At 43.9% G+C, this 288,358-nt stretch overlaps 6 protein-coding genes across 11 annotated transcripts in view; 4 read left to right on the forward strand and 2 right to left on the reverse strand.

Annotated features, from left to right (window-relative positions):
* Nucleotides 1–6,454, forward strand: part of INTS13 (integrator complex subunit 13) — a 22,822-nt gene extending 16,368 nt beyond the window's left edge. For both annotated transcript variants that reach the window (XM_081957539.1, XM_081957540.1), the window contains exons 13-17: nt 1,137–1,291; nt 2,449–2,679; nt 3,001–3,140; nt 5,123–5,258; nt 6,264–6,454. In XM_081957539.1, the coding sequence (XP_081813665.1) occupies nt 1,137–1,291; nt 2,449–2,679; nt 3,001–3,140; nt 5,123–5,258; nt 6,264–6,303 (702 nt within the window). In that variant the 3' untranslated portion in view covers nt 6,304–6,454. The remainder of the gene's footprint in view (nt 1–1,136; nt 1,292–2,448; nt 2,680–3,000; nt 3,141–5,122; nt 5,259–6,263) is intronic.
* A 29,478-nt stretch (nt 6,455–35,932) lies between these two features.
* Nucleotides 35,933–169,244, forward strand: ITPR2 (inositol 1,4,5-trisphosphate receptor type 2). 3 transcript variants are annotated; one of them, XM_081957504.1, is made up of 57 exons: nt 35,933–36,425; nt 60,367–60,437; nt 66,549–66,664; nt 68,439–68,525; nt 71,328–71,486; nt 75,084–75,182; nt 77,698–77,781; nt 78,833–78,979; nt 79,833–79,928; nt 89,974–90,018; nt 91,667–91,821; nt 93,609–93,708; nt 94,865–95,025; nt 96,498–96,639; nt 97,396–97,557; nt 98,554–98,726; nt 100,106–100,225; nt 100,329–100,514; nt 102,725–102,976; nt 103,913–104,057; nt 105,080–105,230; nt 108,536–108,729; nt 110,528–110,660; nt 111,387–111,444; nt 112,394–112,559; nt 113,727–113,900; nt 114,609–114,698; nt 116,105–116,230; nt 118,025–118,147; nt 119,671–119,871; nt 120,385–120,636; nt 121,334–121,459; nt 122,066–122,194; nt 123,386–123,506; nt 124,757–124,947; nt 125,855–125,997; nt 126,611–126,719; nt 131,553–131,661; nt 132,384–132,571; nt 133,836–134,019; nt 136,886–137,142; nt 138,000–138,200; nt 139,364–139,474; nt 140,681–140,776; nt 142,058–142,177; nt 146,312–146,419; nt 147,847–148,039; nt 150,135–150,260; nt 151,499–151,674; nt 153,651–153,815; nt 154,170–154,365; nt 155,597–155,683; nt 156,207–156,337; nt 157,981–158,146; nt 159,380–159,540; nt 165,745–165,906; nt 166,372–169,244. In XM_081957504.1, exons 1-57 carry the CDS (start codon nt 36,334–36,336, stop codon nt 166,456–166,458), a joined length of 8,103 nt encoding a protein of 2,700 aa, XP_081813630.1. In that variant the 5' UTR covers nt 35,933–36,333; the 3' UTR covers nt 166,459–169,244. The 3 variants fall into 3 exon arrangements, with proteins under 3 accessions (XP_081813630.1, XP_081813631.1, XP_081813632.1); XM_081957505.1 differs by having other exon boundaries at nt 91,670–91,821; XM_081957506.1 differs by lacking the exon at nt 89,974–90,018 and having other exon boundaries at nt 91,670–91,821.
* Nucleotides 169,245–175,710: 6,466 nt separating this feature from the next.
* Nucleotides 175,711–183,561, reverse strand: SSPN (sarcospan). The gene is made up of 3 exons (XM_081957503.1): nt 182,946–183,561; nt 177,950–178,036; nt 175,711–177,339 (listed from the first exon to the last, which is right to left on the reverse strand). Exons 1-3 carry the CDS (start codon nt 183,231–183,233, stop codon nt 176,974–176,976), a joined length of 741 nt encoding a protein of 246 aa, XP_081813629.1. The 5' UTR covers nt 183,234–183,561; the 3' UTR covers nt 175,711–176,973.
* Nucleotides 183,562–187,329: 3,768 nt separating this feature from the next.
* BHLHE41 (basic helix-loop-helix family member e41) lies at nt 187,330–196,361 on the forward strand. The gene is made up of 5 exons (XM_081958304.1): nt 187,330–187,846; nt 188,464–188,527; nt 188,713–188,820; nt 191,034–191,145; nt 192,659–196,361. Exons 1-5 carry the CDS (start codon nt 187,791–187,793, stop codon nt 193,705–193,707), a joined length of 1,389 nt encoding a protein of 462 aa, XP_081814430.1. The 5' UTR covers nt 187,330–187,790; the 3' UTR covers nt 193,708–196,361.
* Nucleotides 196,362–199,987: 3,626 nt separating this feature from the next.
* On the reverse strand, nt 199,988–273,250 carry RASSF8 (Ras association domain family member 8). Of its 3 annotated transcripts, none has more exons than XM_081957566.1 (5): nt 273,031–273,250; nt 209,423–209,625; nt 204,650–205,536; nt 203,402–203,546; nt 199,988–202,066 (listed from the first exon to the last, which is right to left on the reverse strand). In XM_081957566.1, exons 2-5 carry the CDS (start codon nt 209,523–209,525, stop codon nt 201,945–201,947), a joined length of 1,257 nt encoding a protein of 418 aa, XP_081813692.1. In that variant the 5' UTR covers nt 209,526–209,625; nt 273,031–273,250; the 3' UTR covers nt 199,988–201,944. The 3 variants fall into 3 exon arrangements, with proteins under 3 accessions (XP_081813692.1, XP_081813693.1, XP_081813694.1); XM_081957567.1 differs by lacking the exon at nt 273,031–273,250 and adding an exon at nt 272,301–272,444; XM_081957568.1 differs by lacking the exon at nt 273,031–273,250 and adding an exon at nt 244,280–244,460.
* Nucleotides 216,780–217,226, forward strand: LOC309395033 (histone H2A, embryonic-like; the record flags this gene model as incomplete). The annotated part of the gene is made up of 1 exon (XM_081958786.1): nt 216,780–217,226. The coding sequence occupies one exon, from the start codon at nt 216,780–216,782 to the stop codon at nt 217,224–217,226; it is 447 nt and encodes a 148-aa protein (XP_081814912.1).
* Nucleotides 273,251–288,358: the final 15,108 nt, after the last annotated feature.

The raw sequence follows: 288,358 nt of genomic DNA on the forward strand, positions 1-288,358 counted from the left end.
CATTTGCAATGGTGGAGGTGTTTGGGAAAGGCAGCAGGGGAATGGGGGGGGGGGATGGCAGAGGAGCTGCTTTCAAGCCACTGGAAAAGATATCCAATCCAACTTTTGTGTGGGGGGGGGGTTGTTTGAGAGTGAGTGAGAGAGGGAAGGGGTAGGAGAGATAGTCCAATCCAACTTCTGTGTGTGTGTGTGTTTGAGAGAGGGGGAGGAAGGGAGAGAGGGAGGAAGGAGGGGAAGGAGAAGAAAAAGAAAAAGAAAGAAGGAGCAAAGGAGAAAAACAAATGCTGTCGCTTTAAATTGGAACTGAGCATGCCTGGCTGAATTCTGGGAGTTGAAGTCCACAAGTCTAAAAATATTTGAAACTCAGCACTGTGTCAGTGCCTCACCAGTCATAAACCTCACCGCACGTCACTGTCGTGCAGAGAGGGATAGATGGACATTGAAAATAAACGATAACGGAGATACAGAGTATTATTTCACGTGGAATAAGTTTCATCAATGGTTAGAGATAAGAAATAGAAATTAGATAAAGGAAGATTATTATTATTTTTTTAAAAGAATTTTATTGGTTTTTAAACATTTATGGGAAAAGGTAAAGGGGTACATAGAAAATTTTGGCAGCTCCCAAGCTAGTGGTAGAAATCCCTCCAAATCTCACAATTTTTACAATATTAAAAACAACGTATAAAAGATAAGCAAAAACAGAATCTTATTCTACATTGTATCAACCATGTGTTCAATCATTTTTCCTTTGTCACTTTCTAGTATATCAACAATTACAAAGATTTCAAATACTTTTATTTTTGTGACCTGAGCCTTTTAGATATTGCTCCTTCCTCCCTGTCCCCAGGTGGAGCCACAGCCCCCCCTCCTGATGGAGGAAGATTATTGTTACAGTAAATTAAACTTATTGTCAAGTAAAATATGAACGTTGTTTATAGCTATAAGTATGCTAATATAATTAATAGGATCATAAATAAGCTAATATAATTATAAATTAGCTTATTTATCATCCTATTAATTATAATTATATAAATGTAATATAATAATAAATATAATTATCAGTTTATATTGTAGTTTGTTGAGGAAGTTCACAACGAATCTTCATTTCTTTCTTTCTTTTTTGAATCTTCCAGGTGGTGCCATTAGCCAACGTCATTGTCAAAGAAGCCCTGACAGATGAAGATGTGCTCACCTGTCAGAAGACAATTTACAGTCTGGTAGAAATGGAAAGGAAAAATGATCCCTTGCCGATATCCACCGTTGGAACGAGAGGGAAGGGCCCTAAAAGGCAAGGGTGTATTTTCTTTCTTTTCTTTCAGTGTGTCATTAAAATGGAACTTTGGACGCAGAGATGAACAAGTTCCCTTCCTACCACCAACATACAATTTTGTTTATTTAGCTACATTGTACTATGCTAAGATATCAAAAGAAGCTTCTGTAATATAATTTGCTTTAAGAAAGTGAGCAGCTTCCGTTCCTCTACAGAGTTGAATCTACCTTGGAAGAGGCAGTTTAAATACAGCTAGTTCTTGACTTACAACAGTTTGTTTAGTGACCCTTCAAAGTTAGCAACAGCTCTGAAAAAAAAGGGACTTATGTCCGTTTTTTCACACTTGCAGCCAGAGTGATCGCTGGGCGTGTATTTATGACAGTTGCAATGGCCCTTTTGTGACCTTCGGATAAGCAAAGTCAGTGGGGGAGCCAGATGCACTTAACAACCGTGGTATCAATTGCAGTGATCCACTTAACAACTGTGGCAAGCAAGGTTGTAAAATGGGGCAAAATTCACTTCACAGCTGTCTACCATAGCAATAGAAATTTTGGGCTCTTGTGAGAGATAAAGAGATAGCGAGAGAGATAATAGACATGATTGGATGGATGGATGGGTAGATTGATGATAGATACAGACAGACAGAAAAGACAGTAGATAGATAGGTAGATAATAGATGATTGGATGGATGCATGGGTAGAAACATAGATGATAGACAGACAGAAACAGACAGCTGATAGAGGATAGATAGATAGATAGATAGATGATAGATAGATAGATAGATAGATAGATAGATAGTAAGTATACAGACAGCTGATAGATGATTGTATGGGTGGGTGGGTAGATAGATAATAGACAGACAGCTGATAGATAGATAGATAGATAGATAGATAGATAGATAGATAGATAGATAGATAGATGATAGATAGATAGATAGATGATAGATGATAGATGGATGAAAGAGAGATAGAGAGAAGAGAGATGATAGATACTGTAGTGTAGATGATAGATGGATGAGAGAGGGAGAGAGAGAGAAAGAGATGGATAGGCTGAAAAATAAATTTTGGGCTCGAGGACTACCTGAATCTCCAAAAAAAGGGAAAAAAGCAAGTAAAATTTGATGTTTGAGTTCCGTTGTTGTTTACTTGGGATCCCTCCATTGTGTTCTCATCCAGGGACGAACAGTACAGGATCATGTGGAATGAACTGGAGACCCTGGTGAGGGCTCACATCGCCAACTCGGATAAACACCAGCGGGTCTTGGAGTGTCTTCTGACTTGCAGAAGTAAACCTCCCGAAGAAGAAGAGCGCAAGAAACGAGGCAGGAAGAGAGAAGAGAAAGAAGACAAATCTGAGAAAGCGGGGAAAGATTATGAATCGGAAAAATCCTGGCAGGAATCAGAAAGGTGAGCTTCTTAGGATTGATGGATTGGCACACAGGACAATGGAAAGCTTAATTTGCCCCCAGCCCCCTCCGTTGGCCCAAAGGGGAATGCTAGATTTCCAGAAGACATGGGCCTTCTAAATAATTTTCAGGAATCCTTGCATTCTTTCTTGCTTCCCAGATGAATTCCCTTGTTCCTTCGCTTCCTGGACTCATTGATTTAATCCCTTGCCCTGCTGGATTTCTTGCTTTGCAGCCTTTGTGCTGGACTACTTGTAGCCAGAGGCTGCTGGAAGGGTGTGTTTGTGTGTGTGACCGAGTTATTTTCTCTTGGTCTCTGTAGGTTAAAAGGTTTATTAGATCGTGAAAAAGAGGAACTCGCAGAAGCAGAAGTCATTAAAGATTCTCCCGATTCCCCGGAGCCCCCCAACAAGAAGCCCCTTGTTGCAATGGATGACTTGCCAGGGCCGGAAAAAAATAAAGGTATGATCCAAATCATGTCAAGCTATCACAAAAAGTGAACCAGTGGCTGATGGAGGGCATATTTCTATGTATAAGTAAGGAGAATTAAAACCCGAAGAATTGGCTTGTTCGGTGTCAGTTCATCCCCCCCACGGCATTAATCGTATTAATTTCAACCAGGCATAAACCAGCACCTTGTAGATTGCATTGTAGATTGAACAGATTTTAAAAGTGTTGCACCTGGAGGGCCAGAGTGCAAAATATGGGACAGATTGCCTTGCGAAGAAATAACTCATGAATCTTGGCAAATGTTTTTGTGAATGATTGTTGTTGCATAGCAAGCAAGCAGACAGGAATTTTTCCCCCCTCTTTTATGATGCCAGAAAGAATTAGGAGAGAGTTCTTCTGTTCTAATGTGAGATAAATTTAAATCGTATAAAGATTTACCTCTTCATTAAAACTGGCTGTGACCCCGCGGAACTGGTGTGGCCTGATTACATTTGTTGAAAACAAAAACAACCCACATTTTTAAAAAAACCAAACCATTTTTAAAATAATAACAATATAACTTGAACAAAAAAACAGCTTTCCTGTCCACGGGCTGGAGACAATTTCCTAGTCCCTCTCATTTAACTTTCTAATTCAACCTCTCTTAATTTATTTTCTCTTCTCATCTCCCATCCCAAAAAGACATCCGGGGTAATATGAATGAATCGATTAGCTTAATATTTTGAGTTCTCGGTAGCCCTTTTCAATCTGGCAAGCTAGGCCATAAACCAAAGCTCGCCACACATCCTTCTCTTTCCAAACAGCTCCAGAAGGAAAGAAACTTTAGAAAGTTCTTTCCTATGCATTCTTTTGTGTATATTTTCTTAAAATCATGGCGCTCTCTCAGTTCGGTGTCAGGAAATGGCGTATGCGCCCATGCGCGGGGTGAACCAATGGTAACAAAATGTGAAACCCACCGCTGTTAAGCACTTAACCTGCATAGCTTTGTGAACTGCTAGGAGAGACTCACCTTCCCCTTTTCCTGCATGTCAAAGATTCCAAGTTACACTGTCTTTCTGCTCCCTAGTAGAGAACCCATCCCTTTCCTGCGACTTTAGATTATGTTCCACCCCATCAGGATTACCCCGTTATCTAGGATCCGTTATGTAAACTGGGGACAGCCACATGGGTTTCAGGTTAACCTTGCCTTTTGCACTTTAACTGGGGGGTAGAGCTGGGGGGGGGGTGAGATTGAACCTGAGTTTTCCCCCATATTTTCTGCTGGTCCATTACTTTTATTTGCCTAGCTGACCAAACTAAAAAAAGACTGTCTGTCTGTCTGTCTGTCTGTCTGTCTGTCTGTCTGTCTGTCTGTCTGTCTGTCTATCTATCTATCTATCTATCTATCTATCTATCTATCTATCTATCTATCTATCTATCTATCTATCTATCATCTAGATTCTTCTGATTTATGCCATTTTGAAATACAGAGGCAGTTTTGGTAGTATATATTTTATTATTTCATTAGTGCCCCATCCTAAAAGAACACCTTTTCTTCCGTATGGCAAAGAGGCCTGGTGAGGAGTAACTGAGATAAAATTGTCCTCTCTGCCTTGTTTTCCATTATTACGTTTTCTCAAACTACGCAGTTGTACTTGTGTTACTGGTCGACAACCAGACTAAACCCGCCCTCTTCACACACTGGTGCTCCAGTTCCCCGTTGCACTTTGCCTTGGATTTTCCTTTGTGTGAAAATGACAAATAATGTGAATTCTAGATTATTATTATTATTATTATTATTATTATTATTATTATTATTATTATTATTATTATTATTATTATTATGAACAAATTGGAGATGCAGTTGTAGATTTTACTGCAAAAAGTAAGGCAAATAACAATACGAACACAGGAAAAGGCATTGTTCTTTTGGAGTGCAAGTAAGAAAATTAGATTTAAGAATGCAAATTAATGAGGGTGCTTAGATTTTCTTCATGGATTTTTATCTTTTATAGGGCCAATATCCCTTCTGTCTCTTTGGAGCAACAGGATTAATGCTGCAAATTCTAGGAAACATCAAGAGTTTATTGGCCGCTTAAGTTCTGTCAACAATAAAGCCGAACTGTACCAACATCTTAAAGAGGAGAACGGGTTTGTATCTCCACATGGCTTGCTACAGGATGTGTGCTTATTTCTGGTTGATAACGTATCTGAACATTTTGCCCACGGCATTAAAATATTCTGTTAGTGACGTGTGGGTGTGCTTAGAGGTGGAGCTCTCTCCTCACAATCAGGAGGCTGTGAGTTCAGTCCTAGCTAGAGGCAGACATTTCTCTCTCTGGACACACTGAGAATATACTGTATATCTGCTGAACAAAAATTCCTCATTGGCAACAGGAAGGGCATCCGGGCACTAAAACACTCTGCTAGCTCCATTCAGTTGCCCAAACTCCACCCCGCAAGGAATTATGGGGTTCATTAAAAGATGATGATGATATATGTGCCGTTTACAATAAGAATTATGAATAAAGAGCCAAAAGGCGAACATTTTGTTCAAGTGTTGAAACGTTTCAAAGGTTTTAATTCTTGCAAATATCGTCTTGCAAAGAAAAGGTCTGAATGGACATTGCTTGTTTGATAAAAAGCAGTGTGTTAAAAATACACTTAATTTCCTAAACTCGACAGAAATCCCCAGGCTGAATTCCTGAACTTAAACGGCAATTAAAGTAATTGAAGAATACATAAACCATCTTGGAGATTTATGTTAAACGGAAGTTTATAATAGCTGGCTAGCCTTGAATAATACAGGCCTTGCTTCCCATTAGGCTTCCTTCGATCCTGTGCTGTGGATGTGATGAAATAAACTTCCATCCCCCAAAATTCAGTTGATTCTAAAGCAAGATAAAATAAGTTGACCTTCAGCAAGAGTTGCAAATGTAAACTGAATTAAGTAATTGATGCAAATTGGTTATAAGGGAACTGCAAAGTTTTCTGTGTTTTTATTCTACCCTGCTCTCCACGCATAATTTTTAAGGCTGTATCTCTTTTTTAGGTTTAAAAGTGAAAGTATAATGATGAGACTCTCGGCCTCATTGTCCTATTTTTAGATAATTGACAAAGATACTCACTAACCTTGTAATCTTGATTTGTTTTCAGAATGGAAAGCACAGAAAATGGGAAATCCAGCCGGCAGTGAATTCTGTTCACCACCTGTAAACTTTTAATGCCTGATTTGATATCTCTATCTAACTGTACAGTTCTGTTACTTTGGTTCCTTTTTACATTTTTGTAATAATTTTAGCGCTTTTGTATGAAAAATGCAAAATAAATATACTATTTGTTCCAAACCCCATTGGACTCTTTAAGAGGAAAGAGAATTTCAGTTGGCACGCAGATCTTTATGACTGCATAAAAAGGGCGTTGTTGTTGCTTTGTTGTTGTTGTTTTAAGAAAAAAGCACAATTCTTGCTGCTTTGAGTTTTTTCTTTGGTTTAAATCCTCTTGCTATACTTGAGAGTCCAGGCTTTTAGTGAAATTCTGTTAACGCCATCCATGCTGGCTGGGGGATTCTGGGAGTTGAAGTCCACACAGGGTAATGTTGCTACGGTTGATAAAGGCTGCGCGATTCCATAGAAAACCCCTTAAAGAAACTCACACGTTGTGTGGACTGGCTAGTTCTTGTGTTGCAAGACTTTGGTTATTTAAGATGGGGCTAAGAGTAGAGGTGGGTTCCTACCGGTTTGGATCGGTTCGGCTTGAGTAGGTAGTAACTTGGCTGGCCACGCCCCTGAGCCGGTTCTATCGGTGGCGCCATAGGCGCTGCCGTCTTGTTTTTTGTTACCGCCCATGTGCAAGCGCGAAGGACGTCCCTGAGTGAACCGCCAGTAACAAAAGCCGGAACCCACCCCTCGCTAAGAGGAAAGGGTTAACTCTACCTCTTCCCTTAGAAATACAACTTAAGTTCCCTTTTTGCCCTTTAGAGGAAATCCCTTCGGTTATTTTAAATCCTCCTCCTCCTCCTGTGGTTTCCTTCCCTCCCCTTTCTAATATGTACAGGTAGTCCTCGACTTACAACAGTTCATTTAAGGACCATTCGAAGTTACAATGAGACTGGAAAAAGCGACCTATTACCATTTTTCACAATAATGATGGTTGCAGCCTCCCCGTGCTCCTGTGATGCAAATTCAGACGTTTGGCCACTGACTTGTATTTATGACGGTCGCAGTGTCCCGGGGTCGCGTCATCCCCTTTTGCGACGATCTGACAAGCAACGTCAACAGGAAATCCCAACTCGCTTTAACTGCCGTGTTATTAACAACTGCCCTGATTCACTTAGTAACTGAAGAAAGGTTGTAAAAGAAGGCAAAACCCGACTGCCTCGCTTAACAACATAAATTTTGGGCTCCATTGTAGGTCGACTGCGTGTATTAATTTTTTTAATATATATATTGCACATTTTTTAGTTTTATTTCTTGTTCTAATTCTCATTCATCACCTTTGCTGAGATAGATTAGTCAAATTTGTAAATTTGGTAAATAAATACCAGTTCTAAGAATGGGGGCCTCACTAATAGGTATGTCTAAAGTGGCCGTCTCCCTTTTTTTAAACAGCATAAAATCTCAGGGCCTTTCCCTATAAAGGGTGCTATCATTACAACCCAAACACAAGTTGTGACTTCTGCAGGAAGTGATTCCTGTCAGCTCCATCTTTGCTGACCGAGAACAGGAGCTGAACGTAGTATGAAATACTTTGCCGGGGACCAAAAGATGGGACAACTATCTCATCCTATCGAAAGGAGGAAAGTTTCTTGCTAAGGTTCTTGGTTAGCTACACAATTTTTATTGCGACATTTTGAACAATATGTCCAAACTTATAATTAATTACGGGAACTTTTTGCAGAAAAAAAACCTATGCACTTGTTTATGGCTAGAACAGGGGTGACACACACAAGGGCCCGTGGGCTGGATCCGGCCCATGATGTGGTTGGATCCGGCCCCTGGGGATGCCCTAGAAAATATAAGGCACTGTCAGGCCTGCAGCCATCTTTTATTTGGGGTCTTTGGTCTGCCACACTTTCTATTATTGTGCTATGCCTTTTCTATTGTGGGAAAATGGGAGGGGGGATTGTATGGAGTTAGATGATATGTAGTCACAACAAAATTCTTTCTAGAAAGCCAAGGTGACACCAGCATCGCTTCGGCTCAGTCTACCCAATGCGAAGAGGAAACATCGGGCCAGCATGGCTTCGTCTCGGTGTACTCAGTGCAAAGAGGAAAGATGCCAGCACTTTGGGGAGCGGTGTCAAGCTGGCCACGCCCACCCAGTCATCCCTCCCCCCCCCCCGGAGTCAACCACAGCCCCAATGCGGCCCTCAATGAAATTGAGTTTGACACCCCTGGGCTAGAAGGTATAAAAAGAAGAAATGAAGTACAGATTTCAGATAGATTTTTACATAGACTCGCTTTGGATCACGAGACAGAGCAGCATATAAATTTAATAAATACATGAGAATAGACTTGCATTGGAACGAGTAAGTAGGGTCATCCAAGATCCCGTCTTCCATACAATGGCGGAAGGCTATATTTTGGAGGGGATGGAAGCCTTGAGATCACCAGAGCTTGATGCGGCCTGAAGGAACGCTGTTGAAAAACCATTGACACGGGTAACGGTAACCGAGTTAATGGAGGAACATCCTGTTCCAGTAGAGGAGATTGGCGTGAAGTCGGCGTGTCCATCTTGAAGTCGATGTGGCCACAGGAGGGTGAACACGGTGGTTGAAATGTTTTCTTGCGATACTTCTGACAATGGACAACTATCAGGAACACTAAAGTTGTGGAACATACAGCAATCAACGAGGCCGTGAGCGCGTTTGTTATCCAACAGTTGCCGCCGTTAAATCCAGTGGCGGTCCTGTTGAACACTGCAGACTCATTCGTTGGTTTTGTCGCGGACAAGCAAATCCCAGCATACCCCACTTCTCCGATCTGTTCGATTTTGAATTCTGGCAACATGGCTTCCGCGAAATCTGGATGGACGTCTTCCCCGGGCCTTCCTAGTTTGGTGAGCACATGCTGGGCGTCATCTCTTGCACACTTCCCAGCCTTTGGGCACAATGATTTGTTGTACCACATGAACACGGCGGACCCAGTTTTGAGATGAAGCAGAACCACATCCGCAGGGCCCTCCGCCGACAAATAATCGGAAAGTTTCTGGAAAAAGAAGTGAATCCTTGTTCTGTTTTTCAGGAACGAGTGGTAGCTATTTGTCACGATTACCGTATAAACGTGGCACGGGATAATAGTTGGCTTGAATATTTGTACGACGAATTTATCTTCGGTCTTTAATCCTCCCGAATCTGTAGCAAAGAGTACAAACTCTTGAGGGGAATACTGGAAATCGGCTGCAAGCGGATAACCGTACATGCTTCGATCCCTGGCGTTAAATTGTAACCAGCTTTCCAGATCTGTCGGGGAGCCGTCGACGGGGTTAATTCCGAGGGTCAGCTGAGTTGAATCCCCGTCTTCTTGGTCATGAAATGTCTCTGGCGGTATTAAAAACGAGAACTCGTGCCCAACCGTGGCTACGATCCACTTAATGGCGTGAATGACTCTGGGAGGAGTGTTTGGCTGACCTGAATTAAAACAAAATCATAGAAGAGAATGGTAAAGAACCAAGTCTACGAAGATTCTCAATCATTCAGGTCATGGTTGTCAAAAGGTGCTTTTTTTTTTCAAGAGGCAACTGGATTTTCTGGATTTTCTTTGAAGACTTATCACTTCTCATCCAAGAAGCTTCTTCAGCTCTGAAAGCCGAAGAGTCCAGAAAACCAGAAAGTCCAGTTGTCTCTTGAAAAAGCCCCTTTGGGAGAAGCACCCTATCCAATGATGAAGAAGGCAACGTGTGTCTCTGGGCTCTTTCTAGATGCCCCTAGTTGACTTGGCTAGAAAGAGATGGACCACCGTTTGATATTGAAGGCTCCTTCTTTTCAAGCTATTGATGGGACTTTAAGAGTTCAAATGTGCTTTCTGAATAGTTTTGTACTCCAGTGGTACATCGGTACTCATTACTTAGTTCCTGGAGGCACCACCTACACTAAAAATGAATACAGGTAGTTCTTCACTGTTCAAAGTTACAACGGTACTTATGACCATTTTTCACACTTAGGACCATCATAGCATCCCCGCGACCATATGATTTGCAATCGGATGCTTGGCAACAGACTCAGATTGATGATGGTCACAGCACCCCGTGTGTGTGTGTCACGTGATCCCCCCTTTTGTGACTTGACTAGCAAACTCAACGGAGAAGCCAGGTTCACTTAACAACCGTGTGACCAATTCAACAACCGCAGTGGTTCACTTAACAACAAGATTGTAAAATGGGGTGTCTTGCTCAACAACATAAACTTTTGGTTCAATTGTCATAAATCGAGGGCTACCTGAACTAATTAACACCACAACTTACCTTGTGTTTTCTGGTACGGAGTAGTGGCATGAAGTCCATTCTCCACGGATACTCCTTTGCGGCTGAAAACAATGACCGTTTCTTTCGATCTTGAGACAATATCCTTCGTAATTTGGACATTCGTTTTGGTTTCAAAAGAGCTTTCCAAACTTAAATCATTGGTGTCCAGTGGCAAAGCGTCGGATTCTAACACTGGCGTTCGAACTAAATTTTGGACAGAGTCACACTGATTTGTAGAAAAACGAAAACTGGAGGTATGAGCAAGTTCTAGAGGTGGAGTAATCCGTAAAGATCCGTAAGAGTGCCATTCCAGTGCCTGGCTTTTTCTATGCGATCTCTCTCCTTGACGAAGGAATCCGCTGCTTAAAATAACAGCACTGGAAGTTGTGATATAAAACAGAGTTGTTCCTTTTATCCAAAGGGAAGTGTCCGTTTCAGTTTTTGTAACTACTAAGACACTGTTTCCGGTCGTAACAAATCTGTAGGTTAACGGAATAGTTGCAAAAGATTCATGGGGGTTCATTCCGTCTGAGCTAACCTGCCTTCTCTCGGGCAATTTTTCCATCGGGAATATATTGCCAGATCCAAACATTAATGTCAATTCCACTGAAACTGATGAGAAAGAAGGAAAAAGCACAGGGTTGCTAATTGTTTTAGTCAGGAGGCTAAATGTTAGTAGAGTTTTATTGGAGAATAAAGTGTTGTTATTGAAGCTATCCATGGAACGTTTTGATGAAGTTGGAACATTACCCCAGTAATACAATTGAGTTGATGGGCATGCATTGAGTAGAGAACCAAGTTTGGGGTGAAAATCTGTAACGAGAGCATCAAACATGGACGGGATGTTGGTCAAGACGGAGCTTTTGATCCATTCAGAAAGGTCCGTCTGTTTTATCGGTGCTAATGTCATAAAAGTATCTGACACTGAACTGTCGACATTAAGTAATTTTGGATTCCAATAGCTGTCATGTAAGAAAATCAGAGAGATTGCATCACTGGAAAATGACAGTTCAGGAGATGTCCTTAAATATGCTAAGGTCTCCATGGAAGGCAGAGAAAGTTCGATTACAGAAATGATCTCTCCAAATTTAAATCCAGATGTCGTTCGATCCATGAACGGGCTATGGTCACTTAGATTTCTTAATTCTCCTGAGAGAGGTTCTGGAGATGATGGGGTAGAAGGCATTTCTTTTGGTAAAATGTTCCTTGGGTGATCAACAGAGTTGGAGAAATGACTTTTGGTCATAGGCATGAACAAGCTGAAGTAATAGAACGTGGAATTATACTTCGGCTCAGATTTTTGAGTTGTGGGGAAATCCCCTTGTGTTGCAGTATCTAGTGAGGCTTCATTCAGTAGGTGCTCTGATATTGGTGGGGTTTCAAAAGTCCCTTCCTCCTCAAATTCTGTGGAGCTTAGCGTCAAGGAAGGCGAAAGTTCAGAAGAGAGGTAGTGAAACATGGTGGATTTGGAGACCTGAAGGGTCTCCAAATCCACATTGACCATTACAGGTTGTGTACTGAGGTCCACGTAAGGATGGGTAACAGAGAAAGTGGTTTTATTGACAAGTGATGAGCTTGCTTCAGACTTTACAACTGGACGTGTGTCTGGCACAGCAGCTATCAAAACGTTGAAGTTCTCCGTTTGGCTTGGTCTCCATGTAGGCTTTGGGGTGGCCATTTTTCTGTTCTGCCAAATCTTCTTGGGGTTTCTTTTTTCATAACCTTCTTTAAGGACTCTCCAGCCGACAATTTCATAGCCCAGGAGCTGCGAGAGATTGTCGGACTCAACATTGTGCCTCAGAACTCGGACCAATTCAGACAGCATCGCAAACACCCCGTACCCAACGGGCCAACAGAGTCCAACCTGATGTCTTTTTGTGGAGTTGATGTATCTGAGACCTTCAGCCAACACGGTTAGGTTCCGAAAATATTTATTTAGGGAATCTCCAACTGGGATAAGCGTGAGTGAGGAAGGATCCAAGTGGAGATATTCTGCCATGGTGCAAATCAGATTGAGTTGTTCTTTAATTTCCGGAGTATTGTCCGTTTGAAGTATGATCTCAGCGAAGGTGATGGAAAGGTGTCTGGCATACCAACCTCCAGAACAAATACTGAAATCCCCAAAACACATACTGTTAAAAAGACAGACACCTTTTAAAACAAGGAATTATAACTTAACATTTTCCAGATCATCTCAACATTATATATATTGTATTTATGTTTAGGATTGCAATAATAAAGTCAGTATATATTTGTCACAAATGTATCTATGAAAAAGCTTCTAAGGTATAATTTTAAAAATGGCTCTTAGGTTAGGTTAAAGGTAAATGTTCCCCCTGCACATATGTGGTAGTCGTTCCCGACTCTAGGGGGCGATGCTCATCTCCATTTCAAAGCCGAAGAGCCAGCGCTGTCCGAAGACGTCTCCGTGGTCATGTGACTGGCATGACTAAAAGCCGAAGGTGCACGGAACGCTGTGACCTTCCCACCAAAGTTGGTCCCTATTTTTCTACTCGCATTTTTTATGTGCTTTCGAATTGCTAGGTTGGCAGAAGCTGGGATGAGTAATGGGAGCTCACTCCATTATGCGGCTCTAGGGATTCGAACCGCTGAACTGCTGGCCTTCTGATCAACAAGCCACCGTGTCCCTCTGAAGGTTAGGTTAACAAAGAACAATTGGTTGAAAATTGTCCTAAAACATTTCTTTTAAAATGGACAGTACATAACTATTGTGGAGTTTGTACACTTCTCATCCAAGAAGCTTCTTCAGCTCTGACTGGATGGTGGGGAATGGAAGGATTTATAGTCCTTGCAGACAGCTGGTCATTCTTGGATGAGAAGCGAAAAGAAAAGAAAAAGAAAGTCCAGTTGCCTCCTGAAAAGCACCTTTGGGACAACCATGACCTGGATGACAGAGAATCTCTACAGACGTTTATTTATACAATTTGGGATGAAGTTCCTTTGAACGGTGTGGGAGTAGGAATGGATTTCCAGGGGGAAAAATTGCAGACTACAGGAACCATTTGTACCTCTCAGGTGATCCTGAAGACACAGGTAAAACCTCCAAGTGGCCTCAACGACCCTCTAAAAGGATGCAAACGTCCAGCCGTCTGCAAGGAAAATAAATCCTTCCGTTCCTCACTATCCTGTCAGAGCTGATGAAGCTTCTTGGATGAGAAGCAAAACTTCTTCAAAAGAAAAAACAAGGAAGTCCAGTTGCCTCTTGAAAAAAGCCATTTTTAAGCCAATGCTGTAGGTATTTGAAAATAGACCCATATCAAGACGATCGAAATGCATCGTCCCTACGTGTCAACGCAACTTACATGTTCTTTGCATGGACGCAAATGCGATCTTGACCGTGGAGTGTAGCATCTGCCTTTGCGGTTGGAATTTCACACGCCTCGCCAGGGGCAATCACAATCAGCTGGAATTCTCTCTGTGTCAACCGTCTCCCTTCGTGCGTATTAGTGGAAATACTATATTCTAACCATTTTGACAAAGTTGGATCGTTATCCAGAGTGATCTAAACAGCACATGGATCGTATAAGAAGCAGTAAGGCTATTGTTCAAAACCGTGCCGTCAGAAATGTTTCACAGACTTACAACCATTCATTTAATGACACCCGAAGTTACAACGGCAATGGAAAAAGTGACTCGGGATCGTTTTTCACAGTTACGACCTTTGTAGCATCCCTGTGATCAAAATTCAAAGGCTTGGCAACTGGGATTTGCTTATGACGGTTGAAGTATCCCAGGTCACATGCTCCCATTTTGCGACTTTCTGACAATCAAAGTCAACAGGGAATCTAGATTTGCTTAACAACCAGGTTGCTCACTTCAATGCAATGATTCACTTAACAACTGGGGCGAGGAAAGTCGTAAACTGGTGCAGAACTCACTTCACAAATGTCTCGCTTAATGACCAAAATGTTGGGCTCAACTGTGGTCATACATTGAGGACTCCTGTACATTATTATGCAAAAGTTAAAAAAAAAGAACCCACAAACTAACAATGTCAGCTGTTTACAAGGAGAACCTGTATAAAATGTTCCACCGGTGGCATCTATCACCAGCCAGAATGGCTAATATTGGCATAAGATAAAGAAGTGGCTGGAAGAGTTAACTGAGCAAAAGATAGAGCTGAATCTGGAATTGTTTCTCTTGGGAATCTTTCATGGGAAAATGGAGAAAAAATTACAATATATAATATTACACCTATTAACTGCAAGTAGAATCGTACTGGCACAGAACTGGAAATAAACAGAGATCGATTCTAAGGAGGAAAATCCATGAATGTGCAGAAATGGATAGACTGTCTATGGAAATGAAGGAGAAGGAAGCAACCGAGTACTATCCAATTTGGAATAGATGGTATTCCTGGCTTGAGAGTAAACGACAAACATAAGGCATAAAGTAAATATATAAATGTATAGAGAGTAAATAAGGATATAACTTAGGATAATGATGCAGAAATAGATTTTTTTTTGTAAATGGGATTGTTAACAAAAAACATGGATACCGATATGGAAAAGCTGTTACAGGTGTAAATTTCTGTTTTGTGTTTTATTTTTTAAATGTAGGAAAATTTAATGAATCCTATTTTTTTAAAAAAAATTGAGGCTGTATATATTATTAACCTTATAGTACTCTGCTAAAAAGATTCGGAAGTCAATGCTTCACTTTTTCTATTCCTTTTTACCCTACACTTTTCCCTCTTCCCCCTTCTCCTCCCCTATTTCCCCATGAAATTATATATATTTTACAGTTTGATAAACCAATGCAGATTTGAACAGGAGATTCTGGCCTCAATTGTGTTTGGACATCATGGAGTTCCTGCAGTTTAAACTCATTTCTCAAGCTTCAAAGACAACAAATGTGATGATTCCGGTCCCAGTTCTAACCCAACCGCATATCACCCCAACTGGTATATTTTCTCTCCCGGAAAGATCAACCGTTCTTAACTATTGTGTTGAACGAAGGAGTGGCAAATACTTCAGATGTTTTGAAGCCGTAGATCTGCTCTACGCCTGGCTAAACACAGCCAGGCTGATTTCCAATTCAATGAAATATTAGCTTTGCTGTTGAATGGTAGAACGCATATAAAAATAATGGTGTTTGTACTCCCAATTTAAAAAAAAAATGTGGATGGTATCAGCAGAGATACCATTCTGAGTTGTTAGGCAATTGTCAGTGAGATGTTGTAATAGGCGGACAGGACAGGACAGGAAAGGACAGGACAGGACAGGACAGGACAGGACAGGACAGGATAGGATAGGATAGATATTGGAAGGAAGAATAGAATAGAACAGAACAGAATAGAAAATATGAAATAGAATAGAATAGAATGCAATGCAATGCAATGCAGAACAGAATAAAATATAAAATGGAACAGAATAGAAAATAGAATAGAAAATAGAATAGAAAATAGAATAGAAAATATGAAATAGAATAGAATGGAATGGAATGCAGAACAGAATAAAATAGAAAATAGAATAGAATAGAAAATATGAAATAGAAAAGAATAGAATGCAATGCAATGCAATGCAGAACAGAATAAAATATAGAATAGAATAGAAAATAGAATAGAAAATAGAATGGAAAATATGAAATAGAATAGAATTGAATGGAATGCAGAACAGAATAAAATAGAAAATAGAATAGAATAGAAAATATGAAATCGAATAGAATAGAATGCAATGCAGAACAGAACAGAATAAGGGTAGGGTATGGTTGGGTAAGGGAGAGGAGAGGAGAGGTGTGAAGAGAGAAGAGAGGAAAGAGAAGAGAGGAGAGGAGGAATGAGAAGAGAAGAGAAGGAGTAAGAAGCAAAGGGGAGAGAGGAGAGGAGAGAGGAGAGAAGAGAATTCTTTATTGGCCAAGTGTGATTGGACACACAAAGAATTTGTCTCTGGTGCAGAAACTCCCACTGTCCACGCAGGCAACAAAGCAACATTACCTCATAGTACATTATTCTTCGTTGGCAGGCGAAGAGGGATAGGGGATGAGAGGACGTTTTCCCAGTGACCGCCCATCTTCCCGTAACTCCTTGAAGGATCTCTGCGTCTTCACACGTGCGATGTGGTTCCTTGGCAAGAAGGGAAATCCCAGTGACGATGAGGAACGTCCAGAGAAGGACATTCAAGGAGGAGGCTGTCAGACCAAGTTTCCCTGGTGGCAAAGGAAAGGCCAGGTCGATGTTGGAGGCCATCATGGGGTTGGCTGAGGCATCCACCCAGTTGTGGAGAAGATAAGCTTCCATAACACTGCAGATCAGACCTATGGGAAGGGGAAGCAGGTTCAGGATTATGCAGAAAACCCATAAAGACCTCAACAACCAGGCATTGAACCTTTGATCCATGCAGTCATCGATTTGCAAAATTGCAGTCCTCATGAAGAGAAAGCAGACAATCACCTTTCACTTCTAAACTAGCTTGTTTCCTTCAGTGATTAACACTCTCTCTCTCTCTCTCACTCCCTCTCTCACTCCCTCTCTCTCTTGCTCTCGCTGTCTTTCTATTTCTCTCTGTCTTTATCTGTCTCTCTCTTTCTCTCTCTGTTTCTCTCTGTCTTTTTCTGTCTGTCTCTCTTTCTCTGTCTATCTCTTTCTCTCTTTCTCTGTCTTTATCTCTCTCTCTCTTTCTCTTTCTCTCTGTCTTTCTCTGTCTCTCTTTCTCTGTCTCTCTCTTTCTCTATCTGTTTCTCTCTGTCTCTCTCTCCTTCCCTCCTGCCCCCCTCTCTCTTCCCCCCTCCCCCCCGCCATCTCCCTTTTTCTGAAAAGGCCACTTCCATCAAATGAAATCTTATACTAGTTCTCCTGGGTAGAAGGGGAGGGATTTAACTGCCAGCTAGACAGCAAGTCCAATTTGGACTTAGACATGTATACGATTCAGTGACCTCAATTTAACAGAATAACAGAGCTGGAAGGGACCTTGGAGGTCTTCTAGTCGAGCCCCCTGCTCAAGCAGGAGATCCTATACTATTTCAGACAGTTGGCTCTCCAATCTCTTCTTAAAATCTCCAGGGATGGAGCACCTACAACGTTTGAAGGCAAGCAAGGTCCCTTCTGTTATTCTTTTACTGCTTCCAATAACAAAAAAGACTAGAGATGAGCTTTCTTTTTCTGTCTTCATTTTATAACGTTTTATTTTTGTTTTTGTTCATTTTATACATCTTGATCTTCTTCTGTTGCTGATTCTCCATCGGCAAAGCACCAGTGAGGCCCTGAAGCTTCTTAAGACGTCTCACCTGCCCCTTTGGCTTTTCAGTGCAATCTGGGACATGTCCTTGTTTATTGATTTATTGATTGATTTATTTCGATTTATCAGTCGCCCCCTCTCCGCAAAGGGACTCGGGGCGACGTACAATTAAATCAAAATACAAGTGTGGCATGGAGGAGGTGACATCAATATTTAACAGTCCAATACAAATGGAAGCCACTAGGTTCAAATAAATAACAATAAATTAAAACAATTAAAACAGTTAAAAAAACCCAAAATTTACGTATAAAATATTAAAATATTTAAATTGCCAGGGAGGTTAGAAAGTTCTAGTTAAGCCAGGCCGGCTAGTTGGAACAGGTGGGTCTTGAGTTTCGTGCGGAAGGAGCGGAGATCGGTTGCCTTCTGGTTGCTGGGTTACTCGGAGACGCATCTGCTCGGCAGCTCCTCAGGTTACGAGGCTCTACAAAAGCCAACTTACTCCTGCGAGGAAACAGGATATTTGTTACGAGATGAGATTACAACACGCTTTGGGGCTGGATAACGTCTGGGCACCGTCGTCATTGTGAATGACAATTTTTGGGTGGGGACGTTCAGCTCCTCAGATTTCTTGGAAGCCGTTGAAAGGTCTGTTGATGGGACTCAGATCTTCCTGTAGATAATTTCAATCTTTGCAAGAGTCAACTGTAGGGAGGAAGACACCGTTGTAAAGAAGGCACTAAGGGACTAAGTGGAGTCAATTTCTTTAAGAGATGCAACAGGAACAGAGTTGGAAGGGACCTTGGAGGTCTTCTAGTCCAACCCCCTGCTAAGGCAGGAAACCCTACACCCCTTCAGACAAAATGTTTCTCCAACATCTTAAAAATGTCCAGTGTTGGAGCATCCCCAACTTCTGGAGGCAAGTTGTTCCACTGATTAATTGTTCTGCCAGGAAATTTCTCCTTAATTCCAAGTTGCTTCTGTACTTAATTAGTTTCCATCCATTGCTTCTTGCCCTACCCTCTCTTTGGAGAATAGCTTGACTTCCTTTTCTTTGTGGCAACCCCTCAGATATCAGAACACTGCTATCATGTCACCCCCTGGTCCTCCTTTTCACTAGACTACGTATACCTCTTGTAAGGTCCCAGAGGTTTCCCAGAGCCACTGAAATGCCAAAGAGAGTGGAGACTCCTGAGGAGGCTTGCAAAAAAATATCAGCTTTTATTTATGGCCATCGCAAAAGCTGGGTGACAAAAGTATAACCAAAAACATACAAACAGATGCATGTAAGGAATAGCCGCCCCCTGCAAGAGGGGCTCAGGGTATTATATACATTTTAGGCAGACAGAAACAAAGTTTTTCCAATCAGAGACAAAAAGTCGTTAGCAAAAGTCATTCTTTTGTTCAAGCTCCTGTCTCTGTCTACCTTAACTATGGAGTATTCCTATGGCCTTGAGTAGGGGGTGGCAGCCCCCCTTTGCCAAGTTGATTTTCAGCAGAATGCTTTAAGGATTTATGAGCACGGAAAACTCCCTAGTTTGGTTCCTTTATCTATGGGGCCAGATATTCCCGGGTAACAATTTCTTCTATGTTTTCAAGAATGTGCCTAGCTTTGAAGCCAAGAATAGAAGCGAGACTCAGCAGTGAGATAACATTTGGAGCAATGCCATCCAGTGTTAAGGTTACAATTTGCTAGGCTAGAAAACAACTCATTTCTGACAGTATAGAATAATATAAGCAGAAGCCAATTTAGATCCATATTGATTCATAAACTCCTTCAGTCTCTTTTGTACGTTCAATTTAATTTGTGGAGTGAACCCATCCGGCCTCTACACACACAGAGGTGTTTACACACTGATCTCGGTTGGGAAGGAGACAATATGCGTGTCCCACATGGATTTCCTTCCTTGTCATCCTCCTTCTTCTGGAGTTGCATGCTCTCATTACTGCCACCCCAATTGCAAACGTGGGATGTGAGTTCCGAGTTGTGAGCAAAGAGGCAGGGAGTCTGTACGATTGAAAAAGGCAAGAACTGACCATCTTGTTTTCTTTCTTTCTTTTTAACTTTCCCAGTAAGGTTTGCACAGGAAACATTTAGAGTAGGGTCCTTGGCTGCTCTCTGAGCTTGGTGGTTTCCTTGCAGACGTTTCATTACCCAACTAAGTAACATCATCAGTGCTAGAAGGGAGGAGGAGGAGGAGGAGGAGGAGGAGGAGGAGGAGGAGGAGGAGGAGGAGGAGGAGGAGGAGGAGGAGGAGGACTATGGGGTCCTTGGTGCTCTCTGAGCTTGGTGGTTTCCTTGCAGACGTTTCATCACCCAACTAAGTAACATCATCAGTGCTAGAAGGAAGTAGGAGGAGGAGGAGGAGGACTGTGGGGTCCTTGGTTGCTCTCTGAGCTTGGTGGTTTCCTTGCAGACGTTTCATCACCCAACTAAGTAACATCATCAGTGCTAGAAGGAAGTAGGAGGAGGAGGAGGAGGACTGTGGGGTCCTTGGTTGCTCTCTGAGCTTGGTGGTTTCCTTGCAGACGTTTCATTACCCAACCAAGTAACATCATCAGTGCTAGGCTAGGCTGCAACATCACCTGCAGGCTGAACATTTCTCGGTGACTTCATGGATTCACCCATGTAGGAGCAGCAAGAGGGAAAAAACTTTCTCCTGACTTCTTTCAGGAAGATTTTATTTCTTTCTCCACTTCCCAGGTTAATTTAAAACGCTGATATCCCCTAGAGCAGTCATGGCTAACCTTTTCATCCTTGTGTGCTGAACGCGTGCACGTGCCCCCATACCCATCATGCAATGCACGCCTGATACACCCCCCATGCCACACGCATGTGTGTGTAACCCCTCCTTGCTCCCCTCCTCCTGCGCATGTGTCCCAGCCCCCCTCCCCGGCAGTGGTGGGTTCCTGCCGGATCGCACCGGATCGCACGCTCCCTTTCGGCGCTAAACCCGGAAGTACGGTGTTGCCCCGCCCCTGGCGACGGGACGACGCTTGCCTGCGCTCCACCAGCTCGGCTGGGACCGCAGACGTTTCTCTGCTCAGCAATGTCTTCAGTGGAGCGGTGGCAGCCTGGCAGGCTGAGCCTGCGTCCCTTTCAGGCGCTCCGCTCCGCTGAGGAAACGTCTCCGTTCCCAGCCGAGCTGGTGGAGCGCAGGAAAGCGTCGTCGCGTCGCCAGGGGCGGGGCAAGACCGTACTTCCGGGTTTAGCGCCGAAAGGGAGCGCACGATCCGGTGCGATCCGGCAGGAACCCACCACTGCTCCCCGGCCTATTTTTAGCTCCCAGGTTGGTGCAGGAGGCTTTCCAGGCCCAAAACTGCTGGTTTGCTCAGGGATGTGCATTGGACGTGCGCACACTTGAGCTTGATGCGTGCTATGTGCACATGCGCAGAAGTTTTTTAAAAGGCTGCTGTGCATGCGCAGAAGCAAAAACCAAAATGGCACCACCGATAGAACCAGTTTGGGTGCGTGTCTGGCCGAGTTACTACCTACTTGGCTGAACTGGTCTGAACTGGTAGGAACAACCTGGAAGCCAAAATGAGGCATGGGGGGGGGGCTGCATGAGGCCCCGAAATGAAATGTGAGCGCTCTTCCCCACTGCGCATGCACCCCGTCCACCGTGCATGTGCCCTGCCCACGGTGCATGTGTGCATGAGTCCCCCACATGCAGCCCGCTCACCAGGCATGTGCAACAGAGACCAGCTGGCCAGTGGGAAGCGCAAATGCATGCGCAGTGGAGCCGGGCTGGGGCGATGGGTGGCATGCTCGCAGAGAGGGCTGTGGGTGCCACCTGTGGCCCGTGTCCCATAGGTTCACCCTCCTGGTCTTAGAGGTCTCCTGACCAGCCGCTAACTAAACTGAATCCTGCTTAGCTTCGCTCCACACACCAGAATTTGCTATGTGCTGCCATCTGCTGGGAAATAGACAAGCGCAACAATAAAAGACACTCAAACATGAAGTGCTGTAGTACGCTTTAAAAAGAGCAGCGTAAATCCAACACCCCAACAGACAAGCTCAGGGCTCAAAAAGACTTGAACAATGGGCCCTATCCAACCACCTTCAACCTCCTGGCAAACACCTTTATTCTGGGGTAATTTTTAAGGGTAATTTTAATTTATATCTGAATTTTAATTTATTGTACAGTGTATAACCTACCTCCTCTGTCTATTGATGTATATCTACCTATATTTTGTATTTACATTGTTTTAATATGTCTGTACACCGCCCCGAGTCCTGTTTAGGAAAGGGTGCGGTCTATAAATTAAAGATTATTATTATTATTATTATTATTATTATTATTATTATTATTATTATTATTATTATTATTATTATTATTATTATTATTATTACATGAGATTGAATCAAAAAGCAAAGTTTTGTACCCAGGCAGGGAAAAAACAAAGGTGCAAAGTACAGATTAGGTGAAACCTGGCTCAGAAATGGTGATTGTGAGGGGGACCTTGGAGTCCTCGTGGAATGGTTACTTAAACATGAGCCGGCCATGTGTGGTGGCAGCGCAAAAAGCAAATGCGATCCTTGGTGGCAAAACAGAAGCATAGAATCAAAATCACGTGAAGTATTAGCACCGCTTTACAAAGCCTTAGTAAGGCCACACCTGGAATACCACATCCAGGTTTGGTCACCGTCACCTTCTCACTCAACACAGGACCTCAGGTTTACTGGCAAGAGAGATAACCAAGCCAGAATAATTCTTGGTTAATTCTCAGTTCCCCAAGAATTAAACTTCTAGCCATGCACACGACATGGCTAACACTAAGTAACTGAATTAGTTAAGTTGGCTTAATTTAAGCAGTGGTGAAATTCATTTTTTTTTACTACCGGTTCTGTGGGCGTGGCTTGGTGGGTGTGGCAGGGGAAGAATACTGCGAAATCCCCATTCCCTCCCGATCAGCTGGAACTCGGGAGGCAGAGAATAGATGGGGGCGGGGGGAGGTGGCATTTTCTGGTTCTCCAAACTATTCAAAATTTCCACTACCTGCTGGATTTCACCCCTGACTTAAAGTCAATTTAACAGATTGGATTGGATTGGATTTATTGGATTTATATGCCGCCCTTCTCCCAAGGACTCAGGGCGGCGTACAGCATTAAAAAACACATAGTACAAAAGTTAAAAGGAAATTAGAAACAGTCCAAAAAACAAACCCAATTTATATAACACTCACATTTTAAAAATTAAATAAAATTAACAGGCCAGGCCGGCTTGTTGGAAAAGCCAACTTTTTAGGGCGCGTCAGAAGGACCGGAGGTCAGGGATTATGCGAAGCTCTGGGGGCAGCTCATTCCAGAGGGAAGGGGCTCCCACAGAGAAGGGTCTCCCCCTGGGGGTCACCAGCTGACACTGTCTGGCCGACGGCACCCTGAGGAGGCCAACAGAGAGCCATGCTGGCCCAGTGGTTAGAAAGCAGTATTGCGGGCCGATTCGACCCACTGCCAGCAGTTCGATTCGGATTGACTCAAGACTTTGTTTTTCCCTGAAGACGTTTTCCTTCTGTAGGAAGTTAGCACCCACCCCTCTCCTAGAAAAATGAAATATTTTAGAAAATATCAAAAAGACAGAATATTATGTTTTCCCTGGGTGAGAAAAGGAGAAACATGTTTTAAAGACGAAGCAGCTCCCTGCAGCTTCCTGCCCCAACTCCTTTGTCAATGGTCCCTTAAGGCCTGAGCCAGTCTATTCTATATAACAAAGATCTACCTACTTCATCTACCGCAATGCTTACCTGTGTGTAGGCAGGAGGAGGCCATGGATGCATGTGCCAAAAATGAGGCAGGGCGAGCATCCAAATGGGCAGACCAGTTCAGGGGCGTGGCCAGCCAGCGGTCACTACCGGTTCTGCGACCCAGCCCTGCATACCACTACCACTTCGGCCAAACTGGGCCAAACCGGTAGGAACCCACTTCTGTTCTTATCCAAGATGTTTCTTCAGGGAAGAAGGTCTCCAAAGAAAAACAAAAAAACTCCATTTGCCTTTTCACCAAGCACCGTTGGGCACACCTGGAAAAGCGATGAGAGTTGGACCTGCCTAACATTTGGAATAAAGATGACCAAAGCGCCAGGCCAGAGGACTAGATGACGATGTCAACAGAAGGAACAAAACTCATGGAGATGCCCAACCTCTTCCTTACTATTGCCAAGACGACCGCATGGATGTTGTATGTAGGGTGTTGGGTTATTGTTGCCATTGACTGATGAAGCATGCCTGCTCACTCGCCTTATTACTCAATAACCTAAGCTTGTCTGCACATGTTGCAATTCCCACAGACTCCTTGGAGTCATAACTCTTTAGATGCCCTGATGGGTAGGGAAACAAAAACCTACCTGGATCCGTAGAATTCCTGGGAATTGAGTGGGATTGAAAGCACAGAAGTGAATAACAGAGTTGGAAGGGAGCTTGGAGGTCATCTAGTCCAACCCCCTGCTCAAGGAAAAGATCTTATATCATTTCAGACAAAGAGGTTGTCCACTCTCTTGGCGTTCAAAGCTTGGGAAAGATGAAATGGACAGGGCAGTATGGATATTCTTCCATGGTGCACCAAAACATATCATGAACGGTTGCAGGAACTGGGCCTGGCTAGTCTAGGGAACAGAAGGACCAAGGGAGACATGATAGCAGTCTTCCAATATTTGAGGGGCTGCCATAGGGAGGAGGAGGGGTGTCAAGCTGTTTTCCAAAGCACCTGAAGGCCAGACAAGGATGGAAACTGATCAAGCAACCTGGAAATAAGGAGAAATTTTCTGACAGCGAGAGGAATCAACCAATGGGGCAGAAGTTGCCTTCGGAAGTTGTGGGAGCTTCATAGATAGATATAGAGATGGATGGATGGATGGATGGATGGATGGATGGATGGATGACAGACAGACAGACAGACAGACAGACAGACAGACAGACAGACAGACAGGAGGTTGGGGAGGAACATGGGCCAGTCCTGGGGGTTGAGGAAAGCTCAGAAAAGGGCTCTGTGTCAGAGGCAGAGAGGGAGTTAGACAGCTGTGAAGCAGAAGAACAGCTGGAGCCTCTTCCCAGTGTTTGCGCATGAAGACAAGAATAACTAAGAAAGCAGGGTTGACTTAGGAGTAAAGCCACACCTTGGAGGTGATTGGCCCCTCCCATGAGAAACAAAAGAGGAGAGAACGGGGAGTGGGCTTTTGCAGGAAGCAATTCGTTCCTTCGGTCATTTCAAGAGTGGAAAGTTCTGTTTGTGACTATAAGAGACTCTGTGCCAAGTTTTGCCTCGCTCTGCATTTGGAAACTAGTTATCTGGAAGCTCTCCAGACAAGATGAGGTTCGTGTTGATAAACATTCCTCGGAAAGACTGTTTGCTAAGCTTTGCTGACTATGAACGAAAGGAATTCACAGTTGTGTAAATAAAAGAGGGTTTTGTCGGGACCAAGACTTTATTTTTTGCTTTCTAAGGAAGCCAGAACACTTCGAAGGCTCACTAAACGAAACTGTTGTAAGTCAAGGACTCAGTCGGAGCCGGTCCCGTCGACTAAAACATTTTGGGTTGTTTCCTTCTCAGACAGGACTTTCACATCCCAAAGAAAATGCCTGTCCTTTCCTTGGTACTGATTGACAGACGTGAAAAGAAATAGAATTTCCTCCGTTTGTCCTAACTGGACTCTAGAGATTATGCAGGGCCAAAACTCCGAAGTTTAATCCAGAAGACAGGAAGTGATTTTGCAAAGGCCTTTCTGGGCATTGGATATGGAGTTCCTGTTGATTGCGTTTTTATAGCTTCCCCCTGGCATTTTCCAGCTTTATGAAATAACTCCGCGGATATTTTTAAATCGAAGTAGCCAAGAAGTTTCTCGCTTGTCAGTTTTCAAATCGTGCAACCTCCTTTCTGTTGGCTGAAAACGTCCATCTGGGTTCAACTCCAAGACCCTCGTCCGAGCCTTCCCCAGACTCCAGGACTCCCCCAACCTCCTCACTGTCCAACTCTGTGCCAGCTCTGCAGGCCACTGGCAAATTACATCACTTTCTTCCAACAGTGGTATCCTCTGAGCATTGCCTTTTCCATTTTTCTGCCTCCCACCCCCCCCAAAAAGAATTATGTTTCTTCTCGATAGGAGTGTTCCACTTTTATTATATTTTTCAAAAAAATTGTATCTTTCAGAGAGAGAGAGAAGGAGAGACGGAGAGAAATGAATGAGAGGATAGGCTAAGAAAAGAAACAAGATTTGCATCTGGAATGTAGAATTACCTCTCTCAAAAGACAGCTGGGGTGTGGAGAAATATTTATTTTTTTGGCTTGTGCAAACTAGTTCCATCCAGTCTTTGTGTTGTTGCATTGCCTCGAAGGCAAACAAACTGTTAGCTGGGAGACCAAACCAGGGCTTAACACCTCCTTGCAGATGGTGCTTTGCTTTGGAAAGTTTGCTAAACAATTCCGTGAAAAGCTTTGTGTGATAAAAACTCTTTTATTCTGGGATGTTTCCCAACCAAGACTTTTGTGAGGTCACACAAGCAGGGTGGGCGTGTCCAGGTTGAACAATGCTACTGGCTCCAAGGAGAGAAGCAACCTTGAACTAAGGAGACAGCAGTGAAAACAATTAATCAGTGCAACGACTTGCCACCAGAAGTTGTGAATGCTCCAACACTGGAAGTTTCCATTACTTTCATTACAGAGTTAGAAGGGACCTTGTAGGTCATCTAGTCCAACCCCCAGGCCAAGGAGGAGACCCTACACCATTTCTGACTGATGGCAGTCCAGTCTCTTCTTGAAAGCTTCCAGTGATGAAGCTCCCACAACTTCTGAAAACAACCTGTCCCATTGATGGATTGCTCTTTTTTAAAGAAGAGATTGGACAAATATTTGTCTGGAATGGTAGAGTCTCTGGCTTGAGCAGGGGGTTGGACTAGAAGACCTCCAGTGTCCCTTAGAGTGCAGAGAAGAGGGGTCTGAAGGCTAAAACATAGGAAGGACTGGAGGCTAAAACAGATGAAGAACGGTTGCAGGGACTGGGTATGTCTAGTTTAATGAAAAGAAGGACTAGGGGAGACATGATAGCAGTCTTCCAATATCTCAGGGGTTGCCACAAAGAAGAGGGAGTCAAACTATTCTCCAAAGCACCTGAGGGCAGAACAAGAAGCAATGGGTGGAAACTAATCAAGGAGAGAAGCAACTTAGAACTGAGGAGAAATTTCCTGATAGTGAGAACAATTAACCAGTGCAATGACTTGCCACCAGAAGTTGTGAATGCTCCAACACTGGAAGTTTTTAAGAAGAAATTGGACAACCATTTGTCTGAAATGGTTTAGGGTTTCCTGCCTAAGCAGGGGGTTGGACTAGAAGACCTCTAAGGTCTCTTCCAACTTCTATTCTATTCTATTCTGTTCTGTTCTGTTCTGTTCTGTTCTACTCTACTCTACTCTACTCTACTCCTTCCAACTCTGCTATTCTGAATAGGAAAATTCCAGGGGTTCCAGTTGTGGTCAGCAGCTTCTTAAGCTACATCCCCATTTCAGCCCCGTGGAGGAAGAAACACAGTTCACCTATTTGTCAAAAAATGAGGAAGTTGCATGGTGAGATTTCATTCCTTGCTTTCCCATGTTTGACCCTCATTTTGCAATTTGAGGTTACGTGTGGAGAAGAACAACTAAAACAAGGAGAAAGGCTCTGGAGGCTAAACCTTACAATGAACGGTTGAGAGAGAACTAGTTGTGCTTAATCAATCAAAAACAGAAGGATTAGGGCGACATGATAACCATCTTCAAGTACTTGAGGGGCTGTCACAGAGAAGGTTGGGGATTGACATATCCTTCAAAGCACCCGAAGGCAGGACAAGAAATAACCGGTGGAAGATCCAACCTAGAATGAAGGAAAAATATCCTGTCGTTGACAAAAAATCCTTCTGGACTTGTGGGTGTTCCATTATTGAACGTGTCTAAGAAGAATGGGACGGCGGAGAAGGAGGTGGCTGGATGGAGTCCTGAAGCAGCCGGCATGAGCTTCAATGGACTCCAGAGGATGGTAGAGGACAGGAAGGCCTGGAGGAACGTCGTCCATGCGGTCGCAATGGGTTAGACACAACTTCACAACTAACAACAGCATGGTTTTCCCAGTTGCAATGGATGGCTGTGAAGGTTGGAGCATAAGGAAGGCTGAGCACCAAAGAATTGAAGCCTTTGAACGATGGTGCTGGAGAAGACTCCTGCATTGAGTCCCTTTGACTGCAAGGCGATCCAACTGGTCAGTCCTGGAGGAGATCAACCCTGACTGCTCTTTAGAAGGCCAGATCCTGAAGAGGAAACTCAAGTACTTTGGCCACCTGATGAGAAGGAAGAAGGACTCCTTGGAGAAGAGCCTCATGCTGGGAACGATGGAGGGCAGAAGAAGAAGGGGACGACAGAGAAGGAGGGGGCTGGATGGAGCTACTGCTTCTAAAGAGCAGTCAGGGTTGACCTCCTCTAGGACTGACCGGTTGGATGGCCTTGCTGTCCAAGGGACTCAATGCAGGAGTCTTCTCCAGCACCAGAGTTCAAAGGCCTCCATTCTTTGGCTCTCAGTCTTCCTTATGGTCCAACCTTCACTATGCAGGACTAAAGTCACTATTTCTCTCTCCCTCTCCAGTCGATTTGTCAGCTGCAGAGTGTAGGCGAAGAGGCCTTAGCAGAGAAAGGGAAGGGAAGTCTAAAAACTCCTTCGAAGCACCTGGTAGGTAGGGCTCAAAGGCTGCCTAAAAGATGCCAGAGCAGGTAGGCAGAAGGAGGAGAACAGGGCTGTCTAAGTTCAGCAGAACATGTTGCTGGAGGCCACCAGACAAGGCGTGGAGCACAAGAGGCCACATCTGGGAGAGCCAGAAATCAGAGGAGCTGCCTCCAAGAAGATCCAGGAAGATCCCTAGGCAGCTGAAGCCGGAGAAGAAAAGTCAGCAGAAAATCAAAACAAAACAAAAAACCTTCCTAAGTTGTCATCATGAATGAGTTCCAAGTAAATCACAGGTTGGAAATCTGGCCATAAAAACACCGAGGGAAGAAACACCCAGTGGCTAAGTCGGGTGGAAGGAAGGAGCAGCCAGCCGCGAGGTGCTTTATTTTATATGCAAAGCAATAACCATTTAACTAAGTTGTTACTGTACATATTTGTGCCTGGTTCCGATAGTGTTTGTGTTTCTTTGCGTCAGGGTTGACTCCTGGCAACAGCCTGAACAAGTCCCTGCAGTTTTCTTGGCCAGGGTTCAGAAGCTGTTTGTCGTTGGGCCAGTCACTCCTTCTCAGCCCTAGGAAGCAGGCAATGGTAAAGCATTAAGTAAAGGTAAAGGTTCCACTCACACGTATGTGCTGGTCGTTCCCAACTCTAGGGGGCGGTGCTCATCTTCGTTTCCAAGCCAAAGAGCCAGCGCTGTCCGAAGACGTCTCCGTGGTCATGTGGTCGGCATGACTCAATGCCAAAGGCGCACGGAGCGCTGTTCCCTTCCCAACAAAGGTAGTCCCTGTTTTTCTACTTGCATTTTTTAAAACGTGCTTTCGAATTGCTACGTTGGCAGAAGCTGGGACAAGTAACAGGAGCTCACTCCGTTACATGGCGCTAGGGATTCGAAGCACTGAACTGCCAACCTTTCTGATCGACAAGCTCAGCATCTTAGCCACTGAGCCAACACATCCCCATCGTGTGTGTGTGTGTGTGTGTGTGTCTGTGTCTGTGTGTGGATGGATGGATGGATAGATAGATAGATAGATAGATAGATAGATAGATAGATAGATAGATAGATAGATAGATAGATGGATAGATGGATATGGTAGATGATAGGTAGTAGGAAGGTAGATTATGTAGGCAGGCAGGCAGGCAGACATATGGATGGATGGATACCGTAGATAGATAGATAAATAAATAGATAGGTATGATAGTGATAGAGATAAGAGAGAGAGAGAGAGAGAGAGAGAGAGAGAGAGAGAGAGAGAGAGTTATAGATAGATAGATAGATAGATAGATAGATAGATATGATAGTGATAGAGATAAGAGATAAGAGATAGAGAGATAGAGATAGAGAGATAGAGATAGAGATAGTTAGAGATAGATAGATAGATAGATAGATAGATAGATAGATAGATAGATGGATGGATGGATGGATGGATGGATGGATGGATGGATGGATGGATGGATGGATGGTTGGATGGACGGACAGATGGAATGATGGATAGTTGTGGAGATGGAGAGAGAGAGAAAAAAAACTGAGTGAGAGAGGGAGAGACTGAGAGAGTTGTACAGTGGGGCCAAATTCACTGAACCAATGTCTCACTTAACGGCAAAAATTTTGGCCTCAGGGTCGTAGGTCGAGGATTAACCATATAAAGGTATTTTTGCCGCTTTGCTCCATTGTTCCAGTTCCTCTGCTTCGTTGCCTTTCTTGTTAATCTTTAACATTTAGGGGAAAAAATGATACTGCTGACTGATTTGCTTTCCAGGGAGAAAGTTCTTGTGGGCTCTTGAAAAGTTGTTTGTTCTTTTCTTTTTTTCCCATTTTTGCCAAGAAAAACCACATTCAGCAGGGACTGTCCGGTCTGAGTTCGAACCTCCGGGAAAGGACTTCGAGATGAATTAGTGAGCTACGATAATTATTCTTGTCACCTCTGCAAATAAATTGGAGTTATAGGCCAACTTAGAACTCAGAATAACTTGATTGTCATTTAGATTAAGCGGCAGGTGTTAAAATGAAATTTCGTTGCCTGCAGCTATCAAAGGGTCACCCCCCTCCAACATACATTATATAAACATGACAAAATAAATAAATGCAAAATTATGCACAGACCCACATAAATTACATGACACAGTCAAACAACACAATCTAGTTCGCACATAGGCATGTAGACGGCGAGAGAAATTGTAGCTCGACCTGGAACGGTGACGTCGATTTAACTAAGAAATAAAAACGATTCTCCTTCCGAAAAGTGGATAATTTCCTCACCGATATTCAAAGTTAATCCTAGTTAATAAAAAGTGGATGGTGTCATTAAAGCAGAGCTGGTAGCGGAAATCAAGGGGGGGCATCTACCCCCCACAGCTCCATGCCATCCTATTTAGGTCAGTTTTTGAGGCTGAGCTCATGCGCGGAAGGTGTGTGCCCGAGCAAAGCACATGCGCAGAAGGCCGGGCGTATGGAAGGGGTGCATGCACCTGCGAAGTGTCTGTGTGTGTGTGGGGGGGGGGCAAACCGGTGGTAACAAAATTTGAAACCCAACGCTGGTTTGAACTTCCAAAGGGCATGTTTGTCATTCTTTCGGGAATAATGCACACTTCCCTGCGACCGATTCGCTCTCACAGGGAAGGACTCCTCCGGGTGCCGTCCACCAGGCAATGCCAACGGGCGGCGCCTAGGAGTAGAGCCTTCTCTGTGATGGGCCCAACCCTCTGGAATGACCTCCCCCCCCCGACATTAGAACCACCACCGACTTCCGCTCCTTCCGACAAAAACTGAAGACTCACCTGTTCCGTTTAGCCGGCCTGGCCCATTCATAACCTTATTCTACCTCCTGGCAGATATTTTAATTGGGTATTTTTAATTGGGTATTTTTAGGGTTATTTAAACATTGTTTTTAATTGCTTTGCTTTTTGTACAGTTTTTTATTGCCTCCTCTTTTATGTTTTATGATGGTATTTTCTATCTTGTTGTGTTTTATCTGACTGTACACCGCCCCGAGTCCCTTTGGGGAGAGGGGGCGGTATAAAAGTCTAAATAAAAGTAAAGTAAAGTAAAGTGTGAAAAACGCTCCCATGTGGTGGGAGCTACCGGTTCGGCCCGGTTTGGCTGAACCAGTAGTAGCTTGGCGGCCTGGGGCGATGGAACCAGCAGTGACCCAGGCCTGCTACGCCACCAAACCAGTTCTCCCGGTGGGGCCTATGGTGGCGCCATCTTGGTTTTTTTTATTTCTGCCCCTGCGCAGAGCAATTTAAATTGTACCGTGAATGCGCGAACCGGCAGTAGTCTCTGCCAGAACCCACCCCTGTCCCAAGCCCCTTCTTTTCAGCGCCGTTGTCGCTTCGAAGCGTCACCAAATGAATTGTTGTAAGTCGAGGACTAGCCGTACTACGCCGCTGAATTACGAAATAGAAATAGGTGAGGCTATTTCAGCTCTCTTCCTGGGAGAAAGCCAAAGGATCTTCTTTTTTATTTCGTCAAAGTATCTTTATTTTTAAGAAATAAACTGACCAAGGGGCCGGGACATAATTTTAAAAAAAAGGCCAGCAGCAAAAATCGTACCAAGCCCCCCCGCCCCCTTTCCAAACGCCATTGTGTCTCCTCCCCCAACCCGCAACGAATGGAAAAACGTCTCGCAACTCAGCAGACGCAACAGACATTTTTCCAAGCTTCCCCCGGCTTGCCTTTGGGCGAATGCGTGCTGTAAAAAACCGCCTCTTTTCAATTCTGGTTTTATTGCCAACTGTAGTTAACTTTCATTTCAGTCCAATTAGCCAGACATTTTTTTTTTAAATATAGCAGCTCCCCAATTTGCATGCCGCAATTTTATGTAGGCAGCGTTGGGGAGTAAATCTCATGCTTAAATCATTTGTCCCTAGGCCAGGGACGGCTAAACTTTTTGGCACCGAGTGCTGAAACTGGAACATGGGTGCATGCTGGTCTGGCGTACATGCGCACCGGCCATCTCTTCTCTTCCATGTTCCGGCACACGCATGCATGGCTGGTGCACATGGACACACCAGAACCCGGAAGAGAGCAGATGGCTGGTGCACATGCGTAGTGGATCAGCTGGCCGGTGCGCTTACCCAATGGAGCAGCTGGCAATGACATGCCTGCCCGCAGAGAGGGCTCTTATGTGCCACCTCTGGCACGCATGCCATAGGTTTGCCTTCACGGCCGTAGGCCATGCTTCTAGAAAAAAAACAACTGCAGTCCTTGACATACGATGGAGCCCCACGTTTCTGCTGCTAAGCGAGGCAGGGGGCTAAGTGGATTCGGCCCCCATGTTACAACTTCTGCAGCCACCTTTGTTAAAGGAATCACTGCAGCTGTTAAGTGAGTCACCTGGTCGTTAAGTGAATCTGGTTTCCGCCACCGGTCAGGATGTTGCCAAAGCGTGATCATGTGGCCCTGGGGATGCTGCCACCGTCTTAACTATGAATCAGTTGCCAACCATCCGAATTCTGATCCCTTGGCCCTAGGGATGTCTCAACGGTCATAAGTGTGAAAAACAATCCTTTTTTCAGTGCCGTTCTAACTTTGAACGGTCGCTGAATGAACTGTTGTAAGCCGAGGACTACCACGGCTGTATCGTAAACCACCGAGAGGTATTTATTCCCCTGTCTCTATAAGGAAAATAAAATAAAATTACAGGATTCTCTCTTGCTGTCTTAGCAAAGGGGAGCCTCTCCTTTCCTTCCAGCTGCGATGGTGATAAGCGCAGATTAAGAGCAACGGCGGAGTTTACAACTGGGTGTGAATAAAATGCCCACGTTGCAAAATTCTTTGGAAAGCTTCATCCAGGCCCATCTGGTCTACTGTTGGATACACAGAAGCTGGAATATTATTGAGTCCCACAACCTTAGACTAATAGAGTTGGAAGGAAGGGACCCTGGAGATCTTCTAGTCTATCCACCCCAAACCCATCTTGGGGCCAGGAATCTCCATACCATCATCACTGCTAAACGGTTGTCTAATGTTCTTAGGTGGCTCAGTGACTAAGACGCTGAGCTTGTCGATCAGAAAGATTCAGCAGTTCGGCGGTTCGAATCCCTAGCGTCACGTAACAGAGTGAGCTCCTGTGACTTCTCCCAGCTTCTCCCAACCTAGCAGTTTGAAAGCACGTAAAAAATGCAAGTAGAAAAATAGGAACCACCTTTGGTGGGAAGGGAACAGCGTTTTGTGCACCTTCGGCGTTGAGTTATGCCGGCCTCATGACCAAGGAAACGTCTTTGGACAGTGCTGGCTCTTCGGCTTTGAAACGGAGATGAGAGCCGCCCCATAGAGTCGGGAATGACTATCACCTATGTGCGAGGGGAGCCTTTAGCTTTACCTTAACGTTCTTTGAAACCTTTGATGGAGCAATTCAGGACACCAGGAGGCAGGCTATCCCACTGTTTAATATTTTTAACAGTCAGGAAATGCCTCTTCATTTATAGTCTTCTTCTGTGAAGCTACTGTAGATTGGTACTTCTCTTATGTTGGGAGCGTCTGAATAATATATCATTACCAGTCGTGGGTTGCTAGCTGGTTTACTACTGGTTTGCTTATGCTCACTCCCTCTCTCTCGTGCGACACTTTTGCGCATAAGCATAAGCATCCGGACAGGTGGGTAGAGCATTTCACCGCTGCCATTACTGGTTCTTTTAAGCATTCTTCATCGGATTCCTGAATTGAACTTCCTGAATTGAGTTTTCCTCCATGATGTCCGTCCATGGTTCTGTTGTTCCAAGTGGGGAGAAAAAGACACTGGAAACAAGGAGGCTGTTTGGATAGATGGTTTTAATGGTGGAGAAAACCACATGCCTTGAAGATGTTGGGTGAAGGAGATAAGAAAGGGAAGAGATGCTGAGAGTTTTATACCCTCTCTGGGCTTTTGAATTTGAGCTTGTATTCCGATTGGTTGTCAGACTCCCATGGGGCCATGCAGGTGCAACTCTATAGGCTGTCCTGTGTCCCAGGCTTGGTTGAGCCTTCCTGGGTGATGTAATGTTTCCAGGTGCCATGTGGTGAGTTCTGTTGCTAGATGTAGCCATCGAGAATTATGGGTTGGCCAATGAATCAATATATGTAGGTATCCAGAATTAAGGCCAATGAATCAATCTATTGAGGCATTGAGAATTATGGGTTGGCCAATGGAATCAATCTATTGAGGCATTGAGAATTATGGGTTGGCCAATGGAATCAATATATTGAGGCATTGAGAATTATGGGTTGGCCAATGAATCAATATAGTATTGAGGCATTCAGAATTATGGGTTGACCAATGAATCAATATATTGAGGCATTGAGAATTATGAGTTGGCCAACGGAATCAATCTATTGGGGCATTGAGAATTATGGGTTGGCCAACGAATCAATATAATATTGAGGCATTGAGAATTATGGGTTGGCCAATGGAATCAATATATTGAGGCATTGAGAATTATGGGTTGGCCAATGGAATCAATCTATTGGGGCATTGAGAATTATGGGTTGGCCAACGGAATCAATATAATATTGAGGCATTGAGAATTATGGGTTGGCCAATGGAATCAATATATTGAGGCATTGAGAATTATGGGTTGGCCAATGGAATCCATCTATTGGGGCATTGAGAATTATGGGTTGGCCAATGGAATCAATATATCGAGGCATTGAGAATTATGGGTTGGCCAATGGAATCAATCTATTGGGGCATTGAGAATTATGGGTTGGCCAACGGAATCAATATAATATTGAGGCATTGAGAATTATGGGTTGGCCAATGGAATCAATATATTGAGGCATTGAGAATTATGGGTTGGCCAATGGAATCAATCTATTGGGGCATTGAGAATTATGGGTTGGCCAACGGAATCAATATAATATTGAGGCATTGAGAATTATGGGTTGGCCAATGAATCAATATAATATTGAGGCATTGAGAATTATGGGTTGGCCAATGGAATCAATCTATTGAGGCATTGAGAATTATGGGTTGGCCAAGGAATCAATATATTGAGGCATTGAGAATTATGGGTTGGCCAATGAATCAATATAATATTGAGGCATTCAGAATTATGGGTTGACCAATGAATCAATATATTGAGGCATTGAGAATTATGAGTTGGCCAACGGAATCAATCTATTGAGGTATTGAGAATTATCAGTTGGCCAATGAATCAATATAATATTAAGGTATAGAGAATTATGGGTTGGCCAATGCAAAGACACACACAGAGAGAGAGAGACTGTGTATATGTGTGTGCATGTGCGTGTGCATGTGCGTGTGTGTTTGTGCAGAAACTTGGAAGGCAAGTCCAGAAAAACAGCCTCCCCTCCCCTCTCCTCCCGCCCCGCAGGAGCTCAGCTCCCCTCCCCTCCGGTCGCCCCCCTCCCCGCCCGCATCCTCCCTTCTTCCTCGATCTCTGGTGGGGCCGCCCCCACTTCCCTTCCGACGCCTGCGATTGGTCGGGGCGGGCAGAGGGGGGAAGGGCAAGAGAGCCCCTCCCTCGGGCAGCTTCAATGGGGAAAGTCCTTGCTCGCAAGACTTTCAGTTTGCCTGCGGAAGAAGCGGAGGGAGGGAAGGAAGCCCGGAGCCCGACGGGGCTGGAGAGAGAGAGAGAGAGAGAGAGAGAGACGACCCCCTCCCACGCTAAGAGTCCCTCAACCGAGTTTAAAGCCGCGGAGAGGATCGCAAAAGAAGCGTCCGAGGGGATGCAGAGAAGGGGAACCGGAGGGGCTTCGGATTAACGGGAGCCTGGAATAGGATTGGCAAAGCAGACGTGGGATTTTGAGCCCAGCTGGCGCATCTCTTGGCTCCTCCTGGGGGGGCTCCTCACCTGTCCTGTCTCACCTGGGGGCAGGAGGAGGAGAGGAAGAAGAAGAGGAGGAGGAGGAGGAGGAGGAGGAAGGCAGCTCCAAAAATGAGCCAACAGCATGTCTGACAAAATGTCCAGCTTTCTCTACATCGGGGATGTGGTCTCGCTTTACGCCGAGGGCTCGGTCAACGGCTTCATCAGCACCTTGGGGTAAGCGGCTTGGGGAGGGGAGCGGGGGGGGGGCGATCCTGCTCTCGCTTTCGGTTCTCTGCGAAGAGGAAGAGCAGAGCAGCCCAAGTGGGGTGGGGGTGGGGGAGAAAAGTGTCCCCAGCTGTCCAAACAGCAGGTCTCTAAGCAAGGCTTAGCGGGAAGGAAAGGTAGCAAGACCCCTCCTTCCCCCTCCTCTCCTTTCCAGCTGCTCCGCTGGACAATTTGCCCATGGAACAACTTGCCACTAGAAAACCATGGATGCTTCCCCAGCTTTTTATAACAGGAGATTAGACAAGCATTGATTGGTTCAAAAGGGGATAGAGGGGTCTCCTGATTGAGAAGGTGGTTGGACTAGAAGACCTCTAAAGGTCCCTTTGTGATGCGGTTCTTCTCTTAGGGGGCTCTCAAGGAAGAGCCACCATCCTCTGCAACTCTAGCAGCGCCGGCTTGACAGCGTCTCCCTTCCTCCACGTGTGTGTGTCTGGGGGGGGGGGAAGTTGGGGTGCCCAGATCAGAGCCCCAATATTGGGCTCAGCAGGCTTCCTGCCCTCCCCACCCCCGTCCCGAGGAGCCCAGACGGTTCCGGGTGTCGAATTAAGGTGACTTTGTCATGGGAATCTCTGGCAAAGGTTGTGCTTGACTTTTTGCCGGAGGTGGCTTGGCGAGGCAGGAACTTCCGCAGGTGGTTTTGGCTCTGGTCCCCACCTAGCCCAGGTGGGAGAGGCCGCACCTCTCTTGACTATGAGGCCTTCTCGGTGGGTACCTGTTGGGGGGGAGGGGGGCTTAGACGGAGGAGGAGGGCAGCACAAGAAGCAACGGGGTAGCAGGTCCTTCAAGGGAGATCCAGCCTAGAACTCAGGATTTCCAGATTTCTTGAGCTCAGTGTGGTTTTCTTGCAGACGTTTCTTTAGCCAGCTAAGTAACATCATCAGTGCTAGAAGGGAGTGGGGTTTGCAGGGGGTGGAGGAGGAGGAGGAGGAAGAGGAAGTAGAGGACTGTGGGGTCCTTGGTGCTCTCTGAGCTTGCTTGTTTTCTGGCAGACGTTTCATTAGCCGGCTAAGTAACATCATCAGTGCTAGAAGGGAGTGGGGTTTGCAGGAAGGAGGAGGAAAATTTGGGGGACCCTGATGTCCTCTCAGCTTGAAGGGCTGCCACAGAGAGGTGGGGATCAATCTATTTTCCAAAGCAGCTGAAGGCCTGACAACGGACAATCAATGGATGCAAACTCATCAACCTAGAAATAAGGAGAAACTTCCTGGCAGTTAGAATAATTAACCAGTGGAACTCCTTGCTGCCAGAAATTGTGGGTTCTTCACTGGAGGTTTTCAAGAAGAGACTGGATAGCCATTTGTCTGAAATGGTACCTAGGGTCTCCTGCTTGAGCAGGGGGCTTGACTAGAAGACCTCCAGGGTCCCTTCCAGCCCTATGTTTTTATGAACTTGGCAGGCAGTTGGACTCAAAGACTTCCAATGTTCAGCTCAATGGTGGTCATAAGTCGAGGCCTCCTGAACAGGATGGATTTCCCTCCCCCTCTAAGTAACTAAGTGATAATTATTGTAACTTGTACGTGGGGACAAACGTCAGTTTTTCCCTGCCTTGAAGCAAGTTCTCTTAAACAGAGAGCCTCTCCCGAAATACATCCTTTTTCTTCTCTGCCAGCTTTTAAACCAGTCTTGGAGGGATCCACAGGGCTATTTAAAGAGTTGGAAGGGACCTTGGAGGTCTTCTAGTCCAACCCTCTGTTTAGGCAGGGAACCCTCTACCATTCCAGATCAACTTTGGCTTTGAGAAATCCTGCTCGGGCAGGGGGGTTAAAATAATAATAATAATAATAATAATAATAATAATAATAATAATAATAATAATAATAATAATAATAATAATAATAATAATAATAATAATAATAATAATAATAATAATAATAATAATAATAATAATAATAATAATAACAACAACAACAACAACAACAATAACAACAACAATAACAACAACAATAACAACAATAACAACATTCACTGGAAATTGTGCCAGAAGCTGATCCCTTCCTGCTTTTCTCTTCTCTTTTATTCATTATTATTCTATTCTAATTATTGTTCTGTTATATTCTATTTTATTCTATTCATTATTCTATTCTAATTATTGTTCTATATTCTATTTTATTCTATTCATTATTATTCTATTCATTATTATTCTATTCCAATTATTGTTCTGTTATATTCTATTCTATTTTATTCTATTCTATTCATTATTATTCTATTCTAATTATTATTGTATTCCTATTCCTATTCTAATCTATTCCGTTCTGTTCTGTTCTATTCTATATTATTCTATTATTAATTCTATTATTATTCTATTCTAATTATTATTCAATTCTGTCCTATTCTATTCTATTCTATTCTATTCCAGTCCTTTCCATTCCAATTCCAATTCTAATCTATTCTTATTCCTATTCCTATTCCAATCCATGCATATGGTGTGTTGCAGGATCGTTTACACAATGCAGTAGCCGAAGTATCAAAGGTTTCCTTTAAAGCTGCAAGGTGATTTCCCCCTTGCAAATCAGTCCCGGCTCAAAGTAAACAAGATTATCAGAGAGAAAGTTTCTACCAAAGACTTTCTTCTCGGAGGCTGCCTTTCTCTCTAGCTGGGAAACCGTGGGAAAAACAACATTTGAATTTTCTTCCCCAGCTCTAGACCCACTTTGCGAAATGTTTGCAGGCCGTGACAATAAAGGGAACCTTTCTGAGTTTGTGGGTGTGACTTTCGGGGGTTATCTTGCTCTGTTATCGGCTTTGTGTTCAGTTTATGGTTTGTTTTGCATCGGTTGTTAAATGAATGGAAAGTGGCTAGATTTGCACAACCTGGAAGCAATGATTGACTTCCTACTGAACCTGGAGTTTGTACATCCCGCTAAGCCAAGATTAAACAAAGCCCAATGTGTTGTAGCAGAAAGTGTGAACTGCACACAACATTTAGCACACAATGGACAAAAATGGGTAAATCTAGACTGGTGTTTCTCAAACTTGGAAACTTTGAAAAATTATTAGATTAGATTAGTTTTAGATTAGATTAGATTTAAATTAAATAATTAAATAAAATAATTAAATTAAATAATTAAATTAAATAATTAAATTAAATTAAATTAAATTAAATTAAATTATTAATTATCAATCAGGAGGCTGTGAGTTCGATCCTAGGTGGAGGCAGATATTTCTCTCTCTGGGCAGAATGAGAATATATCTGCTGAACAAAACTCCGCATTGGCGACAGGAAAGGCATCTGGCCAGTAAACACTCGGCTAGCTCCATTCAGTTGCCCAGACTCCACCCTGCAAGGGATTATGGGGTCGTTAAAAGAAGATCATGTCTTAGTAGGAAGTGTGAAGGTGACGTCCATTTATATTGCACAACGGACAACAATTGCTAAATCTAGTTTGGTGTCTCCCAAACTTGGAAAGTTGGAACTATTCTTCGTAGGCTAAGTCAGGAAACACTTGACTGGACCGCTGGAATTCCGTTGTTGCGATGTATAACGACAATCTCATAAACACTTGACAAAAATAAACTTTGTAGATAGCATTGTTTCGGGCCGCTTTGAAGCGCCTCTTTAAAAAATTGCATTTTGACTTGGAAACGATCCCAGTGGTTGAACATGGTTGATTACAGATAGATTTACAATCCCAATGGAGCCGAAAAATTCCCGCTGCTAAGCGAAACATTGGTTACGTGAATTTTGCAACCTGTCTCGCCACGGTTGTTAAGCTAGTTGCTGCAGTTGGGAACTGAGTCACCAGGTTGTTAAGTGAATCTGGCTTCCCCATTGCTTGTCAGAAGGTCACACAAGGGGGAATGATGTAACCCCGAGACACTGCAACCGTCATAAGTATGAGTCAGTCACCACGCATCCGAAATTTGATCCCGTGACCACGGGGATGCTGCAACGGTCGTAAGTGTGAAAAATGGTCATAGGTCTCTTTTGTCTGTGCCTCTGTAACTCCGAATGGCCACGAAATGATCGGTTGTAAGTCGAGGACTATCTATACCAGTGATGGCTAAACTTTTGCTTGTCGCGTATGACAACACATATGTGCATGCCCATACCTAGAATGCATGCCCCTCCCCCTGCACATGCATGGCAGAACCCCCCTCACGCATGCACACTCAACCACCTGGGACCAAAAATGGGCCGGTGGGAACTCCCCCCCCCGCACTCCCCCCCAGCCCCCCCCCCACATCCACGCGCTATCCCCGCCCCTCATGCATGGGAACGTCCCTTCCAGATGTGCCCCGCCCCCTGCACATGCATGGCAGAAACCCCCCCAAATCAGAGATATTCGGGGATGCACGATGGAGCTAAGCGGTGGCAATGGTTCATGTGCCCCAGAGAGGGCTGGATCGCCTCCAAATTTAACTGCAAGTTGTTTACCCGATTCCTTTATTTGAAATTCTGCCTTCGGTGGCCCAATGTCGCAATGGCCGCAGTCTTTTGCCATAAAATATAATTATTCTGAAAGCAGGAATAGCGACAAAATTCCGACGTAATTGCACGGGGTAGATAACAACTTCTGAAAGCTGTTCAACCTGCAAACTCTGGTTTCAACAGACGTGACTGAAAATCGATGACAATTTTAGGGGAGATAATTTTACCCTTATTTTTACAATCATTATCTGATTAAACGCTGCTGGGCTAAGCGTGTTAAACTACACGCCAAACCTGATTTTAACGGCCTGTAAAGAGAAGACAGACCCTTCGTAAATCCAATTAGTGACAGCTTCACTTTGCAGATGGTCACAGCTTCAAAGGATCTCCTTTAGAACATATTTTTTTTTTGGAAGATTTCCTATCCCATTTTAAAAAGAAGGAATTTGCAAACAATGTATGAATGAAACGGGGGTGATTAATGAATACCACAATGACGAAAATAAGGATAGGGTTTTATGTGTTAGAGATCCTAGTTACAACAGCGCTGGAAAAAGCGTGCATTTTTCACACGGCTGCTGCTATTGGCGGTTCGACTCCGGGACACACTTAGGACATCTGTGTGCACTTGATGCGAGCTGCACGCACATGTGCAGTTCTAAAACAAATAGTTTAGCGCATGAGCAGAAGCAAAAAACAAGATGGCGTCCCCTGCAGCACCGCCGAGAGAATTGATTTGGGGACGTGGCAGGCCGAGTTACTACCTACTCGGCCAAACTGGTCTGAACTGGTAGCAAGCCACCTCTATTAGGACCATTGCAGTATCTCCCTGGCCCAGTGGTGCAATTCCAAATCCTTTCCTACCGGTTCTATGAGAAAGTGCTTCGCGTGCATTGGGGGGGGCAGCACTCAAAGACCACCCTCAGTGTTAGCGCTGGTGAGCTGAGCTGTTGTTTAGCTCAGCTGCGGTGCGGGAATCTGCTCTGCTGCGCGAATCAGCTGAGCTAGAAAACAAGGGAATATAGGACTGGGAATGGCGGGGGTGGGAGGGCATGGCCAGCCAGAGGTGGTATTTGTTGGTTTCCGCTACCGGTTCGACAGCACCGGTTCGAACTGGCTGAATACCACTTCTGCCCTGGTCATGTGATCAAAATCCAGAGGCTTGGAAACTGGCATGTGTTCATGCCTGTTGCATTCTCCCCGGGGTCAATATGAGTCCCATTTGCAACCTTCTGGCGAGCGAAGTCAATGGGGAAAGCTGGATTCACTTAACAACCATGTTGCTGACTTCACCGGTGCAACGATTCACTTAACAACAGTGGCCTGAAAAGGAAGTAAAACAAGGCAAAACTCACTGAGTAGCTGTCTCGCTTAGCAAGGGGTCCCTTGAGGTCGTAAACCGAGGACAATCTGTGTATTGCATCTTATCGAAAACAAGGGCTGTAGTTTACTGGAGGAAAAACATCAGGGGAAACTGTGTTTGCAAACTTTGATGAATCTGGCACCATCGCAGGGTTTTTCCTAGACTCCGTGGAAAACTTTTCCAAAAGTTCTTAAGATTTTATCCTCCAGTCCAAAGCAAACAGATGTTCTCATCAGCTGCTACTTAGTGGAAGTGGCTCACGGATTATTTGAATCACGAGCCGTTGGGTTGATTTATTCTGACACAAAACAGCACCGCCCAGGAGAAAAAGCTTTGCAACAGGGGAACAATGTGAAATTCCAAGATTGGCGCCATCAAAAGGCTTCCTTTCCTGTCCTTGATTTTAGTGGATAACACAAGCTCTGAAAAATCTTCAGCCGATCCCATAGATACAAACTGAAAAGTAAAAAAAAAATAAGACCAGGAGTGCTATTCACTTAACTTCCGTAAAAGGTAAAGGTAAAGGTTCCCCTCGCACGTATGTGCTAGTCGTTCCTGACTCTAGGGGGCGGTGCTCATCTTCATTTCAAAGCTGAAGAGCCAGCGCTGTCCGAAGACGTCTCCGTGGTCATGTGGCCGGCATGACTCAACGCCGAAGGTCCACAGAACGCTGTTCCCTTCCCACCAAAGGTGGTCCCTATTTTTCTACTTGCATTTTTAACCTGCTTTCGAACTGCTAGGTTGGCAGAAGCTGGGACAAGTCACAGGAGCTCACTCTGTTACGCGGCGCTAGGGATTCGAACTGCCAAACTGTCAACCTTTCTGATCGACAAGCTCAGCGTCTTAGCCCCTGAGCCCCTGTGTCCCTACTTCCCTACCGGTTCACAAATGTGACCTCCGCGCATGCACTTTTGGCTAAAAAAAGGGGCCTAAATGGGATGCCATAGAGCCAGGATGGGCGGATGGGGCCACCCACGATTTCCGCTACCAGTTTGGGCAAACCGGTCTGAACTGGCTGAATGCAACTTCTGCAGAAGAAATTCTCCAAAGTTGGATTCCAGGAGTAACGTTCCAGAATCGGTACGAAAAAACTCCGTTCCTTTGATTTTTGTTTTTAATAAAGGAAATATTTTGTTATTCTTCCTTACCAAAAGGTGCTCCGAGTAAGTGCAGGTAATCCTCAACTTACAACGGCTCATTTAGTGACGAAAGTTACAACGGCACTGAAAAATGGGACTTACGACGGTTTTTCACACTTATGAGCCTTGGGTCATACGATCAAAATTTGGATGCTTGGCAACCAGCTCGTATTTATGACGGTCGTGGCCTCCCAGGGTCCCGTGATCCCCTTTGGTGACCTCCTGACAAGCAAAGTCAATGGGGAAAGCCAGATTCACTTAACGACCGCGGTTCCTAACTTAACTACTGCAACGATAAGAAAGGGCTGTAAAATGGTGCAAAACTCACTTAAGCAACGTGTCGCTTAGCGGCATACATTTCCGGTCTCCATTGTGGTCATAAGTCGACGACAACCTATAGCTTACAAAAGAACCATTGAAAACCATCTAATACAACACCATTTTCCCGACCCTCTTTGGAGGGCAATCTTCTGGAGAAGGTGGCTTACGGTGTAGGTCAAAGGGTTAACGTTAGCTTGGGGTGGACCTCGAAGCTTTCTCCTGCAGCCTTCAGACTCAATGACAAGCGGATCCGCGACGGCGCTGGCAGAATATTCCGACTTCCTCCTGGTGTGTTATATAAGAGAGAGGAAGCCAATGTTTTCTTTAGTGACATTTTGGCACCTTCTCACTGTAAGTTGAGCCGTGTCTTCCGGGCAGGGCTGCTCTGCCTTCTTGACCCATGCCATAATTGGTCTGTGTGTGCGCGTGTGTGTGTGTGTGAGAGAGAGGAAGGCATTGTCAAAAACCTCCATGGGAGTGAGTTACTAGCATTATTATTTTAAATTATCTCTTTCTTGACTAGCATGCTCTGTCAGAACATCTTAGAACCAGGGTGGCAAATGTATGGCACACGGAGCTATTTGTCACAGTATGCAAGGCATATGCGCGCTGGCCAGCTGACTTCGCCCTTCTTTTGAGGCCGTTTTTCGCCCTCCCCAGGGCTCCAGAGGCTTTATAGAAGCCCGGGGAGGGGGAAAACAGCCTCTATGCACCCCCCCCCAGAGACCCTCCTGACCTTCCGGCTTGCCTGTAGGGCTGTTTTTTTGCATTCCGGAGACTTCAGAGAAGCTCCTGAAGCCTCCGGAGGGCCTCGGAGGGGGGAGCGGGGGGGGCTGTTTTCATCTTCCCCAGACTCTTATAAAGCCCCTGGAGCCTCTGGAGGGAGAAAAAAGCATGCCAAAAATGGGGGGGGGGAGCACTGGTCATGCATGCATGCACACTAGGGTGTGTGTGTGTCACTTATTGCATTATGGGTGCGGCATGCCCACTCACGACCCCCCTCCCTGCGCTCCCCCTGCTTATAGCACGCGAGCAAAAAAAGGTTCACCCTCACTGTCTTAGAAGATCTTAGAGCAAGGGTGTCAAAGACAATTTAATTCAGAGCCCCATCAGGGTTGTGTTTGACCTTGGGGCCTGGGGTGGGTGTGCCCAGGATGGGCGTGGCCAGCTTGACGTCACTTTTGTTGGGGGGGGCACTCTGCCAGTGAAAATTGGCTCCTGTTTTCGGCTGTGATGGTCTCCTGCAACCTTCTGCCGGTGAAAATGGAGCCCTGCCCAGCTTTGGTTTTCCTGGCAGAGGCCCTGTGGGCCGGCCCGTCACTGTTTCCAGGGTGGCCCATGGGCCGGATCTGGCCCCCGGGCCTTGCGTTTGACACCCCTCTCTTAGAGCATCTTAAATTACCTCCTCTTAGAACATAGAATCATAAAGCTGGCAGGGACCTTGGAGGTCTTATAGCCCAATGGACGGGGGTCGGGGAATGCGGGGAGGGGTGTCGTGCGCACATGCTGGCGGGGCGCATTGCATTATGGGTGTGGGCATGCACACATGTGCTGTCGCATGCACGGGTGCAATTTCGGTGCGCGAGGACAAAAAGGTTAGCCATGACTGCCCTGTAGCATTTCAGATAAATGATTGTCGTGTCCGTTTAACTTTCCACGTCACTTAAAAGAAGTATTTGTCGTTTCTGCTCGAGGCAGAAATGCCGTCTCTGATTGGGAAGCGGGGTCGATGGTTTAAAAGGTGAACTTTCAGGTTTGTCAGCTCCCTGCAGCCGTCCGTCCTCAGCCGCTCACGGAGGTCCGAGATATAGAAAGGCAGTATAAAAAAGGTGAAGTTTTTCTTGGCACGGAGATAAAATTTGAGACGCTGTTTTGCCTGCTTTCGTTTTGGCAGGCTGACAGTTGAAAGAGAGAGAGAGAGAGACAAAGAGGGAGACAGAGAGAGAGAGAAAGAGAGACAGAGAGAGAGACAGAGAGAAACAAAGAGAGAGAGAGAGAGAAAGAGAGACAGACACAGAGAGACAGACAGAGAGAGAGAGAGAGACAAAGAGAGAAAGCCAGAGAGAAACAAAGAGAGAGAGAGGGAGCCAGAGAGAGAGAGAGAAAGAGAGGCACCTGTCTATTCTTTCTCTCTCTCTCCATCCATCCATCCATCCATCCATCCATCCATCCATCCATCCATCATCTGTCTATCTATCTCTATCATCTCTCTCTATCATTTGTCTCTATCACTTCTCTCTCTCTTTAATTTCTCTCATCTCTATCATCTCTCTCATATTTCTCTCCATCTATCTATCTATCTATCTATCTATCTATCTATCTATCTATCTATCTATCTATCTATCTATCATCTATCTATCTATCATTCGTCTATTTATCATATATCTATCATTTATCTATCTATCTAATTTACCATTCTCTCTCATCTCTCTTTCATCTTTTATTTATCATCTAATCTACTTATCTTGTCTGTCTGTCCATCCATCCGTCCATGCATGCATGCATCCATCATCTATCTGTCTCTCTGTCTCTATCATCTCTCTATTTTTCTATCATTTCTCTCTATCACTTCTCTTTTTTTCTATTTCTCTATCATCTCTCTCTCATATCTCACTCCATCCATCATCTGTCTATATGCCTATGTCTCTATCATCTATCTTTATCATCTATCTACTATCTCTCTATCTATCTACCATCTACCTACCTACCTACCTACCTACCTACCTACCTACCTACCTACCTACCTATCTCTTTCTATCATCTCTCTATCTGTCATCTCTCCCTCTCTTCCTCCCTCCCTCCCTCCCTCCCCCCCCCCCCCCCCTCTCTCTCTGCATTCATTTTCTTGCATGCTACCTTTTATCCAAGGTTTGGGACTCCCTTTCAAAGTCTAAAGAATAGAGTTTCTCTTTAACACAGATCATGGTTAATAAACCAAACCCAATTTAAAAAGTCCCCATTGTGATTGAATGAAGGTTGGGCTTGTTACTGACATGAGGTGGGGTTCCCCCCCCCCATCTGATGCAATTTTGAGGGCTTGCATGACACCAAATCATATATAAACCACGTGGCTTGAGTCCCTACGCTATAATAATCCCAAAATCTGGTTGCCTAATTTAACAGTTCATTGTGCAGTGGGAGTGGTTCTTTGGGGCTAATGACAATTCGGACAGCTGTGAATAAACACACTTTGGAGAAAGAGTCACTGAGTTCACAATAAGTGCTACCTGATGTTACCAGTAACTTGCTTCAAAATGTAACTTAAAGCTTATTTTCTGGTTTGTCCGTGTTTAAACTGTTGTAGGCAAACATCGAAGGCACCTTGGGTCAAATGACAGGTTTCAAGAAATCCCTAACCAAACAAATTGACACAATTTCCAAATGGCACACAATTAAATACGACACCTTTCTATGGACTGGAACTAACACACTTAGTATTGTTGCGTAGGTGCTTACAGACTGAAAATATGAAAATGATTAATGTGGCAGCCACAGATATTTGGGAATCTGTCCAGTTAGCCCTTGGTTAGAAAGAACATGCTCAGCCAAGATATATTATGTCTAGAGCAGTCCCACAATCTATTTATTTATTTTTATTATTTATTTACTAAATAAATTCATATAGGCGCCCAACTCACATATTGGTTATGGTTTTTGTAAGGAGTTCATGGTGGTGAATATACCTAATATTCCTTCCTCCTCCTATTTTCCCCATAACAACAATTCTGTAAGGCATGTTGGGTTGAGAGAGAGAGTGATTGGCCCAAAGTAACCCAGCTGGCTTTCATGCCTAAGGTGAGACTAGAACTCCCAATCTCCTGGTGATTGGCCCAAAGTTATCCAGCTGGTTCTCGTACCGAAGCCAGGACTAGAACTCCCAGTCTTCTGGTGATTGGCCCAAAGTCACCTAGCTGGCTTTCATGCTGAAGGAAGAACTAGAACTCCCAGTCTCCTGGTAATGGACCCAAAGTCACCCAGCTGGCTTTCATTCTGAAGGTGGAACTAAAACTCCCAGTCTCCTGATGATTGGCCCAAAGTCACCCAGCTGGCTTTCAGTCTGAAGGCGGAACTAGAACTCCCAGTCTCCTGGTGATTGGCCCAAAGTCACCCAACTGGCTTTCAGTCTGAAGGCGGAACTAGAACTCCCAGTCTCCTGATGATTGGCCCAAAGTCACCCAGCCGGTTTTCATGGCTAAAGCGGGACTAGAACTCACAGTGTTTTGGTTTCTAGCCTTATACCTTAAGCACTGCACCAAATTGGCTTTCAAGATCAATATTAGATCCTAAAAAGATCCTTCATCCTTGCCTTGATATTTAGACCTGCTTATGATCTCTTGCATCTCTGAACTTGTGTGCAAAAATAAAGTTGAGGGAGCACCTGGCTGGCAAGATAGAAAAGGTTGCGTCCACCTGGGATATTATATTCATGTACAAGGGTGTCACCCTTTTATTTATTTCTGTTTATTTAAAAGGTATACAGACCGGACTGTAGCCAAAGGGCCAAGGCCATAAATTGTTGCTAGGCGTAAAGTTTTAACCATCAAAGTTCCTGGAATGGAGTTATTTATTTAAACCTTCCGTTCCAAAGTCAAATGCATCTCCTACTACACGCAGGCTCTTATCAATTCAACTTCCCATGTTCAACGGAGCTGGACCCTTCATAACTCTCAATTAGTACAGTGTCTACATGTCAATCACACCAATTGTCCTACAGAAGAGAAAATAATTATCCTTTAAGGCAGTCAATCCTCAGAAATCTAAAAAATAAAAATATTGTCCAGTTGTGATTGTGGGGGAAACTTTGGCATACTTAAATTTGATAGACAGCTTCTGCATTATAGACATTTCCCCTTTTGATTGATCAATCAGTCCCCCATTGTTGTGGGCCGCCAGCAGCCAGAGGAGCTGGAAGCAGAATCGGACAGTGAGAAGGTTGGGGAGGAACATGGACCAACCCTGGGAGTTGGGGAAGGCTCGGACGAGGGCTCTGTGTTGGAGGCAGAGAGGGAGCCAAGGCCATCTGGGAGTTACGTGCTGCCTCCGGAGCCTGACATCATCGAGGCAGAGGAACAGCTGGAGCCTGTTCCCAGTATGCGCATGCACAGAACTGTGAGAAGAAAAGAACAGCTCAGAAATCAGGGTCGACTCGGGAGTAAAGACACAGGTGGATGGTGAATGGCCCCTCCCATAGGAAATAAAAGAGAAGCGAAAGGGGAGGGGGCTTTTTCAGGAAACCATTCATTCATTCATTCATTTCAGGAGTGTGAAGATCTGTCCATGAATCTCCGAGACTCTGTGCCAAGTCTTTCCTCGCACAGCACCACATTTGGAAAATATCTACATGGCAGCTTTCCAAGATGAATAAGTCTGCAGTCATAAATATTCCTACGAAAGACGGTTTGCCAGGCCTCTGCTGAATGTGAATGAGAGGAATTCACATTCACTTAATAAAAGGGGTTTGCCGGGACCAGGGTCTGCTTCGTGCTTTTTGGGGAAGCCTAAGTCAGAACACCCATCTCAGCAAATGTCTCTGAACAGTAAGCAACCTTAAAATAATAATGTAAAAAAAAAACACCAAATTTCCATTAAAAATACAAATATTTAAAATGCACAGCAGCTGAGAAAGAAGTCACTGTGGATGGCTGTTAGCCCAACCCTGAGACAGGAGTCTGTTTGATGATCTGTTCATTGTTTGAGTTGTTGGGCAGACTTTTGATCACTGACCATAAAATTTGGATTGAAATTTGTATTATTCCGACCTTCTGGAATTTTTCCGTTCTCTTCCCGACGGTGCAACGAAGATTTGACAAGCATCCCAGCTTGTTTCTGTTATCCTCACCCTGACATTTGAATTTGTCGTGGTAGAGATTGTGAAGCTAACATCCTCAAACTTTTGGCTATATTTTAAGAGCTGACTTCCTTTGTCCTCCAAGCAACTCTGGAGCATTTGTTCTGTTTATTAGAAGCTGCCAAAAGTTAATTGTTGCTTAAACAAAGCGGAGAGCTCGCAATTCTGTAAAGGAGATGTAAATGACCAGAATTGTTGGCTCTCAACAGCAACTTTAAATATATGTTTTTCTACCTCTGGCTAAACCTTGTAGACACTATAATAGACTTCTCAGTAAATCTGGCCAGGGTGGAAGTTGGATACTTCATTGTTCTCCGCTAATCCTCCTGTGTTTTCAAGAACGGTGGGCTTAAAATGAGTTCCTTCTGCTCCAGCAAATGCGGTTAAATTGTTATGTAATACACGTCGTCTATTCTGTAATGTTATTAATAAAACACAATCCCCCAAGTTTGGTGCCAAACGCAAATGGAAGGAAGGGATTGTGAATGTCTCTCATTTGTGTCATCTTGGAACTTGGGGGCTTAATCCCAGAACAATAGAATTGTACAATTGGAAAAGTATCGCACCTCCTCTTCATTTTCAACCCTCTGTAATGTGGAAGAGAATAATTTAAACCACCCTAGTCGGACAGCTGTCCAACCTGTTTATTAAAACTTCCAGGGATGGCGAATATATTACACAGGGTGATTATCCTTCTTAGCAGCAGAGGGAATCAGACATGCCCTGGTCACGCCATTCCATCCGGCCTCCAATGGTCAGGTGGAGAGAATGCTGAGATCTGCAAAAGAGGCCCTCACTAGGATGGGCCCGGGAGATTGGCAAACACGGGTTGACCACTATTTGCTAATTCAGCACATCACACCCAGTGCCACTACAGGGAGAAGCCCCTCCGAGCTTCTCATGGGTCGCCGGCTAAGGTCCCACTTAGACCGGCTACACCCAAACCTTTCTCTTTCTTTTTTACGATCATTTAAAACTCGAGTTAACTTTACAACACAGAGGAGTTTTGATCGCATGGCAGTTTTCTTTGGCAATGTTCTTAAATTTTTATGCGCCCATTAAATTTTGGTTTGGGAAATGAGTCCAAGAAAGAAAGGAAGAGCAGAAAAACGCATTTCTCTGAACAGGGTTATAACAGACAGCAATTAGTGTCAGTTGGTGTTGTGTCTCTTCCTTAATGAAAGATTGATGGCATGGATTTATTTAAACAACGTTTAGTTTGCCCGTTCAGCTGTTTCTGGGTGCGTAGTAGCGGGCCCAAATATTTCTGGGCGGCTTGTAAAAACGCTGGTTGTGAGCAGGTTGTGGGTTTTGCTGAAAGCGTAGAGCAGTGTTTCTCAAACTTGGCGACTTTAAGTCCTGTGGACTTCAACTCCCAGGATCCCCCAGCCAGCATAGCTGGCTGGGGAATTCTGGGAATTGAAGTCCACAGGACTTAAAGTCGCCAAGTTTGAGAAACACTGGCGTAGAGAAAAACCTGTAAAACTGGCTCGGGGGTGAGAGGAGAAATATGCACACCCCAGGCCACAGCAACTTCCCAGTGCCTACTAAGAGGACAATCAGAAGATGCACACTGTTTTGATGGGTGTGTAGATAGGAAAGACCGTATCACTGTGATTAAAAAAAAACCTGTGTCTCCTCTAAGATGCAACTGGTAGATAGAGCCACTGAACAACTAAAATTGGATGCAATCCTGTTCTTAAGAATGCACCATTATAAATACTTGTATAAGGGATGCGGTAGCTCAGTGGCTAAGACACTGAGCTTGTTGATCAGAAAAGGCGGCAGTTCAGCGATTCAAATCCCTAGCACCGCATAACAGAGTGAGCTCCCGTGACTCGTCCCAGCTTCTGCCAACCTAGCAGTTCGAAAACAGGTAAAAAATGCAAGCAGAAAAATAGGAACCACCTTTGATGGGAAGGAAACAGCGTTCCGTGCGCCTTCGGCATTGAGTCATGCCAGCCACATGACCACGGAGACGTCTTCGGACAGCGCTGGCTCTTCGGCTTTGAAACGGAGATGAGCACCGCCCCCTAGAGTCAGGAACGACTAGCACATACACGCGAGAGGAACCTTGACCTATTTTGCATTTTAAAAGGAAAACAGATCCTTCCTAACGATCCTTGATCTTAATCCTAATTTTTATGTGTCTCCCGGGATAAGATTGGGCCCAGTTCTTACATTTTGTTCTGTGGGCAATTTCAATATTTAAGTCTTGGCATTTTATTTAGGATGCAGGAAGATCGGGATTTTAATTTACATATTCCAGTTTCTAATTAATTTCCTGTCAGAGCACTTTTCTTGAAGAACATAATGTCGTTTTCAGGATCAATGGTGGTGACAGGAATTGGCCAGTTGGCTTGTTGTCCGTAACTGATGGCCTAAGGCCACCCATTCGTCCCTAAGATGGGAGTAGAACTCACACAGTTTTCTGGTTGGTCACCCAAAGTCACTCAACTGGCTTTCATGCCTAGGGCAGGACTATAACTCACAGCTCCTGGTAATTGGCCTAAAGTCACCCAGCTGTCTGTCATGCCTAAGACTGGACTAGAATTCCCAGTCTCCTGGTGATTGTCCCAAAGCAACACAGGTGTCTTTCATGCCTAAGTGAGGATTAGAACTCCCACTCTCCTAGTGATTGGCCCAAGGTCACCTAACTGATTTATATGCCAAGAGCAGGGCTACAACTCACAGCTCCTGGTGATTGGCCCAAAGTCACCCAGCTGGTTTTCATGCCTAAAGTGGGACTGGAATTCCCAGTCTCCTGGTGATTGGCCCAGGGTCACCTAACTGACTTACATGCCAAGGGCAGGGCTATAACTCACAGCTCCTGGTGATTGGCCCAAAGTCACCCAGCTGGTTTTCATGCCTAAAGTGGGACTGGAATTCCCAGTCTCCTGGTGATTGGCCCCAGGTCACCTAATTGACTTATATGCCAAGGGCAGGGCTATAACTCACAGCTCCTGGTGATTGGCCCAAAGTCACCCAGCTGGTTTTCATGCCTAAAGTGGGACTGGAATTCCCAGTCTCCTGGTGATTGGCCCAGGGTCACCTAACTGACTTACATGCCTAGTGTGGGACTATAACTCACAGCTCCTGGTGATTGGCTCAAAATCACCCAGCTGTCTGCCACGGCTAAGGCAAGACTACAACTCACTGTCTCCTGTTTTCTAAGCTGGATTTGGATCAAACATAATTATCCTTATTAATTTCCACCACATCGGCTGTAATAAAATACTTGTCTGGGTTACGTATGAGTCTGTGCACGAAGAATGTTAATGCTTGCACAATAAAAGACATATGGAGAATTAACTTTACAAGTATTTTTCTCCCCTCTCTCGCACCCTGTGCATTTTTGTATTACTGTTCAGTAAATATTATTAAAAGACTTTTGCACATTGCTGTATTTTGCAACATTGAATGCTATTTCTTAGGTTAATCTAGGTTCCCCCCCTCCAAGAATCATTAAAAAAAAACAAGAACTTCATATATATAGTATGGACATATAGGTAGTTCTCGACGTACGACCACAATTGAGCTCTCAATTTCTGTTGCTAAGCAAGACAGTCGTTTAGTGCATTTTCTCCTGTTTTACGACCTTTCTTGCCACAATTCAGTGAATCGCTCCTATTGTTAACTGAGTCACATGGTCGCTAAGCGAATCCAGCTTCCCCATGGACTTAGGCCACAAAAGAGGATCATGTAACCCCCGGGGACACGGTGACTGTCATAAATACGAGTCAGTTTGCCAAACGGCTGAATTTTGATCACGAGACCGTGGAGATGTTGCAGACGGTCCTAAACGTGAAAAATAAATAACTTTTTTTATTTATTGCAACTTCAGGTGGTCACTGAACAAATTGTTGTAAGTCGAGGATCACCTGTATGGCAGAATCAATGTTGGGACATGGACGATTGAAGTCTGCAAGTGATCACACGCCAGTCTTTTTCTGTTTGCTTTCAGGTTGCTAAGCGCCACTCCAAAACAGACACATTAATAGAGCATCTGGGCTCATGTAGACCAGACATAAATCAAATCCAGTGATTACAAACAACTGTCAGGAATAATTGGGAGATGATATATATGGAGAGATCATCCCTCCGAAATGACTTAATTTAAAATAACTAAATGAGCATATTTATATATATATATTTGTCCCTGCAGGTATGTGCTGGTTAAAACATGTCAGATGCAGTTAATTAAAATTCTTCGTAATTTAGGTAAAGATAAAGGTTCCCCTCGCGTATATGTGCTAGTCATTCCCAACTCTAGGGGGCATTGCTCATCTCTGTTTCAAAGCCGAAGAGCCAGAGCTATCCGAAGACGTCTCCGTGGTCATGTGGCCGGCATGACTCAACCCCAAAGGCGCATGGAACACTGTTCCCTTCCCACCAAAGTTGGTCCCTATTTTTCTACTTGCACTTTTTACCTGCTTTCGAACTGCTAAGGTGGCAGAAGCTGGGACAAGTAACGGGAGCTCACTCCGTTATGCAGCGCTAGGGATTCGAACCGCTGAACTGCCGACCTTTCTGATCGACAAGCTCAGCGCCTTAGCCCCTGAGCCACCGCGTCCCTCTTTGTAGTTTACAAATGCTTAAAACAGCTTATTCCATTTTGTCGTTTGTGCTTCGGATCAAATGAACTAAATAACATCCAAGAAATCATGACAATAAAATTATGTTGTATTTTGTAATTAAAAATACTATCAGGCGTTCATACTGAAACACGTACAAGGGAAAAGGAGCCTGCAGGCAGTCCTTGGGTTACGATACTTTGTTTAGTGACCGTTTGAAGTTACAACAGCACCGTTTTTCACACTTATGACCGTGGTCATGTGATTCACATTGGAATCCTTGACAATTGGTTCATATTTATGACGGTCACAATGTCCCAGGGTTGTGTGTTCTCCTTTTGCGACCTTCTGACCAGCAAAGTCAGTGAGGCAGCCAGGTTCACTTACCGACCAGGTTACTAATTTAACAACTGCAGTGATTCACCTAACAACGGTGGCAAGAAAACTCATAAAATGCGACAAAACTCACTTAAACAAATCTCTCACTTAGCGACAAATTCTGAGCTCAACTGCGGTCGTAAGTTGAGGATTGCCTATATACTAATATGAATCTGGTATTTTCATACTTTTGAAAAAGCGCTTTCCAGTGTCCCTAGTAGGCAGCTGACTTAAGTTTGATCGGTCTGTGAAAATGGCTGGAAATATTTTAAATTCCCCCATGTTTTATTTAAAAGAATGAATCCCCAGCATTTTCAGCTAAAAACCATTGATTTTTAGAATGATATTGAAATCTGATTGTGGAGTCCTTTGTGCTCTCTGAGCTTGGCTATTTACTTCTAGACATTTCATTACCCAACTAGGTAACATCATCAGTGTTGGGGGGAGTAAGGAGTTTGTTGCTCGTTTATATAGTTCTACTGGTATTGGATTACTCAACTTGATGAAATAATGTGAAACTATTAATTGTAAAAAGTGTGTGTGTGTGTGTGTGTGTAAAATCTGAAGAAAAGTAAAACAGGAAAAATGTCCAGTTCCCTCTTATTTTGCTAAGGAAATCTATTTGCTGACGATGCTCTCTGACTACAAAGCAGCTGAATTTTACTGAACAGCTAAGTTCCTTGTTTTCCGGGAGAGAGAGGATCAAAACGAGGCAGTTTTCCATTCCTTAACAAAAGAAGAAGAAAAAAAGGAAGTTTCATAACCAGAACACAGAGTTGTTCTTCAGAAGAGTTTTATTTTACTTTATTATTTCTGATTGCTCGCACAATCATCCAGAGGTTTAAACTGGATTTGGCGTTTCTGTCCACCTCTTGGTTCCTTTCCAAAGACCCGGGATGTCGGCGGAGGTTGCGCTTGGGTGGTGTTAAAGATGGAGCTGCAGGATGTCAGCTGTTCCAAGGAAAAACCCCTTTCACCATTGACCGATGGGACTTTGTCAATGCTGATGATAGAATAGAATAGAAAATATGGAATGGAATGGACGTAGAATAAAATAGAAGTAGAGTAGAGTAGAATAGAAGTAGAGTAGAATAGAATAGAAATTATGGAATTGAATAGATTTAGAGTAAAATAGAAGTAGAGTAGAATAGAATAGAAATTATGGAATTGAATAGATTTAGAGTAAAATAGAAGTAGAATAGAATAGAATAGAAATTATGGAATTGAATAGATTTAGAGTAAAATAGAAGTAGAGTAGAGTAGTGTAGAATAGAATAGAATAGAATAGAATAGAAAATATGGAATTGAATGGAAATAGAATAAAATGGAAGTACAGTAGAATAGAAAATATGGAATTGAATGGAAGTAGTGTAAAATAGAAGTAGAGTAGAATAGAATAGTAAATATGGAATGGAAGTAGAATAGGATAGTAGTAGAGTAGTGTAGCATAGCGTAGATTAGAATAGAATAGAATAGAATAGAAAATATGGAATTGAATGGAAGTAGAATAAAATAAAAGTAGAGCAGAATAGAGGTAGAACAGAAGTAGAGTAGAGTAGAGCTAGAAGGGACCTTGGAGGTCTTCTAGTCCAACCCCCTGTTCAGGCAGGAACCCTATACCATTTCAGACAAATGGCTGTCTCCAATCTCCTTAAAAATGTCCAGTGTTGGAGCATTCACAACTTCTGGAGGCAAGTTGTCCGATGTTCAAGTGATGCTCCAGATGTTTTGGGATCACACCCAAGAAGTGTGTGGCTGTTGTTATGACCCTTGCTTTCTTCTACCATAATCGTTCTATTTCTTCTATTTCCATTTGCACTTTTTCATCTTTTGCAATTTTCTCTAGTTCTTTTTCTCTTCTGTTATCATCAGGTACTGCCACATCCACTATCTAGACTTTTTTTTTTTGTCTTTCTTATCAACAGTTGTTAAATTTGGGGTGTTGTGTGGCAGGTGCTTGTCTGTTTCTAATGTCCCAGAGCACTTTAGCTTCTTCATGTTCTATTTTGTGGTCCCACCAGTTCTTGCGTGCAGCAAATGGGATTTCTTGCAGATCTTCCAATACACAGTTGTTGCTACTTTGTCATGCCGTTGTTTGTAGTCAGCCTTTGTGATCTTCTTGCAGCAGCTAACCGGGCAGTCCACAGTTACTTCAGCTTCTTTGCTGCCTTTTGCTGTCTTCTCAATTCTGGCTTTGTATGCATTTGTTCTTAAGGTTTACTCTTAAGGATTACTCTAATCCAGGATTAGTCCCTCTGTCTCTTTCTCCAACTTTCCTGGTCTTAGCCATTGCCAGGACTTGTTATCTGAATGACAACTCCCTCAATTACAGGCAGGTCTGTTGTTGTCTTCTTCTTCTTCTTCTTCTTCTTCTTCTTCTTCTTCTTCTTCTTCTTCTTCTTCTTCTTCTTCTTCTTCTCCTTCTCCTTCTCCTTCTCCTTCTCCTTCTCCTTCTTCCTCCTCCTCCTCCTCCTCCTCCTCTCCTCCTCCTCCCCCTCCCCTCCTCCTCTTTATTATTATTATTTCCAGTGAACTTTAAAAATGCCAGGAGACATTTCCCTGCATGCATAAACTAAGTGTTATGTGGGAGGGTTTCAGTTGCACAGGGGAAAATTCTCAGCAAAAATAGCATTTCCTACTTCTCTGAGTTTTGTCACAGAAGAGGAGGTGGCAGAAGGCCGTGGGCATTCCCCTCAATGAAGAAGGTGAAGATTTCAGGGTAGAATAACCCTCAAAAATAAAAGATGTTATGGCATCTTACGTACATCAACTGCCCGTTTGTCAACATAGATAGTTCTCAAATTAAAATCACATTTGATTGCAGTATAGTATAGTCGAGTGGAGTGGACTGGACGAGAAGAGAAGAGAAGAGAAAATAGAATAGAATAGAAAATGAATAGAGTAGAATAGAATCAGAAATGAACAAAACAGAACAGTAGGATAGAGTAAAGAATAGAATAGAATAGAACAGAAGAGTAGAGTAGAGGATAGGATAGGATCAGGGCTGGGTTCCTGCCAGTTCTAACCTCTTCTATAGAAGAGGTTCTACAAATCTACCGTGCCGTTTAGAACCGGTTCCAGCTCCCTCCCCCCGCCCATCCGCACATCATCAAGATGAAGAGCGAGAGGAGGAATTCTGGGAGTTGAAGTCCACAAGTCTTAAAGCTGTCAAGTTTGAACACCCCTGGGGTTTTTTTTCTAAAGGGTTAGGGGTGCGAGGGTCTTGTAACTTGGCAGCTTTAAGACTTGCGTGCTTCAATGCCAGAGTTCCTGAGCCAACATGACTGGAGGAGGAATTCTGGGAGTTGAAGTCCACAGGTCTTAAAGCTGTCAAGTTTGAACACCCCTGGGTTTTTTCCCCTAAAGGCTTAGGGATGCAAGGGTCTTGTAACTTGGCAGCTTTAAGACTTGCATGCTTCAAATGCCAGAGTTTCTGAGCCAACATTTGGGTTGCTAAGTAAGAGCGTTGGTAAGTGAGTTTCACCACATTTTACAAGTTGGCCACGCCCACCCAGTCATATGGCCGGCAAGCCACTCCCACAAAGTTGGCCACACCTACAGAAGAGGTTCTAAAAAAAATTGAAACTCACCACTGGATAGGATAGAAGAGTAGAGTAGAGTAGAGTATGAAATGGAATGGAATGTTCATTACAATCACAGACCAGAATTATAACTCGAATCGCATTTTAAAAAATAAAGTAAAAACAGAACAGGGTAAAAATAGTGGAGTTGGTACTGGGTTCAAGGAGCTGTTGTAAAGGCAGACAGATTTGCAACCTCGTTCGTTGCTTATCCTGTTGATGGCCTGCAATGCTGGATGGTGGGCCCTTCAGCGCTCCGATTCTCCCCCCGCCCCCCGGCTCCTGCCTGTCCCCTGCCGAATTCAGAATAGAGCCTCCAGCTGCATCTTGACTCAAACTGGAGCAAGTCCTCCTCTTTTCTGGGAGTGCATTTTCTGCTTATCGCTTCCTGCGAGCTGTAGTAAATCTATAGACCCTGGCAATTACCCTGCGAGGTTTCAGTGGTGAATGGAGTAGGGAGGAAGTGAGGAATTTCTCCACGCACAATGAAAGGAAACCTTGTAAGAAATGGAGCAAAAAGTTTTCTGAGCTTATGGCTTTCTAGCTGGGTCTGTCTTTCTTTCCTTCCTTCCTTCCTTCCTTCCTTCCTTCCTTCCTTCCTTCCTTTCTTTCTTTCTTTCTTTCTTTCTTTCTTTCTTTCTTTCTTCTGCTTCCTCTGTTTGCATGCAAAGCTTGTAGTGGTTACTAATTTCTTAGGAAACAGGGAGGTCATTTATATGAGGACGGTGCCTGAATAACAACTAGGTTGCTGTGTTTGCCAGTTGTTTATAAAGGAGTTTTCAAGGCCCTGGTGGATGAAGTACCAGTGGAAGGCAATGTTGTGGCCCACCAGTGGCCAGGGGAGCTGGGAGCAGATTCGGACAGTGAGGAGGGTTGGGGAGGAACCTGGGCCAGTCCTGGAGTCTGGGGAAGGCTCAGATGAGGGCTCTGTGTCAGAGGCAGAGAGGGGGCCAGGGCCGTATGCCAGTTATCAGCTGCCTTCGGAGTCAGAGATCAGTGAGGCAGAAGAACAGCTGGAGCCTGTTCCCAGTGTGTGCATGCGCAGAGCTGCCAGACGAAGGGAAGAGCTAAAGAACAGGGGGCAACTTGGGAGTAAGGCCATAGGTGGACGATGAATGGCCCCTCCCAGAGGAAACAAAAGAGGAGCGAAGGGGGAGTGGAGTTTGCAGGAGACCATTAGTTCGCTTCATTGGTTCGTGACTCTCCAAGACTCCTTGCCAAGTTTTGCACCTATCGGCCTGGCATCTCTCCAAGCCAGATAACGACTGTGACTGTGAATCCTCCCTTGAAAGACTTTGCTGGAGGTGAATGAACAGAATTCACAGGAAATTAATAAAAGGTTTTTTTGTCGGGACCAGGAGTTTGCTTCATTTCTCTTGGGAAGCCTCGGTCAGAACATGTTGGATGAAGTACCAGTGGAAGGCGATGGTCTGCATGCTTTTCCACTCCTTTCTTACTTTAGTTCATAGAATTTCTGTTTATTAGTTGGATCCGTTTAAAGATGCCTTGGCAGTGGTCAGAAAAGTGAGGACGATGGCTGAGAGCAGGGGGTTGGACTAGAAGATCTCCAAGGTCCCTTCCAACTCCGTTATTCTGATGTCTCTGCTTGGTAGTGTCGAAGTGCTGAGGAAGCGATTACATCCATACATTGTCTCTCTGAACGCTGCTTGAAGAATTTGGAGTTTTCTTTTTTCATATACAGCTAGTCCTTGATTTATGACCAAAATGGAACCCAACATTGGGTTTTTAAGTGAGACATTTGTTAAGTGAGTTTTGCCCCTTTTTATGACATTTCTTGCCACATTTGTGATGTAAATCACTGCAATTGATATGTTCATAACCTGCTTGTTATGTGAATCTGGATTCCTCGTTGATGTGGCTTGTCAGAAGGTCGTAAAAAGGGTCATGGGACCCCAGGACGCTGCAACCGTCATAAATATGAATCAGTTGTCAAGCGGCTGAATTTTGATCACATGACCATGGGGATGCTGCAAAGGTCGTAACTATGAAAAACAGTCATAAGTCACTATTTTCAGTCCATTGTAACTTTGAATGCTCACTAAACGAACAGTTGTAAGTCAAGGACTCCCTGTAAGCTGAAAGCATATCCCACAGAAGGGATGAAAATGATTGGATCTACAGTTTTGTGACAAAGCTGGACACTGGTGCATTTTTCACATGAGCACTTATATTTTGGGAAGTGTTTGTTTTGTGGTTAGGCGAAATCCAAAGAGCTAAAGTCACAACTTCGGAGACTTTGTCTTCGTCCATAAATGCAAAAGGCGGGATAAACCCTTTTTGATTTTTTTTCTTCTAGGCTCGTGGATGACAGATGTGTGGTTCACCCGGAGGCAGGTGATCTTTGCAATCCACCCAAAAAATTCCGAGGTAAGTACTTGTTGGAATTCATTGTTGGAATATATTTCTATGCAACAACTACAGTAGAATTCTGCCAGTAGAGGGCAATGTTTGCAAGTGTGGCTCCGTGGTATGCTCTATGGCTTTGCTCTTTTGTTCTGGGTAGAGTTTCCTGTTACAGTTTAAACAGTTGAGCAGTAAAGCACATGGTGACTGTGCTCCTTGCGGTGCTATATATGAACAGAATTTCTCACAATGCTAAAGACATTAAAAGGACATTGTAAATAACAACCAAGTGTAGTAATTGTCATTGTTACAGTTGTTGTTGTTAGTTATGTTACAACAGAGATTCTCTAGGGTCCTTCAAAGGTGTTGGGAATATACCTCCAAGTAATTTCCACCAGTAGTAGCCAGGATAATTAGGTAGTCTGAGTATTTCTACTCTGACATGCTTGGGCAACATTAAGGGGGAAGCTCGTTCTGAATTATTCATACAGACAGTTCTTGATTTACAATGTTCATTTAACAACTGTTTGAAGTTACAACGGTGTTGAAAAAACTCTACTTCTCAGGCTTATGACTGGTCCTTGCACTTACGACTGATCCTGCATGGTCACCTGATCACAATTTGGGCATGTCCCATCATTTACCACGCAGGTTATTATGTCCTAAGGTCACATGACTGCAATTTGTGTCCCTTTTTGTGTTGATTTTCAGCACAAAAAAAAAGAGTGCCCATTTATAAGAATGGCTTCACACATACGACTGCATAGCCCCTTAACGATCGCAGTGATTCATTTAACGACTGTCGTTAAAATGGTTGTAAAAATTGTAAAATCCGACTCGACTTATGACCACAATTGGGGAAATGTCCACCCCACTTGTGGTCATAAGTCAAGAAGGATCTGTAGAAGTTTCTAAAGAGGAGAACGATATAAGCAGAAGGTAGGGGGAAAAAATTAGCTGCCCAAAGGCTCATACCTTATATAAAATCGGCTAGTCAGAAAAAGTGCTACCTCATTCCTTTTGTTTCCTCAAGGTTTTTATTTGTGGCTCTGCTGTTGGTCAGTAAATATTATCTTCCTTTTTTTAATCTTAAAGACACACAAATTACCTGTTCTGAAAGTTTTACAAGGTTGACTTAACTAGTTCAATCCGTGTCTAACAATTCCGTCAGCGTCAAACGGTTGCAAATTTTACCTGTTATGTCAAAAGTGTTTTTTCCAAAGGCGACTCCATTGCCTTTGTTTTTCCTTGAAGATGTTTTGCTCCTCATCCAAGAAGCTTCTTCAGTTCTTCAGTTTTAGAATGGAGGAAGCTCCTGGGATGAGAAGGGAAATGTCTTCAAGGAGAAACAAAGAAAGTCCGATTGCTTTTGGAAAAAAGCACCTTTGGGACAACCATGACCTGGAGGACTGAGAATCTCATAGGACATTTACCTGTTATCGTTTTTTCCCTACTATACGGTTAATTGTGACTCCGGCAATTAATTTTGTAGCATTTTGTTTTCTTTTTTTTTAAATAATGTTAAGAAGAGGATGGACAACCATTTGGCTGAAATGGAATAATAGGGTTTCTTGCCTGGGCTGGGGGTTGGACTAGAAGACCTCCAAGGTCCCTTCCAACTGTTCTCTTCTCTTCTAGTTCTGTTCGTTTTTATTCTATTCTACTCTACTCTACTCTATTCCTGTTCCTATTCCTATTCCTTTTCCATTCCATTCTATTCTATTTTATTCTATTCTATTCTATTCTATTCTATTCTATTCTATTCTAGTTCTGTTCATTCTTATTCTATTCTATTCTATTCTATTCTACTCTACTCTACTCTACTCTGTTCTCTACCCTACCCTATCTTACTCTACTCTACCCTACTCTACTCTATTCTCTACCCTACCCTATCTTACTCTACTCTACTCTACTCTACTCTACCCTACCCTAACCTACCCTACCCTACCCTACCCTACCCTACCCTACCCTACCCGATTCCTTTTCCATTCCATTCTTCTTTCTTCTTTTGTGGTTTCAGTATTCAGCTCTCGGAAGTTGTGGGAGCTTCGTCACTTGAGACTTTCAAGAAGAGACTGGACTGCCATTTGTCAGAAATGGTGTAGGGTCTCCTGCTTGAGCAGGGGGTTGGACTAGATGAACTATAAGGTCCTTCCAACTCTGTTAATCTGTTAAACCTCTGTCCTTCTCCATTTCACTTTTCTTCTTTCCCTTCCCCAAAATCCATGCCCAAAGTATATTAATAAGTTATTGTTTTTTTAAAAAAAATACTTTTGTGAACAGGGTCGTTGTTTTCTGACTGATTTTTATTTCCTTATTCTTCCTCCCCCAAATTCTTCTTCTAGGGAAAAACAACCTCGTCCAATCCTCTAATTCTACCCCCGTGCCCTTTTAACCCTCCCTCCGTAATGCTTCCCTTCTTGTTTTATTTGAAAGTTAACCACACGGGAACAATGAACCCCTTGTATCAACACCTTATTTACTCAGAGCAAATTGGGACGATAGACAGGTGTCAGCTACGAAGCGCATGTGACTTTGACTTAACGCTATTAAGCCTTTAACCAGGTTTCAACGGACTAATAGAATAAAGGAAGTTGTGTGTGACGGACAGGAGGAACCGCAATCCACGTTGTGGGGCTGAGACCAATATATATATATATATATATATATTTGCCTTGCTAATTTGCAAACTGGCAAAAAAGAGAGGAATCGAAAAAGAAAGCAAGTTAGAAACTCATTTTCTCTTAAGCCCCAGTTGCTGAAGAACAAGGAAAACAGGAATTGTTTTCAGGCAGACGAGTGTGAAGGGTTGATAGATGTATCTAGGCATTTAAAAAAATCAGCTGCTTCTTAACTCCAATTTTTTAAGTGATTTTCAATAAATTTATTTACAGAGTTAAAATACAAAATGAAGCTAACATGCAGATAGTTGTCGAGATTGCTGTTGTTGTTAGTTGTGAAGTTGTGTCCGATCCATCGCAACCCCATGACCAACGTCCTTCCAGGCCTTCCTGTCCTCTCCCATCCTCTAGAATCCATTGAAGCTCATGCCTGCTGCTTTGGTGACTCCATCCAGCCAATCTCCTTCTCTGCCGTCCCCTTCTTCTTCTTTTGCCCTCCATCATTCCCAACATGAGGCTCTTCTCCAGAGAGTCCTTTCTTCTCATCAGGCGGCCAAAGGATTTGAGCTTCCTCTTCAGGATCTGCCCTTCTAAAGAGCAGTCAGGGTTGATCTCCTCTAGGACTGACCGGTTGGATGGCCTTGCAGTCCAAGGGACTCGCAGGAGACTTCTCCAGCAGAGTTCAAAGGCCTCCATTCTTTGGTGCTCAGCCTTCCTTATGGTCCAACCTTCACAGCCATCTGTTGCAACTGGGAAACTCAAAGCCTTGACTAGACGCACTTTTGTTGGCAGGGTGACATCTCTGCTTTTTAGGATGCTGTCTAGATTTTCCATAGCTTTCCTCCCCAGGAGCAAGCGTCTTTTCATTTCTTGGCTGAAGTCCCCATCTGTGGTGATCTTGGAGCCCAGGAAAATAAAACCTGTCACTACCTCCCTTTATTCCCCATCTATTTTCTAGGAATTGAGAGGGCCGGATGCCATGATCTTAGTTTTCTTAATGTTGAGTTTCAAGCCAACTTTTGCACTCTCCTCCTTCACCCGCATCAAGAGGCTCTTTAGTTCCTCTTCACTTTCTGCCATTGAAGTCGTATCGTCTGCATCTCTGAGGATGCTGATATTTCTCCCAGCAATCTTGATTCCAGTTCTCGAGATACAGCAGTTTATTTGCAAACTTTGCAAACTGGCAAAGAAGAGAAAATAAAAAAAGAAACCGACTCCCAATCTTTTTGTAATTTGTAATTAATTTATTTACAAAGTTAAAAATACAAAACGAAGCTGAAGTACAGGTAGTCCTCGACTTACCACGGTTTATTTAGGGATGTTATTTAGTTATAACATTTGTTCAGCAAGTTTGCCCCGTTTTACGACATTTCTTGCCACCGTTGTTCATTGAATCATTGCATTTATTAAGTTAGTAATACGGCTGTTAAGTGAATCTAGATTCCCCATAGACTTTGCTCATCAGGAGGTTGCAAAAGGGGATCAAGTGATCCCCTCCTGGGATACGGCAACCGTCATAAGTATGAACCACGTGCCAAGCATCTGACTTTTGATTAAGGGACCGTGGGAGAACTGCAACGGTCATAAGTGTGAAAAAGGTGCTTAGTTGCTTTTGTCCAGGTCCGTTGTAACTTTGGACGGTCGCTAAACGAACCATTGTAAATCCAGCACTCCCTGCGTCACATGAATTGCATCTGGATTGCAATATTTTTGAGCCAACCGAAGCTCTTGGGCGCCTTTCTTTTCCTTGGCAAAGGCAAGCATTCATCTGGGAATAGTGGCTTGTTTTTGCTGGGCTACCTAAGCTGACCTTTGTGCAAAGAAAGAAAGAAGAAAGAAAGAAAGAAAGAAAGAAAGAAAGAAAGAAAGAAAGAAAGAAAGAAAGAAAGAAAGAAAACAACAACAATGAAGGAGAGGAAAGGAAGAATTAGCTCTGGACGTGGAGTTAAACACTTTGCAAAAAAAAACCAAAAACCTTTCCTCTTGAATGGCCCTTCTGTGTTTTGTTGTGCAAATGGAACTGTAGAGTAGAACAGGAAGTCATTTGCATGTCTTTTTAGAGGTTTTTCACTAGGGAAGCTGTTTTTTGAAAGACGTGAAAACTTTGGAGGGGGGGAGGGAAACTCAAAACCAAATGCCCCATGGACTTCCGGCCCTGCTGCCCAACTTCTTAGTAATTGCCCACTTGACAAATGCATTGATGTCATAGCCAGGTTTTTCCAATTTCCAATTTATCTATTTCTCATTTTATTTTGTTTGTTTATTTAGTTGGTCTCTCATGTACAAGACAACAGGAATAAGAATAAACGTGAATAAGAGCAGAGGAAATGGGGACAAATAAATGGGGACTGTAGGACGGGGACGGTGGGCACGCTGGTGCGCTTATGCACGGCCCCTTTACGGACCTCTTAGAAATGGGGTGAGGAGGTCCACGGTGGACAGTTTGAGGTTGAAGCTGTCGGGGATTTGAGGATGTAACCACAGAGTCAGGTAGAGCATTCCAGGCGTTGACCACTCTGTTGCTGAAGTCGTATTTTCTGCAATCGAGTTTGGAGCGGTTGACCTTGAGTTTGTATCGATTGTTTGCCCATGTATTGTTGTGGTTGAAGCTGAAGTAGTCCTTGACAGGTAGGACATTGTAGCAGATAATTGCGTGTACTATGCTTAGATCAGACCATAGGAGGCGTAGTTCCAGGTTGTCCAAGGTCAAAATTTCAAGCCTGGTGGCATAAGGGATTCTGTTACGAGCAGAGGAGTGGAGGACTCTTCTTGTGAAATATCTCTGGACTCTAAGATAGAATACCATCTCTAAGTGGTGGGTAATGGATTGGTTAATGATTGATTCCATGACTTTGCAGGTGACACAACATAAGTGAGATGGGGCTGTCATTTTCAACTAGACCTGGGTCTCCTTTTTGGAAGATAGGGATGACTGTGGCTGAAGACCATAGGTTTGGCATGGAGCTGGTTCAGAAAAATATCTCTTAGATTATGTGGAGACTCTAGAAAGAATGCAGAGAAGAGCCACAAAGAGGATGAGGGGACTGGAGACTAAAACATATGAAGAACGGTTGCAGGAACTGGGTAGGTCTAGTTTAATGAAAAGAAGGACTAGGGGAGACATGATAGCAGTGTTCCAATATCTCAGGGGTTGCCACAAAGAAGAGGGAGTCAAACTATTCTCCAAGGCACCTGAGGGTAGAACAAGAAGCAATGGGGGGAAACTAATCAAGGAGAAAAGCAACTTAAAACTAAGGAAGAATTTCCTGACGGTTAGAACAATGAATCAGTGGAACAGCTTGCCACCAGAAGTCGTGAATGCCCGAACACTGGAAGTTTTTAAGAAGATGTTAGATAACCATTTCTCTGAAGTGCTGTAGGGTTTCCTGCCTAGGCAGGGGGTTGGACTAGAAGACCTCCAAGGTCCCTTCCAACTCTGTTATTTTATTCCATTCCATTCCGTTCTATTCTAAAATCATTCTTTAAATGTTGCTTTTGTGCTTTTGCTTTTCAGATTGTCTTTTCAAAGTATGTCCCATGAACCGGTATTCCGCACAGAAACAATATTGGAAAGCGAAGCAAGCTAAACAGGGAAACCACACTGAAGCGGCCCTCTTAAAGAAATTACAAGTAAGGACCTTTCGGTAGTTCTAATTCAATTGTTTCCCTCTTTCCAATGACTTCCGATGCTGTCTTTTTTTTTTCCTCATTTTTTCTCGCTAGATATATAGGTGATGGCTAGTCCCCTAATCTACGCTTTAGCTGTGTCTCACACGTTTTGCAATTTCGTGTCTTCTTAGGCCAGGGGTGTCCAAACTTGGGAACTTTAAGACTTGTGGACTTCAACTCCCTGGCTGGGGAATTCCGGGAGTTGAAGTCCACAAGTCTTAAAGTTCCCAAGTTTGGACACCCCTGTCTTAGGCTGTTTGTAAAGTATTCATGTACATTAAGGAAAATATACAAATGAATTGTTTTTTTTAAAAAAGACAAGAAATTACAAGTAAGAAGCTCCCAGCGCTGGCTGTAGCACATGAATCCTTGTTTTATCTAAAAAGATGGTTGGTTTAGAAACCACAATGGGTTAAGTTCATACGTCCCACCAAGCCAAAAGGAACGGAGTCACATTTTTGGGTGTGGTTTAGAACAGACGTTTCTAGAACCTCAGCAACTTTAAGAATTCTGGAAGTTAAACCTTGTTGGCCATGAGGCGTCCTTGGTTCTTTCCGAGTTTGGTTGTTTTCTTGCAGACGTTTTATTACCCTAACTAAGTAGCACCATCAGTGCTAGACTACATGTGCATTGGTGAAGTTACCTAGTTAGGGTAATGAAAGGTCTGTAGGGAAACAACCAAGCTCATTGAGCACCAAGCACCCCACAGTTCAAATCTCTGAGCAAAATCCCCTTCCTTCTAGCACTGATGATGTTTCCTAGTTGGGTCATGAAACGTCTACAAGAAAACCACCAAGTTCAGAGAGCACCAAGGACCCTATAGTCCTCCTCCTCCTCCACCTCCTCCATCCCACAAATCCTCCTCCCTTCTAGCACTGATGATGTTATCTAGTTGGGTCATGAACGTCTACAAGAAGACCACCTAGCTCAGAGAGCACCAAGGACCCCATAGTCCTCCTCCTCCTCCTCTCCTCCTCCTCCTCCTCCTCTACCTTTCCTCCTCCTCCTCTCCACAAACCCCACTCCCTTCTAGCACTGATGATGTTACCTAGTTGGGTCATGAAGCGTCTACAAGAAAAACCACCTAAGTCAGAGAGTACCAAGGACTCCTCCTTTCAACCCTGAGCTACAAATATTCTCCTTTATTCCTACCTTATGGGCCTTGTCGATTTCAAATTGTATTTTATTTAACTTACCAAGCACATCTAATTTATGTTAAAGTAACCAAAATATCTTTATAATCCCCAAGGTGTGTCACAGCATCCCTGAAGTCTGGAAACTGGAAGTTGAAACATTTGACACGCCCTATAAATGTATCAGTACCGTGTTAGATGGAGACATGTTAAAATGTTTGTTTATTTGACTTTGTGGACCCCCTGAAAGGTCATGGGGAATTGCCGGGGGTCCCTAGACCATATATTGAGAATTGCTGATCTAGAGGCTAACCTTGAGGGCCGTCTTGAGCTTCAATCTCGTCCAGGAGAGAAGCACAACCTAGAACTAAGCAGAAACTTCCTAACAGTGAGAACAATTAATCAGTGGAACAGCTTGCCACCAGAAGTTGTGGATGCTCCATTATTGGGGGGGGGGGGTGGGTTAAGAAGAGATTGGGCAACGTCTGAATGGTATAGGGTCTCCTGCTTGAGCAGGGGGGGGTTGGATTAGATGACCCCCTCAAGGCCCCTTCCGACTGTGTGATTCTGCTAGTAATCCCACTCAACCCATTCCCTTGCAGCATGCAGCAGAACTGGAACAGAAGCAGAACGAGTGTGAGAACCGGAAGTTGCTGGGGGAAATTGTGAAATACAGCAACGTGATCCAGGTGTGTCTTTTGAAAGCCACAAAGAGATCGGGTGTCCACCGTCCAGTGGGCGAATCCAGCAAAAGAAAAACCTCTCGGGACATTATTTTACCAGGAGTATACAACTTTATTGAATAAACCACATTGGCCTAGAAGAAGCAAAACCGGCTCTGAGTTTCCCGTGCAAAAGCAAGCACAGTCAATTCCCCTCACACGCTTTCCCCCACGGGCCACCCACAATCCATTACGTCCACCAATCACTTCTGTTCATTTCAGTATGGGAATCGGCGGGCCATGCTGGGACATCTGCTCAGGGTGTCCTTGAAAGGGGGAAGCAGGGACACATGGGAAACAACAATGCTTGGAGGCCATTCCGCCCCCCCCCCCCCCCATTCCATTCCATTTTCTACTTCTGTTCTATTCTATTCTACATTCTATTTTTTTCTTATTTCCTATTATTTGCTATTTCCTATCCTATCCTATTCTGTTCTTCTATTCTATTCTATTTCTTATTCTATTCTATTTCTTATGCTAATCTATTTCTTATTCTCTTCTCTTCTATTTCTTATTCTTTTCTGTTCTATTCTATTCTATTTCTTATTCTATTCTATTTCTTATTCTTTTCTGTTCTATTCTATTCTATTTCTTATGCTAATCTATTTCTTATTCTCTTCTATTCTATTTATTATTCTTTTCTGTTCTATTCTAGTCTATTTCTTATTCTATTCTATTTCTTATTCTTTTCTGTTCTATTCTATTCTATTTCTTATGCTAATCTTATGCGAATAGAATAGAAATTCTATTCTATTTCTTATTCTAGAAGCACAAATAATAAATTCTTTCCTGTTCTGTTCTCCTCTCCTCTCCTCTATTCTTATTCTTATTCTTTCCTATTCCGTTCCATTCCATTCCTATTCCATATCTTCTCCTCTCCTCTCCCCTCCCCTCCCCTCCCCTTCCATTTCTATTCCATATCTCCTCTCCTCTCCTCTCCTCCCTTCCATTCCTATTCCATATCTTCTCTTCTCTTCTCTTCTCTTCTCTTCTCTTCTCTTCTCTTCTCTTCTCTTCCCTTCTCCTCTCCTCTCCTCTCTTCTCTTCTCTTCTCCCCTTCCCTTCCATTCCAAGCCAGATTCGTTTAACAACTGGGTGACTAACTTAACAGCTGGGGCAATTCACTTAGCAATGGTGGTGAGAAAGATTGTAAAATGGGACAAAACCCACTTAATGACTGTCTCACTTAGCGACAGGAACTTTGGGCTCCATTGTGGTCATAAGTGGAGGATTACTTGTACTTTCATTATCCTTGCATGACAAGCTCTAAATACCTGCAAGGTGGGATCCTTTCATTTACATCCATACATAACACTGTAGAAGGACCATATTTACTGCAAATATATCCGGGTATTTTCTGCAGAGGTTGAAGGTGACTCTCCAATTTATCTCACAGCACTGCAGAGTTGACGGCCCTTCGGTAGCTCAGTCAGTGCTGTGATTGATGGTGCTTTAAACCACTGAATTTTAGAAGCCTTGAAATTTAGATCTGTTAAAAAGAATGGAATGGGGTTTGTTTTTCCTTTAAAAAGAAAGGGGAGAAAAAAGCAGCCACCCTTAAAACAGAGGTTAGGAGGAACCTTTGGAAGGGAAAAAAAAGGCCAGTCAACCATTCCAAATTGAAGGGAGTTTATTTTATAGGCAAGGAAAATGAAATGAGGAAATTGAAACAGGAAGTCAATTGGCCGCCTCGAAGCTTTGTGAGAACTGAATCACTTGGTTTGACGGTGGCTGGGTCACCTTCCATTGAGGCCGTTTTGCAGAGAATATGTAGTTACTCAAAGCTGTGTGAAAAAGCCACAATAACAGGGATAGGATATATCACGTGTCTGTCGTGCCATCGCCCAGATCATTGCGTCATGGGTTCATACTTCTTACGTTTGTGAATTGTGGTTCATAATTTGAGCTACTTGTCCATTGTGGAGAGTTGGTAGCATTTGCAGTGTGAGAAGTGTAAATGAAGAGCAAGAGCCCTTAGACTTATATACCGCTTCAGAGTGCTTTACAGCCCTCTCTAAGCAGTTTATGGAGTCAGCCTCTTGCCCCCAACAATCTGGGTCCTCATTTTATCCACCTCAGATGTCAGGCTCAGTCAAACGTGAGCCGTTCGGGATCGAACTGCTAACTCTGGGAAGAGTTACCCTGAAATACTGTATTCTAAACACTGTGCCACTGTGGAAGGAAGGAAGGGAAGGAGGAGAGGGAGGGAGAAGGTGAGAGGAAGGAAGGAGGAAAGGAAGGAAGAGAGAGAGGAGGGGAAGAGGGAGAGGGAGAGAGGAGAGGAAGAGAGGGAGGGAGGAGAGGAGAGGAAGAAAGGAAGGGAGAGAGGGGGGAAGGAGGGAGGAAGGAAGGAAGAGCAATAGCATTTAGACTTACACATTGCTTCATGGGGCTTTACAGCCCTCTCTAAGCGGTTTACAGAGTCAGCCTCTTGCCCCCATCAATCCTGGTCCTCATTTTACCGACCTCAGAAGGATGGAAGGCTGAGTCAACCTTGAGCCGGTCAGGATCGAACTCCTGGCAGTGGGCAGAGTTTAGCCTGCCATACTGCATTCTAACCACTGCGCCACCTTGGCTCCTAAATTAAGCCAGCTTGTGCTGTGGTTAGCCAAGTTCTTGAGCCCATTCCCTTCAAAGGTAGTTGGCCAAAATCAAGAGATTTCTCGTAGTGTAGAAACATCTTGAGCAAAAGGGGTTGAGTGTGGGTCAAATCTTAACCAGACGGTTGAGTTTGAATGCACGAACCTTATTTCTTTTCCTCCCTGACAGCTGCTTCATATCAAGAGCAACAAATATCTCACCGTCAATAAGCGATTGCCAGCCTTGTTGGAAAAGAACGCCATGCGCGTCTCTTTGGATACCGCCGGGAATGAAGGCTCCTGGTTCTACATCCAGCCCTTTTGGAAACTGCGAAGCGAAGGGGACAACGTAAGTGAACGAAACACGAAGTTGCTGGGATGTTGATGTACTTTGGCCCATGTCCTGCATGCAGATTCGTTGGAGAAGTCAGCGAGGATAGGCATGGCTAGTGGACAAAGGAGAAGGGCAAGCAAAGACAACATCAAAACTGGGACAACATCAAAACTGGGACAACAATGACTATCCAACAATAGAAAAAAAAGTGTTTGATAGGGTACCATGGAGAGCGCTTGTCTTTAAAGTCACCAAGAGTTTTGGACACAATGAAAGGGTTAAATGTCTACAGTCAACCAGATCATGGTTGTCCCAAAGGTGTTTTTTTCCAAGGTGCAACTGGATTTGGAAGGCTTGATACTCCTTGCAGACAGCTGGTCGTTTGCATCCTTTTAGAAGGTCGTTGAGGCCACTTGGAGGTTTTATCTGTATTCTCAGAGTCACCTGAGAGGTGCAAATGGTTCCTGTAGTGTGCAATTTTTTTCATATATATATATATATTTTATAAATATAAATCCTTCCATTCCCCACTATCCTGTCAGAGCTGAAGAAGCACAAACTTTTTCTCCAGTTCTTTTTTCTTTAGACCCAAAAGGAAAAATTCTAGTTTCATTTTTATCTCCGTTTTCTGCATTTTCTGTATTAAAATTTGAATCATACTCCCATTTTTTTTCTTTTTTTCTTTATAAAAAGTCCCTTCTTTACTTTTACGTTTCCAATATTCATTTGACATACTTCTTAATATTGTCTTCCTGATTCTTTCTCCAGCTGAATTGTAATTGCCGATTCAATCCTGCAGGTTTCTTTTGCTAATCCTTTCTCTGCCCTGACGTAGCTGTAAGTTATTTCCTTTTTCCCCCAGCATGGCATGAAATGCATCCTGCATTAAGTACAACTGTCTGTTGTGTGTAGTCGAAAGCTCACGATCTTAGTGTGGGTGTTCTTGTTTGTAAGGAGCAGCACAATAAGGCATTCACACAAGCGAACATCTTAGTGGGTTTTGTCTGTGATTGTTCCCCTTTCCAATCTGCCACAAAAAATACCCAGAGAAAAATCCATGGAATTCGTATCATTCATCAGGGTGGATAAAAATTGATGACTAACCCCCCCCCCCATCAGATTTTTTTTTTGTTTAAATCAGATTTTTTTAAAAAAATTAATCAGATTTTTTAAAAAATCTAAATCAGATTTTAAATTTTTTTAATCAGATTTTAAAAAAATTAAATCAGATTTTTTTAAAAATATAAATCAATTTTTTTAAAAAATAAAATCAGATTTTTTAAAAAATATAAATCAATTTTTAAAAAAAATAAAATCAGATTTTAAAAAAATATAAATCAGATTTTTTTAAAAATATAAATCAGATTTAAAAAAAATATAAATCAGATTAAAAAAAATATAAATCAGATTTAAAAAAAAATTAAATCAGATTTTTTTTAAAAAGCAGGGTTTTTTGGATTTTTATCAAATTTATTTTAATAAAATGCTTTTGGAATAAAAATCTATCTAAAGATAGCTTTCTACTTAAGATGCATTCATAATTTAGTTTATTCAGCACGAAGTGGAGCATAGTTACGTAGCATGAGGCTGTAGATTCTGCAATATTGACACTTTTGGTCCACTCATTCAAATGAATTTGCCAGCTGAGATAACACGTACTCCACTGATGCATTCACACAATCTCACAGCAGAGGTGATAGTTGCCCTTTAAAAATTATGATTGAAATCGATTGAAATCAAGCCTTTTTTACTAGTGATTTAAATCATGATTTACATAGACTTGATTTAAATTACATCCACCCTGTCATTCGTTTTGGGTTTTTTTGCTACTTACTTGCTGGCCAACCGATCACAAACTACAAATTATGTATTTTAAGTTTGAACGTGTTGGTAAATTTGGTAAAATCTTGTTTCCCAGAAGTTTTGGAATAGACTATGCTGCATTACAAGGAGTGGCACCACTTATTTTCAGTGCTCTGTTGTGGGTGCTCGGTGCACTTGTAACTTTGCGCTTTGTCACAAGCTTCCCTTGCATGTGTGCTTGGCCATTTCTCTCTGTTTCAAGAAAATGCGTGTGGAATTGCACGAGTCGGAAAATGCACGATATGCGAGGCCCTTGGTGCACTTTGAGCATGGTTGTTTTAAAATCAAGCTAAGTCCATAAATGCTGCAGAATTCCCAGAAGCCTTGGCCTTGGACACCTCAGCCATCAGCAGGCACAGGAGCAACGTTTACACTCCGTTGGAAAGAGACAATTAAAAACAAAAACTAAGAAGGAAAAATAAAAGAACGAAAACATCACCTGACCAGCAATCAACACCAAGATTAGTAGAGATGAGGACCAGGATTAATACCAGACTAATCAAGCATCAAATGATGCCTTTAATAAGGAAAACCAAGAATGATCCTACCTACCATCACAGCAGGGCAAGCCACTTGGATGTAAACAGAGAGCAAACTCATTCCATTCTGGCACTGATGATGTTACCTAGTTGGGTCATGAAATGTCTGCAAGAAAACCACCAAGCTCAGAGAGCACCAAGGACCCTACAGTCCTCCTCCTTCTCCTCCTCCTCTTCCTCCTCCTCCTCCTCCTCTTCCTCCTCCTCCTCCTCCTCTCTGCAAATCCCTCTCCCTTCTAGCACTGATGATGTTTCCTAGTTGGGTAATGAAATGTCTGCAAGAAAACCATCAAGCTCAGAGAGCACCAGGAAACCTAAAGTCCTCCTTCTCCTCCTCCTCTTCCTCCTCCTCTTCTTCCTCTTCCTCCTCCTCCTCTGCCTCCTTCTCCTCCTCTTCTCCTTCTCCTCCTCCTCCTCCTCTCTGCAAATCCCTCTCCCTTCTAGCACTGATGATGCTTCCGAGTTGGGTAATGAAACATCTGCAAGAAAGCCACCAAACTCAGAGTCCATCAAGGACCCCAAAGTCTTCCTCCTATTCCTCGTCTCCTCCCCCCTTTTCATTCTCCATTCCACAAACCCTTTTAGCACTGAGGATGTTACCTCGGATGGTAATGAAACGTTTGCAAGAAAACCACCAAGCTCAGAGAGCACCAAGGACCTCACAGTCCTCCTCCTCTTCCTCCTCCTCCCTCCTCTCCTCCCCCCTTTTCATTCTCCATTCCACAAAACCCACTCCATTCTGATACTGATGCTGTTGCCTAGTTGGGTAGTGAAACGTCTGCAAGGAAGCCACCCAGCTCAGAGAGCACCAAGGACCCCAGAGTTCCAACTCGAAGTACAAAATATTCTCTTTTCTTGATTCGTGGTGCCTCTGGGAGGAATGAGGCGGGGGGAAACTCTCTGGAGCAATTTATGGAATGATGTTAATATACGTTCTGGGATGAGGATCAGGGGCCCATTAAAATCCCACAGTGAAAACACATCGAAGCTGGTTGGTTCCAAGCTACAATCAATGGTCATCCCAAACCACAAAGTTCTTACTGGACATCAGGTACATTCACAGTAAGAATCCAGGGCACGAGAGAGAATCCAGAGGATAGAAATAACAGCAGCAGAAATACAGCGATAATAATAATAATAATAATAATAATAATAATAATAATAATAATAATAATAGAATGATAACACGTGACTCTTTTTATAACTTCAGATTCTTGTCGGAGATAAAGTCGTCTTAATGCCAGTTAATGCTGGTCAGCCTCTGCACGCCAGCAACATTGAGCTCTTAGACAACCCAGGATGCAAGGAGGTAGGTCTGAATGAGGATTTAGGCCTCTAAACCAGGTTTGTTTTGGAAGGTTGCAGCCAAGGGGTCATTCCAGGTGAAGGCTTGTTACGAAAAGAGCGGATCAGGGGGTCCCTGGCATCCTGCGTGGTCTGGCAGTCCTTGAGTTACAAACGGTTCATTTAGTGACTGTTGCTGAAAAAAGGGACTTTTCTTCACATTTACGACCATTGGAGCATTAAATTCAGACGCTTGATAACTGGTTCACTTTTATTATTTATTTCTTTTTTAAAGTTTTTCCCCCACTTTCATAACATAAAATTACATGTATACTATTGCATAGCCAACATTGTATTGTATTATTAAATGTTTACATCAATTCACCTTACCATCAACCCCCCCAAAAACAATTATTGGTTCTTCTTCTCTCCATACACCATATTTGTACCTTATCCATCACTTTCTTCTCCCTCTTTCCTTCCTCTCCTTCCCTCCTTACAATACAATACAATACAATAGTAGAGTTAAAAGGGACCTTGGAGGTCTTCTAGTCCAACCCCCTGCCTAGGCAGGAAATCCTATACCGTTTCAGACAAATAGCTATCCAACATCTTCTTAAAGACTTCCAGTGTTGGGGCATTCACAACTTCTGGAGGCAATCTGTTCCACTGATTAATTGTTCTCACTGTCAGGAAATTTCTCCTCAGTTCTAAGTTGCTTCTCTCCTTGATTAGTTTCCACCCATTGCTTCTTGTTCTACCCTCAGGTGCTTTGGAGAATAGTTTGACTCCCTCTTCTTTGTGGCAACCTCTGAGATATTGGAATAATGCTATCATGTCTCCCCTAGTCCTTCTTTCTCTTAAGCTAAACATACCCAGTTCCTGCAACCGTTCTTCATATGTTTTAGTCTCCAGTCCCCTAATCCTCTTTGTTGCTCTTCTCTGTTGCTCTTCTCTGCACTCTTTCTAGAGTCTCCACATCTTTTTTACATCGTGGCGACCAGAACTGAATGCAGTATTCCAAGTGTGGCCTTTCTTCCCTCTGTCGTCCTTCTCTACTTCCCCTTCCCCTTCCTCTCTCCTTCTCCTCTCTCCCCTTTCCACTCCTCCTTTCTCTCCTCCTCTTCCCCCCCTGCCCTCTCTCCCATCCCTCTCTTCTTCCCTTACCTCCCTCCTCTACTTCACACTCTTCATCTCATTTACTTGGTGTATTTCAGCCTCTGAGCGAGCTCCATTTTATCTTGATGGTATTTATAATTCCTTTTCAATATACATATTTAATTTTAGCATATGCCTTCCTCCTTTTTTTTAAAAAAAAGAACAAAAAAGTATACATGTATAGTCATTGTGCTTTTAACACACACACACACACACACACCGGCCTCATTTTGGACGAGATGTAGACCTGGTTATAATTCTCATCTATTCTCATCATTATATTTATATAATTATGCATCCTTACACGGCCCCAATTTGTGATTCTGTCTTTAAATCTCAATAGTTTCCCATTGTAAGTATATTTCATGTTCCCTCTCCATTTTCCCATATCTTGGATTAGATTACCCTTAATTGTCTATAAATGGCAATCCTTACTGTTCAACTACCTTAACAACTGGTCTTTCCTGTTTTTTCTTGAAGGCGTTTCACTTCTCATCCAAGAAGCTTCCTCAGTTCTAAATAACCGGTGAAGCGTAGAAAGGATTTCTACTCTTTCCATGCTCTATTGTCTTCTGAAAAAGAGAAAGGATTCACTTCTTGGATGAGAAGTGAAACGTCTTCAAGACAAACCAGGAAAAAATCCAGTTGTCGCCTGGAGAAAAACACTTCTGGGTTTTCGTTGCCCATTACATCCTCGTGGCCATTTAATACATATGGATGGGATTGAAATAAGAGATTACTGCGTGGCTGATTAAGTTGACATTAAGGCAGGTTCTGCTCAAGCATCTCCAGATATATAACTTATTTTAAAAATATTTTTAGCAGCTTCATATGAGGGTGGGGTTGTTGTTGTTTTTTTGATATAGCATCAAGTCCTGATGAGGACAATGGACAGTTTTACAGGAAGAAAGTTATTCTAAGAAAAATGGATATAAAACAGAGATGGGGGAACAGTCATTTTTCAGAGTGTAACATGATAAGACGTGGTGGCTCAGTGCCTGAGACGCTGAGCTTGTCGATCAGGAAGGTTGGCATTTCAGCGGTTCGAATCCCTAGCGCCGTGTAACGGAGTGAGCTCCCGTGACTTGTCCCAGCTTCTGCTAACCTAGCAGTTCGAAAGCACGTAAGAAATGCAAGTAGAAAAACAGGGACCACCTTTGGTGGGAAGGGAACAGCGTTCCATGCACCTTCAGCGTTGAGTCATGCCGGCCACATGACCACGGAGATGTCTTCGGACAGCGCTGGCTCTTCGGCTTTGAAACAGAGATGAGCACCGCCCCCTAGAGTCAGGAACGACTAGCACATACGTGCAAGGGGAACCTTTACTTCTACCTTAACATGATAGAAACCTTACTTACACTTCTTTGTCTTCTTGAATGCAGGTGAATGCAGTGAATTGTAACACCAGTTGGAAAATCACCTTGTTCATGAAATTTAGTTGCTACAGAGAAGATGTACTTAAAGGTGTAAGTATCTTTTTCTTCATTGTTATAGAATTTATTTGTTTCCACAGTTCCTCATTTTAGCTATTTTTATATATCAGCAAAGTAATGCTTCCAGTTGTTCTGAAACCTATCTTTTTTAGGAGGGTCCTTCTGGACTCCTGTTTATCCGTCTTCAAAAATGATGATTTCTTTCCACGGCATCCTACATTTTCTCCCATCCTTGCCAGGAAGTGAAATAGACTCGGAAGGCCACAAACAAGGAGGAGGCGGCATCTAGTCTTCCGTGGCTTCACAGCTGTGATCTTTTCCACCAAAAACCTGGTGGCAAATTGACCACATTTTGATAACCATCATTTCCTCTCTCTACCCAAAATAAAATGAGTTTGTGGGATGTGTTTGTAAGGCCAATTTGTTCATCCTTTAAAGCACTCTCTGCCCTGGCAAGATTGTGTCCCCTGGCGTCCCTCAATCTGACTCTGACTTTTAACTCCCTCTCATGGAAAAAAAACAACATAAGATGGCATTTTGGGTTTTGGATCTTCCAGGAACATCACCTGATGATCTTCTACCCCCCTGATTTGGGATCTCTGTCCCGAATTATATGGAAAAAATATAAATCGGTATTTATACGACTTTCTCTCTTTCTCTCTCTCTCTCTCTCAATCTTTCTCTCTCAATCTCTTTCTCTCAATCTCTCTCATTCTCTCTCTTTCAATCTCTTTCTCTCTCAATCTCTCTCAATGTCTCTCCCTCTCTCTCCCTCCCTCTCATTCTTATTCTCATTTGCTCTCTCTTTTTCAATCTCTTTCTCTCTCAATCTTTCAATCTCTTTCTTTCTCTTTCTCTCAATCTTTCTCAATCTCTCTCATTCTCTCTTTCAATCTCTTTCTCAATGTCTCTCCCTTCCTCTCATTGTCATTCTCTCTCTCTCTCTCTTTCTCAATCTTTCTCTCTCTCTTTCTGTCTCTCATTTTCTCTCTCTCAATCTCTCTCTTTCAATCTTTCTCAATCTCTTTCTTTCTCAATCTCCCTCTCCCTCCCGCTTCTTCTCTTTTTCTTTCCATCTATTCAGGGAGATGTTGTCCGGTTGTTCCATGCCGAACAGGAGAAGTTTCTGACCTGCGATGAATACCAGCAGAAACAACACATTTTCCTTCGCACAACTTTGAGGCAGTCGGCCACCTCGGCAACGAGTTCGAAAGCCCTGTGGGAAATCGAGGTATTTTGGGGGGTGGGGGGAGAGCAACTCCCTAGCTGGGCTCTATGTTCCTTGTAACCTCTTTAATCCACACTGATATCCCCAAATATATTGAGAAGGGACTCCCTGAATCAATAGAAGCTTCCTCTTGTCCTTTTAATGCAGCTGGCCTTCCACTTATGGACCACAATGGAGCCCCCAAACTTCTGCTGTTAAAACTTCTCTTTCCCTCCTTCTCCCTCTGTTTTTCTCTATCTCTCCTCCCTCTGCCTCTCTGCTTCCCTCCCTCCCTCTCCCTGCCTCCCTCTCTCTCCCTCCTTCCTTCTCTTTCTAGTTTTCTCCGCTCTCCTCCCTCCCTCTCCTTCCCTCCCTGCCCCTCAGCTTTCCTCTGTCCCTGTTTTCCTCTCCCTCCTCCCTCTCTCTTCTTCCCTCCCTCTCCCTCCTCCTTCTCCTTCTGTTTTCCTCTCTCCTCCCTCCCTGTCCCTCCCTCTCTCTCCTCCCTCCCTGTCTCTCCCTCCTTCTCCCTCTTTCCTTTCTCTCTCCTCCCTCTCTCTTCTTCCCTCCCTTTCCCTTCTCCCTCTGTTTTCCTCTCTCTCTCTCTCCTCCCTCCCTCTCCCTGCCTCTCCCTCCCTCCCTCCCTCCCTCCCTTCTTCTCCCTCTGTTTTTCCTCTCTCTCTCCCCTCCCTCCCTCCCTCTCTCTCCTTCCTCCCTTTCTTTTCCTCTCTCTCTCTTCCTCCCTCTTCCTCCCTCTGCCTCCCTCCCTCCCCTCTCTCTCTCCCTCTCTCTCCCATCCCGGTGTTGTTGACACGGGGCTAAATCAGAGTCCCACCGTTGTGACCATGTTTGACCCCCTCCCCGTGTGTTTCTTCTGCAGGTGGTGCATCACGATCCTTGCCGTGGGGGTGCCGGACAGTGGAACAGCCTGTTCAGGTTTAAACACCTGGCGACCGGAAACTACTTGGCTGCTGAAGTAAGGAACGCGACTGCTTTGAATGCCCGAGTAAGAGCAGTGGGGGGTTTAAACAAGGCCAGTGCAAAAAGTCTTTTTCCCCAGGGATTTCCTGTGGTTCGGGGAGGGGCCACGGAAGGAGAGAGATTGCATTGTTGTGTGTTGTTCTCAGTTGTGTCCGACTCTTCGTGACAACGTGGATCACAAAATGCCACACACACACACACACACACCGGTGTTCCACACTGTCTTTTGGAGTTTGACCCAATCCATGTTCGTTGCATCCATGACCCCACCTAACCATCCCATCCTCTGCTCTTCCCCTTCTCCTTTGGCCTTCCATCTTCCCTGAACTCAGGGTCTTCTCCCAGGAGTCCTCTCTCCTTGTGTGGTGGCCAAAGTTGGGTCCTTGGTGCCCTCTGAGCTTGGCTGTATTCTTGCAGACGTTTCATGACCCAACTAGGTAACATCATCAGTGCTAGAAGAGAGGGAGAGTTACAGCGGGGAGGAGGAGGAGGAGGACGATGGCTCTGGGGTCCTTGGTGCTCTCTGAGCTTTGTGCTTTTCTTGCAGACGTTTCATTACCCAACTAGGTAACCTCATCAGTGCTAGTCATTTCAACCCTGAGCTACAAATATTCTCCTTTATAGGTTATTGACTTCTGCCTGAAATGTTACGTCCTTAAATGTTTTGGAGAGGTATAAGTTCAGCAAGATGGTAGATCCAAGGTTCATAAAAACTCTGAACTAAAATCATCTGTTTTTGTTCTATGATGTCCTTCCAGCTTGATGGACAATCATCAATCATTATGAGGGGCCCTTGGTGTTCTCTGAGCCTGCTTGTTTCTTGCAAACGTTTCATTACCCAACTAGGTAACATCGTCAGTGCTAGAAGGAAGGGGTGTAAGAGGAGGAGGAGGAGGAGGAGGACGACGACTGTGGGGTCCTTGGTGTTCTCTGAGCTTGCTTGTTTCTTGCAGACGTTTCATTACCCAACTAGGTAACATCGTCAGTGCTAGAAGGAAGGGGTGTAAGAGGAGGAGGAGGAGGAGGAGGACGACGACTGTGGGGTCCTTGGTGTTCTCTGAGCTTGCTTGTTTCTTGCAGACGTTTCATTACCCAACTAGGTAGCATCGTCAGTGCTAGAAGGAAGGGGTGTAAGAGGAGGAGGAGGAAGAGGAGGAGGAGGAGGAGGAGGAGGAGGAGGAGGAGGAGGAGGAGGAGGAGGACGACGACGACTGTGGGGTCCTTGGTGCTCTCTGAGCATGGTAGTTTTCTTGCAGATGTTTCTTGACCCAACTAGGTAACTTCATCAGGGCTAGTAAAGAGTGGGGTTTGTTGTCAGTATTTAAGCTCCAGCTTCAATATCTGTTGTTGCACGGTTGCAAATATCCCTGATCCTTCAAAACAGCAATCAACAATTAAAATAAAATAGGACCAGGTTGCATTTGCATCTAACCTTTTGGTTACATTGCTCTTCTTCATTATCTAACAGGGGGAAAAATACCTTAACATGGTTACGTATGGGGCATATTGCAAATTCTTTGAAACAAGGACTGCTCCGAAGGAATGAGCACTTTGCTTTTCTCTGAAGAAGATAAATTATAGCAGAAGAGGAAAGCAAAAAAGAACAGATAATATCAGAATTTACAGGAAAAGCTGTAGGCCACGAGGCCAGGGACAGAAGCTTGAGGGTACAAGGAGATATAATCATAGGAAGAAATAACCGTAGACATTAAAATGCTCCAAACCCAACAACCTCACAGGATTAAAAGGCACATGATATGAATTTTAACCTCTTTATACCGTTAAGTGTGTCGTTGCGGCCCTTGGTGAAATCCATGAAGTGTGTCTTTTAATCCTGGGAGTTCGGTCAGATTTGAGCATTTAAAATTATATGCATTTGTTCTGGAGAGGTTTCCGTTTCATACGGGCAGTCCTCGACGTACGACTCATTCAGAGCCGAAGAATCTTCTTGGATGAGAAGCGAAATGTCTTCAAAGAAAAAAAAAAGCCACAAAGTCCAGTTGCCTCTTGAAAAAAGCACCTTTGGGACAACCCGGATCTTAAGATGACCAAGAATCTCCACAGACAATATCTCAGAATGTATAAGTTGGGAAAGACCAGAGTTACATGTGAAGGTCAACATGTGTTTAGAGTTAGATAAGAGGTCAACAGCACTCAAGGAGAGTTGGATTTAGTTTGCTTGTGGCTACGTAGGGATTCTAGGCTGCTGCCCCTTTTCACTCCCCCATTCCTTCTCCTACAGAAAAGTTATTCGTAAACCATCTAGCTCAGCTTGTTTAATTCAGGAATCTAATAAACTACCTACGGAAACGGGTCATCTAACCACCTTTATTGAGAGCCTTCAATTAAAGCAGGGGTCATCAACTGGTGACCACTGGGGGTCCGTGAGAAAAGTTTGGTGGTCTGCAGAAAAATTATTTGCATTTTTTATATTGCACTAAATCGGGGGTCCTCAAACTACGCACCCACTGGGACGGATACGTGCAATGAACGCTTGTGTTGCTGCAGAGAGTCTCCCTCTTCGGGGTCTTTTTGTGAGGGTCGGAGGGGGGCAGAAATTCCGACTTGGGGTCTGCTTTGGCCTCCTGGTGGGGGGCTTTGGCCAAAGGCTGGAGGGAAGCGCCGCTGGTGGAGAAGAGCCGGAGGGCCTCGTTCCAGTGGGACTGCATCACGGCCTGGAACTGGCTGACCAACTCAGCCCGCTGAGCCTCCAGGTGCCGGTCCCTGGCCTTGCACTCCCGCAAGGTCTTCCCTCTGTTTGGAAAGCCTATGCTCCTAGTCCTCAGTGAGGTGCTTCTGCTGAGCCTCCTTCTTGGTCAGATCCAATTTGAACTCTTTTGCCAACTCTTTCTCCTGGGGGCTGCTTAGCTCCAGCAACGGCTTCCTGTTGGGGCCCTAAGGATCCCAGGCGGGCAGGCAAGGAGTGGCTGGGAGGGGAGGGGCAAGTAGATGCTGGGCGAAGCATCCCTCGATGTGAGTGACATTGAGATGGCCACGCCCACCCAGTCAAATAACCACCTAGCCACGCCTACCCAGTCGGTCATTAGGCAGATCGTATTAGTGGTCCGCAGGATTTAAAATTACAAATTTAGTGGTCCCTGAGGTCCGAAATATTGGTGACCCCTCTAATAAGGTCCCCCAGAAACTGGTCATCTAACAACCTTTTTTGAGAGCCTTCAACGAGAGGTTCTCCATTGCTGTTGTCAGCCGATGGTTTCAATGCTTATTTCCAGGAAAATCCTCCCAGCCTTTGCCGCAGACGTCCTTCCTTATGTCTCGGTCTTGTCAACCGTAAAGAGCTTATCTGGCCGTACCAAATGTTTGTCGGTGGCGTTGAGGAAATTTGCGGGGAGGGCACTATGGCCGCTGAATTCTTTTCCTTTCGTTCGTCTTTTTCATAGCAACATTTGGCGTCTTTTCTTTTTGCTGGAAAAAAAAATGGCATTGGGGTAGACCTGAACGGATTGGATTTTCATTACGGAATGATGTGGTTGAAATGTAACGTTGTGCATTTGATCGACGCAGAGGCCTTTGTGTTGCGCCGATAACTTTCCGAATGAGAGAAATGCAAAGTTGTGTTCATTCTTGGGCCCATCACGGCTACTTGCAAAAAAGGGCTTGGCTTATTTGTTTTAAACTGGTGGCCCAATCGGTAAAAAGAAAGAGGAAAATGTAAAAAAGTGCCTTCTCGTTTTCCCTTCATCGTATTAGTTAGGCTCTTAGGAGACGCTCACTTTCAACTAATTACACGCCCTTCATACATAATAACTTCTTAAAAATCGATGGATTGATTAAATTTGTATGCAGGAGGTTGGACTAGAACAGCAGTCACCAACTGGGGGTCCATGTAGAATCCGCGGGGAACAAACTGGGAACGACTTGATTTTCTACCTGTAATCTGTCTGAGAGGTGGGTTCCTACCGGTTCGGACTGGTTCAGCCAAATAGGTAGTAACACAGCCGGACATATGACGGTACCGGTTCTATGCTGGGTGCCACCATCTTTATTGCCTGTTCTGCACGTGCGCAGAACAATCTTCATTGAAAAAAATGTAATTTCCCCCCCCCCTTTTTTTAATCGGGTGCACATGCCAGTCCCAGAGAGGTCCCAGAGATGGGCCGTTTTTCGCATAAATGGAGGCGTTTTTGCCCTCCTCCAGGCCTGCTGAAGCCTGCAGAGTGTTCGTGGGGGCCGGGGAGGACAAAAACTGTTTTTTCTTACTGGGTAGTTTGCAGGCGCTCCCTTAGCTCTGGCGAGGCTGGAGGCTCCCCCCCCCCCCATCAAAACTTTCTGCCACCTTTTTGGTGGGCATGGCTTGGTGAGAAGAGTCATGTGACTGAGTGTGCGTGAGTGACAGCAAGTTGGCCACGCCCAATCAGTCACATCCCCACCCCATCTGGCCACGCCCACCAAACCGATAGCAAAAAAAATTAAAACCCACCCCCGATCTGTTACCCTGTCGTGTTTGGGGGAATTTATGGGAGGCAATTTGGAGTTTTGGAGATTACGTTGAAGGGAATGTCTTCTTTGGCGGGCTCAATTTTTATTTTTATTTTTTTGGCCTGGGAACATAGCTCCCCTCCCTTTCTCTCTTTCTATCTTTCTCTTTCTCTCTCTCTTTTTCTTTCTCTTTCTCTCTTTCTCTTTCTCTTTTTCTCTCTCTTTCTTTCTCTCTCTCTTTCTCTTTCTCTCTCTCTTTCTCTCTTTCTCCTCTCTGTCTCTCTCTCTGTCTCTCTCTCTCTCTTTCTGTCTGTCCGTCTGTCTCTCTCTCTCTCTCTCTCTCTCTCTCTGCGAGCCCTTGATGTCATTTCTAGGGGTAGTAAAGTATTTGGTTTGCTGGGTTACGCAGGTCTCCCTGCCAAGAACAACAGCCTGCTTTCAGCTTTTGAGTGTGTCAACTCATTAAACTTTCCTGGGTAAGGAAATGTCAAAATTGCACCCTGCCTCTTGAGTGGGTTACGTAGGCCATCAATCTTCAGGACGTCTTGTGAGAAGAGGTTGGGTGGAAGCAGCAGAGGGGAGTGGAAAGGATTGAGGGAGGAAAGGGGAAGAGAGCCGACAGCGTGGCCTAAAACAATACACAAATGGCTTCACAAATGGACAATCACAACATGATTTCTGACGCATTGCTGAGGTCCTTGCAGGCTGCTTACGTGCCCACGGTGATTCTTTGGCTGGGTTGTGTGTTTCACCTCGTGGCACTTTTCAATTTCCATCGTTTGGTCTTCTGCCTAAGTGTGTTGACACATGTGTAGTATGGCTATGTTGCTTTTGTTTTTCACTACTTTCTGTTATCAGAATCATGATGAGGATTTTTGTCCTTTGTTGTTATGATTAGGATTTCTTTGTTGCTTTACATGAACACTGAGAGCTTCTGCACCGGAGACAAATTACTTGGGTGTCCAAACACACTTGGCCAAATAAAGAATTCTCTTCTTTTCTCTTTCTTATTCTCTTCTCTTTCCTCTTCCCTTCCCTTCCCTTCCCGTCTCTTCTCTTCTCTTTCATATTCTATTCTATTCTATTCTATTCTATTCTACTCTACTCTGCTCTATTCTACTCTGTTATATTGTCTCCCTTTCACTTCTCACTCCTTCTCTTCTTTTCTCTTTCCTATTCTCTTCTCTCTTCTCTTCTCTTCTCTTTCTTATTCTCTTCTCTTCCATTCCATTCTATTCTCTCCCCGTTGTTTCTTACTCCTTCTCTTCTCTTCTCTTCTCTTCTCTTCTCTTCTCTTCTCTTCTCTTCTCTTCTATTCCATTCCATTCCATTCCATTCTCTCACCTTCACTTCTCACTCCTTCTCTTCTCTTCCATTCCATTTCGGAAACATTGAACAGGAAAATATTTTTCTGCAAATAGGTACGATTCCAATTAGCGTGTTGATCACAGCGTCCTTAGTCTACAGAAGTATTTGGGCTCTGTTGTTTTATGTAAAATACAACAACCCCAGCCTGTTTTGTGAGCCTTGAAGCAATTAAGCCAAAGGTACTAAACTCTATAATGTCTGGAGAAAAAACACACATACTTTCACTGGAATGTTGGAAACAATTTAGGCGCATCGGTAGTAAAACCGTCAGACACACAATACAACTTTGAAGCTGCCAAACGAGTCTGAAAGCAGACAATTTTCCACAGAAAATGTTGACTCTGGAAAACTTGGCGGGTTCTTTTTCCCTCTCTTGATTAGAGCCCATCTTGCAGAAACACAGAACGATGCGCTCTGAATGGGCATCCATTTCACCAGTCTGCAAAAAACTAGTGTGAAATATCGCTGTTTTTTAAAAAAAAAATGATATTGATTTTCTATTAAATACATTTCATAGTGCTTAATGAACATCATGTTGTCTGAGTAATTATTGCTTCATTGTTATGTGGTACCTTCCTTAATAGTAGTAACTGTGAAAGGGGTCTTGGAGTCTTAGTGGAGAACCAATTAAATAGGAGCCAGCCGTGTGCAGCAACTGCCAAAAAAGCCAACACAGTTCTAGGCTGCATCAACAGAGGGATAGAATCAAGATCATGTGAAGGGTTAATACCACTTTATAAGGCCTTGGTACGGCCACACTTGGAATACGGCATCCAGTTCTGGTCGCCACGATGTAGAAAAGATGCGGAGACTCTGGAAAGAGTGCAGAGAAGAGCAAGAAAGAGGATTAGGGGACTGGAGACTAAAACATATGAAGAACGGTTGCAGGAACTGGGTATGTCTAGTTTAATAGAAAGCAGGACTAGGGGAGACATGATAGCAGTGTTCCAATATCTCAGGGGTTGCCACAAAGAAGAGGGAGTCAAATTATTCTCCAAAACACCAGAGGGCAGGACAAGAAGCAATGGATGGAAACTGATCAAGGAGAGAAGCAACTTAGAACTAATGAGAAATTTAATCAATTAATCAGTGGAACAACTTGCCTCCAGAAGTTGTAAATGCTCCAACACTGGAAGTTTTTAAGAAGAGACTGGACACCCATTTGTCTGGAGCGGTGTAGGGTTTTCTGCCTGAGCAGGGGGTTGGGCTAGAAGACCTCCATGGTCCCTTCCAACTCTGTTATTCTATTCTATTCCTATTCCTATTCCTATTTCTTTTCTATTCTATTCTAAATTTACATTCTTAATCTCCACCTCTTTTTTCCAGCCCCTGGTAAAATAGATTCCACGTTTGATAGCAATCTGCATCTTCTTTGTGTTTAATTTTCAACGTCCATCTGTCCATTTCTGCCCAATTTAATCGCTCCTCCACTATCTCTTCATCTCACAGTGTATCTTTGTTTTTCCAGTATTGTGCAAATATAATCCTCGCTACTGTTAAAACACGCAATATTAAATCCATGCCCTTCTTATTAATTTTTTCCCTGATCTTATATCTAATAAGAACAGTTCAGGTTTAAAATCTAGATCTGAAATACAGCTGTTAATTGGCACATGGTGCAAACATCTTATTACACCTATAGTATCTAGAATGGGGGTCACCAACCTTTTTCCAGGACTTTGCTGGCGGTGAATGAGAGGAATTCAAATTAGCTTAATAAAAAGGGGTTTTGTTGGGACAAGGAGTCCGCTTCGTGGTTGGGTGAACTCCTTATGTGTCCTTCCTGAGCAGAAAATCAGACCGTACATTGAATCAGTTAGTCAATAAAATAATCGCAAAAATAAATAATCCCATTTAGGCTGGGTCTATTGTCCCCTGCCCTTGCCAAAAAAACAGGGGCCCAAGGTAGCCTTCCAGCTGTAGGACTTCCAGGACAAGAAGTTTATCTCAAGTTTTTTAAAATTTATCCTTAGGATAAAAAATCTGTCCAAAATGAATGGCGATTTATTGACTGTACTCAGTGGAAAGATAACTTTATTTGCTTTCTGGAAACGCCGCCTGGCCAGCCTGATCGGGGTTGTTCTTGAAACTTATTTTGTTTGATAAATGAAGACTTTTAGGAGTCAAGGTTACGGGTTTTGTGGGTTTTGTTTTTGAAGCAAATTGGGGGGGGGGGGGGGAGGCACCTGCCTCGCCAAGTTTATCTTGAACAAATAGATGAAAATTATGCCAGCAGGAGGCAGTGCCTACGCATTGCATAATTCAGCTACTTCCTGGCAGAATGTCTATAAAGTGGAGAGATTGATATGTTTAGAAGGGGACGAAAGTGAAAGAGAGAAGAAGAGAGAAAAAAAGTTATTATTAAAAGAACCAATAGTTCTTTTACAGTTGGGGCTCTAATGTCATTATAGCTTTTATTCGAAATGGCTTTTCAATTTAAGCTGGCATTCAAATATGCCCACAACAAAATCTTTCCTTTCTTTTTCTTTCCTTCCCTTCTCTTCCCTTCCCTTCCCTCTCTTCCTCCTCCTCCTCCACTCTCCTTCCTTCCGTCCTTCCTTCTCCCTTGCTTATAGTGTCTTTTCTTTCTTCCTTCCTTCCTTTCCTTCCTTCCTTTCCTTCCTTCCTTCCTCCTTCCTCCCTTATCAGTGTCCTTCCTTCCTTCCTTCCTTCCTTCCTTATCAGTGTTCTTTCTTTTTCTTTCCTTCCTTCCTTCCTTCCTTCCTTCCTTCCTTCCTTCCTTCCTTCCCTCCTTCCTTATCAGTGCCCTTTCTTCCTTTCCTTCCTCCTTCCTCCCTTATCAGTGTCCTTCCTTTCTTCCTTCCTTCCTCCCTTATCAGTGTCCTTCCTTCCTCCCTCCCTCCCTCCCTTCCTTCCTTCCTTCCTTCCTTCCCTCCTTCCTTATCAGTGCCCTTTCTTCCTTTCCTTCCTCCTTCCTCCCTTATCAGTGTCCTTCCTTTCTTCCTTCCTTCCTCCCTTATCAGTGTCCTTCCTTCCTCCCTCCCTCCCTCCCTTCCTTCCTTCCTTCCTTCCTTCCTTCCTTCCTTCCTTCCTTCCTTCCTTCCCTCCTTCCTTATCAGTGCCCTTTCTTCCTTTCCTTCCTCCTTCCTCCCTTATCAGTGTCCTTCCTTTCTTCCTTCCTTCCTCCCTTATCAGTGTCCTTCCTTCCTCCCTCCCTCCCTCCCTCCCTCCCTTCCTTCCTTCCTTCCTTCCTTCCTTCCGTGTGAAAGGCCACTCACATCACCGGGTTGCATTGCATTGTGGGTGTGAGCACACACACACACACACCTGATAGTGTATGTGGACATGATTTCGGCATGCAAGGAGAAACAGGTTTGCATCACTGCTGTAGGCCATATCAAAGCGCAAGGTTCAAACCCCCATCGCCAATAAAATCCTATACAAACAATTTAAAATTAAGAGTAAGGTAAAATACAATAGTCGTAGGATAAGACACAATATAATTTGATACATAAATATGTAAAACAGAATAAAACGACATAAAATTATATTTCGGTGCCCTCCTTACAATCCAACCCAATCGATCCCAGGTAGGCAGATCTCAACCGAACCAATTTGTTTAAGGATTGCGCTGTGTTAAATGTTATTTTCCTTTACAACTTAAAGTAAGTTGTTTTGATATGGGGATCCCAATGGGTCCTCCGTTTGGTCTATGGACCAAGGTCCCTGTCTCTCGCCCCCTTATACAAGCAACAATCCAATAGGATGTGAGCTTCACAAATGCAGAGATGCTCATTGTAGGATCTAGAGTGGAATCTCTCATATCTGACCATTGTGTCAATCTGTTCGAATCTCGCTTGCGTAAATATCTCCCTAAGATGTTTTGGTGGTTGTAACTTCAAATAGCAGTCTACTTGAAAAGTATGTTTGTATTTGCTCAGCCATTTCAATCTACCCACCTTACTAAGTATAGCTACATCATTTTGTGCTTCTATATCCTTCATTCTTTGGGCCCCACTCCCTTACTAGCACTGATGAGATTGCCTAGTTGGGTAACTAAATGTCTACAAGAAAACCACCAAGCTCAGAGAGCACTAAGGACCCCACAGTCCTCCTCTTCCTCCTCCTCTTCCTCCTCATTACTAATAAAGAACAAATTGGCTTGTAGTTGGCACATTTCTCTACCTCTTGAATCTGTAACCACAAACTCATTTTAACACCACCTGTTAAAAACCACTTCTAACAATGCTAATCAAAGTATTCTTTTGCAGCTTAACCCTCATTATCCAGATGGCTGCAATGGGGAAAAGATTCTGGTGAGTCCAACCAAACTTAAATAAAATGGGGTGAAACATTTATGTCCCTGTGAAATCTTCTTGCAAAAGCGCTGATATTTAAGCGTTGAAAACGAACGGCGCTTCTTCTTGAGTTCAACATTTTTGTTTTGGCCACTGCTCGGTTGTGAATCGAATCTGGATTCCCCATCGATTTGGCTCGTCGGAAGGCCGCAAGCAGGGAACATGTGAGCCCTGGGCCACTGCGCCCTTCATAATTGTGAGTCCGTGGCCTAGCGCATGAATTTTGATCACAGGATCATGGAGATGTGGTCTTAAGTGAGAAAAATGATTGCGAGTCACTAAACGAACCGTCGTTAATTGAAGGCTACCAGCATTCTTTATCACCCAGGTGTGATTGGACACACATGGGATTTGTCTCCGGTGCAGAAGTCTACAAGCAACAAAGGGATAAGATCATAAATCATAAGACACAATCCTAAATATCCAAATAAGAGATTGTACTTAATTTTGTCTCTGGTTTGAAATTGCTCCCGGATTTTGTGTTGGCCATGAAAAAAAAAACAATCGAAACTTTGATTCTTCTTTTTGTAGACTGCACAGGCTTATTGTTATAGAAGTGGCTTGTTAACAGGGGTGAAATGCTACCGTTCGCCCAACTGGTAGTAAAAAAAAAATGCTTTAAAAGTTGGGAAAAAAAGTTCTGATGATCAGCTGTGCTGGGTCATCATTGGAACTTTTGTTTAATTTTTTTTTTTTTAGCATTTTTTACTACCTATTCTCCGAACCGGTAGTGAAAAAATGCTTTAAAAAAAAGTAAAAAAAAGTTCCAACGATCAGCTGTCCGAAAATCAATTGTGCTGGGCAATCTTCAGAACTTTTTAAAACTTTTTTTAGCATTTTTTTTTTACTACGATCAGCTGTGCCTGATGGTCTGTGAGGTTCCTGCTTGTTGCAGGGGACATTTTCTGTGAAGTCCAGCGGCTTTTACATTGTATGTGAGACAGTTGTGCAGCCACGCCCACCCGGTCACATGACCACCAAGCTACCCCCACCAAGTCACGCCCACACAACCGGTAGGGAAAATTTCTGAATTTCACCACTGCTCGTACCTACTGTTGTGTAAAGGCAAAAAGTTTTAGTTGTAATGTCGCTACCTTTGACTGTGCCAAAGAGAGTCGAAACAGTTGATACCTTTTTCCTTTTTTTCTCCCATTACACTGTAATCCCTTCTTTTTCCCTTCCTCTCTTCTTCCTTTTCCATGTTTTTTTCCCCTTCTTTCTATTTTATACTTTCATAAACTAATAAAAAGTTTATGAAAAACTGGCATGACCAAACGCCGAAGGCGCGCAGAACGCTGTTCCCTTCCCACCAAAGGTGGTCCCTATTTTTGTACTTGCATTTTTTTACATGCTTTCGAACTGCTAGGTTGGCAGAAGCTGGGACACGTCACGGGAGCTCACTCTGTTATGCGGCGCTAGGGATTCGAACCGCTGAACTGCCGACCTTTCTGATCGACAAGCTTTGGGGATGAGAAGTGGAAGAAAAACCAAGACAATCCAGTCGCCTCCTGAAAAAGGGGGCAGCCATGATCTACGGTAGATGACTGAGAATCTCTACAGTCAATCCGCTGAAAAACAAACCAAGTTATCTCTGTTTCTGTCTCAGCAGAAAGACAACGAGCTTCTAACTTTGAAGAAGAAACGGCAGGCAGGGGAGAAGATTATGTACACCCTGGTCTCGGTTCCTCACGGGAATGACATCGCTTCTCTTTTTGAGCTGGACGCGACCACCTTGCAACGGGCTGATTGTCTGGTTCCCAGGTACGGTTGCGAAACAGAAATGGAATATGTGTTTGGGTGCGTTTCTGTCTTTCTACCTGTCTGTCTCTTGATCTCAGGTTCTTCAAAACAGAGAAGCTGTCGGGGTTCCAAATAGCATCCAAAAGTAAATCGGAGTCCAAGGCAAAGAATTGCTCAAAGTTCCCATTGATGAAGAGAGCCACGCTGGCACATCTGGGAAAACCCCAATCTGAAAGCTTTCCCCAACCGGTTGAAAGTTCAAGATCTTGCCCCCACACCTACAAGTCCATCCCATGATCCAATCTCCCACTGTCATGCTGGCAGTTCCACCCATCCAGTTCCGGTCAGGTGCAGAGGTGCAGAGACAAAGGATGACCTTGGCTTTCTAGAAAGAATTTGGTTATGGCTACATATCATCTAACTCCATGCAACCCCCCCTCCCATTTTCCCACCATAGAAAATGCATAGCAGAATCATAGAAAGTGTGGCAGGCCAAAGATCCCCCCCCCCCCAAAAAAAAAGATGGCTGCAGGCCTGACATGGAGATTCTGTCTAAAAGTCAAGAAGTCAAGTTGGGTTGAAGCGAAAGCCCTTGGGTTGTTCCTAGATGCATCTTTAGTATTGTAGGTTGGAGAGGTGCAACTTGTCTACAAGATACCTACACATTTTCCCCTTGGTGCGTCTAGTTAGTGGTGGATCTAGTTCCTGGGATCACCGTTTCCCGCATGGTAGACTCCAGGGAGACCCCAAATGGTAGGCTGGAACGGAAAGTCAAAAAGCCATTCCATAAGAAGTCAGTCGAGCCACTTCTGTATAATGATCAAGAAAAACTTAGGGATATGTCCATGAGGTCACCGGGAACTGACCTCAAGTAGAAGATGATTATTTTAGCCGGATCTGGGAAAGCTAAGCAGGATCAGATCTTCGAAGTAGTTGGGTTGGAATTGCAGGAAACCCTGACCCTAGACTATTATGAGAAGGAGAACATTTATGTGGAAGGAAGGAAGAGGGAAGGAAAAAGGGAGGAAGGTAAGAAAGGGAAAGGGAGGGAGGAAGGAGAAAAAGAAAGGGAGGAAGGAAGGAAGGAAGGAAGGAAGGAAGAAGGAAGGGAGGGAGGAAAGGAGGTAAGGGGAGGGAGGGAGGAGAAAAAGAAAGGGAGGGAGGAGAGAGAAAGAAAGAAAGAAACAAAGAGAGAGAGCAAAAGAAAGAAAGAAAAAGGAAGGAAGGAAGGAAGGAAGGAAGGAAAGGTGTGGAAGGGAGGGAGGAGAGGGAAAGAGAAAGAAAGGAAAAAGGAAGGGAGGGAAGGAGGGGAGGGTGGGAGGAAGGGAGAGAAAGAAAGAAAGGAAATGAAAGAAAGGAAAAAGGAAAGAAGGGAGAGAGAAAGAAAGAAAGAAAGAAAGAAAAAGAAAGAAAGAAAACCACTTTATGTGGTTCCATGCATTAACATGTGTGTTTCTGTACAATCACCAGGAGTTGAGCATAACTTAAACATTGTAATTCACTCATAACATTTGGAGACACTTCATGGTGCTGAGCTGCCATCCTCTTATGGGTGAGAAGAATTAATTCTGGTCTGGGTTGTGATTTTGTCAATTCATTGAATCGAAAAAAATCAATTATTCTTTGGTATCAATGGAGACGTTTGTGTGGGTATAATTTTACATTTCAGTGTCCTGCTATTCCTCTCCGAAGACAATTTCATTGAGTTCCCAGCAATCTCTGTCCATTCCTTGGGAGTTGAGTAGAGAATCTTTGATCTGCTCCAGAGGTTTAAAGCTCATCTCCTGATTTCTCTGGTTTGTATTCAGGAATTCCTACGTACGGCTGAGGCATCTTTGCACCAACACTTGGGTGACGAGCAGTAGCATCCCAATCGACAAAGATGAAGAAAGACCAGTAATGTTGAAGGTAAAGAGGAAGTTGGTTAAATCAGACTTTGTCTACATAAATGACTGCAACCTTCTCCGTTAGAGAGGGGTGGATAAGAAATACGATAGAGATAGACAGAGAGAGAGAGAGAGAGAAAGGGATGGATGATGGATGGACGTATGGATAGATGATAAGTAGATTGGATGATAAAAAGATGAGAGATAGATGAGAGAGAGAATGATATATGATGATAAATAGATGAATGATAGATGATAGATGATAGATAGATGACAGACAGATAGAGTCATAGATGGATGGATAGAGGTATAGATGAAGGGATAGACAGATGGACAGATAGATAGGTGATGAATAGATTAGATAATAAATAGAAGATGAGAGAGAGATGAGAGAGAGACTGATAGATGAGATAGATAGATAAATTATAGTTATATGATAAATAGATGAATAATAGATGACAGGCAGACAGTCATAGATATATGGATGGTTGGATGGAGGGATAGATGGAGGGATACACAGACAGACAGATAGATAGGTGATAAATAGATTAGACGATAAGTAGAAGATGAGAGAGAGAGAAGATAGATAAGATAGATAAAATGATAGATATGCGATAAATGGACGATAGATAATAGATAAAAGATATATGACATAGGTAGGTAGGTAGGTGGGTTGGGTGGATGGATGGATGGATGGATGGATGGATGGATAGATAGATAGATAGATAGATAGATAGATAGATAGATGATAGATAGATAAATAGATAAATAGATAAATAGATAAATAGATATAGAGTTAGAGATAGATAGACAGATGATTGATAGATAGATAGATATAGATAGATAAATAGATGATAGATAGATAGATAGATAGATAGATATAGAGATAGATGATAGATAGATAGATAGATAGATAGATAGATAGATAGATAGATAGATATAGAGATAGATGATAGATAGATAGATAGATAGATAGATAGATAGATAGAGATAGATGATAGATATTGAGATAGATAGATATAGATGATAGATAGATAGATAGATAGATAGATAGATAGATAGATAGATAGATAGATACTGTAGATAGATGATTGATAGATGATAGATATTTGTTTTGTTTATTTATTATTTATTATGGCATGGATTTATTGCTCCCTTCTTATCTCCCAAATCCCTAGATTGGAACCTGTCAGACGAAGGAAGATAAGGAAGCCTTTGCCATTGTGTCTGTCCCTCTGTCGGAGGTCAGGGACCTGGATTTTGCAAACGACGCCAACAAGGTTTTAGCATCGATAGTTAAAAATTTGGAGAACGGTTCCGTAACTCAAAATGAAAGGAGGTTGGTGGGCTTTCTTGCCCTTTTTGGGGGTTTAGGGTTTCCTGTCAGAATGCAATTGCATTGTCATGCAATACTTGCAATTTTTTTTGTTTTAGAATAAGAGTCCTGTGTGACCACAGGAGGTGGCCATATCTGGCTAGCTTTACCCTGGGGTGGGAAGCTAAATGTGGTTTGGAAGTGAAAAAGACTTCGGATTTGAATCCAGGTGTTTTGCAATGATGTGAAGATTTCCCATCGTTTGAATCTGTGGAATTTAAGGCAGGTTGAATTTATGTGGAAGTGAATATTACCTGAAGGCCAGAGAAGGAATAATGGATGGAAACTGAACAAGGAGAGATTCAACCTAGAACTAAGGAGGAATTTTCTGACAGTGAGAACCATCAACCCATGGAACAGAAGTTGTGGGAGCTTCATACCTGGAGGCTTTCAAGAAGAGATTGTTCTGCCATTTGTCAGAAATGGTGCAGGGTCTCCTGCTTGGGCAGGGGGTAATAACTCTGTTATTCTGTATTCTATTCTGTATTCATTCCCCTTCTGAAAAAAGTGTGACCAGATTCCTCCTGGGTCTTGGCCACCATACATGGAGGGCTCTCCATATTAAACAAAGAAGATGTCTTTACTTGGAAGCTTGCTCTTTTAATCCTGGTGGATCTTAGGGGAGATAGAGATGTTGAACGTGGAGCTCACATATTCTCCAAAGTAGCTGAGAGCAGGACAAGAAGCGATGGATGGAAACTGAACAAGGAGCGATTCAACCTAGAAATAAGGAAGAATTTCCTGACAGGGAGAACAATCCACCCATGGAACAGAAGTTGCCTGAGCAAGGGGTTGGACTAGAAGACATCCAAGGTCCCTTCCAACTCTGTTATTTTGTATTCTGACATGATGATAGTCTTCAGAGGTTTGTGGGAGCTTCATCCCCGGAGGCTTTCAAGAAGAGACTGGACTGCCATCTGTCAGAAACGGTGTAGGGTCTCCTGCTTGGGTGGAAGAGGTTGGACTAGATGACCTACAAGGTACCTTCCAACTCTGTTAAGGTAAAGGTAAAGGTTCCCCTCGCACATATGTGCTAGTCATTCCTGACTCTAGGGGGCAGTGCTCATCTCCGTTTCAAAGCCGAAGAGCCAGCGCTGTCCAAAGACGTCTCCGTGATCATGTGGCCGGAATGACTCAACGCCGAAGTCGCATGGAACGCTGTTACCTTCCCACCAAAGGTGGTCCCTGTTTTTCTACTTGCATTTTTTACGTGCTTTTGAACTTCTAGGACAAGTAACGGGCGCTCCCTCCGTTATGCGGTGCTAGGGATTCGAACCGCCCAACTGCTGACCTTTCTGATCGACAAGCTCAGCGTCTTAGCCACTGAGCCACTGCGTCGCTTTTTGAGACACTGTTATTCTGTTATTATGATACACTGCTCTGTTATTTTTTAATTATTCATTGTTGTTCGGTGTCCTGCCCTTGTTCCCTCTCAGGTTTGTCACAAAGCTCTTGGAAGACCTCATTTTCTTTGTGGCTGATGTGCACAACAACGGCCAAGAGGTTTTGGATGTGGTGGTGATTAGACCCAACCGAGAGAGGCAGAAGTTAATGCGGGAACAAAATATATTGGAACAGGTAAGTGGATGAGGATGGATGCACTCTCTGAGGAAAGAAGCTGTATAATCCTTTCTTTGATGGTGCCCATAATGTGAAGGAATGGTATTGTCAGTAATGCCCATTGCCAGCAAAAACTCCGAGGCAGGTGAATTCCTCAAAGAATAGTTTTATTGTAAAGTATCATATTGGCACACATCTGGCGAAAACCAGCTCTGAAAGATCCCTCGGTTTTCCCCTAATTAAAAAAAAGAGAGAGTTCCCCCCCCCAATCCCAAACAGTCAGACGCATAGCCCAATCTTGGTCCGCTGGTCAGGGGACATCACTCCGCCTTCCTCTGGCCGGGTGTGAGAACGTCCTTGGTTCCTAAGAGAAAGTATTTTGTTTTGACTACACCCAGCTATCTCTAATCCAGGGGTGGGATTAAAAAATGTTAGCAACTGGTTCTGTACCCGGTTGCTGGGTGGGCGTGGCCTATTCAGCCTCCTGCACCACAGGGGGGGTTTCACCCTCCCCAGGCTCCAGAGGTTTTCCCTGAGCCTCCGGGAGGGCGAATATGGCCTCCCCCTGGCTCTGGAGGCTAGAAACAGGCGAAACGGCTTCTGCCGGACCCCGGAGGCCCTCCAGAGAGGCTGGAAACGGGCCCATTTCCAGATTTCCAGAAAGCCTGTTTTTCGCCCTCCCAGAGCCCCCGGGCAGGCCCTGCACTTACTTAGCATGCCGTGTGGATAACTTGGTGTGTGTGTGTGTCTGTCTGACTCTGTCTTTGGACGCAGATTTTTGGAATATTGAAAGCCCCATTTAAAGAGAAGGATGGAGAGGGACCCATGTTGAGATTGGAGGACTTGGGAGACCAGAGATACGCCCCCTACAAGTACATGCTAAGACTTTGCTACAGAATCCTCCGTCATTCCCAACAGGATTACAGGAAAAACCAGGTTGGTCTTATGCTACCAATAGAATGCAAGATTTGTAGCTCAGGGTTGGTATGAAAGACCCCTGGTGCTCTCTGAGCTTGGTGGTTTTCTCGCAGACGTTTCATAGCACAACTAGGTAAGATCATCAGTACTAGAAGGGGATGTCGTTTTGTTAGAATATTCATGGCTGGGAGAGACATGGGAACAAGGTCAGCCAATGAATAGGCATAGCAACTAAGCCAGCCAATGGGAGCTTCAACAGATCTGAGTCTGTGCTGAGAATTGAAACTGAAACAAGACTGATCTCTGTCTGCTCTGAACTGCAAACTCCTCCCTGCTGTACGTCCACCTGTTTTTGCTTGTAACTACTACTACGTTGGAGAAAACCTATATTGGTGTTGTACATTTATCTTTGTGTGCTAATATGTATATAAAGAAGTTAATGAATACAGCTGAATCAGTTATCTTTGTTTGCTTTCTGGAAGTGATTTTCTGCAACAAACTCTGGCACGTTTGCAGAGAGGAGGATGAGGATTATGGGGTCCTTGGTGCTCTCTGAGCTTAGTGGGTTTCATGCAGATGTTTCATGGTCCGCCTAGGTAAGATCATCAGAAGGGGGTGGGATTTGCAGAGAGGAAGTGAAGGAAGACTATGGAGTCCTTGGTGCTCTCCGAGTTTGGTGGGGATTTTTTTGCAGACATTTCATGTTCTAACTTGGTAACATCGTCTACAAGGGAGTGTAGGGTTTACTCCTTTCTTATGTACAGTTGCTTGCCCTGGCAGTGTTGATTGGAGAGTGTTTTCCTGCTTGGTAGTTCCTTGATTGAGATATTGTTTTCTGCTGGATTGTTTGTCTGGTGTTAATCCATGCTTATCTGGGTTTCTCTTTCTGGCAACTCCTTGGTGCTGAGCTTGGTGAGCACCAAGGAGGGGAAACAATATGGAATAAATGTGGAACTTGGGGAAGTCATAGGGAGTGTTCCTGTTTTAACAGATCGTTCTGGGGTTTTCTTCCAGGAATACATAGCTACCCATTTCTGCATCATGCAGTCTCAAATTGGCTATGATATCTTGGCAGAAGATACAATCACAGCTTTGTTGCACAACAACCGGAAGCTGCTGGAGAAACATATCACAGCTAAAGAGATCGAGACCTTTGTGAGTTTACTCAGGAGGAATCGAGAGCCCAGGTTTGAAGCAACTCACATAATTCATCTCATTTGTTATCTTTTTAGCTGTGGATATTTGCTATAAAATTGTGCTAATATCAAGAGCAGCTCCTGATTTTAGAAAACTAGCATTTCTCTCACCATGACTCTGTATCTCTCCTATCTTTCAATCTATCTATCTACCTATCATCCCTCTCTCTCTCATCTGTATTTCTCTATTGCTATCTACCTCTATATTTCTCCATCTCCATCTTTGTCTCTCTCATCTCTCTCTCTCACTCTACCTACCTATCTACCTACCTCTATCTGTCTGTCTGTCTATCATTTCTATTTTCTGTTTATTATCTCTATCTTTCTCTATTGCAATCTCTCTATATCTAATTCTGTCTCTATGTCTCTCTTACTCTTTCTCTCTCTCTTATCTCTATCCACCTACTTATCCATCCCTCCACCAACCCACCCACCTATCTATCTTCCTACCCCCTCTCTCATATCTATCAACCTGTGTACCTGTCTCTATCTATCTATCTATCTATCTATCTATCTATCTATCTATCTATCTATCTATCTATCTATCTATCATCTATCTATCTATCATCTATCTCTTTTCTATTTTTATTATATCTTATCTTTCTCTATTGCAATCTCTCTATATCTAATTCTATCTCTATTTCTCTCTCACTCTTTCTCTCTCTCTTATCTCTATCCACCTACCTATCTACCTACCCATCCATCCACACACACACCCCCTCACCTACCTATCTTCCTCTCCCCCCCATTTCTCTCTTATCTATAAGTCTGCCCATCCAGCCATGTCTGTCTGTCTGTCTGTCTATCTATCATCTATCATCTATCATCTATCATCTATCATCTATCTATCTATCTATCTATCTATCTATCTCTCTCTCTCTCTCTCTCTCTCTCTCTCTCTCTCTCTCTCTCTCTCTATCTATCTATCTATCTATCTATCTATCTATCTATTTACCTACCTACCTACCTACATGCATGCATGCATGCATACTATCACAGAAGTGAGTACACCCCCTCACATTTTGTAAATACTTAAGTACATTGTTTCATGTGACAACACTGAAGATATGACACTTGGCTACAATGCAAAGTAGTGAGTATGCACCTTGTATAACACTGTAAATGTGCTGTCCCTTCAAAATAACGCAACACACAGCCATTAATGTCTAAACTACTAGCAACAAAGCTGAGTAGTAGGATCATATGTGGGGGAAGTACGTATCTATCTATCTACTACCTACCTACCTACCTACCTATCCATCGCCTTTCATGGATGGATGAATTGATCATAGTGGTATTTCTGTAAAACTCTTTGCATTTGCACAGTTTGAGGCATCTCCTCTTCTTGCTACCTTCTGCCCCTCCTCAAGGTTCTTGGATTACCTCTCCGACTTGTGTGTTTCCAACACGGCTGCCATCCCAGTCACCCAGGAACTCATTTGCAAATACATGCTGAGTCCCGGAAACGCCGACATCCTCATTCAGACCAAGTAAGCCCGCCAAGATCTACTGGTAACGGTTCTCCGTTGCTTCTCTTAAGCCGCGCCTTCCTGTCAAGCCTGGGTCGTGATTGTGTCCGTTGTTGTTTTAAAGGCTGGTTTCCATGCAAATGGACAATCCCTTGAATTGCTCCTCCCTTTCGGACGACATGGAAGAAGAGGAGGTGTGGCTCTACTGGATCGACAGCAACAAAGAGCCTCATGGGAAGGCCATCCGCCATCTTGCTCAGGAAGCCAAGGAGGGCACCAAAACTGACTTAGAGGTCCTTACCTACTACAGGTAATTTTTTCTCAAAACTGTATGCGATCCTAAACCATCATTCCTTCTTCTTTAGCTTTACTGACCATCCCAGCCTTTCTAATTATATTGAAGCACCAGGACAGGCCAAGTGTCAGCATTCTAAATACCATGCATGAAATCAATCAGAGACCAAGGCAGAATCATCCTTAAAGTTCCAATTTAATCATACAGGCATGTTAGCAGTTCTGTGGAATTCCAACTCTGATTCTCTTCCTGGAATTCTACCCAGTTGAAAGTTCATGATCCTATCCCCACACCCCATAATCCATCACATGTTCCAATCATCATCTTCCACGCTGGCATCTACACCCCTCTGCTTCCGGTCAGGTGTCGAGGTGCGGAGACAAAAGATGACCTTGAGCTTCTAGAAAGAATGACAACAATACATTCCACAAACCTACTCCTTTCTATTCCCCCCTCCCAACTACTACACTATTGAAACATCATAGGAAAATAATAGAAAGTGTGGCAGGCCAAAGATCCTAAAAAGAACATAACTACAGGCCTGACACCAAGGTATATACAGTGATGAATGGACCCTCTGTTATAAATTCAGCTTATATATCTCTTCTTTCTATATAGAAAAAAGTCTGTCTGTCTGTCTATCTGTATGTATGTATGTATGTATGTATGTATGTATGTATGTATGTATGTATGTATGTTCCAGCATAGCTCCAGAATGCCTTGAGCAATTTCAACCAGCTTGGTACACAGATGACTTAACTCTCTGGAAAAAAATACTGCTGGGATTAAGACAGCCCTAACACCCCTTGGTGTGTGTGTTCTGTTGAGATCCAGCCTGTTGTGCCTTAAAATGGCTTCTACCGTACTGCTGTAAAATGGCTTCTACTGTACAGTGCAGTGGAGTTGCCATGGTAATGGCTTCACAGTACTCCACAAGGGGGCTCCCTCTGGCAAAGGGGATAATCCAACATTAGAAATTATGTTTGGTCCGGACGTTTCCCCCCTATAAATAAATACCCAGGCAATGCGAGGCTATTGGTGTGTGTGTGTGTGTGAGTGTCATCTCAATTTGAGAAACATGAATTGAACCCAGTTCATCTCCAGCACAGCTCTATTAGCACGTGAGGGAAATTAAAGGGGGGGGGGAAGGTGTCCAAATGAAACTGGAAGTAGCCAGGTGTGGCCTTACTAAGGATTTATATAAAGTGGTGAGGATTACCTGTAACATTTCGAATCTTCAGGAATTGGAAACTTGGGCTCATCTGGAAGGGAGAACACCTGAGCTCTTTCATGTGTGATCTGCAGATATTTTGTGTACTTCTTTTAAACTCAGTTCCTTTCATTTGATTAAATAGAACAGAGTAGAGTAGAATAAGGAATAGAATAGAATAGATTAGAATAGAAATATGGAATGGAATGGAATAGAGAATAGAATAAGAAAAAAATTAGAATAGAATAGAATAGAATTGGAAAGAGTAAAATAGAATAGAATACAATATATTAGAATAAGAAAAGAATTAGATTTAGAATAGAATAGAATAGAATAGAATAGAATAACAGAGTTGGAAGGGACCTTGGAGGTCTTCTAGTCCAACCCCCTGCTAAGGGAGGAAGCCCTATATAACATTTCAGGCAAAAAAATAAAGTCTGGAGTTTGTACACAGACTTGTACTCAACTCCGATAGTTGGACACTGTGGGTTTTACTTCTCGGTAAGCTTTAATTGGATCACACCATAAATTCTTAAACCAAAGAATTTAAAAACATTTCTGGAATTTGTTATAGGGATTGCTGTATGTGCAGATATTCAGATATTCTGGGTCTGATTTTTATAACCCAAAGGATAGTTTGAACAAAAAAAAAGAAATGCCAAAGGTGCTTTTTTTTTCCCCAAGAGGACTTTCTTGTTTTTCTTTGAAGACGTTTCGCTTCTCATCCAAGAAGCTTCTTCAGCTCTGAAGCTCTGAAGAAGCTTCTTGGATGAGAAACGAAATGTCTTCAAGGAAAAAAACAAAGGAAGTCCAGTTGCCTCTTGGGAAAAAAGCACCTCTGGGACAACCATGGCCTGGTAGACCAAGAATCTCCATAAACAAAAAACAAAAAGGGGAGAAATTGATGCTGATTAACATGTCCCATTCATGCGACGATGAGCTTGTTCCTTTAGCGATGGTGTTTTAGGGAAACGAAGGCAAGTTGCAAATAACAAGTTTATTTTCGTACCTTAAGGTATCAACTCAACCTCTTTGCAAGGATGTGCTTGGACCGCCAGTATTTGGCTATAAATCAGATTTCCACCCAGCTGTCGGTGGATTTGATCTTGCGCTGCATGTCGGATGAAAGCTTACCTTATGAGCTGCGAGCTTCGTTTTGTCGTCTGATGCTCCACATGCATGTCGACCGAGACCCTCAAGAGACGGGGGTCCCTGTGAAGTACGCCAGGCTGTGGACGGAAATTCCTACCAAGATTACTATCCATGAGTAAGTTCCTTTCCGGAAACAACAGACGGGTCCTTCAACAATAACGGGTGGTTTGCGACTTACGAGCGATCGCTAAACAACCGTTCCAGATTACGATGGACTCGAAAAAAAGTTACTTGTGACCAACTTGTGACCGCAGTGCCAGCAGCCAGTGGAGCTGGGTGCAGATTCGGACAGTGAGGAGGTTGGGGAGGGACATGGGCCAGTCCTGGAGTCTGGGGAAGGCTCTGATGAGGGCATGTTTTTTAGTAATCATTTCATGTTCTTTCTTTTTTTTTTTAAGGGAAAAAAGAACTTTTTTGAGAATTTAAAACATTAAAATACAAATACCTTTAAAAACAATTTTGTATAAGTTACAATCCTTTTTGACAGTACTAACATAACCATTTGTTATCCAAATACATTTTTATACATTCCTAATTATTCCTATATCTATACATCTATGTTTCTTAGCTGTACATTTCATGTTCCCCTTATTTATCCATTGATAACAGTTTTCCCAAACTGCAGTCTTCCTTGTCCCTTAACTCCAATGTGAGTTTATCCATCTCTGCACAATCAAGAATCTTTTGGATTATCAAACAGTCTGTCCCTTTTCCAGCATTGTGCTAGCACTATTCTTGCTACTGTCATTATGCGCAAAATTAAATATTTTTTCTCTTTCCTACACTTTCCCTTAATAATCCCCAGAAAGGAACAATTCTTTGTATTTTAGTCCATTTTTTTTTGCTTTCGGGCGTAACCACCAAGCATGAGAGAAGGAACCCTGCACCTGTTTACATTTCCAACAGTTTGAATTTAAGTTTGGATACGCAAGCGCAGAACAATTTGCAAGTCAACTGCGCCCGCATGCACGAAGCAAACCGTCAGCAATGCTGCAACAATCCACCCCTGATGTGCGTCCTACTTCCCACCTAACACGCTCTCTGTTTGCAGGTACGACTCCTTCACCGATTCATCCCGAAATGACATGAAGAGGAAGTTTGCGTTCACGATGGAATTTGTCGAAGATTACTTGAAAGAAGTTGTCAATCAGCCTTTCCCTTTCGGAGACAAGGAGAAGAACAAGCTGACATTTGAGGTTACAATTTTGTCGCGATAATCGGGGGCAACTCATAGCTTTTAGATCCCCCTGTAAGGCTGAGAAACGTCCCAAGTGGCAGCCTAAAAAATGGTCATTTGGGGGGGGGTCATGTAATGTTAGTTGTGGGAGCTTCATCCCTGGAGCCTTTCAAGAATAGACTGGACTGCCATTTGTTAGAAATGGTGCAAGTCTCCTGCTTGAGTTGGGGTGGGGGGCTGGACTAGATGACCTACAAGGTCCCTTCCAACTCTGTTAATCTGTTAAGTTTTGGGGAAAATTTGAGAAAAATGGAAGGAAGGAAGAGCCATTTTCATTTCTTTGCTTGAAAGCTTCATTATTTGCCCCATCTACGCAAATCTGATAAAACACTATTTTTAATGCTGAGACGGTCATTTGTGAGGAATGTTGGATGTTCGGGGCAGGGACACAAAGTCCAAAAAACAAGCCAGGAAAATTCCTGTCATGTCACAGCGGTCTTCTGGAGCCCTCTAGAAAGTGCCAGAGATAAACCAGTGGAACGACTTGCCACCAGAAGTTTGGATGCTCCAACACTGGAGGTTTTTAAGAAAAGATTCTTAAATGGACAGCCATGATGTCTAAAATGGTCTACATTTCCTGCCTGAGCAGGAGGTTGGACTAGAAGACCTCCAAGGTCCCTTCCAACTCTGCCATGCTGTTATAGTTGAGATACCATCAACTTGATGGTATCTGGTGGCTGTAGTTGGAAGCAAATATCTTAAACCCATAGTCATGTGATCAAATTTTTGGTAACCGGCTCATATTTACGACTGCAGGGATTCATTTAACTGTGGCAAGAAAAGTCATAAAATGGGGAGAAACCTCACTATCTCGCTCAGCCACAGAAACCTTGGCCTCAGTTGTGGTCGTAAGCCAAGGACTACCTATATTCTGGATAAATTCTTGAGCATAACAATGTCGGTCCATTTGTCGCGAGGTTGTGTGCTGGGATTCTCTTTCGTGCTTTTTTAATCTTTCTGTTTTTTGTTTTGTTTTTTTAGGTGGTGCACCTAGCTCGCAATCTTATATACTTTGGTTTTTATAGTTTCAGTGAACTACTCAGGCTGACCAGAACGCTGTTGGCTATCCTCGATATTGTACAAGCCCCCATGTCATCCTACTTTGAAAGATTAAGCAAATTTCAGGATGGAGGTAAAGGGAGGGAGGGAGGGGGAAAAAACAGCATCTGCAGAAAAGGCTGTGTGTGTGTGTGTATCTTCAGATAGATAGATACTATATCTTCATATCTATATATACATATATAGATATCTATAGATCTTCATGCCTCTCTCTATATATATCTATATATCTATCTATCCCTATCTCTATCTACAGTATCTATCTATCTATCTATCTATCTATCTATCTATCTATCTATCTATCCCCCTCCCTCCCTCTCTCTCTGTCTCTTTCTCTCTCTCTCTCTCTCTCTCTCTATCATCTATCTATCTATCTCTTCTCTCTATCTACGTCTCTATCTATGTCTCTATCTATCTATCTATCTATCTATCTATCTATCTATCTATCTATCTATCATCTATCTATCATCTATCTATCTATCTATCTATCTATCTATCTATCTATCTATCTATCTATCTATCTATCTATCATCTAACTATCTATCTATCCCCTCCCTCCGTCCCCCCTTTCTCACTGATTCTGTATCTATATCTCCCTCTCCCTCCCTCCCTGTCTCTGTCTCTGTCTCTCTCTCTCTGTCTCTCTCTCTCTCTATCATCTATCTATGTCTTCTCTCTATCTATGTCTCTATCTATCTATCTATCTATCTATCTATCTATCTATCTATCTATCTATCTATCTATCTATCTATCCCTCCTCTCTCTGACTCTCTATCTATATCTCCCCCTCCCTCCCCCCCTCTCTCTGTCTCTCTCTCTCTATCTATCATCTATCTATGTCTTCTCTCTATCTATGTCTCTGTCTTTGTCTCTATCTATCTATCTATCTATCTATCTATCTATCTATCCCCCTCCCTCCCTTCCCCCCCTCTCTCTGACTCTCTATATCTCCCCCTCCCTCCCTCCCTCTCTCTCTCTGTGTCTGTCTCTCTGTCTCTATCATCTATCTATCTATCTATCTATCTATCTATCTATCTATCTATCTATCTATCTATCTATGTCTCTCTTTATTTCTATGTCTCTGTCTACAGTATCTATCTATCTATCATCTATCTATCATCTATCTATCTATCTATCTATCTATCTATCTATCTATCTATCTATCTATCTATCTATCTATCCCATTTTACAATCTATGTTTATATATATATATATATTCGGATCTGGAAAAATGTGACGTCCTGATAATGGCGGAAAGCTCATGTCCAGTCACAAGGCTAAAATCGAGCGACAGTGGTGCAGTGGTTAGAGTGAAGTACTGCAGGCAACTTCTGCTGACTGCCGACTGCTTGCAATTTGGCAGTTCGAATCTAATCAGGCTCAAGGTTGACTCAGTCTAGGTAACATCATCAGTCCTAGAAGAGGATGGAATTTGCAGAGAGGAGGAGGAGAAGGAAGAGGAGGTGGAGAAGGAAGAGGGAGGAGGAGGACGGTGGGATCCTTGCTGGTCTCTGAATTTGGTTATTTTCTTGCAGACGTTTCCTTATCCTGCTAGGTAACATCATCAGTCCTAGAAGAGAGCAGGGTTTGTAGAGAAAAATAGAATTAAAGGAGGAGAAGGAGGTGGCCATCTGTGGTATTTGAGGTTTGCAAGAGAGAGCAAATAAAATAATGCAAGACTAAAAGGAATGGTACAAGATGGTTATTTCTAGGAAGCTATTTAAAAAAATAAGATTATTTGTAGATGAAGTTTTTTAGCTGCCTTGGCTACTTGTTGAATTACGCATGCAGGATTTAAGCCAAAATGGGCAGCGTATAAATTTAATAATAAATAAAATGAAATAAATAACCAAAAATTATGGCCATGTCACTGTCCAAACTAGAGTTTATTAAACATTTCTAGATCACCGTGCTGCCAAAGGGATTTCTTTTCAAGTAATAAGCATTTGTGAGAGTGACTTGGTTGACAGTAGTTGAAAGAAAATGAAAAGAAACTCGAAATAATTGATCATTATCTACCATTTAATATATTGTTTATAAATCTGAATATGATGCCTTTGCACATAAGGGATATTTCCATGTGTTTGCAAAAAAGGGAAAAAGTTAAGATAGTAGCTGAAACAGTTTTTATGTGTCACATAAGCTTTGATGACACATTGTAGTTTTTTTCTGGCTATATCCAACACTTTGGAAGAGCAACCTACTTGCAATTAGCTAGAACTCTGTTGAAATTCTTCTTTTTCACTCTTTATTTTTCAGTGGCTGAATAGCACTTTTAGCACTTGGGTAATTTTTGTTCTGCAAAAATTTCCAGGCTTTTTAGGGGAGGGAACGAGGGAGATAAAATAAAAAGGAAAAACCCTGCAATCACCATAATTGCAATTTCTATTTCACTGTAGTAGATTTTTCCAACACCTGCTCCGCGTTAATTTGAAATATAATTGCCTTCCTCTCGTAAATTTTTAAACGTCTTATCTAAAACTGGAAAGCTTATGATTTTTGCTCTTCTTGATTGATATAGACTAGAGTTTGTGTCATAACCTGTTTCAGCGGTGAATGCTAAGATTACCTGGTTTTGTTTCCCCGTAAAATCTCTTCCCAGCTGCATTAATTCAGTGTCACATGAATTACAATGTTTAAAATAGAAAAGATTGAATTCCCCCTTAATTTAATTTCTTTTTAACTGTGGAGTGCTTCTCTTTAATGTCTTTTTTTTGTATTATTCTTACAGGACGGTTTAGTAAGACAATCATTTTCAGTTTGACACATTTATTTTTTAACAGTTTTATTATTTTTCGATTATAAAAATAAACATTCTATCTTTCCTTGTACAGTGTGCCATCTGGGTACAAACATCTCTGTGCCACATCGTTCCTCTTTTGCCACACATTTCACGTTCATATTAACATTCTTTCCCTAAGCTTAGTATTATAATATATTGAGCATTTAAACATTATAAAACTCTCCGTTTTTCTTCTTACTACCTTCTAGTAATAATATATCAACAGTAAACATCATTATTCTCATCTTACACCTACTAACAGTTTTATATCTTTATCAAAGTATATTGTCTACTTATTTTTTAGCCTTCTTCATTTCCAAACTCCTTTTTCTCTCTCCAACCATTGGTAAAATACTTCCCAAATCATATAATATTCAGTTTGCTCTTTCTCCTTAATTGCTAATGTTAATCTGTTCATTTCTGCACATTCCAATATTTTCCTTATCACCTTCTCATCAATGTCGATTCCTTGATCTCACCAGAATCTTAGTTCAATTCAGGGAAACTTAACTTTCTCGCTGATCTTCCTTGAGTCAACCTTGTGACTCTCAGCCTCTCTGTTGCCCGACAAGAGTTGTTGTATTTCTTATTTCCAGGAAACAACGTCATGAGGACCATCCATGGGGTGGGGGAAATGATGACTCAAATGGTCCTCAGCAGAGGCTCCATCTTTCCGGCCTCTTCACCTGATATTCCGCCCAGCATCCACCGAAGCAAACAGGCAAACCTGTTAGAAAGTGAGGATGTCACGGTGATGGATACCAAGTTAAAAATTATCGAGATCTTACAGGTAATAACCATCTGTCCTATTCCTTACTTTCTGAGACAAGGACTAAAAAAATGTAGCTTACTTCACCTTTCGGTCATTTTTACCTTCAGTCAAAAAAAAAAGGAATGACCCTTTTTCCTTCTCCTCCCTTGTGAGTTAGGGGGATTTCCTGGAGCTGGTATGGGGCAGGTGATGAAATGCAAGGCATAGAACAGAACGGAACAGATTAGAATAGAATTCTTTGTTGGCCAAGGAATTTGTCTTCGGTGCATAAGCTTGTATGTATGTATCATTTGTGCCTGTACCCTTGTCATCATCGTTTAACGACCCCATAATCCTTTGTGGAGTGGAGTCTGGGCACCTAAATGGAGCTAGCAGAGCATTTAATGGCCGGAGGCCTTTCCTGTTACCCATGCGGAGTTTTGTTCAGCAGATATATTCTCAGTGTGCCCAGAGAGAGAAATAGCTGCCTCTACCTAGGATTGAACTCACAGCCTCCTGGTTGTGAGGCAAGAGCTCCATCTCTAGGCCATCACACTACTCTGTGTCTGTACCCATGTGCCCCTCAATAAATACTTTTCATTTTGCCTGAGGTACTTGATGCTTCAGGCAAAGTGTGTGCAAAAAAGCCACTTTGTAAAAGTTAAATGTTTTCTGTCCCAATTCAGAGAATAGGATAGGATAGAGTATAGGGTAGGGTAGGGTGGAATAGAATAGAATAGAGTAGAATATAGAAAATAGAATAGAATAGAATAGAATAGAAAAGAAAACAGAAAACAGAATGGAATAGAAAATAGAAAACAGAATAGAATAGAATAGAAAATAAAAAAACCGGAATGGAATGGAATAGAAAAGAAAAGAAAATAGAAAACAATAGAATAGAATAGAATAGAATAGAATAGAATAGAATAGAATAGAATAGAAAATAGAAAATAGAAAATAGAAAATAGAAAATAGAAAATAGAAAATAGGGAATGGAATGGAAAAGAAAAGAAAAGAAAATAGGAAATAGGAAATAGAAAACAGAATATAATAGAATAGAGGAGAGGAAAGGAGAGAAGAAAAGAAAAGAAATTTCTTTATTGTCCAAGTATGATTGGACAACAAGGAATTTGTCTCCAGTGCATAAGCTCTCAATACATACTGTACAAACAAACATAGATAAAGGAAGTACATACAAACATACATACGTACAAACATACATATGAAGAGGTGAAAATGGAAGCTGAAGTACATTCACGTGGCCAAGCAACATATATGAAGATGTAGGAGGGGGTTCCCTTCTCCAGATACCAATCTGAATGAAAATCAGAATTCCTATCCCCAATTTTTTTGAGCTACCCAACAGATGAGTTGACTTAACTCATTTTTAGTGCTGGAAATAATGGCTATTTTTCAAACCTTCAAGGACGAAGGATTGAACAGGGTTGATTTTTGAAATGACCAATATGTTGGGGTCCTTGTTTTCTTGCAGACATTTCATGACCCATTTTGGTAACATCATCAGTGCCAGAAGGGAGTGGAGTTTGTCCCTCTGTTTATACACTAGTGGCTTGCCCTGTTAGTGTTGCTGGGAGTGTGATCTGATGATGTTACCTAGTTGGGTAATGAAACCTTTGCAAAAAAAGAAAAACAACTCAGCTCAGAGAGCATCCAGGAGTCCCCATTTCAACTCTGAGCTATGCATGATATCATGTATGGGTGACTTGGTTTCATTATTAAACATATTTTAATACCAGTGGCAACTTTGACTTTATACACAAATAATCTTTATGTCCTGCTGAAAAAAGAGACTCAAATCTTTGTCTGTGTCATACAGTTTATTCTTAGTGTTCGCCTTGACTATCGGATATCCTACATGCTGTCTATTTACAAGAAGGAATTTGGGGAGAGCAGTGAAAATGTTGACAATTCCACCATGTCCCCACCTGACTCGCCAGCTCTCACCTCAGGTAAGGCAGAATAAATCAAGGAAACATTGATTCAAGCAACATTATTGTGATTTTTCTGTGTTGCACCATGTTGTGGCCCACCAGCGGCCAGTGGATCTGTGAGGAGGCTGGGGAGGAAGATGGGCCAGTCCTGGAGTCTGGGGAAGGCTCTGATGAGGGCTCTGTGTCGGAGGCAGAGAGGGGGTCAAGGCCGTCTGACAGTTATCAGCTGCCTTCGGAGTTGGAGATCAGTGAGGCAGATGAACAGCTGGAGCCTGTTCCCAGTGTGCGCATGCGCAGAGCTGCCAGACAAAGGGAACAGCTAAAGAACAGGGGTCGACGTGGGAGTAAGGCCACAGGTGGAGGATGAATGGCCCCTCCCAGAGGAAAGAAAAGAGGAGCGAAAGGGGAGTGGAGTTTGCAGGAGACCATTAGTTCATTTTAATTGGTTCGTGACTCTCCAAGACTCCTGGCCAAGTTTTGCAGATCTCGGCCTGGCCGCTCTCCAAGCCAGAGAAGGTCTGTGACCATAAATCCTCCCTTGAAAGACTTTGCTGGAGGTGAAGGAGCAGAATTCACAGTCAGTTAATAAAAGGGTTTTTTCCGTGACAAGGAGTTTATTACATGCTCTTGGGAAGCCTCGCTCAGAACACACCAGTTGCCACTGATGGCTTCTTTCCAGCACGAAGCTAGGAAAGGAGGCGGATGGCTTTTGTAGTGTTCACTCCGCACCGTCTTCTATTGCAGTTGCTGTTCCTGATATAGATGAAATTGCTGCAGAAGCAGAAACGATGTTTGCTGGCAGGTGAGCCCTTCCTGTTTCGCTTGACCAACTGCTTTCCGCTCTCTTTCCCCTCCTAGGCCTAATTAATACTTTTCATTGATCTTTCAGTTTCCTCCGGAGAGCGTATCAGTTCGCTCCCCTGTGGAATGTTTAATCTTCTGACTGTTTTGCAAACTCCTGGTGGCTTTTAGTCAGCTTTGAAGCCCCGCTGCTTTGCCTTGACAAAAATTGGACCGGCCCGTGGTGCCTCTGCCAGCAATAACAGGGCTCGGGAGGGCCACGTGTGGCTCCCACCATGCTCTGTTTTGGGCTGCGACAGCCTCCTGCTGCTCTCTGTCAGTGAAAACGGAGCTCGGTGTGTGTGTGTGTGTGTGCGGTTGGTTGAGGGCAGCAGGAAGCCGTTGTGGCTGAAAACAGAGCTGGGAAGCCCGTTTTCACTGGAAGAGCGCTTGGGCCACCACAGACGCCCCTGACACAAGCGACATCAAACTGGCCACCCCCCCTGGCCACGTCCACCTGCCCCTGCCCCCAAGGTCAAATATAACCTTGATGTGGCCCTCAATGAAATCGAGTTTGATTCCCCTGCCATACCATGTTTCCCCAAAAATAAGACCCCTGAAATAAGCGCTTGGCCTTATTTTTGAGGAGGTCTTATTATTTTTGTGGTGCAGGAGGCAGTGAGCGTGGTTACCTCACGGCTGCGGCTATGTCGCACTGTTTTGAGGGAAGGCTTATTTTAGCGCATGCGCTCAAAAGCCTGATTGGGTTTATTATCCGGGGAGGTCTTATTTTCAAGGAAGCAGGGTAGAATTTCCACTCCAAGAATCTCCTCAGGTCTCCTCAACTTTGGAGTGAAGCACAAGGGATCCACCTGACAGAATGAGCGTTCTTCAGAATGCCTCATCTAAATAGGCTTAATTTTGCGCCTGTTGCCATGACTAGATTTTCCATTTTATTTTATTTTTTGTAGGAAGGAAAAGAACGCCGTGCAACTGGACGATGAAGGGGGCAGGACGTTTTTACGAGTCCTGATTCATCTCATAATGCACGATTACCCTCCTTTGCTCTCAGGAGCCCTGCAGCTCTTGTTTAAGCATTTCAGCCAGCGAGCAGAGGTGCTGCAAGCATTCAAGCAGGTACATAAGGGCACCAAAATCCGTGAGGTGGGAGCTCTCGCCTCACAGTCAGGAGGCTGTGAGTTCAATCCTAGGTAGAGGCTGATATTTCTCTCTGTGTGTGCATAATGAGAATATATCTGCTGAATAAAACTCCGTATGGGCGACAGGAAGGCATCCGGCCAGTAAACACTCTGCTAGCTCCATTCAGTTGCCCAGACTCCATTCCGCAAGGGATTATGGGGTTGTTAAATAACTAAGATGATGATGAAGCATGAGTCAAATAGGAAGATCGATGCAGTGGCCTAGAGGTGGAGCTTTTGCCTCACAATCAGGAGGCTGTGAGTTTGATCCTAGGTAGAGGCTGATATTTCTCTCTCTCTGGGCACATTGAGAATATATCCGCTGAACAAAACTCCGCATTGGCGACAGGAAAGGCATCTGGCCAGTAAACACTCAAATTTCATTCAGTTGCCCAGACTCCACCCTGCAAGGGATTACGGGGCCGTTAAACGACAAACAAGGCCACCAGAATATTGGTTTTAAGATAAAGATTTTCCCCAGTCCAGTTGCGTTCGACTTTAGTGCAAGATGCTCATCTCCATTTCTTAGCCAAGCATCATCCATTTCATGTGGCCAGCGTGACTATACGGCAAAGCGCATGAAACGCTGTCACCGTCCCAGTGAACTGGTGCCTATTTATCTCCCGTAATGACTACATATGATAATATTCTCCTTTACTCTACTGAAAAGGAAGATCTAGCCAGACCCACAAAAGCAGTTGTGACTCACCACTTACAGAAAATGCACAAACCTTATTGTCAGAATTGCGAGTAATTCATCCATCAAAAGCAGAGCTCCGAGGCCGGTAAATTCCTCAAAGAACATGCTTATAGGATACATCGTTTAGTGACTGTTCGCAGTTATAACGGCATTGGAAAAAAGTGACTTATAGCCGTTTTTCACATTTAAGCCCCAAGTTGCAGCATCCCCAAAATTGAGACATTTGGCAATTGACTTGTATTTATGGGGGTTGGATGTTCCAGGGTCATGCAGTCCCCTTCTGTGACTTTATGACTAGCAATTGCCATTTTCTAACACTACGCCGCCAGCAGATAAACAGAACTTTGGGGCAAAATCTCTACATTTGAAGCCATTAAGCTTTTGTTGAATTCTGCATCTTTACAGGTCCAATTGCTGGTGTCCAACCAAGATGTGGATAGTTACAAGCAAATTAAAACTGACCTTGACCAACTAAGGCTGACCGTAGAAAAATCAGAACTTTGGGTCCAGAAAACCAGTAATTATGAAAGCGGAGTATTGGGTGAAAATCAAACAAAAGGAAGTGATGAACCAATCGAAGTGAGTATTCGATCCTTTACATCATCCCTGCTTTCGTTTTCCTAGGCTTTGAAAGTTTTGCAAGCATTCCTACTTTTTTATTATTGTTAGCTTAAGTTTTTTTATAACTATCATTCTAGACAAATTACTTGTGACTGATTACACTTGGACAATAAAGAATTCTCTTCTCTTCTCTTCTCTTCTCTTCTCTTCTCTTCTCTTCTCTTCTCTTCTCTTCTCTATTCTATTCTATTCTATTCTATTCTATTCTATTCTATTCTATTCTATTCTATTCTCTCCCCTTCGCTTCTCACTCCTTCTCTTCCCTTTTCTTCCTTCCCTTCCCTTCCTTCTCCCTTCTCTCCTCTTTTCACTTCTCTTCCCTTCCCCTCCCTCACCCTTCTCTCCTCTCCGCTCCTCTTTTCTCTCTTCTTTTCTTTTCTCTCTTCTTTTCTCTTCTCTTCTCTTCCCTTCCCCTCCCTCTCCCCTCTCTCCTCTTTTCTCTTCTCCCCTTTCTTATCCCCTCCCCTCTCATTCAGTCTTCCCATTTTTTTTAAATTTAGACAATTTGTAAGGCCACTGTCTTAAATGCATAATTCTGGCTGGCTAACAACAATTCACAAATACATATAAAATCAAACCTCAGAGGCAAATACAGGCCTAGTTAATAATCGTAACACAAGTAACGGCTTTACATTTTACTTTTTCGACTCTTTCTTGAAATTGTAGGATTCAAACATGTTGAGTCCAGTTCAAGATGGCAGTAAGAAACCACAGATTGATACCAACAAGAGTAACAACTATAATATCGTGATGGAGGTATGTTGAGATGTTTTGGTGTTTTTGTAGCTTTTACAAGGAGACTTTTTACAACTCCTTGGTATCCTCACACTGCAACGAACAAGGACATACATTCAATTTCACAGCTACTAAGATTGTTGGCTGAGCAGGGACAAAAACAGCCAGGGAAGTGATTGGAGCCTGGGAAATGGCTCCTTTGTCAGTCAACAGGACGGCTGATTTACCACCAGCTTATCAGAGACTTAACAGCTTGGAAGCAGAGGTAAGCAACAACCAATTGCACGGCCATCAACACACCAATCATCTAATAGGAAGGCACCGGATAAATACAACTCACAGAATAGCCCAAAGCACACATTCCAGTAGAGAGAGGTTTTCCGAGGATGGGCTCTAGCACAAGTCTGGAAACTCGGAAGAGTAAATGTCTCGTTCTGGTGACTGACCCAGCTTGGTTTTTGCAACGTCACATGTATATTTGCTGTCAGAGTTTTGGCAGCGTGACTATTATTGTGAGATAAACCCAGGAGTGAAATACAGCACACAGCATACAATGCCTTTAGACAATTAATAGTGGTTTATATATACCGTATTTTTCGGAGTATAAGATGCACCAAGAATTTGAAGAGGCAAGTTTTTTTAAAAAGCTTTTGCACTCTGCAGACCTCCCAAAAATGGCCTGTTTTTCATGAAAATGGGCCCATTTCTCCCCCCCCCCAAAAGAGCATGAATAGCCTTTAGGAGGCTCCTGGGGGGTGTTGGGCCCCCAAACCAAGCAAAAAATGGCCCATTTTTAACAAAAACGGGCCCATTTTTTGTCCAAAAAAGGGCATGAATAGCCTTTAGGAGGCTTATAGAGTGCTCCTGGGGGTTGGGGGGGATATTGAGCAAAAAACAATCAATTTTTTGCTCATTTTTCCCTCCCCAGCCCCCAGCAGCACTCTGAAAGCTTCCTAAAGGCAATGCACAGCCATTTTGGTGAAGAGGCAGGGTTTCGGGAGGCCAAAAATGCTGTATTCAGTGTATACGATGCACCCAGATTTTCACTCTCTTTTTGGGGGGGAGAAAGATGCGTCTCATACTCCAAAAAATACATATATACAGACATACACATGGTAGATAAATCCCTCACCACTCTGCTACAGACACAAGGAGAGAAATGAGATACATGGCGAGAGAGAGTGAGACGCCCTCTAATGGCCACCTATATATAGACACCACTTAAAATGGTAAAAGACTTGTGAGGACCTCACCAGAGTCTTAAGCTGGCTATACCTGTATTGCTGATTCATCCTCATTACATCAGTTTACAGTTTACAGCTTAAAACCTTACATCAGCTGGTAGTTATTAAATCCTCAGTACCTGACATTTGCCTTCATTCATGAAAAAAGAATTATGTCCACTGTGTGTGACTTTCCACCCACAGATTTTGATCCGATTACGAGGGCTCTGCGTTCAAAATAAAAAAAGTCGAAACCAGCAACAGCGCTTGCTTAAAAATATGGGCGCCCACAGCGTCGTGCTGGATCTTCTCCAAATACCCTACGAAAAGGTAAGGATATATTCAGTAATACAGTATATAATTTATTGGCAATGATGATTAATGCAAATAATTGAATTACTAAATTAAATTATTATAATTAAGGGAGTCTATTTTCCCTTTCAAACTCTTGTAATCATGAAACTAAAATTGAAAAGGTGTTTTCCCACCTCAGTTTTGGCTGTTTAATGGACATGGATTAGCTAGACAGCTACAGATAGTCCTCGACTTACGACTACAATTGACCCCAAATTTTCCGTAGCTAAGCCAGACAGTTGTTAAGTGAATTTTGCCCCACTTTACGACCTCGCTTGCCGCAGTTCTTAAGGGAATCCCTGCGGTTGTTAAGCTAGCAATACGGTTGTGCTTCCCCATTGAGTTTGCTTGTAAGACGGTCACAAAAGGGGATCAGGTGACCCCCAGGACATTTCAACTGTCATAAGTACAAGTCAGTTTCCAGGCATCTGAATTTTGGGGATGCCGCAACAGTTGTCATCGTGAAAGTTGGTCATAAGACATTTCTTTTTTAGTGTAATTTTGAATAGTCACTAAACAAATGATTGTTAAATTGAGACAAAAGATTTGCAGGCTGGAAAATAAATGATCAAGACACTGCCTTGACTTTTGAAACGAAACAAAATGAAATTTCGCTCATTATTTTAGAAATGTGTCTTTCATCTAGCAAGCCAGATGAAAGGTAAACTTGCTTCGAGAACATAGTTATAATAGTATTTTATTTGGTCCCATTTTAGTAACTATAACGGAGTTTTTGGACTCTATTTATGAACGTTTTACTCTTGCATACATGCATACATATAAACATGCATGAAATACTTACTTTATTCAGTGTTTTGTTTGGTCTGTCCTCAAGAATGTAATTTATTTCAGTTGAACATGCCCGTGAAACAAACATGGATTGCTTACTCTAGAAACAATTGTTCTAGAAAATTGCTTACCCTAGACCAGGGGTTAGCAACCCGCATCTCTGGAGCCACATGTGGCTCTCTCATCCCTCTGCTGCGGCTCCCTGTTGCCTGTCGGCTACACAATTGATTGGGCTTTTGGTTAGGACAGGTAGAGGAAAACCATGCTAGGAGGAGACTCTATGGTAGGGGAACTGGACTTCCAGTCGGCTCCAGAAATGAATGGGGGGTGGGCGGGGGGGCTTCTGGTTAGGAACTTTGTGGCTCTTTGAATGTTTAAGGTTGACGACCCCTGCCCTAGACTCTAGAAAAAGTACAGAGAAGAGCAATAAAGAGGACTAGGGGACTGGAGGCTAAAACATACAAGGAACGGTTGCAGGAACTGGGTATGTCTAGTTTGATGAAAAGAAGGACCAGGGGAGACATGATAGCAGTCTTCCAATATCTCAGGGGTTGCCCCAAAGAAGAGGGAGTCAAACTATTCTCCAAGGCACCTGAGGGTAGAACAAGAAGCAATGGGTGGAAACTAATCAAGGAGAGAAGCAACTTAGAACTGAGGAGAAACTTCCTGACAGTTAGAACAATTAACCAGTGGAACAGAAATTGCCTCCAGGAGTTGTGAATGTTCCAACACTGGAAGCTTTTAAGAAGATGTTGGATAGCCATTTGTCTGAAATGGAATAAAGGTTTCCTGCCTAAGCAGGGGGTTGGACTAGAAGACCTCCAAGGTCCCTTCCAACTCTATTATTCTAATTTGTTTACAATGGATTCTACCAGTGTTGACTGATTACCTAACACATAATGTGTGGGGCCGCCTCTACTAATGGTTATTTTTAACTTTTCTTTTCTTGGCTCATCTTACAATTGAACTAATGGCTGGAAGACTGACCAAAGGATGAATGAAATCATGACCTTAGCTCACCTGTTCCTTCAGAACTTCTGCCGTGGGAATCCTCAGAATCAAATCCTTCTTCATAAACACCTCAACCTCTTCTTAACCCCTGGGGTCAGTATTTCATTCCTGGATGAATTTCTCACTGGAAGGGATGGGATTTGTATCCAAAGAGATGGCATAATTTTCTGCACTTGAAGATTCAGGGCTATGAGGCAGCCTCTGTGCACTCTGAACTTGGTGGTTTTCTTGCAGACGTTTCATTACCCAACTAGGTAACATCATCCATGCTAGGGAGGAGGAAAAGGAGGAGGACTTTGGGGTTCTTATGTGCTTTCTGAGCTTGGTGGTTTTCTTGCAGACATTTCATTACCAAACTAGATAACATCATCAGTGCTAACACAATTCTTGTTGTTCTTCTTCCTGTTTCTGGGCCTTGTCCCCTAACACTGATATTGTTACCTGGTTGGGTAATGAAATGTCTGCAAGAAAACAACCAAGTTGAGAGAGCACCACAGACCTTCCCCTCCTCCTTCCCCTTCTTTCCTCCCTCCCTCCCTCAACTGATGATGTTACCTAGCTGGGTAATGAAACATCTGCAAGAAAACAACCAAGCTCAGAGAGCACCAAGGACCCTACAGCCCTCCTCCTCCTCCTCCTCCTCCTCCTCCTCCTCCTCCTCCTCCTCCTCCTCCTCCTCCTCCTCCTCCTCCTCCTCCTCCTCCTCCTCCTCCAAACCTATTTCCTTCTAGCACTGATGATGTTACTTAGTTGGGCAATGAGACATCTGCAAGAAGACAACCAAGCTCAGAGAGCACCCCTTGTGTCAACCCTGAGCTACAGATATTCTCCTTTATTGGAATTCAAGGCTCTCTTTTCTTATTTGAAAGATTAGGATGGAATAGCAGGTCTGCTTTCTTAACCCCCATTTGGAGATATTGTCCCACTACTACAAAGATTCTCTACTAACCAGCTTCGATTCGACCTCTTCGAGGCCAGGATTTGGTCTTCTTCAAAACAGAGAGAATTTTGAATAAGGCTGAATTCTGGCCTTGAGAAATAAAATATAAGAGAGAGAGATTACCCAATGGAAGAGGATTAACCTTCTTTACATTAGTCAATATTATAGAAAGAGTGCAGAGAAGAGCAACCAAGATAATTCGGGGACTGGAGGCTAAAACATAAGATGGACGGTCGCAGGAACTGGGCATGGCTAATCTAGGGAAGAGAAGGACCAGGGGAGACAGGAGAGCATCTTCCAATATTTAAGGGGCTTCCACAGAGAGGAGGGGGTCAAACTCTTCTCCAAAGCACCTGAAGAGAAGGAGCAATGGATGGAAACTGACCAAGGAGAGATTCAACCTGGGAATAAGGACGAACTTTCTGACAGTGAGAACAATCAACCAATGGAACAGAATTTGCCTTTGGAAGTTGTGGGAGCTTCATCCCTGGAGGCTTTCAAGAAGAGACTGGAATGCTATCTGTCAGAAATGGTGTAGGGTCTCCTGCTTGGGCCCCAGGGAGTTGGACTAGATGACCTACAAGGTCCTTTCCAACTCTGTTGATCTGAATTAGGTGTAAATACCATTGATATTGTGGGTACAATTTTTCTTCTTTTCCCCCATGTTTAAATTTAGCTTCTTGAGGCCGAAACCATGCGCCACATATTCACCAACAATTACCATCTGTGCAATGAAATTAGCGAGCGGGCCGTGCAGCATTTCGTCCACTGCATCGAGACCCATGGCCGCCATGTTGAATACCTGCGTTTTCTGCACACCATTGTCAAAGCCGATGGCAAATACGTCAAGAAATGTCAGGACATGGTTATGACAGAGGTGAGTTTAGGCAGTGGCTTCCAACCTTTTGGGCACCAGGGACTGGTTCCAGGGAGACAGGTTGCCTGAAATAGTATAGGGTCTCCTGCTTGTGCAGGGGGTTGGACTAGAAGACCTCCAAGGTCCCTTCCAACTCTATTATTCTATTATCCTGTTTTCCTTCCCTTCCTTCCTTCCCTCCTTCCTTCCTTCCTTCTCCATCACTGGAGGTTTTTAAGAAGAGGCTGGGCAGGGTCTCCTGCTTGAGCAGGGGGCTGAACTAGAAGACCTCCAAGGTCCCTTCCAACTCTATTATTCTGTTATCCTGTTTTCCTTCCATCCTTCCTTTCTTCTTTCCTCCCTCCCTCCCCCCCCCTTCTGCATCACTAGAGGTTTTTAAGAAGATATTGGACAGCCATCTGTCTGAAATAGCATAGGGTCTCCCGCTTGTGGACAGGGTTGGACTAGAAGACCTCTAGAGTCCCTTCCATCTCTGTTATTGTGGAGGAGCCATAATCCCAGGTCTCGTTCCAGCTGATCAACGGAGGGGAAGACGTCTTGGTGTTCTACAACGACAGAGCATCTTTCCCAACTCTCCTCCACATGATGTGCTCCGAGAGAGACCGAGTGGATGACAGTGGGCCTCTGGTGTATCACATCACCCTGGTGGAACTGCTGGCAGCTTGCACCGAGGGCAAAAACGTCTACACCGAAATCAAATGTAATTCCCTCCTGCCCTTGGATGACATCGTAAGAGTCGTCACGCATGACGACTGCATACCCGAGGTAGGTTGGACGTTGTTGCGCATTCTTGAAATAAGGTGGGCTTTACCAATCCATATTGCTGAAGTGAGTTGAGTTTTACTTACACCCGCCTTTAAACCACAACCAAAAAATGAATAAGAATATGAATGATCTTCCATATCTTAGATGTTAGAATGTGCAGAGATGGATAAATTGACCAAGGAAACTCAAGGAAAGGAGGAAACGGAGTACTACTTAATTTCGGAAAAATTGTATAACTGTTTATCTATTTCTATCATGTGATAGAAATAGGAAATAAGAACTTGGAAAATGTAGTTTGCATTATAGAAGAAGTAGGAATAAGTGGCAGGAATGTAGGAAATGTAGGATTTATAAAAATAGGAAAAGTAATATATTAGTAGAAGAACAATAAAGACTGTCTGATACAAATAACCAAACATAGACTGAAAAGCAAAAGAGAAAGATAAAAATAGGATTATAAGTGTAAAGTAACATAGAGATGTATTGAGAGGGAAATAGTGTTTGTAAAGATACACTGATAGATATCTGCTGTAAGAAGGAATGTGAAGTTCCAATGTTATTTGTAAGTGTTGTGTATGTTTTTGTCAATGTGTATTAGTGTTTATAATTAAAAAAAAATAAAAAAAAGAATATGAATGAAATGTACTTGAATATAAGTAGCTCAGGTTGGGAGTTGACAATTTCTTTGAACTTCCAGATCAAGATTGCATATGTCAACTTTGTCAATCACTGCTATGTGGACACCGAAGTGGAAATGAAGGAAATTTACACCAGTAACCATATATGGAAGCTGTTTGAGAATTTTCTGGTTGACATGGCAAGGGTAAGCCTTTGGACATCGTTCAGCAATTTTATTTTTTTTAATATTGAAACTTACTTTGATTTCTGACTAAATAGAGGGAGAATTTCCCTTGGAATTGAAGTCCACACACATCTTAAAGCTGCAGAGGTTGGAAAACACTAGAATTAAGTCATGCAAGTAATTTTCAAACCAAGAACTGGACTTGATATTTAAAAATTTAGATAGATGATAGATAGATAGATAGATAGATAGATAGATAGATAGATAGATAGATAGATAGATAGATAGATAGATGATAGATAGATAGATATAAATAGAGATACTGTAAGATAGATAGATAGATAGATAGATAGATAGATAGATAGATAGATAGATAGATAGATAGATATAAATAGAGATACTGTAAGATAGATAGATAGATAGATAGATAGATAGATAGATAGATAGATAGATAGATAGATAGATATAAATAGAGATACTGTAAGATAGATAGATAGATAAATAGATATAAATACAGGAGCATCTTAGGCATTGAAGGATGGAAATTTCAGTGCCTTTGAGGTCCGTGTGTCTGTCTGTCTGTCTGCTTGTGTTATATCATGGCTGCCTTTTCTTCACCAATAATAGGTTTGTAACACCAGCACAGACAGAAAACACGCCGATTTATCTCTCGAAAAATATGTCACCGAACCAGTGATGAGTATCGTGAGTGGCTTTTTCTGTTCTCCCTTTTCAGACAACAGCACCAGTCTCCAGGTAAGACGTTGGCGACAAGTGTCCGGGTCAGACAATTAGCCCTGATTCCACATTATACTGTGTCTCCCCGAAAACAAGACAGGGTCTTTTTTTTCCTTTGACCCCTAAAATAGGCACTTGGCCTTATTTTCGGGGAGGTCTTATTATTTTTGAGGTGCAGGAGGCGGCGAGCGTGGTCACCTCGTGGCTGCTGCTGTTTTCCACGTCACTGGGCCTGCTGCTCTTTTTGCGGCGGCCATTAGCGTGACAGACGAGACATGGTGGCTAGGGTTGCAGGAGCAGCCATTAGGTAACGCCGTGTGGGGTGCACGGGGCATGTCCCTCCCTCCCTTTCTCCCCCTCTGGCCTCGCCTCCTCACCTTGTGTTGTTTGTGCGGCAAGCAACCAAAGGAAATGGTGGGGACCGGCTGCGCGTGCATTTAAATATTCTCAGGAAGGTCTTATTTTCCGGGGAGGGTAATATATGCATTTGTGCCAAGTCACATTTATTTAACGCTTCAATAAGACTTTCATCAGGAAATTAATTTTTCTAAATGAAGAAATAACTCAGAGGCCATAGTTCCCCAACATTTCTGGCTGGGGGGGGGAGGGGATGATTCGCACAAGCAGCCGGAAATGGAGCACGCACACATGCGTTCTCCCATTGCACAAATGCAGATGTACACACGGGTGCTCGCACGCCTTTTCCACGGTCCAGTTGCAACCCGTCAGGACCCACTAGTGGGCCATGGCTCATAGGTTGGGGACCCCTGATTGTGAGCCTTTCTGCATTTTGTGGTAGTTGGAAGTTAAGGGGTCTAGAGGGGGGAAGCGCTTCAGCTGCCAAGCGCCAGGAAAATTGGGAGATCCAGACCGTTCAAATGGATATAAAGATTCATTGCAAACCTGAGCTCCCTATGAGAATCTGAACTACTAACAGACAAGGGAAATTAGCGAGAGATAAGGAATTCACGGCAGGCTGGATTTAGATATCCGGTTGTAAGTCACTATTTTTAGTGCCATTGTAACTTTGAATGGTCAATAAACAGACTGTTGTAACTCGGGGATTACGAGTAAAGAGAAAAATATTCACCATTCGTCTACAAGGGGTGTTAAATAGATTATAACACACGTATTTGTGTTTCATTTCCTGAAAGGGTGAATGTTGCTTTCCCTGAATGAGTTTGTGTTCCATTGTGTTGCTTCTTGCAGACACATCAGCCGGTCTTCATCCAGCTGCTACAATCTGCCTTCAGAATTTACAACTGTACTTGGCCAAATCCTGCTCAAAAGACTTCGGTGGAATCTTGCATCAAAACGTTGGCCGAAGTCGGTGGGTAATTTTAATGGGTCTTTTTTAATCCTCCCTTTCAGGGATCGCATGGAGGGCTAATCATTTGAATGAAATTAAAAGCCTCTGGTAATGTAACAGAATCCATAAAACATTAAAACAAAACCCACAATATACTCTGTGTAACATCTGTCATACCGGCAGTCCTCAAATTACGACAACAATTGAACCCAAAATTGCTAAGGGAGACCTTGGTTAAGTGAGTTTTGCCCCATTTTATGACCTTTCTTGCCTCGGTCATTAAGCAAATCCCTGCAGTTGTTAAGTGAGTAACACGGTTGTTAAGCGAACCTGGCTTCACCATTGACTTTTGCTTGCCGGAAGGTTGCAAAAGATGATCATGTGACCCCAGGACACTACAACCGTCCTAAGTATGAACCAGTTGCCAAGCCTCTGAATTTTGAACATGTGCCCACAGAGATGCTGCAACGGTCATAAGTGTGAAACAACGGTCATAAGTCACTTTTTTCAGTGCTGTTATGACTTTGAATGGCCACTAAATGAACTGCTGTCAGGGACTACAAGGGGAGGAAAAGAGGGAGGGAAGGAGGAAGGGAAGAAAGCAATGGAGGGAGGAAGAAAGGATGGAGGAAGAACAGAAGAAAAGGAGGGAGGAAAGGAGGAAGGGAAGAGAGGAAAAGAGGGAGAAAGGGAAGAAGGGGAGGAGGAAGGGAAGGAAGAAGAAAGAGAGGAAAGAAAAAAGGGAGGGAGGGGAGTAGAAAGGGAAGAAAGAAGAAAGAGAGGAAGGAAGAAAAGGGGGAGAGAGGGAGGGAGGAGAGGAGGAAGAAAGAGGAAGGAAGAAAAGCGGGAGAAAGGGAGGGAGGGAGGGGAGCAGAAAGGGAAGGAAGAAAGAGAGGAAGGAAGAAAAGGGGGAGAGAGGGAGGGAGGAGAGGAGGAAGAAAGAAGAGGAAGGAAGAAAAGAGGGAGAAAGGGAGGGAGAGAGCGGAGTAGAAAGGGAAGAAAGAAAGGGGAAGGAAGAAAAGGGGGAGAGAGGGAGGAAGGGAAGGAAGAAGAAAGGAAGGAAGAAAAGAGGGAGGGAGGAAGATAGGGAGGAAGGGAAGGAAGAAGAAAGAGAGGAAGGAAGAAAAGAGGGAGGGAAGAAGGAAAAGAAGACGAGAGGGCCAGAGGTCCATGATGAGTAACCGTGGGTGTCTCCTGGTGGGATGCATTCGGTGGGCGTCTCAGTTGTGCTGATGTGCAGCTGACCCTTTGCCAATGCTCTTTTTCCAAAGCCAAGAACCGGGGCATTGCCATCCCAGTGGACCTGGATAGCCAGGTGAACACCCTGTTCATGAAAAGCCACACCAGCATGATCCAAAGGGCAGCCATGGGCTGGCGCATGTCCGCCCGGAGTGGCCCCCGCTTCAAAGAGCCCCTCGGGGGGCCTTCCTGGGATTATAGGAACATCATCGAGAAACTCCAGGTAGGTCAGAAAAGTCTCTACCGGACCCCAAAGACTCGGGAAAAGCGGTGACGAGATCGGGGAATGTCCAAAGTGGGCAACTTTAAGACCTGTGGATTTCAACTCCCAGAATTCCCCAGCCAGCATATTTGCCTATTTTATAGCTATATGTTTTGGGAAGAAAGAAGGAGAGGAAAGAGGGAAGGAAGGAAGGAAGGAAGGAAGGACGGAAGGAAGGAAGGAAGGAAGGAAAGAAGGAAGGGACAGGGAGGGAAGGAGGCAGGTGAGAAGAAGGGACAGGAAGGAAGGGAAAGGAAGAAAGGGAAGGAGGGAGAGAGAGAGGGAGGGACAGGAAGGAAGAAAGAGACAGGTAGGAAAGAAGGAAGGAATGAAGGGACAGAAAGAAAGGGAGGGAACGGAAGGGAGGGAGAGAGGGAGACAAGAGGAAGGGACAGGAAAAAAGGAAGGAAGGAAGGAAGGGACAAAGGGGGCAAGGAAGTAGGAAGGAGAGAGGAAGGGAAGAAAGAGAAAGGTTAGGGAGGAAGGGAGGGACAGGAAGGAAAGAAGGAAGGAATGAAGGCAGGAAGGAAAGAACAGGAAGGAACAGGAAGGAACAGGAAGAAAGGGAGGGAACGGAAGGGAGGGAGGGAGGGAGGCAAGAGGAAGGGACAGGAAAAAAAGAAGGAAGGAAGGGACAGAGGGAGGCAAGGAAGCAGGAAGGAGAGAGGAAGGGAAGAAAGAAGAAAGGGAGGGTGAAGGAAAAGAAGGAGGCAACATTGGACATCCCTGGTCTAGAGGATGTCTGATCATCGGTTCCCTTCAAATGGGAAAACGTTGAGCACGAAGCCTTCCTCCAGCTCTCTTCGTCAGAAGCTTCGTTACCCAGATGCCCCAGCCAAGAATCTTCCTTTTCTTGTCCTTCTTTCAGGACGTGGTGGCCTCTTTGGAAGAGCAGTTCAACCCTATGATGCAAGCTGAATTTTCGGTGTTGGTGGATGTCTTGCGGAGCCCAGAACTCCTCTTCCCGGAAGGGAGTGATGCCAGGATTAGGTGTGGCGCCTTCATGTCCAAGTAAGCGACTCAACAAAGTTACTCCAGAACATACGTGACGGCTCGGTTTCCATGGGGTCCTTGGGGCTCTGTGAGCTTGGTGGGCTTTTTGCAGGCATTTCATGACCCAACAAGGTAACATCATCAGTGACAGATGAGAGTGGGGTTTGCAGAGAGGAGGAGGAGGAGGACTGTGGTATCCCTGGTCCTCTTTGATTTTGGTTGTTTTCTTGCTGATGTTTCATTACCCAACTAGGTAATGTCATCAGTGCTAGTAAGGAGTGGGGCTTGCAGAGTGAGGGAGGAGGAGGAGGAGGAGAAGAAGGAGAATGGGAAAAGAGGAGGAGGAGGAGGAAGAAGAAGTAGAAGAAGAAGAGAAGGAGAAGGACTGTGGGATCATGACTCAACTCAACCCAACATCACCGGTGCCAGATGTTGTCTTCTAGTGCTTCATTGTGAAAAAGATGTTGTTCTTTTGCTTAAGCATAAATGCAAAGGTTTGTTCCAGACAACAGCCCCCATTCATTAACTGCACAGTATGAGTAAAAGCTGCGCATGTAACATGAAAAAGAGAAATAATCGGGAGGAGGCTGCTGGGTTTGAACTTATATTTTGCTCGATGTTTTATTTTAAGGTTGATCAACCACACAAAACGGCTGATGGAGAAGGAGGAAAAACTCTGCATCAAAATCCTTCAGACTTTGCGGGAAATGCTTGAGCAGAAGGATAGCTTCGTTGAAGAGGTAGGCCCGGATCTTATTCCTGAAAAGAAGGTTAGACGCTGATACGGAATAACAGAGTCGGAAGGGACCTTGTAGGTCATCTAGTCCAACCCCCTGCTCGAGCAGGAGATCCTAGAGTCTAGGCCATTCCTGACGTATCATGTCGGTTGTGCTTTTTAAGTGGAAAGTGTGCAGATCTAAGAGGGGATAAATGATTTGATTGGATTTCTAAGGAAAAGCGAATGAAGTCAAGGGAAAAAAATTGAGCTGTCTGAAAAAAAATATGAATAGAATCGAATGGAAAATATGGAATGGAATGAAATGGAATGGAATAGGAAGAATAGAATAGAAAGAATAGAAAATATGAAATAGAGTAGAGTAGAATAGAATAAGAATAGAATAGAATAGAATAGGAATAGGAATAGGAATAAGAATAAGAATAGAACATAGAATAGAAAGAATAGAAAATATGAAATAAGTAGAGTAGAATAGAATATAATGGAATAGAATAGAATAGAAAATATGAAATAGAGTAGAATAGAATAGAATAGGAATGGAATAGAATAGAATAAAAAGAATAGAAAATATGAAATAGAGTAGAATAGAATGGAATGGAAGAATAGGAATGTAATAGAATAGAAAATATGAAATAGAGCAGAGAAGAATAGAATAGAATGGAATAGAATAGAATAGAAAATATGAAATACAGTAGAACATAATGGAATAGAATAGGAATGGAATAGAATAGAATAGAATAGAATAGAATAGAATAGAATAGAATAGAAAGAATAGAAAGAATATAAAATATAAAATAGAGTAGAATAGAATGGAATAGAATAGGAGTGGAATGGAATAGAATAGAATGAATAGAAAATATGAAATACAGTAGAATAGAATGGAATAGAATAGAATAGGAATGGAATAGAATAGAATAGAATAGAATAGAATAGAATAGAATAGAATAGAATAGAATAGAATAGAATAGAATAGAATAGAATAGAATAGAATAGAATAGAATAAAAAATAGAAAATATGAAATAGAGTAGAATGGAATGGAATAGAATAGGAATGGAATGGAATAGAATAGAATAGAATAGAAAATATGAAATAGAGTAGAGTAGAATAGAATATAATGGAATAGAATAGAATAGAATAGAATAGAATAGAATAGAATAGAATAGAATAGAATAGAATAGAATAGAATAGAATAGAATAGGAATGGATAGGAATGGAATGGAATGGAATGGAATGGAATGGAATAGAATAGAACAGAACAGAACAGAACAGAACAGAACAGAACAGAACAGAATATTGGAATGAAGACTAGGCTAGAATACTTCTAATCCCACACAGACAGATTATAATTTTGAAGGAGAAGGAGAAGGATGGCAGGATCTGTCCTGATGGGAAGAAAGAGGTGAGAACAAAGCACTAGAGAAGAAGAGAAAGGGATGAGGAGACACGTCGGAAGAGAAGCCACTTCCAGAAGACCTTAGTTGAATATTGTGTCTTTTTCACAGCAGCAAAACAGCTCCCGGCTACTCCTAACCAGGAAGCACAACACAACATAACCCCACCTAGTGCCGTTTGTCATGTTGCCTCGCCAGATGGCAGCACTTGAACGGCTGAGTAGCATCAAGAGCTAACAGAGCTGAGTTGAGGCTGGTTAGGACCTGATTGCAAAGTCTTTCAGTCAATCCATCAGAATAGAGCGGGAAGGGACCTTGGAGGTCTTCTAGTCCAGCCCCAGGCTCCAGCAGGAGATTGTATATCATTTCAGATAAGTGGCTGTCCAATCTCTTCTTAAAAACCTCCAAATGATGGAGCATCCACAACTTCTGGTGGCAAGCTGTTCCACTGGTTAATTGTCCTCACTGTTAGGACGTTTCTTCTGAATTCCGGGTTGCTTCTCTCCTTGACTAGCTTCCATCCATTGTTTCTTTTTTTAAAAGTTTTTTTTATTCTCTTATATATAGTTACAGCTATACATTCACATAATAATTGTTCTTCTTTATCTTCATCACTTTTACGTATTTGTTTTTCCATATAAAAGGTTAAAATATACATTCTGGGTTGCTTTGCTTACCATCCCATACACCTATTTTGTATTATCACCTCCCTATTTTTTCTTTTCTTTTCATCCTTCCCTCTTTCTTATATTTCTCTGGGAGGAGACCCAATGAGAATGTCTCTGGTTTGGGCCCTATCTTCTGTTATAATATTTCCTCTAACCATGTTCTTACTCTTGTCCAGTAGTTCCTTGCTTCTGCACAGGGCCACCACATATGGTAATATGGGCCTGTTGCTTGTTGGCACTTCCAACATTTCACTGATTTATCTTTCAACATCTTAGCTAGTTTTCCCAGCTCCTCACAGCCTTGAGGGGATCAGAGTTTCTGGGGGTGCATTGTTTCCCCCGCCCCCAACATGTGGCCGTCCATGTGTGGGTGCAGATGGGGGCAATGGGGTGCGACGGAGGGTGTCAGAGACTGCTGTGCCAACAAGCAAGCAACAGCTTGTGGTTCTGTAACTCTGGCAAGCGTCTGCCACGGGCTTCTGCGGAGGAGCAGCCTCGTCACGCGGCCGGTGGAGCCCCCAATGAGGGGCTGTCTCTGAATCAGCCGTGAGGCTGCGTGAGTTCAGCTGCCCCAGCAGGCGCTGGGAAGCCGAGGGGACGGTTAGCAGCAGTGGCGGCGGTCATGCACAAGCTAGGAAATTGCCAGTTGTCATTCCAGGCAGGGTAGAGAAGGAGGGGGGGGGGGGTTGGCATTGCTGATACGTACATCATTGTGACACCCCCGGGAAGGTGGGAATTGAAAGCTGTTGTGCAACTGGCTGCAGAAAGAGAGAAACGGCCCCTTCGGTTCCCCTTGTTTATCTTCTTTTTCTCTCTCTTTCTTCTTTTTTTCCTTTCTGTTCTACTTCTCTCTCTCTTTTCCTTCCTTTCTCTTTCCTTCTTTCCTTCCTTCCTTTTTTCCTTTCTTTGTCTTTCTTTTTCTTTCTTTTCTTCTTCCTTCCTTCCTCTCATTCTCTCTTTCTCATCCTTACTCTCTCCTCCTTCCTTCCTCTTGCCTTCTTCCTTCCTTCCTTCCTTTTTCCTTTCTTTTTCCTTTCCTTTCCTTTCCTCCTTTCTTTACTATTTCCTTTCTTCCTCCCTCCCTTCCTCTATCCCTCTTTCCTTCCTCCTTACCTCCCTCTCTTTCTTTCTTTCTTTCTTTCTTTCTTTCTTTCTTTCTTTCTTTCTTTCTTTCTTTCTTTCTTTCCTTCCTTCCTTTCTCTCATTCCTTCTCTCCCCCACCTCTCTCCCTTCCTTTCTCCTCAACTGCTCCTCCCACACACACCAAGGCTGAACGAATTCTCTTCTGCTTGGGGTGCCCTGCAAAGCACGTAGCCTTCACCCAATCCGCTCTCCGGCTACCCACCTGCTTCCCTGGAGGGAGGCCGTTTTCCTCCAAGGCCTGTTAAGAGGACTGATGCCCTGCTGTTCTAGGAGTGGCTAGGAGGGATATGAGGTCGTCCTCTAGACCAACACCTGGGAATACAGGTGGCCTTGGTGGGTGGGTGCATGTTTTTTTTTAATGCACACTTACAACACATGGATTTTCTGATAAATTCAGATGACTTGTGCAGATTCCTTGCAACCAACAGGTGTTTTCTGAATTTTAATTCAGGGAGTAGAAACAACCCTGCTGTGAGTTGTGCTTCTCCAGAAGAAAGAGCCACAGCAAACCAGCCAGAGCTCTGTTTAACATTGACAAATTCCTGTTGTTCTCTCAGGACTTTTTGTTCTTATCTCAGCATCGCTATTGTTCAACAAAAGAGCCTTACTCACGGTTTACAATAAGGCCCTTATGCTGCTGCTTCATAGCCTACTGTAGGCTGTGTTATCACTGCAGAAGGATTGGGAGTCAGCTGAGTGCTATTTGCATTCCGGATTAGTAGACTTTGGAAAGCTATGAAGTCCTTGCAGGGGGAATAGCGGATGGGAAGGGCCACAGGCTTCTTAGTGTGAATAATGGCGTTGTTAACCAGTTTGTGTATCACCCTGGCTTTTTAAATATCTGCTGAGGATGTCCAAAGAGCTTCAATTCAAGGCGCTCTTAGAACAACAGAGAATACAATAGAAATGAGAATCGAATATAGAATAGAATATAAAATAGAATCGAATAGAGAATAGAATAGAATAGAGAATTGGATATAAAATAGAATAGAATATAAAATAGAATAGAATAGAATATAAAATATAATAGAATATAATAGAATATAAAATAGAATAATAGAATAGAATAGAATAGAATATAAAATAGAATAGAATATAGAATAGAACAGAACAGAATATAGAATATAGACTAGAATATGAAGTAGAATATAGAATATAGACTATAGAATATAGACTATAGACTATAGAATAGAATAGAAAATAGAATAGAATAGAAAATAAAATGGAATAGAATAGAGAATTGAATATAAAAAAGAACAGAATATAGAATATAGAATTTAGAATATAGACTGTAGACTGTAGAATATAGAATATAGACTGTAGAATGTAGAATATAGAATACAGAATATAGAATATAGAATAGAATATAAAGTAGAATAGACTATAATATAGACTATAGACTATAGAATAGAAAATAAAATAGAATAGAGAATAGAGAATTGAATATAGAAAAGAACAGAACAGAACAGAATAGAATAGAATAGAATAGAATAGAAAACAGAATAATGCAGTTTCTTTTAGAATTACAACAATGAGTTGTGTTTTGCGATACTTTGCAGGCTTGAAAATAAAATGCCCAGGAATACATTTACCACCCTCTTTAATTCTTACTCTCTGTTTTGGCCTTATTAAAGGGAAGCAACCTGCGGAAAATACTTCTCAACCGCTATTTTAAAGGAGATTACGGAGGGAGCAACAACGGTCACCTGGCTGGCAGCTACAGCAAACCCCTGCAGGGTGGAGGTAACCAGGGTTTAAAACATCTGGATGTAGAACAGCTCTTTGTAGTTTCTTTCCCTAATGTAGTTCGTGGGAATATATTCGTGGAAATAATGTAGTTTGGTCTAGTGGTTAATGCACCAGACTAGAAAGCAGGGGACTGTGAGTTATAGTCCCGCCTTAGCCATGAAAATCAGCTGGGTGACTTTGGGTCAATCTCCAGGAATGGTGAGTTCTAGTCCCACCCTTAGGTGTGAAGGCCAGCTGGGTGATCTTGAACCTGTCACCAGGAGATGGTGAGTTCTAGTCCCACTTTAGGCTTGAAAACAATTGGGTGACTTTGGGCCAATCACCAGGAGATGGTGAGTTCTAGTGCCACCTTAGGCTTTTAAGCCAGCTGGGTGACTTTGGGCCAATCACTAGCAGATGGAGAGAAGATAAGATAAGATATAAGAGGAGAGGAGAAAAGGTACAAGAGAAGAGAAGATAGAAGAGAAGAGAAGATAGAAGAGAAGAGAAGAGAAGAGAAGAGAAGATAGAAGGGAAGAGAAGAGAAGAGAACAGAAGAGAAGAGATGAGATGAGATGATGGGATGGGATAACAAGACAAGACGTTACAAGTTAAGAGATAAGAGGAGAGAAAATGAGATCATCCTTAACTGAAAATTTAAGAATAAGCCTTCTTTTTTTTCTCAAAAACATCCTTAATATCCCAATTAACTTGTCAATTAAACTCATTAATTTCAGGGACCTTCTCAGGACAAGATGTGGACAAATCCGGGGCGTCCATGCATGACATTCAGTGTCTCTTGGATAAAGAAGGGGCTTCGGAACTGGTCACCGATGTCATCGTTAGTACCAAAAATGACCGGATATTCTCGGAAGCCATCTTGCTTGGCATTGCGTTGCTCGAAGGAGGAAACACCCAAATCCAGGTGCATTTTGGTACCTTAATATCTTCCAACCAATTTTAACCCGTGGAATTTTCTAAGGCAAGGAAGGAAACAGGACCAGGGTGGAGAATGATTAGGAAAATAGCTAAAAATATAGCAGGTATCATAATTAATTAATTATGTATGTATGTGTGTATGCAACATAAATTGCCTCAAGCAATTTCAACCAAACTTGATACACAGATGACTTACTCTCTGGAGAAAAATACTGTGGGCGTAAGACACCCCTAACACCCGGGGGTGGTGTTCTGTTAAGATATAGCCTGTTGTGCCTTAAAATGGCTTCTATCGTACTGCCATAAAATGGCTTCTATTGTACTGCCGGAAAATGGCTTCTACTGTACAGTGCTGTGCAGTTGCCATGGTAACAGCTTCACAGTACTCCACAAGGGGGCTCCCTCTCATAAGGGAGGAAATCCAACATTAGAAATTACGTTTGGTCGGGAGATTTCCCCCCTATAAATAAATATCTGGGCAACACCGAGTTATCGGCTAGTTTTATATATAAGCCACAGAAAGGACTGTCCCCTGGCCAGCTTCTGTAAATATGTGGTGTGTTAGTTGTGGAATAGGGTTTTCAATAGAGAAATGTTCCCAGGTACAGGGAGTTCTTGACTTATAATGATTCATTTAGTGACCACTCATTTTCCCCCCACACCCGCTTATGGCCGTTGAAGCCATCCCTATGGTCATGTGATCCAAATTAGAATGCTTGGCAACTGGCATGTACTTATGACGGTTGCAGCCTTCCCCAGCGGGGGTGTGTGTGTCATGTGATCCCGTTTTGCGACCTTCTGACAAGCAGGAGATGCCAGACTCACTTAACAATCGTGTTACTGTCTTAACAAGCGCAGTCAGTCGCTTAACCACTGTGGCAAGAAAAGTTGTAAAACGTGGCAAAACTCACTCAACGACTGTCTCGCTTAGCAACATACATTTTGGTCTCGATTGTGGTCACAAGTCGAGGAGTGCGTTTAATGTGACCTCACAATAAAGTTTGAACTTTTGAGGGTGCTTCTTAGCTGAACTACTTCACAAAAATTGATACTTGAGTGATTAGGATTTAAATTGGAGAGAAAAACGGGAAAATACAAAAAATGAAGGACGGCTTATCTGATCAAACACAGGTTTTGTATGAGTACAAATTACGGATTAGCAATTTTAACGTGTTAAAATCCATTGTCTTTATTGACCCCTTTAGTGATAGCCTCAAACTTTGTTATCTGATGCATTTTTTTCTCTTTAGTATTCCTTTTATCAACAATTAAACGAGAGGAAAAAATCCGAAAAGTTTTTTAAAGTTTTGTACGATCGGATGAAAGCAGCCCAGCTGGAGATTCGGTCCACGGTGACGGTGAATACCATTGATCTGAGCAGCAAAAAGAAGGATGAGGAAACGGACGTGACCGTCTCCGCTCCAAAAAAGAGAGGTAAACAGGAAAAAAAAAAGTGGGTGGGGGGAAATATTTCTTGCCTTAGGCTGGTGTCAGGGCAGGCAGGAGAAAAATAGATTTTGGTTTAAAAAAAAACAGGAAAAAGAGCATTTGTGATTTATCCTGGCTCACATTGATGTATATACTACCTGAGCATAAAAACCTAGTAAATAAATAAAGGTTTTCCTAAATCACCATTGTGCTTCTTACAACTTCAAGGTAGCTTATGGTAAAATGACATACATCGAAGTACAATTCTACTGTTATACAATTCATTTGTTCGGTCACTTGTTTGTTTGTTCATCTATTTGTTCATTTATTCCATAATTCATTTGGCAGCCCTTCTCATATACATGACTCTCAACAGCTAATGGTTAAAATAAATAGAAAGAAAACGAAACACAATCGCTAATAAAAAACAGAAACAGATCAATTTATTCATTTATCATTCATTTTGATTATGATTGATTAATCTGCAAGTACTCCTCGACTTACGACCACAATTGAGCCCAACATTTCTGTAGGCTAAGCGAGATATTTGTTAAGTGAGCTTTGCCCCATTTTACAACTTTTCTTGCCACTGTTGTTAAGTGAATCGCTAATATGAGTCAGTTGCCAAGCGTCTGAATTTTTCGATCATGCGACCACAGTCGTAAGTGTGAAAAATGATTTTTCAAAATTGTAACTTTGAGTGGTCACCCACAAATGAACTGTTATAAGTCGAGGGCTAACTATAATTTATTTATTATAACTCATTATTATTATTACAAATAAATAAGCATTGTTACGGAATTTTCCTGGAATAAGGGCTCTCTGCGAGAAGTCAATTTTTTTTTAACTGCTCAAGTTGTTGGAGCCATGATGGATGTCTCACGACCGCGGTCAGCCACCGGGGTTGAGCAGTGAATTTGATTTGATCTCAAAAGGTTCATTGAAGCATGAAATTCGCATTTATCTGTCATAACCTCAAGCAGCACTTACTTCTCCCAGGATTGATGGGCACAGAGTTTGTGTCACCAACAATTCTTTTCAGACCGCGTTAAAGCAAGTATTTGTGTGGCGCGAAGAATCGGCACCAAATGTTAAGTTCCAGTTAAGATGATTGATTGCTCAGGCCTACGCACAGGAATCTAGTCAGCTAATGGTCAGCACTGAATTGTGTCTGGATAAAAATCAGTGGAATTCAAGAGGGGTTGAACGTAGATTGTTTGTGGGAAGGTAAGGATTCTACACCGATTGCTCTCTTCACTCCACCTTCAGTCTCGGCCTCTCCTTCTCCTACAGTATATGAAGCGCTCATTCGTCTGTCCCAAAGGTGCTTTTTTCAGGAGGCAACTGGACTTCCTTGTTTTTTCTTTTGAAGAAGTTTTGCTTCTCATCCAAGATGCTTCTTCAGCTCTGACAGAATAGTGAAGAAGGGAAGGAATTTAAAGTCCTTGCGGACAGCTGCTCATTTGCATCCTTTTAGAGGGTCGTGGAGACCGCTTGGAGGTTTATCTGTGTCCTCAGTGTTACCTGTAGTTAAATATGACCTGAAGGATTTGCCCCCCCCCCCCCGGACACATAGAAGAGGGATAAAATGATAACAGGGGCCAGCTATTTTTTTCCTAGGATTTAGCACATCATATGAATGTACAGTACAATGTGTTTATGCAAAAATGGGTTGGGAAGTGTCAGAGTATATCCATGAACTGGAATAGGACTTAGTAACAAGGTCAGCCAATGAATAGACATGGCAACTGGGTCAGCCAATGAGGGCTGTTTGGAAACTGAAACAGAGTGGAGCCAGGGCGTGGCTTAGCCCTGCAGCTCTGAGTCTGTGCAAAAGAATGACATTAGTCTGCTCTTTGCTCTCTGAATTGAAACTGAAACTGATCTCCCCTCTCTACCACTCTTGGTATTGTATATATGTCTCGTGTTATTATGTGTATAAAGAGAAATTAATGAATCCTGCTGAATCAGTTACCTGTGTGTGCTTTCTGGATTTGATTTCTGCAACAAACTCTGACAGGAAGCATGCCAGGAATGGGCTCTATATGGCTGGCATTTAGTGTTATGAACTAAGCTTTCTTCAAGCTTCTAGTGAATTAATTACTTTGTTTGTGTGGTCTGGTTGCTGGCATGCAACCCCTGATATGCGCTAGTAGTGTGCAGTGGCAGCCAAAAAAGCCAATGCAATCCTAGCATGCATTAACAGAGGGATACAATCAAGATCAAGTGAGGTACTAATACCACTCTATAAAGTCCTAGTAAGGCCACACTTAGAATACTGCATCCAGTGTTGGTCACCACACTATAAAAAAGATGTTGAGACTCTGGAAAGAGTACAGGATGATTAGGGGAGCGGAGGCTAAAACATATGATGGACGGTTGCAGGAACCGGGCCTGGCTAGTCTAGGGAAGAGAAGGACCAGGGGGGACAGGATAGCAGTCTTCCAATATTTGAGGGGCTGCCCCAAAGAAGAGGGAGTCAAGCTATTGTCCAAAGCACCTGAAGGCCAGAGAAGGAATAATGGATGGAAACGGATCAAGGAGAGATTCAACGTGGAAATAAGGAGGAACTTTCTGACAATGAGAACAATCAACCCATGGAACAGAAGTTGCCTTTGGAAGTTGTGGGAGCTTCATCACTGGAGGCTTTCAGGAAGAGACTGGGCTGCCATTTAGGGTTTAGGATCCCCTGCTTGGGCGGGGGGGTTGGACTAGATGACCTACAAGATCCCTTCCAACTCTGTTAATTTAATCTAACCTTAATCTAATCTAAATCACCAGGAATCAGAAGGGACTCAAAGGATGGACAGAGAAAACTCCATCATGCTCCTCATGGATAGAATGGCAATCATGTTTCTTTCCCCTTGTCCAGTTAGAGACTCCACCCTCCACCTGAAGGAAGGCATGAAAGGACAACTGGCAGAGGCCTCCACCGCAACGTCCAAAGCTTACTGTGTGTACCGCAGAGAGATGGATCCCGAAACGGACCTCATGGGCCCAGGATCAGAGGCAGGATGCGCAGATGAAAAATCGCCCGAAGAAACAACCATGAGTCCTGTCATTGTGATAATGCAACCCATCTTGAGGTTTCTCCAGTTGTTGTGTGAGAATCACAACCGAGAACTACAGGTAGGCTACAGTATTATTATAGTGTGTTTTAGAATTAAAGCTAACTCAATCTTTGGTTGTATCAACGGAGGCATAGAATCAAAATCACAGGAAGTGTGCTTTATAAAGCCTTAGTAAGGCCACACCTGGAATAGAATGGAATTAGAAGAATAGGATAGAAAAGAACAAAACAGAACAGAACAGAACAGAACAGAATAGAATAGAATAGAATAACAGAGTTGGAAGGGACCTTAGAGGTCTTGTAGTCCAACCCCCTGCTTAGGCAGGAAACCCATATCATTTCAGACAAATGGTTATCCAATCTCTTCTTAAAAACTCCCAGTGTTGGAGCATTCACAACTTCTGGAGGCCAGCGGTTCCACTGATTAATTGTTCTAATTGTCAAGAAATTTCTCCTTAGTTCTAGGTTGCTCCTCTCCTTGATTAGTTTCCACCCATTGCTTCTTGTCCTACCCTCAGGTGCTTTGGAAAATAGCTTGACTGCTTCTTCTTTGTGGCAGCCCCTGAGATATTGGAAGACTGCTATCATGTCTCCCCTAGTCCTTCTTTTCCTTAAACTAGCCATGCCCAGTTCCTGCAACCGTTCTTCATATGTTTTAGCCTCCAGTCCCCTAATCCTCTTTGTTGCTCTTCTCTGCACTCTTTCTAGAGTCTCCACATCTTTTGAGCATCCAGTTTTGTTCACCGCATTACAAAAAAGATGTTGAGTTCAAACTGAGTTAAAAGTAGGATACATCCCCTCCGAATCGTAATTTTAGTGAAGTCTTTCAACCGTGGCTTAGCGTTATTTGTGATTTGAACCCTTGTCTACTTTTCATCGGTTTGTACGGTGGTTTGTTTTCTCCTCTGTTTCCCAGAACTTTTTAAGAAACCAGAATAACAAGACCAACTACAACCTAGTTTGTGAGACCCTTCAATTTTTGGATTGTATCTGCGGAAGTACCACAGGAGGGCTGGGACTTCTGGGCCTATACATCAAAGAAAAAAATGTCGCTTTGGTCAACCAAACCCTTGAAAGTTTGACCGAGTACTGCCAAGGCCCCTGCCATGAAAATCAGGTAGGTTTAGCCCCTCGGAAAGAATCTGGATTGAATGTGAATTCAGATTTCCTTTCTTCCCTTCAAAAATTCCTAATTAATAACCTGGGGTTGAAAACCTTGGACTTTCTATTGTGGAAATTTATTTACCGTATTTTTAGGAGTATAAGACACTCCGAAGTATAAGACACACCTAGCTTTTGGGGAGGAAAAGAAGGGGAAAAATCTTCCTTTGCCTCCCAGCAATTTGCCTCCTTGCAACAAACAATACAGTCAATATACACTGTTGGTAGTGTTATATTTCAGACTATACTTGTACATATGCTGTTAAAATTGATGTGGCTTTCTGGAAGTATACGTTATTCTCCGCTATTTAAAAGAAGATGCAATAGCAATGGGCCTCTTCAGATCAAGCATTTATTTTAAAAAGCTTCTTCATTTTGTTCAGCTGTCTAGAACAATAATAAAGCAGTCTTTAAAAAATAAGTCTAATATTTTGAACATTCTTTAGGCATTTATAGTTATTGACTTACCTCCTTGCGCAGCAAACAGCCTGATTAGCACAAGAAAAAAAATCTGCCTCCCAGCAATTTGCCTCCTTGCAGCAAACAGCAAGTTTCACTTTCAGTTTAAACGCCTCCCGATCATCAGCTGTTTCAGGCTGCAGGGATTGCTATAGCCTATTGCAGCCTCTGCAAGCCCCATTTTCCCCGTTTGCTGCAAGGAGGTAAATTGCTGGGAGGCAGAGGCCAAAGGGTGGGAGCCGGTGGGTGGGTGGGGCTACATTCAATGTATAAGATGCACCCAAATTTTCACCCTCTTTTAGGGGGGAAAAGGTGCATCTTATACTCTGAAAAATACGGTATTTGTTTGTTTCTGTGTCTGTCAAACATGTACCAGATAACAAGATACCATAAACATGAACAAAGGAAGTAAATACAGATAAATGGGGACAGTATGAACCCCCTCCCCTTTATGGACCTCTTAATAATGGGGTGAGGTCCATGGTGCACAGTTTGAGACTGAGGGTTTGAGGATGTAACAGTGAAGTCGGGTAGAGCATTCCAGGCATTGTCCACTCTGCTGACCTTATTCATCTTTCGAACAACGAGGGAGAGGAAGGACACAATCCCTTGTGGGATGTGTTGTTATCTCAACCGTCTTTCTTTACTTGCCTTTTGTAGAGCTGCATAGCCACCCACGAGTCCAATGGCATTGACATCATCATCGCGCTGATCCTAAATGACATCAACCCCCTTGGAAAATATCGGATGGATCTCGTGCTGCAGTTGAAGGTATGGAAGTCAATTGTTCTCCCTGTCAGGAAATTTCTCCTTAGTTCTAGGTTGGTAACCTTCACAGACAGTCCTCAACTTACAACCCTAATGGAGCCTGTCCATATAATGGTCTTAAGTTTTAATGGTCATAAAATGCACTTGTCACACCCAATTTTATAACTTTTTTTTTTTTTTTGCATGGTTGTAAACGCCACCATCATAAAACAAACCCCAGCTGAATTATTCTTGTTGGGGATTTTACCAGAAACGTATCCGAAATAATATGTATATTTGATTATTAATGTAGTAACTGCAGCTAGAATTCTTTTTGCACAAAATTGGAAAAGTGAAGAGATCCCTATGGATGAAAAACGTGATTAAGAAAATGTTAGAATGTGCAGAAATGAATAGATTGACACTTGCAATTAAAGAAAAGGAAGAAATCTGACTATTATAGTATATGAGAGCTATTTTATCAGTGGTTAGAGAATAAATATGAAAATTAGAAATGAAAGCAGAGAAGTGAAATAGGAAAATTGTGTTAACAAAGATAAATAAGTTAAGAAGGAGATTGTTATAATAGTATGTTATTAATAGTAATAGTATGTCCAATCACACTTGGCTGATAAAGAATTCTATTCTGTTCTATTCTTTTTCTATATTCTGTTCTGTTCTGTTCTGTTCTGTTCTATTCTATTCTTTTTTTATATTCTATTCTATTCTGTATTAATATTAACTTAAGAATAGATAAAATAATGAATACGGCTGTAATTTTAATTGCTATTGCAGAAAATATTTGTACCCAGACAATAAACTTTTTAATGAAAGATGGTATGTTTGTACTAAAATTATACATGTGTGTGTGTGTATACATATACATGTATGCATGCATGTATGTATGTATGTATAAATAAAAGTAAAACAAACCCCATAGTGGTTAAGTCATGGTATGGAAGCAGCCACAAGAAAAGCTTCTCTTTGCTAACATCCAGCACGTATAAATATGTGTTTATTTTTAATTAGTTCTGCGATATGGTGATGAAGCCGTGATCTCACACATAAAGCAAAACAAAACAAAAAAATCCACTAAAAAATTCAAGGGGTTTAAACACCGTGTTCTCGTAAGGAAACCTGCGCCTGCAGCTTCATTTAAAGCAGCCCTAAGGCTCATCGGTCCGTGAAACAGATTTTAACTACGGCTTGATTGGCTTTGCTATTTTTCAGAATAACGCCTCGAAGCTTCTGCTGGCTATCATGGAAAGCCGGCACGACAGCGAGAACGCAGAGCGAGTCCTTTTCAACATGAGACCCAAAGAGCTCGTAAGTATCTTTTTAGGTGGTTTTATAATGGAAAGAGAGACGCGTGTGGCTCAGGGGCTAAGACGCTGAGCTTGTCGATCAGCAAGATCGGCAATTTGGCAGTTTGAATCCCTGGCGCCGCGTAACGGAGTGAGCTCCCGTGACTTGTCCCAGCTTCTGCCAACCTAGCAGTTCGAAAGCAGGTAAAAAATGCAAGTAGAAAAATAGGAGCCACCTTTGGTGGAAAGGGAACAGCGTTCCGTGCGCCATCGGCATTGAGTCATGCCGGCCACATGACCACGGAGCCGTCTTCGGACAGCGCTGGCTCTTTGGCTTTGAAACGGAGATGAGCACTGCCCCCTAGAGTTGGGAACGACTAGCACGCCTGTGCGAGGGGAACCTTTGCCTTTACCTTATAATTGAAAACAGCAAAAAAAAAAAGTTGAGCTAACAAGCTGATTTCAACACCCATAAGGACTAGAATACAGGGAATCGTCAACCTACGACCCAACAATTGAGCCCCAAATTTATGGTTGCTAAGCGAGGCATTTGTGCAGTGAATTTTGCCTCGTTTTACGACCTCTCTTGCCGCTGTTGCTAAGTGCATCCCTGCAGCGGTTAAGTTAATATCCCAGTTGCGAAGTGAATCTGACTTCCCTGTTGACTCTGCTTGTCGGAAGGCTGCCTGGGGATGCTGCATCCGTCATAAATGCGAGTCAGTTGCCGAGGGTCTGACTTTTGATCACGTGATCCCATGGGGGATGCCGCAACCGACATAAGTGTGAAAAATGGTCATAAATCACTTTTCTCAGGGCCATTGCAACCAAACAAACAAATTGTTCACCAAACAAACTGTTGCAAGTTGAAAGCCACCTGTATAACTTAAATAAGTTATATAAGTTATTCGAAACGCAAAGAGTCGGAAGGGACCTTGGAGGTCTTCTAGTCCAACCCCCTGCCCATGCAGGAAACCCTAATGGCTGTCCAATGTCTTCTTAAAAACCTCCAGTGATGGAGCACCCACAAGTTCTGGTGGCAAGTCGTTCCACTGGTGAATTGTTCTCACTGTCAGGAAATTTCTCTTTATTTCTGGGTTGGTCCTCTCCTTGATTAGTTTCCATCCGTTGCTTCTTGTCCTGCCTTCATCCCTGGCAAACCAATTCAAAAAATATGGTGGGATACAAAGAGATTATTTAATGGAGATTGGAGAAAAGCATTAAGACTACGCAGAGGGTGTTACATGAAACTAAGCAGGGCTTAAGAACTCATTCGATGTAATAATCAACTACCTTTTGTTTTGAGGTGGATGTTATGAAGAATGCATACAACCAAGGCCTTGACAGCGACCAAGAAGAGGAGAATGGAGATGACAATATTTCACCAAAAGATGTTGGGCATAATATCTATATATTAGCTCACCAGGTATGTTGTTATCAAATATAGAGACTGCCCACCTCACTCAGAGTGGACACCAAAAAATACTAGATTGCAAATCTTTCTTTTAAAATACCAAAGCGAGCTATACAATAGTTGGATGGTCCTTTTATTTGTTGTTGTTCTCCTTTTCTCTCGCTCTCTCTCTTTCCTTTTTTCCTTTTAGATGGGTGACATGATTAGAAGTTAGGATAGACCAAAGTAGGTTTCCCCCCCCCCCCATAAAATTTGATACGATTAAAAGCTAGAATAAGTGATAGAAACAAGAGAAGGGGGAATGATAGTGCATACGCTTCATAATAATAAAAGTAATAATAAGATACAACGTGGAGTATTAGAATGATGATGGACCGTAATCTAATATACGTGTGTATTATTGCTAGAAATACACGAGTTGATTGAATGTAATAATTATGATTAATTTCATTAGTTTCATTTGTATATATGACATCCAGTTGTAACACTGTTCACGCATTGATTTGACATATTTCTTGGGAAAAAAAACCATTTAAAAAATACTAGATTGCAATTGTTAACATTATTAGATTATAATCCTCTTAAATTTATTAGTAAAGTTAACAACGATGGCAAATTAAAACCAAATGCTTATATAAAGCCCAAGGAGATTATATAAATCATGTTTTGACACGAGGATAATTAATTCATTCCCAAGTGGTCTAAATGGCTCCCGCTAAAGAGCCAATTGTTAAAATTGAACCCTAAATCGTATCCAAGCTATTTTTTCCCAGACCTAGCCCCCAAACCCATCTAAGTCAAGTTAAAATGTTTGTTGGCGCATAAATAAATCTTAACATTTCCAGGTCTGTGCATTTTTTAAACAGAATGAACGGGAGACAAATGCTGTGCCACTGGTCACATCTTTTGATCTTGAAAAGAGAGATTTATATCCCTTTCCTGAGTAAGCTTTGTTACGGATACGTGTCAAAAACTGCTTCCTTAGGTGGTTTTTATCTCCGTTGTATTTCTTTTTCTGCTTCCTGCTGTTCAGGTCTTCACAACTCACGTCCTCCACCCTGGAACGTATCTCCATAGCCGCATATCAATAAATCTCTCATTTTTGATGCATTTTTAGAACAGACTGGCTCCGTTCAGCTGTCCTGACCCAGCCTTAGGAGAAGCAAGAAACAGACTCCTTGTCCCCCAAAATCTTTATTTACCTCTTGCGAATTAATTGCATTCACCCACCGAAAAGTTCAAGGAATAGTCCTTCAAAGAGTTAACCGTAGCAGCACTTTATCAGTTCCTTGCGATAATTGCAAGGCCATGAGTTCCCAGCTGAAAGGCTTCAAATTAAGTTCTGGCAAGCGGTCTCTGTGGCACGAAACACAATGAGCAAAATCTTCAGAAATATGAACTGTTGTCTCCTACGATCACCATTTCCCTTTCCAGCCAGGGAGGGGCCATTCAGCATCCACGTATGCTAGGCTTCCCGAGTCGACTCCTTGTCCTCCATTGCTCACCTCTCCTAACTGCTCTGTGCGTACACGCATCTGGAACCCTAACCCAGCTGTTCTTCCTGCCCACTTATCACAGCCTCCAAAGGCAGGTACCTCTCCGGTGGCTGGGAAATGACTGACAGCCCTGACTCTATCTCTGTGTTTGATGCTGAGCACCCATCAGTTTTCCCCAGGCTCCAGCATTGGCCCAGGTTCCTCCCCAGCCTCCTCCTCATCCAAGCCCAAGGGCCACGACATCAGCTAAGTCTGTAGGTCTTCGAAACTTGCCACAGTGAATATAATCTAGCTTTGGGTTTTTCATTAAGGGAAATTAATGGATGGTAGTTGATTTCCAATCTCTTTGCTGATTAGAGGAGAAAGTAAAAAAAAAACAACCAAGACACAAGTTCTTTTTAGTCTTACGTGGGCCGACAAATTTATTTTAGAGGCATCCAGCCTCTCAGTCTCAACAGCTGTTTAACCATTTGTACATTTTTTTTCAACGCAACATCCTTTCCTGTCATTACTTGTGGTTGAGCTTACCAGAAGCCGAGGAAACCACAGATTCTCCATGCATTGACAGATATAAATAGGTCCCAAGCTAGTATGGCAAATATGCCATTGTTGTTGTTAGTTTGGAAGTCGTGTCCAACCCATTGCAACCCCATGGACCACGTTCCTCCAAGCCTTCCTGTCCTCTACCATCCTCTGGAGTCCATTGAAGCTCACGCCAACTGCTTCGGTGACTCCATCCAGCCACCTCATTCTCTATCGTCCCCTTCTTCTTCTTTTGCCCTCCATCGTTCCCAGCCTGGGGCTCTTCTCCTTCCTTCTCATTAGGTGGCCAAAGTATTTGAGTTTCCTCTTCAGGATCTGGCCTTCTAAAGAGCAGTCAGGGTTGATCTCCTCTAGGACTGACCGGTTGGATGGCCTTGCAGTCCAAGGGACTCACAGGAGTCTTCTCCAGCACCAGAGTCCAAAGGCCTCCATTCTTTGGCGCTCAGCCTTCCTTATGGTCCAACCTTCACAACCATCCATTGCAACTGGGAAAACCACAGCCTTGACTAGATGCACTTTTGTTGGCAGGGTGAAAAAATAAGACCTAAGGCCTGGAGGAACATTGTCCCTGGGATCGCGATGGGTCGGACACAACTTTGCAACTAACAACAAAGATGTTGCCTTCAACAAACCTTTCAGAAAAATATCTCTGCAGCATGGGATATGTTTGCTAAGGAGATGCCTTCCTCCATTAAGGAACCGAGAATGAATTCTCTTAGCAATGAATTTACACAGATTGCAGAAAGTACAATTAAGAAAGGGGTGGGAAATATTTAAACACCCCCTCCCCAGGAGACCTTCTTAAAGCAAGGGTCGGTAGTTGGGCCACTCATTGCTAAAACCCAGTTTTCCTCGTAATTACTGATATGTAAATCTGTTTAGTGGTCTGATGAAAGTTTGCATCTGCCTCAGTTAAAATTAGCTACTGTGGTTTGAAAACCGGGTTGGGGCTTCGTTGGAAACCAGCAACTGCTTGAATGACTCGTCTTGAAAGTCTCATGCGCTTCCACCTTCGTTTTGCCCTGATTAAATTCTTGACGTCTTATCCTATCGCGAGGCCTGTCACTTGTCACAATCCGGGAGTTATCCGCTGGATGAGACAAGATAATGGGGATAGGGTGACAGCCGCTAATTGAGCATCAGAGGAAATTGGAGGGAGGGGTTTGGCTCGGCTTGCGAACGCTGAAACGGGTGGACAGAATATTTCATCATTAACCACCTCGTTGCGGCTGAAAATGGCAATATGGATTCTCTTCCAGCTGCTGATCTCCTGAGGTGGACGAAGCAGGGATCAGTCCTGCAACATTAGCTCCAAAATGATTAAGGGACTGGAGGTCTTCCCTGTGAAAGAGGGAGCCTGGGGTCTTTTGCATGGGGTGAAAATGAGAAACATATAAAGCTACAAAAATATATTTGGAGTCACAGAAGGAATAAAAAGCCACTTTCCCCCCTGAAATGCAGCCAGATGCTAGATGTTCTGACTGAGGATTCCCGAGAGCCTGTAGCAAACTCCTTGTCCCGACAAAAATCCCTGTGAATTCTGCTCCTTCACCTCCACCAAAGTCTTTCGAGAGAGGATTTACAGTCACAGATTTTATCTGGCTTGGAGAGCTGCCAGGCCCATATCTGCAGAACTTGGCCAGGAGTCTCATAGAGTCACGAACCAATTAAGCGAAGTAATTGTCTCCTGCAAACTCCACTCCCCTTTCGCTCCTCTTTTATTCCCTCTGGGAGGGGCCATTCATCATCCCCCTGTGGCCTTACTCCTAAGTCGACCCCTGTTTTTTAGCAGTTCCCTTTATCTGGCAACTCTGCGCATGCACACACTGGGAACAGGCTCCAGCTGTTTGTCTGCCTCACTGATGTCCAACTCCGAAGGCAGCTGATAACTGGCATACGGCCCTGGCCCAATCTCTGCCTTTGACACAGAGCCCTCATCCGAGCCTTCCCCAGACTCCAGGACTGGCCCAGGTTCCTCCCCAACCTCCTCACTGTCCGAATCTGCTCCTAGCTCTGCTGGCCACTGGAGGGCCAAACAGTCTTTTGCCTTTTAGCTACAAGCTACCCAGATGGCATTTCTAACATTTTCCCCTGCATTTACTTCCAGTTGTCCCGTCATAATAAAGTATTGCAACACATGCTGAAACCTGGGGCAGATCCAGAAGAAGGCGATGAAGCTTTGAAGTATTACGCCAACCACACCGCTCAAATTGAGGTAAAAACTTCCTCGCTGAGCTGAGAATATTTGTAGGCTTCTGTGCTACGTCCCCTCCCACAGAGGACGCCTTCTGCTGGTCTTTACTTGAAATACGAGATTTCCTGAAATAAGAGAGAGAGTTCTTGATGGAATCTTCTTTCTGTCGCTTGGTGACATTGTCACCAGAAAGGCGCAGAGAACAAACTGTGGGTTACACCAAGGGGTACCTACACGAGGAAACCCTCAGGTTTCCTACCGAATTTTACTCAGGGAATGGCTCAGGGCTATTTGATTACCAATTCAGTCATAACTAATGTTTATCCCCTAAAAAATGGGAAAGCTGAATGTCTCCTAGATCTTAATTTTACTGCTTTCTTCACAATGTTCAGCTATTCATGAAGAAGTTCACTTTTGAAGTTGACCAGCATTGTATATTGGGCAAGCAGGCAGATGGATTGATGGATGGATGGATGGATGGATGGATGGATGGATGGATGGATAGATTGGATGGATGGATAGATAGGATGGATGGATGGATAGGATGGATGGATGGATGGATGGATGGATAGGATGGATGGATGGATGGATAGATAGATGATAGATAGATAGATAGATAGATAGATAGATAGATAGATAGATAGATAGATAGATGATAGATAGATAGATGATAGGATGGATGGATGGATGGATGGATTGATTGGATGGATACATAGGATGGATGGATGGATAGATAGGATGGATGGATAGAATAGGATGGATGGATGGATAGGATGGATGGATTGGATTGGATGGATGGATAGATAGGATGAATGGATGGATAGGATGAATGGATGGATGGACAGAGGGACAGACAGAGGGATGGACGGAGGGACGGACGGAGGGACGGACTGACTGACTGATTAGACAGACAGATATATTTGAGGGATAGAGAGACAGATGATTGATAGGTGATAGATGATTGATGGAGAGATAGACAGACAGACAGACAGGCAGATTAAAGGGATAGAAGATAGAGAGATAGAGAGACAGACAGACTGACATATTAGACAGACAGACAGACAGATAGACAGATTTGAGGGATAGAGACACAGTTGATTGATAGGTGATAGATAGATGATAGATAGATAGATACACATACAGATAGACAGATTAAAGGGATAGAAGAGAGAGAGAGAGACAGACAGACAGACAGATAGATTTGAGTTATAGAGAGACAGATGAGTGATAGGAGATGATAGATGGAGAGATGGACAGACAGACAGACAGTGCCCCCTAGAGTCAGGAACGACTAGCACACATTTGCGGAGGAACCTTTTCCTTTGCCTTTAACAGGCATCCGCGTTGAAGAGAAGCCGTATTATCCCTCACCTTTTGCTTTGCCCCCATAAACACAAAACCATCCCTTACGTTGACATCCCGACCGAGCGAGTGACGTGTCTTTGCAGATTGTCCGCCACGACCGAACCATGGAGCAAATAGTGTTCCCCGTGCCAAACGTCTGTGAATTCCTCACTCATGAATCAAAATGCCGGGTATTCAACACCACGGAAAGAGACGAGCAAGGGAGCAAAGTAAATGACTTTTTCCAACAGACTGAAGATCTCTATAATGAAATGAAGTGGCAGAGGAAAATTAGGAGTGAGTATGGTGTTTGTAACGATTTGTCTGTTAGGTGGTTACTCGGAAGAGAGTTTAAGTCAAGTCTCTAACTTTGGGGAAAGTTCTGTTGTAAAGGTTCTGCTTTGTCCATGTAGCTTCTTTCTTTCTTTCTTTCTTTCTTTCTTTCTTTCTTTCTTTCTTTCTTTCTTTCTTTCTTTCTTTCTTTCTTTCTTTCTTTCTTCTTCTTCTTCTTCTTCTTCTTCTTCTTCTTCTTCTTCTTCTTCTTCTTCCTCTTCTTCTTCTTTCTCTTCTTTTTCTTCTTCTTCCTCTTCTTCTTCCTCTTTTTCTTCTTCTTCTTTATCTTCCTTTTCTTCTTCTTCCTCTTCTTCTTCTTCTTCTTCCTCTTCCTTTTCTTCTTCTTCTTCCTCTTCTTCTTCTTTATATATAAAAATGGCTCTTTGTGTGCTTGAATGCTCCAGCATAACTCTGGAACGCCTTGAGCAATTTCAACCAAACTTGGTGCACACATGACTTACTCTCTGGAAGCAAATACTGGGGGGGGTAAGACACCCCTGACACCCCTCGGGGTGTCTGCTCTGTTAACATACAGCCTTCTGGGCCTTAAAACGGCTTCTACTGTGCTGCCGTAATATGGCTTCTACCGTACAGCACAGTGGAGTCGCCATGGTGACAGCTTCACAGTCCTCCACAAGGTGGCTCCCTCTAGTAAGGGAGAAAACCTAACATTAGAAATTACGTTTGGTCCTGACATTTCCCCCCTATAAATAAATACCTGGGCAACGCCGGGTTATCGGCTAATTGACCATAAAAAACAAGGCAGAACGTAAAATAATAAAGTTGGAAAGGACCTTGGAGGGACCAGCCAGCAGTATGGCATCACCAGAATGCCAATCTACCTGTCGACCCAAGTGTCCAACGAGAACAGGGCAAAATATTCCTTCATTCCATAATTCAACCGTACTCACTTTACATGCACCAGGGGTGTCCAAACTTGGGAACTTTAAGACTTGTGGACTTCAACTCCCAGAATTCCCCAGCCAGCTATGCTGGCTGGGGAATTCTGGGAGTTGAAGTCCACAAGTCTTAAAGTTCCCAAGTTTAGACACCCCTGACATACACCTTCTCTAAATCTGGGTTTGCCCTTGACTTCAACTCCCAGAATCCCATGCTGGCTGGGGAATTTTGGGAATTGGAAGTCCTCATATCCTTAATTAGATGCTCGTTGGGAGATGACTGGCCAAGCCACAGATGGCGATTCATGTGGCTTTGCTTTTGTAAGTCCAACCTGCCCCTTCTTGAGCAGGAGACTCTCTACCCATGAGGGCGCACAGAGCCCTCTCTATGGGCATGCTAACCATCACCCCAGCAGAGCTCCACCGTGCATGCGTGGTCACCTCCCGCCAGCCAGCTGGTCATCGGGTCTCTGCTGCGCCCGGAGGGGTGCATGCAGGGGGACACACAGGTGCATGCTGTTGAGCGTGTGGGGGGTGTCATGCGTGCATTGCATTATGGGTGCAGGTTTAGCCATCCCTGCCCTGTACCATTTCAGATAAATGCTTGTCCAGTCTCTTTTTGAAAGTCTCCAGTGATGGCGTTCCCACAACATAGAATAGAGTCACAGAGTTGGAAGGGACCTTGGAGGTCTTCTAGTCCAACCCCCTGCTTAGGCAGGAAACCCTACACCACCTCATACAAAGGGTTATCCAACATCTTCTTAAAAACATCCAGCGTTGGAGCATTCACAACTTCTGGAGGCAAGTTGCTCCACTGGTTAATTGTTCTAACTGTCAGGAAATTTCACCTCATTTCTAAGCTGCTTCTCTCCTTGATTAGTTTCCATCCATTGCTTCTTGTCATACCCTCATGTGCTTTGGATAATAGTTTGACTCCCTCTTCTTTGTGGCAACCCCTGAGATATTGGAAGACTGCTATCATGTCTCTCCTGCTCCTTCTCTTCATTAGACCAGACATACCCAGTTCCTGCAACCGTTCTTCATATGTTTTAGCCTCCCCTGATCATCTTCCTTGCTCTTCTCTGCCCTCTTTCTAGAGAACATCTGGAAGAACAATTTTTCTTGAGATGAGCAATAATTGTTTGTCCTTTGCTTCCTAGATAATCCAGTATTATTTTGGTTCTCTCGGCAAATTTCTCTCTGGGGAAGCATATCGTTCAATCTGGCCGTTTTCATTAACCTAGCAGTGGCCCTCTTCTACCCGTTTGGAGATGATGGGGACGAAGGTACGTTGATTGGGTTATGAACGTTACAAAACTCAGATCTTTCCTTTGCTCGCCATAGTAAAAATAACCAGGCTATTTGTCTCATGCAGCATCCACCTACGGTAAAAATTTTGTGTTAAATTTATGTTCTAGCAACAAAGAAATTAAGGGAGGCAAATAATAGATGGGTAGATCTATTTATATATCTAAAAAATATAAAAATATAAGCCTCCCTACTTACCTGGGAGCCAAAATGGGGCACGTGGGGACTCCTGGAAGGGGCGGGGCCAGCCAGCAATTTAACAACCAGTTCGCCCGAACTGGCTGAATCCTACCACTGCATGTATTCAACTAGCAGACCTCTCACATCACTGCAAACATTCTTTAATGTATTTTTATTCATAACATATTTATCGCCTTCAGCAAGCCAATTTCAACTCTGGGTTAAATATTCCATCATTCAACCCTATTCGCTTTGCGTACACCTTCTCTAAATCTGGCTTTCCCAAACTTACCAACTTTAAGACATGTGGACTTCAATTCCCAGAATCCCATGCTGGCTGGGGAATTCTGGGAGTTGAAGTCCTCAAGTCCTTAATTATAGGAGCTGATTGGTCAGGCCACAAATAGGAATTAGATGATCTTGGTTTGGTGTTGCCATTTTATATATACCCTGGTTGCCAAGCACCCAAATTTTTATCATGTGACTGTGGAAATGCTGCAATGGTCATAACTGAGAGGATCTGCCATAAGTCAGTTTTTTTAGCTTTGAACAATTGCTAAACAATTTTTTACAATTCAAGGAGCCACCTGTAAGGTTTTTATTTAAGAATTCACCAAACCAACCACAGGTAACAACTGAATTATTCCTTTTTTTTTTCTATTGGAAGTTTTTCAATTCTATTTACGTCCCTTTTTTCTGCCTTGTAGAAAGCAGGAAAAATATCTGTGGGATCCTGACTGATTTAATTCAGGGATCTAGCTCTCATATTGTGATGTGGTGGCCTAGAGGTGGAGCTCTCACCTCACAATCAGGAGGCTGTGAGTTCGATCCTAGGTGGAGGCAGATATTTCTCTCTCTGGGCACAATAAGAAATATATCTGCTGAACAAAACTCTGCATTGGCGACAGGAAGGGCATCTGGCCAGTTTCCCGACCTCCACCCCACAAGGGATTATGGGGTCGTTAAAAGAAAATGTTGTTGATGATGATCTAGTTCTTTTATTCTAAAATATGATGATGTCTCTTCTTCCATCCAGGCACTCTCTCTCCGTTATTTTCCATTCTCCTCTGGATTGCTGTGGCCGTCTGCACGTCTCTCCTTTTCTTTTTCCACAAGCCAGTTGGAATCCGGCCATTTTTGGTCTCTGTCATGCTCAGGTCTATATATACGATTAGTCTTGGGCCTACGCTGATTCTTCTGGGTGCCGCTAACGTAAGTCTTCGAAGACTCATCCCGCAATTCATCTACCGTATTTTTCGGACTATAAGATGCACCGGAGTATAAGACCCACCAAGATTTTGAAGAGGCAAATTTTTAAAAAAGTTGTTTTGCACTCTCCAGACCTTCCAAAAACGGCCTGTTCCCCCCCCCCCCAAAAGGACATGAATAGTCTTTAGGAAGCATAGAGTGCTTCTGGGGGCTGGGGGGCAAAATTGAGCAAAAAAATGAGTTTTTCACTCATTTCTGCCCTCCCAGCCCACAGGAGCACTCTGGAAGCCTCCTAAAGGCTATGAAAGGTCATTTTTGCAAAAGGGGGCGGGGTTTCAGGAGGCCAAAAATGCTGTATTCAGTGTATAAGACGCACCCAGATTTTCAGCCTCTTTTTTGAAGGGAAAAAGGTGCATCTTATCCTCCGAAAAATACGGTATATATCTTCGGTTGTCTCTTGTTCCGTATTGTACTTAACGCGGCAGGGAAATTGAACCAGCCTACTGGGAAAATAATCCGTGTGTGTCTCAAGCCTCATTAATTCCAGTCTAAGCCAAGAGAAGGGCAGATATGTTTGCATGATAAAGACCTATCAAAATTGACTTTTCTTCAAAAATGCCACCTCTTGGCTCTGCCCACCTGAGAAAGCCAACTATCCACATGCACAGGTTCGAAGGTTATACGCTTTCCCCTTATCTGGGGTTGATATTATGGCTACAGGTAGTCCTCGACTTGCAACCATTCGTTTAGTGACCAAAGTTACAATGGACTCAAAAAAGCGACTTTAGGACCAATTTTCAGAGTTACGACCTTTGTAGCAGCCCTGCGTTCATGTGATCAAAATTCAGACGCTCTGCCACTGACTCAAATTTATGACGGTCGCAGTGTCCCAGGAGGTGTGTGTCATATGATGCCTTCGGACCAGCAAAGTCCATGGGGAAGCCAAATTCACAACAACCGGACTGTTAACTCATCAACTGCAGTGATTCACTTAACGACTGTGGCAAGGAAGGTTGTAAAATAGGTGAAACTCACTTAACAACTGAAAATTTGGGCTCAGTTGTGATCGTGAGTCAAGGATTATCTGTATTATATAATCACTCTTTATAGGTAGGGAAGTTTCTTCAGATGTTCGATCTGTCTGTCCATCCTTCCATCCATCCCTCCATCCTATTGTCTACCATTTATGATCTATATGATCTATCTATCATGTATCATCTATTGATCTAATCTATCATCTATTTATCTATCCATCCATTCTTTCATATCAATCAATCCAATCAATCAATCTGTAATCCATCCACCTACCCGCCCATCCATATCAATCAATCTGTCTGTCTGTCTGTCCATCCATTCATCCATCCTATCATCTACCATTTATCATCTATATCATCTATCTATCATGTATCATCTGTTGATCTAATCTGTCGTCTATCTATCTATCTGTCTGTCCCATCCATCCATCCATATCAATCAATCCTATCTATCTATCTATCTATCTATCTATCTATCTATCTATCTATCTATCTATCTATCTATCTATCATCATCTATCATCTATGTATCTATTCTATCTATTCTATCTACCATCCATCCATTGATCCATCCATCCATCTCAATCTACCTACCTACCTACCTACCTACCTACCTACCTACCTACCTACCTACCTACTTTCCTTCTATTAAATTTCCACACTGCCCATCATCTCATAACCTAACTAACTTTCTCATTCACAAAGTATTCCGGTATTACGTCCCATTAATAAAAATTATAACTTGGTCCAATTGTTTCTATTGGCCCCGCCTATCCAAAGGCTCTAATTCTGTAGAAACCTATTTCGTTTAGAAATTCTTAGCGCCCACCTGGGACACAGGTTCACAGAAGACAAATGGAAGCAATAGGGATAGCATTGTAAGGCACCGTCTCTATTGCTTCTCTCCACCTTTGTAATAAGATTGCATTTTCTTTTTTGGGTGCAGCTTTGTAACAAGATTGTATTTTTGGTGAGCTTCGTTGGCAATCGTGGGACATTCACCCGCGGCTACCGAGCGGTCATCATGGATATGGCCTTTCTCTACCACGTGGCTTATGTTCTCGTCTGTATGTTGGGCCTCTGCGTGCACGAATTTTTTTACAGCTTCTTGGTGAGTATCTTTGTCTTCTGTTCCTTGCCAAAGAGGAAAATCGTTTCTTTTCTTTAAAATTCTGCCATGCGTACAGGTGGAAGCAGGATTCCCGCTGCTAAGCAAGGCCATTGTTAAGCGAAAGGCTTAGCCAGTTTTGCCGGGGTTGATAAGCAAATCATGTGGTCATTTGACCATTAAGTGAATCTGCCTCTTGAGGACTTTGCTGTCCTCAAAAGAGTCTTTTAAGTGTAGATGGACGGCTGAATCTTGCCTGTTCTGCTATGTTGTCGCCTCGCGTTTGTGAAGTGGTTGTTTTGTGTATGTGATTTATGAGTTCAATCTCCTTCCTTCTTGTTTCTGGATTCTCTCCAGTTATTTGACTTGGTTTACCGAGAGGAGACCTTGCTCAACGTCATCAAAAGCGTCACGCGGAACGGGAGGTCCATTATCCTGACGGCTGTCCTAGCTCTCATCCTGGTCTACCTCTTCTCCATTGTGGGCTTCTTGTTTCTAAAGGATGACTTCATTATGGACGTGGAGAGGTTGAAAAATAAAACATCCCTGACAGGTACGGCTCCTAGCATATACCGATATTTCAACCAATTCCATTTTGTGTTCTGACCGAGGCTTCCCAAGAGCCTGAAGCAAACTCCTGGTCCCGACAAAAAACCCTTTTATTAATTTGGTGTGTATTCTGCTCATCCACATCATCCAGCAAAGTCTTTCAAGGGAGGATTTACGATCACAGACCTTATCTAGCTTGGAGAGCTGCCAGGCCGATATCTGCAAAACTTGGCAAGGAGCCTCGGAGAGTCACGAACCAATGAAGGGAACTTCATTGGCCTCCTGCAAACTCCACTCCCCTGGCGCTCCCTCTTTTATTTCCCTTGGGAGGGGCCATTCATCGTCCACCTGTGGCCTTCCTCCCAAGTCAACTCCTCTCCTTTAGCTCTTCCCTTCGTGTGGCAACTCTGCGCATGCGCACACTGGGAACAGGCTCGGACCGGTAGTGGAATTTAGGCCTAGGTCGCAGAACTGGCAGCCCACCACGCCTGCCCCGCCCCCCCAACCAGTTCCCTTGCTGTTGCTGGGCTGCCGCCATTTTGGTTTTTAGTGACTGTGCATGTAGAGTTCACTATAAACTGTTCTGCGCATGCGCAAGGAACAATTTACATTGAACAGTGCAGACACGAGCAAAGCGAGAAAATGCATTGTGAACTGTTAGTAAAACCAGCAGCAACGCTTATCCAGAATAGCAATTCCGCATTATCCACAAAATGTCCAGTTTTCACCATTTTGAAGGCCCTAAAAAATAATAATAATTAGGGGCACCTGGTCTATGAGTTACATTAAATTTAGTGAATTGATTCCTTAAATTGAGCCATACATTGGGGGGTTTCCCCCCAAATTCATGAGGAAGCCTGAGAAATAAGGGCACGTAATTTAATAGTTAGCAAAGAGGTGTGGTTGAAAGCGTGGCCTACAGGTGGAGCTCTCTCGCCACCATCAGGAGGCTGTGAGTTCGATCCTAGGTAGAGGCAGATATTTCTCTCTCTGGGCACAATGAGAACATATCTGCCAAACAAAACTCCTCATTGGCAACAGGAAAGGCATCTGGCCAGTAAACACTATGCTAGCTCCATTCAGTTGCCCAGACTCCACCCCCCTTGCAAGGGATTATGGGGTCGTTAAATGATGATGATGAAAGAGGTGTGGTTGAATTTTTTAACTTCAACTTTCAAGCCCTAATGGTTTTTTCCATGCTGTTGTCACTCTTGTGGTTGTTGTTGATGTATCAGACAGCGGCACCGTCTCTACGACAAGCTTAACAACGATGGTGGAAACGTGTTCAGCGGAGAACTGCACTGTTCCAACCCTCAAACCAGGTGAGTGGAATGCTTAGGAAATGTTTGGTCTTTCGGCTAAATAAATTCCCGCCATAGGTAGTCCTCGACTTACGACTTGCAATTGAGCCCAAAATTTCTCTTTCCCAAGTGAGACCTTTTGTTAAGTGAATTTTGCCCTGCTTGGCGATCTTTCTTGCTCCACTGATGGAGAAGGAAGGAAGGAAGGAAGGAAGAATAACAGAGATGGAGGAGACCTTGGAGGTCTTCTAGTCCAACCCCCTGCTCAAGCAGGAGACCCTCTACCACTTCAGACAAAGAGCTGTCCAATCTCTTCTTGAAAACCTCCAGTGATGGGAAAACCCACAATGTCTGGTGGCATGCTGTTCCACGGGTTAATTACACAATCTGGGAGGCGATTATTAAGATGACACAAGCTTTCTGAACAGTAGCAGAAAGCAGAAGAAAGAATGCAGGTTATCTTTGTGCTTTGGGCGGCTGATTTTTCCCGAAGGGAGTCTTGATAGACGCTTCGGCCGTGTGTATCCCTTACGATATCCCACAGGTGAAGACGGCGAGGAAGTTGGGATTGAGAGGACCTGCGACACTTTGCTGATGTGTATTGTGACCGTGTTGAACCAGGGGCTGAGGAACGGTGGCGGAGTGGGGGACGTCCTTCGGAAGCCATCCAAGGATGTGAGCGTTTATTTCCTTATTTCATTTCATTTATTTATTTCGTCAAGCATGCATGAGTATGCATATGAGTACATATACGTATGAGTGCATATATAAGTATAAACATGATTTTGAATACATGAAGCATGCATGAGTATGCATATGAGTACATATACGTATGAGTGCATATATAAGTATAAACATGATTTTGAATACATGAAATGGATACGAAAAAATGGGAACAGTAGGACAGGGAAGGTAGGCACTTTGGTGCACTTATGCACGCCTCCTTTACGGACCTCTTAGGAATGGGGTGAGGTCCACGGTAAACTATTTAAGGTTGAAGCTGTGAAGGTTTGAAGATGTAGCAACAGTCAGGCAGAGCATTCCAGGCGTTGACCACTCTGTTGCTGAAGTCGTATTTTCTGCAATCGAGTTTGGAGCGGTTGACCTTGAGTTTGTATCGATTGTTTGCCCGTGTATTGTTGTGGTTGAAGCTGAAGTAGTCCTTGACAGGTAGGACATTGTAGCAGATAATTGCGTGTACTATGCTTAGATCAGACCATAGGAGGCGTAGTTCCAGGTTGTCCAAGGTCAAAATTTCAAGCCTGGTGGCATAAGGGATTCTGTTGCGAGCAGAGAAGTGGAGGACTCTTCTCGTGAAATACCTCTGGACTCACTCAGTTATATTAATGTCCAATATACAGTGCGGGTTCCAGACAGATGAGCTGTATTCGAGGATTGGTCTAGCAAAGGTTTTGTATGCCCTAGTTAGCAGTGCAATGTTACCGGAGAAGAAGAATTAGAATTCGCAAAATTAGGTTAACAACTCTTAGTGCCTTTTTGGCAATGTTGTTACAGTGAGCTCTGGCACTTACATCATTGGAGATGAGTACTCCAAGGTCCTTGACAAAGTGAGGGTCGTCTACAAGGTTGTGTCCACCCAGCTTCTATTTTGCGTTCTGATTTTTTTTTTCCAGTGTGTAAGACAGAACATTTGTTGGTTGAGATTTGAAGTTGCCAATTGCTTGTCCATTGTGACACACAGTCAAGGTCTTTCTGTAGGGTAGCCGCATTGTCGGTAATGTTGAATAGTTTCACATCATGCGAAGAGAACGCAGTTGCTTATAATATGATCGCAAATGTCATTTACGTAACGTATAAAGACTGTTGGTCCTAAAACTCCGCCTTGGGGCAGGGGTGAAATCCAGCAGGTTCTGACAGGTTCTGGAGAACCGGTAACGGAAATTTTGAGTAGTTCAGAGAACTAGCAAATGCCACCTCTGGCTGGCCCCACCCCATCTATTCACTGCCTCCCGAGCCCCAGCTGATCAGGAGAAAATGCGGCTTTTGCAGTATCCTTCCCCTGGAGTGGGGAAGGAATGGAGATTTTGCAGTATCCTTCCCGTGCCACGCCCACCAAGCCCACCAAGCCACGCCCACAGAACTGGTAGTAAAAAAAATTGAATTTCACTACTGCCTTGGGGGACCCAGCTGTGAACAGTTGGTGCAGGGTTTGATGGGGCATTTCGTATTTTGACCACTCATTGCCTGTTTGACGGGAATGCAGCTATCCAATTATTGTTATTATTTCCTTCGCTTGGTCTTGGCATGTCCTCAGCTTGCAACCCCCAAATAAACAAGGGATGCCGTTTCTTTTAAAGGAGCCGCTGTTTGCTGCTCGGGTGGTTTATGACCTCCTCTTTTATTTCATCGTCATCATTATTGTGCTGAACCTCATTTTCGGAGTCATCATCGACACGTTTGCTGACCTCAGAAGCGAAAAGCAGAAAAAAGAAGAGATCCTAAAGACAACCTGTTTCATCTGCGGTATGTATTTGTAGGTTTGTGTCTTGTCATTACCATATTTTTCGGAGTATAAGACGCACACACCCCCAAAAAAGAGGGTGAAAATCTGGGTGCGTCTCATACACTGAATGCAGCATTTTTGGCCTCCTGAAACCCCGCCCCCTTTGCAAAAATGGACGTGCAGAGAGTTTGGGAGACTTGCAAAGTGCTCCCGGGAGCTGGGGCGGGCAAAAACGAGCGAAAAACAGGCTGGTTTTGCTCATTTTTGGCCCCCTCCCAGCCTCCAAGAGCACTCTACAAGCCTCCCAAATCCTCTGCATGCCCTTTTTTCCCCCTAAAAAATTGAGGCGTGCAGAGGGTTTGGGAGACTTGCAGAGTGTAAAAACTTTTTTTTTAAAAAAATTACCTCTTCAAAGTCATGGTCTGTCTTATACTCCGGTGCATCTTATATTCCGAAAAATGCTGTATGTGTGGGGGTTTTTTTAAAGAAAAGGCAAAGCAGAGAGGTATTGACATGCACATGTTGTGAATGCACCTGATCTGGGGGTTCGCGTTGGAAGCAATTTTGGTCCAATGTACAATGTAGTCCTCAACTTATGATTTGAGCCCAACAATTCTGTTCCTAAGGGAAACAAGCATTCCTTAAGTGAATTATCTTCCTCTTCTCCTCTCCTCTTCTCTCCTCTTCTCTCTTCTCTTCTCCTCTCCTCTTCTCTTCTTTTCTCTTCTCTCCCCTTCTCTTCTCCTCTTCTCTCCTCTTCTCTCCCCTTTGCTTCTCCTCTCCTTTCCTCTTCTCCTCTTCTCCTCTATTCTCTCCTCTCCTCTTCGCTTCTCTTCTCATCTCCTCTTCAATTCTTCTCCTCTCCTCTCCTCTTCTCTTCTCCTCTCCTCTTCTCCTTTGCTTCTCTTCTCTTCCCTTTTCCTTTCCTCTCCTCCTTTCCTCTCCTCTCCTCTTCCCTTCCCCTCTATTATCTTCTCTCTTTATTCTCTCTTGCCCTCTCCTCTCCTCTTATAACTGTTGTAACTCAAGGACTACCTGTTGTAGGATTTTTGTCCAATCATTTCTTAAGGGAGTTTTAATACAGGAGTCTCCAAGCTTTATAAGACTTGTGGACTTCAACTCCCAGAACCCCTCAGACAGACAGACAGACAGAATCCTGGGAGATGAAGTCCCCAAGTCTTCCAGATGCCAAGATTGGAAGCTCCTACTTTAATGTATGAAACGAGTCTAATGAATTTCCCCTTTTTCTGCAGGCCTTGAGCGAGACAAGTTTGACAACAAGACGGTTTCATTTGAAGAGCACATTAAATCAGAACATAACATGTGGCACTACCTATATTTTATCGTCCTGGTCAGAGTGAAAGACCCAACGGAATATACGGGACCAGAAAGTTATGTGGCCCAAATGATTGCGGTGAGTCCCACTTGGCTGTGATGCAGAAAATTGGTCCTTCCAGTCACAGCTGGAACGCACTCGTCCTTAACCGTAGGATCTCTTCATCTGCACACTGGCCGTCCTTGACTTACGACCACTTTGAGCCCAACATTTCCATTTGCAAAGCAAAATATCTGTTCAGTGACTTTTGCTCCATTTTACAACCTTCATGGCCACAATTCTTAAGCGAATCGCTGCCGTTGTTAAGTTAGTAACACGGTCGTTAAGCGAATCTGGCTTCCCCATTGGCCTTTGCTTGTCAGAAGGCCACCAAAGGGTATCGCGTGACTCCAGGACACTGCGACCGTCATAACTATGAGCCAGCTGTGTCTGAGTTTTGATCACATGACCATGGAGATACTTCAGTTGTAAGTGGGAAAAACGAACGTAACATTTTTTGTTGTGACCCGCCAGCAGCCAGTGGAGCTGGCAGCAGACAGTGAAGAGGTTGGGGAGGAACCTGGGCCAGTCCTGGAGTCTGGGAAGGCTCTGATGAGGGCGTTGTGTCGGAGGCAGAGAAGGGGCCAGGGCCTTATGCCAGTTAGCAGCTGCCTTCAGAGTCAGAGATCACTGAGGCAGAAGAACAGCTGGAGCCTGTTCCCAGTGTGTGCATGCGCAGAGTGGCCAGACGAAGGGAAGAGCTAAAGAATAGGGGTCCACTTGGGAGTAAGGCCACAGGTAGATGGTGAATGGCCCCTCCCAGAGGAGATAAAAGAGGAGCGAAAGGAGAGTGGAGTTTGCAGGAGACCATTAATTCGCTTAATTGCTTAGTGACTCTCCGAGACTCCTTGCCAAGTTTTGCAGATATCGGCCTGGCAGCTCTCCAAGCCAGAGAAGGTCTGTGACTGTAAATCCTCCCTTGAAAGACTTTGCTGGATGTGAATGAGCAGAATTCACAGTCAATTAATAAAAGGGGTTTTTGTCGGGACAAGGAGTTGGCTTCATTGCTCTTGTGAAGCCTCAGTCAGAACACTTTTTTCAGTGTTGTTGTAACTTCAAACGGTCACTAAATGAATTGTCGTAAATCGAGGACAACCTGTAATCCCAAAGGCATTTTAAAACATCTAACGCAAATGAGAAACATTGCGTAATATTAAAAATAATCGAGCCTTTGTCTCCATGAGAAGATAAAGACATTATGCATTAAACTGAAGAACAGTTTTGAAAAACATTGTAATGAAGGCGTTAAAAAATATAATAAATCCCACTTGCTGTCCCCCGATCAGGAATTCTGCAGATGTACCTGAGAAGGCAGCTCAAATGCCAGATTTCTGATTAGTCCAATATTTCTCCTTGAGCTGAGCCTACTCTATTACGTATTCAGGTTATTGCACAAACAGGATGTTCAAGAGACAATTGATATCATGTCCTTCATCAGACGATTAATTAATTCTTCACTTAAGAAGACTATCATTCAACCACAAGCACAGTAAAACAAATTATGGGAAGGATCAATAACCTTCGTAATATACATAAGTGGGAAGCTCAGGAAGGTTAAGGAGTGGCATTTAGGCATTTAAAGAAGATTTGACAGAAAAAAAACCCAGTATTCTTTAATATTTAAAATAGAATAGAATAACAGAGTTGGAAGGGACCTTGGAGGTCTTCTAGTCCAACCCCCTGCTTAGGCAGGGAACCCTACACCCCTTCGGACTAATGGTTGTCCAATCTCTTCTTTAAAACATACGGTGTTGGAGCATTCACAACTTCTGGAGGCAAGTTGTTCCACTGATTCATTGTTCTCCACTGGTAGGAAATATCCCCTTAGTTCTACATTGCTTCTCTCCTTGATTAGTTTCCACCCATGTCTTCGTAAACAATTGAGATGAAGGAATCAAATTTGCAGATGACACCACGCTGGTGTCAACCCTCCAGAAGATACCTCGAGATCTGGATGGATTTTGAGAGATGTGAACATTGGACCCTCTTTAACAAAATGAAATTCAGTAGTGAGTAAAGTAAGGTTTACACTTAGGCAAGAAAAACCAAGTGCACAGGTACAGAGCAGGTGCTACCTCAGTAGCCGTAACTGCGAGAGGGACCTTGGAGTCCTAGCGGACAACCATTTAAATATGAGCCAGCCTTGTGCTGCAGCTGCCAAAAAAGCCAACACAGTTCTAGGCTGCATTAGTAGAGATCATTAATCAAGATCATGTGAAGTGTTCGTCCTCCTGGTAAGGCCACGCTTGGAATTCTGCATCCAGTTTTGGTCACTGCATTATAAAAAAGGAGTGGAGACTTTGGAAAGAGTGCAGAGAAGAGCAACAAAGATGGTTAGGCGACTGGAGGCCAAAGCATATGAAGAATGGTTGCAGGAATTGTAAAACAAGGGGTGACATGCTGTGTTCCAAAATTTGAGGGGCTGCCACAAAGAGGAGGGGATCAGCCTAGTCTCAAAACATTAGAAGGCAGGACAAGAAGCCATGGATGGAAACTAATCAAGGAGAGAAGCAACCTAGAACTAAGGAGAAATTTCCTGACAGCGAGAACAATTAATTGGTTGCCTTTAGATACTGTGGGTGCTCCGTCATTTGGATGTTTTAAAGAAGAGATTGGCAGTCATTTGTAAGGAAGGCTATAAGATCTCCTTCTATTCTGGCCTAGGCTTCCTGAGACAGTAAAAAGCACACGCTTAGTCCCCCAAAACCCCTCTTTTTATTTCAACGGCTGTGAATTATGTTCATTCACAGCCGGTAATGAGTCACACATAGTTTGTAAAGAGTCTGGCAGAAGTCTGCCAAAGTCTTTCGGGATAAGGCTGATAAGTGCCCACCTTTATCTCCCTTGAAAGGCTGCCAAAGACCTAATTGGAAATTAGCTTTGCAAGGCCACACGGAGCACAGAGTCAAAACGGAGCTTCAGTCTTTAAACCGACCAAAACGAACAAAGTTGCTTCCTGCAAAGGCTCACGTCCGTTTGCTCCTCTTTTATGTCTTATGGGAGGGGCCAATCATCTCCAAGCTGTACTTCCGAGTCGCCCCTTTTGTCTGAACTGTTCTTGCCTTCTGGCAGCTCTGCACATGCGCAAATTGGGAACAGGCTCCAGCTGTTCTTCTGCCTCGCTGATTTCTGACTCTGGAGGCAGCACATAACTCCCAGACGGCCCTGGCCCCCTCTCTGCCTCCGATGCAGAAGCCTCGTCCGAGCCTTCCCCAGACTCCAGGACTGGCCCATGTTCCTCCCCAACCTCCTCACTGTCCGACTCTGCTGCCAGCGGACCACAACATCTTCCATGGGCAGGGGGTTGTACTAGAAGACCTCCAAAGACCCTTGGAACTCTGTTATTCTGACATAATAGCGTTGTCTTTTAGTTATGCAACCATCATGGATTCCAAATCACCTCGGTGACCAATGACAAATGATTGTCCAATCTCTTCTTAAAAGAATCCGTCTCATTCCCTATATGTTCTGTTGTTTAGTATTTCTTCCCATCTCTCCTCTTTCTACCCCTACTTGGAATCAGGTATTCATATTTATTTCAAAATGTGTGTATTAATATTCATACTACATTAATCCTCTGCTACCAGCAGTTGGGAATTACTGGCGCAGTGAATGAATCTATTTTTCATTAGCAATAATAGCAGAACCTCTGAAGTTGAGTCTCTAAAATATTAATGTAGTCCCAAAGATCTCCGCTTATCCATGGGAGACAGGAGAGCAGCCTTCCAATATTTGAGGGGCTGCCACAGAGAGGAGGGGGTCAAGCTATTTTCCAAAGCACCTGAGGTCCAGACAAGGAATAATGGATGGAAACTGAACACGGAGAGATTCAACCTGGAAATAAGGAGGAATTTCCTGACAGGGAGAACCATCAACCGATGGAACAGAAGTTGCCTTCGGAAGTTGTGGGAGCTTCATCACTGGAGGCTTTCAAGAAGAGATTGGCCATTTATTTATTTGATTGATTGGTTGAATTTATATTGCCACCTATTTGCCCACGGCGACTCAAAGCAGCTTACATGTAATATATATATATATATATATATATATATATATATATATATATATATATATATATATATATATATATATATATATATATATATATATATATATATATATATATATATATATATATATATATGTATGTATGTAAAACCACAATTGAAACAATAAAACTAATAACAAGAATCAAATAAATTAATATAGTATAATATAATACAATCACTTCCCACCCCCCATCCCGGCGACAGCAGATCACACGAGCCTCCATCCCGCTCCGCATTCCCCAGGCCCGCTGGGAGAAACAGGTCTTCAGTGCCTTCTGGAAGAGTATTAGAGTGGGGGCCATTCTAATCTCTGCGGGGGGGGGTGATATTCCAGAGAGAGGGAGCCACCACAGAGAAGGCACTTCTTCTGGGTCCCACCCGGTGTCTCTCCCTCGGGGATGGGACCTGCAGCATTCCCTGCCTCACCGCTCCGCTAAATTTGTCAGAGATGGTGTAGGGTCTCCCACTTGGGCTGGAGGGTTGGGCTAGATGACCTACAAAGTCCCTTCCAACCAGAAGTGACAGCAGCATGTTTTTGAGGTAGCTGACAAATGCTGGTTGAGAGACGATGGGTTTTTATACAATTTTGGAGCATTTGTGCTTGAGATGCCTGTTCACGTCCTTTAATATTTTAATGGCTGTTGCCAGATTCCTATGGGATCATGTAGGGGTCACAACTGGCTCTATAGGCAAAAGGGGAAATGCAAATCCTGAGTGTTTTGTTTGTCTGAGCTAATCTTGTCAGTTTCAGCTCCTTCCTATCGTGTTGCTTCTTGGGAGTTGCTGCCTGCCCTTTGTTTATGAGATCTTGCAAAATTGCACCCATCACCGCTGTAACCAATTTCATTCACCTTGTTTCTCCTTCCCTTCCTTCCTTCCCTCCCTCCCTCCCTCCCTCTCTCCCTTCCTATATCTATTCCTATGTGATCACATATAACAAACTATTTTTATCTCCCCCCCACCCCAGCCTGATCTGGTATGAATGGATGCAAAACAAACTATTTTGATTGTTTTAGAATTGTTTTTTTATCTTGCAGATGATCAAAATATCTCTTTTTGCCCCAGAAACGCATCCAGAGCACTTTAAAAACCCAGACATTTCGAACGTAAAACATTTGTTTCAAATTTAAAATGAGACTTTTGCAATTCAGGCACTTTGAAACGTTTGCACCGTGCCATGTTTTACACACAGTTTGAAAAAGTTACGGGGTGGGTGGATGGGCAGAAAACTACTTAAGAAAATGGGAAACGTAAACCGCTTCTCACGGTGATCAAATAACGGGCGGCAACCTTTAAAAAAGCCACGGAGACGGAAGGATGTCTTTCTTTTTTTGAAACGTAGCATTAGGAAGGTTGCTTCATAGGGAATGTTCTTTAAATAAAATGAAGCAATTTGATTAATGGATTTGATGCACCGTAATATCCGCTCCCTCGATGAAATATCGCTATCGTTGCAACCGTTGCCGCTTCATTTCCAAACAACCGGCTCCTGTCCAAAAGTTAACAGATCCTCTCTGTGCCCACGTTGTAGGAGCAATACCATCTGCTTGCAAGCTCTCATTAAACGAGCCACAATATTTGGCCCAATTATTTTGAAAATAATGTCACTTTACTCATCGTGTTTAGCAGTAAGAGAAGCAGATTTCAAATATATTTTAAAGGTTGTCCTTGTAAATCGGCTGCAAGGCCAACATCGCAAGATGATTCCTAAGAAAATTAAAATGCTGGCATTGCTTTCAGTGAGTTTATTTTTATTTTTATTTTTAAGTAGCAGAGGAAGGAACTAAAATTCTTGCAATGAGCCAGCACAGAGACATTTGAAATGTCCCTTTTGCTTCTTCCTTGCTGTTTTTAATTAGCAATAGCACGTAGACTTATATACCGCTTCATAGTGCTTTACAGTCCTCTCTATGCTAGACTGTGTGTGGGTGTGGCCAGCACATAACTCATCCAGCCTGCGGGCTGGGAGTTTAGACATTCTACTCCCCCTCCCCACCTGAAAAGAACTCTGTTCCAACTGTCAGTTTCCTTAAATTAATACGCTCTGATGCTAAGGAATTGCACACTTTACATTAATTTTCAACCTTTAAGTATCAAGCCCGATCACATAGTTTCGTGGTGAAGCACGGTTATCCGGCTAGTCTCCTTATATCATGCTTTGAGCTAACGTCCTATCGGTTTCCTTCTCCTGCAGGAAAAAAACTTAGAGTGGTTTCCTCGGATGAGAGCCATGTCCTTGGTCAGCAACGAAGGGGACAACGAACAGAACGAAATCAGGAACCTGCAAGAAAGGCTGGAGACCACCATGACTTTGGTCAAGCAGCTTTCCGGCCAACTCGCTGAGCTTAAAGAACAGGTGAGCAGCCTTGGTGTTTAGAAGAGAGCTGGAAGGGACCTTGGAGGTCTTCTAGTCCAGCCCCCTGCTCAAGCAGGAGATCCTATACCATTTCCCACAAGTGTCCAGTCTCTTCTTCAAAACCTCCAGTGATGGAGCGCCCACGACTTCTGGTGGCAAGCTGTTCCACTGGTTAATTGATCTGGGATTGTAGAATAACAGAGTTGGAAGGGACCTTGGAGGTCTTCTAGTCCAGCCCCCTGCCCCCTGCTCAAGCAGGAGCTCCCATACCATCTCAAATGATGTTATTTATTCGGGTAACTAAACTCTCTGTCAGAAAAGAGAACGTCAAGGACCTCCACAAATAAATACACTTTTAAAAAACAACCTCAGTGGGGAAAATGTATAACCCCAGTGCCTCTCTTCTTCTTCTTCTTTTTAAAGCCATCGACTGATCTTGTCTTTTGTCTCCTCCTTCGCCCTTAGATGACCGAACAAAGGAAGAACAAACAGAGGCTGGGGTTTTTGGGACCCAACGCTCCCCTCGTGAACCATCACACTTCTCCGCACTGATATAACACACACACAGAGACACACCCCAGATTGTGACAGTGCCTTTCATCCCTGGATCACAAGGCAGAAGAGCTGAGGTTGGAAGGACTGAAGCGGGCTCTTTGTTCCCTGGTTTTTCGTCCGGCATGCCAAAATGGAAGAAGCTGTAACTGCATTTTATGGTCAAAAGGAGCTGGGGTTTAACTCCCCCTCCTTACAGATCACGCAAAACAGGCCCTAATCTTCATTTTCGCTCAATAAACAAACAGATGAAACGAGGGAGCCTGTCCGTCGACGCTCTCTCTTTTCAATCGGGATTCGTTCTTTCCTTTAAAACAAAATCTGGTTTTTCTCGAGAAGTTGGAAGGCAAGAAGCTGAAATCAGTTGAGTTGTTTGGATGCCGTTCTAAGATACTTTCGAACTCCGGCAAACTTTCTAACGTCCGCCACTGTTGGCTAACGCCATTTGTTGCGTTTGCAGGGTTTGATTACCCTTGGTCATGTTTGTGCGTGGCGTTGTGGTCTTCGGCAGTCCAAGCGCAATGTCGATAACGCTTCAACCAATTCATTCGTGTTTTAAGGATGAGCGATGCCGTCTCCTTCGTCCGCCATCGATGGCTTTTTGCTTTGGAAAGGAGACTGACGCGAACTGTAGAAGCCTTTTTGCCGTCTTGTTGTACGATTCCTGAAATCTGGGGCAATGAATCCACAGTTTTAATTTTTTTGCATTTAGGAGTGTCGCTTCCCCAAAAGCAGGAGAACAGATCCCTCGATTCAACGAGAGAATCGCATCAAATTGATATCATTCCTTCTGGATTTCGTCCCTGTACTCTAAAAAAAGTGTCTACAACTGGAAATTCCAAATATTGGCCTCAAATCTAGAGTTAAAAACCAAGGATGAGGTTAAGGAGAAAAAGATCTCTTTCATACATCTTTAGTCTCAAAGATTAAATTTGGGAGGGCAAACGGGCTTGAAAGATCTGTTCAGCAGATAGAAAGTGGATCCTTGTTTGTTCACATTAAAATTCAACTTTGATGCTTCTTCTTTCTCCACTTGTGATCAAGATCTTCTTCCAAATTAATCCACAACTCTGTTGCTCTACTAAGAGACAAATATACTCATTATTCTACCCCATGATTCTACTCAGTCTATTCTCCCTTTTAGAAGAGAGGACGTATCTTACCCAATAGGTAGTCCTCAACTTATGACAGTTCATTTAGTGACCGTTCCAAGTGACCACGGCACTGGCAGAAGTGACTTATGACTGTTTTTCACACTTACGACCATTGCCGCCTCTCCAGTCATGTGATCCAAATTCAAATGCAACTGGTTCATATTTATGACAGTTGGAGTGTCCCGGGGGCTGTCAACGTGATCCGTTTTTGTGACCTTCTGACCAGCAAAGTCAAGAGGAAATCCCACTTCCCTTAACGACCGTGTTACTCACTTAACAAATGCAGTGATTCACTTAACAACAGTGGCAAGAAAAGCCGCAACATGAGGCAAAACTCACTTTACGAATGTTTCACTTAGCAACGTCAACGCCGGGCTCAATTGTGGTCGTAAGGCGAGGAGTACCTGCACTCACAACCATGATTCAATGTTGTAGTTTTTCACTGAGTTATCTCAGAGGGAGGATTTAATTCCTGAATCCAGGTGGCCAAAATCTTAAACGAGCACCGGGTCGACTCGTAGCAGTAATTTTATTACCGTAAAGTGTCTTCCAAATTTTTTGCAGGTCAGTTCTGCGAGCCATCGATTATCATCCTTGGAAAAATACTAAGCCCGAAAAGACTTTTAAGAGCTAACTTGACTTCCATCAACTGGAATGAAATGCCTTCTTTTAACATTAAATGTTGATAAATCTGGGTCTTTCCTGGGTGACTATAGTTTTAGTTTTTTAAAAAAACAAAATCTTCTTAGTAAAAATGTTGTTGAGAGATTGAAAGATTTGTGTCTGGCCATTAGACTTGGTTCTACTTAATCGATTCCAACTCTTCTTAAATATAAGTTTTGTAGATGAGACAAAATTCTTGATTTCATCTTACCCGAGTAAAATAAGTTGCCCTCTTTACGTATCTTAGGAGAACTGGAAAAGTAGAAAACTGTGTGTGTTTTCTGACCTTGGCTTCCCAAGATCATGAAGCCGACTCCTTGTCCTGATAAAACCTCTTTTATTTAGGTTACAGGGAATTCCTCTCCAGCAAAGTTTTTTAAGAGATTTCACAACTACAGACCTTTATCAGGCTTGGAGACCTGCCAGGCCGATATCTTCCAAACTCCAAGCTGCAATTCCTTGGCAAGAAGTCAGGAACAGACCTTCACCCTCATGAATTGAACTAATTGTCTCCTGCAAACTCCACTCCCCTTTTGCTCCTCTTTATTCCCTATGGGAGGGGCCATTCACCGTCTACCTTTACTCCCAAGTCGACCCCTGTACTTTAGCTGTTCCCTTCTGGCAGCTCTGCACATGTGCACACTGGGAACAGGCTCCAGCTGTTCTTCTGCCTCACTGATGTCTGACTCTGAAGGCAGCTGAGAACCGTCAGACGGCTCTGGCCCCCTCTCTGCCTCCGACACAGAGCCCTCATCCGAGCCTTCCCCAGACTCCAGGACTGGCCCATCTTCCTCCCCAACCTTCTCACTGTCTGAATCTGCTCCCAGCTCCGCTGGCCACTGGCGGGCCACAACAGTGTGTGACTTTTCAAAAAACAAAAATAAATCTCTTTCTGGCTTCTTGGGAAACATAAATGCAATGCCACATTGTGAAATCGCACCTTATCATGTTGTTATGCCATATTGTAATATCTATAGGAAACAGGTTTTTGCACATTTCCATGGCTGAATTGGAGCATTTGAGTTTTACACCGATCGTTTTCATTAACCTCAATACATGTTAATGAAATTTGTGGGGAAGCAGCATTGGGGGGGGGGGTATTTCCACCGTGTCTTGCACTATTATCATGAACTAGCTGATAAGCCGGCATAGCTCAGGTATGTATTTATCCCAATTCTGCATTAGAGGAAGCCCCCTTGTGGAGTACTGCGAAGCTGCTACTATGGCAACTCACTGTGCTGTACAGTAGAATCCATTTTAAGGCACAACAGGCTGTATCTTAACAGAACCTGAATCCAAAACGCACACTATCACTGTCAAAAGTGCAGTGACTTGACACTATAGATATAATTCAGTCCTTTTCATTTCAGCAGCCCAGGCATTCCAGAGTTATGCTGGAACAAACACACACGGACACCGACACACACACACACCAAGGGGTGTTAGGGTTGTCCTACCCCCACAGTATTTGTTTCCAGAGAGTAAGTCATCTGTGTACCAAGCTTGGTTGAAATTGCTCAAGGTGTCCCAGAGTTACGCTGGAACATACATACACACAAACCTTTTTATGTATATAGAAGATTTTGTCATTGTGTAGACCGTGTCCCATTGGTTGTGTTAATGGGTTGCTGTGCCTAAATATGTGTCCTTCAGAAGGGCCCCTGATTTTTGTATGGCCAAACCAGGGGTGGGTTCCTCCAGGCATTACTGCTGGTTTGCTAGTGTGCGCATATACACCCTGCAATTAAAATTGTTCTGTGCATGGGCAGAACTGAAAAACAATATGGTGGCAGAGTAGGTTACTGCCCTGGGATAGAAGCTGTTTTTCAGCCTATTTGTCCTTGTTTTTATTGTCCTGTACCATCTGCCAGATAGTAATAGTTTTTTTAAAAAGGGTTCCCAGGATGAGATGGATCTTTAAGAATGTTTTGGACTTTCTTAAGGCAGCGGGAGCTATAAAGCTCTTCCAAAGAGGGGAGAGGACAACCCGTGATCCTCTGGGCAATGACGTTGACCCTCTGGAGTGCTGTCCTAACTGCCACTGTGCAATTGGCAAACCAATTAGTAGGTTAAAATGCTCTCTATGGTGCAGGGTTTCCTGCCTAGGCAGGGGGTTGGACTAGAAGACCAACTGTCAGACTCAACTCAATGAACCAACAACAGCAAAAACAGAAGATTGTTTCCCTCCCTTGTCCGAACTGCACAGAATCTTAGCTAGAGGTTCTCCTGAACCCCTGTGATTCCCCCAGCAGCCCACCCCTGATCTGAATCCCTTCATGAGAAGGCGTAGCTGGGCCAGGCTTTACGGAGGGATCAAGCATATTAGGAAGATGTCGGACGGAGGAAAGCAGAGCTCAGAAGGTTGAATTGCACCTTTATGATTAGCTTGATAAGCGTCAAGCTGTCACTGCACCCGATGTGGAAGTGCCAGGGCCATTTTCAACCAGAGTAGTCAGGAGATCGATACGAGAGGGCAGCTTTCCAAAGCAACAGAAGACAATTAGTAGACATGGATCCGCCTTCTCTGCTGCCGGGTCTTGTTGACAGTCGTTCCAGATGGAATCCGATGGCTTAATGACTGAAAACGTTCTCTTTTTAATTTGGAACGAGCTGGCTCCACTCCAGCGAAATAGGGTGGTTGTAGATATGTACTGGCATCACGAGGAGGAGAGAAGAGAAGAGTCTGGAGCAGGGACAGGGAAAGGAAGGAGAAGAAGGAGAAGGAGAAGAAAGAGAAGAGAAGAAGAAGAAAGAAGAGAAGGAGAGGAAATGAGAGAAGAATTGCAGGGAGAGGGAGAGGAAGGAGAAGAAAGAAGAGAAGGAGAAGAAAGAAGGAGATGAGAGAAGATGAGTAGAGAGAGGAAGAAGAAAGAGAAGAAAGAAGTGAAGGAGAGAAGATGAACATGGAGAGGAAGAAGAAAGAAGGAGAGAGGATAAGACACGCAGGGAGAGGAAGGAGGGGAAGAAGAAAGAAGAGAAGGAGAAGAGAAGGAGAGAGAAGACGAGCAGGGAGAGGAAGAGGAAAGGAAGAAAGGAGAGAAGATGAACATGGAGAGGAAGAAGAAAGGAGAGAGGAGAAGACAAGCAGGGAGAGGAAGGAGGGGAAGAAGAAAGAAGAGAAGGAGAAGAGAAGGAGAGAGAAGACAAGCAGGGAGAGGAAGAGGAAGGAGAAGAAAGGAGAGAAGATGAACATGGAGAGGAAGAAGGAGAAGAGCGAAGAGAGAAGAGCGGGGAGAGGAAGGAGGAGAAGAAAGAAGAGAAGGAGAGACAAGACAGGCAGGGAGAGGAAGAGGAAGGAGAAGAAAGAGAAGCGAGAGATTTTGGTAATTGTCATATTAAAAAGATCTGGAAGAAGAAGGAAGACAATCTCCTCTTTAGCAGGGTTCAAACTTTCCTGAGAAGATCTGGGTCTTGACCTGATTCCATGGGCATATGAGAATGCGTGCTGAATTCCTTAAATGGAAAGATAGCCTAGATCACAACAGTCCTAGAGAAACGCACCCTATTCTATGCTCTTCTCAATGACAGCTAGATCTATAGATAGTTGCCGTGATTGGTAACCATGGATCGCCTCCTCTTCCAAAAGAGGCTTACCATACATGGCCTGGCGGCTTTCTCTGCCCACAAGTTCTGGAGAGCCCAGAGTCTCAGCTGTTCTGCCCTCAACATTTCTCTGTCAACTAAAGATGACTCATCTTGTTTTGGACTGAGATGAACTTGGCCAACTTCCTAGACAATCTCGTCACTGGAGGCATTGAGGACATGAGGAAATCTTCGTTTCTTCACTGTGGCTTTAAATAAATTAATCCCACCCCCGTTTGCTGATGAATGTACATTATAAATCTACATCATATACATTGACACGAGTGGTGTGGTGGCCTGGAGGTGGCGCTCTCACCTCACAATCAGGAGGCTGTGAGATCAATCCTAGGTAGAGGCAGATATTTCTTTCTCTGGGCACAATGAGAATGTATCTGCTGTACATAACTCCACATTGGCAACAGGAATAGCATCTGGCCAGTAAACACTCCAATCAATTGCCCAGACTCCACCCCACAAGGATTATGGGGTCGTTAAATGAAGGTGATGATCATATATAGCGACACAATGAACAACTTCCCGATGGTCACTATCAAAAATGTTCAACTTGACTCACTTCTAATTCAACATTTTCTAGCTATATTGTCTTCATCCACACAACCCTTCTACACCCAAATTCCAGGTTTGCTCAGGGTGGTTATTTCCCCAGATTAGGCAATCTACCCATGCAGATAACCATGATTCTACTACTCGAAGGGATCCATCTTCCCCCTTGAGAACTGAATGGAAAAATGTGACAATAGATTCTCCCCTGAACGAGTTATGAGATCCAACACTGGACTAATCAAGAAAAGAAGTATTTTTATTTGAAATAAAAGCAACCAAGGGTGGGTTGTCTGAAAGAATAATTCAGCAACCGCTGACTGTATGAGGTTGGATAGGTTTGTATTCCACCCGGTAATCCGTAATAGGTTGGAGCAAGGAGACGGAGAGAAGACTGAAAAAGGTCACTCAAAGTCAAGCGTGCATCGTTGGGCAGAAGTGAAATAATTCTCAACGCACTTGATGTTCTTCAACAACTTCATGATGACCCATTCACCCAGGTCGTCTAGGCCCGAGGCTCACATTAGCTGGCCTGGATCTCATGAAATCTCCTTTCTTCGGATTTCAGCTTCCCTTGGAAAGCGAGCAACCGATCCAATTCTCCAAGAATCAAGAAATTGCAGCTTTTGATCCTCCTGGAATGCCACCCATCACCTCCCTGGAGAGGACAACACTGGGCCTCCAGGTTCCTTCAAGCAGCCAGCAACCACCAAGCATTAAGGGAGTAACTGGGTGCCAGGATGGAGAAGGCTGTTCTGTAGTCATTTCAGAAGTACATTGTGTCTCCTTCCTTCCTTCCTTCCTTCCTTCCTTCCTTCCTTCCTTCCTTCCTTCCTTCCTTCCTTCCTTCCTTCCTTCTTCTCTCCAAGTTAGTTTGGCTGTCTATCCTGTCCATTTATTCACAATCCCACACCACTGGCATGTAGCTAAGAAGTAACAGCCTGGGAAGATGGTATACCCTTCTTAGGGGGAGGGAGGAAAGAAAGAAAGAAAGAAAGAAAGGGAGGGAGGGAGGGAGGGAGGGAGGGGGAGAGAAAAAGAACGAAAAAGAAGAAAGAAAAGAAGGAAGGAAGAAAAAAGAGGGAGGGAGAAAAAAGAAAGAATGAAAAAGAAAGAAAGGAAAGAGAAAGAAAAAGAAAGAAAGGGGGAGAGAAAGAAAATGAAGAAAGAAAAAAGGAAGGAAGAAAAAGGAAAGTATGGAGGGAGGAAGAAAAAGAAAGAAAGAGAGGGAGAAAGATTGAGAGAAATAAAAAGAAGGGAGGGAGGGGAAGGGAAGGGGAGGGAGGAAAGGAAGTTAGATTGGGAGGGAGGGAGGGAGTGTATTTGCCAATGGCATATATTGCATACATATACTAACTATATATATGGGACACAAGATACCAGTGACCATTAGAACCGATCCAAGAGCCTAGAGGTTTGGTAAAAGGCATGGAGACAGTTGAGGCGCCTTCAGCCGTTGTCCCTCGCTGAGCCCTTTCCATTCCCCCTCTCTCCTCTTCCCTCCCTCTTACTAGTATTTAAAAACACATTCTGCAGAGGAGCCTGCAGCCAGGGCTGAGAAGGGCTGTGGGAGGGGAAGCCCACCCCTCGGTTGCAAATATAGAACATAAAGCACGAAGCCCTTCTGAGCCAGGGGGGGGGGAGGCATCCTTCGCAGGCACACCAATGAAGCCTCCCCCGTGCTCCTCGGTCGGAGGGGAACGAAGGCTGGGCCCACTCGGTGTTTGGGCGGCCACTCAGCTATGCGGGCAGAGCTCCAAAGAGCTTCCCACGCAGAGCGGCCGGCTGCCAACGAGGGATCATGTGAAGGCTGTTTCCAAAGGGCTGGCAGTCCCTGGCAAAGCCTCCCCCCCAGGGTGGGGCTGCTAGCTTCTGCAGCCCCCCCCCCAAAGGAAGGTCCCTTAAGACAGAATCTTTATTTTGGTTTTTTATGGCTTAGACTTCCTGGGAAGATCTGGGGCTTTTGATCCAATCGATCCAAACAGAACTGGAAAACACCATTTTCACCACTCAGGTGACCCTGAGGACAAACCTCCAAGTGGCCTCAAGGACCCTCTAAAAGGATGCAAATGACCAGCTGTCTGCAAGGATTATAAATCCCTCCATTTCCCACTATCCTGTCAGAGCTGAAGAAGCTTCTTGGATGAGAAGTGAAACGTCTTTAAAATAAAATAAAAAAATCAAGAAAGCCCAGTTCACTCCTGAAAAAGCATCATTGGGACAACTGGAAGGGACCTTGGAGGTCCTTTTAATTTAGAAGGTCGTTGAGGCCACTTGGAGGTCCATCTGTGTCCTCAAGATCACCTGAGTAGTACCACTGGGTGTGTGGAACCTTCTTGGAACTGCTGAACAGAGCTGTGTTGTAGGTTGGAGATAGGTGGTCTCATCCCTTCTGTTGAGAGAGGGCTCAACCTCACTCAACACAGTGGGGAGGGATACACTATCATCAATCTCCAGTCTACAACATAGTCCTTTCAACAGTTCCAAGAAGGCTCCAAGAACCCAGGTGGCCACTGTGCTCAGAATGGGAAGCCTCCAAAATCTGGTTCTTGCTGAACATCAGCCAGAGGAGATGACAGTGGTCCTCACACCCTCTTGTCAACTTCTTCAAGGAATCTGGTTTTCCTCTTTGGAGATGAGGATGTTGGAGTTGAAAAGACAATGCCATTCCAAAGAGGGTTCCTTGCATGTCCTTGTCTTAAAAAGCTAAAGATGTGCTAGTCATTCCGACTCTAGGGGGCGGTGCTCATCTCCGTTTCAAAGCCGAAGAGCCAGCGCTGTCCGAAGACGTCTCCGTGGTCATGTGGCCGGCATGACTCAATGCCAAAGGCGCACGGAACGCTGTTCCCTTCCCACCAAAGGTGGTTCCTGTTTTTCTACTTGCATTTTTATGTGCTTTCGAACTGCTAGGTTGGCAGAAGCTGGGACAAGTCACGGGAGCTCACTCTTATGCAGCACTAGGGATTCGAACCGCTGAACTGATCAACAAGCTCAGCATCTTAGCCGCTGAGCCACCGTGTCCCAGTGTCCTCATCTTAGGTCAGTGTGATTATTAATCCTAACCAATGATAAGAGTTGGATTATATGATGGCGATAGCAGAATATAATCTTTCCCTTTGGGAAACAGATGGCATGGGTATATACAATGTTGGTCAAAACCATCAGGATGGCCTGTCTATTATTGGAAAGACTGACACGTAAATAATTCAGGAAAAAACCCTTCAGGACTCTCCGATGTGTTCAGACAAAAATAAATGCGGCTGCTTTAAAAAGGCCACTTTGAACACGGCTCTTTAAAGTAACGTCTCCTTTATTTTTCCAGAAGCCAGAAGAAAACAGGGCTGCTTTAATGGAAAGAGGAAAGAGATTGCCATTTCCTGGGACGTCCCAAGCGTAGCTCACTTGTGACATTGGCTCTCAGGAACACGCATGTCTCATTCAAAACAGCCCATGCCAGAAAACCAAGCGATCAAACGGTTTAGAAAACGGGGGATTGTTTCCTTCGCGGTCCTAAAATCATATTATGGTTCTGTATGCGCATGTATTAGAGGGGAAAGAATGTCCAGAAACACGAGGCCTTACAGGTAGTCCTTGATTTACAAGAGTTTGTTGAGTGAGCGGCACTGAAAAAAAATGACTCCTGACCGTTTTTCACACTTATGACCGTTGCGGGATGCCCACTTGATCGATTAAAATTCAGACACTTGGCAACTGGTTCGTATTTATGACGGTTGCAGCGTCCCGCGATCCCCTTCTGAAAAGCCAAGTCAACGGGGAAGCTGGATTCACTTAATAACCATGTGACTCACTTAACAATGGCAGTGATTTGCTTAACAACCGTGGCAAGGAAGTTGGTAAAACAGGGCAAACGTCACACTTAGCAACATAAATTTGGGGTTTCAATTATCCGTGGTCGTAAGTTGAAAGCTACCTGTGTTTCCCTGCATCTATTTGCCCTTGGTCCCCATAGCCTATTATGTTTCATTTAGTGTCATCCCAGCCACATGTGTGAGCAACTGCTCTTCCCAATTAGGAAATGTCCCGGACTAAAACAGAGGTCTCCAAACTTGGCAATTTATTAGATTTGTGGACTTCCAACTCCCAGAATTCCCTAGCCAGTCTGGGGAATTCTGGGAGTTGAAGTCCAATGGTCTTAAAGTTGCCAAGTTTGGAGATCCGTGGACTAAAACACGACCCCCCCCTTAATTCAGTTCTATCCACACCTAAAATTGGAACTTTTGCAGACTAACCACCCCAAATTCCGAGAAGTGGGAATGTGCAAGAGGATATCGACATCTTGGTTTTCCGTGTCTTCTCTTTTGGGGAGCGCTCGCACAGCTCCTGCAACTAGCACCAAACGCAGGGATGCATTTTTGGGAGGCACGTTGAGACAGTTCTCTGGCAAGAGGGTTTGGCAACCATTGTGGTTAGAAATGCACCATCCTGTAGTTCTTTGGATGTAAGTGAACGGACATGCGCCCACAGGAAGTCACTACTTTTGAATACAAAGGCGTTAATTTGGGGGCTTTTCCTTGAAGGCCTTCTTCTCATCTCCCTATACTTTGGCTTGGGATCCTCCTCTCGCGGCCGCTTGGGACTGCATCCTGGTGCCCACGTAAAAGACTTGGTAGCGGTCCTTCCACATCACGAAGCAGGCCGCGAATCCCACGATGGCGGCCAGGAAGTTGAGGAGGAACTGGATCAGCAAGAAGAGGTAGAAGGTGTTGGTGATGAAGCCGCAGTCGCTCTGGTAGGTGAAGGTCCGGCCGAGGGGATCCTCCGTGTCCAGCTTGCAGTGGCAGACCAACTCAGAGATGGACTCACAGGTGAACCGGACGATCTGGGAGTAGCAGTAGGCAGCGAAGGCCATGGCCAGCACGCAGACGTTCAGGCTCAGCGCACTCAGGAGGAAGTAGGCAACCTGGGGCGGAAGGAGAGGAGCCATCTTTTAATATGTGTCAAGGGATGTTCTACAGTGGGTGAAGATGGGCGCGCCCAGCTGCCTCTGAGCATAGGCAAAATTTTGAGGTATTTTGGCCCAGTAAAATCAAGGAGAGGTGGAGAGGAGAGGAGAGAAAATATGGAATGGAATTGAATAGGAATAGATTAGAATTAGAATTGAAGGGAAGAGGAGAAGAGAAGAAAGGAGAGAAGAGAAAATATGGAATGGAATTGAATAGGAATAGATTAGAATTAGAATTGAAGGGAAGAGGAGAGGAGAAGAAAGAAGAGAAGAGAAAATATGGAATGGAATTAAATAGGAATAGATTAAAAAGAATTAGAATTGAAGAGAAGAGAAGAGAAGAGAAGAGAGAAGAAACGAGATGAGAAAATATGGACTGGAATTGAATAGGTGTTTGCTTTTTAAATTAAGGTGTTCTTCTTAATCAAAAGTATAGACACATGGATTCATACATTTATACGCAGAGTTGGATGCAGTGTGTTTTAAAACAGCAGCTTGAGTTGTGGATTGGGATACAGGAGGGTATCTGTAACAAGTTAATTTTCTTGTCCAAATAAAGACAACATACCTTGATGAAGAACTGGATGCAGGTTTTCTCATCCGGCTGGTAAGAAATGCAAAGCATCACAAACCCAACAATGGCCACCAGACACACCTGGAGAGAAGAAAAGACGGATAAATGGGCATTTAAAATCGGAGGAGACAGAGAAAAACCCTCTACCATTCTAGACAAATGGTTGTCCAGTCTCTTCTTCAAAGCCTCCAGTGATGGAGCCCCCACAACTTCTGGTAGCAAGCCTGATTAATTGTTCTCACTGTTGGGAAATTTAGTTCTAGGTTGCTCCTAGGCTGTAATTGTGGTCGTAAGTCGAGAATGGCCTGTTTGTTTTTCCTGAATCAAGTGAGAAATGGATGCCATGATATAATTCAAACTTGAAAAATAGCAGAAAAGATTATCTCTCGGAACGCCTGGTTTAAACATGGGACTAATTAGAACATAGAATAACAGAGTTGAAAGGGATCTTAGAGGTCTTCTAGTCCAACCCCCTGCCCATGCAGGAAACCCTTATACCGTTTCAGACAAATGGTTATCCAATCTCTTCTTTAAAACCTACGGTGTTGGAGCATTCACAACTCCTGGAGGCCAGTTGTTCCACTGATTAATGGTTCTCCCTGTCAGGAAATTTCTCCTTAATTCGAAGTTGCTTCTCTCCTTGATTAGCTTCCACCCATTGCTTCTTGTTCTGCCCTCAGGTGCTTTGGGGAATAGTTTGACTTCTTTCCTCTTTGTGGCAGCCCCTGAGATATTGGAAGACTGCTATCCTGTCTCCCCTAGTCTTTCTTTCATTAAACTAGACATACCCAGTTCCTGCAGCCATTCTTCAGACAAATGGTTATCCAACATCTTCTTTTTTTTAAATATTTTTTTTACTTTCAAACACAAACACACAAAACATATAACATAAAAACCTCTTCAACTGCATACAGTGTGTTGATTGGTTACAAGGTCTTTCTGCATCCTTTCCATAGTCATCACTTGAGCTTTATCAAAATTCACATATTGTCAATCAAATATCTTTGCATACATTATTATTATACTTCATTTGTTTGATTATCATTATTGTTTCTCCTTTTTAAAAAGATAACACAATAGTTTTAAACCAGGGTTAATTAGCTGCTTACTTCCTTCTGTCTTCAATTTTATTTTAACTAAGTCTTTTGGGTTTTCTCTTCTCTAATAATAAGGATTTTTCTCACCATTTCGACACACTGTCTCTCCTGTTCTGCTTCCGTTTCAGGGGACTGTCCCAACCTTCTGCAGCCATTTTGACTGCTTCTCTTGTAGCCGACAAAAAGAGCTTTCTCCTGGATCGATCAGGGACTTTGTGATGTCCCTGAGATCAGCAGGACCTGCTCTTCTCTATCACCGTTCCTTCAGAACGGTTTAGATCCAAAAAGGATTGTCCAGCAACAGAGATATCGACAGCAATCCTAGAGCCCCAAGATTGCATGTCGTGTCATCGCGATGTCAAGCCCTGCCTTCCCAACATCTTCTTAAAAACTTCCAGTGTTGGAACATTTCACACCTTCTGTTGGCAAGTGGTTAATTGTTCTCACTGTCAGGAAATTTATCCTTAGTTCTAAATTGCTTTTCTCCTTAATACTTTAAAGCAGCTGGATTTTAATGGTGGTTTTAACAACTCGGATAATTGTTTTGTCTCAACTTTGACTTGTCCATTACAGGCTTGGCTGGATTTTTGCAGTTTTGAAGACACCTGCTCCTTGTCCCCATTTTGCACACCCAGAAAAAAACTTTGGATTATGTGAGCATTTTTCTGTCCAGATTTTACGCTCTTTTTGTTTTGACTTTGGTGTTTTTTAAAGTTTTTTTTTAAAAAAATAGAAAGAATTCCTTTGCTTTCAAAAAAATAAAATAAAGACACCTGCAATTCTAGTTTTTGAAAAGACAATTGCCCTGGAACAGAAACCAACAATTTAATCTTGGAAGGTATGAAAAGGTGAAATTAAATCTTCTACACTTCTATACTTGACCCTTGGAAAGAAAGAAAGAAAATGAAATATACCACTTTGGAAAAGGATTGGCTCCTGATGTTCAAATATGTGAAATATAATTCCTATGACTTATACTATTCCACTGATTTGGCATTCTTGGCTTTATAGATCCTGGCATAAAGAAGATAATACTACGGAAATAAAGTTCCTTTCCTGATTTTAAAGAAAAGATCCATCCTGTGAATTTCCTATCTGTTTTAGAAAAATGTATGTATCTGCTGTTGCATTGTTTAATTTCATGATGGAGTTAACAATTGAATTAATTGCATATTACTATCCATATTTATATACATTGATCATATTGGTCTGTTAGAAGTACTGCAGTTGTGTTTAGTTTGTTTTAATCCCCGTGTCTTTTTCCTGGATCTTTTTCTTTAGTGTGTTATCAACGTTAGCACATTCGCTGTTCCCTTTCCACTCCCCCCCCCCCCCATTCTGCCTTAACAACCGCAACAGGGACAAAGTCACTCCTTAGCAACAACCGACAACTTTTCTGGATGATGTGTTTATAGTTTGTCATCAACTTCCCTGGCCTAATAAGTGGAAAAAGTTGCACAAAACCTTTTATGGCAGAAGGAATGGACGGTAAATTTCACACGGTAGTGAAAGAGGAAAGCAGAGGGCCCTTGAAAGAAAGAAAGAAAGAAAGAAAGAAAGAAAGAAAGAAAGAAAGAAAGAAAGAAAGAAAGAAAGAAAGATGATAGATAGATAGATAGATAGATAGATAGATAGATAGATAGATAGATATAGATGATATATAGATAGATGGAGATAGAGATAGATAGATAGATAGATAGATAGATAGATAGATAGATAGATAGATAGATAGATAGATAGATAGATAGATGATAGATAGATAGATAGGTGATAGATAGATAGATAGATAGATAGATAGATAGATAGATAGATAGATAGATAGATAGATATAGATAGACAGACAGATAGATGATAGATAGATGGATGGATGGATGGATGGATAGATAGATAGATAGATAGATAGATAGATAGATAGATAGATAGATAGATAGATAGATAGAATGATAGATATAGGTGGATAGATGATAGATGATACCTACCTCTCTCATTCCCTCCCTCCCTCTCCCTCCATCTCTCTCCCTCTCTCTCTTTCTGTCTCTCAACCTCCCTCTCTTCCCTTCTCTCTCCCTCTCTCCCTCTCCCTCTCCCGGTCTCTTTCCCTCTCTCCCCCCCCTCTCTCTCCCCATCTCTTTCCCTCTCTCTCCTCCACCCTCTCTCTCTCAACCTCCCTCCCTCTCTCTCCCTCTCTCTTTCTCTCTCCCTCCCTCCCTCTCTCTTTCTCTCTCTCTTTTTCTCGTGACTAACTAATAATAATAAACTAAGCCCACCATATAAATGGTGGCCCAGAACCCTCATATTTCCTGGGAAAAAATAAAAGAAGGCATGGGTGGTACAGGGACCCACACGGTTTAAAACCAGATGCAGCCACGCGTGTCAGCAAACCAGTGTAGCCCTGATCAGAAGGCAGGTCTGGGGTGCATCAAATATATATAGCCAACCTGCTCAAGTTACGTGCCGCCCTGCTCCGCGTAGTGACTCCACATCAGTCAGTTCTCAGACAAGAGCAGGCTGGAATCTAGTGGGGGGGATCCTGTTTCCACATAGGGAGAAAGGGCCTGATTGGCTGCCTGCATAAGCCACCAGGTCCCCCAAGATAGCACGGTGCTTTCCAATTGGGGAGGGGGGGCTCCTCACACTAACCCCTGGCCTGCTTTTGTTACTTTGGGGCCGTTCACCACTTGGCCAATCCCAAAGCGTTGGGCGCTGGAAGGAAGAATTTTGGAGCTCGGGAAAAGCAGCCACGCCCTTGTTTTTCCATCCCAGCTTTAATCCCAGAATCTCGACTTTACAAATTCATCCTGGGGTCCATTGGAGAGGCCTGGGGGCTGGTGGGAAGGGAGAGCAGCTCTTTCCCTTCCAGCTAAGCTAGCTGGGAGAGGTGGAACAAGCACGCAAGATATCCCTGTGTGGCCACCTCTCCTTCTGATAGAAGAGGGCGTCTCAGGGTTGAGCTGGGTGGTCCCTGGTGGTCTCTGAGCTTGGTGGGTTTTCTTGCGGACGTCTCATGGCCCAACTAAGTAACAACTTCAATGCCAGAAGGAAGATGGGTTTGCGAGGAGGAGGACTGGGACGACTGTGGGGTCTTTGGTGCTCTCTGAGCTTGGTAGTTTTCTTGCAGATGTTCCGTTACCAAACTAGGTAACATCATCAGTGCTAGAAAGGAGTGGGGTTTGCTTCTAGCGCCGATGAGGTTATGTACTTGGATAAGAAAACATCTGCAAGTAAACAATCAAGTTCCAAGGGCATCTGGGACCCCACAGTTCTCCTCCTTCCTTCCCTGCCCACAAATCCCACTTTCTTCAACCAGTGATGTTGTTCCCTAGTTTGGTAATGAAATGTCAGCAAGAAAACAACTCACTTCAGAGAACACCAAGTATCCCACAGTCCTCCTCCTCTCCACACACCCCTCCCAGCACTGATGATGTTACCTAGTTGGGTCATGAAACACCTAGAAGAACTCGCCCAAGCTCAGAGAGCACCAAGGACCCCACAGTCCTCCTCCTCACACCCCTCTCCCTTCCAGCACTGATGATGTTACCCAGTTGGGTCACAAAACGTCTACAAGAAAACCACCAAACTCAAAGAGCACCAAGGACCCCACAGCTGTTGTCCTCCTCCTGTTCCTCCTCCTCCTGCCGCCCCCTCTCCCTTGCAACTTTGATGATGTTACCTAGTTGGGTCGCGAGACGTCTGCAAGAACCCCCCCCCCAAGCCCAAAGCTCAGAGACCCCCACGGACTCAGCCACCCGCATGCCTCCTCTCATTTCCGAAGCGGCTTCCTTAGAGCTTCTCCCTCCAGCCCATCAGCCCACCGCCCCTTCCCCGCCGAGCCCGGAGCCGAGAGTAGCGCCTGCAGTCACGCGTAAGACCCCCGCCTCGCCTTCAAGGCTTACCAGCGCTCCAGCCCAATGGGGGGTCTCCCGGAGCAGCAGCGAAGGGCTGAACTCGGCCATCAGGAAGGCCAGGACGGTGATGGAGGCGCCCAGCGCCAGCTGCAGCAGAGCCAGCAGCAGCGGGAACCTGCAACCGCAGCACGTGTGAACGTCCTCTTCTTTGCCCGCCTTGGCATCCTCGCCCGGGCGGCTCTTCTGAGCCGAAGGGCCCGGGGTCTCCTTGCCCGGGGCGACCGCGCCTGGCTCTTTGGCCGGGGGGTTCGGCGCTGCTTTGGTCTTGGAGCCCATTTCTGACGACCTCCGGGGCACAAGACACGCTTCAAGGCCGGCCGCGGCTCCGCGATCGCCCCCCGCTCGGCTGCTTGGGCTTTGGACAAATATGGGGAGGCTCCGGAGGGGCCGCCGCGCTTCCCCGGTGCCACATATAGACGGGGAGGAGGGGAGGGGGGTGCCGAGGGGGGTAGCGGAGGGACGGCCGACCGGCAGGGCGATCCCGGCTGGGGCGTTGGTCAGCGGGGCTCTTTTGGGGAGCCGGGAAGGGCTCTGCACGCCAGAAGGAGAGGGAGGATGTCAGGGTTCCTGCCTGAGCAGGGGGTTGGACTAGAAGACCTCCAAGGTCCCTTCCAATTGCTGTTCTCTTCTATTTCTCTTCTATTTCTCTTCTCTTCTATTTCTCTTCTATTCTCTAATATTTTCTTATTGTTATTCTATTCTCTATTTTATTCCCTTCCGTTTCTTTTGTATTCTGTTCTATTCTTATTCTATTCTATTTCATTTCTATTATATTATGTCTATTGCTATTCTATTCTATTTCTATTTCTATTTGATTCGATTATGTCTACATCTATGTCTATTCTATTCTATTTGATTATGTCTATTTCTTCTATTCTATTTCATTTCTATTCTATTATGTCTATTTCTGTTCTATTCTATTCTGTTCTATATTCATTCCATTTTCCTATTCTATTCTATTTCTATTCTATTATGTCTATTTCTTTTATTCTATTCTATTGTATTTTATTTTATTTCTATTATATTATGTTTATTTCTATTCTATTCTATTCTGCTTTCATTCCATAGCTAACATAGTTATTTTTTTAAATCTTACTTTGTATTTTTAAACACAATGACCTTCTATGTTTTGATTCGACTTCACTTTTCTCTCTTTTAAAATGGGGATGAGGTTTTATAAATGCATTAGTCTGGAATGTAGGAAATTTTTTTAATCCTATGGCCGTATGGATCGATTAGATCGCTTCTGACATCCCTTAACCGAAAAGATAAAAATTAAGAAGGATGTAAGGATCCTGCCTGCTGATCAGAAAAAAAAACTTTCTTAGTGTCAACTTGTATTTGGTTATCTAACTTCAAACAACCTTGTGGTGTGTAGATTCTCCATCATGGTTGTCCCAAAAGGTGCTTTCTTTCAAGAGGCAACTGGACTTCCTTGTTGTTTCTTTTGAAGACTTTTCGCTTCTCATCCAAGAAGCTTCTTCAGCTCTGACAGGATGGTGGGGAATGGAAGGGTTTATATTCCTTGCAGACACAGCGATAGATAGATAGATAGATAGATAGATAGATAGATAGATAGATAGATAGATAGATAGATAGATGATAGATAGATAGATAATGATAGGTAGGTAGGTAGGTAGGTAAGTAGGTAGGTAGATAATACAATACAATAGTAGAGTTGGAAGGGACCTTGGAGGTCTTCTAGTCCAACCCCCTGCCTAGGCAGGAAACCCTGTACCGTTTCAGACAAATGGCTATCCAACATCTTCTTAAAGACTTCCAGTGTTGGGGCATTCACAACTTCTGGAGGCAACTTCTGTTCCACTGATTAATTGTTCTAACTGTCAGGAAATTTCTCCTCAGTTCTAAGTTGCTTCTCTCCTTGATTAGTTTCCACCCATTGCTTCTTGTCCTGCGTTGAGGTGCCTTGGAGAATAGTTTGACTCCCTCTTCTTTGTGGCAACCCCTGAGATATTGGAACACTGCTATCATGTCTCCCCTGGTCCTTCTTTCTCTTAAGCTAAACATACCCAGTTCCTGCAACCGTTCTTCATATGTTTTAGCCTCCAGTCCTCTAATCCTCTTTGTTGCTCTTCTCTGCACTCTTTCTGGGTCTTCACATCTTTTCTACATTGTGGTGACCAGAACTGGATGCCGTATTCCAAGTGTGGCCTTCCCAAGGCCTTATGAAGTGGCATCAACACTTCACGTGATCTTGATTCTATCCTTCTGTTGATGCAGCCTAGAACTGTGTTGGCTTTTTTGGCAGCTGATTCCATGATTTAATGTGCAGAGCTCCTGGCCTTTCTACGCAGAGGAGGTAGAAACCACCAGAAAAAGACACACACACACACACACACACACACACACACAGGCGCCCCCTCCCTCCCTCCTCCCCTCTCTCCAGAACCCTTCCGTCCTGGCTCTGCCCTTTCGCTGCAGCCCACTCCCCGGCCCATCCGCCACTTCCCCTCCCCTGCCAAGTTTGCTGGAGGAAGTGGGGGGGGAGAGGGAGGCCCTCGGCTGTCCTGGCTGGGTTCCCAGGTCTGCCCCCAAGCAGAAGGCCCTGGCAGGCGGCAAGTCGCTTCCATGCGCTCAGCCCCTAATCTCCCGGTGGCACGGAATGCCTCACGTTGCTGGCCTTGTGCGGGTGCCAGTTTGAGAGGGATTAAGGAGGAGGGGGCTTCCACGGCTGCCCATCAGCTGGCCTTTCTTTCTTTCTTTCTTTCTTTCTTTCTTTCTTTCTCTTTTCCTTTCTTTTTCCTTTCTTTTTTCTTTTTTCTTTTTTTCTTTTTTCTTTTTCTTTTTTCTTTTTTTCTTTCTTTCTCTTTTTTCTTTCTTTTTTCTTTTCTTTTTTCTCTTCTTTCTTTCTCTTTTTCTTTCTTTCTTTCTCCCTTTCTTTTCTTTCTTTTTTCCTTTCTTTTCTTCTTTCTTTCTTTCTTTCTTTCTTTCTTTCTTTCTTTCTTTTTTTTTTTTTAAAGGGGCCAAACTGGAGTCAGCCAGGACTTTGCCCACCCCGGGCATCCTCCAGGGACATAAGACGCACAGGAGGAGGGAGCGAGCGCCTGAATGGCAAGCGCCTTTCACGGGTCCCCTTGCCCACCCTGGAGGCAACAAGGAAGAGCCCCCTCCCCTGCCTAACCTGGGGCTGAACAAAGCCGCAGGGCTAAGGTTGGCACTGCAACCCCCCCCCCGTCCCCGCTGCAACCTTTCCGAATCATTTTCAAGGCCCACCTGAAGCTGCAGACCAGTTTAATGGAAAGGGGGAGGCAAGGAAGCCAGTCTGGGACAATGGGCGGGGGAGGAGCGGGGGCCTGTCTGGAATAAGAGGGAGGGGGACAGAGAGGCTGGTAATAAATAAGCCCTTTTGCAATAAATCTCCATTCGCAATAAACCCCCCTAGAGGCAGTCGTTTTCGGACAGGTGTCCCAGCGATGCTCAGCCAGCCAGCCAAGCGGCCGCGTTGGGTCTCTTGGGTCGGGGGGGGGGCGCGTTGTCTTGCGGACCGAGGGAAGCCCCGCATTGCGGGCTTAACCGCAGAGGGAGATTTCCCCTCCCTCCGTGGGGATTTCCTTCCCAGGGAAGTTACAATTGACATTTTTTTTAAGAATTAGATAGATACGATAGATAGGTAGAGAGATAGATAGATAGATAGATAGATGATAGATAGATAGATAGATAGATAGATAGATAGATGATAGATGATAGATAGATAGATAGATAGATAGATAGATAGATAGATAGATAGATAGATAGATAGATAGATAGATGATAGATGATAGATGGATAGATAGATAGATAGATAGATAGATAGATAGATAGATAGATAGATAGATAGATAGATAGATAGATAGGGAGGGAGGGAGGGAGGGAGGGAGGGAGAGAGAGAGAGAGAGAGAGAGGGAGAGAGAGAAGCGTGTCCCCTTCGTGGGCTTTCGCCAACGACCTTGTTCGGTCTCTTGCCATCCGTTGCCGGGCAGGCAGCCAAAAAGCCACCCACTCACCCATCCCGACTTGACTCTCTGGGACCGCTTCCCCGGGGGTGGCTGCCCAAGGCTTCACCCCCTGAGTGGGCACAGAAGACCCATGCCACCGGGCACCCGTCCAAAAAAAAGCCCCCTTAGGCTTACGGGCTGTCCTTGGATAGCTGGAAGGGGCAAGGTTTCCTTCCTTCCCTCCTTCCCCCCCCCCACCCCGCGCGCCTTTTTTTTTGGGGGGGGGAAGGTGTCAGCCTGGTTAACTTGTCGCCGTCCTCCCCCCCTTCTCCACCCGTTCCGGTCGCCTGGCCAGCTGTCCCCGCCTCCCGGCGTCCCTGCCCCCCCCTTGTCCTCCCCCAGCCCCGAGTTTGCACGGTACGTTCCGCACGTGAGCGGCGGCGGCTGGGCTGGCTGGCTGGCAACGCGTGTGCCCTGCGGGCGATCGCCGGAGCAGAAGGGACCCGGTGGCAAGGAAGGGGGGGGCAGACAGAGAGAGGGAGAAGGGGAGAAAGAGAGAGAGAGAGGAAGGGAGAGAGAGAGAGAGAGAAAGAGGAGAGAGAGGGAGAAGGGAAGAAAGAAAGAAAGAAAAGAGAGAGAGAGAGAAAGGGAGAAGAGAAGAAAGAGAGGGAGGGAGGGGGAGAGAGAGAGAGAGAGAGAGAGAGAGAAAGAAGGAAGGGAAAGACGACCTTCCAGCTTTCACAGCCGTCCCTCCCCCTCCCCCTCCTCACCCCGCCAACCCACACAAACGCTGGGAGAAGGGGGAAGGGGGAAAAAGACCGTCCAGACGTGTCTACGGGCGACCTGGGTCTCCTGGCCAACGTCCCCGGCTTTCTCAAGTTCCTTCGGCTGCCAGGGCATGGATGAAGAGACCCCTCCGCTGCCGGATTTAGAGCAGTTTCGGGACATCCGAGGGTAGGGCTGCAGACTGAGGGGGAGGGGGGTTGGGAATGGGGTGGTGGGGGAGTCCTGGGTACTCTCTGAACTTGGTTATTTTCTTCCAGACGTTTCATGACTCAGACTAGGCAACATCATCAGTGCTGGTAGGGGGTGGGGTTTCCAGGGAGAAGGAAGGTGATACGGTAATAATTTCGAGAGCGACCCCCAGCGTTGCAAAGTGGGGCAAGGCTCTCTCTCTCCATCCCTCCATCCTTCCCTCTCCTCCCCTCCCTCTCTCCTCCTCCTCCCTCCCTACCCCTTCCTCTCTTCCCCTCTCTTCCTCCTTCTCTTCTACTCCCTCTTTTCTCCTCCCTCCCTTCCTCCCTCCCTCTCAATGATCTGTCTGTGCCTGTCAGTGTGTGCGGGGGAGGGGCCCTCACATGCCCTCGCGTGCCTTCCAGCTCCTCCCGCGTGCCGGGGATTTTCTCTGGGCATCCTTGGGAAGCACACGTGGCCCTCTGTCTTCTGACCGGGCACTCCTGGCCCAGCAGCCCGCTGGGTGGAGGCGGGGGGGGGGGGGGCAATGCCTGAGCTTCACCCGTGACCGAGCTCTCTTTTTCCTCCCTTCTCCCCTTCCTCCCTTCCTTCTGCAGCCTGGATTATCCTCCCTCGCCCATGTGCCGCTCCAGGAGAAGCATGAAACGGGAAGAGAGCAAGGTAAGATTTTCCCAAGCTCTTTTTTTCTCCTCTCCCTTCCAGTAACCTCCTTTTTGCACCACCCCAAAAAACCCAGGGAGATTTATTCCTCTTTGGGACTTTAATTCCTTCCCCCATTATGATTCCCCTTGGAATCTGCAAAACTGGGAGATAAAAAAAACTCATCCTTTTCTTCTTCGGATTAGGAAACCTATAAACTGCCCCACCGGTTGATCGAGAAGAAGAGACGAGACCGGATCAACGAATGCATCGCTCAGTTGAAGGATTTGCTCCCGGAGCATCTCAAACTCACGGTAAGCTTTCTTCCTCCCCGTCCCTCTCTGCGTCCCCGTGACAGGCAGGGCAGTTCTCGGCTTATGACCCGCAATGGAGCCCCACACTTATGTTGTTCCTAGCAATAGCCCTTAGGACTTATATACCGCTTTACAGTGCTTTACAGTCCTCTCTTAGTGGTTTACAGGGTCAGCCTCTTGCCCCCAACAATCTGGGTCCTCATTTGACGCACCTTGGAAGGAGGGAAGGCTGAGTCAACCTGGAGCCAGTCAGGACCGAACTGCTGGCAGTGGGCAGAGTTTAGCCTGCAATACTAAATTTTAACCACTGGGAAGAAAAGGAAGGAAGGGAAGGAGGGAGGGAGGCATAGCAGTAGCACTGCTAGTGGGGAAGGAAGGAAGGAAGGAAGGAAGGAAGGAAGGAAGGAAGGAAGGAAGGAAAATAACAATAGCATTTAGACTTATATACTGCTTCATAGTGCTGTTACAGCCCTCTCTAAGTGTTTTACACAGTCAGCCTTTTGCTCCCAACAATCTAGGTCTTCGTTTTACCGACCTTGGAAGGATGGAAGGTTGAGTCAACTTCAAGCCGGTCAGGATCGAACTCCTGGCAGTGGGCAGAGTTAGCCTGCAATACTCCATTCTAACCATTGCACAAGGAAGGAAGGAAGGAAGGAAGGAAGGAAGGAAGGAAGGAAGGAAGGAAGGAAGGAAGGAAGGTTGAGTTAACCTTGAACCGATCAGGATCGAACTCCTGGCAGTGGGCAGAGTTAGCCTGCAATACTCCATTCTAACCATTGCACAAGGAAGGAAGGAAGGAAGGAAGGAAGGAAGGAAGGAAGGAAGGAAGGAAGGAAGGAAGGAAGGAAGGACAATAACAATAGCACTTAGACTTATATACCACTTCACTGTGCTTTTACATCCCTCTCTAAGCGGTTTACAGGGTCAGCCTCTTGCCCCCAACAATCTGGGTCCTCATTTTACCCACCTCGGAAGGCTGAGTCAACCTTGAGCTGGTCAGGATCGAACTCCTGGCAGTGGGCAGAATTTAGCCTACAATACTTTGTATTTTACTTTGGAGCAAGCCTTCCTATTGGAATAACAATCCTGTGCGTTCTCTGTTTAGACTTTTTAAAACCTTACGTATATTATAGTCTGTAATTGAAGTGACTCCCATCTGCCTATCTTTGCTTATTGGGAAAAAAACCCCCACAAGTGACGAATTTGTGTCTGTGTGTACCTTTGAGTAAGTGTCGTTTCCTATCTGGACAAATCCCTTGTGGTTTTCCTTGGCAAGACTTCAAAAGTGGTGTGCCATTGCCTGCTTCTGTGGGCTGGGAGAAAGTGACTGGCCCAAGGTCATCCCGTTGGCTTGGTGGCTTAAAGCAGGACTAGAACTCCCAGCCACCTGCTTTCTAGTTGATGCCTTCCCCGCTACCCCAAACGGGCTTCTATGGGGCTTACTCCTGAGTAAACATGCTGGAGTCTTTTAATATTGGTTGGGTTGGGAATGAATTTTATTACCGGGGTTCACTTTTTTAAAAAACCCGATATTTTTATCTATTTTTCCCAAAGTGGGTGCTTTTTATCCCATAGAATTTTTGTAGACACACATGAGAGAGGCCGCTTTAAAATTGGGTGTGTTATCACAAACCAGTTTTGGTCACCAGAATGTAAAAAAAGATATTGAGACTCTAGAAAGAGTGCAGAGAAGAGCAACAAAGAGGACTAGGGGATTGGAGGCTAAAACAGGAACTGAGTATGTCTAGTTTAATAGAAAGAAGGACTAGGGGAGACATGATAGCAGTCTTCCAATATCTCAGGGACTGCCACAAAGAAGAGGGAGTCAAGCTATTCTCCAAGGCACCTGAGGGCAGGACAAGAAGCAATGGGTGGAAACTAATCAAGGAGAGAAGCAACTTAGAACTAAGGAGAAATTTCCTGACAGTGAGAACAATTAATCAGTGGAACAGAAGTTACCTCCAGAAGTTGTGAATGCTCCAACACTGGAAAGTTTTAAAGAAGATGTTGGATAACCATTTGTCTGTAGTGGTGTAGGGTTTCCTGCCTAAGCAGGGGGTTGGACTAGAAGACCTCCAAGGTCCCTTCCAACTTTGGTTATTCGGCTAAACCAAAATGGGTTTTTTTTTCCAAACTGATTCTAACAAACTTTGGAAACCCAGGTAGAAGATAACAGGCTGGTTGTGACCCTGGGCCTCCCTTTTCCTTTCCAGACCTTGGGGCATCTGGAGAAAGCCGTCGTTCTGGAATTAACTTTGAAACACGTCAAAACTTTGACTGCCTTAACGGAACAGCAGCATCAGAAAATCATTGCTCTACAGAACGGTAAGGAGGAAAAATCCAGCCCCAGAAAGGATGTAAAAGGAAGGTCTAAATGAGAGAGAGAGGGTGGAGAGGGGGGGAGAGGAAAAGAGGAGGAGAGAGAGAGAAAGGAGGAGGAGGGGAGAAAGAGAGAGAGGAGAAGGAGAGAAGGAGAGAAGGAGAGAAAGAGAGGAGGAGAAAGAGAGGAGAGAAGGAGAGGAGAGAGGGGGAGAGGGAGAGAAAGAGAGTGGAGGAGAGGAGAGAGGGAGAGAAAGAGAGAGGAGAGAAACAGAAAAAGAGAGAGGAGAAGAGGAGAGAGAGGAAGAGAGAAGGAGAGAAAGAGAGGGGAGGAGATGAGAGAGAGGAGAGAAGGAGAGAGAGGGGGGAGAAGGAGAGAGAGAGGAAGAGAGAGAAAGAGAGGAGGAGAGAAGGAGACAAAGGGGGAGAAAGAGAGGAGAGGAGAGAGAGGAAGAGAGAGGAGAGAAGGAGAGAGAAAGAGAGGAGGGAGAAGGAGACAAAGGGGGGAGAAAGAGAGAAGACAAGGAGAGAGGGAAAGAGAGGATGAGAGAAGGAGAGAGAGACAAAGAGAGAGGAGAAGGAGAGAGAGAGAATTGATGGTTGCCTACAATTGCTACTGTCTAAATTTACTTGAAAGTAAATCTCATTTCACGAAGGGTTTTTGGCTTTTGACTCCTGGACAATGTGTAAAAAAGCCTCTGAATTTTTTTTGATAGCATTTTCAGAAGTGTTTTGCTCTCTGGCCTGCAGAGAGAGAAAGGGACTGCCTGAGGACATCTAGCTGATTTCGTGCCAATGGCAGGACTGGAACTCAGGGTGTCCCAACATCTAGACCAGGGTCTTTAGCCATCAACCCCCAAGATTTTTTTGCTCCAATAAATGAATTTTAAAAACTGGAGCTGTCATGACTTACCTGTTGCCCCCCAAGGGCCAGTTTTCTCCCCTAATGGCTGAAAAGCTTGGATCAGGCCCCTTGCTCCGGTTCACATTTTTCTTTTGAAATAGAAAATGTGGAGATTTGATGAAACCAGCAATCAAATTCTGCCTCGTTTAGGGTTGAAATGGGCCCTTGGTGATCTTGGAACTTCGTGGTTTTCGTCCAGATGTTTCATGATCCCTGATGATGTTGCCTAGTTGGGTCATGAAACGTCTGCAAGAAAACCACCAAACTCAGAGAGCACCAAGGACCCCACAGTCCTCCTCCTCCTCCTCTCTTCTAGCACTGATGATGATCCCTAGTTGGGTCATGAAACGTCTGCAAGAAAAGAACCAAGTTCAGAGGTCACCAGGGACCCTACAATCCTCCTCTTTTTCTTCCTCCTCCCCCCTCCTCCTCCCTGCACACTCACCGATGATGTTTCCTAGCCTGGCTAATGAAACATCTGCAAACTCAAGAGGCCACCAAGTTCCTGGGCAGGCAGGGGGAGGGGGGGCACGCTCTGGCTGGAGGAATCTGACCGGGCGATGCGAAGCTTTCCTCCTGACCCTTTGGGCCACCTTCTTCTGCTTCTTCTCGCAGGAGACCGGTCCCTGAAGTCCCCTCCGCAGTCCGCAGACCTGGAGGCCTTCCACTCGGGCTTCCAGATGTGCACCAAAGAAGTCCTGCGCTACCTCTCCCCATCCGAAAGCTGGACCAGTCGGGAGCCACGTTGCGCCCAGCTGCTGGGCCATCTCCACTCCGTTTGCAGGCGGTTCCTGTCTGGGTCTCCTCTCTTCACCCCCAAGCTTGGCGCTGAGGCCCAAGGGCGATGCTGCTCCCCCCAGGATGGACCACAGCAGCTGCTGCCGGAACAGCCTCCCGGGGGGACCCTCAAGCAGGAGACCCCCCAGCCCAACTGTGTGCCCGTCATCCAGAGGACCCAAAACTGGGGAAGGGGTGCAGCCACCCACCAGCTGCCCCCCAGCGGCCTGGAGCAAGCCGGGGAGCCCGACACCGATACAGACAGCGGCTACGGAGGGGAGGGCGAGGGGAAGAAGACCCCTCAAGGGGGCTTGAGGGTCAAGAGGGAGCCCGCGGGTGACGGGGAGGAGGGAGAAGACCCCGAGGGGGGCAAAAGGCGCAGGCTGGAGAACTGCACAGGGCAAGGGGCTGGGGCGGTGGGGAGGGCGGAGGTGGCCCTCCTGAACCCTCTGGTGGCTTTGGGCATGGGGGCCACTGGGGGTCTTGGGGGGTCTCTCTTGGGCCAAGCAGCCCCTGCCGCTCCCTTCTGCCTGCCTTTCTACTTTGTGGCCCCGTCAGCAGCTTACCTGCAGCCTTTCCTGGAGAAGGCGCTCTGCCCCGCCGGGGGGGCTGCGGGACCTTTTCCCTTTATCCACCCAGGGAGTCCCATCCAAGGGCCCGCTGCTGCTTTGCCTTCTCTCGCTGTGGCCGCCGCCGCTGAGAAAGGGAGCTCGCTTTCAGGGGCAGCCTCCCGCTTTCCCGGGGTGGGATCCCCCTGTTGCTCAGACCCCTCCCCGGCTTTCTTGCCCCCTTCCCCCTCGCAAGCCGGCTGTGCTAAACCCAAAGGTGGATCTGCGCCCTTTCCCGAAGCTCGATCTTCAATCCGGCAGGGAGAAGGGGCAGATTAACAGAACGAGTTGGAAGGGACCCTGCAGGTCATCTAGTCCAACCCCGTCCTGCCCAAGCAGGAGACCCTACATCTGCCTCTACCTAGGATCGAACTCACAACTCCTGATTGGGAGGCAAGGGCTCCACCTTTAACTTTGCAATGGGAGGCTCTTGGGCCCAGCATTTAATCCCCCCCCCCACACGGGGAAATTAGGGAGAGAAAAAGAAGAAAGGAAGAAAAAGAAAGAAAGAAAGAAAGATGGAAGGAAGGAAGGAAGGAAGGAGGGGGGAGGAAAAAGAAGGAAAAGAAAGAAGAAAGAGATAGAGAAAGAAGGAAGGAGGGAGGAAAAAAGGGAAAGAAAGAAAGAGAAAAAGAAGAAAGAAGGAGAGGAAGGAGGGAGGGGGGAAAAGGGAAGGAAGGAAGGGAAGAAGAAAGAAAGAAAGAAAAAAGAAAGAAAAGCATGTTTGGGACACCCCTGACCTGTATGGATGAGGATCTCCATAGGCATGAAATGACCTTGGGATATGAAGCAAAATCTGCTGAAGGATTGATGAGATAAGAGGCCACTCAGCCCACAGCTCCATCATGGTCAGGGAAAGAGAGTCACAGGGAACCATCCTAATTTCTCAGGCCTCAGAGGAGAGTTTGGGAACTTTGGACTGAGAGACCTCCTCCCTTTTGTTCAAGTAGCCGTACAATAAGGTCAAATTAGCCCACCTGCCTGTCTTTCCTGGGGGGTCTTCCTGTAAGGCTGACAGGAACCGGCCTTCTCTCCTGAGGCGGTTCTGATGCAAATGACCGAATCGGAGCTTCAGCAAAAATTCTCGCACGGGATTACGAGGCACTTTTGAGGCGCAATCAAGTGTGAGCAGCTTTGCACGTGGGTGGAGAACAGGGAGAGAAGAGAGAGGAAGTAATAGTTGGGGAGGGCCATTAATACGTGCACTAGCACTTTTCTGAGGCATAGGCCATACATTGTTCAAACTTATTTCTGGTTTCACCAGACGTGCAGTTGGAGGTCAAAAAAGTCAAAATGGCGCCTGCAATCACGGAAGCCAAGACCCCTTCCGCCCAGCCCTTCCCTGCCTTGTCAACGTAAGAATTGTGTTTGTGTTTGTGGGCTAGTGCATGCACTCCCATCCTTACACACTAACACAATTGCTTTGGCCCCGTCGCTTAGAGACCTTCTCGATTTCAAATTCCCTTGATTTGTGAGACAGGATTATAATTAAACAAAAAAGCAAAAAAAAAACCTAGGGATCTCCCATTAAAAGTTCAATTTTATGAACGTTTAATCAGAAATAAATGATCTTAGCATCTTCGGTGAGAAGTTGACCTCCAGAGAAGCATAGTGATGGTGGAGGCTGAATCTAATAACCTTTCATAAGGCTGTGAATAGCAGTGGTTTGCCAACTTGTTCTCTTTCACTGATGAGGTTACGTAGTTGGGTCATGAAACGTCTGCAAGAAAACCACCAAGCTCAGAGAGCACCAAGGACCCCTCATTTCAACCCTGAGCTACAAATATTCTCTTCCACTTTTCTTAAAAACCTCCAGTGATGGAACATTCACGGCTTCTGGTGGCAAGCTGTTCCACTGGTTAATTGACCTCACTGCTAGGAAGTTTCTCCTCAATTCCAAGTTGCTTCTCTTCTTGATAGGTTCTTATTCATTGCTTCCTGTCCTGCTTTCAGTGCTTTGGATAATAAGTTGACCCCTCCTCCTCTTTGTGGCACCCCCTCAAATCCTGGAAGACTGCTATCATCTCCCCCTCGGTCCTTCTTTTCTCTAGACTGGCCAAACCCAAATTCTGCAACCGTTCTTCATATGTTTTTATCTCCAGGCCCTTCATCATCTTTGTTGCTCTTCTCTGCACTTTTTCCAAAGCCTCAACCTTTTTTTTGGGGGGTAAATGCAGGGACCAAAACTGGATGCTTGTATTCCCGCAATGGTCAATATAAAGAGGTTAGCTTTCTATTTATCTAGAGAGTGTGTATGTCCGCTCTACGAAAATTTGGTCAAGGTAGAGAGGTGGCCAACAATGCAGGTTTTACTGTCATGCACAAACCGGGTTTGCAAAAGGTGGTTTAAGGTTCCACGGTGAAGTCTTTCGGTCTCCAAAACCCCCTTTGGTTGATAGATGTAGATCGTCGCACGATGAAAGCAGCTTTCTTAATAAGGCTTAAGCCCAAAACCTCATCTCGATATTTTTAGGCTGTTACCAAGGTAGCACGGAGAAATCTCAACTGAATGTTATGTAAGAGGGGAGCCCTCCTCTTTTGTGAGCCCCTGCCGTTTATTTATTGTAAATAGTTGTTCGATACAGCCGATTAATGATTATACCTCCCACATGCTATTTTTGTAGAAGAGACGGGCTATTTTGAGTTAAAAATATTTCCTTGGAAAGGGAATAGCGGAAAAATTGCACTGCTCGATACAAGCTTAGGCTGTCTTTAAAATATTATTTTTTTATTAAAAAATGCTGCTTGCCAGAGAGGGAGGTGGTTTAAAGCTGTCTAAAAAAAAAAAAATCAAAGAGGATGGGATCTTAATCTTTTTATTGGATATTTTCAGCTGATCGTGGCTTCTGCCGTCCAGATATTTCCAGAACATTTTGTGACGTAAAAGATTGAGAGAGCGTGCTGAATAATAATAAAAGATCCTTTTTAATACACAGTGTGGCCGGTCTAGTTATTGAAGTTCTTTAGCTAATTATGGATTTGCTCTGCTAAAGTTATCCCGGGCTTGCCACGAAATCACCGAAGAAGTGCAAAGTATAAAAACTCAGGCCTTTGCAAATTTTAGCACTTTTAAAAAAAATACAAAGCATCTATGTTTTGGCCTCAAAACATCTCACTGCATGGAGAACCTTTCAGGTGCATGGAAGTGCTCGAAAACTTTCAGGAGTGGCCCATCTTGAAAACTGGTGTACTGCATTTTGTAACAATTGTAGGTTTAAATGTTCTTCAAAATGAACCCTACGTAATGTGTAATCATCAACTATCCTTTTTTAATGACCCCCATAATCCCCTGAGGGTTGGAGTCTGGGCAACTGAATGAAATTTGAGTGTTTACTGGGCAGATGCCTTTCCTGCCGCCAATGCGGAGTTTTGTTCAGCAGATAAATTCTCAATGTGCCCAGAGAGAAATATCTGCCTCTACCTAGGATTGATCTCCCAGCCTCCTGTCTGTGATGGGAGAGTGCCACCTCTAGGCTACCACTCCCCTATGTAAGGTGTAATGCACTAGCATAAATCCTTGACTTACAACCCCTAGAATTTCCGTTGCTAATCAAGCTGATGTTTAAGCGAGTCGCATCATATTTGATTCCCCCCCTCCCAGTTGTTAAATGAATCACTTACAGTCGTTAAGCGGATCTGGTTTCCCACACCACCACCACCCAGCTGGGAAGCCTCGTGTTTGAGAACCTCATTAAATAACGAGGATGTTTGATCCATTGGCTCTTTTATTGGCAATGGAAATTTTATTCAAAAAATAGTAAAGCAGCAAAAACATCGAGCGAATAAATAAATAAACAAGTGTTGTTTTGTCATCTCCATACAAGCAATGGCCTTCATCCAAAACGTGAAAATACTGTAACAAATAGAATAAATGTGCATGAATTAATGCCTTTTAAAAAAAATCCAACTGGAATACAAAAGTAATACTTTTGTGATATATCTATGTCTGTTTATGTCTGTCTGTCCGTCCATCCGTCCATCCATCCATCCACCTACCTCTATCTAAGTATACAGATATACAGATATATAGGTATAGATATATCACAGAGCTATTTGATAATGCATTTAATAAAATACAGCAAAGAGCTATTCGATAATGGAAAATAAATCAGAATACAGGGTTGTTATGTACAACAATAATTAAGGCCTAATTCACATTATATCAGGGGTGTCCAAACTTGGGAACTTTAAGACTTGTGGACTTCAACTCCCAGAATTCCCCAGCCAGCTGGCTAGGGAATTCTGGGAGTTGAAGTCCACAAGTCTTAAAGTTCCCAAGTTTGGACACCCCTGCATTATATAAAGCACGTTAGGAATTTTGTTTGACTCGGAGAGTCTGCAAGAGGAAACGGAGACGGAAGTTGTCTGGATGACTCCGTCAAGGTGCAACGTTGTGCCGGCAAGTAAATCGAACTGATCTTCTCATTGATGGAGAAAATATGCAATGTTGCTCAAGGACCAATCCAGTTGATAGACATGATGCTGAGGTTTATCCGCCCACACGGATTATTTTCCGCTTAATGGCTGCATTTGAAGCCTTCAGCTGAGCTGCAAATAGGGCCACATCGTTTGAAGGCTAGAAAATACAAACCACTGCCTTTCCTCGTGGATTGATGGTCTTATCTCCATCCTTAAGGACAGGGGTGTCCAACTTGGCATGGCTGGCTAGGGAATTCTGGGAGTTGAAGTCCACATGTCTTAAAGTGGCCAAGGTTGGATAACCCTACTTTAAGCCAATGATCTATAAATATCACCCTGGAGCTGCCAGAATTCTTGTCCTTCAAAAAACAAAATAGAATGAAAGGTTTTTGTTGGCATTTTTCCTTTTGTTTCCATTCTCATTGAAGATGGCATGCGCAATGGAGAAGCGATAAAAAAAAACGTGAAGTCCTCTATTTTCCTGCCTGAGCAGGGGGTTGGACTAGAAGACCTCCAAGGTCCCTTCCAACTCTGTTTATTCTATTCTATTCCCCACTGGACTCATCATACGTGCATAATTCATTTTCTTGCATATCTTTTGAAGTGGATCGCTCATCAAATGCAATATCAGACTGCAGACTTCATAATAGTTGAATGGGAAGAATTGGGACTTGTGGGAAAATTACAAAGGAGGGCAAGGAATGAGGTAGGATGATTTAGGCTGTACCCGAAGAAGAAAGTTAGTAGCTCCACAGAGCATGGTTTCCCATTATTGGAACCCCCCCTTTAATTACATCTCTTTGAGGACTTTTTAATTTCCAAGGACTAAAGACGGAGTAAGCGATTTAATCCACACTTTTTAGAACTTACTATTGCAGCTTAAGACAATTCTGTGACCAGCTAAACTAAACTTACTCATTGAAGACTTTGGAAGGAAATATTCAAACATTGGCAGATGGTTAATTTCACAGCAAAGGACAAGGGTCTTTACCGAGAAGGTTTGGAGAAGCATTGTAGGAGGCCAAGTTAAGTGTCAATTCAACCCAACTTTTGGGATGAGTTCTTTAGCTCGTGGCTTGTACTTTGCACTGGGTGAAATAACTCCCTGAATGAACGTGAAGCCAACAACGGTGGCATTTCAACATCTCTGCTTCCAAAGGAACACAAAGGATCATTTTTGGGTGGAGCAAATCTTGGCTGAAAATTCAGGCTGTCTCCATCTTAGTGCTTTCCAGAAACGTGGACCAGTGGTTGGCTGACTGCTACATTCTGGAAATTGAAACCTTAGACATCTGGAGACAGCTATTACGGAGGTTCTGGGCCCACTGGAAGATGGACAGGTGGTGAGATATCATTCAGATATCGCAAAATGCACTATTATGCCTCCGCGGAATGGATGTTGGTGAAGAAAATTCGTTTGCCAAACCAGTTGTCCTTTGAACCTGTCCACCAACATCAACCAACATTTTATTTTTTAGTTTCCTGGTGTCAAATCCTGAGAGATTAGATTTCTCTACTGGAGATCTGATCAGCAAAATCCAGAATATTAAGGAAAGAAAGGGGAAGTATTTACGAAGAGGTTTAAATTTTTTTTTTACTGGGGGAATCAAAAATGCTCGTTTGCTGAAATGAAACTTTTGACAAAGTTGTACACACACACACACACACACACACACACACACTGCTGGTTTTGTCTGGAATTGGGCACTGCACAAGATGTATGTGTATTTTGAATTCTTTGTCTGTTTTCTCCTGTCTTGGGAAAACGGGGATTATCTTAAAATTGGAGTCACCTTGTTTTTCAGGTAAATGTGTTATCACCCCAAAGGACACAAGGTCATTTCCTTCATCACCCTATTCTCAGAAAAAAGGAATACAATTAATAAGGCCTGAATTCTGATTTTAGGGTGCATCAAAATGAACACCGAGTTTCAAATAATTGTGAGACATTTCCATAACATTCAATAACATATTCCAGTGTTCTGTTTGACATAATACTTCAAACGGTCAGAAATCTAACTGCTAAAATAACATGAATTGTGACTGTATGTGCTTATTACTCCTATCGTTCTGGGACATGCATTCTTCTCCGGTAAAACCTATTCTATTATTTTGGGTAGTAATTGGGTGACAAGCTACGTTAGAAATAAATGTGCTTTTATTTAAATAAATGACCATTTCTTCCAGAACCTTTTTTGTATCATCACATTCGGGACTGAAATAATTTTGCAAACAGTTATAGAAATATATATACTGTATATATTATATACTTCTTCTTTCTATAGGCAAGGCATCAGGGTGGAGCTGTCTAACTATTTCATATCTCACGGCCTGAGCATTTTTCATCCATTTTATGTACATCTGAAACCAATCTGGACTGATGGAAAAACCTGGCTTTGCAAATAGAATAAAATAAAATAAAATAGGGTGTTATGCAGTTGGCCAATTACCATACACAAGTGTTTCTGGCTCAACAAATTGTTAAATGACACAAATCCACATTATAATGGATGGTTGTGTCTTTCCTGGCTATAATACAAGAACACTATAGTGGTAAAAATCATCATCATCATCATCAAAATAAACGGTGAGAAATTCCTTTGGCAAGACCCTGGACTGAAGATAGAGCATTTTGTTCCTTGATAGGCGTATCCATTATGGCAAAATATCTCAAATATAAATGTCGCTATCATAAAATGCTAACTAGAAGATCTTCAAATACTAATTGTAATTGTTACACTGTGGAGTTTTGGGCCTGAGGACATTTAAGTGGGAAAATCCATTGGCTGTTAAAAAAAAGGAGGAAAAAAATATATCCCACAATGGCTGTAACACAAGAAAACCACAACACATTTTTTTTCTTTTAAGCTTCAGCATGTTTGGACATTGTGGCTTTTTCTGGAGGGCAAAACACATTGTTTTGATTATCACAATTCATTCATACCTGTGCAGATTCTCTCTCTCTCTCTCCCTCTCTCTCTTACGCACCTACACACATACACAAACATATTTTTCACACTGCAGGCATGGCATCGTCACGGGCAAAACCCAAGTTCTACCTGACCTAAAATGGGACTTTATCCAACTTTTTGTCTTTCAACACTCTTTCAAAAGGCAAATGGTCACCGGCCACCTTACAGGAGTACACATCCCTAGCACAACCAATTATGAAACATACTAAAGCTTGCAACCTAGTAGTAGCTGGAGGATGCTGTATGTTTGCTTTCTTTTTGTTTCTCCCTCACTCTGAGTTACACATTCATTACCACATCCCCAACTAGCAATAGGTTGGGGAAGATCTACAACACACGGTGTAAGTGATCAAATTATCAACACACGGTGTAAATGATGCTACATAGGAGTGAAGAAGGACACATTTAATTCAAAATGGCGTCTTTTAGTAACAGCCATGGATGGAAGAGTAATGCAGGCCTACTCTAAAGCAAGACCCGTGACTAGAAACTATATGCCCGCATTCACACGTCATAAATGAATCCCTAAAAATCCAACGACGTAGAGTTGGAGAAACAGTGGCCCTTGGATGACGTGTGGAGTTCAACTCCCAGAATTCCCAACACAGCCATGAGGGACTTCAACTCCCAGGATTCCTAAGACAGCGATGCTGGCTGGGGAATCCTGGGAGTTGAAGTCCACACGTCATCAAAGGGCCACCGTTTTCCCACATACAACTGGCATAGAGCGTGAGCATTTTTGGGTGGGGGTGGGGCGGCTCTCAGATCAGCCACGGATGCCTGCTAAGAAATATTTATGCTTCAGAAATAGCAATAATAATATTTAAAACAAAAGAAAAGAACACAAAGAAAGCTATTTTGACATGGCTGGGTTTGGGCCGCAATGGCCTCCACCGTTGAGTTTCTGTTCTCCGGCGTATAATCAGCGCCTGGCGCGAGAGTTCCACGATCAGATTAAAAAACAGGCAATGAAATGCCCCCGCGGGGTAAGTTTTCGAATGCCAGATTTGGTGGTTTGTCTTCTTCCGCCACAGGTCCCAGGGAGAAGAAACCCGCCAGGAGGAACCAGGCTGAGGTCCTTGGTTGTCTTCAAAGGTCCTGTCCAGAAGAAGAACTTGTGGGCTGTTATACGTAAATGCCCTCGGGGTTAAAACCAGAGGAGAGCGGGTTCTGCAAAATCCGAAGATTGCTGGGAAGCTGCCTTGAGGAACTCGGGCGTTTGAGGGAGCTGGTTTGAAACACGGACTCTGTGGGAGGAGAACCAGGTTAGTACGAAAGTCTTCAGACACGGTTACCTTAGTAGGTTCTGCCTGAAGGTGGATTTCATTTTTTTTAAATAGTACTTATTAAATTTTCAACATTTAAAAGACAAAACACATAAAACAAATTTACACTTGTAACAGCTTTTCCATATCAGTATCCATATTTTCCACAACAATCCTATTTACAAAAAATTCTATTTCTATATCATTATCCTAAGTTATATCCTTATTTAGATACTCTCGATACATTTATATATTTACTTTATGTATTAAGTCTGGCATTTACTCTCAAGCCAGGAATACCATCTGTTCCAAATTTGATAGTACTCAGTTGCTTCCCTCTCCTTCATTTTCATAGACAGTCTATCCATTTCTGCACGTTCATAGATTTTCCTTCTTTTAATCGGGTCTGGGGGAGTATCTGTTTGGTTCCAGTGCTGTGCCAGTACGATTCTACTTGCAGTTCATATGTGTAATACTATATATTGTAAAAGGACCATGGGATGGACTGGTGGGTGTGGGGGAAAGATCTTGGACTTTCAACTGGGTGCGGGAAACCGGGAAGCTTTCAGATTCGGGTTTTCCCAGATGTGCCAACATGGCTCTCTTCATCAATTGGGACTTTGATCAATACTTTGCCTCGGACTCTGATTTAATTTTGGATGCTATTTGGAACCCTGACACTACCTTCTCCCATTACCTGCTTGCCCTTTTTTTTACAAAAGAAGGGACTTCCTTGCTTGTGTCCAAATCAGTTGTGAACCTGGCCACATCTACCCCAGCTTTCTTGCCCAACCATCAAAAGACCAAAGATGCAGTCCTGGAAGAGGGAAGAGTTGCCCACTATTCAAGAATGGACGCTAAAAGTAGTAGATCTAGCAGAGATGGCCAAAATCACAGCATATTTGAAGGACCACTCGGATGAGAAATATAAGTTGGAATGGAGAAGATGGATTGACTATATTCAAAATAAATATCGGACTAGGAAACTTCAAGTAGCTTATGAGTGAAGGCACAAAGAATGTTACAATTTACCTAAAGTTAGCTTAACAAAAGGGGAATTAAAGCACCAGAGGAGGTAGGATGTCAAAATCACTTAGCTTAGGTTAGCGTATGATTGTTAAATGTTTATACCCTGTATTTTGCTCTGTGAAGTTGGGGGGAGAGAGGAGGGTGGGAAGGGGAAGGGGTAATACTTGTAAAACTTATTAAAACTTTTAATAATTAAAAAAAAGACCAAAGGTGAACTTTCAATGGATCTCTCTTAAGATCTGTTTTGGAGGAAGGTGGCAGGAGGGTGTGTGGTCATCTCAAAAGTACCTTTCTCAAGCTCTGGGTGCGACGTCTCCAATTCCACGGGTTCAGCTGGGAGGACTGTGACTTTCGTCCCCGTCTGCTGGATGAACTGTTGGAGGTTGACTTGACGCAGTTCTTTTGTCAGCTGTTCCAGTTCTTGTTCCCTTTCCTGAGAAGGAGAAGAAAGGAAAAACGGATCAGAAGGGACCTTGGAGGTCATCCGGTCCTGCCCTCTGCTCTCGCCAAAGATTATCTCTGATAGAGGGCCATCCAGTCTTGTCTTTAAAAGCCTCCAATGATGGAGCACCCACCATTTTCTGAAGGCAATTTGTTCCGGTGGTTAATTATTCTCACTGTTAGAAACGATTCAACAGGACAGTTCTGAAGGATTTGAAGAGAAACGAAAATACCTGGATTTCCAAGATAAATCAGGGATAATTTCCCATTCTCGTTCCACCCAAAACACCAGTTATTCCATGACTTTGGCAGCTGCCATCAACTGAAGGCGATCTCATTTCAACCACCCGGTTCTCTTTAGTAAACTGTAGAGTAGACCTCAACTTACAACCTTTCGGACCTGGCTCCCCGACAAACCCTCTGAAGTGAACTCAAAGGCTCCTTTAGTAGGAATGCCGGCAGCCTTGGCAAGTTTCTCTCTCACCGCAGGCTAACGAGTCTGTCCGGAAGGGAGATGAATAGTTGTCTGCCACTTCTATTCATCTCCACCCCCTGCCTTTGATCCCAGAGCTAGGGTGGGGCTTCACTAGCAGCAGTGGCTCTTCCGTCCCGAGGACCGGCCCATAGATTTCCACTGTTCTCCTCTCCTCTGCCTTCTGCGCACCTGTGCATCAGGCACAGGACCCAGCTGTTCCTCCTCTTCCTCATCAGCATGAGTGAGTGCACAACTGCCCACGATGCTCGCAATACTCACACAAGTGGGGCATTGTGCGCGCGAAAACCCGTGCATCACACAGCCACTCACATGGCCCAGTGGGGGTTAGGCCATGGACTCGTAGTTGGCCATGGCCCACAAGTAGGGGACCTTTGGTATATATTACTATGTAAAATTAAAAAGTTTAGGTTTGATGTTATTATCTTATTCTACCGCAGCGAAAGGAGTCTGCGTTCAATGCTTTTCTCTTTCTTTCCCTCTTTATGGTTTTTCTCCCTTCCCGCTTCCTCCCTTATTTTCCCCCTTATCTTTATTTCTCTTTGTATTTCTCTCTTTCAATTCACTAATAAAATATTTGAAGGCCAAAAACCGGATCCCACCTGTAACCGCTTGGTCGCCTGCCCGAGAGACCTCTCCACGGCTTTGAGTCCGTTTTCCAGGCGGAGGCTTTGCTGCCCGTGGAGATCGAGTTCTCCTTGGACTTTCTCGATCTTCTCCCGGACTTCCTCTTCGTTGACTTGCGCCTCCTGGACTTCCCGCTGCAGCTTTTCCGCCTCCAAGCCGCTTTCCATGTGGCGGATCTGGCCCACATAGTCCCTCAGCCGGCTTTCACAGTCCGCCACCCGCTGACGGGTCTCCTGGAGCTGCTCCTTCAGCTGCTTCTCGTTCTCCTGCTCGATCTGGAGCTCGTTCTCCCAGAACTCCTCCTCCTCAATCTCCACCTCATTCCGCTTCAGCTTCTGCTCCAGCTTAAGGATCTCGTCCTCCAGGCTGAAGCTGAACTTCTGCTCCCAGTATCGGATCTCGGCCTCGTTGGAGTCCAGCTGTTTCTCCACTGACTGCAGCTTCTCCGTCTGGAGGCGGACGAGCTTCTTCAACTCGTCCGTCGTGGTCTTGCAATGGAGGACCTTCTGCTTGAACTCCGACTCTTTGCTCTTCCCAAAAATGTCCATCAGGCCTTTGGCCCCCCCGGTGAAGGTCAACGATTTCCGTTTGGGCTCCCTCCGTTTGATCGACTTGTCATTCTGGGGCCTGAGCTTGGCCAAGGGAGGGAGGCTCTGGCGGTACAAAGTCCTTTCTGGGATCCGAGCGACGCTGTCTGAGGTCGGCCGCTCGCTAAGCGACGGGCCGGTACGTCGTAAGACGAGCTGGACGTCGCTGGCGTGTTGTCCCCATTTGTTCAAAGAAATTATCGGGTTTTCATGAGGCGCTAAATGCCTCTCCGTATCCCGCCATTTTTCGATCAGGGTGTACCTCCCCGTACGGCCTATGAAAAAAAGAAATAAGAAATAAGGACATGGACATACAGGAAGTCCTCAATTTATGACAGTTCATTTAGTGACCAAAGTTACAGTGACACTGAAAAAGTGACCATTTTTCACGCTTATGGCCACTGAAGCAGCCCCATGGTTACATGATTTACATTTGCTTGGCAACTGACTCACATTTATGACAGTTGCAGGGTCCCAGGGTCACATGATCCCCTTTTGTGACCTTCCAACAAGCAAAGTCAACAGGAAAGCTGGATTCACTTAACAACCGTGTTACTAATTGAACCACTGCAGTGATTCACTTAAAAACTGTGACAAGAAAAGTCGTAAAATGGGAAAAAACCCACTTAACGAATTTCTCACTTAGCAACATAGGTTTTGGGCTCAATTGTGGCCCTACATTGAGGACTACCTGTAAGAGCATGGACCTACAGATAGCCCTCGACTTACGACAGTTCATTTAGTGACCGAAATTACAACGGCACTGAAAAAAGTGACTTAGGACCGTTTTTCACACTTAGTGACCGTTGCAGCCTCTCCATGGTCACATAATTAAAATTCAGATGCTTGGCAATTGACTCGTATTTATGACGGTTGCAGTGTCCCGGGGTCACGTGATCCGCTTTTGCGACCTTCCGACAAGCAAAGTGAAATGGGGAAACCGGATTCATTTAACAACCGTGTTACTAACTGAACAACTGCAGGGATTCACTTAACGAATGTGGCCAGAAAGATTGTAAAACTGAGCAAAATTCACTCAATTGTGATTGTGATTGTAAGTTGAGGACTGTCATTGCAATGGCGGGGATGAGCCAGCAGAGGGCAGAATTGCACCACAAGTGCACCAGACCCAAATTTTAAAAGTTGTTAGACAATCAAACAATTTACTACACTGGTAAAGTAGTTTATGGTAACTTAATGGAAGGCACATTAGCACCACCACTTTGCAAACTAACAAGCCCCATCAACAAGAGTATGGGTGAGGCATGAATATATATAAAAATAATCACTTCCTTAACATCAACAAATTACTTAATACACTGGGAAAGCAGTTCATGATAATTTAACCCGAATCTACATTAGCAAGCTCTGCAAACTAACAAGCCCTATTTACAAAAAGTCTTGATGGGGCATGTACAAAATTCACTCTGTAACATTAAAACTACTGCAGTGGTAAGTATATAGAATCAGAGCTGGAAGGGACCTTGGAGGTCTAGTCCAACCCCCTTCCTAGACAGGAAACCCTACACCACTTCAGACAAATGGTTATCCAACATCTTCTTAAAACTTCCAGTGTTGAAGCATTCACAACTTCTGGACGCAAGTTGTTCCACTGGTTAATTGTTCTAACTGTTAGGAAATTTCTCCTTATCTTCTAGGTTGCTTCTCTCCTTAATTAGTTTCCACCCATTGCTTCTTGTTCTTCCCCCAGGTGCCTTGGAGAATAGCTTGACTCCCTATTCTTTGGGGCAGCCCCTGAGATATTGGAAGACTGCTATCATGTCTCCCCTAGTCCTTCTTTCCTGCAACCGTTCTTTATATATGCTTTAGCCTCCAGTCCCCTAGTCCTCTTTCTTGATCTTCTCTGCACTCTTTCCAGAATCTCAACATCTTTTTTATATTATGGCAAACATAACTGGATGCAGGATTTCAAGAGTTTAAGACGCACCATGATTTTGAAGAGGTAAATTAAAAGGGGGGGGCATGCAGAGCTTTGGGAGGCTTGTAGAGTGGTCCTGGTGGCTGGGAGGGGGGGCAAAAACGAGCAAAAAATGGCCTGTTTTTTGCAGAAACGGGCCATTTTTTGCAAAAAGGGGGGGCATGTAGAGGGTTTGGGAGGCTTGTAGAGTGCTCCTGGAGGCTGGGGGGGGGGCAGAAACAAGCAAAAGTGGCCCATTTTATGCTCATTTTTGCCCTCCCCAACCCCGAGGAGCACTTTGCAAGCCCCCCAAACCCTCTGACCTTCCATTTTTGCAAAGGGGGTGGGGTTTCAGGAGGCCAAAAATGCTGTATTCAGTGTGTAAGACGCACCCAGATTTTCACCCTCTTTTTTAGGGAGAAAAGGTGCATCTTATACTCCGAAAAATACGGTGGATTTCTGTTAAAAAAAAACCTCCTGCAATTATGATTTACTATTATTTTCCAGCTAATGAGGACTCCGGTCTCCTTCACCAGAAGAGAGAAGACTTGGGTTACGTCCAGGATACAAGAAACAACCTTCAAATCTTCCAAGCATTGAAAGTTGTCAAATGTTTATCTCAGCATTCCAAGAATATGGGAGCAAAAACATTTCGAATTCAGAGCTAGACAAGATCACGAGAGACCGTGTTGAATCCAAAACAGTGCTTCCCACCCCAGGGAGCCTTGATGTTATTCAGAGCTCAACGCAAACTCCGCACTGACTTAGAAGTAGGGCTCTCCAAGATCAAAACGGTTCAAAATTCAAAATGTTTTCTCTCTCTCGTGAAGCTTGGGGACTGATCTTAGGACGGTTGTCCAATTAAAAAAAGGAAAACCTAATCAGAGGTGAGGTAATGTTCTGTTTCTAGAAGATATCTCGATAAGGTTGACTGACTCAGCTTTCTGTCCTTCTGAGGTAGAATGAAGACCCAGATTGTTGGGGGGCAAGATGCTGACACTGTAAGCTGCTTAGAGAGGGCTGTAAAAGCACTGAAAACTGGTATATAAATGCTATTCCTTCCTTCCTTCCTTCCTTCCTTCCTTCCTTCCTTCCTTCCTTCCTTCCTTCCTTCCTTCCCTTTCTCAATCTCCTTTCTGGTGGCATAATGGTTAAAATGCAGTATTGCAGGCTAATTCTGCCCACTGCCAGCAGTTCGATCTTGACCGGCTCAAGGTTGACTTAGTTTTCCGGCCTTCTGTGGGTAAAACGAGGATGCTGACATTGTAAACCGCTTAGAGAGGGCTATAAAAGCCCTGTGAAGTGGTATATAAGTGTAGGTGCTAGTGTTATCCCTCCCTCCCTCCCTTCACAGTGATTAGAATGCAGTATTGCAGGCTAAATTCTGCCCACTGCCAGCAGTTCGATCCTGACCGGCTCAAGGTTGACTCAGCCTTCCATTCTTCTGAGGTGGGTAAAATGAGGACCCAGATTGTTGGGGGCAAGAGGCTGACTCTCTAACCTACTTAGAAAGGGGTGTAAAGCAGTTGAAGCGGTATATAAGTCTAAGTGACGTTGCTATAAGGGCTGGGAAGCTCAGAGTGACGTCATCCACCCCATTTGACCTACAACTGTTTCTCTCCTGTGTAATCAATTATCCTTGTTGCACTTGATTCCTGATCTGAAATCTCACTAATTATTTGTTACCCAGGGTTGAAGCATGGGGTGCTTGATCATCTTCATGGTTTTCTTACAGACGTCTCATTACCCAACTAGGTAACATTATCCATTAGGACGGTGTACAGTTCACTCTACACTGATGATGTTACCTAGTTCGGGCAGGGCAGAATTAACGGTCTAACACAGGGGTGTCAAACTCGATTTCATTGAAGGCTGCATCAGGGTTGTGTTTGATCTCGGGGGGCTGGGGGGGCATGGCCAGCTTAACGTCACTGTGTCAGGGGGCTCCTGTGGTGCCTTGAGTGCTCTTCCAGCAAAAACGGGTTCCCAAGCTCCATTTCTGGCTGCAACGGCCTCCTGCAATCCTCTGCCAGTGACAATGGAGCAGAAAAGGGAGCTCCGTTTTTGCTGGCAGAGGCACCGCAGGCCGTTCCTTCACTCTTTCCAGAGTGTTTCCAGATCTAAGCACCCCGCAGGCCAGATCCGGCCCCTGGGCCTTGATTTCGACACCCCTGGCCTAACAGAATGAATGACCACCCCTTCCCACTCACCTCCAACGATAAATAACAGGAGCGGAAACTCACCTATAGCTTGGGCAAGCGCTATGACCACTTCCTGGCACGTTGTCACTTCCGTGACTCCGCAAACAATTCTTTGGACTCCGTCGACCCAAACTTTCAGCTCCATGGTCTCCAGATGATCTGAGGGCCATGCACACAATCTTTCGGATGTCAGGTCATGTTTACAGCTACGTGTGGTAGTGCCAACCTGTTGCGGCCATTATTATCTGGAAAAGACAAAGGAGGGAAAAGGCTCTGGAATGCAAATTCTGTTCACAATAGCATTTCAAGGGTTTAAGATCTAAATAGTTTTCTCCCCACCTACAATTTGTGCTTTTAAAATTGCAATCCAAGATAAACCTCCAAATGTTTTGACCGAGGCTTCCCGAGAGCCTGAAGCAAACTCCTCGTCCCAGCAAAAAACCCTTTTATTAACTGACTGTGAATTCTGTTCATTCACATCCAGCAAAGTCTTTCAAAGGAGGATTTACAGTCACAGACCTTCTCTGCCTTGGAGAGCTGCCAGGCTGATATCTGCAAAACTTGGCAAGGAGTCTCGGAACCAATTAAGCGAACTAACAGTCTCCTGCAAACTCCACTCCCCTTTCGCTCCTCTTTTATTTCCTCTGGGAGGGGCCATTCATCATCCACCTGTGGCCTTACTCCCAAGTCGACCCCTGTTCTTTAGCTGCTCCCTTCGTCTAGTAACTCTGTGCATGCGCACACTGGGAACAGGCTCCAGCTGTTCTTCTGCCCCACTGATGTCTGACTCCGAAGGCAGCTGATACCTGGCATACGACTCTGACCCCCTCTCTGCCTCCGACACAGAGCTCTCATCAGAGCCTTTCCCAGACTCCAGGACTGGCCCATGTTCCTCCCCAACCTCCTCACTGTCCGAATCTGCTGCCAGCTCTGCTGGCCGTTGGCGGGCCACAACACCAAGTGCTTCAACGGCCCTCTAAAAGGATGCAAATGACCAGCTGTCTGCCAGGAACATAAATCCTTCCATTCCCCACCATTCAGTCAGAGCTGAAGAAGCTTCTTGGATGAAAAGCGAAACGTCTTCAAAAGAAAAAAAAAACCAGAAAGTCCAGTTGCCTCCAGAAAAAGCACCCAATTTGGGATACTTTTTTTAAGAAAGACATTTTAGCAACAGGAATTCAATTTCTGGATGGCAATGACTCATTCCCTAATAAGTGTCTGTCTGTGCATGTGACAGGACGGTGATTGATTTAAAAGATAATACATTCTGACAATGGAGTGACGCTGTCAGATGTTTCTGCTGGTGATGAAAACAGCATTCTGTCCTCCGGTTTGAGTACTTTCTACTATTCCTTTCGCAAAGGGCTCTTTTTGACGTAAGAACACATCCCAAAACATCCATATCACATCCATGTATCATCTCTGAATCCTCGTTTTGTGTACACACTCACAAAACCGCAACGGCGAAGAAAATTTGAAAAAAACGAATAGCGATTGACTTTCGCTTTACAATTTTGTCTCCTACAACTAGTTTTGCACGGAAAAAAAATGTTTATGTGTGTGTCCCTGCTTTAGCGGCCGAGTTTGCTTCTGAGTGAGCAGATAAACACGGGCATTTCTATTACTCAGTTCACATCCAGGTGGTCCCCGACTTACGACCACAGAGGAGCTCCAAATGTCCATTGCTAAGCGAGACAGTTCTTTAGGGAGTTCCTCCCCGTTTTACAACCTTTCTTGCCACGGTTGTTAAGTGAATCACTTCACTTGTCAAAGTAGCAACATGGTTGCTAAGCGAACATGGCTTTCCCCATTGACTTCGCTCGTCGGAAAGTCGCAAAAGGGGGTCACGTGACCCCGAGACACTGAAATGGTCCTAAATAGGAGTCAGTTGCCGAATGTCTGAATTTGGATCGTGTGACCAAGAGGACGCCACAACGGCTGTTAAGTGTGAAAAAATTCACATCACCTTTTTCAGTGCCGTCATAACTTTGAATGGTCACTAAACTGTTGTAAGTCGAGGACCACCTGTATTAAATAAATATCATTTTTAAACTATAGGAAAACGATAACGTTGGTGACGTAAAGCAGTTTCAGCACCTATGACAGTTGCCAGATGATTGGAAACGGTTATCCATAGCCCCCCGTTTCAAAATTGTATTTTATATTCAGGAACATATTACAGTGTCATGTTATATATGCAGTTACTGCTCCGCTTCAATCCCCATAAATAGTTTTTATTTCTTTTATTCTGAATTGTAGCAGTGAAATGGCGGCTAAATCTCGAGAGAATCAAGGAGCAAACCATCCCAGTTAAAGTTGTTAAATAAAAGAATATTCTCACTGGGAGGAAACAGATGTTTTAACCAAAGGAACACTGGCGTTTCCTTGAATCTGTTTTTTTTTCTTGCACTGTTTGATCTACACTGTTTCTCTGTCTCTTTCTCATTCTCTCTTTTTCTGTCTGTCACTTTCTTGTTATTCTTTTTCTGTCTCTCTGTCTTTCTCATTCTCTGTTTGTCTCTGTCTTTCTCTTTCTCATTTTCTCTTTTCCTGTCTTTGTCTCTGCCTCTTTCTCATTCTCTTTTTCTGTCTCTGTCTCTTTCTCATTCTCTCATTCCGTTTTCCTCTGTCTTTCTCGTTCTTTTATTCTTTTTCTGTCTCTCTCTTTCTCATTCTCTCATTCTCTGTCTGTCTTTCTCTTTCTCGTTCTCTCATTCTCTTTTCCTTTCTCTGCCTCTTTCTCATTCTCTTTTCCTTTCTCTGTCTCTTTCTCATTCTCATTCTGTTTTCCTGTCTTTCTCGTTCTCTTATTCTTTTTCTGTCTCTCTGTCTCTTTCCTGTTCTCATTTTTTCTCTCTGTCTCTTCCTAGTTCTCTCTTTTCCTGTCTCTTTTTATTCTCTCATTCTGTCTTTCTCTCATTCTCTTTTTCTGCCTGTCTTTCTTGTTCTCTCATTCTCTGTCTCTCTTGTTCTCGTATTCTCCCTTTTTCTATCTCTTTCTCATTCTCTCATTCTCTGTCTCTGTCTGTCTCTGCCTCCTTCTCTTCCTCTTTCATTCTCTCATTCTTTCTCATTTTCTCATTCTGTGTCTCTCTCTTTCTCTCTTTCGCGTTCTATGTTTCTCGTTCTCCCATTCTGTTTCTCTCGCTCCATCTCTCTCTCTCTTGTCCTCCCCGCCAATGTGTACAAAAAGCTTTTCCACCATTTTTATTTATATAGGTAGTCCTCAAGTTACAACGGTTCATTTAGTGACCATTCAAAGTTGCAACAGCACTGAAGAAAGCGACATGGCGGTTTCCTCATACTTGAGACCGTTGCCGCATCCTGACAAGTCATGTGATCAAAATTTGGACGCTTGGCAACTGGCTAATATTTATTATGGTTCTTGTATCCCAGGGATTACATGATCCCTTTTTACAACCTTCTGATGAGCAAAGCCAATGAAGAAAGAGATTCATTTAACAACCATGTTACTAACTTCACTGCGGTGATTTGCTTAACACCGGTGGGAAGAAAAGTAAAAAAAAATGGGGGGAAAACTCACTTCACCAATCTCTCACTTAGCAACAGAAATTTTGGGCTTGTTTGTGGTCGTAACTTGAGGGCTACCTGTGCTATTTATTATCCGCTCTTCCACATCGTTTATCTTTCGATGGCACTCAAGAGAAAGAGGACAAATGAATGGGACAGGTGGTCCATTTAATTCTAATCCTTCACATGCCACTCTTCGGCTTAAAGTTTTAGCAGCACCAAGGGTTAGAAGCTAACCAGCTTAATCCAGGATGAACAAGAAAATGGATGGAAGGTTAAAATGAGGTTGCACCTTTCTAGGACGACCGAGAAAGTATTAAGTGATGTGCTGAATTCTGAAGAACTCAGAATTCTTCAGAACAAAAAGAATATTCTCAGCATAAGGCAATCAAGAGTGAAGCAGAGGCAGCCGGTTGGACCACTAAGAGAAGGTTTTGAGTTTCTAAACGTCTAGGGAGGTTCTCAGCCATCCATGGTCAGGGTTGTCCCAAAGGGGCTTTTTCAAAAGGCAACTGGACTTTGTTGTTTCCTTGAAGACGTCTCGCTTCTCGTCCAAGAAGCTTCTTCAGTTCTGACTTCTAACTCAAAGGTGATTGATAAGGAGTGACTTTGTCTTAAATCTTCTTGGGGCTTACTACTACTGGGCGCAATTCACCATGGAAGCGGGAGAGAGGACAACACATGACCAAAGGACTTGGGTTGTCATTCAACTCTTGAAAAGTGGAATCGTCCCATTGCTGGAACGTATGGTATGTCTAAAGCAGAGGTCTTCAAACTTGGCAACTTTAAGACTTGTGGACTTCAACTCCCAGAATTCTCCAGCCAGCATAGCTGGTTGAAGAATTTTGGGAGTTGAAGTCCACAAGTCTTAAAGTTGCCAAGTTTGGGGACCCCTGGCCTAAGGACTGGAGAAATCAACCAGTAGTTGGCCTCCTTCAAACACTGCCATTATCTGCAGCTCAAGGTTGAACTGTGGGATCCTTGGTGCTCTCTTGAGCTTGGTGGTTTTCTTGCAGACGTTTCATGACCCTACTAGGTTATGTCAGTGCTACTAGGAGAATGCATTTGCTCATATTCTACTGGAATTCTAGGAGCGACTAGAATATAAACAGAGAACTCCCTTCTGGAACTGATGATGTTGCCTAGTTGGGTAATGAAACGTCTGCAAGAAAACAACCAAGCTCAGAGAGCATCAAGGACCCTACAGTTCTCCTCCTCCTCCTCCTCCTCCTCCCTTCTAGCACTGATGATGTTGCCTAGTTGGGTAATGAAACATCTGCAAGAAAACAACCAACCCCCCGAGACCACGAAGGACCCTACAGTTCATCCCCGAGCGGAAAATTTCTCCTGTATTGAATCCATGCACTGTTTTAACGTAGGAGATCGGTATTCGATCCAGGGCTCCTGGACTACAGTTCCCATAATCTCTAGCTAAGGATAATGGGAGATGTTTGTCTGGACATATCTGGGGAATTCCCCTTGACTTCTTCTGACATTAAAAAGAAGGGAGGCATGCAATATTGGTAGAAGGTATCCTCTAAAACACAAAAGGCACCTCTTCTACAAATCAGAAAACACCCCACTAGCAAAAAATATATATGTTATGGCAATTGGGAAAAAAAGGTCAGAGAAGGAAAGAAGGCCCTAATTAATCACTAATTTCTTCCTTTCCCCAACCAAAACCTGTGTGTATTTATTGCTCTCTCTGTCAAGAGTGCCCCTATTTGTATGAAATCTAAATTGAAAGAGTAAATTACCCAGCTGTTTTCATACAAAGAGAGACAAGGTGTTGAAGCCTCACTCGCTTTTTCAGGCTAACCGTTTCCCTTTCAGTGTTTGCATTTTGGATCAAACTTTGGCCCAAAAAAAAAAGAAAAGCAGAGAAATGTTTAGCATCAGCGAAATAAGAGTTAAATTACTTATATTTTTGAAGGGAAACAGATGCTTTCATTAGTGTTTTTTTGGAACAGAAAGTTGCAGAACAAATGTTTTCCATCCCGTTTCAGGCTTGCAAAATCTTTAAAAGTTTTTTTTTTTGCATTATATATTTATATACACATAAGAGTTATGATACACTGTGGGTAAATATCCTTGTTTAACCATCCACCCTCATTTGTAAACCTGGCTCTCAAAATATAACTTTGTTATTTCTCCCCCACCCTTTAATGCAGATGGAGTGTTTGCATTTCAGTGTTTTTTTTCCCCTTTGGCTTCGAAACTTCCATCCTCCCACAAAACATTTTACGTATTTCGGGATGTCTACAAAGATTTATGCTCCGTGGGTAGTTTTCCATTTCCTTGGCCGGCTTACATTTCTGAAGATGCCAACAACAGTGAGAGAAATCTAGTACGAAAAAAGACCAGCTGGCATTGTATGAGGATTCCTGCCTTGGGCAGGGGGTGGACTAGAAGATCTCTGTGTTCCTTTCCAGCCACCTGGTTCTATGATTCTCACTTTGGAAGTGAGTGTTACAGAACAACAGAGTTAGAAGGGACCTTGGAGATCTTCTAACCAACCCCCTGCTCAAGCAGGAGACCAGATTCCATTCCAGACAAATGGCTTTCCAATTTCTTCTTAAAAGCCTCCAGTGATGGGGAAGGAAAGGAAGGAAGGAAGGAAGGAAGGAAGGAAGGAAGGAAGGAAAGAAAGAAAGAAAGAAAGAAAGAAAGAAAGAAAGAAAGAAAGAAAGAAAGAAGGAAAACAGCATAACAGAGTTGGAAGGGACCTTGGAGGTCTTCTAGTCCAACTCCCTGCCCAAGCAGGAGACGCTCTACCATTCCAGACAAAGAGCTATCCAATCTCTTCCTGAAAACTTCCAGTGTTGGAGCATTCACAACTTCTGAAGACAAGTTGTTCCACTGGTTAATTGTTCCCCCTGTCAGGAAATTTCTCCATAGGTTCTCGGTTGCTTCTCTCCTTGATTAGTTTCCATCCATTGCTTCTTCTCCTGCCTTTAGAGAACAGGTAGATCCTCTCTTCTTCTCCCCTCAAATACTGGAACGCTACTGTCAGCTCATCCCTAGTCCTTCTTTTCATTAGACTAGACCACCCGATCCAATTCCTGCAACCGTTCTTCGCATTCTTTAGCCTCCAGTCCCCTAATCATCTTCGTTGCTCTTCTCTGCACTCTTTCCAGAGTCTCAACATATATTTTTTAATATTGTGGTGACCAAAACTGGATGCAGTATTCCAAAAGTGGCTTTACCAAGGCTTTATAAAACTGTAGTAGAACTTCACATGATCTTATGTCTATCTCTCTTGAAGCAACGTAGGATTGTGTTGATTTTTGTGACTGCTGGGTGTGTCAAACACCAAAGGTGATATGGTGGACATACAACGCCAAGTGTGATATGGTAGACACTTCACGGTGGCTCATTTTACTGTCCAAATCTTTTTTTTTTTTTTTTGCATCTCCGTTGGTGTTGACGATCGCGGGACCTCTCCAAAAATCAGCGGTTGTTGGGAGAGGCAAAGGAAGCAAAGAGGGAAGGAAATTTCAACTCCAACCTCATCAGGCCAGGATCTCTCTGTCTTCAGCCTGGGTAACAATGCCCTGGCCATCCTATTTGCTGCCCTCTGGCCTATCAGCATCCTTATTGCTGTTCCTTAATGACGTCACAAAAAGGGCTCTGGGAAATGATGCTGTGGGTCATTTTTTTTCTCTCCTGCTAGCCCTCCAAATGAGAGCTTAACCCGGAAGGCCAGGAAAACCCAAGGGCTGGAAGATCAAAAGGGCAGAAGGGTAAAATCAGACTCAAAAGGAAAAGGGACCACCTGGAGAAGCAAAACAACCGAAAACAGTCCCGAACCAGGCAGTGGAGGGGGGGGAAAAGACCTCAAGGTGGGGGTACCAAGCAGGAGTAGACTATGTCTGACGATCAATGTGACACGGAGAGCTTTGAAGATCTCGAGCCAGAACCGTCCTACCGAAGAGGGCGCAGGAAGCCGAAAACTTCTCGTTCTTGTCGGGCGGGGTTGATATTCCCCGTCAGCCGCATCGACCGGTTCCTTCGCAAAGGAGATTACGCCGAGCGCATCGGCTCAGGAGCCTCCGTCTACATGACCGCCGTGCTTCAGTACTTGACCTACGACCTGGTGGACATTGCCGGGAACATCGCGATGGGGGCCGGCCGGCGCCGAATCGCTCCCGGCCATTTGCGTCAGGCGGTCAGCAACGATTCGGAGCTCCAGTCTCTGTTTGGGGGCGTCCTGACCGAGGAGATTACCTGTCCGAGGAACTCGCCCGCTAGGTCTTCCAGAAAGGGGAAGAAATCCAACAAGGGCCTACGAGCTCCGAAGGCCATTGTGGCGTAAAAGAAGGTGGTGCCATTTATCCAGACATGGGGTGAAATCTTTTTAATATCCAACAGGGTGCAGGAATAAACGCGGCTCTGAAGATAAGGCTCGCGGTGGTGTGAAGGTCTCTTATTTCCACATGGAGGGAATTTGGGATGGAGCGGACTGAGAAGGTGGCTTTGTTGTGCGTTTTACTTCGGGTGGAGGCCTTGGTGCTGACCTGAGCTTGGTGGGTTTCTTGTAGACGTTTCCTGACCCAACTAGGTCATTTCATCAGTACTAGAAAGGAGTGGGACTGGAGGAGGAGGAGTTAAAGGAGGAGGAGGACTGTGGGATTCTTGATGCTCTCAGAGCTTGGTGGTTTCCTTGCAGACATTTCATGACCCAACTAGGTCACCTCATCAGTGCAAGAAGACAGTAGGATTATATAAATAGAGAGCACTTTCCCTCCCTCCTAGCACTGATGGTGTTACTCAGTTGGGTCATGAAACATCGGCAAGAAAAGCACCAAGCCCAGAGAGCAACAAGGACCCAGTGCTTTTTCTTATCTTTTTCCTTCTCCTTCCCTCCTCTACTACCCAAATCCCAATTCCTTATAGAACTGATGATGTTCCTTGGACATTGTACAGAAAGGTAAGCTTCATTAAGGGACGCGGTGGCTCAGTGGCTAAGACGCTGAGCTTGTCGATTGGAAAGTTGGCAATTCAGCAGTTAGAATCCCCTAGCACTGATGGTGTTACTCAGTTGGGTCATGAAACATCGGCAAGAAAAGCACCAAGCCCAGAGAGCATCAAGGACCCAGTGCTTTTTCTTATCTTTTTCCTTCTCCTTCCCTCCTCTACTACCCAAATCCCAATTCCTTATAGAACTGATGATGTTCCTTGGACATTGTACAGAAAGGTAAGCTTCATTAAGGGACGCGGTGGCTCAGTGGCTAAGACGCTGAGCTTGTCGATTGGAAAGTTGGCAATTCAGCAGTTAGAATCCCCTAGCACTGATGGTGTTACTCAGTTGGGTCATGAAACATCGGCAAGAAAAGCACCAAGCCCAGAGAGCATCAAGGACCCAGTGCTTTTTCTTATCTTTTTCCTTCTCCTTCCCTCCTCTACTACCCAAATCCCAATTCCTTATAGAACTGATGATGTTCCTTGGACATTGTACAGAAAGGTAAGCTTCATTAAGGGACGCGGTGGCTCAGTGGCTAAGACGCTGAGCTTGTCGATTGGAAAGTTGGCAATTCAGCAGTTAGAATCCCTAGCACCGCATAACGGAGTGAGCTCCCGTGACTTGTCCCAGCTTCTGCCAACCTAGCAGTTCGAAAGCACGTAAAAATGCAAGTAGAAAAATAGGGACCACCTTTGGTGGGAAAGGAACAGCGTTCCGTGCACCTTCGGTATTGCGTTATGCCGGCCACATGACCACGGAGACGTCTTTGGACAGTGCTGACTCTTTGGCTTTGAAACGGAGATGAGCACCGCCCCCTAGAGTCAGAAACGACTAGCACATATGTGCGAGGGGAACCTTTACCTTTAAGCTTCATTAACTGTGGTTTATTCGTCATGCAACTGAAACCCATTGGGTGTATCGTATCATTAGCGAGTTGATGCTGGCTCGAATGTGAACTCGTAACCATGTTAGTAAAAAATGCTAAAATCTCCATCCACAATGAATGTACGGTGCATCGGTCTTGCAAGCTGACGAGCAAACTACTTTTTTTTTTCTTGAGAGGCGCAAGTATATGTAAAATTCTTCAGTATTTGTTCAAGAGCAAAACTACATTAACAACGCCTAACCTAAAGGCATAAGCCTCAGTCACTTGCAAAAAGACGTTTTTAACACACTAAAGCCAAAACTCTAACAGAGATTCGAAACAAACTACATTTGGACATGCGCTCACTGCCTAAAACACCAAGCGAAGCAGAGAAGAAATGTCTTTAAAAAAAATTAAAATCCAGCTAGGGATGCCTCGAAAAGTGGAAAAGAATGAATTTTTAACATGGGAAGCATTCAACAACTATGGAGCCAGCAGTGGTATTCACTTACTTTCCCTAAGGTCAAAGGTAAAGGTTGCTCTCACACATGTGTGCTAGTCGTTCCTGACTCTAGGGGGCGGTGCTCATCTCCCTTTCAAAGCTGAAGAGCCAGCACTGTCCAAAGACGTCTCTGGGGTCATGTGGCCGGCATAACTAAACGGCAAAGGTGCATGGAATGCTGTTCCCTTCCCACCAAAGGTGGTTCCTATTTTTCTACTTGCATTTTATTTTTACGTGCTTTTGAACTGCTAGATTGGCCGAAGCTGGGACAAGGAACGGGAGCTCACGCCGTTATGCGGTGCTAGGGATTCGAATCTTTGAACTGCCAACTTTCTGATCGACAAGCTCAACTTCTTAGCCTACCAGTTCGCAAATATGAGCGCCCCCCCGTCCAAGCATGTGCTCGCCCTTCCGTGCATGCGCTTTGATTTACACGCAGCTTCCACGCATGCACATGGCTTGAAAACGTGCCTAAGATGGCATAAAGTTGGGGCAGGTGGGTGGGGTCACCCGCGATTCCCACTACCAGTTCGTGTGAACCAGTCCAAACCGGCTGAGTACCACCTCTGAATGGAGCCCAACATTTCTATCAAACAGCTCAAAAAGCGAGCTGGGAGTTTCTAAAGTTGACAAGAGATTTGTTTTTTTTTTGGGGGGGGGCTTCCTGTCTTGCAGGAATCGGGGAGTTTCTTTCGTGCTCCATTTGACAACCTTTCTCGTTGGCGTTGTTAAGCGAATCGACGCAGTAGATAAGTTGGTAACAACGGCTGTTAAGCGAATCCAGCTTCCCCGTTGATTTTGCCCGTCGGAAGGTCGCAAAAGGGAATTGCGCAACCTTGGGACACAGCAACGGCCGTTAAGTACGAAGCGGTCGCCGAGCGTCTGAATTTGCATCACGTGACCACGGGGATGCTGCAAAGGTCATAAGTGCAAAACAAAAGGTCGCGAGTCGCTTTTCTCAGTGCTGTTGCAACTTTGAACGGTCACTAAATGAACTGTTGTAAGCCGAGGACCATTTGCGTTACCTATTTTAGAGCATCTGGTTGACTTTTTATGTGCTTTGCAATCTCGGTACCCTTAAATCATGGTAGGATTTGAGCCGGCCTTATGTTGGCATGCAAGAGAGCCCATAAATTATTCAATCTAGCTTGGATAGGAGAAAATGTTAAGCATCAGCCTTTGAGGGTGCAGGTGCAAACTAGACGTGTATCACACAGAGTCTTCTTAACAAGATTTATTGAGCTGAAAGTGATATAGAGATATGAGGATGTCAAGAGCTAAGCTGTTTCCACTACAGCTTAAAATGAAAATGAAACAAATGAACTTTGTGGCAGCATTTTATAAATACGTGGAAGTGAACAAAAGTTTCTGGCAACCGAAAGAATCACAGTTATCACATATATTCGATTTCATTCGTAATCACAGTTCTGTTAAAATTAGAATGGTAGAAAAATACTATAGGTAGATAGGTAGGAAGGAGGGAAGGAAGGAGTGAATGGAAGGAGGGAGGAAAAAGAGGGAAAGGGAGGGAAGGAGAAAAAGGGAGGTCAGGAAGGAAGGAGGAAGAAGGACAGAAAAGGAAGGAGGGAGAAAAGAAAAAATGGAGGGAGGGAGGGAGGAAGACAAGAAAGGCAAAAAAGTAGGGAAGGAAGGAAGGGAGGAAAGAAGGAGAGGGGCAGGGAAGAAAAGAGTGAAAGGAAGGAGGGAGGGAGGAAAAAGAGGGAGAGGGAAGAAGGAAACAGAAAAAGGGAAAGGGGGAAGGAAGAAAGGAGAGGGACAGGAAAAGAAAGAGGGAGGGAGGAAGTTAAGAAAGGCAAAAAGTAGGGAAGGAGTAGGGAAGGAAGGAAGGCTAAAGAGAAAGTAGAGGAAGGGAGGGAAGGAAGAAAAAGAGAAATGGAGGAAAGAAGAAAGGAAAGGAAAGAAAGAAGGGATTTTACATGTCCTGCATCACAGGGAAAGAACAACTATCACATGATATACTCTAAAATCAATTAGCAAAGAGACTAGAAAGAACAGAGTCTGTCTCTCGAAAAAAACAAAGCCAAATGTAAGTATCATTAAGTTGTCCAGGTACTTCACATTTCATTTGTTCGTATTATTGTGAACTTCCACAGAAAGAGGAGAAGTGGTCTTAGGAGATGCTGAACGAGGGCCTTGGAAAACAGAAATCTCAGAGACTGGGCTAAACTGAGAGTCCCTCCTGGCCAATGTTCTTTTAGAGGAAGAAAAGTCAACTGAAAAGCCCAAACAAGTCATTCTTGATTATATTTTATATGTTATGGCAGACATAACAGCCTTTGTTGACAGAACAAAAGGCTCAAAATTCAGCGGAGGGGGGGGGGGGGATAGACTGGAAAAACTCTTTCCCCAACATTTGAACAGTATAACAGGTATAAGCTCTTCCCTAATAAATTACTTGCACACACAAAAAAACTTTTGAAAGAAAAGAACACAACGTTGATCGATAAAAATTCTGGCAGAGGAACAAAACTGATGCAGACTCAAGAGCCGAGGAAATATAAAGTCCTTTCCCCATTCGAAACTTCCAGAACCCCCCCCCCCCGTTATTCTTACGCTAAAAAAACCAGTAAGAAGATCACATTTGATATCCTTTCATTGAGGATCAAGCAATGAAGAGCTTTTTAATTCCTTGAAGTGTCTCCAGTTTTGGAAGATGGAAAACGTCCATCTTCCAAAACTTCCATCTGTTTTGGTTTTGGAAGATAGGAGTTTTGGAAGATGGGAGTTTTAGAAGATGGGAGTTTTGGAAGATTGAAGTTTTGAAAGATGGGAGTTTTGAAAGATGGGAGTTTTGAAAGATGGGAGTTGTGAAGATGGGAATTTTTGAAGATGGAGTTTTGGGAGATGGGAGTTTTAAAAGATGGGAGTTTTTAAAGATGGAGTTTTTGAAGATGGGAGTTTGGGGAGATGGATTTTTGGGAGAGGCTTCACCAAATCACGAAGCAGACTCTTTGTCCCGACAAAACCTCTTTTTATTAAGCTAATGTGAATTCCTCTCATTGACATCCAGCAAAGTCCCTGCAAACAGTCTTTCAAGGGTGAATTTACAATCACAGACCTTATCCGGCTTGGAGAGCTGCCTGGCCAATATATTCCAAACGCAACGTTGTACAAGAAAATACCTGGCAAGGAGTCTCTGAGAGTCATGAACAAATCTTCACACTATTAAGCGAACTAATTGTCTCTTACAAACTCCCCTCCCCTTTTGCTCCTCTTTTATTTCCTCTGGGAGGGGCCATTCATCATCCACCTGTGGCCTTACTCCCAAGTCGACCCCTGTTCTTTAGCTGTTCCCTTCGTCTGGCAACTTTGTGCATGCGCACACTGGGAACAGGCTCCAGCTGTTCTTCTGCCCCACTGATGTCTGACTCTGAAGGCAGCTGATAACTGGCATACGGCCCTGGCCCCCTCTCTGCCTCCGACGCAGAGCCCTCATCCGAGCCTTCCCCAGACTCTAGGACTGGCCCAGGTTCCTCCCCAACCCTCCTCACTGTCCGAATCTGCTGCCAGCTCCACTGGCTCCTGGCGGGCCATAACAGTTTTGTGTCCACAGACTTCATTCATATTTCCTGGCCACTGATGTTATCCCTCTTTTCATTATCGCTAGTTTACTAAAATGGGCAGTTTTAAAAGTTTAAAAAACTTTTAAATCAGTTCACAGTGTTCTTAAATTAAAAGCCGACAGGTTCAAAGGAATCACGGAGACAGCAAAAGGAATAGAAAATCTTTGCTCTCAAACAAGGGACAACTCTAACTCAATTCTTACATGCATGCTTAAATTTGTTATTTGCATTTTTGCAGACAAAGGTTGTATTTTGAGGGGCATTCAACAAATCTGCATTTCTGCAGATTAATAACAGCCTTTCTCTGTTGTTGTGTTTTCCCAGCCCTGATCCTTCCTGCATTTCCAACCTGTAGCACTGATTAAGGATGGTAAGCGAGCAACTATAGACAGATTTCACTGCTCAAGGTTGCAATTTCATTCTGTTATATGGGTCCTAGGAGAGAATTCCCTCAATGTCCCACACACCGTTTGTATCCCAGGGATCATGGAAGCAATTATGCAATCAACACTGCAGAAATTCCAATCTGCAAAATTTTTTAAAGAATTTAAAAGAATGACAGAACACATCAGCCTTAGTTTCCAGTTGTTTCCATTTGGATTCATCGGAGTTAGTTGCTGTTCTGAGCGAGGCTTCCCAAGAGCATGAAGCAAACTCCTTGTCCTGATAAAAAACCCTTTTATTAATTTGCTGTGAATTCTGCTCAAAGGAGGATTTACAGTCACAGATCTTATCTGGCTTGGAGAGCTGCCAGGCTGATATCTGCAGAACTTGGCAAGGAGCCTCGGAGAGTCATGAACCAACTAAGCGAACTAATTGTCTCCTGCAAACTCCACTCCCCTTTTGCTCCTCTTTTATCTCCTCTGGGAGGGGCCATTCATTGTCCAAAGTATGGACACAGATATCAATTCCCCTAATTCTTGGGTAACTTTTTTCCTGAAGTTAATTTGCAGACGACTGAGAGCTATTTTTGCTCACTGCAGAGAGGATCAGATCAATAGATACAGAAATGTGAAGAAGATTGTGTAGCTTGGTCTTTTTTTAAGCTCAGAGAAAATATCTGGAATCAATAAACCTCCTCTGTGCCAGATGTTTGGGTGCGAACATCATTTCTCATAAGGATCATAACACACACAGAGGAGGGGGTGGTGGACAGACAGACAGAGATAAAAGAGACATGGAGAGAAAAAGACACAGAGAGAGAAAGAGAGGGGGGAGGCGGACAGATGGAGAGAAAAAAGAGAGAAAGAGAGTGACAGAGAAAGAGAGAAAGAAACAGACAGAGGGAGACAGAGATGGACAGACAGGGAGAGAAAAGAGAGAGAGAGAAAAGAAAGAAAGAAAGAAAGAAAGAAAGAAAGAAAGAAAGAAAGAAAGAAAGGAAGGAAGGAAGGAAGGAAGAAAGAGAAAGAGAGACCGAGAGAGAAAGATAGACAGGCAGAGAGAGAGAAAAGACAGAGGGAGAAAAAGATACTGAGAGAAAGAGAGGGGGGATGGACAGACAGACTGAGACAGACAGAGAAAAGAGAGAGAGAGAGAGAAACAGAGACTGAGAAAGACGGACAGAGAGAGAATCTTATATCATAGTAATTATCAAACAGATCAATGAAAACATATTTCTATCTTTATTGGAACGGTTATATTGATTTCCTGGACTGCTTTTTCATTTACTTACTTTTTTAAAAGAGAAAATAAACTATTTGCACACTTACAGTATCCAAAGAAAGAAAATGACTAAAACAAGCCATTTCCAGCTGATCTGTGTAATTTTCATCAGAGAGAAGAGAGTTTTAATCAATAGCTGTTGCCCAGGGAAAGGATCAATTTTAGAAAACAGATTCACGGGCCACTCTATTCATCTGCTCACCTACGCGTCCCATATCCCATTAGCCTTTGCCCAGCAATATTACTTCTCTAAAAAGCAGAGAACGCTGGTTTGGCTATTGGCTTCCTGCTCAGTAAATCTTCCCTCCCTGCCTACCATCATGAAACAGAAAACCCCAAGGGTGACCGTTTGTTCCGTAGAAATGCTCCAACTTTAGCAGGCAGAGTTAAGAAGCAACTTTTCAGTAAAAATTTCCAATGGCTCCAATTGCACTTTGGAAATATTTGTAAATAAATCTATTGTGGCTTTTTAAAAAAAAATCAGTGTAATTCTTCTAACTGGTAAGGAAACCACAGGAAAAACGTTTTTTTAATTAAACACACGATTAAACATTGGACACAGTGTAACTAGCAATATCTTTGCCATACATACTAAAGTATAACATTAAATATCATAACCTTATCTACATTTGGTCTATTCAGTATTTGCAAATATGAAGACATCTTATTTCCATACATGTTACTTTGGTCTTGTCTTATACATTTTCACTCTGTTATAATTACCTACATAATTCTAATTTTCCTTTCTATAGATTCTAGTCAGTACTCATTTTGGGTCCCTCTTTTTCTGTTCTAACAATCGATAGAATCTATCCCAAATTTTGTAATATACTGTTTTGTCTTTATTTGTCAATTCCCAGGTCAGTCTATCCATTTCAGCACAAGTCAGAATTTTCCTAATCACTTCCTCTTCTTGTAGAATTTCGCTGTTTTTCCAGTTTTGGGCAAAGACTATTCTTGCTGCTGTTATAATACGTATTGTTAAGTAGATTACCCCCTTATTATATTTGTCGTTTATAATTCCCAAAAGAAATAGTTCTGGTTTAAATTCTATTTCCTCTTCGGTTAGCTCTATCAGCCACATTTGAAGTCTTCACCAATATTCTTTTTGCTTTTCTGCACTGTCACCACATATGGTAGTATGTGCCTGGTTCATAAACACATTTCCAACAATTTAGTGATCAATTTCTAAGCTAATCTCGCTGGCGGAAGATGCCACCTATAAAACATTTTATATACATTTTCTTTATACAGTATTGCCAATGTTATTTTTCTACTTCTTTCCCATAGTTTTTGCCATTAGGAGAAACAATTATTTAGAGCAAAGGATTTGGAGATTTGGGGCAGTGAAGGCACTGTTGAAAATAGTTAAATCAGTAGAGAATCTTTGCAGTTCTGAGTTAAATCCACCAGGTTTTTTTCACAGCTCGTCACATACTGTGAGAATTAAAGAACTTTTCCAATTTTTATAGTGTGCTGTTGGCATTTCACATTGGAAAAATGGTCGCGAATGTAAAAAGAGTACTTCAAAGGAGACGTAGAGGAGAAACTTTTTTTTACCATTTATGGCGGATGTGCGATAAAGCAAAGAAATATTGCAGAAAGAGTCACATCTTAGTATCGAAAATTCTTAAAGTGGATTTAAAGATAAAACCAGATACTTTTTTCTTTTAGGCTTAATGGACAAGGGACTTCAGGGAAATAATGGAACTAAACAGTTTGTTTAGTTTAGTTCAAAGTTACAAGGGCACTGAAAACAGTGACTTATAGCCGTTTTTCACACTTATGACTGCTGCAGAATCCCCATGTGATTTACATTCTTATATTCATCATCATCTTCTTTTAATGACCCAATAGTCCCTTGCAGGATGGAATCTTGGGCAACTAAATGGAGCTGAGTGTTGACTGGCCGGATGCCTTTCCTGTCACCAGAGCGGAGTTTTGTTCAGCAGATATATTCTCAGTGTGCCCAGAGAGAGAAATAGCTGCCTCTACCTAGGATCGAACTCACAGCCTCTTGATGGTGAGGCGAGAGCTCTAGGCCATCGCACCATTCCAACTGAGTCATATTTATGGACGGTTGCAATGTCCCGGGGTCCCATGATTCTGTTTTGCGACCTTCTGACAAGCCAAGACAACGGGAAGGCCGATTCACTTAACAACCGGGGCTCCTAATTTAAGAACTTCAGTGATTCACTAAACCAACGTGGAGAGAAAAATTGTAAAACGGGGAGAAGTCCAGTTGCCTCTTGAAAAAAAAAAAGATCTTTGGGACAACCACAACCTGGATGACAGAGAATCTCCATAGATGTCCAGTCTCTCCTTGAAAGCCTCCAGTGATGGAGCCCCCAAAACTTCTAGTGGCAAGCTGTTCCACTGGTTAATTGTTCTCACTGTTAGGAGATTTCTCCTTAGTTCTAGGTTGCTTCTCTCCTTGATTAGTCTCCAACCATTGTTTTCTTGTTCTCTTGCTTTTGGGAGTTTGGGAAATAGTTTGACCCCCCTCCTTGGCTTTGTAGGAGCCCCTCAAATATTGTAAGATCCTCTCAAGTCTCCCCTAGCCCTTCTTTTTACGAAACTGGACATAAAAAATGCAAATAATTTTTCTGCGAACCTCCCAAACGTTTTCGCAGACCACCAGAGGTCCGTGGGCTACCAGTCAGTGACGGCTGCTCTAGCTCATAATCAGGAAGTTTTAAGGGAGAGAGAAAGAGAGAGAAAGATGGAGAGGAGAGAAAGAGAGAGAGAAGGAGAGAGAGGAGAGAGAGAGAGAGAGAGGAGAGAGAAGGAGAGAAAGAGAGAGAGAGAAGGAAAGAGAGAGAGAAGGAGAGAAAGAGAGAGAGGAGAGAGAAGGTGAGAAAGAGAGAAGAAGAAAAAGAGAGAGAGGAGAGAGAGAGAGAGAGAGAAGAAAAGAAAGAAAGAAAGAAAAATGGCATTTCTACATATCTTCACCCTGCTGTGATTGAACTCAATGGGCCACCGTGTTTACCAGCTCAGTAACTCTGGCCAATCTGGGGAAGGCTGTCTGAGGCCATGTTTTGAAACCGCAGTGGTGCAAGCTACCAAATTAAAAAGGCCTGATAATGAAATAATGACGTGGAAAACAAAACAAGGCCTGTCAGTTTTGAAGAATGCGCTTGCCAGCTTGTTATTTTTCCACGCTGTGAAAGCTGTCAGGCAAGCATAACCTTTTCTTTGCTTAATGAAAGGAAATTAATCGAACGGAGCCAAATGGCTTAAGTGCTGAGGAGGAGGAGACCCCGTGGTTCCCCCACCCCCACCCCCCATTTTGCACATCGAATGAAAGAGGGTGAAAACAGAGTGAAAACTAAACAGAGGGAAGGAAAGCAAAAATAGAAGAATGACAAGAGTTGGAAGGGACCTTGGAGGTCTTCTAGTCCAACCCCTTGCTCAGGCAGGAGACCCTGTCCAGTCTCTTCTTAAAAACCTCCAGTGATGGAGAAGGAAGGAAGGAAGGAAGGAAGGAAGGAAGGAAGGAAGGAAGGAAGGAAGGAAGGAAGGAAGGAAAACAGCATAACAGAATAAGAGAGTTGGAAGGGACCTTGGAGGTCTTCTAGTCCAACCCCTTGCTCAGGTAGAAGTCATGTACCATTTCAGACAATTGGCTGTCCAGTCTCTTCTTAAAACCCTCCAGTGATGGAGCATTCACAACTTCTGGAGGCAGGCAGTTCCTCTGGTTAATTGTCCTCACTGTCAGGAAATCTCCTCATTTCTAGTTTGCTTCTGTCTTCAATCCATTTCCGTCTGCTACTTCTTGTCCTGCCTTCAGGGGCTTTGGAGAATAAATCCCCCCCTCCTGTTCTTTGTGGAAGCCCCTCAAATATTACAATACTGCTATCATGCCACCCCTGGTCCTTCTTTTCATTAAACTACGATTGCAGGAATACGCAATTCCTGCAACCGTAAACTGTGGCTTAACAGATTTCCCGAAAGCAACTGTTCAGAGCAATTGCCCCAGGCTTAAACTGGGATATTTGTATCCAAGCATCCCCTTTTAAAAAATGGGGAAGAAAAGTAGTCTATTTCAGGAATCTCCAACCTTGGCAACTTTAAGCCTGGCGGACTTCAATTCCTATAATTCCCCTGCTGGCTGGCAGGTTATACCAATATCTATCTATCATCTATCATCAATCAATCAATCAATCTACCTACCTACCTACCTACCTACCTACCTACCTACTTACCTACCTGTCATCTATCTATCTCTATCTCCATATCTATCTATCATCTATCTATCTATCTATTTATCTATCTATCTATCTATCTATCTATCTATCATCTATCTATCTATCTATCATCTATCAATCTCTACCTCTCCATCTACTCTCTCATCTATCTATCATCTATGTCTACCTCTATCTATCTATATCTATCTATCTATCTATCTATCTATCTATCTATCTATCTATCATCTATCTATCTATCTATCTATCTCTATCTACTTTCTCATCTCATCTCTCTATCATCTATCTATCTATCTCTATCTACTTTCTCATCTCATCTCTCTATCATCTATCTATATCTATCTATCATCTATCTATCTATCTATCTATCTATCTATCTATCTATCTATCTATCTATCTACTAATAATAAATTAATAAATTTAGATTTATTAGCCGCTCCCTTTCCAAGTAGGACTCGGGGCGGCGTACAATGGAGCATATAACATGAAACATATATAACAACACCAAACGTACATACATACACAACACACATACATACACGGAGGAGGAAGCAAAGTACATCAATAGACAGTTAAAAATCTGCTTTAAAATACCCCAATTGTAAAAACCCAATAAAATTAATATTTAAGAACAATTTAAAAAACAGTTTGGAGGAATGGGAAAATTACGATTGCGATTGAGCCAGGCCGGATAATTGAAAGAGGTGGGTCTTCAGCTGTACACGGAAGGAGCGGAGATCGGAAATCATCCTGATGTCACGGGGGAGGTCATTCCATAGGGCTGGGCCCATCACAGAGAAGGCTCTGCTCCTGGGTGTCGCCCCCCGGCACTGTTTGGCGGACGGCACCCGGAGAAGTCCCTCTCTGTGTGAGCGAATTGGTCGTAGGGATGTGTGGGGCAGGATGCGATCCTGCATATAACTAGGCCCTGTGCCATGGAGCGCTTTAAAGATCATAATCAAAACCTTGAAACGCACTCGGTAGACCACAGGCAGCCAGTGCAGCTCGCGCAGGAGAGGTGTTACAGGGGAGTATCTAGTCCTCCCCATAATCACCCGCGCGGCCGCGTTCTGGACCAATTGTAGTCTCCGAGTGCATCTCAAGGGAAGCCCCATGTAGAGAGCATTGCAGTAATCCAGGCGAGACGTCACTAGCGCATGGGTGACTGTGCGTAGGGCATCCCGGTCCAATAAGGGGCGCAATTGGCGCATCAGGCGAACCTGATGGAACGCCCCCCTCATCTCTCTCATCTACCTATCTACCTACCTACCTATCTATCTATCATCAATCTATCTCTACATCTATCTCTCTCGCTCTATCTACTCTCTCATCTATCTATATCTATCTCTGCATCTATCTCTCTATCTACTCTCTTATCTATCTATCTATCTATCTATCTATCTATCATCTATCTATCTATCTATCTATCTATCTATCTATCTATCTATCTATCTATCTATCTATCATCATCTATCTATCGGCTATCTACAGCATCTATCTTCCTGCCTGTCTGTCTATCCATTATCTATCCATCCATCCACCTATATACCTACCAGCTATCTACAGCATCTATCTGTCATCTATCTCCCAGAATTCCCCTGCCAGTTGGCTGGGGAATTCTGGGAGTTGAAGTCCGCCAGGCTTAGAATAGCCAAGGTTGGAGAACCCTGGTCTATTTCGCCTCCCAACAGCTGCACTATCTAGGTACGCAGAGAAAAACCCAAATATTTCCAGTTATTTTTCTTTTCTATCTCGAAGAGATTAGCAAGTCCCCAGATTTACACAGAGAAAGGTTCCTCTCCCCCCCCCCTTCCTTGCCTTACAAAAAGAAGCGTTTGCGTGCAGAGGTTTCTCAAAATAATCGGTGGTAGGATATTGGATGAAAAATCTCTGCATTTTTGACGGGGTTGAAATGCAGAGAAATGTGCTCGCTGCTGATATTTATGGCAAAGCCCTCTGGGTGGTCCCAGCTATTTCCTTTCTCCCCTTCTTATATCAAGTTTTCGTGGAGCAGAATTTTAATAAATGGCCCTCCAAGCGTTCTTGATGACAAATCTCTCCAGAATAGTTTAATTACATTCCAAAAAAAGAGGAAAGCCTTCAAACTTTTTAAAGTGGAAACAACCGCATGTTTGGTTTCTATTTTCCCTGTAACAAAACCACCTTCAAAGGAAAAAAGAAAAGCAAAGGAGAAAAGCAAAGTGAAGCACAAAGAGGAAGGAAAAGAAAATAACTATAAAATGTTAAGTAAAACAACTCTTTTTCAGGCGTCCTCTACTTTAAATTCCTTATTCTAGTGATTAGGGAGGATCTCAATGTAAGAAATAGTAATTCAAAAGTTTTGTTAATGAGAGGAAGTGAAAAAGAGCCTGCCTATGATAAATTATGCAATAGCTGCCTTTAAAAAGCCACCAAAAGTAGCAACATAGAAAAACAGAGCCTAGAGGTTTTTCATCATAATCACTTTATACCGATATCCATCCATCATCTATCATCTATCTATCTATCTATCTATCTATCTATCTATCTATCTATCTATCTATCTATCTATCTATCTATCTATCTATCTATCTATCTATCTATCATCTATCATCTATCTATCTATCTATCTATCTATCATCTATCTATCTATCTATCTATTATCTATCTATCTATCTATCTATCTATCTATCTATCTATCTATCTATCATCTATCTATCTATCCATCCATCCATCCACCTACCTACCTACCTACCTACCTACCTACCAGCTATCTACAGCATCTGTCTCTCTTTCTGCCTCTGTCTATCTGTCTATCCATTATCTATCTATCCATCCATCCATCCACCCACCCACCCACCCACCTACCTACCTACCAGCTATCTACAGCATCTGTCTATATGTCATCTATCTCTTACCTATCTTCTACCTAAATCATCTATCATTTATCTCTAGTACCTGTCTGTCTGTCCATCTGTCTATGATGTCCATCAATCTGTCCATCCATCCATCCATCTATCTATCATCTATCTGCTATCTACAGCATCTGTCCGTCCGTCTGTCTGTGTCTATCTATCTAACCATTATCTATCTATCTATCTATCATCTATCTATCTATCTATCTATCTATCTATCTATCTATCTATCTATCTATCTATCTATCTATCATCTATCTATCTATCTATCATCTATCTATCTATCTATCTATCTATCTATCTATCTATCTATCTATCATCTATCATCATCTCTCTCTCTCTCTCTATCTATTCATCCATCCATCCACCCACCCACCCACCTACCAGCTATCTACAGCATCTGTCTGTCTGTCATTTATCTCTTGTCTATCTTCTACCTAAATCATCTGTCTCTAGTACCTGTTTGTCTGTCCATCTGTCTATGATGTCCATCAATCTGTCCATCCATCCATCTATCTATCTATCATCTATCTGCTATCTACAGCATCTGTCTGTCCATCTGTCTATCTATCTAACCATTCTCTCTCTCTCTCTCTCTCTCTCTCTCTCTCTCTCTCTCTCTCTCTCTCCATCCACCCACCTACCAGCTATCTACAGCATCTGTCTGTCTGTCGTTTATTGCTTGTCTATCTTCTATCTACATCATCTATCATCTATTTCTATTACCTGTCTGTTTGTCCATCTTTCTATGGTGCCCATCCATATCTCTCCCTCTCTCTCCAGTATCTATTATTACATCTGTGCACACACACACAAAATGTAATAGGCTGTACCAACATAAGGTGATTATGAAGTGTGTAAGGAAGGCTGGCCTTCCACCCAAGATGATAAATGATTTTCTAGTGAATTGAGTTTAAATAGAAAAGCTCATTCCAAAGAGTTAATACAACCACAACAGTATTCCTTCACTTTGAAGCAAACGGGGCTAACCTACAGATATTTTCCAACACATCACAGGCTCCAAAATACTCTTATCCGCTGATTTGTTTTTGCGAGTTCCAGTAGAATGATAAATTGGAGAATTATTGAGTAGGCTCAGGGGAACTGTACAAAAAGAGCAGCTCATTTAATAATTGAAGCAAGGGTAAAATATTCAAAATATCATTTGTTTTTAAAAAGATAAGCTCAAGGCAAGAAGGAAAAGGATGTGTAAAAATGTGTAGCCATTGGTAGAAGGGTTTAGGGATTGGAGCAGACAGCTTAATGAAAGTGTGCTAAGTTTGCTGCAAAGAAGAGAAGAGAAGGGGGCAGAAAATTGCATTTTGATTGGAAATCTCTTAAGAAAAGAATCTAGATAAGCACTGCCAATATTCTAAGCGGCTGGAAGGCTACAATCAAACTCCAATCAAACATTAGATCAAGATGCAATTATTATGCCATAAAATATTCTTGAGCTTGAAAAAGTGCAACAAACAATATTTTTATGTGCAACAATATTAAGTGCCACCAAAAATTTTGTTGTTGTTGTTGTTATTTCAAATTTGTTATAGCTGCCCAGCTATGAAGAACACTGATTATAAGTGTAAGCATAAGTATAATCTTCATTGTCATTGTACTTAAATACAACGAAATTGATTAAATGTTTTGAGCAAGGTTTCTACAAAAAAATGCTTAAAATAACAGAATAACAGTGTTGGAAGGGACCTTGGAGGTCTTCTAGTCCCACCTCCTTATCAAACAGGAGATCCTATACCATTTCAGACAAATGGTTATCCAACAGCTTCTTAAAAACTTCCAGTGTTGGAGCATTCACAACTTCTAGTGGCAAGTTGTTCCACTGATTAATTGTTATAACTGTCGAGAAATTCTTCCTTAGTTTTAAGTTGCTTTTCTCCTTGATTAGTTTCCACCCATTGCTTCTTGTCCTACCCTCAGGTGCCTTGGAGAATAGCTTGGCTCTCTCTTCATTGTGACAACCCCTGAGATATTGGAACACTGCTATCATGTCTCCCCTGGTCCTTCTTTTCATTAGACTAGACATACCCAGTTCCTGCAACCATTCTTCATATGTTTCAGTCTCCAGTCCTCTAATCCTCTTTGTTGCTTTTCTCTGCACTCTTTCTAGAGTCTCAAAATCTTTTTTATGATCTGTTGAGCAGAACTGGATACAAGTATTCCAAATATGGTCTTACCAAGACATTATAAAGCAGTATGAACACTTCACACAATCTTGATTCTATCCCTCTCTTCATGCCTAGGATTACATTGGCAGTTTTGGGAAAGATGGAAGGCAGAAGGATGGGAGAGGATGAGATGGCTAGACAGGGTCAGTGAATTTGTCTATGGAGATTCTTCAGTCCTCTAGGTCATGGTTGTCCCAAAGGTGCTTTTTCAAGAGGCAACTGGACTTTCTGTTTTTTCTTCAGCTTGTTCTTCAGAACTGAAAAAGCTTCTTGAATGAGAAGCAAAATGTCTTCAAAGAAAAACCAGAAAGTCTAGAAAGAGTGCAGAGAAGAGCAACCAGGATGATGAGGGGACTAGAGGCTAAAACATACGATGAACGGTTGCAGGAACTGGGCATGGCTAGTCTAGGGAAAAGACGGACCAGGGGAGACAGGAGATCAGTCTTACAATATTTGAGGGGCTGCCCCAGAGAGGAGTTAGTGGGTCAAGCTATTCTCCAAAGCACCCGAAGACCAGACAAGGAATAATGGATGGAAACTGACCAAGGAGAGATTCAATCTAGAAATAAGGAGGAATTTCCTGACAGTGAGAGCAATCAACCCATGGAACAGAAGTTGCTTTCAGAAGTTGTGGGAGCTTCATCACTGGAGGCTTTCAGGAAGAGACTAGGCTGCCATCTGTCAGAAATGGTGTGGAGTCTCCTACTTGGGAGGGGGGTTGGACTAGATGACCTACAAGGCCCCTTCCAACTCTGATAATCTGTAAAAAACCTGAAAGCCCAGTTGAAAAAAGCACCCTTGGAATGTGAATTTGGGAAACTCCGGGAGTCTACAAAAGACATAGAGGGCCTGGCATGTTGTAATCCCTGGGGTCATGGAGAGTAGGACACAACTCAGCGAGTGAACCACAACAAAGCTGATCACAATCCTGATTTTCTGTTCAAGTAGCACCATTTTAAATTGCATCCTTGGCAAAATAGACCTAAGGGCAAAGTTTGCAGCCCATCACCCTTTCTCCATTCCCCCCCCCCCCATTTCTCACAAAAGATTCGCATCAAAGCCACTTTTCACTCAAATGTGACAAATGACAGGCTGGGGAGGAAGAACATATGCTCTTAAAGTCACCGAGGAGTTGATTTCCATTAAAAAAGAACAGCTTTTTTGGGGAAGCGGTAAAGCCTAATAGGGAGAACGTGGTTACGAACGCAGAATGCGCCAAACGGTAGAATTCACCTGGATTTTCCACCTCAGAAAGCTAACGGTTTAGAACAGATTGACACAGATGTCCATAAAAAGAAATACTTCTGACCTTGGATGGGACACAAGGAGAAAGAAGACGGAACAAGGTCAGCTGCCGAGATCATTAATGAACAGTTCCTCAACCAGCCATTTTTTGTTCTTTAGAAAGAAGGGAAGAAATACAATCTGTGATAAATCTTTCTCTCCCGTTTCCTCCTTAGGCGTCTTCTCTGTCACCCAATCATCTTTCTGTGATGGCACAGGCAAAATCTATGGCAGCCGTGCCATCCGATATATATCGATGCGGCGGCTTTAATGAGACGTAGGCCATGCCTGCCTCCTAAGCCACCTCTTTGGCGTTTGACCTGGAGCCTTGCGTGTCCCTACAGTATAAATATTGGCTAGATGTACACTGACATATAAAATGCAGCTGGTCCTTGACTTAATCACCATTTGTTTAATGATCATTCAAAGTTACAATGGTATGGGAGGGAGGAAAAGGGAGGGAGGAGAGGAAGGGAGGGAGGAAGGAAGGAGGGACAGGAAGGGAGGGAAGAAAGAAAGGAGGAAGGAAGGAAGGAGGGAGGGACAGGAAGGAAGGAGGGAGGGAGGAAGGACAGGAATGGAAGGAGGGAGGAAGACAGGAAGGGAGGAAGGGATAGGAAGGAAGAAAGAAAGGAGGAAGGGAGGAAGGAAGCAAGGAGGGAGGAAGGAAGGAAGGACAGGAAGGAAGGAGGGAGGGACAGGAAGGAGAAAAAGGAAGGAAGGACAGGAAGGGAGGGAGGAACAGGAAGGGAGGGAGGGAGGATGGATGGAAGGAGGGACAGGAAGGAAGGAGGGATAGGAAGGGAGGGAGGGAGGAGGGACAGGAAGGGAGGGAGGGACAGGAAGGGTGGGGGGAGGAAGAATGGATGGAAGGAGGGAGGAAAAGGAAGGAAGGACAGGGAGGGAGGGAGGATGAATGGAAGGAGGGACAGGAGGGACAGGAAGGAAGGAATGAGGGAGGGAGTGATAGGAAGAAAGAAAGGAGGGAGGGAGGGAGGGAGGAAGGAAAACCACAGGGTCTCAGCCACCGTCCCGACCCTGGTCCCAGATCTTAAGAGAACAACTGGATCTTTGCCAGTTGGCAGAAAATCAACAAAAGTGGGAGCAACACAAACTCCCGTAAAGTGTCCTTATTCTGCACGACAGGAGGCCGCCCTGAGAAGAAACGCCCCCAAGGTCCCCCAGGAGGACTCCACCACACTGGACGGGATGGGACAACAAGTCCCTTCTAGCTCAACCCACCAGACGGCAAAAACCTATGGAGGAGGAGTCCTCCTCCCTTCTGCAAACCACACATTCCCTTCTAGCACTGATGATGTTACCTAGCTGGGTCATGAAACATCTGCAAGGAAACCACCGAGCTCAGAGACCACCAAGGACTCCTCATTTCAACCCTGAGCTGCAAATATTCTCCTCCCCTCTCCTTGGCAGCCCCAGAATCATATATTTCATTCTTTCCGTACGCCCCCTCCTTTCTTTCCCTGATCTTCAAAAAATATCCTTTTATCAACCTTCCTTTCTCTCTCTCTCTCTCTCTCTCTCTCTCTCTCTCTCTCTCTCTCTCTCTCTCTCTCTCTCTCTCTCTCTCTACATACATACATACATACATACATACATACATACATACATACAAACATACAGAAATAGACTCAGACGTTGGAGCTGAGTGAAAATTGATAGATGTTACTTGAACTTTCTGTTCTTGCAACACAAAGTTAAGTCCGTCATCGACAGAAGGGGGGGAAAAAGTGGTTTAGAAATTCAGCAGTTTGAATCCAAGGGGGCTCATTTTTCAGGCTTTCCGGATTGAGGGAGTTTTGTTCTTTCCCTGCCCCAAAGAATTGAGATAGAGATTGTGAAGCCACAATACGTTCCCCCCTTTTCAAAATAAAAAATAAAAAGGAAAAGAAACACAAGTGCCACCCTTCCAGGAAATAGACAGGAATATCTGGTTGCATTCTGCTAGCCGAAGTTCCAGATTTCACACAATGTTTTTTTAAAAATTCCCCTGGGCGTTTCTTTCTGAAGTTTTCAAAAAGAATATTAAACTGTTGAAATTGTAAACAAACACTTGGCACATACTGCCACCTGTGATGGGCCTGTATAAAGGCAAGGAAATTTTGGATACAAATGCGTATCTGGTTAGAAGAAACGACCAGACAACATATAGAGTTTAAGCCAGAATTATCTTTACTAGGTGTTATATCAGATGGTTATGATAAAGGGACAATATAGCTAATATTACAGATCTTGACCACAGCAATACCAATAAAGGAGAATCTTTGTAGCTCAGGGTTGAAATGAGGAGTCCTTGCTCTGCGAATCTGATGGTTTTCTTGCAGACGTTTCATTACCAAACTAGGTAACATCATCAGTGCTAGTAACCGACACTGATGATGTTCTCTCGTTTGGGTAATGAAACGTCTGCAAGAAAACCACCAAGCTCAGAGCGCACCAAATCCCTTCAAAATCCATTTTCAAACTCAACAACACATCGATCAGTTCCTACAACTAACAACCGTAAAATCAGGAAAATCAGTATGTTTCTCCACGCAGCGTGGGAAACACTTAACTACTCGGAAAAACAACTTTCCAAACACCAAAGATGTTTTCCATAGGAGTAAGTTAGTCCCTGAGTAAGCTGATTTCAAATGTACTATTACCAGACAATTTTATGACTTCTGAAGCAGCAAAAATGAAGACCAAGCAAAAAATGGGGGAGAAAGGACTTTTAAGAAACATTGTAAAATTCAACTAGCATAGATTTTTTTTAAAAAAAAGTTTATCTGTTTCTCATTCTAATATGCTGACAGGGATCTTTTTAAAATCACGATTGTCATCATTCCTGGGTTTACAAATTATTTGCCTTGCTCCGTTCCCATCTGTTCCTACGTTGCAAAACGGAGTCCTCTCGCTTGGCCGGCTGCTCTCGGTCCCACCAACGTGATTAAAAACTCGTTTCGTCAAAATTAAGGGGCCATTTAGCACGGAGAAACACGGGACTTGCTGAAAGGACAAAGTTTTTTAGGACGTGTGCTCGTATCTCAAACAGCTTCAGGTTCCTTTGAAGGAAATCATGGCGACAAGGCCTTACAAACACCTGGTTCCATGTTCTATCATATCTCAAGACCTAAAATGGACACCTAACATCAAAAGCGACATCGTAAAAGCACAACGAAGAATGTTCTTCCTGCGCCAACTCAGGAAGCTCAGACTGCCCAAGGAGCTGCTGATTCTCTTCTACAAAAATTGTTGAGTGTGTCATCTCCACCTCCATAACTGTCTGGTTTGGCTCTGCAACCCAACAAGACCGACACGGACTTCAACAGATCATCAGAACGGCAGAAAAAAACAATGGCGTCCAACCTGTCTTCCATGGAGGACCGACACACAGGAGATTGCAGAAATCCTGTTGACAGACCCAAACCAAATTTCCATATGCGAGGCTGAATTAAAATGACCGCAGAGAAGAAAGCAAATCCTTTCACTGGGTATTCTGACTTGGGCTTCCTGAGAAAGCATAAATCACAATCTTTGTCCCCAAAACCTTCTTTTATTTATACGGCTGTGAATTATGGTCATTCACACCCCGCAAAGGCTTCACAAACAGTCTGTGAAGAGTCCGACAGATGTCTGCTCGAGTTGCCACAGTCTCTCAGGGAAATGTTGATAAACACCAGTGGTGGGTTACGAACGGTATGCCCCAGTACGGGCGTACTGGTGCCTGTCGGGAGCACCAGGTACCATTCTAGTACGGTGCTCCAGAGGGCCCAGCTGCCCGTCTGCGCTCCTTACTGGTATTTGAGGTTTTTGGGGCTTCGGCGCATGCATAGGGAGCGTACAGCATACTGGACCATCGCAGGCATTAAGCACGCATGGTGCTCTGTGCACGTTCATGTGTTGGACACCCGGCCCCATTGCACCGTACCGGTTCCACCAGGATCCAGAACCCACTGCAGATAAACACCCACCTTTATTTCCCTTGAAGTGCTGCCAGAGACCTAACTGCCCAATGCAGAGCAAGCACCAAACTCAGCACAGTCAAATAGAACTTTTCAAAGCTTGAACCGACCAGACAAACTAATTGCTTCCTGCATCCCGTTTGCTCCTCTTTTATGTCGTACGGGAGGGGCCAATCATCTCCAAGCCTTACTCCCGAGTCGACCCCTATTCTTTAGCTGTTCCCTTTGTCTGGCAGCTCTGTGCATGCGCACACTGGGAACAGCTCCAGCTGTTCTTCTGCCTCACTGATCTCTGACTCCGAAGGCAGCTGATAACTGTCAGACGGCCCTGGCCCCCTCTCTGCCTCCGACACAGAGCCCTCTTCAGAGCCTTCCCCAGACTCCAGGACTGGCCCAGGTTCCTCCCCAGCCTCCCCACTGTCCGAATCGGCTCCCAGCTCTGCTGGGAGCTGGTGGGCCACAACACTGGGCTGCAGCTCCATGGAAGGCATTCCCTGAAGGACAAACGTTGTGCAAATTTTATAGGCGGCACAAGCTGGGTTTTTCTTTTAAGACCCAGAAAACAAGAAAACCACCAAACTCATAGAGCATCAAGGACCCCACAGTCCTCCTCCTCTTCCTCTTCCTCCTCCTCCTCCTGTCTGCAAACCAAGCTCAGAGAGCATCAAGGACCCCAGTCTTCTTCTTCTTCCTCCTCCTCCTTCCTCCTCTTCTTCTTTCTCCTCCTCCTTCTCCTCCTCCTCTCTGCAAACTCCACTCCCTTCTAGCACTGATGATGTTACCTAATTGGGCCATGAAATGTCTGCAAGAAAACCACCAAGCTCAGAGAGCACCAAGGATCCCACAGTCCTCCTCCTCCTCCTCTTCTTTCTCCTCCTTCTCCTTCCTCCTCCTTTCTCCACATACCCAACTCCCTTCTAGCACTGATGATGTTACCTAGTTGTGCCATGAAACGTCTGCAAGAAAACCACCAAGCTCAGAGAGCACTAAGGACCCCACAGTTCAACCCTGAGCTATAAATAATTATCTCCCCTCTGTATTTGGAGATTAATAATGGCTGATTTTTTTAAAAAAAACCACTATCAGGGTGGCCCCATCATCTCTAACAGGTGGTTATAATTCATTATGGGCTACTTCAGTGGAAAAGATCATAAATTCCATTAGATTAACCATGGTTTCAACAACAAACAAGGGCGGACGAAGGAAAGCAACACACTCTTAACACTCGGTAGTCCCCAAAGCTAGTCTAGAATTAAAAACAAATAAGCAAAAACATTGCAATGAAGAAAGCTGAATTTAATTTCAATTCGCCTTTTCTCCAGTTTGTTGCCTTCTGGATGCTTTGCAAGTTCAGTTCCAAGATGGGAACCAGTTGGAGAATGAAATACGAGAGGGGGGGAGAGGGAGGAGGGACACAGAGAGAGAGAGAGGCAGGGAGAGACAGAGAGAAAGAGAGGGAAAGAGAGACAGAGAAAGAGGGAGGGAGGGAGGGAGGGAGAGAGACTGAGAGAGAAAGAGGGAGGGAGGGAGGGAGAGGGAGAGAGAAAGAAAGAGGAAGAGAGGGAGAGAGAGAGAAAGAGGAAGAGAGGGAGAGAGAGAGAAAGACACAGAGAGGGAGACAGAGAGGGAGATAGAGGGATAGAGAAAGAGGGGGGGAGGGGGAGGGAAGAGGGGGAGGGAAGAGGGGGAGGGAGGGGGAAGACACAGAGAGAGAGACAGAGAGAAAGAGAGACAGAGAGAAAGTGGGAGGGAGGGAGAAAGAGAGACTGAGAGAGAAAGAGGGAGGGAGGGAGAGGGAGAGAGAAAGAAAGAGGAAGAGAGGGAGAGAGAGAGAAAGACACAGAGAGGGAGACAGAGAGGGAGATAGAGGGATAGAGAAAGAGGGGGAGGGGGGAGGGAAGAGGGGAAGGGAGGGGGAGGGAGGGGGGAGGAAGACACAGAGAGAGAGACAGAGAGAAAGAGAGACAGAGAGAAAGTGGGAGGGAGGGAGAAAGAGAGGGGGGAGATAGTAAGAGAGACAGAGAGAGCGAGGAAGAGAGGGAGAGAGAAAGAGGGAGAGAGAGAAGGAAAGAGAGAGGGAGGAAGGCAGAGAGGGAGAGAGGGAGAAAGAAAGAGAGGGAGAGGGGGGAGGGAGGGAGGGAGAGAGAGAAGAGAGGAAGAGAGAGTGGGGGGAGGATGTCATGAGTCAGAGAGTTTTCCAACACAATCAGTCTCAAAGAACCAAGCGTGGCCAAGCCCAGCCCCGGCTATTTATCCGGCCTCATACAGACCCCGTTATATAAAGCCGCACAACAGTATGTTTGACCAAACACAAAAAACATTGTGGAAGGAAATGAATCAGAGCACACACAGATTGAGGGAGGGAGGGAGGGAAGGGACAGAGCCCTGGGCACATGGTTTGAAATGGGGATGGATCTGGAGGGCATTATGATTATGTTCAGGATGACATCAGAAATGGCACATTTGCTTAAAAATGTGTTTTTCTCACCGTCAATAAAAGATTAGCCTGTGAAATGGACACAAAGGAGAGCTTTGAAAGGAATACATATATATATATATAAAGGTAAAGGTTCCCCTCACACATATGTGCTACTCATTCTTGACTCTAGGGGGTGGTGCTCATTTCAAAGCCGAAGAGCCAGCGCCATCTGAGGACGTCTCCGTGGTCATGTGGCCGGCATGACTAAACACCAAAGGTGCATGGAACGCTGTTCCCTTCCCACCAAAAGTGGTTCCTATTTTTCTACTTGCATTTTTTATGCGCTTTCGAACTGCTAGGTTGGCAGAAGCTGGGACAAGTCACGGGAGCTCACTCCATTACACTAGGGATTCGAACCGCCAAACTGCCAACCTTTCTAATCGACAAGCTCAGCATCTTAGCCACTGAGTCACCACATCCCTTTTATGGACAGACAGACAGACAGACAGACAGACAGACAGACAGACAGACAGACACACACTGGATACCCATGCTCCACTACAAAACTATGTGATTGGGCTTGATAAATCTACAACCTGAATATTAATGAGTATTTACAATCGGCCTCTCCTCTCCCCTTCTCTCCCTCAGTCTAACTCCTTAGCATCAGAGTGTTTTTCAGGTGGGGAGGGGGAGTAGAATGTCTAAACTCCCAGTCCGCAGGCCAGATGCCTCATGTTCTGGCCACGCCCACACCCAAGTGGCAGTTGGAACAGAGTTCTTTTCAGGTGGGGAGGGGGAGTAGAATGTTTAACTCCTTAGCATCAGAGTGTGTTAGTAATAATATAAGAAACACTAATAATCTGATGGCCATTTCGAAAAATCCTTTGCTAGCGAGCACCTAGAAGCTAAGAGGAACATACGTGCCAAGTTTTAGTTCTGTAGTTTTACAGTTCTGGAGATTTCGTGATGATGTGTGAGTGGTATTTTGCTTTTATATATATAGAGGATGCTTAATCCCAAATATGTTTTTCTAAAAGGCAACTTGACTTTCTTGAGGAAGTCAAAAAGCAGCTTTGGGACAACTGTGATCTGGATGATTTGAGAGTCTTCACAGAATAGGATGCTTAGGGTTAGAGAGAAAATTCAAAATTTTGACTGGTCCGAGTCCATCAGCAAAAGCAGTAAATGGGAGGTCACCGTTTCCCTCTTTTGTGGACCAATGAACATGTTCTACAAAAGAGAAAATAGCTGAAGAACATGGTTAGGCAGGAGAAAAGAGAGAGAGAGAGAAATGCAATGTTCGCTTGGCCCCTTTGGATCAAAATTCTGGGCAGTTTCCAGTTTCAATCAAACTAAAACTTCACAAAAGGGATTTAGTTGCTCAGCCTGGTTGTGTTTACACGAGAGAGAAATATTTCCTAAAGTGTAAGCAGGACGGCTGAACAAACGGAAGGATCACGCTGTCCAAACTCCAAATGAGAACAGACAGGAACTTCATTGAATGGCAATCTTGTGTCAGAATGGATCAAAACATCTCTCTCTCTCCCTCTCCCTCTCTCCCTCCCTCCCTCCCTCTCTCTCTGATGGGAAAGCCACCAGGTCGTTCTGTTTAGCCATTAACCCATCTGCAAATCCTGTAATGCAATACATCTACCAAAGCATTTATTCTCTTCTCTTTGTCTGAAACGGTACAGGGTTTCCTGCCTGACCAGGGGGTTGGACTAGAAGACCTCCAAGGTCCCTTCCAACTCTCTTATTCTATTCTATTCTTGTTCTATTTTCCATTCTATTCTAATCTACTCTAGTTCTATTCTTGTTCTATTTTCTATTCTATTCTATACTATTCTATTCTATTTTCCATTCTATTCTACATTTTCTATTTCTATTGTATTTTTTATTCTATTTTATTTTATTCTATTTTCTATTATAGTCTATTCTGTTCAGTTCTATTCTAGTTCTACTCTACTCTATTTCTATTCTTGTTCCATTCCACTTTTTCTATTCTATACTATAGTATTATATTCTATTTTCTATTCTATTCTAGTTTCTATTCTAGTCTATTCTGTTCTGTTCTAGTTCTACTTGACTCTATTTCTATTCTTGTTCTATTCTACTTTTTCTTTTCTATTCTATACGATATTATTAATTCTATTTTCTATTCTATTCTATTTTTCTATTTCTATTCTATTTTTTCCCCATTCCATTCCATTCTATATTTTTTATTTCTCTTCTATGTCAAGCTTATAGTACATTTCAATATTGCGATTCTTCTGTCCTTCATGCAAATGAATAATATCTGGAGCATATTACATCATAAAGAGAGTATTCTAATCTTACCAGTACATTTACCACAGATTCAGAAATCAGACAAGCATCCGGGAAAGGTTACCCAAACTGTAAGATCATTTTTCACTGCTGTCTCAACAAGTACTGCCATTCCGTACTATGCTTGTTTTGTTGTATTCGGGTCTTTTCCCGTGTAAGGTTTACACGGGAAAAGACCCGAATACAACAAAACCAGCATACCTACACCCGTGAAAATCTACAAAAACACACACACACACACACATATATATATATATATATATATATATATATATATATATATATATATATATATATATATATATATATATATATATATATATACATACATACATACATACATACATACATACATACATACATACATATATATATATATATATGGTGTAATTTAATTGAGATAACTTCAATCACTCCTTCGGTTATTTTCATTCCAGAATGTTACCAATTTGTGTGGTTTGTTTTAAAAGTTTTTTAAAAGGGTTTTAAGGGAAGAAAGCAAAGACAAACTCACCTGATCATACAGAAATACAGGAGCCCCATTCATTCAAGACCCATTTCATAGGAAAGATGAAAGGAAGTTAATGGTTCCTCACTCGTAAAAAAGGATAGCTGGAAGATGATGAAACCTGAAAATCTGGCTCCCCAGGAACAGCGATTTCTAACAACGTGACACAAAGCAGAACGGAGCAATTTAAGCGGGGACAGCTCTTTCCAACTTTGCAAGAAGTTAATCTAACCCCGAGAAAATTCTTTGTAGAGCTTTATGCAAACTTAAAAGTGCAGCCCAGGATTTATTTAAGGCTGGAGTATTTGTTCCTGAAAACTTGAACTAATGTCAGTGAGTTTGAGATAACAATTTTTCCAGGGGTGAAATCCTCCCGGTTCGGCCTGGTTTGACCGAACCAGTAAGGATTATTGTTGTTGAGTCTGCAAACTGATAGTAATCGTCAGATGCTTCCCCTGCTTTTTAAAACATTTTTTTTCCTGCCACTTTGGGTGAATAGGTAGGGAAAAAATGCTTTAAAAAGCGGGGGGGGGAAGCTGGAGCTTCCCTCCCCCCTCCGCAAAGCTGGCTGAGGAATTCTGGGAGTTGAAGTCCACAAGTCTTAAAGTTGCCAAGTTTGGAGACCCCTGGTTTAAAGCATTTGACAGGCAAGAAATTCCCTTTATCTACGACTGTGGATTTTTGGAGAAAATCAGACTCACACAATTGATCGTTCTACCGAAAATTAAGACTGGCAAAAATGTTTTTCTCACTGGTATCCTCAAAGGCAGGATATCACTCTGGCATCGCCTCCCTGCAGAAGTACTGAGTCTGCTAAGTTATTTCTTCTTTCTCCTTCCTAACTTGTAGGTGCAAGCTAGTAAAAGAATGAGAAACATATTCCCATTAGGGTTTTCTGCTTGGGGGGGGGGCAGGGGGTGGACTAGAGGACCTTTCAGGATACCTTCCTTCCTTCTTAGCTTCGTCTTTGCCAGGCTGCAATTTCCTTTCTTGGATCTCATCCAACTTTAGACAGGTCAGGCAAGGAAGTCTATGGATTGATTGACCCACTGCAACAAACTGGATCGTGGCCCAGATTTTAATGGCATAACCTGTTTCCCACAGTAAACTGGGAGTATTCATTGACAGAGTGATAATGTGTAAGTAGATTAGGGCATGGGGATTATTTTCTGATTACTGAAAAGCACAAGAAGGGGAATGACAGGTTATGCCTAACATAAACTTCAATTACAATGGACAATTGCCAGTGCTCCATAACGGAATAACAGAGTTGGAAGGGACCTTGGAGGTCTTCTAGTCCAACCCCCTGCTCAAACAGGAGACCCTGTCCAGTCTCTTCTTAAAAACCTCCAGTGATGGGGAAGGAAGGAAGGAAGGAAGGAAGGAAGGAAGGAAGGAAGGAAGGAAGGAAGGAAGGAAGGAAGGATAACAGAATAAGAGTTGGAAGGGACCTTGGAGGTCTTCCTGCTCAAGCAGGAGAGATCCTATACCATTTCAGACAAGTGACAGTCCTGTCTCTTCTTAAAGAGCTTCAGTGATGGAGCACCCACAACTTCTGAAGGGAAGTCATTCCACTGACTCATTGTTCTCCCTATTAAAGATAAAGGTTCCCCTCGCACCTATGTGCTAGTCGTTCCCGACTCTAGGGGGTGGTGCTCATCTCCGTTTCAAAGCCGAAGAGCCAGCGCTGTCTGAAGACGTCTCTGTGGTCACGTGGCCAGCATGACTCAACGCCAAAGGCGCACGGAACGCTGTTCCCTTCCCACCAAAGGTGGTTCCTATTTTTCTACTTGCATTTTTACGTGCTTTCAAACTGCTAGGTTGGCAGAAGCTGGGACAAGTCACAGGAGCTCACTCCGTTACGCGGCGCTAGGGATTCGAACCACCGACCTTTCTGATCAACAAGCTCAGCATCTTAGTCACTGATCCACCGTGTCCCCTTTTTCATTAGACTAGACATACCCAATTCCTACAACTGTTTTCTGTATGTTCTGACCTGCAGCCCCCTAATCAATTTCACTTCTCGTCAGTTAAAAGAGAACCAATCAATTATTTGTGAATAAATACCTTGATTAAAGAAAACTCCACTGTGGGAAAAAACAAAGAGACTACAGAGTTATGGCTGGGTTAATCCTATCGTCGAAAACATCCTTTATTTATTATTTAGGATGTTAGATAAGGCATCACCGTATCATGTTGAAAAAAATCTAAACGTTATGACACAAAGCACCAGGGGAAATATAAGAAAAGCCTCAGCGGGATTTTCCAACAGATTGCACTTACCGCTTCATCTTCAGGCGATCAGATTCCGTTAGAGCACTTTTAATGCCATTCTTTATTAATTAACCATCTGTTTGACAATATGAGAAAGCCAGCACAATCCCAATCAGACCTTCGTCTAACCTCGATTACTTCATATAAAACATTCTCGGTAATTAATTCTTGCTGTGGTTGCTATAATATCAAGCTTTTGTACATTTTTTTGTATCGAGTTTTATCTAGTTAGTAAGAAGATTAAGAGAAGGAATTTTGATCTCCCCAATTATTGTTCTTGTTCCGCCAGATTTTTATGGGGTAGGGAACCAACTAAGAAAACCAACAATCTAGAAGTTGTGTTTATTTCCACCCACAAAACTTTTCCTTCCTTCCGTTGTTTTAACTGTGGGAAAGGTTTTTGTGGAAAACACCGGTTTTAAGAAGATGGTGAAGAATGGAAGATCTTTACAACTGTTTTAATGTTAGCGTAAACACGAGGCTACAAGTTTTTGATTGCAAAAATTACACACCAAGGAAACGATAATATGAAGCACTAGGAATAAAACGAAGCTCCAAAATCCAAAGAACAGGGAAAGTATTGATTTTGGTGCATTTGCAGGATATAATAAAAGATTACCCCATATTTATAGCAATGGCAATTATGCTGTCTGTTTTAATAAGTAGTTTTGATCAGCTTGAGAGAAACACAAACCGATGGTCACTTTTTGAAGCTCCTGGGAACTGCGATAAATACAGTAATTTAAGAATTTGCAAACAGATTAATGTGGAAAATCCCCACAGAGAATCATTTAAATGTAGCTATATACAGGAGGGATGCAGTGGCCCAGTGGCTAAGACGCTGCGCTTGTCGATCAGAAAGATCGGCAGTTCGGCGGTTCGAATCCCTAGCGCCGCATAATGGAGTGAGCTCCCATGACTTGTCCCAGCTTTTGCCAACCTAGCAGTTCGAAAGCAGGTAAAAAATGCGAGTAGAAAAATAGGAACCACCTTTGGTGGGAAGTTAACAGCGTTCCGTGCGCCTTTGGCGTTGAGTCATGCCGGCCACATGACCACGGAGACATCTTCGGACAGTGCTGCCTCTTTGGCTTTGAAACGGAGATGAGCACTGCCCCCTAGAGTTGGGAACGACTAGCACGTATATGCGAGGGGAAGTTTTACTTTTATATACAGGTAGCCTTCAACTTACAATCACAATTGAGCCCAACATTTCTGTTACTGAGTGAGACATTTATTATGGTTGCGTGAGTTACATTCGGATGTTTGACAACTGACTCACATTTATGACCGTTGTACACTCTGTCTCTAGGTCACATGATTCCCCCCCCTTTGCGACCTTCTGACCAGCAAAGTCAATGGTCGAAACCAGATTCTCTTAACCACTGGGGGGGGGGGGTAATTTAACAACCCACAATGGTTTGCTTAACAACTAGGCCACGAAAAGTTGTAAAATGGGGCAAAACTCATTTAAGACATTTCTCACTGAGCAACATATATTTTGGCTTCAGTTGTGGTCATACATTGAGGACCACCTGTACGGTAATGCATTAATACAAAATATATATGAAATATATATCTTCCTGCTACCTTTCTCTCTTTTTCCTGTTGGAGACAGGAAACATCTTATGGGACACTTCCATCAAACATGTTGGCTTGTAGTTGAGAAAGCTTCTAAGTTAACCCACATCCTTTTCCTTCTTTCCTCCCTTCCTCCCTCCCTCCCTCCATCTAGCTATTTCTGTTTCTTGTCATTTCTTATTGTTCAGTTCCAAAAATGGAAATCTTCTACTCCAGAAAATCCTCATGAGAACAGTTTGTTTCTTTTTGTGGAGAACAATAATCTATTAGCAATCCAAGAGTTTTGTGACTAGAATCCAGGAATTTTTTTCCACTTAAAATAGGCCAAATAATTTCAATGGGCACACGAAGAATAGACATTACCTAGGATGACCTCCTGAATTGGGTTTTTAAAAATTTACTGATATGTATCCTACCTTCCTAAGAGTTAGAGTGTTAAAGTGTAAGACAAAAATTTTTCAAATATCCATCAGGTAGCCAGCCTGTTGCTCCCAAATCTGCCCTTTGAACAGTTCTGGTCTCAGGGAGTTCCAGAGTTTGAGGACCTTCCTAGCAAACAGGCAAGAAGGATTGGAATCCAAATTATTTTTCTAAATCAGAAGGCAGATGGAGGTTTCCATTTTCTGTTCAGACCGAGGCTTCCCAAGAGCCTGAAGCAAACTCCTGGTCACGAGAAAAACCCCTTTTATTAATTGTGAATTCTGCTCATCACCTCCAGCAAAGTCTTTCAAGGGAGGATTTACAGTCACAGACCTTCTCTGGCTTGGAGAGCTGACAGGTTGATATCTGCAGAACTTGGCAAGGAGCCTCGGAGAGTTATGAACCAATTAAGTGAACTAATTGTCTCCTGCAAGCTCCACTCCCCTTTTGCTCCTCTTTTATTTCCTCTGGGAGGGGACATTCACGTCCACCTGTGGCCTCACTCCCAAGTTGACCCCTGTTCTTTAGCTGTTCCCTTCGTTTGGCAACTCTGTGCATGCACACACTAGGAACAGGCTCCAGCTGTTCTTCTGCCTCACTGATCTCCAACTCCGAAGGCAGCTGATAACTATCAGACGGTCCTGGCCCCCTCTCTGCCTCCGACACAGAGCCCTCCTCAGAGCCTTCCCCAGACTCCAGGACTGGCCCAGGTTCCTCCCCAACCCTCCTCAACTGTCTGAATCGGCTGCCAGCTCCAATGGCCACTGGCGGGCAACACCACAATCCCCTTCCTCTTATCTCCATCTGTAAGCCTGGAAACATGGATTGCCTCTGTCCCCGTGCCCTCTTTTTTTAAGAGGTGAACGCTTCAGAAGATAAAACATTGGCCTTCAACGGAAGATAAATGAAATAAAAAGAAGTGAAACCAAATGAAGGATAGGACGCAGGTTTATAGGGTTTTTCCCAAAGCACCTTTGCACTAGCCAAGCACTTTTCTGCAAAACATTTACAACTTTTTCAAGGACTGCACAGCTTATCTGCATGCGTGCAGGGTGAAATAGTGCTTGTGCTGGAAAATGCCACTCACGCGTGTCCCATGCACGGAGACACAGCTGGAGGGGGCTTCTAAACATCTGCATGAGCCTCTCAAAGGATGCAGCTGCTTTAACGCTCCGACAAAAGATGCACATCTCTCGGTAAAATGTTTTGTAGAGTTGGCCACCTGAAAACTTGGCAGAAGCTTTGCTGGTTTTGTCCTCAGGCAGATCAACCTGCTACGTGAGCTGTGGTGGCGCAGTGGTAAGAATGCAGTAATGCAGGCTAACTCACTGCTCACTGTTAGCAGTTCGATCCTGACCGGCTCAAGGTTGTCTCAGCCTTCCATCCTTCCAAGGTCGGTAAAATGAGGACCCAGTTTGTTGACTCTGTAAACTGCTTAGAGAGGGCTGTAAAACACTGTGAAGTGGTATATAAGTGCTATTACTATTGCAATCTCTCTCTCTCTCTCTCTCTCTCTCTCTCTCTCTCTCTCTGTAGAATGTCAAACAGAATAGAATACAGAATAAAACATAATAGAAATTAGAAATAGAGTAGAAATAATAGAATAGGAAATAGAAATTAGAATAGAATAGGGAATAGGAATTAGAATAGGAATAGGAATAGAATAGGCTTTTTTGACCGTGATTAAATACACAAGGATTTTGTGTTTGTTGAGTATCTAAGCTTTCAGTGTACATGCAAAGCAACAGAGCAATAATACTCCTAAAATGATACCAATAAGAGGAGGTAGTAGAGAAGATTGAGAGGGATAATAATAATAACACTGCAATCATACAACATGGGTGAATATATATAGACATAAGATGCTACAAAAAGCACACTGGTCTTTTTTGTAGATTTCAGCTCAGCATTCGGTACCATCTCCTATGACAATAATGGAAAAGAAGAATTTGTATATTTCTGGAGCTTTTAATATGCCTTTTTTGACATGAGGGCAAAGTGGACCTCTTCAGGATGTGCATTTCAACTGCCTGGAGGTCCGAGAGCAGAAGTCCTTTTCCTGTGGACCAGAGAATCAAACATCTAAACTCCAGAAGGACTCCTATTTATCTGAGTTTACTCTTCAAAGGAAGTCTGGCAGATACATCTGTACTGAACCTAAATGTGTTTATAAGTTGTAAGTCTGCTGCCCCTCACCCCCCCGTCCACTGATAAATATCCCTACCATAACAACTGTGCAACGCAACCTTTTATACATCTCCTCCGACATGAGACCTGCTGGACTCTTGGGAATTAACGCCCGGTAAATATTTCCAGTCGGGTCTTAAGCAATTCAACCAATGAGAAACTAAATTCTTCTGATCCGCTTTAGAAAAATGCTCTGTAATCTCAGAGCAGTAAAATGCTAAGTGTGAGTAAAAGTAAACTCAACTCCATGGTTGCGATTTGCAGTATAAAGAGCCACACAAGAGTTTTGTAGCTTGCCTGCCACCCCGCCTCCAAATTCCTTCCAACCGTGCCTGGATTTTTTTCAGCAATCCAGCTTGCAAAAACTGTAAATTCATTTTTCTTCCCCTTTTTCTTTTCTTTCCTGGCAAATTAATATCTGAAATTCATTAAAGGAAGCCTGAATATTCTTCACCTGGTGGAAACAGGCGACAAGAAAGCACAGCTTTTATCAAGCGGCTGCATCTGAACAAAAAAACACTTTTTTGCAAGCATAATCCCTGCAAATTCTGCCGAAAACAAGGGCTAATGCTATAATGCTCCCTATCAGGAGGCGAGCAAACCTTTCCGTAGCTCTCTTGTTGCCTGTAGTGTGTGTGTGTGTGTGTGTGTGTGTGTGTGTGTGTTTATAGATTTTCACGGGTGTAGGTCTGCTGGTATTCTGGTCCCGAATACAAGACCAGCACATACAAACATGCATACATACATACATACATACATACATACATACATACATACATTGTGTCACAACCCCTGGTATGCCCAAATATGGGAGGGAGCATACTGCTTCTCTTTTTCTGTCTTTCGGCTCACCCTAGGAGCCATCCAGGCAGAAAGCCATTTTTTTATGTTGCCTTTATTTATTTATCAGCACAAATGCAACACACACACACACACACACACCCATATATGTGTGTATTTATGTAAATCTACGAAAACAAATATATATATATATATATATATATATATATATATATATATATATATATATATATATATATATATATATATATATATATATATATATATATATATATATATACATACACATACACTCTTCCACTTGTAACTAATTGCAATGGTCAATGTCAAACAAAGGTAATCCTCAACATATCATTATCATCTTCTTTTAACAATCCCAACATCGTTTGCGGGTGGAGTCTGGGCAACTGAATGGAGCTAGCAGTGTTTTTACTGGCCAGATGCCTTTCCAGTCACCAGTACGGAGTTTTGTTCACCGGATATATTCTCATTGTGCCCAGAGAGAGAGAAATATCTGCCTCTACCTAGGATGGAACTCACAGCTTCCTGATGGTGAGGCGAGGGCTCCAGCTCTAGGCCACCGAACCACTGCTTGGTAACCACTCCCATAAAACACGGGAGTGCATGTTTGTTAAAGCAGCTTGTTAAAGCAGCTGCCTCTGTCCTCCGGAGCACACAGGCCTTGTGGAATCACACACAATAAAGTTGCTCCTGCTTTAATCACATTTTAGGAATGGTACCGTCAGGCTTCAGGGTGGCTCAGGGGCTAAGGCACTGACCTTGTCGATCAGAAAGATCAGCAGTTCAGTGGTTCGAATCCTTAGCGCCGCTTAATGGAGTGAGCTCCCGTGACTTGCCCCAGCTTCTGCCAACCTAGCAGTTTGAAAGCACGTAAGAAATGCAAGTAGAAAAACAGAGACCACCTTTGGTGGGAAGGAAACAGCATTCTTCGGTGTTGAGTCATGCCGGCCACATGACCACGGAGACGTCTTCGGACAGCGCTGGCTCTTCGGCTTTGAAACGGAGATGAGCACCGCCCCCTAGAGTCGGGAACGACTAGCACATATGTGTGGGGGGAACCTTTGCCTTTTACCTAACCTCAGGTTCAAGGAAACCAGAATGACACAGTGAGCTGTTCCAAGTTACTTTATTATTGCTGCGTGCCTAATTTACAAGAATCTTGCCTGGCTGACTGCATTCTCTTGGGAATGGCCAGAAAAGGCTCGTGAACTCTTGGGGAAGTTCACTGTGAGCCGTTTTCTGCGTGAAAGTGAAGAGAACAATCTCCCTGTGCAGAATAAAACTAAACACAGGGTAGAAAATATTGCTTTTCTTTAAACACCTTTCTCAAAACAAGCAAAGCTTTTCCTCCCCTTCCCCTTATTCCGTAATTCCATATAATTAATTGCAGAGGTGCTTTTGCATTGAAGTCAAGTCGCTTTACGGAACCGTAATCTGTTCTCCGTAAGCAGAACTGGAGTGCATTTTCAAAGAGGGGAAACCTCGGAATGAAATTTCTACTCGATTAAATATGCAGAGCGTGGGCACTAAAAATAAGAAAACCAGCCCTCCGCGCTCTCCCACATATTCCCAGAGTAAATATTTTATGCCTGCGTGAAAGTTGAGGAGGTCACTACTGATTCCTGCCAAAACAAGACAGTTTCAGATGGCAGATTGCACTAAGGAAAAAAAAACAAATTGCCGAGGTGCAACTAACTTAATTCTGGAATGTTTTACCTGTCCAAATCTGCTACAGGTTTTTCACGTAACAAAATTGCTCCAAATTCCCCCTTCCCTTAAAGATACAGATCTCTGCACACAACCAGAAAAACTTGGCTTGCATTGAGGCATTGGAACACAACTCTCATTTAACGCAACGGGGTGCCTCGTGGGCCGTTGGGTGCTCAGCAGGTTCAAACATCAAGACTGAAATTAATTGAAATGGCCACATCTTAAGCCTCAGGATTTTGCACAATAAATAGCAATAGCACTTAGACTTATATACCACTTCACAGTGCTTTCCATTCCTCTCTAAGCAGTTTACAGGGTCAGCCTCTTGCCCCCAACAATCTGGGTCCTTGTTTTACCCACCTCAGAAAGACGGAAGGCTGAGACAACCTTGAGCTGGTCAGGATCGAACTGCTGGCAGTGGGCAGAGTTACCTTGCAATACTACATTCTAGCCACTGCACCACCAGGAAAGAGATTGAGAAAGGGAATAAGAGAGGAAAGAAGGAAGGAAGGAAGGAAGGAAGGAAGGAAGGAAGGAAGGAAGGAAGGAAGGAAGGAAAGAAAGAAAGAAGGCAGGAATAGCACTTATATACCACTTTACAGTGCTTTACAGCCCTCTCTAAGTGTTTTACAGAGTTAGCCTCTTGCCCTCAACAATCTGGGTCCTCATTTTACCCGCCTCGGAAGGACGGAAGGAGGAGTCAACCTTGAGACTGGTGAGATTCGAACTGCCAAACTGCAGTCAGCCGGCAGTCAGCAGAAGGAGCCTGCAGTGCTGCACTCTAACCACTGCGCCACTGAGGCTCATCATGAGAAAATTATAATGGAAGCGGGACATCAAGATATCACTGATCCCATCAAAATGTAGCTACAGTTTATGGAGATTCTCAGCCATCCAGGTGAGGGTTGTCCCAAAGGTCCTTTTTTTACAAGAGGCAGCTGGTCTTTCTGAGTTTTCTTTGAAGACATTTCACTTGTCATCCAAGAAGCTTCTTCAGCTCTGACTGGGTGGAGGAGAATGGAAGGATTTATATTCCAGTTTAAATTCCAGTTAAGATGATTTATTGCTCAGGCTTATAGACAAGAATCTAGTCAGCTCATGGTAAGCACCAGTGGTGAAATTCAATTTTATTTTACCACCGGTTCTGTGGGCGTGGCAGGGAAAGGATATTGCAAAATCTCTATTCCCACCTCACTCTGGAAAACAGTAGTTATAATGAAGAAACGTGAAACACTTAGAAAAAAACGAGATATACAAAAATTATCACCGTCAGTTAATACTTACTTGGGTAACCTTTAGCATGAATTACGGCCTTAACAATGCCTTCCCATGGAGTGAACCAAGTCTTTTAGTTCTGCAGCTTTTATAAGGTGAAACCAAGATTGAATGATTGCTTCTATTAACTCGGTTTTATTGCTGGCTATACTTGGCTATAACCTTTCATAGAATACAGATAATTGAACAAACTTTGTTGCATTACATTCTTGTTTAAATTATCTTTCCATTGATATATAATTTTATGGTACTGCTCCAAAGAAAGTGGTGTTATTAGCCATCAAATCTCAAAAATGGACTTTTCCCCAAAAGGTTTCTACAATTTTGGCCACTGCTGTGGTTTAATGAAAAGAAGGACTAGGGGAGACATGATAGCATCTTCCAATATTTGGAGGGCTGCTCCAAAGAAGATGGAGTCAAACTATTCTCCAAAGAACCCAAAAGCAGGACAAGAAGCAATGGATGGAAACCAATGAAGGAGAAAAGCAACCTAGAACTAAGGAGAAACTTCCTGACAGTTAGAACAATCAATCAGTGGAACAGAAGTTGCCTCCAGAAGTTGTGAATGCTCCAACACTGGAAGTTTTTAAGAAGAGAACTGGGCAGCCATTGGCTGGGGTGGCATAGGTTTCCTCCTTGAGCAGGGGGTTGGACTGGAAGACCTCCAAGGTCCCTTTCAACTCTGTTATTCTGCTAAGACCATGCAAAGCACTTCTATGTGGTACTTGCGTGTGTGTGCGCAAACACATATTCTTATGTTTTTGTAGCACAGCAAGCAACATCTGTTGTAAGGTAAGAGGCAGATTGCAAATAACTTTAGTCGGAGAAGGCATGTGGGTACCCGAAGTTGGAAGAAGCTTAATTAACATGTGCTGTTAAAACCACCTCCTGCTTTCTGCCATGGGGCCACACACCAAGTACGATTGAGAAGACAAATCAGGCAGAGATTACACAAATGTGTCTGTTTGTCCCAAGTTTATGAGTCAACAAAGACTATTGGATTCAACGGGAAGATAAACAGATATGCAGCAACAGAAGATACAATATTCCTATTTATGCATATGTATAAAGATGTATTAAGTGGCTCAGTGGCTAAGACACTGAGCTTGTCGATCAGAAAGGTCGGCAGTTCAGCGGTTCGAATCCCTAGCACTGTGTAATAGAGTGAGCTCCCGTGACTTGTCCCAGCTTCTGCCAACCTAGCAGTTCGAAAGCAGGTAAAAAATGCAAGTAGAAAAATAGGAGCCACCTTTGGTGGGAAGGGAACAGCGTTCCGTGCGCCTTCGGCGTTGAGTCATGCCGGCCACATGACCACGGAGACGTCTTCGGACAGCGCTGGCTCTTCGGCTTTGAAACGGAGATGAGCACCGCCCCTAGATTCGGGAATGACTAGCACAGATGTGTGAGGGGAACCTTTACCTTTTACCTTATAAAGATGTGTTGCATCTTTATAGTTCATTCTTGCTCAATATATTGATATCTAAAATGGAATTTGATTCAGGAAGCTTTTATTGCATAATGCAGTCCATCACCCTTATTGCAATTTTTTTAAAAAAAATTACACATTTTAATACTTAACATTGCATCTACCTTGTCTAGACAGGACACCGAAAAACGGCCGCTGAAAACATTTTATACTGCTACTAAATATGCTTATTCTGAGGAAAGTAACTCTGCGTTCAACCTTTCAAACTTAACTCGAAGTTGCTGCCCAATCAGCATAATCCATTTGCAAAACTCTACATGTCCAGGCTGAAAAATCTAAAGATAATAACACGCCAAGACAAACCAGGCGAATGACAGCTTCGAAAGTAGGCCACGGGAAACTACGTGAGGAAAAAATGTTATTCAAAAGGGGATGCGGAAAACAAGGTGAGAAGAGGATGGAGAAAGAGAAAGGATCGTACTGTGATAGGACAATAACATCTCCCTAGGACAGGATGGCGAACCTTTTTGGCACTTGCGTGGAAGTGTTGCGTGTGCATACGTTTGTCGGGGACGCACTCTGGAAAAGCCAAACTTCTGGGTTCTAACTTCGATTAGCTAGTAGCCGCGCATGTGCAGGTTTCCAGCACTGCTGTGCGCACGAAGGGATCACGCTCCGGGAAATCTGAACTTCCTGGTTCAAGCGCACACAACAGTCAGCTAGCTGGTGCACACTGCTTTCTGGCACTGCTGTGCATACGGACAGCTGATCGTCGTGCGAGTGTGCATGACAGAAACCCTGAAGACAAACAGGCAAGGCCACATGCGCTGGGCGACATGGCTCTGTGTGCCACTTTGAGCACACATCACGGTCCTAGGACAATAAAGAAGGATCTAGAAACGTCTCAATTTTCTCTTTCGTCACTCACCAATTAGGCTACCAACATCCATGCGTCTCCCATGGCCCAATCAGCTCAACCAACCGTGGTTTTTGGAGGATCAGCACCAAAAATGGCTGCTATGGTTGATCATCATTAGTGTGTGATGGCTCCGTGGTGGTTTGTTTCAGGAGAAGACAACCTTCTTAGATAAGCTGAAGCCTGATTCCTAGCAGAAAAAGAGAGTTGGAAGGGACCTTGGAGGTCTTCTAGTCCAAACTTCTGCTCAAGCAATAAAGTTTCGGACAAAAAGTTGTCCAATCTTTTCTTGAAAGCCTCCATAACTTCTGAAGGCAAATTGTCCTAGATTGGTTCCTTCTTTGATTAGCTTTCATCCATAGCTTTGGAGAATAGCTTGACTGCCTCTTCTTTGTGGCAGCCCCTCAAACACTGGAAGACTGCTATCATATCACCTTTAGTCCTTCTTTTCATTAAATTAGACATACAACTCTTCTTCATATGTCTTAGTCTCCAGTCCCTTAACCCTCTTTGTTGCTCTTCTCTGCACTCTTGCTAGAGGATTTTTAATGGCACAGACTTCCAACTGCGCGAAGATGTGGGAGCTGGTGCATATTTTTTCATGACTTATGAAACTGCTGCTCCTGAAGTTCAGAAGACATTTCCATAGAAACCCTTTGGCTTCAAGAGTCAACCTTACCAGCTTCATCCCTCCATCTTACAGGAATATGAGTCATGGAGTGACCTTCACAGATATACAATGGCTAAGACAGAACTCTCTGTACTACACACTGGTTTTGAAAGAACAAGGGTGTTTGTCGCCTTTGCTGTTTTTGAACTACTGGTTTTATTAATTAAAGGGATAATTGGACAAAGGGCAGCAGCTAGTTTGAACCTTGGCTGCAGAGGTGGCATTCAGCAGGTTCTGACCAGTTTTGGAGAACCGGTAGCGGAAATTTTGAGTAGTTTGGAGAACCAGTAAATACCACCTCTGGCTGGCCCCGCCCCCATCTATTCTCTGCCTCCTGATTCCCAGCTGATCGGGAGGGAATGGAGATTTTGCAGTATCCTTCCCCTGGGAGTGGGGAGGGAATGGAGATTTTGCAGTATCCTTCCCCTGGAGTGGGGAGGGAATGGGGATTTTGCAGTATCCTTCCCCTGGAGTGGGGAGGGAATGGAGATTTTGCAGTATCCTTCCCCTGGAGTGGGGAGGGAATGGGGATTTTGCAGTATCCTTCCCCTGGAGTGGGGAGGGAATGGGGATTTTGCAGTATCCTTCCCCTGGGAGTGGGGAGGGAATGGAGATTTTGCAGTATCCTTCCCCTGGAGTGGGGAGGGAATGGAGATTTTGCAGTATCCTTCCCCTGGAGTGGGGAGGGAATGGGGATTTTGCAGTATCCTTCCCCTGGAGTGGGGAGGGAATGGGGATTTTGCAGTATCCTTCCCCTGGGAGTGGGGAGGGAATGGAGATTTTGCAGTATCCTTCCCCTGGAGTGGGGAGGGAATGGGGATTTTGCAGTATCCTTCCCCTGGAGTGGGGAGGGAATGGGGATTTTGCAGTATCCTTCCCCTGGGAGTGGGGAGGGAATGGAGATTTTGCAGTATCCTTCCCCTGGAGTGGGGAGGGAATGGAGATTTTGCAGTATCCTTTCCCTGGACTGGGGAGGGAATGGGCATTTTGCCGTATCCTTCCCCTGGAGTGGGGAGGGAATGGGGATTTTGCAGTATCCTTCCCCTGGAGTGGGGAGGGAATGGAGATTTTGCAGTATCCTTCCCCTGGGAGTGGGGAGGGAATGGAGATTTTGCAGTATCCTTCCCCTGGAGTGGGGAGGGAATGGAGATTTTGCAGTATCCTTCCCCTGGAGTGGGGAGGGAATGGGGATTTTGCAGTATCCTTCCCCTGGAGTGGGGAGGGAATGGGGATTTTGCAGTATCCTTCCCCTGGGAGTGGGGAGGGAATGGAGATTTTGCAGTATCCTTCCCCTGGAGTGGGGAGGGAATGGGGATTTTGCAGTATCCTTCCCCTGGAGTGGGGAGGGAATGGGGATTTTGCAGTATCCTTCCCCTGGGAGTGGGGAGGGAATGGAGATTTTGCAGTATCCTTCCCCTGGAGTGGGGAGGGAATGGAGATTTTGCAGTATCCTTTCCCTGGACTGGGGAGGGAATGGGCATTTTGCCGTATCCTTCCCCTGGAGTGGGGAGGGAATGGAGATTTTGCAGTATCCTTCCCCTGGGAGTGGGGAAGGAATGGGGATTTTACAGTATATTTCCCCCGCCGTGCCCACCAAGCCATGCCCACCAAGCCACACCCACAGAACCGGTAGTAAAAAAAAATTGAATCCCCCCCACTGCTTGGCTGGTCTCAGATATGAAGCAAGACCAACGTGGTTAGTACGTAGTTGGGTGGAAGACTGCCTGAGAACTACAGGGTAGGCTGACCGACGAGCCAAAGAACATTCTAGAAGAAGACATTAGAGAGTGGTGTATTTGAGCCAACCCAAGTTTGGAAGTGAAGAGATCATGCAGTATGGATAAATTAAGGTGGTTGCCAAAAATATATATAGGTCTGCCTTCTTCTCAAATTTTTTCCAGCAGTTAAAATTTAACAGAATCACAGAGTTGAAAGGGACCTTGGAGGTCTTCTAGTCCAACCCCCCGCACAAGCAGGAGACCTTACATCATTCTGGACACTTGGCTGTCCAATCTCTTCTTTCAAAAAAGAAATCTTTTTTCCCTTGCATAGTTTCTCCCATATAGCTGTCCATTTTCCAAAGAAATATCAACCTTTTTTAAAAGCACGCCAAAAGCAGTTGGCTTCCGTCATATGTGGAATTCAAGTTTTTCTTTCTCTGGCTTCATACATTCCAAGCCTTTCTTGAATCACAACTTTATAACAACTCAGGCCAAATTGTGATGAATGAAGACAGTTGACCTTTAAATAACTGTACACTCCACACTGGAAAATATTGCATTAACCGAAACTCTTATGCCAACCAACCTTCTGACACAATTACTTTTCACAACATCTGAACGTATACGACCTCAGGTGTTAATCTTACATGGCCTTACAAACTGTCTTTAGGGAAGAATACTAAAAAGCAGAGACATCACCCTGCCAACACAAGTGTGTCTAGTCAAGGATGTGGTTTTCCCAGTTGCAATGAATGGCTGTGGAGGTTGGACCATAAGGAAGGCTGAGCACCAAAGAACGGAGGCCTTTGGACTCTGCTGCTGGAGAAGAAGACTCCTGCATTGAGTCCCTTGGACTGCAAGGCCATCCAACCAGTCAGTCCTAGAGGAGATCCACCCTGACTGCTCTTTAGAAGGCCAGATCCTGAAGAGGAAGCTCAAATCCTTTGGCCACCTGATGAGAAGGAAGGACTCCCTGGAGAAGAACCTGATGCTGGGAACGATGGAGGGCAAAAGAAGAAGAAGAAGGGGATGGCAGAGAAGGAGGTGGCTAAATGGAGTCATCAAAGAATGCTTCAGTGTGATTTTCTACAATGACTTCTACCTTCTTCTAGAATGTTCACCGACTTCTCATTCTAACCCATAAATGTTCAGTCACTTTTCTATCCAAATACCTTGTTTCCCTGAAAATAAGACGTCCCAGATAATAAGCCCAATTGGGCTTTTAAGCACATGCGCTAAAATAAGCCCTCTCCCAAAAATAAGCCCTCCCCAAAAATAAGCCCTCCCCGAAAATATTGCAACGAAGCAGCAGCCATGAGGTGGCCACGCTCGCCGCCTCCTGCACCTCAAAAATAATAAGACCTGCCCGAAAATAAGGCCGAGCGCTTATTTCAGGGGTCAAAAGAAAATGAGACCCTGTCTTATTTTTGGGGAAACACAGTACTAATATGTTGGTCCTGATTAGCTTCTCAGATCAATATGCAATTATATGAATTAATAAACCACATTCATATATACAGCTTTGACATACAATCATTTGTTTGGTGACCGAAGTTACAACAGCCCTGAAAAAAGTGACATGATGGTTTTTCACACTTACGACCATTGATCAAAATCCAGACACTTGGCAACTGACTCATGTTTATGACGATTGCAGAGTCCCCCTGTCACTGTCATCCCCTTTTGTGACTTTCCGACAAGCAAAGTCAACGGGGAAACCAAGATTCCCTTAACAAACGTGTTACTAGCTTAACAACGGCAATGATTCGCTTAACAACAGTGGCAAGAAAGGTCCTAAAACGGGACAAAGCTCACTTAACCAATGTCTCGCTTAGCAACATACATTTTGAAGTGTTGGTCGTATGTTGAAGAGTTACATGCAGTCAGTGACTTGAAAACACACACAGGCAAAATGCAGAATATAACATTATATATTAGAAAATGAATGGTGTATTAAATGTGATTAATGCACATCCCTTTGTTTCCAAGTCCTAGCAAAACTTGGCACACGTCCTTCTGAACCTCAAAAAAAAATATCTTTTTGGCCCAAGATTATAAATCTAAAAACACTGAAAAGAAGCAGTGTTAAAACCCATTGGCACAGCCACTTTTTTTTTAAGGATAACTAAATAAACCTTAAAATATGAAGTGAGTGAAAAACCGCAGACTGCATTCATGGAAGAAATAAAGGTAAAGGTTCCCCTCGTACATATGTACTAGTCGTTCCCAACTCCAGGGGCCGGTATTCATCTCCGTTTCAAAGCCGAAGAGCCAGTGCTGTCCGAAGACGTCTCTGTGGTCATGTGGCCGACATGACTCAATGCCGAAGACGCATGGAACGCTATTCTCTTCCCACCAAAGATGGTTCCTGTTTTTCTACATGCATTTTTTACGGGCTTTCGAACTGCTAGTTAGCAGAAGCTGGGACAAGTAACCACAAATATTACAGTGCACCCACTCTCCTGAAGACTATATTTTTCTTACATTTTTTTGTAAAACAACTAAAAGATATACAATGTATTCCAACTGTGTCCTTATCCCCTCCAAAACAACATATATTCTTGAGTAGGTTCATTCCCTTCGACTTCCACCAACACTGTTTTTATAAAAATCCCCCCCACTATTTCATTATAATTGTTTGCTTTAATCATCCCTTTATAAAATTTAATTTCTGCTGTTAATTTATCATTTGTTGCCATGCTCCAAATTTCATTATACCACTCATTTCTTTGAATATCCCAGTTTCGTACCCAATATTATTTAGCCATCAATAATCTAGCTGCCATTATCAAATTTACAATCAATTCCTTTTTTGTTTCAATTATATCGAGTTTTTCCACCAGCAACCGTAATGCAATTCTCGGTGATGTGTCTAAATTTCCATTCCAAAGTGCTCTAATTTCTCGAAACACCATGTCCCATGCTTTCTGTGCATTATCACAATCCCACCACATGTGTTTGTATGTTCCAACCTCTCTCTTGCACCTCCAACAAATATCTGTATATTTAACATCTATTTGATTTAATTTACGCGGTGTTAGGTACCACCTCCATATCACTTTATATCCATTTTTCTTAAGTCTATCTGGCATAGCACTCCCAAGCACAGTTTGATGCAATGTTTAAAAATGTCAAGTCTAGGAAATATCCATCAAGTAAGTGGGTTGCATTTAGATGAGACGGTAGACCAGGGGTGTCCAAACTTGGGAACGTTTAAGACTTGTGGACTGCAACTCCCAGAATTCCCCAGCCAGCCATGCTGGCTGGGGAATTCTGGGAGTTGAAGTCCACAAGTCTTAAACGTTCCCAAGTTTGGACACCCCCTGCAGTAGACAAAATGTATTGGGAACAAGGACAAGGGGCGAAAGAGGACGCAGGTACCATTCGGGAGGCAAAGCTCAAGCAAAGCATTAAATAGATCAAATCCCCGCCATTTATCTTTCCCAACACCATAAATAAATCAGGATCTGTCCTTTTTTCCAGATCCGGCAAACAAGATAACTAACTAGACAGAAAAGAGTTTGCTGACATAAAGGAACAAACTCCAGATTATCTTGGGATGACTAAGAGATAAGAATTCTGCAAATTGGCAAAGGGGAAATCTTAAGTCTCAATGCGCCGTTTTTAAAAACTTTTAAAAGATGCGATTTTGTTAATCAACGGAAGGGAGGTTAGCAAACAGAGATTTGGGTATATTTTAGGGCTGGCTTACACATCTGCTTCCTTATAAGTCAATCTTTTGGACTTAATTCAAAGTTAACATGGTTAGAATTAGGCGTCCCTGTCTCTAGGCGTAGAGATCAAGGTTTTAAGGAAGTCTCTATTGCAAGTCTACAATTATTGTAGACTGTAAAATCCAGCTGTAAAATCCAGCTCTACGAAATGTTGACAGCTGGATTTCAATGATACACGGATCCTACAGTACAAAGAAGCACAATCGAGATATATATAAAAAATGGCTGTGTGTTTGCGTGTTCCAGCATAACTCTGGAACGCCTCAAGCAATTTCAACCAAACCTGGTACACAGATGACTTACTCTCTGGAAAAAAACCACTGTGGGTTTAAGACACCCCTAACACCCCTCAGGGTGTGCGTTCTGTTAAGATACAGGCTGTTGTGCCTTAAAACAGCTTCTACTGTACTGCAGTAAAATGGCTTCTACTGTACAGCGCAGCGGAGTTGCCATGGTAACGGCTTCGCAGTACTCCACAAGGGGGCTCCCTCTGGTAAGGGGCAAAATCTAACATTAGAAATTATGTTTGGTCCGGATATTTCCCCCTATAACAAATACCCCAGCAATGCTGGGTATCAGCTAACAGATCAGATCTACTATACTAGACAAAGCCAGAAAATTTAAGCAGGGACTGACAACTAGTGGGTTTTTTGGGGGGGGGTGGGAGAGTTATAGCTGTGCTGCAGGTTTAAAAATTATTTCCTCCTCCAAGGGCCATGAGGCCCATGTCTGGTGCTATGGTAACCTTGCCAGAAATGGATTTTGGGACCCTTTGGGGTTTGTGTGTGGCTGGAGGGGTTTAAAATTTCATAATACACGAATTCGGCCGTACACCTGTTTACTTTGAACCTGTGAAGGATATGAGATCGTGAAACAAAAACCTCCCGAATATTGCTTCACATTGGGAGCTTTTGTGCTAATTTCAACAGTCCAATCCAAAGGTTGAGGGCTCCTTGGTGCTCTCTGAGCTTGGTGGTTTTCTTGCAGATGTTTCATTACCCAGCTAGGTAACATCATCAGTGCTAGAAGGGAATGGGGTTTGTGGAAAGGAGGAGGAGGAGGAGGAGGAGGAGGAGGAGGAGGAGGAGGAGGAGGAGGAGGAGGAGGCGGCCAACTGTAGGGTCCTTGAAGCTCTTTGAGCTTGCTGGTTTTCTTGCAGACGTTTCATTACCCAACTATGTAACATCATCAGTGCTAGAAGGGAATGGGGTTTGTGGAAAGGAGGAGGAGGAGGAGGAGGAGGAGGAGGAGGAGGAGGAGGAGGAGGAGGAGGAGGAGGAGGAGGAGGCCAACTGTAGGGTCCTTGAAGCTCTTTGAGCTTGCTGGTTTTCTTGCAGACGTTTCATTACCCAACTATGTAACATCATCAGTGCTAGAAGGGAGGAGGAGGAGGAGGACAGTGGGGTCCTTGGTGCACTCTGAGCTGGGTGGTATTCTCACAGACATTTCATTACTCAACTACGTAATATTATCAGTGCCAAATATCTCGAGCATTGACGACTTTACCTAGGTTGGATCATGAAATGCCTTCAAGAAAACCACCCAGCTCAGAGACATGCCCTCCTTTCAAGCCTGAGCTACAAATATTCTCTTTTTAAAATCAATTCCAGGGTTTTCTGCACGCTGAATGCGCCCCCTAGCCATGCTTAAGCCACAAACAATGGCTACGCATGAAAAGGGGGCTTGTGCAGAACTAGAGAACTCCATTAAACCTGAAAAAAACCCTTAAGGTCAAAAAATGGGAGACAGATTGTCCACGATAAACTAAGCCAAGCAACTAGAGATAAGTTAATCAACAAACAACTTGGCACTTTGGAGACAGCATCAGACTGAGAATTGCATTCCCCCTCCTCAAAAACCCCACCACCACTTGACAACTTCCTCTTCCAAAACTATTGAAACAAGGGTGTGGTTTTTTGGGAAGTATTTCCAGCAGCTTAAAAGTGGGTGAAATATTCCCCCCAAAATAGATCACCATCTCCATAAATTGAGTTTTTAGACTGTTACTCTCTGTTTGTCTGCTTGGGGCCAAGAGCAATTTAAGATTGTGTCTCCATAATTAGAATTATTAAATTAAATTATTAAATAATTAGAAAGGCACTTGAATGTGCAGAGATGGACAAAATGACCAAGGAGTTAAGAGAAGAATAGGATTATTATAAAATATGGAATAGAATTTATAAGTGGCTAGAAAATAGAAGCCAAAACAGGAAATAGAAGTCTTTTTTTTTCTAAACTAGTATTGAATAAAAATTAACCAGTTACTAATTACTATATGAACAATTAATATTATTACAATTGTTAGTACAATTGCTATGACACTATTACAGAGGTTAAAAGCGATAGGAAGGCGATGGAGAATGGAGAACCACAAAGGCTAAACATGTATGCCGATACAGAAGGCTGCAAAACTATTTTATATTGTTTTTTCCTGTATTTGTTGTTTTTTCTTTCTGTTTTTAAAAGGTAAGAATGTCTAATAAAAACTATTTTAAAAAAAATAAGGTTGTGCCTTCCAAGCAACTCTTGTTGCCCTTCGTTTTACCACCTCCGAGAGTCTAATCTAATTTGGAAAATAAAAAGTCCACAAGGACACCTAAAGGAGCTTTTTAAAAATATCTTTTTCAGGATCCAGCTGCCCACTCAGCATTCTCTTGAACGTAAAGAAGGACTGGCAAGGAAAAAGGTTTGCTTGTTTCTAAGGTTGGCTGATCGGACGTCTGTTTCTGCTGGAGACAATGAATGGATTCACCCGTTTATAGTTCAACTCCGTGCAGGTGCTCCTTGAGTTACGACTACAATTGAGCCCAGAATTTCTGTTGCTAAGTGAGACATTCATTCAGGAAGGGTTGCCCCGTTGTTAGACTAGTCTTGGCACAGTTGTTAAGTGAATCTCTGCACTTTGATAGGCATAATACCAGAAAAATATGATAAAAAGGAAATGTATATTTGATATTGTTGTAGCCCGCCAGATTCGGACAGTGAGGAGGCTGGGGAGGAAGATGGGCCAGTCCTGGTGTCTGGGGAAGACTCTGATGAGGAGTCTTGGAGGCAGAGAGGGGGCCAGGGCCGTATCCCAGTTATCAGCTCCCTTCAGAGTCAGACATCAGTGGGGCAGAAGAACAGCTGGAGCCTGTTCCCAGTGTGCGCATGCGCAGAGTTTCCAGACGAAGGGAAGAGCTAAAGAACAGGGGTCAACTTGGGAGTAAGGCCACAGGTGGATGATGAATGGCCCCTCCCAGAGGAAATAAAAGAGGAGCGACAGGGGAGTGGAGTTTGCAGGAGACCATTAATTCGCTTCATTGGTTTGTGACTCTCCGAGACTCCTGGCCAAGTTCTGCAGATATCAGCCTGGCAGCTCTCCAAGCCAGATAAAGTCTGTGACCATAAATCCTCCTTGAAAGACTTTGCTGGATGTGAAGGAGCAGAATTCACAGCCATTTAATAAAAGGTTTTTTTTGTCGGGTCAAGGAGTTTGCTTCATTTTCTCTGGAAGCCTCGGTCAGAACAGATATCACATGTTTTGACAGTAGCAAGAATTGTATTTGCGCAATACAGGAAAAACAAGGACACACCTACAGAAGACGATATATTTTTAAAAACTGTGCAGAAACAGACAGATTAATACTGAAGATCAAAGAAAAAGAAGCCACGGAGTATTTTTGAAGCTGGACCTTGTTTTATGAATGGCTGGATAACAGAGGTAGAAATTAGGATTCTAAATAACATTACTACATTGTAACCAAACTGACTCAATGATACAACAAGGATTACTTGCAACCCACACTATTCAAGACCAGCAATATGTCCAGTTTCGTAAAAAGAAGGCCTAGGGGAGACATGAGAGGATCATACAATATTTGAGGGGCTCCTCCAAAGACAAGGAGGGGGGTCAAACTATTTCCCAAAGCTCCAAAAAGCAAGGGCAGAAAACAATGGTTGGAAATTAATCAAAGAGAGAAGCAACCTAGAACTAAGGAGAACTCTCCTAACATTGAGGACAATTAACCAGTGGAACAGCTTGCCACCAGAAGTTTTGGGCATTCCATCACTGGAGGCTTTCAAGGAGAGACTGGACATCTATGGAGATTCTCCGTAGTTGTTCGCTCCAGCCACTGTTTCCTGTTGGGGCCCTAAGGAGCCCGGGTGGGGACAGGAGGAGGGGCTGGGAGGGGAGGGGCGAGTAGAGGCATCCCTCGACGTGAGTGACATAAAGTTGGCCACACCCACCCAGTTGCATGACCACCTAGCCACGCCCACCCACCCAGTCATTAGGCAGATCATATTCATGGTCTGTGGGATTTAAAATTATGAATTTAGTGGTTCCTGGGGTCCAAACGTTTGGTGACCCCTGGACTAGAAGACCTCCATGGTCCCTTCCAACTCTGTTATTTTGTCTTCTAAGTTATTTTAAAGAGATTGCAGCTGTAAGCATCTTTAAGTGAGCGCATGCATCTACATGTCCAAAACTTTTCTCAATGACCTTCAAGTTTAGAGGATGTTCAGTGTTAGGATGGCAAGCAAAGTTCTCACGCAAAAATCTAAGATGTTAAGGTGGCTCAGTGGCTAAGACGCTGAGCTTGTCGATCAGAAAGGCCAGCAGTTCGGCGGTTCGAATCCCTAGCGCCGCGTAACGGAGTGAGCTCCCGTGACTTGTCCCAGCTTCTGCCAACCTAGCAATTCGAAAGCATGTAAAAAATGCAAGTAGAAAAACAGGAACCACCTTTGGTGGGAAGGGAACAGCATCCCGTGCGCCTTTGACATTTAGTCATGGCGGCCACATGACCACGGAGACATCTTCGGACATCGCTAGCTCTTCGGCTTTGAAACGGAGATGAGCACCGCATCCTAGAATCGGGAACGACTAGCATGTATGTGCAAGGGGAACCTTTACTTTTGCCTAGCCTAGCCACCTCTATGTAACTACAATTCAATGTTTTTACACGTTTAAGCTAGAATAGAATAGAACAACAGAGTTGGAAGGGGCCTTGGAGGTTTTCTAGCGCACCCCCCTGCTTAGACTGAAAACCTTGCACCACTTCAGACAAATGGTTATCCAGCATCTTCTTAAAAACTTCTATGCATATATGCAGTCAAGGTGATGGGATCAGATTCTAACAGGGGTTGCGATATGCAATCAAGATAAATACTTCAAAGAGGTTGAAAATTAATAAAATATATTTTTGAAGTCCAGTGAATATAAGCTCTCACCTAGACCTCTCTTCTCTCGGGGGAAGAGCAGGGAGAAAAATCTCTCTGCTTCCATAATAATTCCGAGCACAGGCAGTCCCAAACTTACAATCCACTTAGTGACCATTCAAAGTTACAGCGGCATTGAAAAAAGCAGCTTATGACCATTCTCCCCACTTAACGACCATTGCAGCATCTCCATGATCACACGATCCAAATTCAGACACTTAGCAATGGATTCATATTTACGACGGTCGCAAAATCCCAGGGTCACGTGATCCTCCTTTTGCAACCTTCTGGCAAGCCAAGTCAATGGGGGAGCCAGATTCATTTAACAACCGTGTGACTAACTCAACAGCTGCAGAGATTCACTTAACAACTATGGCAAGAAAAGTCGTAAAATGGGGCAAAAATCACTTAAGAACTGTCTCACTTAGCAACATAAATCTGGGGCTCAGTTTGTGGGTGTAAGTCGAGGACTACATGCATAAGAAACTCAGCACCTAAGAACTACTGAAGAACTGGAGACTATTAGCAAGACTGAAAGATTTTTAGAAGACAAACTTGCAGATAAAACAATGAGGGAGGGGAAGTAAATGTAGGAGAGCAGATTACAAGTATATGGGAATAACATTCCTAGGGCTGCCCATATTTAGAAGATAATTTATATGGAGGTGGGGAGGAAAAGGAAACTAGGGGGCCGTAAGCTGAACACATATATAAAAAAGATGGCAAGAAAAGTTGTTAAAGAGTTGTAAAAACAAATGCATCGCTTAACAACAGAGATTTTGGAAATTGTGGAAAAGAAAAAAGCAAGGGCAACAACGGAAGGAGGAAGGAAGAGGAGGGAAAAGAAGAAAGGGGAAAGGAGAGGAAGCGAGGGAGGGGAAGTAAGTGTAGGAGAGAGGGCAAGAAGGAGAAGAAGAGAGGAGGAGGAGTGGGGGAGAGGGAAGGGAAGAAGAAAAGAGGAAGGAAAGGAGGAAAGGAAAAGAGAAGGGACGTTGGGAAGAAGGAAGGAAGGAGTAGGGTCGTTGCAAAATAAGACGGAGGGGCAAAGTGGCAAGAAAGTGATCCCAATTGAGCTTTTTATATTTTAAAGAAAATTGCGATAAATGCTAGAAGTCAATGGATAAATCTTAATAGTAATTACAAGAATGTATATTTGTGAATGTATATGGAAAGAAAAAAAATAAAACTTTTTTAAAAAAGAGATTTGTGGACTCATTTGTGTCATAAGCAGAGGACTATAAAACTGGGAAAAACTCCAGTCCTATATATTTAAACCCAATACATTAATAAATAAATAAGCCCAATAACAAGGAACACTTATATTCCCCTTCAGGCACATCCAAACCCCAGAACTTGGAGGCTTGTTACAAAGAACATTTTTGAGAAATATCTTAACCTAATAAAATCTAAGTTCAGACCCCTTTTCCATACTTAAATGGTCACAATGCATCAGAAGCAACCTCAGGAATCAGCCCCTCATCTGCATCCTAAGTCCCATTCAGATGTTAACAGCTGTAAAAACTCATCTGCAATCCTATGGTATCAAAAGAAATAAATACATTCTACCTGCCTACTTACAAAGCCCTGGAGAAATTTAAATCTGCCCATAACCACAGGCTAATTCTTCTTTCAGATGGAAATAATTCTCAATTTCAAAAAAAAAAAAAAAAAGATCTCCCTTTGGGCGAATCAAGCTAGAATAGAATAGAATAACAGAGTTGGAAGGGGCCTTGGAGGTCTTCTAGCCCAACCCCCTGCTTAGACTGGAAACCCTGCAGCACTTCAGACAAATGGTTATCCAACATCTTCTTAAAAACTTCGATGCATATATGCAGTCAAGGTGATGGGATCAGATTCAGCAGAAATGAGGACATTTTTCAACCCCCTGCTGTGTATCTCCTGCCCCCCCCCCAAAAAAATTCTGGGTCAGCCATTCAAAACATCACAAGAGGCGGTCACACCATCTAAAGAAAACAACCAGCAAGTTTGGCTTTTAAGGATCTTTTTTTTTTGAACAAGCAAAAGACACAAAGAGAAATGTGATAACCTCCGATTAAGAAAAAAAATATCCAATGTCACGAAAACTTGTTTTCTTTTTTAAATGATCATTTCCCCCCACCCCTAACCAACAGCAACCCCCATCCATCCTCACCCCGAAGCAGGGGGAAAAAATTACTTAAGAAAAATTTCATGGGCTTTTGTTTTCTCCCATCTGCAAAATATACTTTTTATCATCGGGATGATTTGTATATATAACAATGGTTCTTTTCCCCCCTCTTTTTGGAAATCAGGGAGCAACGGTTTTCTTCTGCTCTGTTCACCCATTCAGCCTGATTTTTGTTTTTTAGCTGGTCTTGATGCCACTTTGGCATGATTCAGAAACTCCCAAAAAAACCACACAATGCAACTTTTGCAACTCAGGCACACAAATGCATAGACAGACAGACAGACAGACAGATATAGCAGATAGATGATAGATAGATAGATAGATAGATATAGATAGATAGATAGATGATAGATAGATAGATAGATGATAGATAGATAGATGATAGATAGATAGATGATAGATAATGATAGATAGATAGACAGAGTAGATGTAGCAGAGACAGACAGAGAGATAAATAAGATAGATAGATAATAGATAGATAGATAGAGAGAGAGAGAGAGAGAGAGAGAAATTAGATAGACAGACAGACAGACAGACAGATATAGCAGACCGACAGACAGACAGACAGAGATAAATAAGATAGACAGACAGACAGAGAGAGAGAGAGAGAGAGGAAGAGATATAAGATATAGATAGATGGACAGACAGACAGAGATAAATATGATGGACAGACAGACAGACACATACACATATACAGATGTTTTTGGGTCTGGAATGCAGTGATTCTCCTTGTTCTTCTTCCCACTGCTAAGGGGAGCTTCCATGCCACCCAGGAGCAATTCTGCAGGGCAATTCCCCAAACTGTAACTGGGCCAGGTTGCATGTTTGATTTATAAACATTCCTAATGCTCACACATTCTCCTCCTCCGGCAGGCAATGCTGCTGGTCACGTCAACCTGACATCTGACTGCGGGGGGGGGGGGGTATGTGCACCAGAGGATTAAAAACACAGAACACCCCCCCCCCAAACAAACTTTGAACTGCAAATCGGGTGAGTCAGAGAAAGAATCTTTTTTCCTCCCCCCTCCGTTGCTCAAACAAAATTTAAAAATTCAAAAAAATCAGATCCAGCATCTACTATCAACACTGGTTTCCTTTCCTCCCCCCCCCCCCGCCCTCCCCTCCCGGCCCCATCATATCCTATGCAGGCTTACTCAGAGTGCTGGGAAACTCAACAGAGTTAGCAGAAAAGTATGCAGAGGGTGGAAGTCCAAGGTTTTTAATTAAATGGAAGTGGGGAGGCAGAGAGGGAGAGAGGGAGGAAAAGAGAAAGAGAGAATGGATGATTGCTTACAACTGCTCTAGGTTTACTTGAAAGTAAATCTTATTTCACGAAGGGTTTTTGACTTTTCCCCCTCCCTTTTCAAGTCAGTCTTGACTCCTGGCTAATGACTGAATTTTACTTGATATCATTTTCAGAAGTTAGAATTAAATGGAGGGAGGAGGGAGGGAGGGGAGAGAGAGAGAGAGTATGAGGGAGAGAGAAGGAGAGGTGGAGACAGAGAGGGGAGAGAGAGGAAGAGGGAAGAGGAGAGGAATGGAGGGAGAGAAGGATTGAGAGAGGGAGAGGGGATAGAGAGGGCGGGAGGAAGAGAGGGAGGAAGAAGGAAGGGGAGAGGGAGAGGAGGAAGGAAGGGGAGAGGGAGAGGAGGAAGAGAGGGAGGAAGAAGGAAGGGGAGAGGGAGTGGAGGAAGAGAGAAACAGAGGGATTGAGAGAGAGAGAGAGAGAGGGAAAGAGAAAGAAAGAGAGAGAGAGAGAGAAGGAGAGAGGCAGCAAGGGAGGGGGAAAGGAGAGAGGGAGGGAGAGAAGGAAGAATAATAATAAGCTATCTATTCTGCAGAGGTGAAATTGGGAGCTTTGTAGCTTTGGGCCAGGTGGAATAAAGATATATAAAGGCACTGTATGTTTCGGCTGGTCCCATCGCTACCTGGTCTCCTTCAGCCCACTTGAGAGCTTCGGCAGCCTTTGGATACAGACGAGACCCGAGTCCGGCTGGAGTCGCAGCCTTTAAACCCGAAGGCAAAGCAAAGATGTTTTTTTCCCCTCTCTCTCTCTCTCTGATGAGAGGCAAAGGCTGGGTGGCCAAGCGGGATCCAAAGGGAAAAGAGGAGGAGAGGCAAGGGAAACGGAGGTGGATGGAGGGGGGGGGGAGGTCCAGAAGGGGAAGAGGGAAGGGAGGCGGGAAAGGGGGAAAAGGCACTAGCTGAAGGGGGGAAGGAAGGGGGGAAGAGCCTATGAAGGAAAGAAGGGAAGATAGAAGGGAAGGGAAGAAGGAAAGAAAGGAGAAGGGAGGAAAGGAAGGGGGAAAGAGCCTATGAAGGAAGGAGGGAGGGAGGGAAGGAAGGATGGAGGGAAGGAAGGAGAGAAGGAGGGAGAGAGGAAAAGGGGAGAAGGAGGAAGGAAGGAGAAGAAGGGAGGGAAGCGAGGTGGGAAAGAGAGGAAAAAGAATGAGGAAGGAAGGAAAAGAGAAGTGGAGGGCATGCAGGAAAGGAAGAAGGGAAAGAGGCAGAACTAAAAAGAGGGAAGGAAGGAGGGAAAGAAGAGGGGCAGTAAAGGAGGGAGGGAAAGAGGCAGAAGAAAAAGAGGGAAGGAAAGAGGGAGAGAGAGAGAGAGAGGAGGGGGCGGGGGGGGGGTCGAGCTCCGAAGTTTCTCCTTACCGCTTTGCCAGGACAAACCCCGCCGAGCCGAGCCAGGAAGCGGCCCCGCAAGCCCAGGTCCCCGCCTGCGGCTCCAGCGCCGCTTCCCCGGAGACCCTCGCCCGCTGCGAGGCGGCGACGGCGGCGGCCCCCAACTTCTCGGGCGCGGCGGCGGCGAGGAGCCGAGGTTGGCCGGCGCTGCAGCGGCGGCGTTGGGGGCGGGGAGGCGGGCGGCGACCCTCCGGCCAGCTCCTCCCTCGGCTCCGGCCCCGCTCGGGTTACAGCCGCCGCCGCCACGCGCGCTGCCGGCTCTGCCGCGGGGACGCGCCTCGCCTCGCCCCCGCCTGCCTCCCCCCCCCCGCCCCGGGGGTCTCCGCGTAACGGGGATGGGATGGGACCCAAAGCGATCTTGCATCCCCCCCCCGCAAGATCTACACGCAAGATCCCCCTGGGGAGGAACGTGTGAAATGGGACTGGAGGAGATAGGGAGGGATTCACACGTTCCCAACCAGAGAGATCTTGCATCCAGCCGCAAGATCTACACGCCAGATCGTCTTAGCTAGGAAGGTGTGAACCGGTCCCTTAGGAGAGGGAACCAATTCACGCGTTCCAAACCACAGGACTTATTGCATCCCCGCGCAAGATCCCTTTAGCAAGGGACGCGCGAACCGATCCTGGCGGTGGGGGACCCATTCACAGGTTCCTAGCCAAGGAGATTTTTGCACCCCTCGCGGAAGATGTACACGCAAGATGCCTTTGGTGAGGAACGTGTGAAAGGGTACCGGTGGAGTGGGGGGAGAGAGGTCGCTTCAAACGTTCCTAGCTGAGATCCCTGCGCAAGATCCCCTTAGCTAGGATAGAACGTGTGAACTGGCCCTGACGGAGAGAGGGACGGATTCACACGTTCTCAGCCGAAGAGATGTTGCATCCCCGCGGAAGGTCCCTTTAGCAAGGGACGCGTGAACCGATCCCGGCGGTGGGGGACCCATTCACACGTTCCTACAACAAGGCGATTTTGCATCCCGGCGGAAGATCTACACGCAAGATCCCCTTGGTGAGGAAGATTGAACAGGTCCCGGCGGAGGGGGCGGCTGCGTCACACGTTCCTGGCCAAGGAGATCTTGCCTCCACCCGCACTATCTACACGCAAGATCGCCTCGGCTAAGTACGTGAGAGCCGGTGTCTTAGGAAAGGGAACCAATTCACACGTTCCAAACCAAGCAGACCTTGCATCCCCGCGCAAGATCTACGCGAAAGATCCCTTTGACTACGAACGTGTGAATCGATCCTCCTCCGCTCCTTGTGCAGCTTTAAAGGGCCGGCGTGGGGGGTGGGGGTGTCCCAGCCCCTTTATTCTAGGCCCCCCAGGACAGATGCGGGTATTTTCCCCCCGGAATGCGTGTTTCCCCCTCCCCATCTTGGCTGGCGTGTAATTCCTATCCTGCTTTTTCTCCAGACCTTTAAGGCGGAGATTTCCCCTTCATTTCACACTCGCACGCGCGCGTACACGTGTGCAACCGGTCCTTCCCCCGCTTGGGGCGCTTTGGATCGCAGGGCGCGACGGCAGTGCGTGGATGGAAACGGGATCCGCGCAGGGCTTTGCGGCTGCTTCTTAAACCAAGGCTGTCTTTTTTTTTTCACACGTGGGGAAAAGAACGCTTGTTTTAGATTTGCGCGTCAGCCTCAGCCAGAAGCTAATGCGCCGAGGATGAAAGCGAAAGCGAAAGTAAGGAGAGTGAAGCTTGCTGGGAAATGGGACTTTCTCTAAATTAAACTGGGATGGGTTTTTTTTCCCCTTCTTCTTCCCTTCCAAAAGGAGTCTGCTCTTTATTATTGCCCTGCATGGATGAAGCCACTCAAAGTGACTTTCGAAAGCGATTTTACTTTGGAAAACACAAACGTTGTAAAATTGCTCAAGTTTAGCATCTTCAATAAATTGGGCAATTTTAAGAAATCTGATTTTGGTCCCGTCTTAAGGAATTCTGATTATTGACGTCCGTGCGTCTATAATATAGGTTGAGAAATGCTGCTTTCAAGCATGCCATCTTCCTTTTTTAATTTACTTTTTATTAATAGAAATAGGAAGACCAACATGTTCAAAATCCATAGAGACTGTCTTTTCTGGTCACAATTCTTTTGAGTAATATTCATCATAGTAATAATAATAGTATTCTAGGGGGCGGTGCCCATCTCCGTTTCAAAGCCGAAGAGCCAGTGCCGTCTGAGCCAGTGCCGTGGTCATGTGGCTGGCATGACTCAACGCCGAAGGCACACGGAACACCGTTCCCTTCCCAGCAAAGGTGGTTCCTATTTTTCTACTTGCATTTTTTTACATGCTTTCAAACTGCTAGGTTGGCAGAAGCTGGGACAAGTCACGGGAGCTCACTCTGTTACGCGGGCGCTAGGGATTCGAACCGCCGACCTTTCTGATTGACAAGCTCAGCATCTTAGCCCCTGAGCCCTCCTCATAATATTAACACATATTAATTGTTAATACTAATCAAAACGAATAAGTTACAGTAACCAACCCTAATAATAAAATTATTCTTTCTCTTGTAATTTTAGAAGTTCTAACTCATGTTTCTCTTACTTAACCTTTTTTTAAAAATAAAATAAATAAACCGTGTCATCTTAACCTGATAGAATGCTAATGCTAAAATGAATGCTAATATACACCTGCATTGTACCTTAGACAAGGTACTTTGACAATGTATCCGTGAATATTAAAAAAGGAGAATATTTGTAGCTCAGAGTTGAAATGAGGGATCCTTGGTGCTCTCTGAACTTGGTGGTTTTCTTGCAGACGTTTCATGACCCAACTACGTAACATCATCAGTACAAGAAGGGTGGTAGTGGTGGTGGTGGTGGAGAAGGAGGAGGAGGAGAAGGAGGAAGACTTTGGGGTCCTTGGTGCTCTCTGTACTTGTTGGGTTTCTTGCAGACCTTTCATGGCCGAACTAGGTAACATTATCAGCGCTAGAGGAGGCATCTGCAGCAAATCCATCTCCCTTCTAGCACTGATAATGTAACCTAGTTGGGTCATGAAATGTCTGCAAGAAGGAGGATCAGAAAAAGAAAGAGGTGGAGAAGAAGAAGAAGCAGGAGAAGGAGGAAGAGTAGGAGAGGAGCAAGGACCCTGATAAGATACTTTGATTTACATTTTTTGTCTACTTCTGATTACCTGACCCCCCAAATCCTTTCTTTTTCCACAACTATCCACAAATCACCCTCCCGTGGTCAATGCTGCTGCTGATCTTTATAAGAAGCTTCCATCCCCAGTCGAGAAAACTCTTGTCCTTGCAACAAACCATGGTTAAACCAATAACGGTTTAGTAGAAGAGAAATCCCTCTTTCTTACCTAGAATCCGCCGTATATGACAGAACCATCCCTTGGAGGTTTTTTTTTTTTTTTTTTGCTTCTGCTGGACGTTGCTTCCAGTAACAACAACGTGCAGTTGTCAAGCAAGAGACATCAGCTGCACAACCAACATTTCTCTAGACGGGGGAGGCATTTCCAAGCATGACAACACAGCCGAGCATCCGATGTTCAGAAAACTTATCTTGAGTTGATAGCGCGGAAGCATCAAATGCAGGTTCGTTCCCAGAATTGCTGTGTGTGACAAGATAGCAGCTGAATGTAAGTGCTTAGGACGGAAACCAGACGCTGTTGAGACCAAGCAGGCTTCTTCGGGTATAAGGTAAAGGTTCCCCTCGCACATAGGTGCTAGTCGTTCCTGACTCTAGGGGGCGCTGCTCATCTCCGTTTCAAAGCCGAAGAGCCAGCGCTATCCGAAGACGTCTCCGTGGTCATGGGGCTGGCACGACTCAAAGCCGAAGCCGCATGGAACGCTGTTCCCTTCCCACCAAAGGTGGTTCCTATTTTTCTACTTGCATTTTTGACGTGCTTTCAAACTGCTAGGTTGGCAGAAGCTGGGACAAGTAACGGGAGCTCACTCCGTTATGCGGCGCTAGGAATTCGAACCACCAAACTGCCGACCTATCTAGTCGACAAGCTCAGCATCTTAGCCGCTGAGCCACCGCGTCCCTTTTGGGGGATAGTTCCTCCTAAAACCCTGTGGCTTGACCGAAGGACATGAAACAAGTTCAAATGATGTGTGAAGCCAATTCTGCTTTGACTCCTCCGAAGCATTTTAGAAAAAAGTTGTGCACTTCTGCATCACAGAGCAAGGCCTGAATTAAACCCTGCTGGGTGACATTTTGTAGAGCAGAAGTGCCAAGGTCAAGGCCCGGGGGCCGGATCCGGACTGCAGGGCAGTGGTGGGTTTCCATTTTTTTTACTACCAGTTTGCTCATGCATGCGTGTGGGCACCACTTCTACGCATATGCAGAAGCATCTGAGCGGGTGGGCGGAGCCTCCCGCCACCACCACTACTGGTTTGTCTGATCTGGGCCAAACCGGGAGCAACCAACCTCTGCTGCTGAGTGCTTAGATCTGGCCCGCAGGGCGGCCCTTGAAACAGCGAAGGACCAGCCCACAGTGCCTCTACCAGCAAAAAGAGGCTCCGTTTTCCCTGGCAGAGGATTGCAGGAGGCCATCGCAGCTGAAACGGAGCTCAGGAGTTCATTTTCACTGGCAGAGGATTGCAGGAAACTATCACAGCTGAAACGGAGCTCGGGAGTTCATTTTCACTGGCAGAGGATTGCAGGAAACCATCACAGCTGAAACGGAGCTCGGGAGTTCATTTTCACTGGCAGAGGATTGCAGGAGGCCATCACAGCTGAAACGGAGCTCGGGAGTTCATTTTCACTGGCAGAGGATTGCAGGAAACCATCACAGCTGAAACGGAGCTCGGGAGTTCATTTTCACTGGCAGAGGATTGCAGGAGGCCATCACAGCTGAAACGGAGCTCGGGAGTTCATTTTCACTGGCAGAGGATTGCAGGAAACCATCACAGCTGAAACGGAGCTCGGGAGTTCATTTTCACTGGCAGAGGATTGCAGGAGGCCGTCACAGCTGAAACGGAGCTCAGAACTTCATTTATACTGGCAGAGGATTGCAGGAGGCCATTGCAGCTGAAACAGAGCTTGGGACCCTGTTTTCACTGGCAGAGTGCTCAGGCCACCGTTTCAGTTTGTGAGTGACATTACGTTGACAGGTTTGCATGGAATGAGTCAGCTCAAAATAATTCCCAGATCGTGGCTTGGTGCAAATGCTAGGTTATAATACGGCTTCTTTGGTTTGGGCTTGCTTTTTACACATGGGCCCAGATAGGGGATGTTTTAAATGATGGTTGAAGGCCGATGTGTGTGAACCCAGCCAAGTAGCTTAAACAGCAAGCCATGGTTGTGCAAACCATAGTTTGGGATCATATGTAGAGTACAGCCACAGGATTGTCTTTCCGAGACATTAACACGTTTGGCTATAAATAAGAGATGTATATGCCAGCACAAACTACATTATGAATCTGCTCCAAGGTATATATATCAAGAGTGTTAAATCTGATTATAGAGAACATGTTTCTGCAAGGATTTATTATCCATCAGCTGCTGATGAAAAGTTTTCTATTTTATTTCTGTTCCTTTGGAGACTCCACGTACCGGTTGTACAGGAGCAAAAACAAAATAATAAGTTTCATGGAAAAATATTCTTGCAATAATGTAAAGGCAAAGGTTCCTCTCGCACATATGTGCTAGCCATTCCCGACTCTAGGGGGCAGTGCTCATTTCCATTTCAAAGCCAAAGAGCCAGCGCTGTCCGAAGAAGTCTCTGTGGTCATGTGGCCGGCATGACTCTGAAGGCGCATGGAGCGCTGTTCCCTTCCCACCAAAGGTGGTCCCTATTTTTCTACTTGCATTTTTGGCGTGCTTTCAAACTGCTAGGTTGGCAGAAGCTGGGACAAGGAACGGGAGCTCACTCCATTACGCAGCACTTGGGATTCGAACTGCCAAACTGCCGACCTTTCTGATTGACAATACTCCAGCCTATATGCTTGACTTAGTGACCAAAGTTGACTTAGTGACCAAAGTTGCAACTTGTTTGGACAGGGTGGGATTACAATCCAGATCCAAATTCCTGATGGTCAGGCCTCACCTCATGTGGTCATGTGCTTACATTTCTGGCACTTAGCAACATAACTGCAATTACGAATATTTGCAGTCATGTGACCATGTTTTATGATGTTTTTCCCAAAAACTACCTGGCAATTCTACTTTTCGACAAAACCTCATCATAGCAAACGATGACGTCACTTAATATCAAGCACTGGGGAAATCAGGAGATTCAGAAAATTCCAACGAGCATAAAGATTTTATTTCTAGCTTATGTCTTCTACAAGAATCTGAACAACTAACAGTCAAGGGAAATTAGCGGGAGATAAGGAATTCAAGGTGGGTTGAACTTAGGTATTTTGTGAGCGTGAAGGGACTCGAGGCTAACGACACGTTTGACCCTTCCCTCGGAAGCAGCCTGGTCATCTCCTACACTTAAGAACCACAGCATTTGCTTAGTGACCACAGCAAAGAAAGGTAATGAAATCTGGTCATCCCTGTAACCAATCCATTTTATAATGGTTTTGACTTAACGACTGTAATGGGCAAGTCTCCATTACGGTCGTAACTCCAGGACCAACCGTATGTCAGCTAATGCATTTGCTGGGGAATTGAGGTCCAGCTGTCTGTGTAAACATGATAAATTAGCAAGTCAGTCTCCATTAGCATCCTCATCATTTTCATCTCTGCGAAAAATGATCGCAACTGTCTGTTATTAATTTAAACCGAAATGGTGGTCTGTTGTGTTGTGTGCAAACCACACGCAGTCTTCTCGTGTGAGTCAACACCCCTTCTCCAGAAAGCACAATGAGTTGCTGTACTACAGCTTGCTGTTAAATACAGAACAATTGAGGTTCAATTTATTTGTTGTATCCCGGGATGTTTTAAGCATATATTTATGCCCTTTTTTCCTGACATTTACAGCTTGCCAGTCCATTAATACAAGCTGGCAAGATTTGCATATCCAACAATAAACCCACAATAAACCTATCGGCTGATCTGTTCACCCGCCATGCTTTCCCGCAGTGGAACTAACCGGATGACTCTTTCGGGGTGTAATTGGGCCGTTTGATGGCTAGAAAAATTAGAACGCTTCAAAAAATTCACGACTGTGCGATGCACTTTCCAGCCTAATCTACACTGCGTGCCCAACTGACCTTATTTGTTTCATTCAAGGCACAATTTCTCATGCCGTGTAGTAGAATTTGGTGTTCTAAGGAATGAAAAGCACGCCAGGAAGAGAATTAGAAAACAACGTTTAGTTTGAAAGCAGGAAGAAGGAGGAGGAGGAGGAGGAGGATTGGGAGGAGGAAGAAGAGGAGGAGAAAAATGAGAAGAATCAGAAGAAGAAGGAGAAGAGGAGGAGGAGGAGGAGGAGGAGGAGGAGGAGGAGGAGGAGAAGAAGAAGAAGAAGAAGAAGAAGAAGAAGAAGAAGAAGAAGAAGAAGAAGAAGAAGAAGAAGGAGAATCAGTAGAAGGAGGAGATGGAAGAGGAGGAGGAAGAAGAATCAGAAGAAAGAGAAAGAAAGAAAGAAAGAAAGAAAGAAAGAAAGAAAGAAAGAAAGAAAGAAAGAAAGAAAAAGAATTTCACATTGATGTCTTCCAAGATAGAATTAGACATACCACCTCAGGCTGGACGGGGGAAATTGGAGGTTATATCTTCCATTGAGGCCTGTTTGGATCATGGTGGGAGTTGCATCCAGCTCATCTGGAGAGAATTAAGTTAGAGGAAAGCTGTTCTCCATCAATATTGAAAGGAGGACGGCTCGTTTTCCCAGCTCTTTGGCCGCAATACGCAACTTGGGTAAGTGGAAAAGAAAGAAAGAAAGAAGGAAGGAAGGAAGGGAGGAAGGGAGGAAGGAAAGAAGGAAAGAAGGAAAGAAGGAAAGAAGGAAAGAAGGAAAGAAGGAAAGAAAGAAAGATAAATCACAATATTCATTCCTGCAAAAGGCACTGGGGAGCTGCACCCTGTGTAACTTCTCCTCTCCTGCGAGTCACGTCATCGTTGGAAAAGCTTTCGACAGGAAGCGAAGGCGTGACCAAGCCCTCTCGGATTCTGCTCCCCAAAACCACGCTCCCAGCACATCTGCAACCGATTTAAAACTGCTGCCTCATATCTGCTCCTCCCTGCGGTCCTTTTTCAAGGCGGAGGGGTATGAAAAATTAATCTCAAAGTAGACGCATGGAAAACGAAATCATTCTCCTAAGAAATACTTTATTTTTTTCTAAACTCCCTCCCCCCCCCCCTTTCTATCAAGCTTTAATGACAGATGTCATCCTGTGTTATATTGCTATGTTGGAAGAAAATGTCCTTCTGGGTTCAGCTCCAAGTGGGGAGAAAAGACACTGGAAACATGGAGGCTGCTTGGAAAGATGGTTTAGAGAGAGAGAAAGGGAGACTGAGAGAGAGAGAGAAAGAGAGAGATTGAGAAACAGAAAGAGAGAAAGAGAGAGAACGATTGAGATAAGAGAGAGACAGAGAGAGAAAGACACAAAGCAGTGGTGGGTTGCAGCTGGTAGGCCCCAGTACGGGCGTACTGGAGCCTGCCCAGGGCACCAGATACCGTTCCAGTACGGTACTCCGGAGGGTCCACCCCCCCCACCCGAGGTCCTTATCTGTCTTTTAAGGCTTCCGCGCAGGTGCATGGGGCGTACAGCGCCTGTGCGATGCTCCGCGGAGCAGCTGGAGCATTGCGGAGGCTCGTCACATGCTGTATGCATGTGGATGCCGCCAGTTGGTTGGAACGGGATCTGGAACCCACCACTGACACACACACACACACACACACACACGCACACACACGCACAGATTGGGAGAAAGAGAGAGAGATTGAGGGACAGAGAGAGAGAGATTTATAGGGAAAGATTCTGCAGAATTTCTGCATCCTAGTTGATACATGTACAGGCAATGTCAGCTACTTTAGAGCGGACAGAAAATTGCAAGTCACCTACTCCCTGGCGTAAATTTACTACTTAAGCAACAAGGCTTTGCTGTAAGTGGAATCCCACCTCAGAACGACCAACTCTGCTTACTTGTGACAATTATTGAATGTTTTATTAATTTTTCATAACTTTTCTTCGTGGGATTCGATTCCTGATCGATGGCTGTAATGAGTTTTGAGTTGTTTGGTGCAAACAAATGCAAATTGTTTATACGCAACTACAAATTTACAATCGCCAACACAATAAATATTGCCCTAGTAAGCAAAGGGCAGCCCTCTGGGGACGCTACTAAATCTTAGTGAAAAACTTTAGGATCTGGGGGGGGGAAGGTTTCCCCCCTCTTTGAGATCTTTGCAGTAGCCTCATTCTAGATCTCATTCTAGATCTGGGTTTTTCAACCTCAGTGAGTTTGAGACGTGTGGACTTCAAATCCCAGATTATACTATTTCTGACAAATGCTTGTCCAGACTCTTCTTAAAAACCTCCAGTGATGGAGAAGGAGGGAGGGAGGGAGGGAGGGAGGGAGGGAGGGAAGGAAGGAAGGAAGGAAGGAAGGAAGGAAGGAAGGAAGGAAGGAAGGAAGGAAGGAAATAGTATAACAGAATAACAGAGTTGGAAGGGACCCTGGAGGTCTTCTAGTCCAACCCCTGGGTCAAGCAGAAGACCCTGTTCCATTTCAGATAAGTGGCTGCCCAGTCTCTTCTTAAAAGCCTCCAGTGATGGAGAAGGGAGGAAGGAAGGAAGGAAGGAAGGAAGGAAGGAAGGAAGGAAGGAAGGAAGGAAGGAAGAACAGCATAGTAGAATAAGAGTTGCAAGGGACCTTGGAGGTCTTCAACCCTCTGCTCAAGCAGGAAACCTATACCATTACAGACAAAGTTCTCTTCTTAAAATCTTCCAGTGTTGGGGCATTCACAACTACTGGAGGTAGGTTGTTCCACTGGTTAATTGTCCTCACGGTCAGGAAATTTCTCCTTAGTTCTAAGTTGCTTCTCTCCTTGATTAGTTTCCATCTGTTGCTTCCTGTCTTGTCTGGTGCTTTGAAGAATTCTGGAAGTTAAAGCCAAACATCTTGTCTGTTGAATGTGAAGTTCACGGATCTTCTTGTTAAGGTTGAGAAACTCAGGTCTAGACAAATGTTTGAAGAGAGGATGCCTTTAAACAAAGGACTTTCTTTGATGAAATAGGACATATATATGCACAAGTCAAAATGGAAAGGGGAAAAGGATAACATTTATACCATTTACAGATTGCTTTGAAACATTCCTGAAGGCAGCCAGTTCCCTTTTAAGGATCCTGTTCTCTACAAGAATAACGGAATTGGAAGGGACCTTGGAGGACTTCTAGTCCAATCCCCTGCTCAGGCAGGAAACGTTATCCATGAACTTCAGTTATTTGACAGGACAGGACGTAGCCTTTATGAATATTATCCCAGGCTGAGCTGTTGACAGAGCTGCTTAAGTTAGAATGACAGAGTTGGAAGGGACCTTAGAGGTCTTCTAGTCCAACCCCCTAATCACATAGGAGACCTTATATCATATCAGACAAATGGCTGTCCATTTGTCATCTTCTTAAAAAGCTTCCCCGTGATGGAGTACTCACAACTTCTGGTGGCAAGCTGTTCCACTGGTTGATTGTCCTCCCTGTTAGGAAGTTTCTCCTTAATTCCAGGTTGATTGTCTCCTTGACTGGTTTCCATCTTTTACTTCTTGCCTTGCCTTCAGATGCTTTGGAGAATAGGTTGACCGTCTTCTTTGTGCCAGGATGGGTCAACCTATTCTCCAAAGCACCTGGAAAAGTCTTCCAATCTTCCATCATTTTCCCAAGCCTTCTGGTTTGGATTCAAGCACTGTTTGAATCAGGACCTTCCGGCTGGTACATCCAGTTTTCCTTTCAGGGAATGATTCCAGATCCCAAGGAATATGATTTCACATCCCAAGGAATCTGATTCCAGATCCCAAGGAATATGATTTCATGTCCCAAGGAAAATGATTTCACATCCCAAGGAATATGATTCCAGATCCCAAGGAATATGATTTCACATCCCAAGGAATATGATTTCATGTCCCAAGGAATATGATTTCAGGTCCCAAGGAAAATGATTTCAGATCCCAAGGAATATGATTTCAGATCTCAAGGAATATGATTTCAGATCCCAAAGAATATGATTTCCCAATTCATGGGCAGCATTTGGTCTTTTTTTGCATGCATGCCAGCTAAACTTCTTGGGGCTCAGACAAACATTGATTTTTAACTTCATTTAGGCCTAATTAAAATCCAATGATTACATTCCAGGCATCTATTTAAGAGGTTCTCCCTTCTGTGACAGCAGCTGCTAAGCCTTCTCTGGACTTGGCGTCTTAACAGAATCAGGTCTATTGAACAGATGGGATGGGCAGCTAATAGAGAGACCCAAAACAATGGATAGATTGGGGAAAAATCAAAACGTACCCTGAAAAATATCAGACGGCAAACCATTTTCCTACTTTTGTCACCCCACCATAAAAAAATACCCTGGAGATCAGCAGTGGGACTCAATTTTTTTTTACTACCGGTTCTGTGGGCGTGAATTTGTGGGCATGGCAGGGGAAGGATACTGCAAAATCCCCATTCCCTCCCCACTCTCAAAATTTCCGCTACCGGTTCTCCAGAACCTGTCAGAACAGGCTGAATCCTATCTCTGCTGGAGATTCAAGGTGTCAGAAACCCAAGAGCTGTAAATCAGGACCTGGATGCTACGGGTTCGCCCGATTTCAGGAGAACTCATAGTTAACATTATGGCCAGTTTGAAAACTCAAAATCCCACCCCTGGATGGCCCTGCCCACCACATCTCTCCCTCCACGTCTCTCCCTCCACGCCTCTCCCTCCACGCCCCTCCACTCGCAGGAGTCTCCACGCGGCCCATTTTGGATGTGAGCTAAGTGCAGGGCCCGCGCGGAGGCTCAGGGAGGGGGGAAGACAGGCCTCCTGGAAGACTTCTGGAGCCAAGGGGAGGCAGTTTTGCCCCCCCCACCAGCTCAAGGAAGCCTCCGGAGCCTGGGGAAGATGAAAACGTCCCCCCTACCCGCCATGGTGCAGGAGACCGACTAGGCCATGCCAACCATGTCCACAGCCACCTTGCAACCTGGCAGAGAACTCATTGTTGAAATTTTTGAAGCCCACCCCTGATATTTCTCCAGGAAATTTCTCCAGATCACTTCGCAGTGTTGACTTTTCTGTAAAGGCAGTGTAACCCTTTTGGAATTCATTTTTCCTTATCTGCAACATTGTTAAATACCTGGACCCACCAAAGTTGGTGACATGCTGATTGTTATGGTTTCCCCGTCTTTCCTACGCATTGCAAAATCCACGGGGGAAGCCAACAGGGGAGGGGAAATGACACAATTGAAACCCCACCTTCAATTACACACTTACGACAGGGGATTCTTTTGTGTGTGTTCCGAACCAGCCTTAGCAGAAGCAAGAAACAGACTCCTTGCCCCCCAAAACCCCCACTTTATTTACCTCTTGTGAATTAATAGCATTCACCCACTGAAAAGTCTAAACAATAGTCCTTCAAAGGGTTAACTGCAGTAACAGACCTTTTGCAAGCAGTCTTTGTGGCACAAAACACAATGAGCAAAATCTTCAGAAATACGAACTGTTGTCTCCTACGACCACAACTCCCCTTTCCTTCTATTTATTCCCCAGCCAGGGAGGGGCCATTCAGCATCCACATGTGCTCCGAGTCGACTCCTTGTATTCTGTTGTTCCCCTCTCCTAATAGCTCTGCGCATGCGCACATCTGGAACAGGCCCCAGCTGTTCTTCCTCCTCACTCATCTCAGCAGCTGACTCGCAATGGCTGGGAAATGTCGGACGGCCGTGGCTCTATCTCTGCGTCCGATGGAGAGCATCCACCCAAGCCTCCCCCAGACTCCAGGAATGGCCCAGGTTCCTCCCCAACCTCCTCATCGTCCAAGTCTACTGCCACCTCTACTGGCAACTAGTCGGCCACAACAGTGAGGTTGCCATCTTGCCTTTTTTGCCCTCCACTCCTTCCGTGGCTGCCACTTACAAATATTGTTGTGCTGTGGTGAAATATAGGCAGCCAAAGAGACTTGGCGGTAGGAGATACAGGGAGCTATCCTGTATCATTTTTCTTACAGCCAAAATCTCTCGAGCAAAGCTAGGTATAATTGTAAAGCTTAAGACTTGAAATTGAATATAAAATGTGGGAATAAGGAATTAGGGATGCAATCGACAAAGATTTAAACGGCCTCTCTTTGTCGCAGTATTGGTTCAGTAAAATATGGCAAACCTACTTTATGGTGGATCCATCACAGTAAAACAGAAGAAAATGCACCTTAGAGACCCATTTCGCATTTCTAGGTGCTCTTACACCAGCTTCTGAATTGTATTCTCTGAAATCACTTTCCCCGGGCTTGAAGAGCTTTAATCATTCTATTTATTAAGCAACAAAGAAAGAAAGAAAGCAAAAAGGACGAGAAATACAAAGGAGGAGGACGAGGGAGGAGAAGAAGGGGGGAAGAAGGAAGAGAAGGGAGAAGGAGAAGGAGAGGAAAGGAGGAAGAGGAGAAGAGAGTGAGAAGAAGGAGGAGGAGAGGGAAGGAGGAGCGGGGAGAAGAAGGAGAGGGAAGGAGGAAGAGGAGAAGAAGGGAGTGGGAAGAAGGAGAAAGAGAGGAGGAGGAGGGAGGAGGAGGAAGAAGAAGAAGAAGAAGAAGAAGAAGAAGAAGAAGAAGAAGAAGAAGAAGAAGAAGAAGAAAGAAAAAAGAAAAAAGAAGAAGAACTTGTTGTCTTTCACATAAATGAGACTTCACATATAACACTAAGCCATTACAACTGATTGAATAACTGTGAAACTGTGGATCATACTTTTTAAAAATGACTTCTTTCAGCTGCCATGCCCTGAAAGTTGGCACAACGAGGATCACAGAAGAAGGAAGTTTTATTTTTCATTAAAAAGAAAGATGAGCCTAATGGGATCTTAACACACCTATTTCTCCTTTACTTTATTTTTATTTCATATTTCTAAATCTCCCATCACCCTCAGAGAGAGGAGTACAATCTAATATAACTAATGAATAAAGCAACGTAGAAAAGTTACCATTAAAAATTAAATTGGGGTAAAAAAAAATGTACAATAGAATAATGATAATCAAACATCAAAAGGGAAAAAGTCTTCAAAAAAAATTAGTGCTTACTTGATTCAGAAAAGGGGAACAAAAATTATGGGCTCAGAAGAATGGCTAGGCTGTCATAAATAACAATCTAGGAACTGCACTGTTGGGTTTGTAGACTATATTAGGCCACAATTAAACAAAATCCATGATGAAACCTGATGGTATCTTAGTTTATTGTGAGAAGCCTGCCATTGTGGTTGGTTTAAAGCTTAGTAGCCCATCGTGTAAAGCCAGCAATGACGTAGTAAAAATATTGTGGACAGAACCATCTATGACCTTCCAGGTATTACCACTTGCAAGGTTAGGCAGATATTGTGGGAAAAGGTCAGAATAACAGAATTGGAAGGGACCTTGGAGGTCTTCTAGTCCTATCCTATTTCAGACAAATGGTTATCTAATCTCTTCTTAAAAACCTCCAATGTTGGAACACTCACAATTTCTGAAGGCAAGTCATTCCACTGAATAACAGAATAACAGCTGGAAGGTACCTTGGAGGTCTTCTAGTCCAACCCCCTGCTCAGGCAGGAAACTCTCTCCCATTTCAGACATGTGGTTGTCCAATCTCTTCTTAAAAGCCTCCAACATTGGTGTACTCACAACTTCTGAAGGCTGGTCTCTCTGTGTGTTGGTTGTTGTTAGTTGTGAAGTCATGTCCAACCCATCGTGACCCAATGGACAACGTTGCTCCAGGCCTTCCTGTCCCCTACCATCCTCTGGAGTCTTCATGGTCAACAAACTTTAAGCCCTATATCAATTGTGGTGTTTTGATGGTGTTCTTGCAGACATTTCATTAGCCATCTAGTTAACGCCATCAGTGCTAGGGTTGTAGCACTGAGGATATTCCTTAGTTGGCCAGGGAAACATCTGCAATGAAACCACCAAGCTCAGAGAGCACCAAGGACCTCATCACCATTCATCCCTGAGCTACAAATACTCTCTTCTACTTGTCAAAATTGTCCACAAGACACCAAAGCTTGTTCCTCCAGGCCTTCTTGTCCTCTACCATCCTCTGGAGTCAATTTAAGCTCATGCCAACTGCTTGGGTGACTCCTTTCAGCCCCCTCCTTCTCTGTTGTCCCCTTCTTCTTCTTTTGCCCTCCATCGTTCCCAGCATCTGGCTCTTCTGCAGGGAGTCCTTCATTTTCATGAGGTGGCCAAAGTACTTGAGTTTCCTCTTCAGGATCTGGCCTTCTAAAGAGCAGTCAAGGTTGATCTCCT

Source organism: Natrix helvetica, assembly GCF_964273705.1.
Source record: "Natrix helvetica genome assembly, chromosome: 6".
Classification (NCBI taxonomy): Eukaryota; Metazoa; Chordata; class Lepidosauria; order Squamata; family Natricidae; genus Natrix; species Natrix helvetica.

Bases quoted from the DNA above. Each gene is read 5' to 3' on its own strand.
- RASSF8 (XM_081957566.1), bottom strand. From the start codon at position 209,525: ATGGAGCTGAAAGTTTGGGTCGACGGAGTCCAAAGAATTGTTTGCGGA. The intron at 205,537-209,422 runs GTGAGTTTCCGC...TTTTTTTCATAG, and splicing joins AGCGCTTGCCCAAGCTATAG to GCCGTACGGGGAGGTACACC. The intron at 203,547-204,649 runs GTGGGATCCGGT...TCTCCTTCTCAG, and splicing joins AGGCGACCAAGCGGTTACAG to GAAAGGGAACAAGAACTGGA.
- BHLHE41 (XM_081958304.1), top strand. From the start codon at position 187,791: ATGGATGAAGAGACCCCTCCGCTGCCGGATTTAGAGCAGTTTCGGGAC. The intron at 188,528-188,712 runs GTAAGATTTTCC...TCTTCGGATTAG, and splicing joins TGAAACGGGAAGAGAGCAAG to GAAACCTATAAACTGCCCCA. The intron at 191,146-192,658 runs GTAAGGAGGAAA...TTCTTCTCGCAG, and splicing joins AATCATTGCTCTACAGAACG to GAGACCGGTCCCTGAAGTCC.
- SSPN (XM_081957503.1), bottom strand. From the start codon at position 183,233: ATGGGCTCCAAGACCAAAGCAGCGCCGAACCCCCCGGCCAAAGAGCCA. The intron at 178,037-182,945 runs GTAAGCCTTGAA...TCTTCTCTCCAG, and splicing joins CCCATTGGGCTGGAGCGCTG to GTGTGTCTGGTGGCCATTGT. The intron at 177,340-177,949 runs GTATGTTGTCTT...CTTCCGCCCCAG, and splicing joins GCATCCAGTTCTTCATCAAG to GTTGCCTACTTCCTCCTGAG.
- ITPR2 (XM_081957504.1), top strand. From the start codon at position 36,334: ATGTCTGACAAAATGTCCAGCTTTCTCTACATCGGGGATGTGGTCTCG. The intron at 93,709-94,864 runs GTAAAGAGGAAG...CCAAATCCCTAG, and splicing joins AAAGACCAGTAATGTTGAAG to ATTGGAACCTGTCAGACGAA. The intron at 140,777-142,057 runs GTAAGTATCTTT...TTTTGTTTTGAG, and splicing joins ACATGAGACCCAAAGAGCTC to GTGGATGTTATGAAGAATGC.